The sequence below is a fragment of the Brienomyrus brachyistius genome, chromosome 3 (genome assembly GCF_023856365.1).
Source record: "Brienomyrus brachyistius isolate T26 chromosome 3, BBRACH_0.4, whole genome shotgun sequence".
NCBI lineage: Eukaryota > Metazoa > Chordata > Actinopteri > Osteoglossiformes > Mormyridae > Brienomyrus > Brienomyrus brachyistius.
Window position 1 is genome coordinate 11,792,587 of NC_064535.1, and position 288,358 is coordinate 12,080,944.

Sequence of the window (288,358 nt, forward strand, 5' to 3'; positions counted from 1 at the left end):
AAAAGGTTTGTTTACCTACAGTTAGGGTACGTTTTGCACACTTTACCCTGACAGTGCGGCAGTGCAAAGCTGCAGTTCCTAGCAATTCCTAGGAAGCACAGGACAAGTGTTCACATCTGAAGAAACTGAAGCACTAGCAGAAACCTACACAGAAAGCAAAATAAGTTTCACACAAATAGAACTGAAGCATACATTAAATTACCAACCCATGAGGTGCAAAACCAAAGGATTCAATCCAAAATTCAGTCTCAGATGCAGACTTGCGGCATTGTACATCATCAGATGACAAACAAACAAACGGCATAACCAAGAGAAAAGAAACTGACGCAAACATTGTTTGTCTATCTGCATTATGACAATAAACATTATACTTCCTGATCAAACTTGGAAACTCAAAAACGCCATCAAATTCTGCCAGGTACATTCACTCTTTTAACTGTATAAAAATAGTACATATAGTACATAGGAGCAATATATGCGTGTGCGTGTGTTGATTCTATCAATATAGTTTTCGATTTTGTAGTATTTCTTTTAAATATAGGAAAGATTCTGTTTTATTATTTTTTTATCATTGACGTTCTATGAAACTTGTATGTGAATCAATAATCTGATATCTTTTACAATGATCAATCGCACTATTCCCGAATTAACTTTAATGAACAACTTTACAAGACTTATATTGTGAGTACTATTCGTCGACTGGTTTTGGAGACCGCTAACTAATGCCCTTGTTTTAAATACACCTTCGATTTTTGGTATTTTTATCGTGCAAATCATTTAAATTAACATGATTCATTAATCCACTTTCGACACCACATGTACGAGAAAGCAGTGTATTCATTAATGTATTTGTTTATTTATTTACAATTTCTTTCCAAGTTGTAGTTCCTGTGACGACGTCCATGAATCGTAAAGCCTGATTGGATGTTTGTGAGAACTATTTAATGTAAGGAGAGATTCAATAGGCAATAGAGTCCAGCATGAGTGTCCATTGCGGGTCATTCTATTTACACATCAGGGTAACAATGGATCAAAATAACTTCAAATTTTCTGAGTGAACATATATACATTTAGTTACAGGAACTTGAAAACGTGCACTTGAATGTTCAAAGTATACGGGTAAGTTTACATGACTTATCTCGTCGTTTTCAGATAGAGCTTCATCTGTCTTCGGGGTTTTAAAGTGCACGCGAGCTATTGTAGGGAACAAAAAGGGACTCCAGCGTCAGCAACTCCATTAACATACTCTCTTTCAGGTTAGCTCTTTCTTGTTGAGTTGGCACCTATTTTGTGTTCTTTGTTTTAAATGAATCGCAATTCAGCATCTGTTTGTTTATCATGGTTTTAACCTTATGTAAAATATTAGGTCGCAGCAGCTGCTTTGCACTTTTCTCAATCTTATTTGCTTCGCAGAGGTGGACCTGAAAGATAAAACCAATAAAAAGGCAGCCTATCAGAGGCGCCTAGAACTTGTTTTACGATGAATGTCTTGAGCGACAACAAGTCTAAATTGGACTTAAATTAGTTGCCGGCAATTACTAAAGACGACAGAGTTGTTAACTAAATACGCCTACTTAGAAATGGTAGCATAATATTTAAGTATGCGTTTAGTTTACCAGGTTTTCGGACAATAAGAAACACTACAATTAAGGATACCTGTTTACTATTACAGGCTATCAGATGGAGCTTGAGAGCCAATGGTGGAAAGGACAACTTGCTGAAGACATATACCACGCTCTTCGCTACAAAGTACGTCTCCCGGGTCATATTCCTAATGAATGGTATAAAGAAAGGTGTGTTTAAAAAGATGTATTTAAAAACTAGATGCCTGATTTTATGTCAAACCTTGTAGCTATGTTGTTTTTTTCTTAAGCTTTCTGTCACTCAAATTTTGAGAAATTACAGTTTGGTTCTTCCCACCTTAATAAAGGGGTGGGCTAAAGGGGTGTTAGGCCAATAGAAGAACTCTTCTCTACATGTCATGGAAGTGCCGGCTGTGCTGTAAGAAAATACGAAAAATAGGATATCTTGAATGATTGAATAATAACAATACTGCATGCCTTTGATCTAAAAGAAACAATACTAATTAGAAATGTAAATGCAAATACATTTTGAAAGGTAAACTTGTCAAACTGCATTGCATTTTACATCAGGCTGTGATGTATACCTTGATGTGAAAACATTAACTGTGAAATTTCAGTAGCAGATAGTAACAGTTTCCCAGTGCATTGGTTTATATTTGTAAAATGTGTTTTTTCTTTTCTTCTTTATGCATTTCTCTTAGGAACTGAAGTTGCTTGCTTACAAAGGCCAGTCACCCCAGCTCAGCCTTAGACGCTATTTTGCTGATCTAATAGCTATCGTAAGCAACCGTTTCAGGCTTTGCCCAACCGCGAGGCACCTGGCTGTCTACCTGCTGGACCTGTTTATGGATCGTTATGATGTTTCTGTGCAACAGCTTCATGTGGCCGCACTTTCCTGCTTGCTTTTAGCGAGTATGTACACCACTTTGCTGCCTCATTTTGTTTAATAACATGTTCGGATAATGAATAATCGCTGCAGTTTTCAGACTTTGCAGTGTGTAGATATTCACGTTTTCGTGTAATTCTCTGTACTGATGTGTGAAATTGCAGGTAAGTTTGAAGAGAGGGAGGACCGGGTACCAAAGCTTGAAACTCTCAACTGCTTGGGGTGCATGAGCGCCATGAACCTGGTTCTGACTAAACAGAACCTTCTCAACATGGAGCTTCTTTTACTGGAAACCTTTCAGTGGAACCTTTACCTTCCTACACCAGCTCACTTCATAGAATATTATCTATCGATTGCTGTCCACGAAACGGACCTGCATGACGGGTGGCCCCTGACAAGTTTGGAAAAGACTGGACTGTATATGGCAAAGTATGCGGACTATTTCTTGGAAGTTTCCCTCCAAGGTACGTTTTCCCGCTTGCTGTTAATGTGTTCTGCTTTAATGTGGCCAGAGGTGGATAGTCCAGGTCCAGAAAGTAAAAATCCAGGCCATGTTTTTTGTTCCAACCAACCAGTTCAGCATAAAGTGTCACGAAGAGTACTCAACTCGTTGGTTGAAACAAAAAAAAATCGTGATTAGGTTTTTTTTTCTTTCTGAACCTGAACTGTCCACCTCTGATTGCAGTATTTTGAAGATGGCATTCAGAGTGTGCTGTGGGGTTCTCCAATTCCTGTACACGGCTTGCAGTCTTCCCTCCTCAAATACACCTTATTCAACTCGCTAGCTAATTGGCAGTTTAGTTTTAGTTGTTTAGTGTGTCAGTGTGTTTGAGCAGAAAAATCTGCAAACAGCAAAGCATACTGGCCCTCCAGTTCCGGAATTAGGGGAACCCTGATGTAATGTGTTGACTGAGTTTCGTCTTGCTTTTTACCCATCATCCCACTAGACCACATCTTTCTGAACTTTGCCCCGTCGCTGGTGGCCGCCAGCTGCGTTGCTGCTTCCCGTATTGTCCTGCGACTGTCTCCCACCTGGCCCTCCCGTTTGCAGCGTCTCACAGCCTACCTCTGGGAGCACTTATCAGCCTGTGTGGAGCGGCTTCTCATGTCAGTGTCTCTTGCATGGTCTATTTAATTCTTTTATGAGGCATCCGGCATTCGTTTAACCATACCTTGTGTTGTAGCGTGTGATGTTTATATTTGCATCACTCTTTACTCCCCTTGCGTAGGGCACACGATGGGGATGTGAAAGAGGCCGGCAAGCAGAAGTGCCAACAGCAGAACCCACCGGTCGTGTCAGCAGTGTTCCACGGGCCAGGTCCGGTGTCTGCTGTACCAGCCGTGCCCCAGTACCTGCATGGGGCCACGCTGCAGTACCCCCAGCAAAACTGCCAGCCCCTTTTGGCCTCTGCCCATGGGCCTTCCTCATACATGTCTCAAACCAGCCTCCAGGCTGGCACCCAGCCGCATGGGCATCTACAACATATTCCTGCCAGCCTAGAAACCAAGGTTAGCATGCCTTTCAACAGAGGCTACCAGGTTAATGCACATTATAAGTGCTCTTCCCCTTGCTTTGACAGGTGATTAAATCAATCTGCGCAGGAAATGTGGGGAGGTGGGTGCAGTGTGTATCATTACCCTTTTCAGCTGGACTAGTGGATGGCAAAACTAAATTTTCAGTGAAAATATCCAGTGAGGGAGGGATTCAGCCCTGTATTATGTAAGATTTATATTTACACACTTTGTGCAATATATGTACCTGGATGTATTTTTCTTGCTTTCTTATTGAATTTCTTACAGTCATAGTATGTAATGATAAACAGTATAAATGGACCTAATCTATTGTTTCTGTAACTTAATCTACTTCAAACGACATATCTAAATTGTATCCTCATTGTAACTGTGTTATTACATACTTGGCATTTCATTTAGAATGGTATTTAACCTTTATATATTTAAAAGGAACATTTCAGAATGCATCCTGAGGATTACATTGTCTATTTTAGAATGTGGTTGAATACACAGGTATTTCACATTTCTACCTCGAAGGGAGAAGAAGCCTGTTACCAGCACCTTTTTCATCTTCACAACAATTTTTGCATAATACTTGTGTTTGGAACACTGTAAATCAGGAGTGTGAATTCGCCACATTTACATCTTCTGAGGATTAAGAATCTGCAGTGAGTGCTGTGCACTTTGAACGGAGATTTTTAAATAAAGTGCAACTTCTCAGTTGTATGCTTTTAATTTGTTCACTTTCTGCTTGACTTTATGGTTTCCCTGTCTCTTGTTTTTCAGCCTTATTGGCCAGGTAACGTGGAACAGTGCTTTTCAGCCCAATCCTCAGGAACCCCCAGACAGTCCACATTCTAGCTCCCCCCATCTCCAAAAACGTGGACCGTCTGGGGGTCCCCAAGGACCAAGTTGAGAAACACTGACGAGGAAATTGTATATTTCCAGAAATTTTGTATTTAAGCTTTTGAAAAATGAACCATGCAAATCATAATCAATAATCGTCACCTAGTCCACAGATATAATTATTAAAATCAATGGAAAAGGCTCAAGCACAAATCAATCAAAACAATTTTTGCTGCACTGTAGTGTCACACTAAACACTGTGTAACAAAGCAGAAAACTGAAATAAACGATTATTCAAAATGTGCTGAATTGTTTACTCATTGGTAAACAAAGCATACTATAGAAGGAGTGTACCGATGAGCATTTTTATTAAAATTTACTCTAAAGAAATAAATGCAAAGTCTGAAATAAACTATATAAAATGAAGTTGATCAGTCGCCTTTCCATAAAAACATGAATGAAACGCTGCTCGTCATCAGTGGTTATGAACCATAAACAACATGCCCTGCTGGTTTTTAACCAGCGAAACATAGAATATTCTAGATAGTATAGACAGTATGCTGTTTGGATAGGCATGGATGTAAACTAAGATGGCAAATTCTTGTGTTATGGTTCATGCGAACATATCCTGAGTGGAGTATGTAGCCACTCATCTGCTAACACAAAGCTGCTGTTAGTTTCACCAAAAAAACTCAAAAACATCTAAAATGTGGTAAAAAAAATATGCTTTTAGGTAACATATATTTCGTGCAGTTTCTATATTTGCTCATGATTTGTTCTTGAGTAGTAACTGAGTTGCTAAGTTACTTGTGAGCCTCCTTTTCTTTTAACAGGTTCACTACTCGGTTATATTGTCATTTAGGAATTTGATATTACTCTTAACTTGAAAGACCATCTATTGTATTATTAACAAATCCTATTTGTTAATACAAATACAAATTAGAAATACAATTTGTTAATACAAATACTATTACATAATACTAGGACTGATAAGTGTATTGTTTTTGTCTGGACTGTTGCTTACTGACATAAATTCTTGCAGATCATCATTGTTAAGTGTGACTTTTCTATAGACAGAAAGCCTTTTCTGAAGGGCAGTTAATCTGAAACCTATCCAGCCCAGCTTGTAGCTCCTTGTAGCTCCCAGTCTCCCGCTGAATGGTTGAAGATGACAGTTCCAGCTTCAGCATCTGTAGACAGAGGAACAGTATTGCTGCACAGTATGACTCCCAGCAAGTGGGACAGCTTTCTCCAGTTCATAATGCTGGTCTTCTATGTTTCTTCCATCCTACGAGTGAGTAGTGTCCATACTTTTATTCACAATTACTGTCATTGATGTTTCATAATTCAGGTATTAAACATTACAATATGTAGCCTGTTGTATTGTGGCCTTAACTATAATGCTGCTGTATATGTCTCATACTTATTATCAGGTAATAACTTTTTTGTATATTGCAACATTTCTGACCATTCACACTATAAATTAAAGGTACTTATTTCTATGTACAAAACTGAATTGGTCATAACAATTGTGGCAAAATGTCTATTAGTACCTGAATTAGTGATTGTTCTTCATAATCACTTCATTATCATTATCATTTATCATCATTCCTGACCTACAGATGGCAGTAATGTACAATTGACTGTAACACTGAAAAAGCTGATCATATAAGATTAGTCCTACCTTTGGCAACCACTTAGATCAAAAGATCACATGTTTCCTGTGGAGTGACGTATTTTGGGCGGAGCTCTACTCTACAGGCGTCTGCAGCTGGACCCTTCTCACTTAGATACTGTCAACCCATTGGTAAACAATGGCTTCCATGCACCGTTATCTTCCACATCAAAGTTCAAGGAAATCACCAGGTTTGTGCAGATTTGAATCAGATCTAAAAAGGTTATACATGCATAATATGTATATTTTTCCATTGTGGATTCATATCCATTGTGGAAGCATATAAAAACAGTGACCAACAAAAAGCACTGAGACAAATGCTCATTGTGAGATTCATACTCTTCATGCATTTGAAAAGATTTGCAAATCCAAATGACAAAATCATGTTATCAAATATACTCTTATAATATGCAATAGTGTTTATGACATATTTATCGGGTTTGAATTTTAGGCAGGGTGAATAACAGCCTGAACTCCCCTTGTTGAGGACATAAGTTGACACTCCTTGGAAATAAAGAAATAAAATCAATATTGTGATATTATAAATGAATTTCATTAAACAAGTGAAATGCTGAATGCTGTTCCAGCTGAGCTGCTACCTAATTATGCTGTGGGTGTTTTGATTGAATTCCTGCATTTAGACATCTCTGCTCTCAAAAATCCATTGTCAGAAACTACATAAGAGGTTCTGTTATGCTATGTTGCACATTGTACAGATATTGCCTGTAATTGTAATGCTATTCAGATATATTTTTTCTGTATATTTTCATTACCTTTAGTGTTACCCTTTTTATATTTATCTTAATTTGCAAAACTACACAGCCTTATGACCGAATCAGGGTACATTTCACTACACCTTGTACTTATAACCTTGTATGTGACATTTAAAGAATCTTGAGTCTTGAATCTCTTGAATCAAGACCCAATTTAAGTGTTCACAACATCTGTCCTAGTGACAATCTTTGTGATCTAAGTTCTTGTTACTGAGGCATTTATATTAATTTCCATTCATTTATTTTTCAATACCATTTATTTGGTATAGGGCTGTAGTGATTTCTATATACTTTATTAATATCAATGCAAGCCCAAAATAGCAGGAGCTTTTCTGCTGTTAGTTTAGAAGTTCTGCTGTCGTAACTCAACAGTTGTAGTAAAAATACTGCCCTGGGGGAAAGGGTTTCTGATTATGAGGCTAAATTAGATTTTACCAGCAATGATGTCTGTATTTGACTGTTAAACCATAACGTCCCTGTAGTTTTTAAAGTTTTTAAATGTGCCCTAAATCCTAATCCAAAGCGTATTTCTTCCATCTCATAAATATAGCAAAATTAGCTAATGACTGTTAAAGATACTGAAAAGGAACACATGTAATCATCTAGAGCAGATGAGACAACTACACTAATCTCAAAAAATACAAAACTGTACATTCCCTTCCATTCAGCAATTCAAAATAGCTCCAGCAGGAACTGTAAGAAAATACAAGCAAATCATGTACTCCAAACCTGGTCATTTCAGTGCAGGTTTATTTCTTTATTTTCCACTTATAAAGCATCTAAATGTCAGGTTATATTTCCCCATCTTCCCACTACATATCCTGGAAAGGATTGGGGGGGGGGGGGGGGTAATGTATCTCAGGAAAGAACACAGGGGGACACTCTGGATGGGATGCCAGCCCATCACAGGAAACACACAATGAATGGCTTACAGATATCATTTCACCTAACTGCGTATATTTAGACTGCAGCAGGAAATCCACATCACAGAGGCAGAACATGTACATGCCACACTCAGACATTAGTGAGCATAAAAAGAGCCAACCCAGGAAGTGGGAGGCGACATCATTACCCAGGAAGTGGGAGGCGACATCATTACCCAGGAAGTGGGAGGCGACATCATTACCAAGGAAGTGGGAGGTGACATCATTACCCACAGAAACCCCATTTTTTTTGTCATACAAAAAAGATTATTTTAAAATTTTATATTTCACTTTATTTCATTTCTCATGTCTAGTAACTCTTTGTATCATGTCTCTCTAATTCATATTCATTTGAAAAATTCAAGTGCCACTCGGTAACTACATACAACACCAGAACCTCCCGGATTCCACTGGAAACTAGTCTTATAAGTTAGAGCAGGGGTCTCCAACTCTGGTCCTGAAGAGCTACTATCCAGTAGGTTTTCTGTCCCACTTGGCTTCTGATGAGCCACACCTGTTCCTGGTATTTACCTGTTCCTGGTATTTACCTGTTCCTGGTATTTACCTGTTCCTGGTATTTACCTGAGAACAGGTGTGGCTCATCAGAAGCCAAGTAGGATAGAAAACCTATTGGACAGTAGCTCTCCATTAGTTGGAGACCCCTGAGTTAGAGACCACATACAATATAGTTTGTCTAAACATGCGCTCATAATTCAAAACAATACTTCTGTTAAAGATGTTCTGATAAAAAGTGATGCTTTTACTAGCAGAAAGAGAAGTTGCAGATAAGATCTAAACAGTAGGCTGGTGCACCACTGCATAAAATGCATCAGAAAACAAAAAAATAACAGAAGGCCTTGAAAAGGTTTAGCTTTACTACGCACAGTGAATTGTTTCTTCATTTAATCTTGTTGGAAGCACTTTAGTGTCTAATGTAAAGTGAATTAAATGTCTGGTGATTATCAGTACATCCCAATCATCATGGACATCAAAGCAGAATTACTGCCATTAATATTAAAAACCGACTGAAGTTTTTTTTTTCAATATGACATACAAATGGATGTATTCGATATAAAAAAGGCTGAAGAGAATAATAACACAAAGAAAGGGTTCAATACCTCAGAGATGAGTCACATTTCCTTGCTGACAGAAGACTGTACATTGGAGGCTAAAGACAGAAATTTAGCCACTCTCTCCTGGAAAACCAAATATTCAGAAAAAATAAGTTTAAGACCATAACGGCTATTATTACATACACATAAAGATCACGCATAGATGAATAGACTAGCCACATTGAATGTCTAAACATCCATATAAATACATTCACAGTTAAACCTATTATTATTTTAAATATTAAAAGTTTCAATGATAATACTGCAAAAATCATCTTACTGCAATCTTCCTCATTCCATCAAGCTGACTGGCATTATTAATGCATTTGTGTACAGAGTTTTTGGTGCACGGTGTCCTTACAATGACAATGTCTGTGGTGTCCCAGATGCTCAGTTGAAGTTCTTGAGGTAAAGAAAAAGTGTGTTAAACAATCTAATTGCAAGGACGGCCTTCAGGGGTACCACTAGAGATTTTGGGCCCCCAACTTATATTGATACAATTATTTTACAAATTATTAATGCCCCTTGTAACTCAGCAAAAGTAGTAACTATCCTTTTCCTTGCTCTGCTTCTCAAACTCCAACACCTTCTTATCCTCATTTGTGAAAAGCTAGAGACAGTATGACAACAGAAAACCTGCATGATACTTTCTGAGTCACTTGTGAAGAGAAAAAAAAACAAACCCAACCACAGTGGTTAGTGTTACATCTTTTGTTATTATAGATAATACATTTCTTGTGCCAAGAACACAAAATAATTCTAATAGTTTTAAAAGATAATGTGATATATTTAATACTACCTCATATTGCACTAAATCGATGTTTCCTTATATGTTTTTAAACTCCTGCTATGGTGCCAATCAATTTGGCCCATTTAAAGTTTTATATTGACAGTGTTACTAATCTTTGACTCTCATGACATTCTTTTTAAATAAATATAAACTCATGGATTCTGATATATTTTTAATAGCGGTACCATACAAAGAATATGCTGAGTGACCACAGCCTGATGCGTGCTTACAGTTTTTACATGATCCAAAATAAACATCCATTTGTGGTATTTGATTAGCTGGTGATTATTTTTATGTAGTTTTAGCTGCACTTCCATAAATATCTGCATATCAAAAGTGTCTTGCTGAACTTTTCTTATGTTTTGCAAATGGTTGGCAGAGACATGCAAAAATGAGCCCTAGAAGATTCAATGCATAAGTGTTGCTGATAGAGTTACAGAGAAGGAGATTTTAAAGACATTTCTAAGATCAAAGATGCTTCCAGTCAGTCCATAGGAGGATAAAGAGGATGGATGTTTGTCATTAGGTCCCTGTGAAATGTTGGTCAGCCCATCATTTTCAAATGAAGAGATAAAATCGTAAAGGCCATAATAAAAATGCAGCCATTCGAATTTATGACGCAATAGCAGTGTCTAGCGTCAGTCGAGCAACAAAGAATACTATAATGGACACAACCAGCTTTCCGGGAAGGCATCACTTTCAAAAGAACTGGAAATTATTTGTTCAGACTGATTTACACATAAACATACACATGTAGTCAGGGCGGAGACTGGTCCCAGTGGTGTGAAGCGACACTGCCAACCACTTTATTAATTATAAAGAATATGCATTTATTTAATTACATGTTTAGTTAACAGATACTAAATACGTCTAAAAAATATATTGCATATTAGTGATGTAATACTGACGTAAGTTTGATTATTTTTCTATTTGAAGTAAATTAAAAATTTGCAAGCAAATCTGAGCTGCAGCATAACAGATTCTCATTTTTTCTGCATAATATAGGAGCTATGACGCATGTACTAGCAAGATCAAAGGGGGGGAGGCTGACTATTACAGCACATGTGATTGCTGGAGAAGGGTGCTGCAAAAGTAAGTCTGAGTGCTGCAGTCTCGTAGGGAACAGCTCTACAGGAAGCATAAGGGCAGAGGAGGGGTGTCATAGCAAGCCAACTTACAATGCGAATGCTTCAGGATATGCTCATCAGCACACATTCCTATTAGCAGCCCCATGCATAAAATAAGACCTCCAGTCCGAAAGTTCATTTTTATTATAATGTAATTTACTGGTACATTGTATTAGTATAAAATGAATTATCAATATTACGGTTTAAATTTGAACTGAAGATGTTTTCATCCTGTCTTATATGTATTATAAAGTTGGTGACTTGCAGCATCTTGTACAATGATCTTATCCCTGCTTGGAATCATGCTGCACCCCCACCAGTGCACATTCGGATCAGCTGCAGTGCTATCAGCTGGAAGCCCCCATTCACAGATGTTTCCCACCCTACCTACCCAGTGCATCTCCCAGTGCATAGTTTCTCAGTGGATACATTTCTTCACATGGGACACTGGCCAACTGGGGACGTCTCCCTGACACGCCTTTCACAAAGTATATCTGCAAACTAGATAAAACATACCACATTCAGTAGATATGAGAATTACACATCAACTGAGTTGACACAGGTGAATTGCAGACAAGGCAGCTTGCCTGTTCGGGCAGGCAGTGAATGTCATACCTGATATACGGAATGAAATCCGTTCTCCACCAAGCAGAGGATCCAGAGTTGATGTTACTCTCATGCGCCATTTGCTGAAGCATGTTTGTGGCCCTGAATGCAACATGGAAGCACAATGTTTAGCTTAGCTTTAGTTTAGCATGCTCAGTTTTAACTTCTTGTGTACCTTATTTTTTTTTCTTTTTTTTTATATATAAAATTGAGTTTGCATGATTGTCATGACATTACATGCACCTGGAGCCTATCCCAGGCAGCACAGGGCAGGGGTGCCCCCTGGACAGGACATCAGTCTCTCACGAGGAGCACATGCACACATTACACAGAACCACACAGTACATGCATATGTGTCCCATGTGAAGAAATATATCCACTGAGAAACTATGCAAAAAAAAGTGCAACATTCCTATACAAAAGGAAGCTTTGTGTAGCATGATACATATACATTTAATCTGCTTTACACCTGGGCTTTTCGTTTCATTCACAGTGGAGCAGATTCTTTTACCCAGCAGATCCCTGCCTGTGACATTCCTATCAGTTCACATTTGCTTCTACAAAATCAACAGGACCCTCTAATGTGCACCTATCTGAGGCTAAAGCATTTTGGGAAACAAGAACCAAAGATCCCCCAGTAAAATCATCAGTAACAATCTTATACAAAAGGGAGAAAGATTAAATACTTATATTCCATAAAATAATGACATACAGCACACTATTCTTAGCACATTAATAGCCAAGTTAGAATATTCATTATAATTTCATATAAATTATTGAGTTGTATGCTAATTTGGAACATAAGGTAGTACACATTAATCATTGCTGCAAATCATTAATATAAGTAAGATGGTTTATCAGCATTTCAGTACAACAGAGTATCAAAATAACTGTAAGGAACAGGGATGTAAGATTCACCGATTCGCATCTGTGCACCGGCATACAAGTTCACAATGCAAAAAGTGTGCACCAGGGCCACTGCTACCCAAGAGAATCAGCCCAGTCTCGCACGAGTTGAAGGTCTGTCCAGTGATGCAATATATTGTACCACGTTGGATGGCACTGCATCGCAATAGGTGTGAATCATACTGTAACACATTAGTAGTCGTTTCATATGTATCTTTAATTTATCGGATCACGAGCAATGCATCGAGATGTGAATTGCTTCGGGCCTCAGTGATGGAGATGCACATTCCTCGTAAGGAACTACAAAACATCAGTATGATGAGCATCAAGATAATCCCTCATTATAAAAACCAGTGATTTCTGCAGCATTTGATATTATAAGCAGTATTGAAACATTCTAAATAGATGTTTTCTCCATAATGAATCAATTATTGTTATATGCAGAGACACATAAAATGGTCAGAGACCCAAGGACCATTTCAGTTGTTTAACTGAGTAATACATTTTATTAAACAAGGTTAGTTTAGGTTCCTTTTTAGCAGAAGCCCCTGCGCTTCAGCCAGGGTAAGCCTGTGCGCCCGATAGTACGACAAGGACCAATTATAGGGAGCTAGAGTAGTTTTGTGGGAGACCAGGAATTACAGACACCTGGGAATGGTGGTAAAGTAGAGGTGATGACCTAAGAGAAGGCTATCTACCCACTGAAATATTTCTGGCACTCAAATGGCCACACAGATTTTTAGGTTCCCATTAGTGAATCTGTATTGGGACTTAAAACTGTGGTCTCTTCTAAAGATGCCCCACATTCCTGTAAGACTAATAAGAAGTGTGAAAGAATATCCACAGTCACAAATAAAAAGAACACTTCAAAATTCTTAACATTTTCTCCATCAAACTCACCAAATTTTGTTATTGCTCTCAAATCTTGTAGCAATATAAAATGACTTATATCTTGTCTTGACTTTGATAAGTATGTTCCTAGCCTTAAAAAACCCCATCTGTCACATATTAAATGCATTCAACATCAAGAGTATAATATTCTAGAACTATATGACATGAAAAGTGCTTTGGAACATATGTGTTTTTAATTCTGAACCATTAGGGCCAAATGATTTTGGCAGCTGTTGAATTGCTATTGTCTTGATAATAATAACTGTACTGTGAAGAGGCATGCTAACTTTTGGACAAAGCTGCTGGAACATTCTCTCTGTGTTGTGATAGGATCCTCATCAATAAGCGCCCTTCCTATTACTTTTTAATACAAACATAATATAGTTACTGTTAGTATGCTACAATTTAGAACCTTTATATATTTCATCGTGAATAGTTTTGACATTCTATCAGATTTAATGAGAACTTAAGGATCCTGCCATAAAAAATGTCTAAGACGTATCTGTCATGTGTTTCTGCAGATCTACTGCAGGGGAAATTGTGCTCCTCAGATATCTTCAGTTGATGGGTAAAGCATCCCGACGTGACTGGGTGCATGCCGGCAGTGCATCCAGCCAAAAGTATTCTTCCTCATAGGAAGACTGAATAGATGAATAAAGCTTTAAAGGTCTAGTGTTTGCAGTTTTCCTGACTAGGCTCTTTATCCCATTTAATGCAATAAAATTATATAAAATTATAAAAGTTAAATAAATCGTGCAGGACATGGTCAGAAGAAAAACATCCTCTCTGGTACTGTGCAAGTCTTAGGCAGCTAAAGAAAATGTTGTTTAAATATCCTTCATGTTAGTGTAAAACTATGATATTATGTCTGTCGAAGTGTGTTAGCTTAGCCATTTCAAAACCTCTCCCAATGTCTCTCCAGTATTTACAGCACCCATCCAAAACACTAGAGTATTTTGGACTCAACCCCTTCCCCACCTTGTCTGGCTATTTATTTATTTATTCGAGTTATTTACCTATTTAATTCAATAAAAGAGCTGGTGGTTAAATTTCACAAATTGCTGAGGTGCTCCTGAGGAGAGGTTTGGGAAACAAAGCCGTGTTCGTTCAGCTACCCATCAAGATGTCAGTAACTTTCTGGAGAACAGAAGAAATCCTGGTTTATTTTTTATTCAGATACTGTTGATATGCATGTGATCTAATTAGCTAATTTGCATAATTCGCCAAATATACTTTTTTGAAGTTGTCTTAAACTGTTTATCCAATTCACACAAAATTTGCACTGCAACATCTTGAGACCATTTAGACAAAAAAAGTTGTCCCTAGGCTTTCCGTCAGAGTAATTGTTCCGAAGCTACAGACCAATTAATTTCTTGGGCATGGCCTGTTTGCACTTACTGAGCTATGTGTCATCAGCTGAACATTTTACCATTTTAACCAAACTTCTAAGTATAGTTAGCATAACATTCCAAGGTGACTCTCTAAATTTCATAAAAATCGACCAGTAGGGGCAATACAAATTGGGTCTGCTTATAACTCAGATATCATTGGACAGAAAAAGATTAAACTTTGTAGGCGTGTTCATGAGCAAATGTCCCAACAAATCATATTATAAAAGTTCATCTGCTCATCATACAAGGCTGACAGCAGCCAATAAAATTTCAGAAGGCTATAAATACCGTTGTATATGACTGAGAATCATGAAATTTGGTGTAATGGCACAAACCTTATGCAGAACCCTTGCCAATGTAGTTCTTCATAGAGCGACAACAATGAATATCAAAACGTTAAGGTATTCTTCATATGCTTAAAATTTGTGTAATGTAAAAGTCATTTTTAGCATAGATTAATAACACCCTGTTGCTACAAGGTTTGAAATTCTTATTATCCCTACTAGAACATAAGAACATAAGAAATTTACAAACAAGAGGAGGCTATTCAGCCCATCAAGCCCGTTTGGCAAGAACTTTACTAATAGCTCAGAGTCGTTAAAATCTTACCTAGCTCTGATTTAAAGGAACCCAGGGTTTTACCTTGCGCTACACTAGCAGGAAGACTATTCCATACCCTAACTATACACTGTGGAAATAAGTGCTTTCTCAAATTCATTTTAAAATGTTCTCCCGCTAATTTCCACTTATAGTCACGAGTTCTAGTATTTAAACTAATATTGAAGTAGCCATTTGGCTGAACAACATCCAGACTTGTTAAAATCTTATATACCTGGATCCTGTCCCCCCATAGTCTCCTTTGCTCGAGGCCAAACAGATTAAGCTCAGCTAAGCTCTCCTCATAAGACATTATTCTAAGACCAGGAGCCATTCTACTGATGTCACACTTAAGAACTGATTAATATACAGAGTAGTTGGTTGAATGTGATGTTTTTTTTCCCAAATCCAATACTTTAAAAGGAAATCTTTGGCTTACTTTGGATAAAACACAGATTTCTAACATCTATAGCAAATCTCTCATGAAATGCCTCTGTAAAGCATAATAAAAATGTTTTCAATGCAAATTCGTCCATGACAACTAGGCAGACTTTTATATTTCAGTAATCCAACTAACAGGGAACATTCCCAGAACTTTAGCTAACAGAATGTAAAGATTTTCTCAAACTTGGCAGAGAACATTCTTACTTAATGTAAATAGGAACATTACATGCTGCTCTTCCATCCCATTTGGTTGTTTTATATTATTATACTTAGTGGTAATAGTAGTGTAGAAGTGGAATAGTGTTCTGTGAACATCAGGAAAAATGGACACTTTGAATGTTTCTGTACCTTAAACATAACGCTTGGTAAACATTCGTAGAACAAAAAATTATTAGCTGGGAATGTGCATACAAAGAAAACAGATTAAATCTTTTAAACAAACACACTTTGAAACCCTCACATTTTCAGTTGCAGCTTTACTTTTGTGCCGGTATAGTCAATCCTGAGCCTCAGAGCTATAATGCAATTCCAGGTTGTTATAATGTTTTCAACAGCAGGAACTGTACCTGCCTCACCCCGTTTAATGTTTTCCTAGTCTATCTAAAGAAGAGAACAATTTCAATCAAATCTCAAATTAAGTAGAAATTTCCATATTTTACGTGCAAAGTTTTACCTTATTGTCCACTGTAAATTTTCCAGTTCTGAGGTCATTGATGGATCACTTTGGAAGCAGTTTCAATGGCTATAAATGAATTGATCTGAATTTGTGGAGGAGGTGTTGGTCACTTGGGCAAGGTTGGGACATCCTACAATGGGTTATCAATGGGTACATGCCTGCACTCTCCAAGTCCACCCCTAGCTGGAGCCATTTCTGAGGCATGGTTCTTGTTCCTGTTTGGTTAAATCCATCTCCACCCTCAAAACCAAATAAAGACCTCATATGCATTTGCGTGGCCATTTACTAAGGATTTTCATCCATCCATCCATCAATCCACCTTCTGTGCCCTTATCCTATGCAGTATCCAGAGTCTATCCCAGAAGGTACAGGCACAAGGCAGAGAATAATGAAGGAATGGGTGCCAACCCATTGCAGGGCTTGGCAAGACATATTGCTGCTTAATATACTGTACATGTTTTATTATAGCATGTGTTTAGGAAGCCTACTGCCTTAGCATAACATTTTTATGTTTCAGTGTTGCAATGCTGGGGGTGGCATGGTGGTGCAGTGGTTAGCACTGTTGCCTCACACCTCTGGGACCCCATGTCGTCGTGGGGTTTCCTCCAGTCCAAAGACATGCTGAGGCTGATTGGACTTGCTAAATTGCCCATAGGAGTGCATGTGTGTGTGACTGGTGTGTGAGTGTGCCCTGCGATGGGCTGGCCCCCAATCCTGGGTTCTTCCCTGCCGAGTGCCCATTGCTTCCGGGATAGGCTTATCCCAGTTGGATAAGCGGTTTGGAAAATGGATGAATGGATGTTGCGATGCTGACATACCTTCTCCTGCAGACAGAAGCACATGTTCTTTTGTTGGCCAATCTGATATTGCTGGTGGAGCTGTATGACTCTTTGAGCCGGCACATGCCCTTGGGTGAAGACGGAATGATGACTGAAAACCAATCCTGCCAGATATAAGTCAATCTGCCAGAGCCCTGTGCCACTCCCACTACCATAAATGGCCAAACTTGCTTGTCAATGTGCAATTGCCTGCAGAATTAAAGGTAAAACATAAGAGTAATACTGCTCTTAAATTTCTTCACTGGAACCTGAAGGAATTTAGCTGCTGTGCCAGAAGACTGAGTGGGAAATTTCTATGAAAGTGAAGTTCATTTCAATTTTCTGCAAATGTTTCAGTCTTGCTTATAGAGTGCCAAATTTGCAATTAAAACCCTGTGCAGGATGTATTTATTGGGAATGAATAGCAGCATTTAAAAAATCAACTATATATTATGCTGGTCAATGGAGTAACCAAATGAAAGCTTTATACAATCTATTTATCTATTGACTCCATTACTACTGTTTTTATTGGGATTCGATGTGTTTGCTGATGATGAGAGTTTGGTGTTTTCAGGCCGGATGACAAAGAGCCAGGAGCCAATGTCTCCAAAGTTCAGATCCGTTGACCTTCTATGTTATAAATGATTGATAATAATCCCATAATCTCAAAACAATGGACAATTATGGAGGTGTAAATGCAGACGGGAAGTCAAAGTCAAATTTTGAACAGCAGAATTTACATAATGGATCAGGATGTGCGATCATTTTACCGTCTTCTCTAAACCAGTGGCATCCCTGGAAGAACAGGTTAATTGTTAATTATATGTCTGCCCTCTCCTTGGCTAGATGTTAAAGTCAAATTATGCCTTAATGAAATACATTCAGTACTTCATTAAGTGAAGTACATTCGTAATGAAGTTGCTCAGGTTCATATTGCATAATCATTAGGTGGCATTTCTGTGGCCTTCACACAATCATTACTACAGTAGGTGAAATGTCCGATTAACTGAATTCACACAGATAGTTATTCCCATATTTATTTATAGTGTACCATCTACAATAGCTGTGCTCCTTTCAAAGATTGCATAACACTGTTTCATAATACTTTAAACAAAGCTTAGAAAAGGTAATATCATTACAGTTTAAATGCAAATTTCTTATATAAGTATCCAACAAAAATTCATATTTTTATCATACCCATGGATGTAAAAAGGGCTTTATGGGAATGTGTTTACATGAAATGATGAAATGATTTTCTTTTTGCCTACCCCTTCTTGCGCTCTATGACAGTTGGGAGAAAGCTTGTCAGCAAAGGGCAGTTACCCATAGTGCTCATGGAGCTGGGGGTTAATGGTCTAGGTTAGGGGCCCACAGATGTGGCCATTCTGCTGAGGCCAGGCTTCAACCAGCAACTTTCCGATCACAGGCACAGAGGTTTAGCTCACTGAGCCACGGGCTACCCTTCCTTATGTGGTGGCCTAATTGTCAGAGAAGCGTGCTTGTTATTGAAAGATTGTTGGTTTGAATCCCCAACCAGCAAGACACCATTGAGGTACCCTAAGCAAGGCACTGGATGCTGAATTAGCTGCCTCCTGCTATATCATGATGTCACATATGGGTTAAATGCAGAGGACACAATTTGTTGTTGTGTGTCAACAATGACCACTCATCACCATATTCTGTTCAAACCTAACTTACTGAGATGAGGTGCATTTCTGGTTATATAGTATAGATGTTTTTTTCCGTCCTGTTTTACAATAAACTTCTTTTGATCTATGAGTGTTTAATTTTTTTCCATCTTCCTTGACACTTGAAGTCACAAAAACTAAGAACCCTTCATTTAGCACAAAGCGTGGGTTATTCACAGAGGTGGAAAGTTCAGGTCCAGAAAGTACAAATCCAGACTAAGATTTTGTTTCAACTAACCAATTAAGTACTCGGTGACTGTGTCTCATTACGCTGACCTGGTTGGTTGAAACAAAATCCTGGTCTGCATTTGTACTTTCTGAACCGAAAAAATTCCATCTCCAGTTATTTCCAAATATGGAGGTGGACTCAAGTCATGTTTCACAGTTTAACCAGACAACAGGGGACGAGGAATCTCAGCCAATTTTTTTAGTGAAAACTGACAATTCTGGTCTTTTGTTGTCCTGTGTAGCCTTGAAATCATTAATAAAAGACAAGTAAACAGTAGCCGACCACCAGGCTTTGATACATGCCTGAAAATAAGCTAAAATATATTCTGATGAAACCTCAGATATTAAAAATAAAAACAAACCTGACAATAACGTCTTTGCAAGTGTAGTCTTATATGAAGCAAATTACGAATTAAAATAGATTTATCGCTGAAGAAATGATATGCTGTGTACTATTTACAATCTTAGTCATGTCAAAAAGGCATAAGAAATCGAGAAAAACAAAGTAGTTTGGTTTTAAAAACCACAACGATTATATCTGCCTGTGATGGCAGCATCACGTTGCCCACGGTTGATTTTGTTGCTTTTCTGTTACTATTTACAACTACAGCTCTATGCTTCTGAAGTAGTTTTCACCTTATGTTTGACACACTGCCCAGATCCTGATATGATAACTACATTAAGAAACATGAATCTGGCAAAATTAGCACATGTAGTTTATCACAGGGTGAGCGATGCAGTAAAAAAAAAATACACCACAAGCCTTCTGGCCCTACGCTGTCTGAGTCTGTCACACTCGATCTTTCAGGGAATGACTAATACTACAAGGAGGTTGAGGGACCGCTGTCAGACGGTCAGAAAATAGAAAATATTATTACCGAAGAAAAAATTATATATGTGCATTTTACTTTTTACTCGAATAAAGTAATGAATCATTTTTACGATGCACCGTATGGAAAAAAAATCATCACATTTGCAAATGACAGCTGCTGTACTAGCATTTCGTCGCTGTGTTGTTTTAAGAAAAAAAAACTTTGTTTTATTCTGCTTTTTATCCACCGGTTGCATAATCGATGCAGTGTGATTATTTGCTGCCACATATTTACGAAGAAATGGGCAAAACATGGGATATTATTTACAGTATTTATTACTGTAAATATATCTAGCTACGTATATCTATTTATTACTGTAAATATATTTAGCTACGTATATCTGTGTATTTTTGAGAGAATGACGAGTAAAATGCGCTGCAACAGACAAATGATGCTTAAATACAATCAACTGGAGCAATATCCTGTAAAGTTCAGTTAAAGGACAGCCGGTTTCTTAAAATCATTAGAGTAAAGATAGTTGTTCGAATTAAAAATTAAGTTAAATAAGTCATTAAATAAATAAAAAGACTGCAGAGTAAAAGTGACCGTTCTGGGAAGCGCTTAAAACGGGTGCGGGGGTAAAACGTCAAGGAGTGATAATTTTAAATGAAACATTTCTTCAGCTTCTATAATAAGTATGTTACTTAACATGTACAAGACGTGGGGTGTTAGGAAATACAGTTTATTGCGTACAGGAAAATTGAATATTTAGTAACTCCTAACAATGTGAAATATATTTTTAAAACAATTATATTAGTGATGACTGTAAAAAGTATCAAAATATATTTTCTCAAAGGCTATAATATTATTTCTAGAATAACCACGCATTGTGTGTTAATATCCCCTTGAGCTTTATTATATAATTTCTTAATTATCAAGTACACAAAAAAATGTGTGAATACTGATAATTGATGGGCATTAAATCACTATAACTGCAACTGTATTCCTAGTATAACAGTTTTTGCCATCTTTTAACTCACCCACACATCACGTCAGTTTAACCCGTTAGGTTGCACGTTACTGACATATTCGCAGAGGTATTCAGTGCTCTCGCTACGAGAGGATTTCCATTTCCTGCAGTCTTTTTCGCTGTTTTTAGCTTCCTCTTAAAACGTGTACTTTGATTGGTTAGCCGAAGCGCATGTAACCAATCAGGCCCTGGCTACTATGGAGGAAGGAATAAATGCAAGATGGCTCCTCATATAAAATCAGCCTCCTGGCTTCTCTATTGCGAACAACAAAATAAGTCTTTATATCTCATTAGATTAAAACATTGTTCCGGTAGCAGTTCTGCGGGATAATTTAAGCTTTACGGTGGTATATGTGTAACTTAAGGCATGATTCTGTGACGCCAGTTGTTCGAGAGAAAAGCGGGACCTATTTAGAAACTATGAATTAGGAGCACTCATCTCGACTGTCTGGCTTTGGAAGGCAGCGCGACAGATCAGGGCCTCTATTCAGGAAACCTATTTAAAAAAACAGTGTATCAAAACTGTTAAATTCATGGTGTCTTTCTACGCCTGCCCGGATTACAGAATAGCACAGTGACGCTCTGGATCACAGCATGGCTGTTTCAAGGTGGGGTTTCTTTTCCAATTTCCAAAACTTCCAAGCTAACCAAGTAGCTTGTTAGCCAGACTGACAACAATAGATGGTCCATGTCACACCGGCCAGGCCGTGTACTTGGCTCCAGATAAGATAGCTGTGAAGCTCCCTATTCACAGCGTTTCTTAAAGTTGTTATCTGTATATTTCTCTATTAAATTAAATTAAGTGTCAGATGTATGTTACTGCCAGAGTACGTTGCTTGTTGGTTTTATTCCGGTGTCTTAGCCGCCTTACTGTACAGCAGTATGTGTAGGCGGCTAGCGCAAAGTTAAAATTTGCATCACATTTCGCCACGGTCGTGTAGAGGAATTTATGTATTTTGTGTGGCCATTTACTAAATCATTACTTAACTTGAGTTTCCTTATTCGCAGTTATACTGGGATTAGCACCAACGTATTTGCTTTTCATTGAGGAACTTAACTAATTAGCGAAACATAGTGAAAATGTTAAGGGGGGTAAATGCAAACGATGTGGAAGTACTGGGTCGATAGTTTTGCTTACCCTCCAAGTATTGGGGGAACTTATTTGCCCCCCCCCCCCTTTCCCCGTAGCAATATTCCCCTGTATTGATCTCAGACAATCTGACAGCTACCTTAACGTGGCTGCTAATGTGCTTTAATAACCTCACAAGCTGTCCCTTTGAGAGCCAGCAACGCGACACCCATTTTACCCGAATGTCGAGCAGAGCCGCGTAATCTTACTTCTGTATTACAGCCTAAATGTCTAGATCAGCAAGCCCCTAAGCTGATGCATGCAAAGGAGTTGTACTGTACTTTTTTTTTTACAATGAGTCTGGCATTGTTAATACTGTAATGCGTTTTGCTAACTGTAGGTTTGCTAGTTGTTAATGATAGCATATCGTTGGGTAGCGCTTTCTGAATAGAATTCTCTTTTCCTGAAATGTATGTCGTTATCTAGTCATACTGTAGTAGTGATTAGCTAGAGCTCTCCTGGATGCCATATACACAGAATAATGCAGCTTGCATAAGGCTACTCCAGGCGTGTTTATTGGAATATTTTTGTGTGAAAGTAAAAGTGCTATGTGGGAGACCTGTGGTTATTTTAAACATCAGTTTAATAGTCTAACATAAATCTTAAATCAGCCTTTCAGAAGGCAGGGACAGGCAAATGAAAATGGACCGGAACTTGGTACCCACTATCATTCGTGCATGATCCCCTTAAATACCCTATTTGGATGGGTATCCCCTGCAAAGTTCTTCTTGTTGAGTTTACAGGATAATACTAATTGCAAATCATTGCTTTACAAAACTGCTCTGAAGACCCCATTCAACTACTTAATGGATTCCAGGTTGAAATCTCCTGGTGTAAAGCATAGGTCTATTGAAATACTACAGTCCTAGTGATTAGGGTGCTCTGCTGCACTCTTATTAGTTGCATGATATAGAACCTATATTAAATTGTGGAAGTAAACTCTTACCAGTTTTGAAGTTATTTGTCTTGTACCAGAGTAGTGCAGCCATATGTGAACATTCCCTTGCATGGCATTATGCCTCTGCTGAGAGTACTGCTTGCATCTTGATATCTTACAATTCTTAGGAAACGTGTATTTTCAAATTGATGTTTTTCATTCTGATTTTTATGTACCAAAATTGTAAACATTTAGGTGCCTTGTTAAACCATTTAAGACAAGGTTGACTGTCCACCGGGAACCAAACTAACAACTGCTTTAAATATTTGAGTAAAATTGTTTAAAATGTTATTTGTATACGGACACATTTAAAGTTCTCCAGAACATTCACTGGCATTCAGTAAATGTACCGATTATTATTTAAAATTACTTGCTGAGGGCAGTTTATATGGTGTCCGGTAATTGGCAAAGAAATCAGGTTTTGTAAATATGTGAGGCCAGACTCCACAATCTGTCGCTGCTTTTTATTTATTTATTTTAAAAAACACCCTTAATATACCAGATTGCATGGGGGCATTTATGGAAATGGGACTTAACGGTCCAGATTCTTAGTCTTTTCCATTTCAGGTTCTGTAGCCAGTATCTCTTTACACAGCCCTCAAAAGTTTGTGCCCTATCATTGCTCTCCCTGTCACGCGAGTTCCTCATTTTACTTAATTGTACTTTACTGAAGAGCCAGTGCTTGGGAAATTGCACAGCTGTTACGACTGGCAGCTGATAACTGGACAGCAGTCATGTCTTTTTGAGGTATTTAAGCACCAGCCAGTCTGGATAATTGACCTAAACTCTTTCTTTCCATGCTATAGCCCCTGATGGCAACTATGTAGGTGGCCAATACTGTTGTGAGCTGTAATCCCAGACCAAGCTTGGGAAGAACACCTTTTGTAGTTGCACTCTTCCTTCTAAAGTTTTCAATCTTCTCCCCCACCCAGGCTTGACCGTCTGTTCATTCTGCTGGACACGGGTACAACTCCAGTGACTAGGAAGGCTGCAGCCCAGCAGCTGGGGGACGTTGTCAAACTCCACCCACATGAGCTTAACAACCTGTTATCTAAGGTAAGCCTCCCAGTGTGCACCACCTCTCCAGTGCTCCATCCCTTTGGGGATGGAAATTTGAATACAAATGGAGCGTTTAAAGTAGTTTGTCCTTTGTGCATTCTTAGTGTATTAAGTTAATAATTTAACAGCCGGGAAATGGGTCTTTGATTTCTACGCCAGTAATCTAGTCATGTGTCTGTGGGTCTGTGGGAGTATGTGCAGTGTTTTTTTGTTGAAATGTGTTCTTTTTTTAAATTCTTTTCCTCCCTGCTTTCAAAAGGTTATAACATACTTGAGAAGCCCAAATTGGGACACACGCATTGCAGCTGGCCAGGCAGTCGAAGCCATTGTTAAGAATATTCCCGAATGGAGTCCAGCCCCCAAGCCTAAAGAAGGTGATGCAGGCCACCAGCATTCATCATCATTTTCTAGTTTGGTTTTCCTAAGATGCTTGAGTTAACTTTACTTCCTGCTTCGTCAAGATAGTCAAAACTTTTAACCTATACAACAAGTCTGTAGTGGTCTGTAAATAGATGGTTTTTCTTAAGAAAAAAAAACTTTTACGGTGATGGAAAGAAACTTTATTCCATAAGTTATTAATATCTCAAATTAGTACCACACATGGCACGTCTTTTCACTTTTCACACATTTCCCTGTTGAGTTTCAATACAGTGCTGTAGCATACTGATGAGGAACGACTGTGTGCTTCAGAGTCGTGCTCGGATTCATGTCTGGAAGATACCTCATCGGACCGACTCAGCTTCTACAGGTTTGACATCACTCGTTTGCTGAAACATGGTGCATCTCTTCTTGGGTCTGCTGGAGCCGAGTTTGAAGTCCAGGATGACAAATCAGGTATTTGCTGTTTTGCCTTCTCGTTGTTTATGAAGTTACTGCCATTTCATGGGGTAGTGAGAATTCCGACAGTTACACTGGGTGTTTGTTATTCAGTCCAGTGGGACGATTTTGTGTTGATAGGCTGGTAGACATAAGGGTAAAGGGGGAAAAAAAACAAGCCTAACCGTGTTTTTCATCCTTTCAGCTGAGGTGGATCCCAAGGAGCGGCTGGCCCGGCAGAGGAAGCTGCTGCAGAAGAAACTAGGTCTGGACATGGGGGCTGCCATTGGGATGGACACAGAGGAGCTCTTCAATGATGAGGACCTGGACTATTCTCCAAGCTGCAACCCTGGAGGGCAGAAAGCCTCAGGGGTAAAGGCTTCGGTCTATCCAGCCTCACGCAACCACCATGCGGTGAGTGTCCTCTCGGTGAGCAGTTGGGCACAGTCTGTTAAGAGACTGTAGAACTGAAGAAAAGATGGTTGCTCGATTTAGCAGTAGCTAAAGTAGATGACACTAAATCCTAAACTATGTATACAGTATAACCTATAAAAATTTGTTGGCCACAACGGATAAGTTAACCAGCAGTCTTGGTCTGTCTAGAACAATGCTGCAAACATTCTTCCAAATTATATTTTCAGTTTTACATACATTATGAACTAGGCCACACATATTGCTTGTACAGTATATTATCTCTCTTTCTATTTTCCCCACTGACACAATAATCTACTGGTGAAAACCTTCTGGGCCCTTATCAGGCTTGAAGCACTATTCTAGGAGCAGTTGGAAAGGGTGGAGCCTTTCATTGATAGGCAGGTTCAGCGGGATAAGGTTGTGTACTATTGTGTTTGTGTTGCCCAGTGTAATATGAGGATTATGCTATTAAACACTTAATGTTTGACCCCTTTATTTTACACTTTCAAGCTGAGCTGGTGGAAAAAGTTGATGTGAATTGACTGTAAAGCGTAGCACCCTTCCAAGAATAGTAGAGGTCTATGCTGAGCTGTATTTTACAATATTAATCTCTGGCAGGAAATGGGCATGTCTCATTTTATTGCTTACCTAGGGAAGACTTTGTTTTGTAAATTGGAGCATCAGCATATTTATAAAGTTTGTCTGTTTCAGTGCTTTAATGTGTAAATTTGTCTTTAAGACTATGCAGGCAGCTGAGCTGATAGATTCGGAGTTCCGGCCAGGCATGAGTAATCGACAGAAGAACAAGGCGAAGAGGATGGCCAAGCTGGTGGCCAAGCAGAGATCCAGGGACATGGACACCAATGAGAAAAGGTTGGAATTTTTACAATTTTTATTCCCTCTAACCAGTACGGAGGTATGCATCTCACAAAATGGAAAAGCTCAAACCAAGGTCAAATTAATGGTGGTTGTTTATTAATAAGGATGAAAATATTCAGCATTGCATCTTGTGGATGTTTACATTCTATTAAATACATAGTAACTATACAATTAAAGCACAATTCACTCTTGGTTTACGTTTGATATAACAGCATCTGAAAGTAGATCTTTATATGTTAAGCCCAATTTTGGAACTAGATCCTTCAGTCTTTTGTTTTTTGTGCCCTACAGCAACGACAGCTTTGAAGGGGAACCCGAGGAGAAACGCAGAAAAACCACAAATGTTGTTATTGAGCAACCAGCGGTGGAGCACAAAGTCTTAATAGATAACGTTCCAGATAACTCAAACTTGTTTGAGGAGGTGAGTAAAAAATAAAAACAATGCAAGCAAAGATTTTATGAATGAATATTTTGGTTTTATTTGAGGTTTGCTTTAACTTTCCCAAATAAATCTTGTTCCACCTAGGAGAGATGAAGGGTTAGTAAGTCCTTCATGCTGATTTTACTAATCTTAAACAATGAAGATTATTTGGTGAGGGTAAAGAAATCCTAGCTTTGTGCCCAAAGGCGACTTCTCGACATACTGGCCGTGCTAATTTCCATGGTCTCTTTGCCAGTGTTTGCCCGGCCTTTGCTGGCTGCCTCGCTTGTCACCTGGCATCTGCGACGTAACTGATGAAATAAAAAAAATCCTCTGATATTTTGTTTTTTTTTCCTCCTTTGTTTATTTCCTATTGCTAGAGTTGAAAAAAAAAAAAAAACTCTTTCTTTGTTCACAGACACAAGAATGGCCACTAGAGAGTTTTTGTGATGAGCTCTGTAACGATCTTTTCAATCCTTCTTGGGAGGTAAGTGTTTTGTCAGAATATTTAACAAGCGCTTCTCTAATTACATGTTAAATTGTACATGTGATGAGAGGGTCCAGGCCCACATTTTGCTGGCAGTTTGCGGCAGCCTTTACTTTGTCTTCTTGAATTTAGAAACTGTTTAAAATCAGAACCATTCCAGGGAAGAGGAACAATTCTATTGTCATTGTGGTACAGTGAGAAGAAAGGTGGACTTGAGTCATTTCCATGAGACAGTCGAATAGAACAATGGCTTCTAATCATGAAGGAAGCTGAAGAAAATTGCACTGAATGCCGTAGTAAATTTGAGGCGTTTCTTTGAGCCAACTTCACACATTAAGTGTTGGGGGTGCGAACCTCTGTTCTCCATGTGTGGAGTTTGCATGTTCTCTCATGCCGTGAGTTTAGTTCCAGTACCCTGTTTCCTTCTGCAATCCATAGACATGCGGTTAGATTAATTGATGTCTGTTACTGTACCCTGCAATGCATTGGCATCCTGTTCAGGGCGCCCCCCCCACCTTGTGCCCTATTCTGCCTGGGAAAGGCTCCAAACTTCTCCTGTGACCCTCTCAAGGATAAGCATTTGGAAGATGCATGGATTAAGGAATTAAAACTGAATAATTTCCGCCCTTTTTGTCCATCTTTTGGACATCCTTCCAGCTTACCGCATCCTGATGGTGAATTCAAAACCAGTGATGTCCCAAGCCAATATCAAAGGAGCTTAATTAATTATTCGATATCTGCTATCACAGCCAATCTGTTTAATTTCCTGCATCTGCATTATTTATGTCATTTGCGCAGATTGTAAGGTTCTGTCCCATGCTGTAGTAAACCTTGATGTCGGGCGTGTGGAAATTCTTTAAATTTGAAGAAGCCCAACAGCTTCCTGCAATGTTTGCAATGCCGTCCTTTCGAGAGGAGCTAGTAACAGAGCGTTGTTTAATACAGCTAATCTAATTGGGTACTTGCAGAAACGTCATAAGGAATACTGCTATATTGTGAGGCTTATTCAGAGGAAGAATATATCAACACCTCCTCTATGTCTGTGTATATATAGTAAAATATTTATTAAAAGATTGGAATGAGACTTGGAATTGGCAGATATAAATATTAAATGGATCAGATTGGTATACCTGAAAAGTGGATTTGGACATTCCTACTCAAAACAAACATTCGTGAACATTCCTGCTTTAATTAAGCTGCTAATGTTATAGTTTATCATTTTGCTACCTCTTTGAACCACTGTACTCACACCATTGAAGGAGACTAACTGCCATCCTGGGTACCATTTGTGTATTAAGTACTGTAAGTATTTGCCTATGAGCAACATTTTGAGTGTATGGTGAGCTTGGACACCTGTGTACCGTAGCCCAGCTTTTCCTTTCTAACAGGAATCTCTCTTTTTATTTTTATATTATATAAAGGTTCGGCATGGTGCTGGGACTGGCCTCAGGGAGATTCTCAAATGTCACGGTGCTGGGGGCGGCAAGCTGGTTGGGAGTACCGTTGAGGAGGTTGGTCCCCATTTGATTTTGCTTTGAATATTGATTTTCTTGCTGCTCAGTTGGGCTGCACAATATCACTTAGCAGAGGAGTAGTGCACCTGAAATATTAGAGGTGTATTGTGACGCCCATAAGTTAATAATCAGTATAAATTCGAAGTATCCTTATGTTCAATAAATATGTTGGACATTAATTTGCAAGAAGTGCTGCCGCACGAGTTTACCTTGCTTATCCACAATATCTCTTCTTTCAAACAATGTTGTGGCTGCTGAGCTGTCTCTTTCTGCACCGCCACTTCAGTGCTTATCGCTTCCATGATTTACCGCAACAGTAGTAACCTTGTAATTGTAACCATGATTTACCGCTAACCAAATGTAATAAACAAAAAGATACAATGAGTTTATGCTGGCTACTAACTTTTGGGCACCACAATATACCTCAGTATTATATCAGGCATACTATTAATCTACTTGCCAAATTGTGGGTAAACGTGGGTACAGTACCGAAAAGCTGGATAAACGTTAACGTCTGCAATCTAAAGCCCTGGTGATCATTGTACATGTGCCAAATAATCATGTTTATGATATGCAGCCCCTGCTACCTGGTACAATTTTACTTGTTTCGATGTTTTTTTGCATTTTAAAAATTGCCGTTTAAACATTTTTTTTAAAGTAACACTAAACACCACAAATTTTATTTTATTTTTTTCTTACTTTCAAACTTAATTAAAATATCTTTAATATGCTTTAAATTTGAAGTTAGCCAGCATGGTGTTTACCTCTGTTTTTGTTTTCTGTTTATATACGCAGTGCAGATAATCAGCTTTTGTTTGTAGCTACTTTTAGATGTGTGAATAATAACACCTTTTGTAAGGGCTGTTTACAGCTTTGTCTGTCTTGCATTCACTCCACTGACAGATGACGTTATAGTACCTGGTTACAGTATTGTCATGTGGATCATTTCAGTGAGATTCTTGCATTCCAATCTTAACCTTAATCATCGTGGTGTTTCAAATACATGTTCTAATAATCTGTGTTACGCAACAGTATTTATTTTGCTGCTAATCTCTTGTTTGGTCAAAGTAACGACATTGAAATTTTGTCCCTTTGGGAATCTTCTAATCCACAGTATATAATTACTCAAGTGTAAATTTAGAGGTATATACTGCTAGATATAATAACTGAGTAAAGCATCATTTAGTATCGCATTCAGTGAAAATATGAGTGTTGAAGCACCTTTTGCACTCGCACCTGGTAATCTGAAGAGTTCAGTGATGGCATAGGCCAATTGGTGTATCTGAATTGCACATGGTGTGTGTGCCCTGTAGTGGACTGGCATCTCTTTCTGTTTCGCCAAGCCCTGTGTTTCCAACTCCATGTTCTCTAAGCCTATACTGGAAAAGCAGTTGAAGTAGTCTATGCATTCTGTGGTTCATGTCTCTTCTATATTGATTGTCCAGTTTTAATTATGTGTTAATATAGACTTTGGTGTACGAGTAGTTCCGTCTTGCTAAATTGATGAGCATTGGTCATCTTTGCTTCTGACTGGTGTCCTAATCCTAAGAAAGTTAAACGTAAATCATGATGATCCAACTCATATTTTCAGCCTTGAGTTGATTGTATAACTACTTGTATTTTTGGAATAAGGTGACCTGTTGTAATTAAAGATATAAGTTGCTTTACCTTTATCACAGACTTCTGCTTTCATCACCATGTTCAAGGCTTTATTTGAATTCGAGAGCATTTCAGAGTTCTGGGTTATTTTAAACCCCGAGGTTCTGACTGAGAAGGTAACTTTGTAGCTTTTCACTTCCAGTCAGCTGATTCGTTAATATTCTCTTCCGTTCTCCCTTCCTGTTTCTGCGCAGATGGCTCGGCAGCATCAAGAGTGGCTAGAAGACCTTGTCATACGGCTGCTTTGTGTGTTTGCCCTTGACAGATTTGGAGACTTTGTGTCTGATGAGGTGAAGCATAATCTGTCCATTGTACAGACTTATTGTGAGCTGTGTGGTAATTTTTTAGGTAACAACACATAGAGTGGGAATCTGGACTAGGGTGTTTCACTCAAACCAGTTATTTAAAGGAGTTATATGCTAGCCAGAAAGTCAAAATTGTATATGAAATTCAAGCAAATGTGTTTACTCTGCTATCCCCACGCAGGTGGTAGCGCCGGTTAGGGAGACGTGTGCCCAGACGCTGGGCATGGCCCTGAGACACATGCTGGACGGTGGTGTCACGACGACAGTGGACATATTGCTCAAGCTGTTGACAGAGGACCAGTGGGAAGTCCGGCATGGAGGACTTTTAGGCATTAAGTATGCCCTGGCAGTTCGACAAGTAAGTCCTGTCCTCTTATCCATATGCCGTGTAGACTTGGCTCTGCTCTCCTTGGACCTAATTTAGTTGGGAGGAGTGCTGAGTTCTTCTTGCAAACATAATTCTTTTCTTTTTTTCTGGCTGCCTGTGATGTCAGTGTCCTTAGGAACAGTGGAGTCCTTACCTGAATAAATAGAGGTTTTCCTGTTTTCTGACCCTTCAGGATCTGATTGGAACGCTGCTTCCCAGGGTTTTGCCTGCCATTATCGAGGGTCTCCAGGACTTGGATGATGATGTCAGGGCTGTAGCGGCTGCTGCACTCATCCCTGTTGTGGAGGGACTGGTGCAACTGCAGCCCACTGAGGTCAGCATTCTGCCATGTCTTCTGTTAGCACCCTCTCTTTTTACTGGGCCTCAAACTTTGGTTGACTTTAGTTCATTTTCATATCCACTTCAGAGTCCTCTTTTGTAAGGCCTGTCAGTGCTATTGACAGGTCTTAGACCTGATCCTAGATCTCTGCATGCAACACGTACAGCAGGTAGCTGACAGAACGTAGATCAGAGGTGTGCAATAGTCTTTACATAGTACAAGAGCAATATATCAGTTGGCTGATATTAAGGTTCCATAAATTCATCAGCATTGGCTGAAATCACACTGATAAAGAACCAGTAACGTGTCTTTAAATGTTTATTATGTGGAAAGGGAGCTCTCACTGGAGAAGATGCTGAGAAGCTGCATTCCCTGCATTTTGACCTGCCACTCTTAGCCCTGGATCATTAATGCTGCAGTTCAGTCTAGGGTTCAAATATGACAGTGTGTAGTTCATATTTGGTAAGAACCTGCTGTAAGGTTTGTTTACAGTGATTATACATTATGATCATGCATTATAATTATTGGTGTATTTGTTAACATGCAATCGTCACGCTGTATGTATGGCAACGTTGCCTTTTTTCTGATTTGGATTTTGATAGTGTTGCTCTGCAGTATACAAGTGTGCTTTCTTGCACCTCCTTGTAGTTGCAGTAAGGAATCTTCTTAGTCAGTGTGTTGAGTGTATTTTAAAGCTGTATGTCTCCAAAGGTCCCGTTCATCGTAAACACGTTATGGGATGCTCTTTTGGAGCTGGATGACCTTACTGCTTCCACCAACAGCATCATGACTCTGCTTTCGTCACTGCTTACCTATCCTCAGGTCCGACAGAGCAGGTATGTAAGACTGCTCTATAGTGTGAGCAAGCCCTTAGACCTGCACTCATCCCACTGGCTACCTCAGACCCGCCCTCATCCCATTGGCCAGTCACGATGCACCTGGCAGCCAATGTACTTTGTGTTTTTATCTTCCAGCATCCAGCAGTCTCTCACTGTTCTTGTCCCTCGGGTCTGGCCATTCCTCCGCCACACAATATCCTCTGTACGCAAGGCAGCACTAGAGACTCTCTTCACCCTCTTATCCAAAGCTGACCAGGTGGGCTTGGCTTTTGCTAACATAAAGCCTTCCGTTGCAGAATGCCCAGCCATGAGCTAAGGCATTTTTTTGTATATGCACAAACTCCTTAAGCTATATGGCAGTAACAGTGGGTAAATGTGCAGCCAGCTGACAGGGTCGCACTCTTGTAACATTCCCAGAAGTTCTATTCTGTTAGCCTGAGCTTTTTGCGGAAATGTGTGGGTTTGCTTTTCAGAGCTGTGCCGAATGGCTCACCCCCATCCTTCAGGACGTGCTGAGGCACATTTTCCAGTCATGTATCCTGGAGAGCAACCAAGAGATTTTGGAACTTATCCAGAAGGTTAGCATCTTGTGTACCTGCAGCTCATAGTCACGCTGACTGTGTTCCTAAGAGAAAATGTGGGTGTTCTCTTCCTTTAGCTTAATTTTTGTGTTCTCAGGGAAAACTAGGGTCTTTGTACTCAGGCTTGGTGTCCTTAAAGACCTCGGCATGTTTTTGAAATGGACTTGAGAAAAACAGTCTCATAGTCCGAATTTGTCTCATTTCTCCTTAATTTTCCTTTTACCTGTACTGTGTAAGGTGGTAGGTCTCTCTTTTTCCCCAAAGATTGTCTGTCTAAAATAGACAGTTACTTAATGAGCTGTCAGAACATAGATTTATGTATAACAAATTGATGTTCCTGCAGTAATCTGTCTAATAAATAAATATCCTTGATAAAAATGTCTTTGCCTTTAGGACATAGAATGCAGTTCTGCATGTGCATGCATGTGTGAGTGCAGAGGTTAAGAATGCACAAGATCCTCTAACTATATCAGGATTCATTTGCAAGAGTTGAAAGGTTTGCGTGTTGTTTGATTGTCCTGTGCGTCTGGATTCCCTCCTAGGTTTGGACTGAGTTGATCAGCCAGGCCCTGCAGCAGTATGTGGTGGCGGCCAGCTGCCCGTGGATGGGGGCCTGGCTCTGTCTTATGATGCAGCCCTCTCATATCCCCATAGACCACAACATGCTGCTGGAGGTGAAGGCACGCTCCAAGGTACAGTGCATAGACTGCGAATGCTCCCATTTGTAATATTAAGCAGACTTTTGAAGAGAGCTACACTATCAAACTATAATCGGGCTGAGCACCAGTTAACAGTCCAGTATTTTTCCACACCACACTCACAGCAACACACTGCGCTTGAAGATTTTAGCTTTAATAAAATCTCGCTTTCACACCTGCTTACCAGTGATTCTAGGGAGACGTTTCTATTTGAAGACTTCACTTGTGTGCTCGGTGTGTCGAAACAGGAAAAATCATGTGGGAAGCCTCGGCAGGGCCCCAATCAGGTGAAGGAGACGATCCAGGAGTACATTGCTGGAGCAGAAACTGTGACGGAAGACCCTGCCACGCGGGACTACGTGGTGATGCGAGCCCGGCTCATGGCTGCCAAGTCAGTGCCTTTGCATTTTGCCATATTTAGTGTGGCTGGACGTAAGCAGATTCTGTGGGGCAACAAGGAGCAACGGCGCATGCTGTTGAAGAGAAGCTCAGTTCTGGAAGCTCTAGAAATGTTTAAAGCTTTTATATATATTTTGATTACTGATGTAAATGGTTTAAATATGCAGAGAGTTTGGAAGTGTGACCTGTGCTTCACAGTGTCTTCCATTGTTTATATGCCTTTATAACATTAATGGATTGGTCCAAGCTAATAAACCGAAAACATTAGGTTATGAATGATATCATTTTCTGTGCTTTTAGTTTACAGGAATGTGGTTGATCTAACTTGAGTCGCCTGCGATGGGCTGGCCCCCCATCCTGGGTTGTTCCCTGCCTCGTGCCCATTGATTCCGGGATAGGCTCCGGACCCCCCGCGACCCAATAGGATAAGCGGTTTGGAAAATGGATGGATGGATGGATAACTTGAGTCGCGTGATATCTGTTAGCATCAGTATCGGCCGATATTTGTTAAAAATGGAGACCTCTGCAGGAATTGCGCAGTGGTGCAGTGTTTAGCGCTGTTGCCTCACACCTCTGGGAGCAGGGTTTGAGTCTCCGCCATGGCCCCATGTCAGTGGGTTGCGTTTTCTCCCTCTGTCTCCCCATGTTGTTGTAGGGTATCGCCCCAGTACTCCAGATGAGGTTCATAGAAATTACCAAGTTGTGCATATGTGCGCATGTGTGAGTGACAGGCATGTGATGGTTTGGAACTCCGTCCTGGGTTGCTGCCTACCTTGCGCCTATAGCCTCCAGGTTAAGCTCTGGACCCTCTGTGACCCTGAATAGGACAAATGGTTATAGAAAATGGAGGGATGGAAGACATCTGAATCTGTCAGTCTTGGCCAGTGTTGGCCACAGTGTAAACTATAGCTCTGGTGCTGCTAACTACGAATATTGTTAGACATAACTACTCAAATAATAGAGAAGGTTGCTTTGGACAATCAGCCGTTCGTTCACCACCACCATGTTCTTAATTGATGATTAAATCTGGCTTTCAGATCGATCTTTGGTTTTCCAGAGTAAAAAAAAAAATCATCGATCTACCACCGTTCTGCAAATCTGCACTGCCAAGTTATTGGTATTGTGATATTAAACAAAAATATAACTCATGGGAATTTTACTTGCACAGAACAAAATTGATTCAGAGAGAGAGTGCCAGTCAGATCTTGGTCAGATGTCAGAGCAATCAATCAGATGTCTTGGTCCCACTTTGTCTAATGCTTGGACCAGCCTCCTCTACAATCTGATTGGTTGAGAGAGATAACCAATTATTTTTCATTCTGCACCCAGGACATCTTTATGTAAGTGAAACTCCCATGAGCAAAAATATATTGGGTATTGGTCAAATTTTGACATTGGTGCGCCACTAGAACTAATGTCTGGTTATTAGGGGTGTAACGAGATCTCGTGTCATGAGATCTCACGATATTACAATGTAACGAGATTTCGCGTCGGAGTGAAAAGCGGTCTCGCAAAGGTGCTACAAATCAGCTGCTGGAAGCATGTCAACCTCTCATGAAATTACTATAGCAGACGCCCCATACACTTTTAAATGTTTTATGTGGTAGCTTTTTGAATATAAATATAAAAAAATATAAACGGTGAAAGGGTATCAGACAAAACACGAACCATCCGTAAACATTGTAGGAAAATAATGCCGTACATGGCGGCTAAAGCTACTACTATGCGAAGCCATTTGCAGCACCATCATAGCTCTTTACTTAAATCCACTGCACCGGTGAAGAAAACGTTAAAGTTATTTATATTTTATTTATATTCTATTTTATGTTCAGTTGAGAAGTCGTATGGGAGGGAAGCCTGTCATTTGAGTTTGTGGTGAAATATTTTATGGTGCTAGATATTTGTTCAGTTCTTTACTGCATGTGACAATGGTGATTATTTAAGACATTTCACCATATCTTCATTATTTAGCATTTTTTTTGTCTTTCAAATCAAATAAAAGGCTTCTTTCCAGTTATATATTTTCTGTTTGAAGTTTTCCTTAAAATATTGTTAAAATATCATCTCGTTCTCGTGGGCTGAGTATATTGTTACACCCCTACTGGTTATATATAGGCTTATGTGTAATTCTTGACTGTGTGTTCCTGTCCGCAGGTTGCTGGGGGTGCTGTGTCACTGCATCTGCGACCCCCGGCTCAATGCCACCACCCAGGAAATCCGGCCCGCCGAGTCGCTGGCCCAGTTACTGCTCTTCCACCTGAACTCCAAGTCGGCCCTACAGCGCGTCGCTGTGGCCCTGGTGCTGTGTGAATGGGCAGCTTTGCCCCAGGTGAGGCAGACAGGACTTAGATTCTGTGAAGCACTGACTTATCCAGTGGTGCTTTAAGAGTTACTGCTGATATGCTCTAAGCCTTCAAGCCACAACTTTATATTCACTGTGGGAATTTCTTTCACCCCATTAAAAGTACTTTCATGGTGATGACCATGTAACATTTTGATTACTTAGTGTTTTCTGGCATGTTATTTTGCTGACCATATGAATACCAGCCCTCCCTGGATCATTTTAAAATCCATATTAGTTAATCATTTTGGATGCTGGCATTTTTTTTTTAATGCCATTGTCAGCTGTAAGTGATGCGTGTGTCTTCCCTCTAACCTTGCGTAGGAGTGCAGAGTCGTGTCCAGCGCAGTGCAGCCGCGCTTACTGGCCATCCTGTCGGAGCACCTATACTACGACGAGATCGCCATCCCCTTCACCCGCATGCAGAATGAGTGTAAGCAGCTTATCGCCCTGCTGGCCGACGCCCAGATCGACGTCAGCGAACGAGTTAACTGCTCGGTGTTCACCATCGATCAGGCCAACGAGCTGGTAAGCCATTCCTGCTCATCCCAATTTTAGGGCTGAAGCTGGTTGCTCGTCCAATCTAATGTTTGAATTTCAAGAGACCCTTTGGAATGCTTTATTACATGGTTTTCAGAGGGAGTTGGGGAATAATTCTATCCTCACTGGCTAAATGGGTGTTTTTCCTAACACCTTAAACTCGTCGAGCAACAAGCTTGGTTATATTACTGCTTGATAAGGAGGACCCTACAGTAGGTGTCTTCTCTTATGACAACCATTGTGGCCCATTGTACAGTGCAGACAAACTGGTTATCAGCTGGTGACTAGCCTGAAAGTCAAGCGCTTAGAGAGTAAGTCCAGTTAAGACTCAGATGTCAAAGGATGTGTGGGTGTTTTCCTGGGGCCTGTATTACAAAGCAGTGTTACTGGCTTATCGGGGTAACTTGTCAGATTTAAGGTAGTCTGGGTAAAATGTAAGTGAACAAATATGAAGTCCATTTAAACTGTGGTACCTTAAGTCCGGCAAGGTTCCCCAATAAGCCAGCTTCGCAGTTCGCCGCTGGACTGCAGAGAGAGCTAATTTTGAGAGTGACTGTTTTTTGGATGTTAAAGCAGCTGTAACTAAACTAGTTTGGGTACCCGGTAGGTATTTTCTTAGCAGACCTGATTCAAGAGATTTTGGTGTAAATAATGTGAAGCGTGTTCCCCAGATAGATATTTTGATACTAACACTTGATGAGCAGGATATTCAAAATAGTAAATGCTTTCTCACGTCTTTCTTGGAAATGTACTTATTGTGTCTGTACTTGTATCATTTGGGAGATGTTATCAGCATTAACACTGTTATCAGCATTAACACTTGACCTGACCATTATGGCTTTCTCTTCTCCGATCTGCTTTTTAGCTGACCACCATCTTCTCCGAGTCCACAGCAGGCATGAACGTGAAGTCGAGGTGCTGGCAGCCCCTGGACAGCAAGCGGCAGCAGGCTCTGTCCACGGTGGGCGAGACCAGTCAGGAGTGGCAGCTGCTGCACCTGCGCGTGCACATGTTCGCCGCCTGCGCCACCGTCAACCTGCAGGTGCTGCCCGACAAGCTGAACCCGGTGATCCGGCCGCTGATGGAGGCGGTGAAGCGGGAGGAGAACACGCTGGTGCAGGGCTATGCAGCCGCATTCATCGCCAGGCTGCTGCGGCAGTGTGCCGTCCGCTCGCCCTGCCCCAATGGCAAGATTATAAAGAACCTTTGTAGCTCTGTCTGTGCGGACCCACTGCTCACGCCATCTGCAGCCTGCCCTGTCCCACCTAGCCAGGAGCCCGTGAAAGGTACGTAGTGCCCCCTGCTGGTCCGCTTAAGGCATCTCAGCTATAACTCCCAAGTGCTTTGACGTTTCACAATAAACCGTCCCCATCCTTGTTATGATAAACCGAACTGGTTTCCAATATGGAAATGTGGAAGATGTTATTTAACAGGTAGGGGGCAGTGTAGTAATGTACCAGCCAAGCCGTGCATGTCCTGCTGGTTTTTAGCTTGGACCGATATTCAGCTGAGTCATCGGATGGACAGAAATGTTTGTGGAAATGATTGTCTGGTTTTCGTAGATGCAGGACAAGTTGCTGAGTCTAAAATGGCTCAACAACAAAACATTCATGCTGACTAGAAACCAGCTGATAAATGTCAGTTGCTGTGATCTATTTTGCTTGCAACCCAGTAATGCAGATTTACAGAGCATTTTCTCTTCAGACTCTTATTCATTTTTAGGTTTTCTCTCTCCCCAAATCCTCCCCCCGCAATTTCCTCCCTTGCCAGAGGAAGCTTAGCGTGGTTGATCCAAGCTTGGCCCCAGATGGTTGATTAAGATCGTAGCAGATCACTGGCTATGTGTTGAGCGATTGATTGTGTAAAGATGACTTGTGAATCTAACTCTTAATCCAGGCTGTGTCAAAGCTGCAGTCCTTCATGCTGTTACTCAAGACAGTGCACACACTTATATTACAGGTCTTTTACAAGCAATGCTGTAGTAGGTAGTGTTTTGCTTTCGGTTCTGAGGCCACGAGTTGCTCTCTTACTTAAAAGGGATGTTTGTTCTATTGGAGCACTGAGAGGAAATTGGCAAATGGGGTTTTCCTGATAAGCTACAATGAGTGCTGTGAACAGAGGGAAACCATGTGTCAGCCTTGTGGCCTTCAGGGTATTGAGGATGTTTTTTTTGTTCTTTAATCAAACTGCAGTTCCCCATGCTGCCTTTCCTGATTCCGCTGGCATGTCCACCCAAACATCCAGTACTCCCAGAAACTCCCTGAAAAACAGAAACCAACTTGCGTCTTACAATGGTTGACTAGATTTTGAGTGAGTCTTGAGGTTGAGGTTAGAACCCCAGTTCCTCTATAATGCAGACTTTAAGAAGCGTGACGCTGCTTAATTGTATACTTGCTTTGTGTTCTGGTTTAATGAGTCATTTGTGTTGGAAACCTAATTTGGTGGCCCAGCAGGAAGGATAATTTGCGATGTGTAAATTGCTTTTTGCCTGTTTGAAATGAGACTGGCGAAGCCGTTTTGATTTTTAAATGGACTTAGAGTCTGATTATAGATTAAAATCCCATACAGAATGTATTCATAGATCGAACAATTGCACTTCAACTCAGTGGAGTTGTTAATCACTGTGTTCCCTTTAAGGGCATAATGTTTCCACACGTTTTATGGTGTGGTGTTTCTGTGTGTGTGAGAAGGTTTGGCATGCTGTTAATGTGAATATGTTCATCTTTTTTAGCTGGCGTGTCAGATAAAGATGGCATGAACCACGTGGTCAACAAAACGAAGGGGATCATCACACTGTATCGTCACCAGAGAGCAGCATTTGCCATCACGAGTAAAAGAGGCCCCGCGCCCAAAGTTCAGAAGACCTCACCCACAGATTTGCCTCCTGGCAGCATGGTTGCCATAGACACGGATGAGGTTGGCGAGGGAGGGCGATGTGGGGGCAATGTTTTCCAATGAAACAAACAGTTTGTAAAAGTGTAGAAAGGGTCACATTTCTATATTTATGGTAGCAAACCTTCTGCACCCATCTGCAGGGGTGTCTGAGACACAGCAGTGGTAGTTTAGAGAGTGCTGCCGGCAGCGTAATTTGTTTAATTTATTCAGATAAATAAAATCAGCAGCTTAAATCTTAACAGCAGTAACTTCAAGCAGAATGTTTCCCCAGTCCACGTCTATTCATATATGCACACAATCAGCAGTGAACATGCTCTGTCCAACATGTGAATTCCCCTGCTCCAAGATATATATCAGCTGCCTTTGATCTTTTACTGTTTCGTAAATGCCTTGTTAAAATGGCCATGCAGTAGACTTAAATAGCCATAATAAAGGCAGGTGACATTTAAACAGACCATGTGATTATGCCTGGGAGCCCTTGTTGGCAGGATCTTCACAGAGGGAGGGATCCAGCAGGGATTTACTCGTGAATTTCGGTGTGTAACCTGGAAGTCATGGCAATGGCGATGTCTCTTGCTGCAGAGTAAAAAGCCATGCCTCATTCAGAGAAGAGGAGCCGAGTTCTCCCTGATGACCATTGCCAGGCACTTTGGCACAGAGCTGACAGCAACGCTGCCCTGCCTCTGGGACGCCATGGTGGGGCACCTGAAGGGGGTTTGTGACGGGCAGGAACGTTCTCTGGGTACGTCATTGGATGGGGTCTTCCTTTATTTCGGCGATTATAACTTAAACCTGTCTTAGCCAAAGGTAATGTTTGTAATGTGTAAGTATGACACTGTCCCACTAGAACTTGGGATGGATGGATACACACATGCATACATACATGCACATATTTTTTTTTAATCCCGGGAAGGAAATTGTGGAGACAAGAAGCTGGTTCTTCAATCACTGCTGTTGTATTGAAAATTTGAAAGTGCTCAGGTGGCATTTAATGTTTCGCATCAAACGACGTGTACGTGGTCTTTTGCACGTGTTCATTTAGCCTCCGGTCCCGCCTCCCTCGAGCGACACACGCCATATGTTTGCAGGCTTCGGCGTCTGATTGTTCTAGGGTCTGCTGGTCTCCAGCTCGGAGCTCCTCTGACCTGCTGTCTCTGCCCTGACAGACTGTAACCTGCTGCTGGAGAAAGGAGACGCTGCAGCCCAGGAGCTCATTAACTCTCTGCAGGTGCTGGAGGTCACAGCGGGGGCCATGTCCTCCGAGCTCGTCCCCCTGGTAAGTGGGCACGACGGGCCTGCCCTTCCTCCCAGAGCGATAAGGACCTTCTCACCTGTTCCTTCCTTTGACAGAGAGCTTAAACGACCAGATCGTTCATTTTATAAACACAAGTACAAAACTTAGTCCCCCAAGGATCTTGTTTGTCTGATTGGGTTTTGTTTTTGTTTAGAAAAACTTAGTGGCCTGTTGAGTGTCTAAAAAGTATTAAGATGTTCTTAAAAAATAGTTTTCACTATAAATTGTAAATACTGGGCAAAATTAGATGTCAAACTAATGAAAACCTGATGAAACCATATAAAATGTCAGGGACTGGATGGGTACTGGCCATTATTTCTTAGATTCGACACCTGCAATTGGAAAATGAGTTGTATGCATTTAGGGAAGATTCTCCTTCTGAAACTGAAATGATGCATCTAGATACATTATGGATTAAATGTGTGAATCACCAGTGTATTAAGATGGCTTTTTTTTTTTTTGGATAATGAGATGCAGAACTTCCTACATATTTAGATGAATTACGCGATTATGCAATATACAGTTTTCCCCATATGCAATTATAGGAAGTCCACTGTAATAATTTCTTACATAATAATTAATACAATCTTTCACCAGTTTAAGTCGGTTTTGCCATCCTCAAGGGCATGGGTATTACATTACATCCCAGCTTCTAATTTCCTAACCAGACTAGAGGCTCCCTCTCAGCCTCTGCTTTCCTTATTCAGAATTTCATGGGCGTTGGTTTCACTTGGTTGGTAGTCATGGGATTTCTGAAAAAGTTCTTGAAAGTAAGGACTTGTGAAAGATTTAATATAATTTTTAAATTGAATGCATCACATGTCCTTGAAAGTAATGCAAAAGAAGTCACTTGGCCTATACGCTACACCTACTGTTCTGTATTGGTATGTATAGGTATGTAACAATACCTTCACCTGCCTAGCAAATGACAAGATATCTGTGATTTCCTTCAAAAATAATGTGAAAATCTGTTTGTTTGGGTACCATGCAACTTGCTTATTGTTTTAACTGAACTTTGGTTTGCATTGCATCACACCTTTTATACAGAGGGATTTTAATTATGAAAGTTGTGCCTGCTTTATACAGTGGAGGCTTTCCCCCACTGCATCTGACAAGCCAAAGGGCCATGCTGTAACACTGTCTTCACTGCCTGGCATGACAACCAGCTCAGTAAAACTGCATAAACCCTGGAAAACTATTTAAACTTACTGGAACTGAATCCCATTGGTCTGTGCATTTAGAGTATTGAACGCCATTTCATTTGCCCTTCAGCACTTTTCCCCCCCACAATAAAATGTTTTCAGTTCCAGCCCCGTCGCATGCTGTATCGCATGTTGCCGATGCATTACGTGTCCACACGCCCCTATTCCCTGCAGCTACTGGAGCACCTGCCACACCTCTGCACCTGCCTGCAGCATCCCTACACGGCAGTCCGTCACATGGCTGCACGCTGCTTGGGCGTGCTCAGCAAGATCGCCACCATGGAAACCATGAACGTCTTCCTGGAGAAGGTGCTACCATGGCTGGGGGCGATAGATGACACCACTAAGCAGGAAGGTGCCATCGAGGCCATGGCCTGTATCCTCCCTTGCGCTCCCTGTTCTTAGTCTGGACAAATCGAGTACTTCTGAGGTTTTTGATGTTGTTCATGAGATTGCTGGTTGTTTGGCAATGCCAGACGTATCTCAAAGACACAGATGGTGCATAACAGATGTAGGCGTATCCAGTCTTCCAAGGAGAGTATAATTTGGCATTATCCGTAATCGCACTGTTTGTAATGGCTGCCAGACACATCAAGGGTAACTTTGACTGGGGAGAGCATTACGTAATGCGTCCTGAATGTAAAGATAGCATACGAGGATTTTGAGTATAATAAATGTGACAAAATGTTTCTGTTCATCAGTTCTCCATCTTGCAGTGCTGGTCGGAAATAATAATTTTCTGTAAAGCACTTTGGCTACACGCTCTGCTCGAAGGGAGGTAGACTTTTGTAGGTCAGTGCGTCTGTTGAGGTCGTTCCTTGACCGTGACATCCCAGGCGTGATGGAGCAGCTGGACGTGGACATCGTGCCCTACATCGTGCTGCTGGTGGTGCCGGTGCTCGGCCGCATGAGCGACCCAAGCGACAGCGTCCGTTTCATGGCCACGCAGTGCTTTGCCACGCTTATCCGCCTGCTGCCTTTGGAGGTATGCCTCTGTGTTGCCCCCCAATTGCTCAATTTGGGTCGCTTACTGAGAAACATATTGAAGGTCTAGCAGCAGATATCAAAATAAGGCTGTCGTTCTTCTGATTTTCCAGCAGAGGGCAGTGTGTCTTTTTCTGTAATCAGTGTTAAATTTAATGTGGTAGCACTTACTAGCTTTGTGCTCTTGGTATATTCCTTTTCATATTGGGTGAATTCTGCAGCATGCGCATATCCTGTTGATGTATGTGCATATCTCAGAAGGGATCTTGAATTTATTGGTTTTAAAACCTCGCCTGAATTAGGGAAGGTAAATGTAAAACTGAAATGGCTTTTTGGCTGATTAGTAGTAGCCATGAGAAATTAATAACTGAAGTGATAGCTGTGTTGGTATCTGCATACTTAAAAATCAGGACGTTTTGCCAATTTGGCACCCCTTTGCATCAGAGGTTAATAAAATCCAGACTTCTGTTTTTATGCTGTCTGGTTTTAAAAGGGGGGGACAAAGATCATTTTAATTTAGCCTTTCGCAGGAGTTATAGAAGCCTGTATAAGACTTGGCTGCCAGATGCCGTTAACACCCTGGATTATAGAGAAGGGTTCTGACATTTAAGACATTCCTTAGCTTTTGTAGTATTGAAGTTGTTATTCTGAATCTCTCTGCCCGGCCTGTAAAATTCAAAGACTTTAAGTTCTTAGCCCTGGACTTCTCAGTCCTTCCTTAAACTCCTTAGGCATTGACTTTTGTCAGAATGATGTGGCATAATTTAGGATCAGATCTCTACCGACTCTTATGAAAGACGAATTCGTTGCAAGACGAATTCGTTGCAAAATGAATAACCTTTGGGTTAAAGTTAAATACCAGCGTAATTTCTCTTCTTTCCCATGATGCAATGAGCGCATTCATGTCACATTGGGTCTCATGACTAGATTTGTGTACATGTGTCATCAAGGCCGGCATCCCAGACCCCCCGAACATGTCGGACGACCTCATCAGGCAGAAGGCCAGGGAAAGGCACTTTCTGGAGCAGCTTCTAGATGGGCGCAAGCTGGAGAGCTACAAGATTCCTGTTCCCATCAAAGCGGAGCTGAGGAAATACCAACAGGTGTGTCCCGCTCCTGGTACCACTGTTCCAGTCCGTCTATCGGGCTTTGGTCAGACAGGTACACGGTTATCCCTCTTTATTTGACTGCCAGTTCAGAACACAAAGAACACATCATTCTTCTAGCTGCTTGCCTTCCTATGACTCCCTGTTCCCAGTGTTTCTTATTGCTTTTTATAATTTTTTTTTTGTAACTTAATTTTTAAGTCCGGCATGATTGCTTTATAGTAATAATGCACCGAAATAACCTTTGATCTTTGGCTGTAATGGTCGGAGGGATCCTGGAGTGCCACACCTCAGGCAGATAGTAACTCATCAGAAAACCGGCTGCATGTCAGCACTGCAGGGTCAGGGTTGCCTACCCCTGGTATACATTCGTTTTCAGTGCGTAACTGTTTTCTTTTTTAATATAAATTCAGCATTTGTACCGTACTTCCTTGTTGTACAAATTGACTCCAAATCATATTCTATGTACAGAGAACAAAAGTGGTTGCTTAGGAATGTACAAGTTAAGCTTTTAAGTGGTTTGCAGACGCACGCATACGTAATTTAAATACAGGCAGACTGAAGCTGTGTGTCATTCTTTCTAAATGGCTCTGAAGACGCAGTCAGCCAATATCGTCCAGCTCTGTAGAGCCAAAGTGGACAGCATGTGGATTTTTCTAGGCGTTTTGGGTAGGGCAGGAACGTGGATGCCAACCAGTCTGACCATTTTTATGTTTAAACAAAGTGTTACAGAAGTTTCTGGATATCCAGTATTAAATTTTATTGGACTAGAAATTGTTAGAAAAAGCCCTTTGATCTTGACTGATAGTAACTGCAGCCATCTGCATAAAGTACAGGACAGGACATTTTATTAGGGTCCACGTTAACTAGCCAGATAACAAAGTCCTCAACCACTGAAGCAGTGGGCACTGCCGATGCGTCAGGGTCTTCCCTGCCCTGTGGAGTCCAGTGTTGTATATCGCCTTGCCCTACTGCTGTGTAAATGATACGTCTACAATGTAAATGAGAGAATGCGATAAATTGTCGATATATGGAATATTGCGTCATAGTACACATCAGCCTGTCAAATCATAGAAAAGAAATCGGTTCCAACTGATCATATGGTAGTTTTTAAGAATGGACAGCCTTTGCCCAACAAATGCACAGCAGGGTTGATTGAGTTAACAGAGCAAGGCGCAAACTACTGTTTTGGTAATAAACATGAGTCATGGGAGAAATTAGCACTCCGTCAGAGAACTTCAAGCGTCTGTGAAGAAGGTGACAGCTCAGCAGCCGAAACACATCTTTAAATGGGAGATATTGTGGCTAAACGTGGCAAGAAGATGTGTGTGTGGTGGGGTGGTATGCTGGCAATTTAAAGTCTGACGCGCAACAGACCGGTGCCGTGACTTATCAGCTCTGCACCAGCTCTCCGTAGAGTCGCGCCAGCTAAAACCCCCCCCCCCCCACCACCTGAAGCAATGCGATCCAGTAGAACAAGCATTTACAGTAAGACACCAGCAATCAGGGTTTCCACTTTTCAATCTAAAGAACTACGGGACACTGCCCTCCTCTCGAGTCCCCAGTGATAATCTCAGAAAATGGGACATATGATGCCTTGTATTGGTTCCTGTACAATCCCATAAAATGCAAGATGGGTGGTAACATTGCTAAAAATGTCAAACCCGTTTCCTGAAACAAGCAGAGAGACTGTCAAAGAAACCGAGCAACAAGCTGTCAGTATTTTCTACAGCTGTGCCCATGACGGAACAGTTTTTTTTTTGTGATTTTTATCTGTTAAAATTAGATTTTGCTTTACTTGAATTATTATGATAATTAGGGCCATGCAATGCTGTAGAGATTTTCAAAAATGTAAATTTACAAAGCTGGAAATTTTATATAACACAAGTTTGTCGGTGGAGTTTTGCCAACAGCCCCAAGCAGTACTGACAGATCTTTTGCCCCTCTGCACACCTGAACACATTTTATTGCTAGGATTTCAAAATTCTGGAATGGCTTTTATCCTATAAAATTACCAAATGAATTAGATGCCACCCAAGCCTAATCTCAACACAACTATCGCAGTACTAACAATGTGAGTTGCATGCGCATGTAATATTAACATTACACATTGTGAAATATCGAATAATGGGGGGAAAAGCCCTACACAGTAGTTATCAGCATGCCAAACCATAAATATTTAATTAGGTTCAAGAATCTGAGGTGGGACTAATTTATTTTTGGTAAAATAGGATGTCACTTAAATATTCTGCTAGCGCTGAATTTCACTCAAATGGAGCAGCTTTTGATAATTGCACCTCGTTTCTCTAGGATGGAGTCAACTGGCTTTCGTTCCTGAACAAGTACAAGTTGCACGGCATCCTGTGTGATGACATGGGTTTGGGGAAAACACTGCAGTCCATCTGCATCATAGCAGGGGACCACTACCTCAGGTACTCCTGGCCGCGGTTTCCCGCTTTCCGGCCCCCAGCCCGTTTGGGGGATGAACGACAAACAAGTGCGGTGAATTATTAGTGTTTTGTTTTCTGGTCCTGGTGACAGGGCTCAGGAGTATTCCAAAAGCAAGGCTGCGGACTGCTGCCCCCTACCCTCCCTTGTGGTATGTCCTCCCACGCTGACTGGCCATTGGGTGGACGAGGTGAGCAAGTTCTGCGCCAAAGAGTATTTGAACCCCCTGCATTACACCGGGCCTCCCACAGAGCGCATGCGGTAAGCTCTGCTCCCCTCCTGCTCCCACCCAAATTGCTGACTGTGTGACCAGGACCTGCTCATGCAGTGTTAACTGAATTTGACTCCCTCTTCTCTCCAGGTTACAACATCAGGTGAAAAAGCACAACCTCATCGTGGCTTCGTATGACGTCGTACGCAACGATATTGACTTTTTTAGGTACATTTTAATTTCTGTCCAATTGTTCATTTTGTCTTGGTTCCTGTACGGCAGTCTTCACATCAACTGGCTGTGTATCCAGGCATACCAATGCATTAATCAAGGCACACTGTACAGATCCACAGCAGAGAATAAGACAGGAACAGTGTCCTACCTTTCCTTGGGTTACTGTCACAGTATCGGCTTTGGACCAGGCTGAAATGCCTGCATCCATATAACAGTTGATTTATATCATCTCAGCAGAGTTTATGCCGTAGTCTATGACATCGGGAACATTTGTATCTGTGCCCTGGTGTTTGCGTTGCTCTGCAATAACGTTAAAATGCTAGGTGGCTGAATGCAATGGATTAAAGTTTCACTGAAACGTTTTTGCCATCTGGTAGGAATCCAAACTTGGCATGCTTTTTGCATTTTTAATGGTTGTTTCTTTTCAAGATTATCTAGCATACGTTGGTCAGTTCAAAGTTTACCGCTACTGCTTTTGCTTGAGGTCTGCATGCTCTCGCTGAGCCAATCATAATCATTCTCAGCCTTGCAGTTTGTTACTCATAGATGGCTTTTTTGCTTCATAAGTATCTCAGTATTTATCACAAAGAAATCGCATCACGGTATCTGAAATTCCCCAATACCGTGCAGCCCTGGCCTGAATAGCCGCAACGGTTTTAATTCTTTGAAATAAATGAATGGCTACAACTGTGGCAAAAACTGCAGGCTAAGCAACTAGCCAAACACTACTAGTGCCACACCAGAATCCCCCAGCTGGAAATGAACAACAAAACAACAAGGAGTGACTTTGCTCCGGCTCTTTCTAAGCATGGCTTGATGTAAGAGTGTCCCGGCTCATGACTTCAAGCTATTTTACAGATTTTTCTGTTTTTGCACATGTAGCATTGTGTGCATCATTATAAGCTGTTTGCTAGTGTTGACCTTCGTCATTTTGACATTGCAGGAATATTAAATTCAACTATTGTATACTGGATGAAGGCCATGTGATAAAGAATGGGAAGACGAAGCTATCCAAGGCAATCAAGCAGCTGTCTGCCAACTTCCGGGTCATCCTCTCCGGCACGCCCATTCAGGTTCGGGATCAACAAATTGGGGCCTCAAACATTAAGTTGTATTGTGGGGAAACAAAAATTATACCATGGGGGGGAGGGGAGGTCTACTGATATCGTCTGTATAAATCTGCTCCCCTAATTGGACAATGTACGCTGTAGGATGTAGTGAAGTTTGGTGGTCTTTCCATACATGAGTGTTTTTTGCTACTTAGTCTTTAATAAAACCTTATCGGACAGGTTGGCTGAGATAGATAGATAGTTGTTAGATTTAGACCATTGGTAAGTGAATCATTTGCAGCTAGTTGTATATTGCTAAACTGTATCAATTAATGAATGCTTTGGCTTTGTGGTTTTAGAACAATGTACTGGAGCTCTGGTCTCTCTTCGACTTTCTCATGCCTGGCTTCCTGGGCACTGAGCGCCAGTTTGCTGCCCGCTATGGGAAGCCCATCCTTGCCAGTCGTGATGCCAAGAGTTCGTCCCGGGAGCAAGAGGCGGGTAAGGGGTCTGAGTTAAGTGTTTGGTCAACATGCTTGTTGCCTTTAGATCTTCCTTGTGACTGTAGTCTCTGACTTGGGGAAAGGCAACAGCAGTTTGATCCACAGTGAGTTTTCCTGACCTGAGTGGTTGGTCCTTCCAGGTGTGCTTGCTATGGAAGCACTACATCGGCAAGTTCTTCCCTTTCTTCTGAGGAGGATGAAGGAAGATGTGCTTCAGGATCTGCCACCTAAAATCATCCAGGATTACTACTGCAATCTCAGCCCCCTGCAGGTAAGTGTCAGGACTACTCGGCAGTGGTGGCTATTGAGGAATGGAAATGAATGTGGGATAATTAACCTTAGATGCAACTGGCTTAACTGTCCCAAAAACCAGTGTTTCCCAACCCAGTTCTTGGGGACCCCCAGGCAGTCCACGTTTTGCTCCTGGGAGCCGGAAGGGAGCAAAAATGTGGACTGTCTGGGGGACCCTGAGAACCGGGTTGGGAAACACTGTCCTAAACATCTCCATCTTCAGATGTTTCACTGAATGAAAATTATTGCAGAAATGCTTTTGTAACAACTACCCAAATTCCCAGTTAATTAACAGGGAAAAAAACTATGTCTTTAGAAAACCATCTTGATCTTGTAATTTTGTGTTTTGCCAGTCTTCATGTTTGTTGCATATACATTTTCTGGATTTACGGTTTCCATAAGTGGCATTTAATAAATGTCCAGTATTTCGTTAGCTGGTTTTATTTGTGGTCGTACTTATTTAAGGGCAAGTAGCTTTAACTGCATCTAATTTATCAAAGTCTAATCTAGCTGTGTAGGTTTAATCATCTGTAAAAGTCATATAATGCAAGAAAGTAAATTGAGTTGAATCTCGAAACTGGACTTGCGTCACAACAGACGTCACATTGTATTTCTGTTTTCCTTGTTCTCCTTTCCCCCCTGCTCTTTGCAAGGGAAATTTTAGAGGCAAACAAAGGGGGATAAAATGTGAAACCGCTCCCACTGCCGTCACCTCAGAGTACCACTTGTTCTCCTAAGTAGCAAAGCACTTCAGTTCCTACTGTGAGCAGAGGGCCTCTGCTTGGCCGCATTCAGCTTGGTGAAGACCTGATTGTGGTTCAGGATGCTGGCAGGACTTTCAGTTATTAAACATATTGAGTCTAATCAGCACTACACAGAGGGCTGAAAAACACGAAAGTTACAACACGTGTTGCTCCTACTGCTGCCTTTTTTTTTCTTTCTAATTCAGATACTATCTATATTCGGGCAGCTTGAAATGTCAATACAGTGTTTCATCAGCTGTCAATAGCAGCTTAAATCATCGTATATAAATTAAATTAAACATAACCCGACCCCGGATTCAGCGGTAGATAATGGATGGATGGATGGATGGATGGATAACCTACATTGTGAAAAGTAAAAATGCATCGATCCGATATTCAGATCGGTATCGGCATCGATCCAGACCTATTTGATGAATCGGCTGTGCATGACTGATCCACGTCCGATACTTATTCAGTCTTAAAAAAAACTCTCTAAAAAGATAGCTACTATTTTGTATTAAATCTATGTGTACGATCAGTCGCATGACAGCTCTTTGCCTTTTTTAGAAGTGTTTGTTGCGGCATTCAAGCTGAACACTAACACTGCCACTCAGTTATTTTGTTGCTCCGTGGGTGTGAGCACAGTGTTATCTGCCTGCTGTGACATCATGCGCATACTCTTTGCAGTAGGAGGAGCGTAAGAACGTCCGATAAGAGGATGACAACCTGGGAATATTTTGTACTTGAAACCACAACTAGTAGCACAGCGATTTTGCAATCTTTATAAAAGCGAAGTTTTGAGGGGTGGAAGTAGCATTTAGTGGAAAATCCCACTAAACGAAGAGCACGTAATTGTGCTAGACGATGCAAGTAATATGAAAAAAGCAATGGATGATTTGGGAGTCACTAGCTTGGGCTATTTTGCACACTCATTACAGCTTGTGATACACGAGGGGCTGCTATCGCAGCGTAGTCAATAGCAAACTGGTGGTTGCCAGTGCGAGAAACTGTGGTGCATTTTAAGCACTGGCCACATCCTCGCTTGGAAGATATTCAGATTGAACTGTAAATGCCTAAAACACTTAAAACAAGGTGGAGCAGTATCTTGTGTATGTTTCTAGTAGCCTAACTAAAAATATTTTGGCATACATGTTTTCATCTATTTACTAGTTTAAACTTATTAATAATATGTAAATATATTTTTTATATATTTTATTATATTGAAATATTAAAGTAAAAGGAGCTCTTGTATGAATTGGTATCGTATCGGAATCGGATCAGAACTGAAAAAATGTGGATCGGCCCATCTAAAGGCAAAAGTACCCCCCCCCCCCAACCCACACAACCCCCACTACTACCCACAGCCGACCGTGTTGTTCCCCCCACAAGCCCTGCTGTTTTAGCGATGCTCTGTCCCACTGGTCTGGCTATAACTCTTTTGGCCTTTATCACAGTCACTCTGGTTTTCACTTCTGCTCATTTCTTTCTCATTCAACTCATTGACTATAAGTATCGAATTTTGGCTCATCTAAGACAGGGGTAGGCAGCCCTGATCCTGGAGTGCCGCTATCCCGCTGGTTTTCTATCCTACCTGATGAGTTACTATCTGCCAGGTAGGAAGGAAAACCTGCTGTGTACTGGCAACCCTGCTCCCGGTCTAATATCAGACATTGACATGCACTGTTTTGAACAAGATAGTGACTGTTGTTCACTTCATGGTGGTGGTGGTCATTATGTTTTGGCTTACTGTTTGTTTATGGATGTTTGTACCATGTTTGAAGATAATTGATTTGCTTTGCGGAAATCGCCAGGTTAATCCTCCAGGAAATCCTCCCTTTTTAAACCCATATTTTGATGCATGTCCAGCTTTGGTGGGTAGTTACTCCCCCTCACACTAATACCTTTTAGACTTGGCTGGGTAATTTGTCAAAGCAAGAGAACGTAGGTAGGGCAAGTGAGCAGGGAGCCACTTTGGGCTTGTCAGCTGCCGTAATTGGTGAGGATATTATCTCCAGATGGTTCATCCCACTTCTTCTGATTAAGGATTTATTTTAGTTTTTAATCAAGTGAAGTGCTCATTTTTCCAGTTTGGAATTGTATATCGTACAGTTTCTTCTCATTTTACTCTTAAAACAACACACAGGACTGGAAAAACAGTGGGACTATTCTGTGGCCCCAAGCAAAACATTACCTTTTTCGAGTTACCTTGTAAGAAAATAATAGAGAAATAGCAAAACATTAGCCCTGGCAATAAAGCCGACTTAGTTTTGTAGCTTAAACATTCTGTCTTAAACCACTTAACATAATATGACGGAAAGGTCTATGAGAATCACATAACTCCGAGTAATTAATAATACACAAAGAATTTATGTAAAGCTGATTAAGCTAATACTTATGAACGATGTTGTTATTCTGCTGAAAACTTGGAGGTAAGTCTCTGACCTTATCCTGTCTGGTAATTTAATAATGCATATATTAATACTTGGCAACACATCCGTACTCTGCAGCTGCTGTATGCTGAAATCAGGATATTGTGACATTGCTTTTTGGAGCACTTTTGTTACTGGGGAATAAATGTGCTGAAGGTTGATATCTAGGTGTTAATAAAGCCAAGGGCCCTAGTAAGCGTATTTGCTTCTGGAGTTTCTCTTCTTCTGGCAGGGTTAGGTTGGCTAAAATAACTTTTTTTTACTTTAATTTCTAAGCCCGAAGTTCTTCATTTCAGCATTCATTTCACTTTGATTCATCTTGCTGTAGTTTCATGATGGTACATTGTAAGAAATGAAACTGGCACAGGCTGGTTGTTGAATACCCGCTTTTAAGTGGCGTAATTCATTTTGAGCCTGAGTTTGTCATGTGCCGTCTGCTTTTTCGCGTCTTCGCAGCTTCACTGCAGGCCTAGTTCCAGGCTTAGCTCCTCAGCAGCTTCACTGCAGGCCTAGTTCCAGGCTTAGCTCCTCAGCAGCTTCACTGCAGGCCTAGTTCCAGGCTTAGCTCCTCAGCAGCTTCACTGCAGGCCTAGTTCCAGGCTTAGCTCCTCAGCAGCTTCACTGCAGGCCTAGATCCAGGCTTAGCTCCTCAGCAGCTTCACCGAACCGAAGAGCACAAATGTCAGAATAATGAATGGTGTCGTCCAGCGTTAAGACTTGTGGTCCAGCCACTCTTAGTCCATTGTGAGGCATATTGAAATATTTGGATTTACTACCCGAGAGTAAGCGTTCCCGCCTAGCATCCCTCCACCCTAGGAGGAGGAGTGTCAGAAATAACATTGTGTGTTAATCGGCGAAGTTCAGTTTTCCATTTTCTGCCCTACGGGAGTTCGTGACCATGGATCACACTTTGTGAAGCAGTGCTAAGCCTTTTATTTCCATCCCCCCCCCCCCCCCCCCCCACCGCTCCCCAATCTAACATTCTAGCTTTATTGGTTTTTAAAAAAATTCACGGTTCCCCGTTCCCCAAAGCTCATATCAGTTTCTATGGCTACAGAGGGCTCCCTGCCTGGGTAGTAACAGAGTGTGAGTCCATGCTCAACCGATAGTAACCGGCTGCCCCTTGTGTGTGCAAGCAACCGCTGGAAGCACCCTCACCCCACATCAGTTATTAATGTCGCCATAAGTGTGATACAAATAAGTAAGTATTCTCATTTTCCCTGGAGATGCATGCTGCCTGGCGCTCATCCAGATATTGCCAGCAGGCTGAGGAAATGTCTGGTCCTGGAGATTTGGATCTTGCCCCTTTGTTTTGACAAGCCCAACTGCAGTATTCTCCACTTCTTAATCTGGCAACCCTTAGAGTCGATATTTCTACCTTTTATTTGTCATTCTGGATCAATGCCCCCCTGGGTTAAGCCGTATTTCCATTTTTTTTAAATCTTGACTGGCAGGAGCCTTTAATTTTCAGGTAAGTTCCTTTGCCGAAAAATGCCAAAAACTAATTTGCTTATCATTCATCGTGTTACCTGGCAGGGCGTCCAAGAAAACCGAAGTCAATGTTCGATTGTTCAAAGAATATGATGGGAGTTTGTATGCTGCTGTGATTTTGTTGCAATGCTTTTGTTTTGTACTTGGGTTCACTTAAGAATTCATTGAATCCTCCCGGAGATGCAGCTTTTCAATAACTTTCTGTACTCGTTTTAAGTCATGCATCCGTCACATGTCCTGTTTTGTAATGTAATGTTTGTTCATGTGTCAGTTGTATTTTAGCGGAGAAGCTGTCTTCCTCTGAAATGGAGCCTTGCTGAAATGGGGGAGTTAAATACAGTAGAATGGTTTTGGTCTATATCAGGGAAAGTACTGGTCACTACTGTTTAGATAACTCTCCTCCCTTGCCTCACAGGTGCAACTGTATGAGGATTTTGCCAAATCTCGGGCAAAGGTAAATGTGGAAGACAGTATCTCAACAGCCATCGTGCCAGAGGAAGAAGACACACCCAAGCTAAAGGCGACCGGCCATGTGTTCCAGGTTAGCGATTTCAAATCCTAGACTTCCAAGTTTCTGGTCTAAATGTTTATGTACATGTACAATTTTCATGTTTATTATGATAGACTGAATGCACTTTGAAAAGTTCAGTAACAGTTTTATTACGCATTTGAATAGTATTCCTTGTGGTATGTGTATCAGTCTAACACTCATAGTTTGATTGTGAACTCACTGGCTTGTATTAAAGATGAATTGCTACAAAATGGGAGTAAATTAATAGGCAATATCCAAAGTATTTAAGAAAATTACAAATTAAAATCAGTGAAATCCAATTATCAGTATAATTAATCTCCCCTGGCTTTTATTAATCCGAGAATTCATCAAAACTATGCTAAAATAGGCACCTCCAAAAAATCAAGAGATGTAAGCCTTGTGGCAATAAACACACACTTAAGTTGCTTCATGGTAATTAACTAGTTTATTTTGAATTACTACCTAAAGCAAAATTGTGCAGAACACAAATATCGTGACAGATTAGAGTAAACCCCTTTTAATAATTTTTTTAGTTCCATCATGAAATATGTTGTATATCTTTAAAATTGTCTTGTGGTTATAATATACTCTGGTTTTTCTGCACGGTGGAGGTGTGGAATTACGCAGAGCTGCCAGTCACTGGTAGCGAGGACTGAGAGAACCCAGTTGGTGACTGGCCACCTACTGCGAGGTTCTGAGGGCTCATTTCTCCAATCCCTACCACGTGTCATTTTTAATAAAAGTGTTAATAATAAGCATCAGATATAGAAAAATACTCATTTTTCTAAGGCCATAGGTTCTCACAATGTAATTTGCAGCTTTTGATACCTTTTTAGGAGGAGAAAACCATATTGAAGGATCTTAAAAAAAAAAAAAAAAATCTATTTTGTGTGTTTCCTTTTAAGTTCCAAATTCTTGAACTTCTGAGAGCTTATTTGTTTAAGGCCAAAGTTTGTTTTGGACGGTTATCGCTGCCTGGGAGCCACAGTGCTGTGCAATGACTGACTGCTAGACATTGCCCTTGCAGGCTCTGCAGTACCTGAGGAAGCTCTGCAATCACCCTGCCCTAGTTCTGACTCCCGTGCACCCTGAGTATAAGCGCATCACTGAGCAGCTCACAGCCCAGCACTCCAGCTTGCGGGACATCCAGCACGCCCCCAAACTGTCAGCACTCAAACAGGTTAGCCAGACCCTGCTCCCCGTCTACCCGCTACCTGAGAGTCATCCTGTAACCCTCTCGCCATCATCCTCGGTTTTGCAGCTGCTCCTGGATTGTGGCCTAGGAAGTACGGGCTCCTCCGACGTGGCCACTGAGGCAGTGGTGGCCCAGCACCGCGTGCTGATCTTCTGCCAGCTGAAGAGCATGTTGGATATCGTGGAGCATGACCTGCTAAAGCCCCAGCTTCCTTCTGTCACCTACCTACGCCTGGATGGCAGCGTGCAAGCTGGCTTGCGCCATTCCATAGTCTCCAGGTGGGGAGAGAACTTTATGGGGACTTTGAATTTTGAGGGCCATAAAAGGCCTCTGATATTACGCAATTCATATCCCTGTAGTGGGGTTTCTTCAATCTTTTTTTCCCCCCGCCAAATTATAACAGTGGTCTTCCTCCCCCCTCCGTAGGTTCAACAATGACCCGTCCATAGATGTTCTTCTGCTAACCACCCATGTAGGTGGACTGGGTCTTAACCTCACAGGGGCCGACACAGTGGTCTTCGTGGAACATGACTGGAACCCGATGAGGGATCTTCAGGCCATGGATCGTGCCCACAGGATAGGACAGGTATCACTGCCAGTGGGAGGGTCACACCCAAATCGCAATATTTTGGGAGAAACTAATTTGTACATCTCCATTTATCTGTTGGGGCATGTCACTTGGGAGTTGTATTTTCAGCGTGTTGCCAAAAGTTAAACCCTGATTTCTTAGTCATTTTGCATTGTAGGCATTCAGAGCAGTGACAAGGTTGTGTCTTAAACTTAGAAACGTGTAGTGAACGTGTACCGCCTCATTACCCGGGGCACGTTGGAGGAGAAGATCATGGGTCTGCAGAAGTTCAAGATGAGCATCGCCAACACTGTCATCAGCCAGGAAAACGCCAGTCTTCAGAGCATGGGCACAGAGCAATTGCTGAACCTTTTTACCCTGGACAAGGTCGGCCTGCAGTCTCACTTCCGTTTTCTGTCACTTTCGTTCAGTCAGCATGGTTATGGGCCCTTCTCACCCTGGTCAGGGTCAGCCTGAAAACTGCAGCATCGGTTTCTCTCTTACTGACTCGGAGATGTCGCTGCCTATGATTCCAGAGCCCTGCAGTCGTGCATGCATTCACTAAAGTGCAACTGTGAATCTATTGGAAATTTTTGCTCATTGTGTGTGTGTTTGTGTTTGTGTTTGTGTTTGTGTGTGTGTGTGTGTGTGTGTGTGTGTGTGTGTGTGTGTGTGTGTGTGTGTGTGTGTGTGTGTGTGTTTTCACCTAGGATGAAAAGTTGGAGAAAGGGGAGCCATCTGCCACTTCTTCTTCAGGAAAGGCCTCCATGAAGTCGGTTCTGGACAGCCTGGGAGATCTTTGGGACCAGCAGCAGTATGATGCAGAATACGACCTGGACAATTTCATGCATTCTCTTCAATGACCTGCCAAAGCAGTGACTCCTTTAAGAAAAGCTTAAATCCTCTAAAGTCAAACCCACCCCACCCCACAGTGTGACCCGGACGGCCTCCCGTGCCGTTTCTCTGACAGCGCACCACGACTGCTTGTGAAGTGTAACGCACGTTCGTCACAAACACCAAGTTCTTTTTAAGCTCAGTCTTAAACCATTCATTTTCTTCTCATTCTGATATGCACATGGAAGTGAAGATTTGGATGAACAAGTACACAGGTCTGTTTTGAGCAGATGTCCCCTGTAGAAACCTCCAGCCACGTGAGCCGATTATGCCACAATGAGTGGTACATGTACTAGTGACATTGTCTTATGCAGTACATGCAGTTTTGGACTGAATATCCCCGCCCTCCACTTACTTGTTTTTGCACAGCAAACCTCCAGGGGGTGCTCTTTTGCCTCCAATTTTTTTCCTTAAGCCCAGAATCTTCTCTCAGCTATCACCTTCAAAGTGGTCTGTGAATTGCTTTTTAATACCTAGTGGAAGAGTTCTAGCCAGTATCCTCCCCATCTATCAGCCAATCATGGTATCGTTCCTCTAAATGTCCGCTTTAACACTGCAGTGCATACCGGTACGCAGGTACTTAGGGTTGGGAAATCACTGCTCCACAGCCTATAGAGAGGGTCTTTTAAAAAAAGCAAAACAAAAAAAAATGTGGAATTGTAAATATTTATGTACTCGCTCTTTGTTTAGGCTGATAGAATTAATAAATTCTTAAGAGCTTTTGTGAGTGGCTGTTTTTATGGTTCTCACCAGCAGAGGGCATGTTATTGTGATTCTCCTCCCCCCACCCCACCCCCACGGACTGTGTCGATCAACCTTCTCAAAAACTGTCAGACAAATGTCTGGTTAGCCTGTACGTATATCTGCGTGCAGCTTTGCTGTGCTTAGAGATGTCCTTCGTATGAAAATACGGCACATTCTGATGCAAAAGGGTAAGTAAAATTAATTGATCGTGGGCTTTTGTTACACTGTCCGAAGTCGGATTGCCATCACAGGAGATCAAATGAAACTAAGGTGCTCCAGGATTTTTTGGCAAATAGCACAAAAGAATACTAAGTTATAGTCCATAGTGATGTTCCCTGTAGAGGGTTTTGTTTTCAGTGTGAGGTCATCCTACCAACTCATTGTTTTTTAGGCTTTAAAAGTAATATAAAGCAGTGGCAGTGGGGGGACGTGTGCTTGAATCACGTTTGCTGTGGTCGATGCCCTTCTCGATGACGCAATGAGGAGACTGCAGTAGCTGGCCGACCCAAAGCAGATTTTAAGAGCTGCTGCCTCAGCGTTTGGCTTGCTCTTAGTGCTATAAATGCTAAATGATTTCTGGCAATGTTCTAAACACTGCCCCCCCAAACCACTTCTGAAGAAATGCATTAGCTAACCAAAAACCCACAACAACACTTCTACTGTTCCACTGCAGAGACAAGGGTGTCCTGTGTGTGAGCGGAGGCGGCTCTGGAGGAGAGGAGGGACTTGTTCTTATGATCCATGCCGAAGGGACAGAACAACTGATGAGCAGTTATAGGTTAAAATTATGAGCAACTGCTGGAAGCAGCTGATTAGTAGCGGCATTTTCACAAAGGACAGCAATACAAAGGAATGGACTCACTTCTAGAATCTCCTGTTATTCAAGCTGCTACAGCAAATGTATATTCGATTCGGTCTTGTGTAAATACATACATTATCTAAGACATCAGCACTCTGCCCTCACCTAAGAAATGATACAAAGGGAAACGTATTCGGTGTGTTATCCTTCGTTTTTTTTTTTGTATTCGGATATTTTCAAATTAAATAATAGCTGAGAGAAACTGGAGACCATGCAAAAGACGACAAGTATCACAGCATCATACAACTATGTTTAATAAGATGCTTATTAGTACAGAAAAGGGGAGGGAGAGTCTGAACTACAAACTTGAAGCAGTTTTAAGCAATAGCAGCATTGAGCTCCATGTTTTAATCACAGTTGTACTGCAGCGTCAGACAAGCATAGATCCCATTCAGCAAATTTCAGTCTTCATGATAACCAGCAATCAAACCCAAAATAAATTTAAAAAACCCTTTTTCTTAAAAAGTACATTTAAAAGTAGTGGTTAGTCTAAGAAAACAACTAGTGAGTAGCTTTTTTTTGTTTTTTGTTGGTTTTGTTATTTTTTAATCATATTCCAGAGATTCAACATGATGCAAAGGTGCACCCAGACACAATGTCTACGCAGCATGGGTGAATAAACACTATCCAAATCTATTGTGACATGACATGTTTATTATAAAGAGGACTTGATGAAAATGGTCACCGTCAGCAACACTTGGCTATTCATCTGACCATAACAGTTATCCTTTAGGTTTAAGATAGCGTTTTGACAGGGTAAAAAACTTGCTTTGTAAAAACTCAAACACTTAGTGGTAGGAGTCCAACACTGGCCCAGCAACAGGGGAACTGTCAGGTTAGTAATAAATTAACTGAATGACCAGCTGTACAAATTCGTAGGAAAAGGCAAGCAAGAAAATGACACTCAGATCTGTGGGTTTCCTTTTCATTACGTGCATATTCTGGGGATGTCACAACACTTCATAACAGCATATACCGCCCCACCCACACCAGGACGGGTGTTTAGACGGCAAACCTGTGAGCGACTGAATACTAGCAAAATGTGCAAAAGCTTTCAGGACACTTTGCCCCAAGAACAGCCTATCCTTTGGATCACGGAAGATTTGGTGGGAGTTGGTATCATCAAAATATAGGGATCTCTTCTTCACTAAAATACTAGCAAACAAATGTTTCCCCTCTACCAAATTACTCAAATCTTAAAAATGCATTCATACTTAAATACAATCACACAGATGCAAAACTGACATTTTTGTGTCCAGTGGGTATCAGTCTAGGTCTACAGCCTCAACAAGTAAATGCAAAAAATATTGAAAATTTGCCATTTAGGTCAAATGTTTCCTGAGAATTATTGTGACATCCCCAGTGGCTAGCTAATGTTACTCTCTCCAGCAGGTGCAGTAGTACTCGGTCTTGCTTCCACAATATCACAACATACTGAGTGTTTTCTCCTTTCTATCATTTCCTTTTATTGCCCAATCGTTTGTTACATCGCCAATAGCTTTACATGACCAGCCATTCATAATTTTTTTGTCTTTTTGATCATAGCCACACTAATGTAAACCACATCAGCGAGTTAATACATAAAGCTTTGCATTTCAAAAATCTAGACACTTTAGTAATATTACAAAGGTTTTCCGCTTCATAAAATAAAATGAACACAACGAAAATAAACCTTTAAAGAATTAGCATCATAAAATTAATTTATTCCAAGTAAAAATACAAAATAATATTAATGACATTGACCAGATATGAAAGTCTCCCCCAGAAATAACTACATTAATGGTTGAGAAATAAGTGTGTAAAGAAAATACGAAATAAAAATGAAAAATATGTAAATATGTTTTAATCATTTTCTTTTTTAGCAAAAATCTCTAAAAATAATGAAAAATTTCTCAGTACAAAGGCTACATTACTACTGGAAGGTACTAGCACGTAGAGTAGGTAAATACACAGTAGAAAATGATCTTAGTGAATCACAATGCTTGCAATGAAAATAAATTTGCAATAAAGATTTATGCCTCTTTTTCTTGTTTTTTCTTTTTTACAAACAGTACAAACAGTATTGCACATTACAACAAAGAATCAAGGTTTGTTAGCCTTAAAAACAAGAAAAGAAAAGAAAAAAATGGGACTAATTCAAGTCTTCAGTGAGTAAAGGCCACACATGACCTCATACATCTTGGGGCTTTCGATCAAGTTATAGCTGAAACACTTTGTATATCAGTTTTTAAAATAACATTCTTTTCTTCCCCACCTTCTTTTTAAGGACCCTCAAAACATCAAGTCAACAAATAAGGGTACATTGTTGTACAAAACAGAAAGGGAGGACACACTTTTAGGAAACAAAGTTCTCTTAAAAAAATAATGAACAGAAGATCTTTCACAATTCTAGTCGGCATAATAAATGATCAGTTATAAATATACAAAACAAGGGAAGTATCTTCAATTATCTTTCTCAGCACCAAATGGAGATTTTTACTTTCATGAAAAAGTTTATTTTTTTTCCCTTGGAACTCAGTATTTTCTTCAGAACTCCAAGATGTCGCTAACAATACATTGGGGGGAAATCTCTCTCATTCACTTCTCATTCTGTCCTTTGTAATGGATCTCTGATGTCACAGAAGGGAGACACGAAGGGAATTTCTTTTTGCAAATCGCATTCCTCTGTAATAAGGTAGACTCTGTACTTCGCCTAACTACAATTTTATATTAAAGTTATAAAGCTCTAACTCCTTCAGTTTTTCCAAAAATAATAAAAAGCAAATAAGCATGACAAAAATAAAATTAACCATCTGTTAAATCATTTTCTCACTGAATTAAATTAATATATATATATATATATTTATCTGAATAAACTTACTTAGAAAATATCAATTTCTCTCCTATATTTCAAAATTGAGGTATTGCAAAAGATCATGTCAGTCAGAAAGCACGCTTTTAAAAAAAAATAAATAAAAAAAAAATAAAATAAAATAGCTGACTGCTGAAAACTGTTTGGATACAAAGAGAAGTGCACGACAAGTGTCTTTTACAGAGATTGAACAAACAGAAAATTCCTGGGCTGAGAGAGAAAAAAGGCCCAGAATTCGCTTTCAGAGGGATACTAATCATTATTAGCCTTTACGGTTTCTTTTCTTTAATCCAGAATAGAAACCCCGTCTCATTTTTTGCAAAAACAAAGTAGTTCAACCAAAACACTTGCAACTAAAGGGGAAAAAAAAAAAAAAAGGGACAAGCACTGGACTGGACAATCACGACACACAGAAACAGGATATGACGCGTACATTAACTGCGGAGTTGTAGCAACCTGTCGGATTGTCCACAGAACTGCTAAAAACCAGTGTAACTAACTCTTTCCACCCCCAGAGGGTCCCGAACCCAAGCTTCTCATCTTGTCCTAAACAACCTACGTTCAGCAGCCAATGTGTTTTTGTGTTTTTTTTTTTTTTTAATACCCTGCACTCCCAATAACGCACCCCGTTGTCGTATACCCCAACCTTCTCAAAGAAAAGAGGGGGTGGGGTGGGGGGGGGGGGGGGTCCACCATTTTAGCAGGTCAAAATTGTACTTCAAGCTTTGCAGGAAAATCAGGGTTTAAACCAGCACACACACAAAGTTCTGACAACGATGGATCCCAATGTTCTCAAAGTCAAGTTGTGGGAACGTTATGTGCTGGTTAGCAATGAAACAGAGTAAAGATCACATCTCTGCTCCAGACAGTTCTTAAGCATATATATTACATTTTTTTTCTCATATTCATCATTGCTGTCATCATCATCAATGGTCTTTCTTCCAATGGATATCTTAAAAAAAATAAATGACTAGCTCATCAGATAGCATGGGGTCTAACAGACCAGACAGCTTTCGTCACGATAGTGTGTTGGTGGTTTAAGTATTATCACATGAGCTCTTTGGTCTTCGTAGACAAAATCGTAAGCGATGTCAATGGTACAGACAGCTGATTCGTGTTTATCAGACTCGAGCTCATTTTCTTTTTACCGAGTGTTTGTGTGTGTGTTTATGCATGTGTGCTTGCTTGAGTGTCTGTGTGTGTCCCCGGTGTGAGTACACTGGTTATGAAGTTTCACAGGACTTCTATGTCATACATCAACAACAGTTAAAGCGAATCACAGTTCTAGGCATACTCAGACCTAACTATATACTGTATAAAATTGCACAATTATATATGAACAATCACTGCAAAAAGTACTTCACCTATCAGATTTTTTTTTTAAAGGATATCCTACATCTAATAGATTCATAAATTATTGAGGCTGCTCTCTGGTAACGAAAATCTCTGTACTAGAGGAGTCCAGCAAACACCCCGATGGTAGTCAGCCAAATTTTATAGGTTCACTGGAGTACCTTACTAGTTCTCCATGTTGTGTCAAGTTCTCATCGTAGTCACACGCACACTAGTGTGCGTCAGTGTGTGCGTGTGCACAAGCATCTCCATTTGTGATTCATCTCTGTGGTGTGGGTAGAATAGAATAAATGGTGTGTTTTTGAAATTCTATTGCATGCAGAAAGTTGATTGAAATAAAACATTACAGCCAGGAACCGCTATTCCCATCGCTGGTTCCCTGTCTACATCCCCAAACACCCCCCCCCCCCCCCCCCCGTGGTGTTTTCGGGTGCCCCTTTCATGCTATCCTGTCATCGTCAGCAGCATGTGTTGTCTGTAATTTGCCCCCCCCCCCTCCCCCAGACACCCTAGCCTGAAAAGTACTATGGTATAAGTAAATACCATGGATTTAGCAGCAAAAGCTATTGCAGCATTACATTTACATAACACTAAAATAATAATCATAGTAATAATAAAAAATCGACCTAACCAAACAAATTAAAAGCAAAAAAAATTTGATTGAGCTTATGAGGTATTAATATTTTTTAAATAAAATCGGAGAGGGAATATAGATATGTCTTTCTAATCTGGGCGTTTTTGACCCACACTACTGATTACTGAATAATTGTTTAATTTGCTACATTGTATGCCACCTATCTTGTTATTCTTTTAAATTTATGAATTTAAATTTACCTTTGGTAATTTTTTTTCTTTTTTTTTTTTTACTAGGGGCAATATACTACAACTTCTGAAAATAAGTGCATGCTACAGTCACATAAATTATCTATATATGTATATAGACTCATATAAAAGAAAAAATATATTATTTATATATGTATATATAGTCTCATTTCGGCTGCAGCCTGATGGTGGCCTGTGGGGGAAACACAAATCCACAGAACAAAGGGAGCTGAAAAATAAATTTCTGGTTCCAAGCTGGACAAATGTGTCGGATGTGTCATTTGTGTGTGTTTTTTTTCTTTTATGCCAGAGTGCAAATATGTACAAAAACTTTATATAATTGTAGTTACCCCCTCAGAGTATAGTAGACAATGAGCTCATAATACGTTACAAAAAAAAAAAAACCCATGGTTTGTAATTATTGTTAGCTTGGGGGTTGATGGGAAGGGGTACAGCGCTGTCCTGGGGGGGAGGGGTAGTGGGGTTGTGGGTGGTGCTGGGGTCTCTGGAGGAGTCGGGTTACTTTGACTTCTCAGCTCCAGCGGAAGGACACATGACGCGGACGGTCACCCCCTTCTTTGACCAGCGGCTTGTGGAACTCACGGCCGGCCCGGGAGTGAATGCTGGCCCAGCAGTACTCACAGTAGTACTGCAGGCATGTGACGTTGGCACAGAAGAATGGGGCGAATTTGCCCCCGCAGCGAGCCCCCTGGCACTCGTCACACATCTGGTCGTCCAACACGTACGGCTTCACCTCCACCTTCGACGGAAAAGGCAGAAAATAAAGTCAGTATCTCACCCGGAACGTCTTCCCAATTTCTTGTTAGCAAAAGTCTGACACTAACATTAATTGGTACATGTCATGGACTGCAGAACACATCTGAATGGGGGGGGGGCATCATTTCAAGGCAGGACTGAGGGGCATATTCACAGAAACATGGTGTTTATGTAGTCGCATATCTGTACAATTCTGACTTATTCGGAATGATGCATGGGTATGGTCCTCCTCGGCCCCGGGGTCTATGGTACACGGCAGCAAAAGCGGCTCCATTCACACAAACGGTCTAGAATGTGTTGACTGCTACATCACAATACATGGCAATAATAATAATTTAAAAAAAAACCTTTCGGCTGCCTCTTTCATGCTACCCCTGTCACTGTCGGAAGCATGTGTTGTCTGGGCAGATTAACAGGATAGCAGGAAAGCAGACAAGCAAATGAATGTGTCTGACACTCATGTTATCACCTACTGCTCTAAACGCACATTTTTTCACAAATTACTTTCACCCAAATTGGGCCCATATGCGAGTCATTTGTCTGCCGGTAAACCCTCGCAGAAAACATACTGCCCCTGCTTTTATGATTTTAAAAGTACACAGACTTGACGAGGGGAGATGAAACACTTTACAAACAGGTTTCCCCAGGAAAAGTAAAATGGCAAAAGTAGGGAAACCATATACCCTGTTAATTTTATATTGCAGGGTAAAGGTATTAAAAATTATATTCTGCTTTTCCTTTTATAATGGACACTAAGAATGGACACTTTAGACCACTCATTCTAAAGGGAAAACCAAGTTTTGAAAAGGAATATTTAAATCATTAATATTTAATTCTTTACACTGTATGTGAAAACATACATAATGAAAAACCTTAAATCATAATCAAGCATAAAGTGTAACTGATATTAACAGCCTAAACTACCACATTTATAATACACACAGCAATGCAGCCTCAGGTAACATGTAATTTACAACCCAAATTATTTTTTTACATCAATTTTGTTATAAATGTATGAAAAGGGCATTGGTAGGCCACCAAGATGGAGGCAATGAAGACAACTGAGCATCCCAGGGTGTTGCTTAGCAACATTGTTTTCATCATGCAAATTTGTTTGGAGAGTGGAACCCTGTGTCACAGCTTCCCAAACAAACGTTACCCATTTCAAAACTAAATAACCATGTTTAGCAGGCAACATCATTACGCTGCCTTCCTAACCAGGTCAAATTACTGGCTAAAATAAAGACACAGGCAAGCTGCTCCATTCTGATGACAGCCCTAGGGAAGTGTGCACAATTTAGCCTCTGCAGATTTTGACCTCTCTGGCAGACTACCAGTCTTGGTTGGTCATGATCTGGTACATATAGAGGCTGCAAACCAAAAATAACTGAGCGTCAGCAGCCAACTCTGGAACAGTAGCATGGAAGGACTTCTATAGGAACAAGATGGCCTATAATTATCTTACCAGCATCAGTGACTTCAAATGCTTGTCAGACCTCCAACAGACTACAGCCATGATTATAGAACTAGACCCCCTCCCCCTCTCCAAACAGACTGTCAAAGTACAGGCTAGGATAAAAGGTTTGATCGAACCCCAGTGCTAGACATATAAGGTCATAGAGAGCATCATCACCCCACCCAGCAAGGGAGGGGGGGGGAACCTTTGCCCTTGCATTGTGAAAATATCCGAAATTCTTTCATATATTCCTACACAGGTCAGATTTTCTACTTTTGCCATTGAACTTAATTAATAATCAGCTAACAATTAAGTTAGCTGTTCATCTTTTTCAAATTGTGTGACTCAAAATCTAAAAGTAGTCATCTCTAACATATTAATAATGGAACATTGTTCTTTATCTCTGACCAGTGCTTCCCAAAAGGCAAAAACATCATATGCAATAGAAAATATGCTTTCCTATAGTAAGGCTGACAATACAATGTGTGAACAGACTGTCTTTGGACAGTGAAAAGGACTTATTGAAGTGAGAATCACACAAAATAACCTTGTAATGTCCCCTACCATAGATACACTTCACAGATTTGCAAGACAGACAGTATTGTAGAGCTTACTCAGTTTCAACAGTTTCTAGACTCACTATTGACATTTGAAAAAGTAAGCATGGCTTTGACTTGTGTCCCTGTGCATTTTTCTGTAATACCCAAGCACACTGGCACATCTGGGCATACTGTCAATATGTCACTCACCCGTTTGTCAATGTCATTGTGCTGGAGCTGGACGAATCGGGCGCTGATGGCGGCGATGTAGCTCTGCTGATTGGAGAAGGCCACGCGTCCGGCCCCCTTAGGGTACTTCAGCTCCGGGTCTGTGTCGATGCCAGCATAGCAGACGCCCCCGTACAGGCGATCCATGATCATTGCCAGCTCCACTAGGGTGGTTAAAGTGGGGGGGGGGGGGGGGGAGGGTGAGCATTACCACCCCATTCTCACACACACACCCCAACATTATTCAATTCCGTTCCCCACACTTTGTCACCTGCACGAAGGGGCCGGGGGACTCCACCCACAAAGATGGTCTTCCGAGGGTCTAAGGGCTGGGAGCCGTCCATAACAAAGTCGCTGTCGCTCAAGTTCCAGGGTCGGATTTGTACCTGGGAAAATGGGGAATGATGCCAACGGTGACTTCTACAGTAAGACGGCCGTTAAAATAAATATCACACACACACACACACACACACACACACACACACACAACTAATCACGTAGGCAGACAGATGAAGAGAAACTACAGAAACTTCTAGAAATGTGTATATATGGTACACAAGCATGAAACTTTATTTAAAGCAGGTTGAAAGTGAGTTTTCATGGCCCTTATTTCCTAATCCAAAAATGTATTGCTCTTGTTGTGGTAACACTTAATATACTCTAATATCACACACACAACTCATAATGATGTATCGGTCAACGATGTTCCACATATGGAAGGGTTGTCCCATAAAGATAACAGAGTTTAAAATTCCTATAATCTAGTGATGTCACAGCCATCATAACTTTGGAGCGCAACACATTACTTACATGTATGTGGTGATGTTGGTGTAAGCAAATTTACTGCACTGCTAGTTGTGGAAAAGTGTAACATATACTATTATGTAGAGTACAGAATTCTTGATAACGATAACTTGCTGGTTTATGCATTTACTATACTGTAATTTTTATCATTTAGGCTATACTATGTAGCCTAGGTGTGTAGTAGACTATACCATCAAGGTTTGTGTAAGTACACTCTTTGACATTCATATAACAACGAAATTGTCTAAGGATGCATTTCTCAGAATGTATCCCTGTGGGTAAACGACACATAACCATAAAAAGGGACTAAGAGGTTAAACAATGGACTTGAAAAATGTTTCCTGACTTTCCCTGCAGTGAAGTGAGGGAGTGTCCCTTAATGGTACCATAAACCACATCACTGTTTGCCCAGTAGAACGACTGGTACATACAAGAGGTAGAGCAGAGGTTGCACTTTAATCTAAGTTACTAGGGTGCACCGGGACTTATGATTGGCACTAAGGCCTAATTAAACACTTAGTTTGTTAATAGCTCTTCCCACTGTTTGCTAGGCCTGAGATGCACTACAAAGACCTCAAAGAATAGGGACACAAGTAGCAATGCGGTCTAATAAATTATGCTCAGACAGAGGGGCAGAGGACACAAAGGGAAGATAAACGTAAAGTTTAGACATGTTAATGGGAATAATGTAAGGCAAGACAATCCATAAATAAAAGCACACTGAGAAAACGATATGGTTTAACTCACCGGTTTGTCCTTGATAGTTGGGCTGGACACACACAGGTAGAGCTTGCCATCTTCCTCGATGCAGGCATCAATGAGGGCCTGCACAGAGGTCTCCTCTTGGAACAGCAAGAAAGCATAGCCTACAGGATGAACGAGAAGACTGTCATAGTCTCGAAACCAAGAACACCGAGATAATGAAAATCTACCAGAAGCTCCTGCACTATAATGTACATGCAATTACCCACTGCGGTAGCAAAGACCGTAATTACGCCCACGGTCTTCTAAATAAGCAAATACTTTAACCCTGGAAGGGAGCAAATTACCTCCCCAAAGTAATTAACGGCATGTTAAAAACCACTGCTCCAGTGGGTGAATACAGTGTTTGTAGCAAGTCCTTTTCTGCAACAATGAGTCTTGCCACACAATCAGAAAACCATACAATTTCTTGGTTGGTTAGCTGTGGGAGAGCCTCAGGACCAGCATGCTTGATCAGCACTGTTGTTAGAAACAAGGATGGGATCATGGGTCAAAACCCAACCCATCGAAACAACAACCACCACCTAAGGACCATGCTTCCCTCCCAGCAGCTTATCACCACCTTCTCCAACGCTTCACCCAACACAGCAGACAGGAGGCTTAAGCATTTCATGCTCCATTCTTCCGTGGTTTTTTACCTTTTCAGTCACCTTTGAATTCACATGGTTTTGGCCAGAAGTAGCGTCTTTACAGCTAACGCATTGTCTGCCATGTTATAATGCAATGAAAAACCATGGTTGTTCTTTGAGGGCTTCATGTGAGGCTTCAATCCTACAAAATGCTCCGGTAGGAACTCAAACTTGTAAGGAGGTCATAAAAAGCCTGAGCCACAGCTAATTTCCCCAGTTCTACAAATGAAACCTACCAGCATACACACATGGGCACCATTTTCATTAGATCCCATCTGTTCATGTCCCAGGTAATCAATTTCAAATTGTAGACAAACAATGATGCTTTTTACCAACACCACTTAAGAATTTTCATTCTTCCGGTTAATTATGCCAATACATTGTGGTCTAACACCTACACATTTATGGGGAAAAAAGCTGAACTCCCAACACTCTTGTCAACCCCATTGTAAGTGAGAAAAACTGCCCCGTGCCATAGCAATGGAAAGGTATACAGAACTGTTGCTACAGCAGCTCCTGTTGGCCATATCTGCCGACTACCCATGAGTGTAGCAGAAGTGTAGGGAATAGGGACACAGAAAAGCAACGTGTGTGTCCACTATCAGAGTTTTCAGGCTCTTGTCACACCAGTCTGCAGTAGTTGGGAAACAACCCGTTCAAAGCCCATTATAAAAGTATGTCACTGTATGATACAAACACCCAGGGCAGCATGATAACCTCACACTTCCCATTCAATGCATTAACTATACCAATGAGTTGGCAAGTATTCAGTTCCCTATTATGCCGCGAGAATAAAGCATCATCTTAAATCATGGAACAACAACAATGGGATTGAATGACGATGACGAGATACTGGAATACAAAGGATATTGAGTCAGAGTGTATTGGTGAGAAGCTTGAGCTGTGGCCCAGTGAATGTGCTGTTTGTTTTGTTGCATTCTATTCAAGGTCTCTAAAATCAATATTCACGCCATTGTCCCTGATTATTATACAATAGTGTGTGCTGCTCTTATCACAAATCATCTATGGAGAGCAAAGACCCCCTTATAACAAACCAAAACTGCAGATTTAAATCTTTCCCTAGAACAGATGTGCAAGACCTGCACACCCAACTCAAGGGGTCAACTAAGATAACCAATGGATGCATTGGCAACACAGAATCAGTGGAGTCCAAGAGAGCAAACAGCACAGGTATCAATAGTAAAAGTCATGCATCAGCAGGTCACTTTTGAGGGAAAACTACATAAAATACTACTCTGCCTTTTGGAAAAATCTATCTGACATTTACGGGAGATTTCTTTCCCCAAAAGCTTTGCAACTATCTAGACATACCTAGCACCTAAAATCACTTGGATTACAATAAATGGCCCTCAAGAAATATAAACCATGTATTCAAAATTAACATTCTTAATCCTTTATAAAATGTTACTAGAATTACTAGACCATGTATGTTTATTCAATATCATCAATATCAAAAAAAAATCATGTAGGGTATTATTGGAGACAACCTATTGTTAGAAATTAATCACCCGATGAAACAGTTACAGTTAAGAACCAGAAATTAATGGAAAATCAGAAACAAACCTTTGAAATTTTGGTTTAAAATAAAAATTTGTAGACTAGTCTCACACAATGCTACCATCTCTGTGACAGGTCTGACTGTCTTGATACTACTAGGTTCCGGTTTCTAATGACTTAAAGGAACAATGGGCGCAATGGGATACAATATTATGGACTAGACCAAATTTCTACTACCCAGTGCAATGTTTGCCAACCTTGCCAAGTCACTACGCACAAATATAATTACAACTTTGGACACCTGCTTACAGACTGCTTATTTAACAACAAAGTTGTGGTGCTCATTGTGTATTGGGCCACAAGCTGAAGAATTACTTTTCACAGCCAGTTTGTGTTTAGTACTTCTATACTCCTCTCATGGGCAACCCAACGGTAAATGTCAATGGAAGGGCTACATACACTGCTAAGTTTAACATCCACAATGTCCAGATACACACAAACTGTCAGCACAGCTGCGCCTCAAGGCTTCAAGTGTCCAAGATCCAATAACCATAGTCAATAAAAGATTTAGCACAGGGCCTATGCCTAATGAGGTGCCATTTGTGTGTGGGCACTGGGAATATAACATTCTTTCATGAAGCGGAGCAGCCCACAGGTGCAAAGAGACCAGCAGTGATGCATCAAATCAGGTAACTGAGAAACAAAACACATTTGTTTAAAAAATTACAGGTACCTGTTACTACCTGATCTACACTGCAGGATGTAGTTCTTAATAATGCACAGCCAGCAGCCAAAGACAAAAATTGCACATGCACAGATAAAAATGACTTCCTTTTTCCAATAACTGAATAATATAAGCTTGCCTTTGAATTATTACAAATCTCATTCATACCCATTTCAACCCAGACGGCAGATGACATTAATTTGCAGCTCTTCTCATATCAGAATTTAACTTTTCAATGTCGGTTCATATTCAGATCTTTGGTAACAAATGCAATACCAGCACACTTGACAGAAAAACTAGATCTTGCAACCAAACTGCTACAAGTCAGAACTTCAAGTCTTGGTGCTTGTAACAGTCCAACTTAGCTTTGAGGGTATCTAGTGTTCCTTCAAATTAATGTAGTTTAATGAGGCTGTAATGTTCTGTAACAATATATAGACACAGTAACAATGCTAAAAACAGATGAAATGTGTTCACTGGGGTTGTGAATTTTGGAGGTCAAGAACGAGCTTCCAGCCGAAATAGATCACAAACACAAAGCTCAGAACAGAATTGGCAGCATGCTTTAATGCCAGGCTTTTTGCCCGTTTTCAGGACCTGAACAGGTTACTGGTCATTTTTCCTGAATCAGGTTGTAGCATCACAACTATCCAGATTCAGCATATGGGGAAAAGGGGCCGGGAGAAACACAAACAGCTATATGCTGTTACCCACCGCCAAACCTTACCAGATTACTGACACAGATTTCTGAACAGAGCAAAAATACTTTTTGAAAAAACATTTGCATTCAACTGCTAAAATATACTGTTAAGAATGTAACAGCAACCTTCACAACCTATAGAAAACAAATGGTTAAGGTTTAACCTGTAAGTAATAGATCAACAAAATTAATTTTAACATCCCTTACTATTATATTGAATGACTAGTCTGCAACTTATTGCGCTGCAACCAAAGTCCAAAAAAAGCACTATATTACATTCCATGTATATTTCATCTCATGGATGAGCCTAGGGTTTGGTTGTAATACTGCCGTTTTTAACTACCATAATGTTAAAAACTAATTGTACCAATACACGGAAGACTCATTTATAAACGCAGGAAGATATCACACCTCCCCTTTCCCAAAACAACCACCCAGACTCTAAACAAATCCTGCAATAAACCACCTACTTACGTGTTACTCCCAAATTCAATTACAGAGTGGAAAACTTTTAAATAACTCCTGTTCCATACAGCTGCTTGCTCTTAATGTGTGTCATGGAGCTGAATTGGGGCAGGTAGCCCCATTGTGGACCAAAATGTGTGTGTGTGTCGGGGGGGGGGGGGCTAGCTGATTGCATGAGGCGTTGTGCCCAGAAGATGATCCTAGTCTAAAGAGGGTCTGGCTGGGACTTGGCCCCCATGCCATCTACAGCACCCACACCGAGTCCCGCTGGGCCCTCCTCCGAGGGACAGAAATAACTAGGAACATTCGGTGCCTTAGCTCCAGCAAATTAGCCAGGAACACACAAGCAACTTGGAGTGCATTTCTCCAGCGAGCAGCCAGTCGGTGCAAGTCGTGGCTTGGAGTAAAGGCAGATCACCGGGCTGGGGATGCACAGGCATGCAAGCACATGCACAGGGGACCCAGCCCAGCCTGCCATCGTAGGGATGCTGTATGGGATAGCTGGACCAAAACTCTGCCAGACCCTCACATGGATACCCACAGCTTACCTTCTTCTATGGTTTATTTCTCTGGATTCACTAAATATATCCTCAAAAAGGTTAGCATGCACCTTGATGAATGCACACCCAGTGCCAAAAGACATAAATCAACACAAAAGCATTCATACCAACTGACCTCATACAAAACTAAATGCTGCAAATCTGAGAATTGCATTATTTCTAAAATGAGAGAAAAGGGCCCAATTGAGACACATTAGGCAGCAGTATTGCTACAGTGCAACATGCACTGAATTACAGCATATTGTGCCTTCTCCTATGCCAAGCTAGTAAACCAAATTACATACAGTGCGTTGGGTGTCCTCTCTATAGATTTGCGGGTAACCTCACTAGTCACTTGTAAAAGGGTGCCATAGTTTTCTTGGGAGTGTCAAATAAATAAAAAAAAGGCAAGGAACTGGCCAAGTTTCACTCCTCGCCAGATGCAGCATATTACCATCTGCTAGAAGAATCCCAGCTATTTCCCAGCCCCAGTTTTAATAGTTGCTTTATTATGGCAAACAGTGCTGCCGTTTTGAGGGAAAAACGAAATGACACAAGTACCCGGAAAGGCCAGCAACTGGGTTCACCTGCCTAAGATGAAGAGCCCCTGACAGGCCTGGGGCAGCCTGAGGTGCCAGTGCAGGGGCTGCATGGCAGCAACTCAGCAGGCAGACTGGCTGGTTCGCACCAGGTTTATTATCGTTACCGAAAACAAAAACTAAAAACTTTACAATACTGCTTCCAATAAACCTTAAAAAAAATGCTTCTTTACCATTTTTAAATATGATTTTGGCTAAAGTAAAGATTTATTTAGCTTTACCATTAATGCCTGAAACACGATTTGTTTATTTTGAGGACATTACTATATAATGTGCATGTATATTCATGCAGAATTCTCTGAAGAGCGGACACGTGCAACAGCTCTACAACTGTCAGTCTCTTAAAAATAAAATGACTTTAAATGATGCTAAAATAATATTAAACTAAAACGGAAATAACTTCAAAATAAAAAGGAACAAAACTAAATGAAAACTAAGTAAAACTAAACTAGTTTTCAAATGAAAATATAAGAAATATCAAAACAGTCGTGGTTTGCGTATTAATATGCGTTTATCTCGAGGCTGCTGGGTGCTGGTAAGAAAACGCTATGTGGAGACAATCAAATATCTTTAAAAACACTCCTTGTTAGACATGAGCCATCCTTCTTTCCCCTTTTGTGGTCGACGGTAGCTTATTCACCAGAAAAATTATCAGAAACACTTGAAGCATAAAATGCGATGCATTTTTATACATGCTGCGCAAATAGGTTGCCATGGCAGCAGCCATGACTAAATCCTTCACACAGATGGGTAAATACATGTATGGCATTCTGCATCCATGTATCCACTTAGGATATAAATAAAATGCGCCATTCTGCTGGTGCATGCACACACACACATGCACGCATACAGGTATGCAGAGAGACAGCGCAGTGTGTTGTCAACGCAGCCTGGTCCAGGCCCGTACGTGTTTGTGCAGTGTGCCGCATAAACAGCCTGGATGGCGGACACTGAAAGGCATCATTATTCCAGCAGGTAATTACCTTTGGGTGGGAAGTAGGACTTGCTTTCAGCTTTATGTGGCCAGTCCACCACAAGATGTCCGTAGCGCCGGAAACTGTTGGTGATTTCATCTGCAGACACAGAAAATAGTACAAGGTCCACTTTATCCACTTAAAAACGATGAGGTCATTGTCTGCGCAATCCTGGTAAGGGCAACCGTCATGGTCAAGAACTATTATTACTGGTTTTATTTAGCGAATGAGTGTAGATTCACCAATTAGAAACGCTTCTGCACATCAACAGGACAATGAATGCATGGAGTCAACTACAAAAGCAACAAATTTTTGAGGCCACACACTAATGTGGTATTAACTTTACTTAATTACATAAAACATTTCTTCTGAGTTAGGTTATCATATTCCTCTTTTTTAATTTAGGCTGTCCAAATCACTGTGCTGCTAAGAGTGGCTAAGACAGAGAACCTGTTTTGGCAGTAGTGCATAATAGATTTTCCATCACAGACTAAAACGGCAACTACGAAACTACGAATACCCAAAAATCATAATTATATTTCATTGAGCAAGTAAAAAAAAACTCCAGATCTCATTAACCGACCACTCTAACTGACCGTATTATTTTGTACTTCACATTAGACAACAAAAGCTCTAACAAGTACTCACACCAAGCCATGAGCTTCTTGGCTAAACAGATCGAGCATTATTTTCCCTAGCTACCATTCTAAGACTACAAGACAGTTTGAACTATGAAGGACTTGATATATTTAGCCTGTCATTTATGAGATAGATAAGGTTCTAAGTAACTCAGAAAGTCAGAGACTAAGATTTCAGGGGATGTGATTAAACCTGTAAAGAATTTCTTTTTTTAAGTGTAAGCTTCAAGGAAACTAGCCCCCATTCCTGAAGGTGCAGCCATCTACCCCATAGCACAGTCATTCTGAAATGGTGTGAGGAAACAGCACCGTTTGTCTAGTGCTAACAATCGAAAGGCCCAGGACTGCGACACAGACTAAGCACTCAGGTCACAGAAAAAGCAGTTATCGTCAAAAGAAAAGCAATTCTGCAATAGGGCGGGCAGCAGAAGTTTGAACAATTGATCTGAAATTGGTCTTGAAGAGCCTAAACATAACTAAAGATGGGACATTTTAGGATTATATTTGAATATATGAAATAAACCTGAAGCACTAGATGAGGTCATTTACTATCCTAAATATTAACAAATATATCACATCCAATGACCTTGGCTCACAAACAAGCAAGGAGAAAAAAAAAAAAAAAGAGACCTTCATCGATATCAGGAGGCAGACCACCGACAAAGACCTTCCTGGAGTAACGCTCAATCCTCTCGCCATTCTGGCAACGTGTGGGAGAGCCCATGCCAGGAGTCAGCGACTGGTCACCGTGTCCTTCGTCCAAGAAGCCATCTTCAAAGGGGAAGAGGGAAGAACGGCCTGGATGGAGGGAGGGAAGGAGAGAAGGTGGGGGAGGGAGAGAAGGACGAGGAAGAAAGACGATCAAATAGAGAAGAGGAGAAAAGAAGGGTGGGGGGGAAGTCAGAAAGAAAAAAAAAAGGAGATCGAGGGAAAGGGTTAGTGAAAAAGGCAGAAACATCATGTTAAATGGCTAAACAAACATGCTAACAGACATGGCCGTAAAGTTTTTTTGCACAGGACAATAACCACAATCATTTACGGACAGACGCACAAAAAGCTAATTTTCCAAACAAACATTCTCCGCATTCCTCCCCCTCCAGCCCTAACCTATCTGATCCAGGAGCATCTGTGGATGAGACTGGGCTGGCAAAGAAAACAGATATAACCAAGAACACATGGTTCCTATCGCTTTTTTATTAAAAGTATCTGATCTCTACACTGTACAGAATTTCATGCCCATGGGAAATAATCTTGTGGTGTCAAAGAGCGGTTTTTGAGGACCCTATCCCTAGCATGGCTGAGTAGTAGTCCACAGGGGCGGGGTCAAATAGCACATATTAGCCACGCAAGGAGAGGTAGGAGGTTACACCCGGGGTCGAAGGCAGCCCCACATTAGGGGCTTGCTGAACTGTGACTGGGCCCCATTGTATCCCTGTGAGCACACAGCAGCACCAGTGTGAGGAGCTTAGCCTTTTCATACAGTGATTCCATTACAGAAAAGGGATCTAAAAGAAAAGGTGTCAACAAGGTGCTGTACTCCTGTAGCCAGGAAAACCACCAACGCTATAGAGAAGGGGGTGTACATAATCAAGGATTATGCCTCCCAGTGAGGGGAAAATACAAACGCTTAAATGTTCATTTGAAAAGAGACAATCCAAAAAAGTGGAAGAATCACAGGTGGTTCTCTTATTTTCTTCTCCAGCTTAATGAAACCAACAGAGTTGAACAGAAGCATTTTAAAAACAGTCTCCCCTGAAATATAAATTCCAAAAAAATTTGCACATCAATTTACATGGGCAAATGCAAAATTGATTCTGCCTGTAGACATTTTTCAAACGTGTCAAATTCCAGGAAGTGAATGGTGACCCTGGGATGTTCGATCGGCTGCGCCCAAGACTTCTTAATAAATAATGCTAAGAGCAAGTATGCTACACAAGAGGGGCAGAATGCACAACCGAGGAGAACTTGTGACAAAATTAACGCTGCCAGAAAATTTGAAAACGCTTAAGGTTTCCTTCCTACAAACAGCCAGTGCTACATTTTAAAAAACATCCTTCTCATTTCCTCCCTTAAGGGTTTAAGCACTCATTCCATAATATAGACCTGAACACAAACTAAAAACACACACATTTATATTACAGCTCTTAAGGTGGTATTGTGTGAATGTATGAAAGATGGTCATAAAAGTCTTCACAGTTCCTCCCACAAACTTAAGGAATCTTGCAGATTGATCAGTTTTGTACAACTCTGAAGGTGCCTCAAAAAAAGAGAGGTAAAAGTCTGTTTTACTCCTTGAGCTACAACCCAACACCCAAGGGTTGGAGAAAAATATTTTAAAAGTAATCATTTTGACACTGGAATAAACATCGGGCCCATTACATGATGCTTAAATTAGACAGTAAAATGCCTGCTTTCTTCTGGAGTTGGTGTTTGGATGGTACTTTATTTAGACAGTAGAAATGACTATAGACATCCACTACTTAGGTGTCCTACATGGTTTATTTACATTTATGAAGCAGATGCTTTTGTCCAAAATGACATACAAGTGAGGTAAGCTTGAGGTTAAAGAGCAGAGTCAGCTAGCATTCACCATCTCAAAGACCCAGGGTTGATATGATTATGCTGCTGGCCATGGGATTCGATCCCAAAATCTTCTGGGCATGGGCACAGTGACACACACATACACATGATGAAGACGTCATTTTACATTAAGACAAACAGAAATAATCAAGTGGCTGAATCAGGAAAAAAATGGTTGTGTTAGTATTTAATTAAGATCAAATTCAAACTCAGATGATTCCTGTTTCACTAGATTGAGACTTCCTACTGGCCGGCCCAGAAGACAACACTTGCAGTGTTCACCCAGATAATCATGGAAATTTACTCCACCTCAGTTCACTCCATGCACCCGGCCACCTCAGCACATTCTCGAACCACTGCTGTGCCGTTGCTAAATCGGGGTCTAGCCGTGTTCCCATAATGCCACAAATGCTGCGAGGGTGCCGCTGAGAATGACTGACTGCTTTCACCAGACATCACTGTCCATAGGCCAATTAGCTTAACGCTCCAAATCAGCAAAGTGTCTCGCCATAGGAATCACTGAGTTAATGTGCTTTTAAAAAGTTTTAATTAAACAAAAAAAAAAAAGACGCTGGAATTCTATTCAAAGGAGGAATAATGAAAAATATTTCATAAAAACATGGGCACCTTATTTGTTTGGTTTTCATTTATAGTGTCCTGCTCACTCACATGCCAAATTGACAGCAAACTAGCACAGGAATGAAGCGGTTTCTCCTCCCAGAAAAATTATGGCTCCAGGACGTGTGAGCTGGTCACTACGTCTGCATATGCTCCGTCTGCCCAATGGACAACATGGGGCTTTGAGTGTAATGCCTTACCTTCAGTTCCTATCACTCGGCACTGGGGAAAAAAGGACTCAAAGCAGCGTTCAGTGCTTGTTAGGCAAGCGATACTTAATACTGCTGACCAGATTCCACTTATCTGTTATTGCAAGGTCACCCCTTCATGACTTTGGGGGTTACTGTTTGTGCAAAACTCCTAAAGGCATCCCTCTCGCTGGCAACACACCGATTTAAGAAAAGCTTACTGACGGCAAAAATGCAAGCTGGGTTCCATAAGCAGCACATGCCACCAGTCAGGTGCCACATTTCTTAATGTACTTTCTTCCAAAGCGTGAAAATTAGAAGCGGTAATCCAAATCAGAAACAGGGAAATCCAACCACAATCTAGGATCACAGGAAAAACCCTCCCATCCAAAGATTGGCAGGTCTTACAAAGGGCTACTCATTGTGCTGCCCCCCAAAACACACCCACCCACCACTGCCACAAGCAGAAACACAGAGAATGAAAGTCACACTTTACCTCTTCTGCGCCCATAGCTCCTGGCTGCTTGTGAACAGAGAGAGGGGGAGAGAAAGAGAGAGAGAGAGCGAGAGAAAGAGAGACCCGTGGGTTTCATGGACAGGGAAGCTGACCGGTCGAGCTCACACAGATGCAAAGTAACAGTGAAACATGTGTTCAAACAGCAGGCCAAGGAGAAAATGTTTTGTTTGTTTTTCCCCACCAGATGCTTGATCCTTGGAGTGCAGGCATCTTAAAAGCAGGGAATCAGGTATTCAGGGCAGCACAAAAAGCCTCTCAGCATTATGCTGCTTTCTCAGATAACTCTGTTAAAAACATACATACATAGACGAGCCCAACATTAAAATGCCAACCCATTCAGTAAACATGGGATTAAGCACTGACAGGATGTAAGCATATGCTTGGCTCATTAGGTCATCAGTCTGCAAAAAGAAAGAAAAAACTATTTTGATGTCATCAATATTTATTCCAATAACTACAGGTCAGAACTGGACAAACATCACAGCTAGGTAGAATTGAGAAGCTTTTTTTCTGAAAACTAAGCCCAATTTTGTTACTCCAGACACATTTTAAAATTGGATACAGGTAACCATCTTTGAAGGAACAAACTGAAAATGAGAAGTAGTGAGCAGATGGTAAAATGTTTAGGAGGAATAGTCTGCTCTGGATATTCTTCCTATTCTCTGTCACATTACAAAATGATCAACATGTATTTCAAATTTTATCTGATAACAAGCCCTTTGGTAGGAAAGGGCAAAAGAAACTTGCACAGATTTTTTTTTCTTCCACAATGGATATAATAAAAATTAACATATTTGGGGTCTTCATCAAAGAGGTACTTCTCTATTTGTCAATGGCCATGACAGCATGAAACCACTGTGAAGAAATGGCCAGGTTCATCAAAATGAGCCACCAAGGACACACTACACCTACCACACAGAGTTCATTCATGTCAACATGTGGGTCAACTGAAAGACCCCTGATTTCTTGTGATGGCAAACAAGGCTGGTCAATCCTACAGGCAACACAGGTGGAGATGCTCGCCTAGGGAGTCACAGCTCCCTAGCTCAGCTCGGACCAGTACTGCTGATAAAGGCCAAACTAACAGTTGTGTTTAGCAGGGAAGCTTACAGATTAATTCTTGGAAAAAACCAGGCACACTCTATACCAGAGGTAGGCAACTCAGATCCTGCAGTGCTGCTATGCAGCAGGTTTTCTATCCAACCTGATGAGTTACTCTCAGCCTGAGATCAGGTGTGGTTCATCAGAGACTAAGCAGGATGGAAAAACCTGCTGGATACCAGCACTCCAGGATCAGGGTTGCCTACTCCTGTTCTAAACAAAGTGAGACGTTCAAAATTGTAAAGAACTTAGTAACACTCCCTTAATCCCTTGCCAACTAAGCAACAACAACTCAATGTAACATTTTCAGTATTTAGCAAATCTATTGCAAAGGAACCCATTGTGATAGTCAACTTGAGAGATGGATCGTTTTTGGCCACTTGTCTTCTTTAATTGAAAGAGCTCCTGTGGATCTTGTCCTTCGATGTGGAAGGGCAGACACGTCTGTTAGAGGTCAATGGGAACAGAGCAGAATGCCTAGCAACGAGGCTAAGAATGCCGATTGGCCTTAGTGCTGCTCGTGTGAAAACACACTGGAGACCATCACAATTTAGACATGTTACTCAGGCCTATGATGGTCTTCCGTACAAATGAATGGCTGCCAACTGTATTAGTCAAGGGTTTAGGCAAAAGCATTGGGATTTCATCTAAGTTTCTAAAATATAAAAAATATTCATGTTCTAAGAACACCACTTTGACACTTGCTCACCTCACAGACAAGTGTGTCATAGATGGTACAAGGGGCCAACAGCATTAGACTCACCGTATCCGAGTTCAAGAGCTAAAACCAAAGACATTTCTTTATCTAAATCCCTAAGCTCTTCTTGAAAATATCATCTCACAGCAAAGGAGTTATACCAAACAAGTTTAGCTAAATGAATAAGATTTTATATATTTACTTTGCACTGCATGCAATTAGAGCTACTGGACCCAGTTAAAGAACAAACCATGATTCCTACTTCTGCACCTGCAAAGATAAAATAAGGCAATTTCCCCCTTGGGTGTTTAACAGCACAACTTGAGCATATAAATGGATACCCTCACTCAACAGAACCGAATCACATAAAACCTTTCAAGTATTCAATCTGGTTTTTCCTTTTAGAATTTGTACAAGTGTCACAGCATTTCAAACACATCTGCAGAAGACTGTATGAATGCACAGCTCATTGCAAGTTTTGCAAAATGGGAATGTAAAAAACTACAAACTTCAAATGCTACTGCATAAGAGATGTAAGGCTTCCCACAGTATCGGGGAATGTCTATCCAGCTGATGTGAAAACGAAGCCAATATTTAGTTCTTGCTGTGAGAATGATATTCACTTAGCACCTGTCATGTTTAAGGATTACTCCTTTATTAATCAATGTGGCAAGGAGCGTGACGACAAGCCCTTCAATAACAGGAGCACCTTGGTTATAATTAAAGACCATTCTCTGTTGTTCCTGCATAAAATGCAATGCATCAGGGGGAAAGGAGAGGTACGAGGAATTCAAATTTCTTTAGCTAACCAAAGTGTTGGGTTCTCTGTGAAACTGGGTCTACTGGGAAACATCACTATCCTCTACTACATACTCAGATCGGAGAGAGATGCAGAGCTTTTACAACCCGTGCTACCAAAGGAACCACCAAACCAAAACACAAATCCAAACTTGATGACATAAAATCGTCCTAGATTGCTCGTGTCCACTTTTATTGTGCATCTAATAATTACAAGTATGGCACAGAAGATGCACCAATTAAAGTAAATGACATCCTTGGAGAAACCAATATGACAGGAAGAAGAGCTCTGGAGGGGAGGGGTGGTCAAATAGTCAGAAGAATGTCCCCTCTCTGCCAGCACCACAGACTTTGCCACCAAAGGGGAAATTTTAAGCCCACTCACGTTTCTGACCCAGATACCACTTCCTGAGAGAGAGCAGCCCGGCAGATGAGTGCGATGCAGATTGAGACTCGCTGACCTCGGGTGGCCTTTGCTGGGGTTTTAGTGGTCGCCATGCAGACTGGGATCGTTCCTCCCAGGTCTGGCTGCGATTCAGCACATATAACCTTTTCCTCACCGCAAATTACAGTTCTGAGGAAAATTCCGGCGCAGATGGAGGAAACGTCTCCAAAATGTGGACATTTTAGATGATAGACCTTTTTCATTCTTAACAGAATGAAATAATTGTGTTAAATGTAACAGTACTCCGTCACCTTTATCCAACCAATCCGTCCTCCTCCCAAACAAATATTATCAGCAGGTCATCTTCTAAGTCGGTTCACAAGGCAAACCCAGCCCACAAGAAAGGGCTGAATGTATCCTTTTACTCTTGTAACAGTGTCACAGGGAATTGTTCGCTTTCAGCCCAAGCTGGATAGGACTCCCTGTGTCAAAACTACTTAGTCTAACAACTGGATTAAGTTAATGTTTTGAACTCTCACAGAATTCATGCAACACCATCTTGCTGGCTCCGAGAGGCAGCAAAACTAGAGTAGTTCCAGGGGGCACCAGACCCTCTACTGATCGCCTGATCCGTCTTGAAAGCAGTTAAATATTTAGGGTTTCAGGACCAGAATTAGTAATTACATGTTTCAGTTTCTGGTTTAGCTGAGGAGGGGTCAATGGGTTTCATACCTCAGCATACATGCAGCTTAACTGACTTGGGAATATTCAAATATACACCAATGACCCATAACATTAAAACCACCTTGCTAATATTGTGTAGATCCCCCTCACGTCGCCAAAACAGCTCTGACCCGTCAAGGCACGGGCTGAAGGTGCCCTGTGTTATCTGGCACCAAGACATTAGCAGCAGATCCTTTAAGTCCCGCAAGTTGCGAGGTGGGGCCTCCATGGATCAGACTTGTTTGTCCAGCACATCTCACAGATGCTAGATCAGATGGAGATCTGGGAACTTTGAAGGTCAAGTCAACACCCTGAAATCATCTCCATGTTCCACAAACCATTCCTGAACAATTTTTACGGTGTGGCAGGGCATATTACTCTGCTGAAAGAAATCACCACCGGCATGGAATGCTATTGCCCTGAAGGGGTGTAATTGTTCTGCAACAATGTTCGAGCAGGTGGCCTGTGTCAAAATAACATCTGCATGAATGCCAGAACCTAAGGTTTCCTAGCAGATAATTACACTGCCTCTGCCGGCATGACTTCTTCCCAAATTGCATCCATGTGCCATCTTTTCCCCGAGGTAAACGACACATACACATGCAGCCACCCAAATGATGCAAGACTAAGTGAATCAAACCAGCATCTTCTATTGCTGCATGGCCCAGTTCTGTAACTCATATGCCAATTTTAAGTGCTTTTGGCGGGCATGGGCCAGCATGGGCACTCTTACCAGTTTGAGCTACGCAGTTCCATACTTACCAAGCTGCGATGCACTGTGTGTTGTGACATCTTTCTATCACAGCCAGCATTAACTTGTTCAGATATCTGTGCTATAGCAGCTCTCCTCTGAGATCAGGCCAGACAGGCTAGCCTTTGCTCCCCATGCACATCACTGAGTCTTTGAAACCCATGAACCCATCATCAGTATACTGGTTGTCCTTTCTTGGACCACTTTTGTAAATTCTGACCATTGAACACTGGGAACACATCACAAGATCTGCCATTTTAGAGATGCTAGCCATCTAGCATAGTCATCTAGCCATCACACTTTGACCCTTGTCAGAGTCTCAAATCCTTCCTATTACCCATTTTTCCGGCTTCCAACACATCAACTTCAAGAACTGACTGTTCACTTCCCCAATATATAATGGCATCCTTGACAAGCGTCATAGTAACAAGAATGTTATTCACCTCATCTGTCAGTGGTTTTAATGTAATGGCTGACCTGTGTATGTGTTAATTCAATATCCCAATATATTCTGAACTATGCAAAATTAATACACCACGATTTCACCTTTCCCTTTAGAATAAAACCAATAAACAGCCTACCATTAGGCTAATAATATAAAATGTTTTAAAATGGTGCAAAATGTTGAGATGCAGTATATGTACACAGTCAAAAAGGGAACAGTAAACGCGGTAAGTAATACTCACTATTGAGTGCCATTATATGATCTGCTCCCGGGTGGTGAAAATTAAGACTCATGCGCCCTGTAAACACACATCAAGGATACATTAGCAAGAGATACAGTTTATACTTTTATAAAAGAGGATTTTTTTTCTAAATTACAGAATCTTAACTGGTTAAAAAAAGCTATTACAGAAATGTATCAAAAGCTAACAAAAGCAAGCAACCTCAGCAAGAAGCAGAACGCCTATTGTTTATGAACAGTCTATGTATGCATCTTAGTATGGACACCCAAGGGAGGGTGGGGGGAAGTCACATGACCACAGAAAGAATTTCCTGGTATTGTACCAAAACAGACAAACTTGACTGAACTTGGCTTTTATACACAAACAAGGAAGGAATAAAGCAGTGTTGGAGAGGACAAGAGACAAGTTCATGTCTCACAAATACGAACTCCAGTGTATTCAAGTGATGTTCACTGCTGGTTACTAAGAGGCCAGTTCAGGTGTTTTTTTCTTTCCATTGAGCTGTTTACATCTATGTCACTCCAGGGCCCTCTCTGTTTAAGTGAGCAGTCCCCCCCGCCAAAGGGAGGCCAGCTGAACCATCCAGGATTCTGTCATATTTGCTTGGGGTTGGACAGGACAAGAGTCACATGGCCTAAACCCAAAACACAGATTCTGTCTTTCATTAGCAACACAAACATGTGAGAATGGTGGCCCTTTCTGACATCCCAAATTTGAAGAACTGACTGTTTTGCTTAGCAGCAAAATTCAACAGAGCTTGAGAATGACTTTGACCAGGTCACACTTCACGCAGCTCCAATGAAGGCTGGTAATTTCCCTAGTATTTATGTCTTATTATATATACACACACACATATTGTTTCATATATATCATTGCTAAAATGAAGACAACCATATTAGTCACACCCATTCGATGTTTAAGATTTTCACAAGCCTCCCTTAAGTTTTTAAGGCGTTAAAGGAAATAATTTCCTTTACTTTCACAATTTGGATAAAAACATTTATCAGCCATTACCCAAAGGAAAAAAAAAAAAGAAACTGCACTCTCTTACTGGTGCAAGAGAGCTCCTCTTTACACACAATTCCTGGCACATTAAAAACTAACAGCAGAGTAGTAATCTTGATTTACAACTTGCATACAGAAATCTATATATAGCTTTTAATGCGAGAAACAGAAGTGACAACTCGTAAGAGCGAGTTATCAGGATTTAAACACTTTCACAGGATGATACAGAAATGAACAAGAACTGTTTGGCTACAGTTATTATATTTATTTTATTAAAGTGACCGCTATGTGCTGCTTTTAACAGATAGAGACGACCAGATATGCTCCCTTAGCGGACTGGGTAACAATGCCGAGGACACACGCACTGACAGGCAAGCAGCCTGCATGCACACGCAATTCATAATTCATTTCTTCGCTCTCTCTTCCTCCAGTTTCCCCATCGTGTGCCTGGTTTTGCAATCCTGACAAGTCCCGGGAAATTCCTTTTGAAAGTGAGCATCGCCATACGTCTCGGTGAACATGTTACAATCATTACAATGGATGTCAGCATGACATTCAGATTAAATTCAAGTACATTGACAGGCAGCCAGCAAACTGGAGGGGGGCACTGTACTTCTATGCTTTACTTTCCATCTTCTATAAGGATGGGATTAGTGTGGGAAAACCACAAACCAAGAGCATGTGGAAAGTTAAAAGAAAAAAATTCAATGAGGCACTACCCACAATTCTCAGTGCTGAACAGATACATAGGGCTTTAGATTTTTATGCACATCCTATAACCGAACTCCTCGTCCCTGTCGCCATCCTCTGTACAAAATGAATGAATGACAAAGGTACATTATTGCCTGAGGGTTGACCACAAACGATGCGCTTGTTCTGAGTCCACTTTAGGTTATTTTATGCAAACATTATATTAACAGATGTTTAATCTGGCGGAAAAGCAATGGATAGTTTAAGAAATATCATCAGCAATGTTAAAATTTGCCTAGGTTTTCCAAAAGCTCAAAATCCCATGTTGCATACAAAGTCAAATCTGCAAAACCTGATTCAGGTTTAACTTGGTAGAATATTAAACAGCCAGATAAGAGAAGATGCCTCCCTTCAGCGATTCCACTGCTCTCAAATCTTGCTACAGACAATTTCAGGTTTAAAGGGACCATTCCCTTTAACCTCCCAAAAATAGCAACAGGCAAGTGTGCCTCACCATCTGGCCCATCGAAACAGCGACGCAGTACTGAGTCAGTGATCCACCCTCAGAGTGCCGCTGCTCTTCTGGGCTCAGATTCTATGATCTGGAAATATAAATCAGCTCTGAACTGTGAATCAAAGTAAAGCTCTTATTATGTCAAAATTAGGGGGTGTAGAACAGTGGTCTCCAACTTTTTTTTTTTTTTTTTTTTTAAACAGTGAGAGCTACTTTTACAAAGAAAACACTCTGGCAAAACTATCAGATCGCAACGATATATTGGGACCAGTTGCCGATAATTGGTGCAGAATAATCATACTGGACTCAGATGCTTAGGGAGAGGTCTGGAATTAAGTACAATGGACCCTGGATCTGAAGATCAGAAGCATAAAAATATCTGTTTCAAAGTGTGAAGCTAAGTACACTGCAAACCTGACACCTAGACTGAAATTCCAGGCGACACATAACGCAGAAACAATGGCTCAAATGAGAATGAGGAAGTTTCATACCTGAGATCATTACTGGCACCACCACAGCCATGTCCTGATCTCTGGTGTACTTTGACAAAAGCCAATAAGAACATTCTTAGTACCTAAAGAGCACTGAGAGGTTGGACGACGTGTTGGGGGCACGTGGGGATTCCAATAAAAAAAAAAATCAGGGCCCTGCAAATAGCCTTTACATTTTCCTATGACATTTAGTTCCTTTCAAATGCTTAAAAAACAAAATTAAAACAAGTAGCTAATAAAATTAGAAATACTTCAGCGCTATTTCCATTCACCTCTTTAACCCAAACTTCAGTTCTATTCTTATGAATACTGCCATCTCCCATTATAAACACCATGGTAAAGTCCCTCAACAACATTCCATAGTCTGCCTATGCCAACATTCATTTTAGATTCAGTGTCTATTTGAGCACCCCCCCCCGATTTGTTCACTCAAGTTGCTGGTATTGCCGGAAGAACACCACCAGCTGTCAGATGGGTGGGGGAGGTTTATGGTTTGTGATCAGGTCGAAGTCCACAGTTAATATAGACCTGAATTTGAAAGCTCCTCCAAAAGTTCAAGAGACACAAAGCCAAGCTGTCCTGTTCCTTCAGTTCTGATTTATCCGCAGAGCTAATGAGGCCGTTGAACAAGTCCATCACCTGAGTGATTATTAAATGCTAACTTCAGCAGGTGTTCGGGGAACCATTTTATAATTAAGAGGGATCAGAAAGGTCATTGTTGTGCTACAAATTCCTCATACAGTACAGAAAAATAAAGAACAAAGTAGAACAGGATTGTCTGATTATATGTCCCTTGAGTTTATGAGAATATATGTACTATATTAACCTTGCATGGTTAAAACGGATGACTTGATGCCTTTAACTTCAACATTACGAACACCACAGATGCTCTTACTAAAAACACAACCACATAGCAGTAAACAACAATAATCTGACAGCATGCCCACAATAACAATGGCTACATGAGTAAACAGTGACTGGGCTCATGGATGTCATGGTCAAGGCTGCGTAAGTTCAATCTTGATATTTAGTTCAAATGAGCAGCCTTTTTACTGAAGGAGAGTCAAGCAACCATCTGTTTCTTTCTGCGTTAACGAAACCAAAGACACGTTGCAATATTTACTGGCTCAACATACAAACAGCTGGGTTTCACAAGCACAGACCCAGACGCTTGAACCACTGACCTCCAGATCACAAGTACAAACACCTGACTTCTACTCAACATGACTGCACTGGAGGAGTGGTCTGCTTAGTCTGCAATAAGGTTAAATCAAAGCTGCTCTGGGCTGCTTTCCTGCTCTGCCTCTCTTAAAAATCCCACAGGCTCACTGCTATGACCCAGGTCTGCCAACATGTAGTACAAGAACTTCATATTGGCACCAGGAAGCAACACCTCTGAGACAAGAAGAAAACCAAGTAATCTTTCAGTACTGAGGCTTCTCTTTCTTTTTTCATAATCTGGTTTCTCCTGAAGACATTTAAACACACAGACACACAATATGTCTAGAACCTCAGCAAAACACGTTGCCCCCCGTGTCACTATTTAACACTCATTCACGAAAGCAAAACTTCTCTTGTTCTACGGTTCTGTCCTTGAATTTGGCCCAACTGCCTCATCCCAGAAGAAATGGCACATAGACACACATACATACACAACAGGTTACACTGTACTGGTATCTACTAAGCAGTTCAAGAAAAAAAAAAGTGTGTTGTTCTTTGGCCCAGATCAGAAGAAAGAAGATATGGTATTTAGGACAGACAGTGTTCAGTCAGCCAATCAGAAAACGACTAAACAGACACGGCATATAAGCTGACCTTTTTAAATCATTACAAACTGTCACAGGGCTTTGAAAAAATTTTATAAAATCAACAGAAAATGTTACCACCTGCCATTCCAGACAACAGGAAGGGAAAGAATAAATTAGTAGAATTATTTTTAAAACAAACATCTGTGTCAAGTATTTAAACAAACCAGAAGGTTATGAAAAAGAACAAACGACCCCAGGGGTATTAATCAGACATGTTCAATCCACTGGTTGATCAATTGGTTCCCTACAAATCAAACAAAATTCTGATTAAGACAGAATGGGAAGGTCTCAAAGTTGCTTCTTTCACCATAAACTGTGTGTACTTGCGGAGTAACCACCTCCATGCAAGTTTGTGTGTTTGCAAAGCACTAGGACAGGGTTCGATCGGTGGAGTGTAAACAGTGCTAGGGTTATAGTGGCTGGTGGCGGTGGAGATTTTACAGTTTCGGGGGAGAATATCCAGTACTCCACATGAATTCTCAGCTGACTAAAATTCTAGGGCACACTGCATTCCACAGATTCAAAAGAGGTCATTTGTCCTAGCATTATTCTGTTCCGCCTGGCATTCTAAACAAAACGTAAATTCCACCAGCATTCCATTCCAAATGGATTAATGTGCATTGAACAATCATAGAAGATTACAAGGAAGAACTGAGAACTCCACCCCAGCAGAACACTGTCAGAGGTGTCCACCCTGATCACTAAAGCTTCTCCAAACAAAAGGAAAGTAAATGAGGGAGGGCATTGGAGGGTTGGTTCTGTCTGGTTTCCATGGTCTGTTGGCCGTGTGTTCATTGGCTGTCCGTGTCAATGAGCTCAATCATATCTGGCCCCACCAAAACAGCCTACGTCATATGGTGTCAAAATAAATAAATAAAAATGAACAAGCAGGAACAGACTAACCTGTTCTCAATGACAAAAAGAAAAAATTTCTCAAAACATTCAAAGCTTGACAGGTATTAGCTCTTGAGTGGCAGGGGAGATTTATTTTGGCTCCTTCAGATAAGATTAGTCAAAGGAAATCTAGAGGTAATTTATAGAAGAACATTAATTTTATTGACAAAAACTCAAAAGGCAAACAAATTTCAATACTGATATAACAAGTATGTTGAGGCTATACTTGTCAGCAACATGCATAGCATTAGCTGTGTAGTATGAGTGGTAGACAAGAAGCTCAGAGCTGTGCTTAGACCTGAATCACAGATTTAACATTAATTTCAGCACAGAGTCATTTGTGTCAGCCTATACCATTTACACAGATTACAAATAAAACAATTAAGCATTAATCACCATATGTGCTGGCAAATGTATTTACAGCATAAAGAAAAACATTCAAGAGATTCAGGTTCCTGCCAATCTACGCCCTATGGCTGAGCCTGGCAGTCTTTCAAAGACAAAAGCATACACACACAAGACAAGAACTTACACAAGAAAAGCAACATGCCCAAGTTAAATACCGCGCCTTCTTAAAAAAAATAAAAATTCTCAACTGCCCTCTAAAAGCAATGATGTCCAAGAGACCACAGTTTAAATGTAAAATTGGTTGTAGTTAAAAGGCCATCAGGCACAATGAGAAATGAAGAGTGAGCAGGTATATTCTGAATTTGACCACAACTTCGCAATAATCTTTGAGCAGAGGGTAAAAGCCTCACTGGCATGACTGATGGAGTACTGGTAACTTGCATAATAAACAGTATTATACGAATAATGCAAAACATTAAGAATGTTTGAGAAATGTTAAACCTATAATTAAAAGCTTAACTGAAGGAAAAATGAATTTGACTTTGTACAGGTAATTGGTCGTCTAACTGTCAGGGAGTAATTTTATAAATATAACACGCAGACAGCAGGATCTTGGATGCAAACTAGAACATGTTCGACTTGTCATTAAACTTGATGCAAAGCTAGTCAATGAGGGTCGTTTGAACAGGTAGCAGCTGGTGCCAGCGGCTCCCTCCGACCCAGTCTGCCCACAATCACACAAGTGCATTATAACACCCATGGTGTGTAGATGCATCCAGACACTTTTCCAAGGCAATCACAAATGACAACATAATCACACCTGTCTTTAGCTTACTTCACTTTTAGAAAGATCAAACAAAGATTAAAAAAAAAAATCATCCTTTAGCTACTTGTTCATAAGGTTATCGGGGGTTCTTCCATAACTAGTCAATTTTCAGGTAACATTTCATTTTTTTTAATCTCATCACTATTTCAGTGTTTTTCATTCTTTTATTCAGACCACCTACATAGCTTTTTAACCTTTGTTAGCAGGTATAAATCTGAGTCAAACAATATAATGTATCTTATACACAAATGTTGGCAGCCCCAGCAAATAACTAGAAAAATCTCATCACATTAAATTTCTATAACTACAATTCCTCAGCAAGGTTGTTGTTCCCATGTCTTTGAAAGCCTACTCTACATTTACCAGTATATACATACATAACTGATCAATTGTTTATATTTTATTAATTAAATGTTGATTTACTTTTTTTTTTTTTTTTTTTATCTTAAAATGACTTCAGGACATGGCCAGATGAAGAAGAAAAGAAATGCGTGGTGAATTATACCACATGGGGAAAAAACATAACGTTGAGAAGAATGAAGAGAGCTTCAGGGAGGAGAAAACTGCTTCAGGTTCTCAGCATTGCAGCTCTCTACATTCTTGGATTAAATCAGGATATTCCAGACTGTATGCGCGTTATGCAAGGGACTATGCTAAAAATACATTCATTTATATTACAAAATAAACTGCCTATTTTTATATTGAAATGTTCATATTAAAATATACAATAATGACTTACCACTGCACACATCTAGGCTTTCAGAGTGATCAGTAACATGCCTGCATGCTGCCAAATGATCAAAGTTCGAAGACAAGCTTTACTTATTTGACGTTTTGCAGAGCAGGTATGATAGCTGAAGAAACGGACTTGTGACCAAAAAGGTTTCACATCTTACGATCCCGTGAAATACAGGACAGCTGGCAACTCTAGGTTTGAAATTTCATTAAGCAAGGTTAGCTGTGGCCCCTTTTTAGAAGAGGCCCCTAGTACTTCAGTCCATACATTAAAGGGCCCCTGGTGATTAGGCATAAAAATAAGGAACATTTTAGGTATGGAGTCTATAAAGAACAAATATTTCCTGACCTCATCAATTCTGATATAGGAACAAAACAGCAATATGAATGTCCATCACAGAAACTGACAGATTGCTATAGTACTTCAAAACCCGAAAACAAAGCAGCACCCATGTCCGCCAGTATGATTTTACAAGCACGTGAAACGAGGTCTGCATATGGACGCCCTTATAGTCTCTTTTCAAGTCCAACACTGCAATATTTCAATGTTTGTGACAAAAATAAAAATATGTAATTAACGGATTTGCATTAAGAGAAGCACAAAAACAGACGCCTGCAAAGACACACAACACACAGATAAAAAAAAAATATATATGCAAAATTTTGCAGGTGAGGGAAGTTATTTTAAAACTGCAACATAAGATATTTGGGGGAAATGCAAATGTGTGTCAACAAAAAGAATCAAATCACGGGTGATTTATAATGAAGCCCAGACCCAAATTAAAATATGACTTAATGAATATTCCTAACCTGCAAAATGATTCCTCCACATTATATCAGCGATAGTCATTGGGGGGCCACCAGCTGGGTGCTGTTTACCTTTGTCATGGTCAGTCCTTATCATATCCATTAAGGAATTCTCCAAAGAATGCAAGCTAAACGCATCAAAGGGCCGATTCCGGTCCTGCAAAAAAGAAAATGCATTAGGGGTCAGAAAGACTCTTTATTCATCATCATTCAACACTACGATGTTCAGTGATCCCATTTAATAGCTACTAAGTAAGATAATCATACAATTTAATGCTATACATGTTTCACATCTCATATTCCAGAATGGAAACATCAAGCCACTTCTAAGGCATATCATGATATGCTGTCCCAGTTCACAGTGGCCACAGCTACAGAAGAAGCCAGCAAGGCCTCACTTGTGGTCATGTGATTTCCAAATGAAGCAGCACATGATACTGGGACCTGAAAAATGAAAACACGCTTCCTCATGGCCATTAGGCAGCAGGAAAGTGTCAAAACAACTGAGCTCCTATTCCTTCTCACAGAGGCCCCAGGAGCTCAACTTTGTCAATAGTCAGTGAAAGCTACTCATTCAATCATTCAAGAAACCTGATGACCTTAAATTTTGTTGTAGTCATGGCTATTTAGTCTCAAAAAAGCACACTCTTAAAAAAAAAATAATAAAAATTAGCAAGTTAGCTCTAGCTGGTCCACCATGTACAATTTTAAACTACCCACTAACAAAATAAAATATGCTTTTTTTCAGGCAAGGACCATTAAATTTAAAAAAAAAAAAAAAAAAAAAAAATGGTATTGAGAAACCTCAAAATGGACATCAAAAAAATATTTTGTCATAATACAATATATATATGGCACAATTTCAGAACACCCTGAGGTTTGCGCTTTTATTTTTTGCATTGTATGCTTTTATGATTTTATTCATGCTCGTATTAGTGTAGATAATCAATTCAGGACCATAAGTCAACAACATAAGATCAAGTCGTCACACAAACATACCCAGGAATAACTAGACCATCTAGAAGCTCAAAAGCACCCTCAGAAGACACTTTTAGTAGGAAAGTGCGCAAAGCAAAAAGTTGAATGTGAGGAGGAGCGAGAGAACAAGGCCACAACGAAGAGAGGGTGGCAGCAGGAACACGAGAGGGAGCTAACAGCTGTATCCTGAGGCCCCTACTGGAGCCACATTGTTCACACACCGGTGCTATTGTAGTGCAATCAGCTGAGCATTCAAAAGCGTTATTCCCCTCTCTGTGCCCGGCACTGACGCCCAGATAAAAATCTGCCCACTTTGGACAACTGTTGAACATTTAAAACGCTGAGCTCTTCATTTTGCTGCTTGGGGATGGCCCTCTCCTTGCTACGCAGCATGTATGGGAGGACACTGACAAAAGGCAGAAGGATGAGGAGGCAGGCAAAACTGAAAACCATTACCATGCATGCTTCAGTCAAAAACAGGAATTTTCCACAGGGGTTTGAGTACAACTGTGTCAAATTTTACCCCTACAAAATGAAAGGTCACAGTGTGTGTAATGCAACCTACTAACCGACAGACTGCACACGTACATTCCGGATTAATGCCTCCTGCATTTCAGAGAAATGAACACTGAAAGAAATTTTTTTTTTTAAAAACTGTACACAACGAAAACTGGTTCAAAACCCATCCCTTTAAAATCGGTCTCCAGCAAAGCTACATCACAAAAGTAAATTCAAATGCTGACTTAGGCATCAATAACACTGCTTAAAAAAAGGATACAACACCCATTAACAATATAAACATTTAATCTCACAATTAGTCACAAATCAGCAGCTGCCTTTGATTCTACATAACAGTTCACATCTTACAACTACAGGGAACTCTGACTCTCTGCTTGGCAGTAAGGGGGAAAAAAGATGGCTGAAAGAGGAAAAAAATTGAGAAAAGTTTTCACATAAACAAGCACTAGAAATCTAATATGCACATGGGCCAATTTTGGTATAGTTTTTTTTTTGATGATAAATGTGACCTGGGGTTGCAAATATAGCTTTATAGCGCTGCCTAACTATCGATGAGAAAAGCACTACAGAACCTGTAACAGTAATACATCATCTCAGCTTTCCTTCTCTTTACCTTCACCTCACTCCAGTAAGCACAGATCGTTGTGCACGGGGCTGCCTGACCTTGGTTCCTCCTGATAAGAGGCTCTGGATGTAGTTATCTTAGACATATACAGTTTCACCCAGGCTGGAATTTCACCCTCGCTAAGCCATCGACTCAGTTTCAGGCACACACTGACCCCCCCCCCCCAATACATTTCAGCACCTTATGGTACCATTTCATTTATACAGGCAAAGCCTGATTGTGAATGGAAGGATGTTTATAATAAAATTTCTATTCGAAAATACTACAAATACCATAAAGGCCAACTCGCTAGCTTCTGGTGCTGAGAGGAGAAAAACCAAGATCTATTCATCCGAATAAGAACTTTTCCCCATCAAGTCAAGACATAAAAGAGAGCAAACTTGCAAATTGCTTAAAAATGCAGATATTTTAAGCCTTTAAAACAATAATTTACTGACTGCCCAAAAATGCTTCAATCACAGAACTAAACATTATTAATCCAAAGAACACTGCAAGTGAGGTGGATAATTTGGTACTAACCATAAAGTAATTTGCAGGTACAGAAAAGTCCGCTTGTCCGTAAAAAAACCTTACACAATTAAAAAAAAATTTATAAATTTCAAATATTCTCAAAAACACAATTGTGTGATTTAGTTTACAGATAATACTCGGCTGAAATTTCGTCCAATATGCCAAAATTAAAATAAACGTTACCCATACAAACCTCAAGCACAGAATGTGAAGAGCATATTGGATGGAAAGCTTTTGCACCAGAAATATCCTCTATCAATATCCTAATGGAAGCATGTACAGTAACATAAAGACGGCCAGCTCTCTGGGACATACTGAATCATGAGAGGACAACACAGGAAGCAGAGTTACCTGTAAGGATGATAAAACCAAGGGTGTAACTTTGGGCTGAGCATTGGGGGGGGGGGGGGGGGGGGGGTCATGTATTAAGAAAGTCCGCAGTCTCTCATTAAATTACATCTGTACTGTAGTACTGCATAAGCAAACATTTTCATAAAGTCTGCATGTGGCTGACGGTGATCTTCTAGGGCAATCCAGACAATGCGCATCCCAATTTACATACAAGATCGTGCAAAAATTTGCAATGTTCCAAGCATGTCTGAAAATTCCTTAATGCAAATTTTTCTGTAGGCCAGAAAAGGGTCAGTGTCTATCCATTTCCATCCCAAACCACACGATCCACCTCCTTCACACTGGGTGTGGTATTAGCTGGGTGATAATGGTTGGGTGTGGCTTGCAGCAGGTGTGGTTTGGGTGGGTACTAAGGTGGGGCACAATTTTGCACCCTGCTGTCACAGTCATTCTCCCCCATTAGAAGTACTGTGCTTCCTTCTTACACTACAAATCTACATACGACACATCGATACAGTATGACCTATTGCATTTGTTACGCTACAATGAGACACATCGCCCATAAAACAAATGCACATAAACATTTTAGTGAAAATATTTGGTTAGGCATGCGGAATTGAAATCTGGCCATCAGGCATGTTTAACTAAAGAAAAACAACTACTAAAAACTTAGATAAAATGTATTTAAGCTAAATTGTGAAATAACTTCATGATAAAATTCAGCTTCCATCAGAACAGCCATTGCAATGTCCCACAAAAAAATGTTAAAATGTACTAAATAGGGAGGGGGAGCAGAAATCATACAGAGTTAAGACAAAAGATAATATAGATCAATGTTCAGAACTTAATTGCAAATGTCTGTGGATGGGAGTTCATTTTAAAAGATATGTCAGATGTCAGACTAGGGTGGGGGGAAAAGGTTTTAACATGAAAAAGATTTGACAACGACCATTAGAAGACACCAATTTTAGAACACCGGCGGGATCCAGAGAATGCAGAGAAATTGAGATTGCCGATCGTTACTTCGTTATGATGTTCCTTGTCGTGACAGCAGGCAATACGCCAGTGTCCTGGAAACCTCAAGTGAGCGAAAGGACCGCCCCTTTCCAACAAGGACCAATAAGGTACGAGAACCTTGCCCTTTAAACACCCTAGTGTGAGCTGGCAAATTGAGAAGAAAATTTAACTATTTAGTACCAAGTGGCAAGTCACTATAATGAAATCCGATATTATTCATATACTTACTACCTTTAACAATTCGACACACCATTCCCCAAATTTAAACGCGTTATGGGAATACAAAACATGTATAACGTTTGTATACAACCTCATCATAAAGACGTCAATAACGATAGATTAAGTATTCAAAAGTATAAAAATATAATGTAAATCTAAATATCAACCGAATGAAAACAAAATTTACAAATACCTCGGATGACTGGGGGAACTAAACCTAATTATTAGTACGTGCCAGTAATATCACAAAAACAGGCTACATTTAAAGCAAATTCGCAGAATGCATTTTGACAGAACACATTTACGTGGATGATCTGAGACTCCATTGAAATATGGCTCTGAAGGTCACGTCCTACACCACAGAAATACGTCGCAATAAGTGAAAAATAACAACCCGGAGATCGACTACCCATTAGCAAACATACAATAAAATGACATAATATACCAAACGTATAATAAAGCTAAGAAGAGATTGACGCGTAGACGTGGAAAAAAAGAGAAGGACGAAAATTGCTTTGCTGACGATTCATGGTAATTATTTGTAAAATAAGGCTGCCTAAAATCGAAAAACACAGAAAGGATTTACCGTTTAACTTTCAATAGGCCTAGGTGTAAATCATACACAGATCACAATACAGTAGATGCTTCTTGGACAGTTATACCAATTGCTCCATGAATTCTGTTCAGTAATTTATAACTATACGATCTTCCTTAATCAGACCTGCCGTATTTGACAACTCAAATTCCAGAAAAGTCCTATCTATTTCAAGACGCTGCTTACATTGGCAATATGAATTGCTGGATACGTTACAATTTACATACTAATATATTACCTGAAAGGGTAGCATATTGTTGCTGTTATCCGTCCTAAAGGCGTTGTCCTCCATCCAGGTTTTCGGGGTAAGGGGACCTGCTCTTGGGAATTTCGGAGGAGCAATAACGTTGCTCGCATAGGGCTTTTTCATCGGGGAGATAGGGTTGAGGGGAGATGGGACCCCAACACCGACCCCCACCCCAACTCCGACCCCTACCGCTCTCCGCGGGTCCCTGCCTGCCTGGAGTCCGCTCCAAGGGTTAGAAGCTGTGCTCCAAGCAGCGTTCTGATGGTTATTCCAAGCGGACGACGAAGCAGAAGACGACGATGCTTTGCTGTTCATGATGGTCTGGTGGCTGTACGCGTTTCTCTGAGGGAAAGGGGCTTGACTGGGACTAACAGGCGACCTCCTCTGTTGCGGCTGCTGCTGCTGCGCTTGCTGCTGTTGATGCTGAGACTGTGCCAAGCCTATCTGCGGTGAGAAATTGCCACCGAAGACCGGGTTAACGTGGTGGGGGAAATTTTGGAAAAGCATTGTCCCATTGACCGAGGGTATCCCTTGAAAAAAGCTATCGTCCACGGTGTTCGTGGTCCCAGTAGACCAAGTGCTACCAAAAGAAGGGGATAAGGAGGTGCCGCCGGGTTCCTGCGGCTGAAAGCTCAAACCGGGCAGGATCGGTGACTCCATGGACACTTTCTCTTTGTTGTTCTGCACGGGAGCTGCTTGACTGCTCACACTCGTAGGGCTCTCCTCCGATGCGGGGGGTTCCGATGAAGGGGTCGGAGTGGAAGGGGGATCTACGTTTGCTGGGTCTTGTTGCTGGTGGTGAGGCTGGGTTTTGCTTTTGTCCATCAGTAAATCATCCTGCATGGTTTGCTGAGCTGAAACGGGGAAAAACAGAGACTGGTTATTGTTTGAGGTTCTCATAAAAGACACTGGCCGGACTGTTATGGTATTTGGTCACAGAGAAACGCTGGGAGGGGTTATTATTGCCAACCGCTATTGCTGGTTCTGCCCGAATAGAAGGCTAACCCGTAATAACCCATTTAGCCGAAATTCTCACGACTGCAGTATTAACATTAACGGCATTTCCGATAAAACAAACACGCAACAGCTTCACCCTTTTCAGACGCCTCCGTTCCCTTCAGATGTGAATGGATGATGTGCTTGGAGGACACAGATATTCACCAACATTCGCCACGTCTCTTTTTCCGTTTCACCGGAACTCCAGACTGCTATGTGAAACTGATTCTTGTTCCTGTTTTTTTCTAGGACCACCCCTAAGTCAATTTACATACGTCAATAAATACAGCTGCGCCCTTCAGCAAGGTTAAAGAGACGCACCACCCATCTCACACTCCGAGAATTTAAAGGGACAGGTTATACAAGCTCTACCGACACCTTTAAGCAAATCCTCGTGAAATTCATTCTCGTCTTTTCCCGGAAACATAATGTAAAATGAATTCAACATTCAGTTTTCACGACTGCGGCCAGTTTCCCTAAATGGTCCTACAAGAAAAAAAATATATCGTTGAAAATATGACGATAATCATACCTTAATAAACAAACCATAGCAGAAGCGACATATGCGAAATCGTTTTTATCCCCCGATACGGAGTGACACTCGCTACACTCGGAAGCGAATGCGGATCGACAGTTCCAATATCTGCGAATTCAATTTCTAAGTGTTTGCCATTTTGCGTACTAAGAATTACAAAGTTTTCAGCGTCATCAAATGGATAATGTCTTTACTGGACCCGGTAAATAATGTCACTTGTCGGCCTATACAAAAAAAAAAAGAAAAACGAAATATTCTAACCTGGTTACGCAGATAGCGTACTCAAGCCGGAACGTTTCTGCAATGTTAATGCGCGTTGCAGGAGTGTACAAAATTGCTATTTTAACTGAGCTATTCCTTTGCCCTTCTGGATCATTCACTGGTCCAAACAACACCTTAACTACCACGTATCCATAGATATTACTTTTGACAACATTAACTTACTTTCCAACACACACGGACAGCAGCGTCTTAGCTATGCCTGGTCTATGGCCGACCTAATAAAATTTTCAATATTCTGTCGGGAGAAAAACAGTCAACGTTACATAAATTCAGTTTTATACGCTTTCTGGAACGATCGTTTTAAAAAGTGCTGCGTATTTACCACGAAATTTCAGATTTTCTTCATGGAGGACAAATTGGACAACCAACGATTAGACTTCACTGGTGTGTGTAAGCAAATCGGACGGTTATCCGCACGCAGTAAAGGACTTTTTAAATTACACGCTGCAGTTTAAAATAGAACCAGCCAGACAAGTTTTTAAACGTTTAAACATATTCCAGGTTTTATTTTTTTTAACTGCACATAATTGTACCCTATATTGAGATCACCTATTCAAATAAACGTTGAACACGCAACCGATATGATCGAACACATTCTTTTATTGATTATACTGTGGATTATTATATAATTTACAATATTTTTCAATGTGTTGTCAAAAAACTGAAATACTGCAACGCGTTTTGCCTGCCCCCAGTTAATCTTTCTTTCCATTCGCTGTGTAAGAGCCACATATTCAAGGTCATCAAAGTAATCAATAGAGGGTGGCAATTAACTAAGACATACAAATTAAATGCTTGTTTTGATCGACATATTAACGCGTACGTTTATCTGCGCCCGTACGAAAAACATCTTTATATTAAAACATGTATTGTTAAGTAACCATTTGTACATGTTTAGAGGCATTAAGATTTATTCAGCACGGAACAGACTTCTTAAAATAAGCATAAGTCTTTGCCATGCACAGTGTGTCTTGATCGTTTCACGGTAAACAGGATTTACCTTTATCGTTCACCTTTTGGAATTCTGTAAATAAGGCTATTTCTGTTTGCCTCGGCTGGGTATAGATATGACAAATGAGCTGCCCCTCTGCTGAGGTAGAGTCAGCAGTTGCTTTAACAGCTGATTGACTGCGGCGCATGGATGCTAAAGAAGAGACTTTGGGGAATTGTAGTTTTTAAAGTAACTTTTAAAGGAAATTATGATTCCACCTTGTGCAGAATGCAAAGTTCTGACAGCAGTTAAGTTGATTGCGAAACGCCCCTTTTAGGTCTTTCACACGACATTCCCATTAGGATTTTATGTATTTTATAATGGCAGTACTAATACGATCATAAACATGTACACGGAATATAACATGAACAAATAACTGTTTCATAGCTTAAAGCGCAACACCAAACATGTTTAGAATGAATATCGTAAGGTTTCATAACTGAAATATGCAATAATCATGATATGAAAATTATTAATTTAAAAATATGCTTTGGTTTTTTATGTCTTGTAATGAATTGGTCAAAACAGCAAACTTGAAATCTATATTTATTACACACCACCCGTCTTTGAAAGGACTCACAAAAACGGCAGTCAACTGCTGGATGGTTGAATACATTTTTAAAGCAGTGATGACCCGCTTTGGTAATCACTATCGTTATTGAAATAAATAATAAAAAGCGTATATGTTACTTACCGCAGTAGGACGTATTCTGGAGCCATATGTGTATCTTCATGCTGCTGTTTTCCCCAGGTAGGTCCGCCGTCTCCTGGTAAGTTCCGCCTGCTGGAGATAGAACATTAATTTGATATTTTTGGCGACAAAGATATGTAAAGTGGAACTACATATCCCAGAATTCAACGCGCTGTTGCTGCGTCTTGTTATGGTTGGTGACGCAGTGCGCTTTGCCGTGGTTCCCGGCGTTTCCTTATAGAGAGAGGGAGTCAATGGAGTCAAGCGGACACTATGGCGTGGTTGCACTCATAACTAAGTGTTGCTTATTTGGGACGACGTCTGGCCGTGAAAACGGACACGTATATAGACGGCGTATTTATTAATTAATTATATTTTTATCGCTTCTGCTTTTGGTTTCGGTTCTGTGTTTTTTTAACCCTGGCAGAGACTCCAGTGTTTAAGGCCTTGTTTCGAATATAGCAGGCCCAGCTTTCCAGCCAAATCAGTAGCTAGCTAGCTTAACTTAGCTTAGCTTAGCTTTATACACAACAACGGTTGCTGCTTTAATTGGGAACTTATCCAGCCGTGCATTGGTATTTAAGACTAATATGTCGGATCGGAGTGCTGTGGTGATGCAACAGATTTTGGACCGGTGAGTACGATATTTAAACCTTGTTTAGTCCGAGCCGTTGCAAAGTTGTTGCCCAGATCGCTCGATTTTCGTCGTCGCACGTTTAATATTTGGACGTATGCATTTATTTGTGCACATTTATTTTTGTCTGCGCGTATGTACGTACTGTGTGTGACCTGTGTTTCTTATAAGAAAGTGTTGCCAGTTGGACAGATTTGAGGAGTGAAAATTTACGCCACTAATGAAGTACGAGACATGCGATCCGTGTGAATTTTAATTGTTTATCATTAGTCACCCTTTTCTGCCCATTCATGGGTTTTGACACTAGGGCTGTTGCGAGACCTACATGTCATTGAGTTAAAAAGGTGTGTAAGATTTGTAAAGGAACGCAATTGAAGCGCTAAGCATTTTTTTCACTTTTCATATTGGTCTGTAACATTTATAAAATTTTATGTAAACATTTTTTTCTTATCTGTAATGTAAAAACAAAGATCTATTACACATATTTTGACAATTGCTTGCACATCTTAATCGTCAGAGTTTTGAAATGGGCTCTGTGATGGTGTTTTTAGGTTTTGAATTCAGATTTCATTGCCGCGAATTCCTGCTTTATTCCCTTTTGCTGCCCGTGATTGACTGCCCCCCTCCTCCCCTTCCCGATACGACCTTGTAGATGGAGTGGCACATTGGAAGTCACTTGCATGATGACTTGCATAGCAGAATGGTGTTCACAGGTGCATCCAGGCCTCCAGGGAGTAAAGCTGACCCATCTGAACCATTGGTGAAGTACCAGTTTGGTAATTGTTTGGGTTGTTGATGGTTGGTTGTAACCTTGCAGGTAAGATTAGTTTTTGGAGGGGATGTGGAAGCAATATGCCCCAATTAGGAAGGAAAGTTCTTGTATAAGGTACCAGTATCGTGGAGTGAGCTGATGTAGACTTTGAGGGAAGACAGTCCTCTGCTTCATGGCTTATGTAAGATTGGCTTTTCTTTAAAATAAGGTTCTGCGAAGGATCAAGCAGTTGCCCATTTAGTTGGTTGACCTAGAAAGTTGCAGTATGGGAAGTGTGCCACGCAACTGTCATAAATCAGCTAGCGGATGTGCTCTGCTCTGCTAGAGGAATGGACCAAGTAGATCTATCCATTTTTTTTGGCCAAGGCTATCAAGTGTGCATTCTATTGCAACATAGAATATGGCTGCATTCTCCAGATGGCTTTCGGGTCACAACTTTAATTTTCTCTAGTTTGCGATGGTAAATCGGTCATTTAACCCTTATGTCTGCCTTCTATGCCTCCTGTTAACCTGCATTGCTAGTCACTTAAAATTACTGATATTCAAGCAAAGGACATGCTTTCAGCTAAGGATTCCTTTAAAGACTGTTCAAATTGAAATCAAGTTGTCTGTTACTTTTAAAATATTGAATTACTGAAGAATAATTTTGTTACGTTTAATGAGGTGGAAACTGTCTGTTTTCAATTGTTTTTGAGTTTAGTCTTTTGTCTTGATTGGTGAACCTTTGTACATAAGTGAGCCCTCACTGGTGAAGACAATGATGATTTGATGATGAAACATTTGATTAGTTTTATGTTAATTGTTCTTGATTAATGGGCTTTTGACCACATGCTTGTAATGAATCAATTTTGAATTCTTTCTGATGTGCAGTCATTGGTACTTTTGGCTTCTATGTAATATTTAGAGGTCAATATGCTACAATATGCTAGCCTTTTTTGGGGGTTAATCAATCTCTTGGAAATGAGTAGGTGGGATACATTAAGCATACAAAGAGTAATATGTGCGTTGAAGAAACTGTCAGTTTTGTACCCCTGGTGTTAATCCAATTGTGACCTGTTTTGAAATATTTCTCCTGTTTAAATTGGCATTACAAACCTTTTGTTTGTGTACCATTAAATTTTTCCTGGCTTGACATTGGAACTGGAAAGTAAATGCTGGACTCTTAAGTCCAGCCACATTTGGAATGAATTGATCTGCTTTTGTAATACATTTCTTAGGGGTGCATTTGAGTGCTATGTTCAGTCAGAACTCATCAGAAATATTCATTTGTTCTCCCTCATTTATGTTGCTATGGCTTTGTGTTCTGACCTTGCTGATGCTTTTACCTGAAGTGCTTGCTGGAATACTAACAGGCATCTTCATATTGCAGAAAAAGTGCTTAATTACAGCCGCTGCTACTGGTAAATCTGCATTGATCCCCCCGCCATCCCTCATCTGAATACCTGGAGCCCTTAATGGGGGTTCACCGTTTCAGCTGTGATTCGCAGTTTCCTTTCACTGCTTGCGCTTGCTAGCATCATGCTCGGAATTTTAATTAAAACAAGCAGAGGTTCAAACTCGCACTACCAGTTGGGGGCTTTTTGCGTCCATTTAATGAAAATATGTTCCTTTACAACAATGGGGCTATTTTGATCCAAAACATTAGTGGCTATTCATTATCATTTAGTAGCCACTTATCTCTCTTATTAGTTGAGTTATTTTGCCTGTCTGTCTGAATGTTTTGTTGTAATGAAGGTGTGTAGGCTTATTTTCTGCTTTCAGGAGATTAAACATATTTTTTTTTGCATACTAAATCTCTCCATTTGCATTTATTACTTGTGCACTTGCGTGTGGCACAGACCAAAGGCATTTCCAGACTCCCCACACTCTTGACCCCACATGTTTTGGGCTGCTCCTGCATTGCAGCATTACAAAACTGAAAAATGCAGACTCTGCTTGTTTTTTTTGCCTACCTTAATCCACCAAAGTGAGCCTTTTTTGACATGTTTATTCTCCATGCAGAGTCCTGTAACTGAGGAAGTCAGAAGCCACATTCGCATTCTTGAAAAATGCTACGTTACTGTAGTTGCTCCATCAAAAACAAATAGGATAACTAGGTTACGAACAGCATCTCTTAAATTATCTAGGGCAACTGCCAAGCCAGTGCTTTTTGTGACTTTTCATGAGTCTGAGTTACTTCTTTTAAGAGTTAAGACAATGTGTTACGAGGCTTGGCAGCCATTGTAAGCAGCTCTTCTTAAACTGATGCACCATTATTTCCCCATGGCAGCCTTTGTTTTGGTTTGGTTCTTTAATGTAATTAATACTGCAGGCTGTACAGCTGCCTCTGGTCTATCCAGACTGCCGTGTTAAAGATGAGGTGATGAACCGGGGGGGGTGTGTTCCACGAAGCAGGATTAAGGGAAAGTCTGACTTATTTTGACAAGTCTGGCTCATTTAAGTGGGAGTTCCGTTCCATCAATGTGTCTCAAATTAATCCCCACTGAGCTACCATGGTAACCTAGGCGAGTGAACAAGTCTTAGTTAAGCGTTGAACTTAGTTAAGCGTTGTCTCGAACGTCCGATGTGTGGGAACAGATTCCCAAAAGTTTGTTCCATTGGACGAAATTCTGCGCTCTCACTACTCGTGTAATAAATATAATAAATCCTATAAAAATCACATCTCAGCATTCCAATTAATTCCAAAATAATTAAACCGTGCCCACATTACAAAGGTCAGACATGAAATGCAGTGTCTGAAATTGAAAAAAAAAAAAACAGTTCATATGAAAAGGAAGATATTTTTATATTTTGTTTAGTCACAGTCTTTGAGAGTTTAGTAAAAGGCAAGGACAAGATACGGTTATTTGTGCAGAACATTTCACAGGGATGCGATTGAAAGAATTTTATGGAGATCAAATACTACAGAATACCATTATACAGAGTAAGATTACCTATTGGCTATGGGGGTCGAACCAGGAACTTTCACGTTATAAGGCGACAGCATAAACCACTATACCGCCATGCCACTGTACTGGGCACTTGTAACATTTACATAACTTGCATTTAGTCTGTTTGCAATTCTTTGCCAAGCCAGTTCCTTGGTTTTATTTATGGCCCCAGTATTGCCTTTTTAGCGATTTTACATCCTTTATATTCTTTATACAGCTCCATCAGCGGCGTTTGTTCTGCGGCCGAAAAAAAGCACCGCTCTCGTTTTACACGCTTTCCAACTCGCTTGATCGATCTATCATTCGTCCATTCATTTGAGCTTCTTAAATATCTTGGATGTGCGCATTAAGTGACACTATGCAAGTCTGTCTTGTATGAGCTTTGATTTAGTTAGTTAGTTTAGATATGGCGCTAGATTGAGTCTTGACTTTTTCAGGAAAGTCTCTGTCTTTAGCTACTTTCATGGAATACCCCCTAGGTAAAATAGCGGTTGGGTATTGTTTTATGTTGTGATTTTGTAGGCCATTGTGTGACCATGTGTTGCATACTGACCATATTATGTGTGTCTTTGTCTCAAACTGAATATTGTTTGTTCCCAGCCACTTGGGCAATGATGAAGTTGTATCACCAACGGTAGTCTTGATACAACACACTATTGCAACTCGTTTTATGTGGTCTTCCTTAATCTCCACGAGTCCAGTCTTCACTTGAGAAATGCCATTAGCCGTTCCACAGCTGTGTAAATGGTGCATTATTAGTAATCTCTAGTGGTTCTGCAGCTTTGAAAATAAGTAGATGTTTCGATGTCCGATCAATGGTCATGCTTACTAATGCCAAAATTCAGTGCAGTGTTATAAATGTCTCACGATCTCTGTAATTTTGAAAATTTCCTTTATCATTTTACTGACCCGTTAAGAGGTTTTTAGTGGTTAAGCCAAATACATTTTTCTTTTTAAATTTAATTCAAAAGTTGATCTCATATTTTAAATTGTTTTAACTGATTTTATGAAGTTTACCCTTTCACTATTCACTTTATTTCAGTATCCATATGCTCTCACCACGAATAACATCCTAGTTGCTGGCATGGTGTCACCATAAGTCACAATCTAAAAGTTTCTGCTGATGGCATTCTGTCTTCACTTTCAATGTGCCTGAGACAACCTGGAGAGGCTTTATGGGAAGGCTAGACCTTGTAGAAATTGCACGCTGAAGCTCTCTGTTTGCTGCTTTGTTAGAAATCCTAGGTGCCTGTGTGGCATCCATAGAGGTTAAGGCCAGCTATGGCTAATGAGCTAATGGTGATGTTGAATCGGCGGGGGGGCAAGTTACATTTGCAAGTTCAGGTGAAATGTGACCCCTGTCCCTCAACTCCTATTCCTGAAGGAGAGCTATCAACGCATCCCTAGCTACCTTCAAGCAGTCAGATATAGACCCAGTAACTTGGCCAGACTGGGCCCTGACTGATTTTTGAAACCTGAGACATGGTGCATCCCTCCTACCCCCCCACCCCCCTCGGTACTGGCACAAATGCCCTGATTCAGTTCTGATTCACAAGCTAATGATTTGATTTGGATTCAATATCAGTGTGAAAGAACTGAAATATGAAATACTATATAGCAAATATAGTACATATTTAGGTAGGTTTAAAAAGCTCTAAATGGAATACAGATTTGAAAATGCGGAGTCACTGGAAACAAATAGTGAAGACCACTGAAGGCAGGCCAAAGAATTTATGGATATAGTTACTTAAAAACAAATCCAGCTTGTCTTTCAAAGCACAAAAATTAATTCTGACTGAAAAGAATAACTGATAATAAAAATGGGCAAGTCTGAAAAGTGGCATGTGAGTTTTAGAAGGACATTAACTTAGATATGTGCCAAAACTTAAATTAGAATCTTTTATTTTAGTATTGTTTAGGGCCTGGAATTTAACCTGACCTCACAATTACATTCAATTCAATTCAATTTCGATTTCACAAGTGCCTGACTTGATTCAGTGTCAATTTTGTTCAGTTTTTCATTTGGGGGTCAATTGCTAATGTGTGATCAAACCCGATGTACATTGTAGAACAAAGCAACGTAATTGTTACAGTCGCATGATGAAAGTAAGATAACAAAATAATATATAAGCCAGAAATGTATTACTTGTACTTGCACTTGATAACAGATAATTAACAATATTCTGACAGCAGGTCACTTGAATATCAGTTTTTTGTTAGGGTTTTTGTTTTTATGCAACGTCATTTTGTGTCACCATAAGTGTATTGAATTTGATTGGTGAAAGAATAAGCCATACTTGTTTGCATTCACATGCTGGTGTTCTCAATGCCATAACTGATAATGTGTCAATCAGCATGAAGCAACTGTGCAGAACTATAGCGACTTTCCTTTTAAGTGAGGGAAAGTTGTGCCGCCTATATGATAAGAGGACCGAAACAAGTAAAATTCACTTGATATTTTCAAAGTCATGGGGAAAACGCATAAATTAACTACATCAATCTTCAAATCATCAAAATCAGGATTGCGATTAATCATTTTTCCCACCCCAAGTTATTAATGATGTATTGGCTCATTCAAGCCTGTTTTTGGTTGATTTTGATTAACTTTCCTGAAGAATGGTGACATTCAAGTTGTACCATGTCCAATATGATTTAAATAGCCAAACACTCTGAGGGCAGACTTATGATATGGCAGCTGTTAATGGAAAGAAACTTAAGCTTTTCATGATTTTGTAATAGGCCCTGTTTGAAACTGAGCTCCTATAGGTTATTTTAAAATGGTTTCGGCAGCTGGTGGGAAATACAAAATCTTTTGCCTTTGGCATATGACTGTCATCCCTTTTTTTAAAAACCCTCCTTGATCATTAAAAACCTATGCGTGCATTTTACGTTTTGTCATTCTGGTGACGGTATGGACACCATATAGTCTCGTTTCGATATCTTGTAGCTTTGGCTAGTGTCAGACTCTGCCGAGTGCCCTTTGTGTCGCGGCTCCTCAAGTTTTTCCCACAGTCATGTGACCATATCTGCATGAAAGAGCTCTTTGTTGAGCAGATTAAGACCCTCTCAAAACCAGGGAGGCTGAGTTGTGAAGCCATGAGAAAATAGCTACGCCACGGTGCTTGTCTTTGTGCGCTGCATCAATCAGGCTGCAGAGAGGACATGTTTGCGAATGTCAGATTGGGTCCTCAGACTGCTAAGCAATGATCTGGGATCAGCAAGCAAGTGGTAGTGTAATCGTAACCCCTCACCCCTCTCTTACCAAAAGCTGAAATTGACCCATATTCATTGCTCAAGTGGGGTGATGTTTAAGAGACTATGTGAGCATACTTTTATTTAAGCATACTGGGGGTGTTTCTAAACTGTTTTTAAATCCTGTGTCTGTGGTTATTATAATGATTGATTGGATTATCAAAGCACTGATTGCCTTTTTAAGAAGTCTACACAAGTTGGTGTACCTAAGGTGAAAACTATAAAAGGAGTGATGCTCAGTGGCGATTTTGGAGATTAAGGGTTTTTGTGAGGAACTCATAAAATTGTATACCACAACACTGAATGTTATTTGGTGTTTCTGTCTTATAAAGAATCTTAAGATCCTCCTGGTGGAATAGGCAGGTCTCTCAGCTCTTCGACAGTCAATTTTTGTGGCCGTGATACAGAATTCACGTGGCGATGGTGTTGCTATATCAGGTCAGTATGGACCTCATGAGTTGGTACCCTGGGAAATGCAGAATTGTTCCGGGAGAACAGTATTTGCTTTCCTACGAATGTGTCAAAGCTGGCCTTTACCAAGAACAATTGATTGCAAACGGTCACTTTGGATCTTAGACCGGAGAATGTTATACTGCTGCAAAGGACTGCAGAATCAGGAAAAGTTTTGCAAGCTTAAATTATGGCCAGCATGCCGCTGTGTTTCTGCTTTCCAGTGAAGCATTTTATCAGCTCATCGGGAATGAATTGCGCTGTTTCTGAACCGAATTTACCTGGCATCATGGGGCTGTTATCCTTTGTAATGGCTTGTTTTGTCACCCTGAGTGGCAGACTTTGAGTCTCAGTGCTGAAATGGCATTTGTTTGTATCTAATAGTGGATCCCTTGGATGTTTATCTCTGAAAATACCATTCAGTTACTGACTATTGCCGACTGTCAGTTTAATGTGGCTTGTTGATTCAGTCGCTGTGCCGTGTTCCCCTGTTCGAATCTGGCTTTAGTGGTGGCCTGTAGTAGCTTGGGCTGTGAGACCCAGAGGCCATTTGCACCCCCCTATGCCCCGTGATCCTTTATTTATCTCAAGAAGTTGAGCCTGTTGCTTTTGCTTTTGAGATGCATCTATATATTTTTGTGTGCTTCATGAGATCTAATCCATGTCGCTTGTTCGGTGAAATGAAGTACAGCAGTAGTTTCAGCCTTGCAGTCACAATCTCTCAGCCTGACAAACAGCTCTGCACTGAGTACATGCTCTGCTCTGTTCTAAATATAGACACCTCAGATCTGTCGTAGAGGTCATGACCACCCCCCCACATCATCATATTATTCAGCCCAAAGCCATGTACTTTGTTGAATTTAAAGCTGCTCTGCCTGCCGAAGAGCTAGTGATTTGGGTCTCTGTCCCTGAAAATAGACCTTTTAATTTTGTCTTGAGTGAGAGGCAAGTGGGCACTGCACAATCCGGACGTCTTGGACCAGTTCCGGATGTTAATGTGTGGTGCCTTTTCTTTTTGTCCTGTATGCAAGGTCAGGGGGAGCAGGAACACATCTGCTGTTCCTCGTTCCCTGAAAAAGAAAGTGAATCTGAAGACACAATACCTTTTCTATCTTGGGTCACTAAAGCAAAAGAGAATTCGTTTTCAATCAAATAAGCATTTGAGTTTCATGGAATTATGCTTTCTGGTAGGGGGATGTCCCGTTGAAAAGCAGAGGTTTTCAGAGAGAGCGCTAGCCTCGACCCGAACCTGAGCTGTTGGTGCTCTGTTTGGGGTTGGCATGGAATCTGTGTTACAGAAACAGGAGAGTCGGTCCAAGGCCTGGTGTCTGCCATTGTTCTCCAGTGTTCTGCTCTCCTGGAGTTGTCTGCAGTGCTCCTCAGTCTCCCTCCCGCCTTGAGTTGCAGCATGCCGCTTATGGTGGGGGCACGTTGAGCTGCAGCCGCCCAGCTGTTTAGGACATGTTTATTGCTTATTACTGACCTCTGTTCTGCTTCTGATTTGTGTTCATGGGCAAAAAGCTTTCAAAACAAGAGAAGGGGATTGTCTCCTTCTGCTCATCGTTTCCTTCTGAGCTGTTAATCCCACTGTACCTTTTATATTCAAAGTTAAAACGTACATATGCACACGTACATAAAGTGCACATACAGAATGAATGTCTGCCGGCTGGAATCGCTGTCACTTTTCGGTGAGGAGAGACGGCGTGACTGCAGACCACCTTTAAAATATCGATTGCTCCGAAGCTGTTCTGTTGCAGGGCGGGTGGGGGGGTAGAGTTTCCATCAGGGCTGCGGGCTTTGTTTCACCAAGTGGAGCCTTTTATTGTGCGGGGCCTGTTATCTGAGAGCCCCTGACTTGGGCTCCAGTGTACTCCCCACGAGATCATGTTTTATTCAGGCCAGAAAATGGAAAATCTGGCAGGAAGTGGGCAGAGTGTTCTAGCAGGCTGACGTGCTTTTGCAGGACCCGCTCCCCTAGATCGCCGCTGTCAACAGAGCTGGGGGGATGAAGGCTGATGACTATGGGGGGTCACAGATTTTTTCCATTTATTATTCACCACGCAAAGCTCTGGGGTTTTAATTATACATTGCATATGATGGGATCTTGTTCAATCATGGCCCCCAGCATTCTTTCTAGGATAGTGCATCTACAGTACAAGATGTCTGGAGTTCTTTGAATGAAACTGAAGCCAAAAATGCCACTGGACGCATTGGGGGATGATGCGATTTAACATTTGTTCCTCCTTTGAAGCTGCTGTCCCTGCAGTTATCCTGTGCATCTAAGGATGTATCCATAGGATTTTAATTTTAAATCTTTCTGGTCTATTCTGCTCTTTCTAGCTACCAATATTGTTTGTCTTAAAAAATATGGGAGCATGCAATAAATCAAGATGAACCTTTTATTAGCCAGAAATTGATATCGAGGAAGCCTTTTTATATTGTATTACTAATCGTGGCTCTGTCAGCAATCCTGCTTTCAAAGATGAATTGAGATTGCCAAATGCTAGCTATATAGGGTACTATAAACCTGAACATTTTATGCATTGTCTTTAATAAACCTACTTCTGAACACGTGATAGTTAATGGCTACATTCGCTCCAAAGGTGAGTACTTTTCCTGTTAAATGCAATGTAGTCCAAAGCAAAAAGAATTAGCCTCCTAAAGTTGTTTATGAACCAGATCAGCTGTGACAAATGAGTTGTTCAAATATGTTTAACAGTATGAGGTTTTCATTCTCTTGTGGGTGTAACCGCTAACGTAAAAGTTAAAAGGATAAACCATTGGTTGGTATGGAAACTGAAGTTTACTGTTTATGGCAGAAAACATCCTGGCTTTGTCAGCTGATCCTTAGGTCTGAATAGGACTGTGTGCCAGCCGCTATCGTCTGTTTATCATGTGTTGGCAAAAGTTTGAAGTGACCCTGTCAATTATAGATAAGCTTCTCAAACGGAGCATGTCAGCTGGATCTAGTGAAGTGTTGGCTGCAGACATACCCGTGGGGTAGTGGGGTTTCTCTAAGGTAAAATATATCATTTTTTTTGCCTTAAATCCGACAAGCATGTATAGAGTCTTTCATAAGTCACAATAGATGTTAATCTGAATTTTATGGACATGCATACAACAGAATAAGCAACAGTGAAAATGGATACAAGGTAAGCAGCACTTCCGGGGCGGAGTTCAAACCCTGCCCCAGGCTTGGTGTGTGTTGATGGGGGTGGTTTGGTTTTTCTGCTCTGTTTACTGCTGCAGTTCAATTCAGCCATCTATGCATTTTGAAGTTACTTTGTGTCTGGCCTTGCAGTGGACTCTCACCACATCTCAGATGCATGCATGTGTGTCTGCGAATGTGCCCTGTGCTTCCTGGAATAGGCTGCAGGCTCTCTGTGACCCTGTACTAGATAAGCAGTCTTGGATGGAAATAAGCTGGTCTAATAACACTGGAGGATTTTTTTTTTTTTTTTTTTTTGCCCTGTCCTAATTGAGATGAAGAATATGTTAAATATTTGAAAGCCTATTTCTGTTTCTTTAGGTGGGTTAGGCTTTATATTTAAAATGTTGCATTTTTGAGGTCTGTGCATCACCCGGCCCTTCCTCAGTAGGGCATGTAGCTTATTGTATCTTAATTAAGAAGATTTTTACTAGAGATGCACTAATCTTGTATTGGTATCGGCGTCGATCCAGACTTATTTGACAGATCAGGTATCGGCCATGCATGACCGATCCAAGTCCGATTACTTATTCAGTTTTTAAAAAAAAAATCTCTAAAAAGATAGCTCCTGTTTTGTGTTAAATCTATTTGTACAATGAATCACACGACAGCTTCTTAGATATTTTTTTTTGTAACATTCAAGCTGAACAGTAACGCTGCCACTCAGGTTTTTTTGCCTCGGTGGGTGTGAGCGCAGTGACTTCCACCTGCTTTGACGTTAAGAGCATACCCTTCACAGTAGGGGGAACGCAAGAACAGATAACAGGGTTATGGTCTGGAAGTATTTTATGCTTTTAATAGCAACTAGTAGCACAAAGACTTGAAATCTTTGTAAAAAAAAAAAAAAAAGTTTTAGGAGGTGGGAGAGAATGCAAACAATATGGAAAAAAGCAATTGCTGATTTGGGAGTCGCTAGCTTGGGCTGTGTTGTGCAGCTTGTGACGCTGTTGCCAGTGGAAGAAAAATTGGGGGCATTTTAAGCATTCGCCACTTGTGTATACTCGCTTGGAAGATATTCAGATTGAACTTCAAATGTCTCAAACGCTTAAAACAAGATGTACAAACGAGTTGGAACAGTATCTTATGTATGTTTCTAGTAGCCTAACTAAATATTTTTTAGCATACATTTTTTCATCTGTATTTACTAGCTTAAAATGTTTATATATAAAGTATGAATGTTATATTTTTATTATATTAAAGTATAAAGAGCTCTTGCATCGGCAGTTGTGTATTGGAATCGGATCGGAACCGAGAAAATGTGAATCGACCCATCCCTAGCTGTTACTGCTCTAGCCCCCTTTGTCTAGTTTTTCCTGCAAACAACCACAGAGTTTGGGGCTTGAAGGATTGTCTCAGTCTTTAGTACTTTCCACTCTACTCTCTTTAGCATTGCGTAGTCAAAGTGGAAATGGGAAAATTAATTCCAAGAGTGGCTGAACATTCCATTCCATTCTCTCCCACTTATCTGGGGTGGGGTCACAGGGGCAGCAGTTTAAGCAGGGATGCCCAGACTTCCCTCTTGCCAGCCACCTCCTCCAGTTCCTCCGGGGGAATACCAAGGTGTTCCCAGGCCAGCTGAGAGAGAGAATCTCTCCAGTGTGTCCTGGGTCTGCCCCGAGGCTGCCTCTTGGTTGGACATGCCTGAAACACCTTCCCAGGGTGCCACCCAGGAGGCATGCTAGATAGATGCCTGAACCACCTTAACTGGCTCCTTTTGATGCTAGGGAGGAGGGCCTTACGATGAGCCCCTCCCAAATGCCCAAGCTCCTCATCCTATCCCTAAGGTTGTGCCTAGACACGCTATGGAGGAAACTCATTTCTGCTGCCTGTATCCACAGTTTCATTCTTTCAGTCACTAGCAAGAGCTCATGACCATAGGTGTGGGTAGGAACTTGGATCGACTGGTAAATCGAAAACTACAGCTTTCAGCTCGGCTCTTTACCACAACAGAATGGTACGGCGTCCGCTTTACTCCTGGATCTGAGATTCAATGAACAGCATAGACCATGTCAGGGTAGCTGAGGAGTATGATCTCTCTGCAGTTTGGACACATTCTCTGGTTCCCTTTCTTAAAAACTGGGACCAAAACCCCAGTCTGCCAGTTCATAGGCATTGTCCCAGTATCCACGCAATGTTGAAGAGGCGTGTCAGTCAATACACCCCAACAATATCAGGAGCTTTCAAGAACTCAGTTTTTTTTTCCCTCCCCCCCCCCCCCCCCCCCCCCCCCCCGTGACCTGAACCCTAAGGATGGGCAAATCTCCCTCTGAATCTTACTTCCTCCAAGGAAGGCGCATCAGTGAGATTCAGGAGATCCTTAAAATATTCCTTCCACTGGCTGACTCTATCCCCATCAATAGTCCTCCATCCCCACTATAAACAGCATGGGTAAACCCTTACAACCCCCCCCAGTCGCCTGACTTTGCCAGAACCTTTTGGAGGCTGTCCGAAAGTCCTCCTCCATAGCCTCACCAAACTCCTCCCACACCCGAGTGTTTGCAGCAACTGCCAAAGCCTCTTTCTGCTTGGCCTGCAGATACCTGTCAGCTGCTTCAGGAGTCCCACAAGCTAACCAAGCTCGGAAGCACTCCTTCACCCTGACAGCTCCTTTTACCACTGGTGTCCACCGCTGTGTTAGGGAGATTGCTGCTGCGACAGACGCCAACAACCTTACAGCCACAGCTTCACACTGCCGCCTTGGCAATGGAGTCCCGGAACAGCCCATTCAGGCTCCATGCTGCCCAATGCTTCGCTTAAGGGCTAAAAAGTTCTGCCAGAGGTGCGAGTTAAAGATGGGCCTCTGCCAGATACTCCCAGCATACCCGCACCATACATTTGAGTCTATCCAGCATCTTCCCCTGCGGATCCAGTTCACCACCAGTGATCAGTTCACAGGTCAGTTCCTTTCTTCACCCAAGTGTCCAAAACGTACGGACGTTGATCCAATGATACAATTGCAAAATCGATCATCGAACTGCAGCCTAGGGTGCTCTGGTGCCAAGTGTACTTATGAGAACACCACCCTTATGTTCGAACATGGTGTTCGTTATGGACTAACTGTGGGTAGCACCGAAGTCCAATAACTGATCACCACTCTTCCGATCGGGCAGGCCATTCTCCCCCAGTCACAATTTCCCAGGTTTCGCTGTCATTATCCACGTGAGCGTTACAGTCCCTCAGCAGAACAATAGAGTGCCCAGCACCTTACAGCACCCCTTCAAAGGTCTCCAGGAAGGCCAGGCACACTGAATTGGTGTTCAGCGCGTATGCACAGACGACACAGAGCCCTACCCCGGACTCGAAGTCTAAAGGAGGCGACGCTTTCGTTCACTGGGGTAAACTCCAACGCACTGGCACAAAACCCAGGGGCTATAAGTAAATCCACACCTACCCAGCATCTCTCATCCCATAGGTGGAGGCCCGGCCACCTGACGCTCACATACGAGTTCTTGCTCCGAGGCAGAGTAACATCCTCCTTGATTTTCTTCGTCATAGGAGTCAATGTGAACCACACTTGGTCTGGCAGCCCACCTACAATCAATTTGCCTTTGGAGACCATACCAGGGGCAGTTGCCTCCAACAACATAGCTCCTAGAATCATAGGGGCACACTAACCTCTCCAACCCAATAAGGTAGCGATTCATGGAGGGTGGCTTGACATTCCAAGTTTTTTTTTTCTTTTTATCCTTTGCCGTTATGAAGCCCTGATCATGCATGTTATCACTCTCTAGCCAAGACTGAGGAATACGATCCAGGTTTTACCGCACACTCAGCGCAACAGGATGGATATTGGTGAATGTGATCAAGCCGAATGTGGCATCCATCTGGAAATTTTGACTTGGCCACAGCTGTCTTGTGTAAAGAGGATTTTTGTGGTTGTGTAAGCACTCCATAGTATAAACTCACTTGCACTGACTGAAGGCTCATTTTCTTGTTTGATGCTGGTCCCGTGTATCTGTTCAGTTGCTCGCCAGCAGTAGGATTGATGTAGGTTTGTGTAGCAGTTTATTCCCTGCTGCAACGATGCATGCGTTCATCGCCACAGACCATAAAAATAGGGGTTTTATGAACCTGATTATTGACATGCTGATAAATGGAAAAACTCGCTGGTTCAAATTGGAAACATTATGCTTCCTGCATTTTTTTTTCCCCATGACTTTTTCTGTTTGCCAGTGTAATCTGAGGTGATGCGTATATCAGTGGATGCTGTGTGGATTCACCCATATGGTAGCATCATGAATTGTTGCTGGTGTCACTCTGTTGTGAGTTAGCTGAGCACATGGCTTGAGGTTTAATGGTCGATCCACAATATGCATGTGTCCCTGGAACTTGAGTGAATCTGTAATCAACATGTCGAAAGACTGCCATCAGCCCTCTCAGACTGTTATTATCCAGCGCATGCAAGGCGACGACCGTTCCTGATCCACTGACGTGATTAATGCCTTGTTATACTGCACAACCCAGCAGGGCATTGTGAGGGACGGTGAATTATCGCTTGGCAGAAGCTTAGGCCCCAACATCTGTCCATGTGTCGTACAGAAGCGGTCTGGGGAGCGCCGAGAAATGTGATCTGCGATCTGCTTTGTTTCCTTTTATGGTCTTTGTAGTGGTCTGCAGACTTGATGCTGTGTAGACTCCACCATACTGCTCTTAAACTGGAAGTTTTGGTTTCTTTCAGCATGTTTACAGCTGTAAAAACTTGTCTTAATCTGACACTTCTCTAGCTCTGCAATGTGACACTTCAATCTGTGCAAAAATAAAAGCCCGATCACCTTTAATCCCTTTTTTATTTAGTGACTCATTGTTGACTTCACATCTAATAGTTTTTTTCCTTCTCCTCCCTTTTGTTATGGAGATAACATTACGAGTCTGTCCTGTAGGTACAGATAGTGCAGCCAAAAGCCATTTCATCTCCTCGTCGATATAAAGGATTTATGGTATCAAGCTCAGTGCTCATCTGCTATAAACATGGTGCAGTTCTTGGGTTCCCGTTGGAAGTTAATCAAAAGTAAACTGAGCAGGACTTCTGATAAAAGATTGCTTTTGATATTGTTTCATACAGAACATATCTGGAGCCCCTGGTACACGTTCTGAGCTTGTACTAAAAAGGAATGTGGCGGTCATCGTTTGGGCTCCTCCACCCCCCCCGTACTTGCCCACATTGTGTCTGCTGCCAAAAGGCCCTAAGCTTGTTAAGTCTACCGGGTTCTGGTTCTGTTGGAATACAGCTGTAATGTTCACTTACAGGAGAGAATGAATCGTTTTTTTCCAACTCCTTTCTCCAGTCATCTATTTCTATGTATTCAGATGTTTCTTTCATGCACCCACAATTGCACTTTGGGGTAAATGTTCAATGGCTGATCATCTGATACAATAATCTCCTATATTTCAGTAGTTTTTTTTTTTTTTATTTAGCACTGGTGCTGCTAACTGAATACTGATACAATCTGAATATTTGCCTGAAATATTGCCCCGATTTGACACCTTGGACCCACGTGTTAATTCTTAGACGAATATCATCCGATGCTGGTATGTTGACTGGTACACCATCCATCTCTTAGCCTGTGTGTTTTATGTACCTCTTTCGGAAGTTGAAGTAAGTGTGTTTTGTGTTTGTCTGTGTCTCACGCTGTCCCGTTCCGCCACAGGAGCTGCTGGGTGTGCTTCGCCACAGACGAGGACGATCGCACGGCAGAGTGGGTACGCCCCTGCCGATGCCGTGGATCCACCAAGTGGGTGCACCAGTCGTGCCTGCAGCGCTGGGTGGACGAGAAGCAGCGGGGCAACAGCACCGCCCGCGTGGCGTGTCCGCAGTGCAACGCAGAGTACCTCATCGTTTTCCCAAAGCTGGGTAGGCGGGCCTTCATCCTTGGGCGAGACCAACTTCTTAAGTGGGGCAAGATTTTTACTTATTTTTTTCATCGGCAAAAACGTGATGTATGACGGACACGCATCAAGCAATGTGGAAATTACCGGGATTACAAGAAGCTATGGTAGCTTTGAAAACTGGACTTTACATGTAGTATATGGGTGTCATTTACAATGAATTCTTTTAATAGAAATACTACCTATGCCATTAAAATTTAATACTTTACACAAGAAATTGGATATAGAATAAAACAATGTAAGCAGAATCGGAAATTGCAGTGCAGGGTTTTTTAAGGATACTCATTTGGAAAGTTTTGGTTCTGCCCAGGAATACTTTTGCAAAAGATCACTTATTCCCTAAATGGTTAGTGATTTCTGGTAAAATGTCTTTGTTGTTCTGAGTACTTTTAAGTATCTGCAGTGAATGTAAGTAATAGGAGTCATGGCTCATCTCCAGACCTGTGCAATGCTTGTCCCCCCGCTCACCCCCCCCAAGGTGACACTTGGGGTCATTCAGGGAGCCATTATTTTGCTGGCAAGACCAGTGTCATCTGTCAGATTGTCATGAATTTCTGCTGTACAACTGCTGTTTTGTGGAAGGGCGTTTTGAGACAGTCACTCCCAAAGCGCTGATTAATTTATCATCAGCTCGGTAGACGAACTCGTTCATGACCCACAAATGTGTGTGTGTGTGTGTGTGTGGTGGAAAATTATCCACATTAACCTCAGTCGCCAGCCTGACGTGGTTATTGGGTGCGACGCCTGAACTGGCAGGACACTGCTGGTCGCGGAGGGCCGTCACCCACAAAGAACGTGCCTTGACACGATGCTCCTGCAGTTTCCACCCGCTCCTTACGCCTCCTTTGACAAGAGGCGCGTCACTCACTGTGCTGGCATCTCTACCCCCCATCTGTCTGTCTGTCTGCCACTCAATTCAGTAAGATGATTTGGGGATATGTTTCATCTCCGAGCCAAAAACAAGCACCTCTTGGGCAAACGATGGGCGAGGGTGATTGGCACACCCCACCCTGACCCCGATTGGATTAGCAGATAGGAGTTGGGCGGCTGGAAGAAGTGGTAGGGTGCAAGTAGCGTTGCAAAGGGGCAGAAAATTTCTGGGAACTTTCCAGAAACTTTCAGTTCCATGGGAGGTTAAGATGGGGGAATTTTGGAAATATTGCAAGTTGGAAGCTTTCCTTGGAAATTAGTAAGATTATTTGGGAATTAATGGGAAAATTCCCAGAATTTTGGAACCCGAGATGCAAGACTGTAGCGCCCCAGTGATGAGCCAGCCCCTCGTGGGCTGCTCCTCTGTGCCGTGGGTTTCTATAGCAGTGGCTGTTTTTAGTGCCTCTCCTTCGTCTAAAAATGTCTCATCGAGCGAGTCACTTTACACATTTCACTGCGACCACCCCCCCAGACTGTGCATCTACTCTCCCCTATTATGTAAATGGATCTCTGTATATAAGGTAGCCAGGATGCACAAGTTTAGCTCTCTGCTGCACAAATAACCTTGTCTCTCTCCTGAGGTTTGCGTCCTGTTATTTTGGGAAGCGCCTGGGTGCAGGCTGCTCCGCCTCCTTGACCGTGGCCAGCTGTGAAATCGCACCGTGTGCTTCCTTATTAACCTTCAAATAGGCTGGAAGGAAAAACAAACTCCACAGTTCAGCCTAGGGTGGTGACTTTTGTGGGGGGGAGAGTGCTATTTGTTTCCCTCTGGCTCATTTAAACAGCTGTTGAATGAATTGGATTGTTCTCCCAGTACTGAGGTCCAGGGAAGCAGAGAGCAGGTGCCAGAGGGAGTTTCTCTGCACTCGAGTATGAAGTTAGGCCGTGTTAAAATGCATACATCTCTGTTTAATTCTGCTGTCAGTTTGTGTGCTTGCCTTCCTCATGAATGGTGATGTGGATGCGGTGAATGGTGCCTTTTTCCACCTCCTTTGGGCCCACCCGTGGTTTCAGCGGAATTAATGAAGAGATAAAGGAGCTTCTGTGTGTGTCTGTCTGTGTGTGTGTGCGTGTGCACGCGTTCCTGTCATGCACGGCCATCCAGCAGGGTAACGCTGGTACGGTACGGGCTCGGCCCCCACCTGTGGACACTGCCTGCCCTTCACCGAAATGCCAGTCTGCAACAAACCGAATGCTTCCTGTTTTTCCTGTCTGAAGGGTTTTACACATGCATCTCCCTTAATGCTCATATTTACCATCTTAAATGTCTTCTATGGGCATTTATTTCTTATGCTGTGCTAATGAAGCGGTGTTTTTTTCTTAGCTTCAGCCTCAGTGTTTCACTGCTAAGCCCAAGTGCTATTCTCTTGTACTAAGGGGCCTTTTTTTTAAAAAAAAAAAAAAACACAATGTAGACTTGACGGCTTTCTTTTGTACTTAGTCTACTTTTCCCATTATTATCACATTAAATTAAATGGGAGACACTTCTATTGCATGTAGAATTGATTCCGCGAATTTGTAGTCTTGCCTCGCAATATGCAGAACACCGGTTTTGGTTAATTGGGGCTGGGTGAGATTTCTCTGGTCGTGTGTGTTGGTAAGAATCTTGCAGTACGATGCGTATCGTGATAGAGGCGTTACGATTTAATTGTAAGCAATGCAAGTTTTTTTGTTTTTTTTTTTTGCACATCTAATTTTACGAAAACTCATAGTATAAGAAACATACCACCATATGCATAACATCTGATTAAACAGCAAGGCTCTTGTTGATGTTATTGCTTGTATTGGGGAAGCCAAATGAAACCCCCAGTTCAGCTCTGTCTGCTGCTGTTGCCGGTTTAATTCTTTCGGAGTCTGTCATCGGTCATAACGTTACTAGTCAGCTGAGTTTGCTAATGGTAGTGGTGTGCCCTTGAGCAATTTCCTGTCTGTTTACATTGTTGCGCAAAATCAAACTGTCTGAGGATAGATTACAACACCGCTGTCTAGTGGTCAGGGGTTGAAACGCGACACAAAATGCCCTCAATCTTTACATGTACAGTTAAAAAAAAAAAAAAAAAAAACCTTGAATAGCTATTTTTCTTAAATTAGCTCATAATGCAATTAAAGTATCCCTTGTGTGTGACTGAGGTACACATGCTTATGTTTCCAGCAATGGCATCACCAGACTACCACAGACCTATTTGAATATGCAGTCATGTAATTAACATCAGTGTACCTTTTCGGAAGGCTCTGTGTCAATATGCAGTAATGTCATCGGATATTTGTAGCTAACTCTTTGTCGCTGTGCAATTTTATTCATGGGCATACGAATGTTAAGCTGAGACCTGTTATGTCTGCTTAAACCCACCTCCCTATGGCACGAAGCTCCTGAAAATGGATACATCTGGTGCCTAGCACACATTGGTCTGCTTCTTCAGAGGTCTGCGGATATATAAAACAATTCAACCACCGCTTTATGGAAACTGATGGCATTGCCTGACTAGTATAGCAGTGACATTTCTGTGCTCTTTCCTTAATTTCTTTACCTTTAAGGGCGACTTCCTTTCCAAGGCTGCTCTTGACATGTTTGCACTAGAGTGCAGTGACCGGCTTTGCCTTTTAGCCGTTACATCGGCATGTATCTTTTCAGCCCGAGTTTGTCATCCTATATAAATGTCTAAGCGTTTCTGGAGCTGGTGGCTGGCCAGTCTGCATGGTGGCCTTTTTACACTGTCTGCATACTGAACCTAGTGCTTTCTGGGGTCAATATCTGCATGCCTGCTTGCGAGGGAGGTGAATAATAATCACCTTTCGCGTTCAAAAGAGTGCTTACATCTCTGTGATTTATGTCCGGAATACCTTTTCGTTCTGTAATTTCCACGCTGTTTGCTACGCGCACTATGCTTAATCACTCAGCAGCGTGTTTATAAGGATCCAGAAAATAAGCTGTAGCTCTTCACAGGGGTGCTTTTTTTAAATATTAGGAAAAGACTTTAATCGTCTAATATACTGCTTCTACAGAAGGCAAGTAGTCCAGGCCCCTGCCCTCGCCTAAGAATGTTCCGGAAGCTTAGAAGCACAGCAGGGCATGTACTTTGGATTCTAGGGTTCTGTGGGTTTAAGGGAATCTGATGGCAAGTGCTAAGATTTGTGGATACTTTAATTCCTTTTTCCCTCTCCTCCCTTTCCTTTTAGCAATAAATCTAACCTACTTCACTCTGCCCTGGATGTTATAATGTGTAGCCTGGGTGAAAACGGAAATAATTCCTGTTCTGGCCTTGAATAACTCCCTAGTGGCGCGTGATCAGTCTGGTTTGCATGTGCAGGTGCATTTTTGGAGACACCACAGTCTCTCAGACCCAATTCTATCCTCCTTAAACTGAATTTGTTTTTAAAAGCCCATTGATCTCAACGTGTCTATGCTACATGATTGTTGCATCCTTGAAACGGGCATTGTGCTCCATAGCAATACCCAGCGTCTCGGGTTTCCTTTGCTTTAAAGTTTAATGTGTCCTAGTTTGCACTTTGTGGTAAGTGCCATGCCGTAAGAATATTTATACCTGTGTTCTGGAAGCTGCTGTAGGGCATTAAAATTAAAATACAAGCCTGTCTTACCCTGGTTTACCCATCTCCCTAGTAGCTTAAGGACATTGGAATTTTTAAACTGCGATTATTGATATTCCAGTTTTACTTTACGTCGGACTTCACATACTTTCGTCATGACTATAGGCGTGGTTTGTTGGCATGACATTAAATATCAACACAACTATACATTGGACTTGGTATTTGGTTATAGGCTTTTCGGACTGCAATATAACTTTCCATGAGTTTTCAAAATTTAGACCCTAATTTGGGGTTCCACAGTATCTTACAACCCTAGTTCTAGCTTGATTCACTGTTAGCATTGAAAGAGGACATTAACTGTGCTTGAGAATATTATTGTAGCGTTAATATGACATTGAGTTAACTTTATGAGTCCTAAATAGCACTGCTTGTCTGTGCCCAGCCCACATAGGTGCTTTAAATTACTGCATATGTGTTTTCATAAAGCACTTAATCAAATCTTCTACCCATGTTTTCAAATTTGATTTGTTTTGCTGGTACAGCATCAGCAAAGACAAGCCCTGGCCTGTTCGTTATGAGCAGCGCTGGGGTTACTGCACTGAAACTTGTGCCTCTGAGGATGATTCAGGTTGTTTTTGTGGAGAGATGGGGAGTCACCAGGCTCTGACTTAATGATGATCGTCACTGCAAAACCATGGCGATACACTGCCACATCAGATTTCAGATAGATCACACTGGCTTTCCTCTCTCCACATATAGTAGTCTTAGCACTGAGGTGCAAGGTGAGTTATGAAAATCATTTCTGCTGAACTTTTTATTAGCTGACTTTTTTATTCCAAGCAGTAAATGCTTCCGCCTCTCCCTAACTTTATCATGGATTCTTCTGGTATAAAATACCCAACAGCTCCTGGAACAAAAGCATAAATGTCAACCTCGTGCGCATCGCCATAAACTTCAGCCTTGGCTAAGAATAGCAGTTGGATTAGGTGGAAATCAGGTTGCCGGTCCTGTAAATATTGCACGATTTCCCTGAGCAGCACTGGAATATGAGTGGGAGGCAAAAGGAGACAACAGAGCGGTCAGCACTGTGCTCTGGCTCAAAGACAAAAATCTTCTCTGAGCTTTAAGAAGCTCCTGAATCTATCGAGCTCCAAGAGAGTGCAGGTTGGTCTGTGCTGCAAATCACAGCTCCGACAAGGCAGGCTGGAGACGTCCCTGATGTCTTTGAATGTGTAGATATCTCGCCCTGAGGGAACAAGTATAACATTTTGAAAGTAGATACAATAAAAAAAACAAAGCACCATGTATATATTGGTCCAGTTTATGCAGGCGAGTAGTTCACCCGGGGCTGTACTGGTAGAGCACTTGACATGAGGTTAGAAGGTCAAGGGTTTGATTGATATGTGCTTCAGATTGACGCCAGCAGTGGTATTTTTTTTGTGTCCTGCTCTAAAGAGTTGAGAGCAGTTTCCTATTGAAACCATGTGCCTTGCACTATTTGGCCCTTACTTATGGAAATATAGATGCGAGCTGGTTTTTAAACCTATGCACATCCTTTTTGACAGCTGTGCAGTTACCAGAAAGGATGTGTTGTACTGTGGGATATGTTTGACCAGGTAGAACATACAAACCAGCCTTCTTACCAAACAATATCTGAGAACTGGAAGAGTAGGAGCCATTGTAAGAGGTGCAGATGTCCTGCTTTGCCCGAAGGTTCTCACCGTATCTCTAGAGTATTAGGTTAAATGTTTGTTTAAATAACCTCTGCTTGAATTATGGATCTCTGCAAATATTTGTAGTTTGATGTCATGTCCGGTACTGACCTGGAGGTTTAGATGAGACCCAGGTGTGTTTGCTAAAGGTACTGTGCCGGTCTCACGAATAGCCCCATGGCCAGTGCTGCTGCCCTTTGTGGGGCTGCCAGGGGTGATTCCCAGTTCTGTGCTAAAGAAACATGGCATCTCCGTCTCTGTTACATGTATGCTGCAGGTGATGAGGGCTGCGGGAGAAACTATAGAAAGGTGATCAGGAGGTTAATGTGATTTCAGGTGTAATCAGTCCAAACTCGAATACCATAAGGGCCTGGCCTGACAAGCCTTGGGGGGGGGGGGGGGGGAGAGAGAGTGTGTTTCTGTCCAGTCATTGCTGCAGGGGTGCAATTCCACCTCTATAGCTACAGTATCTCCCCCCCCACCAAATAGAAATATATTAATATAAATGTCTAATTTTATTGCAAAGTTATCGTTTGGCATTTGTATTGCTGTTTCCGGTTATGGCCACGATTGGTCAGTCTCGTGCGGATTGTAAGATCGGCGTGACCATTTCAGCAGTTTCTTTGTTCAGTCATTGCACCATATGCAAATAACAAATGGCCCCACTCAGTCTTAATTGTGATGGCTTTCAAGCTGCCGGTTTCTTGTAGACACTGATTTCTCTGCGGGTTGCCTGCAGAATGCTAAGCAGCATCTCATTTTCGCTGGTATCATGGTCATTTGTTGCAAGATAACCACGCTAAACAAATACAGCAAAAGCAGTTGCTCATCAGACTGCAGCCTGTTATCCACACTGACATGAAACGTGTATAATTCACGTCAGTGTGTAGTCCAGTCATTGCTGCAGGGCTGCCGATGTTGTTTTTGAGAGTGTGGGCACTAGCTTGTGTGCTTCCGTGTTTAAGAATGGCCTCTTGAATACAAATAGCAGCCAAGTGCCGACCTCTGAAAGAAATGCTCAGGTTTATGAGATTTTAACTCTTATTTCAGTTTCCAAAAACCCAAACATCCAGATGTAAGTGGGACTGTAGCAAGAATTATGGTAATCAGAAGAGACTCTTGTCCTTGTATTGTTGGAACTATGGCCTATTAATCTGCCCTTGGTGGACAGGACATGCACTTTTCTGCCTTGATGTTGTTACGCTGCCCATAGAGGGAATTTTCAGTGTATTCTAAGATCGCACAGCTCCAATTTTGTCTCTTCAGAATCACAGACGCATCAGGAAGTAAATAACTTTTCAATGCAAATAAATCTTGAATGTGTTTGTGCCCTTTGCTATTTATAAGTCAAGTATGTAGCCGTTTTAAAAATACCTGTAATATATACTGCTCTTCTGAGGTAATGTTTGTCCCGATCATTTAACATTAAATCTGGGTTTATTTGCCCGTTGTATTTCCGTTACTTCCTAGCGTTTAGTACTAGATAGCAGTGCTCTGTGGAGTGGTACCTGCTGGTGTGTTTGGTTACACCAGGGAATGTGGTTGAGATTGAAGGCAGCTGTCAGACAGCACCAGAAACTGTAAGATAATCCGCAAAAACATTGCGGGCTGGTTGCAGCTGCAGGAGGGCTGCTTGTGACCCCTGCTGGAGACAGTACCTCGGTCCTGGCCCGATCTCAGCTGAATGAAGCCGACAGCCATGATTAAGGGTTGCTGTGTACTTTTCCTCTCACCGTGCAACGGGGGGGGGGGGGCAGTGACGTCTGACTGCAGTGCTGTCCTCAGCCCCTGCCCTTGTCTGCGTAACTGAATGGCGTAGTGAACGTGGAGGTCAGGGGCCCCCAGGCCTGAATCTGTGCTCAGATTCTCCATTAATATCCATATTGGCAGAGCCTAGTTGTGTAAAGGAAGTTACTTTGGTTAAAATATCAGTATACAATGGTCTCAAAGCACCAGCTTGTGGGATCCTGGTATTTTCTTTTCTAGCGGAATGATACTTTATAATGTGCCAATGCCCAAAGGTGCTGTATCCAGCCAGCACACATTGCCGGAAATGGGTGAAATTTCTCATTGCTGCTGTAGCTGGTGTTTTTCAGGCCTGCTGGATGGCTGGTGATGTCGCTCAGCTACTCGACAGTGCCTGGCTGTGTGTGTGCTAAGTGACGCTGCCCGTAGTCCCCCTGCTTTGACTAATGAGCCCTTCTGCTCCCACAGGTCCTGTAGTCTATGTCCTTGATCTGGCCGACCGCCTCATCTCCAAAGCATGCCCCTTTGCCGCAGCTGGGATCATGGTGGGCTCCATTTACTGGACCGCAGTCACTTACGGCGCTGTAACAGTCATGCAGGTCAGAACCAAGTGCTGCTGTTCCATCAAATAGTCGATTGACCTCTGTCACTTAAGCTGAAGCGAGCCCAGTGCGTCCGTGATGACATGCCGTGACCTCATTGCCCAGGTGGTGGGCCACAAAGAGGGCCTGGACGTCATGGAGCGCGCAGACCCTCTCTTTCTTCTCATCGGCCTGCCCACCATCCCGGTCATGCTCATCCTGGGCAAGATGATTCGCTGGGAGGATTACGTGCTGCGGCTGTGGCGCAAGTACTCCACTAAGCTGCAGATCCTCAACAGCATCTTTCCCGGTGGGTCCTCTCCCAGTTCCTGACTTCCACACAACCCAGCAGCACACATCTCAAACTTTGGGGTGACTTCCAAGCTCTGTAGAACCCAGTTATTTAAAACTTTGGCCGGCACTTGATTTGAAACTTGAAGTCCTACTTAAACTAAAGGCCTAACCTTAACTGGACTGGCCCGTGCTTGGCATCTTCTCAGTAACTTGTTTTTAAGAGATTGTATTTGGGATAAAACCGGAAATTTGGCCTAGCTTTACTGGAGACACATGAAGGAAGAGAACATGCTTTATAAATGGCAAGTCTATTTGGGTATGTCACCTAAGCAGTTAATATATGAAATGTTAAGGGGGAGACAAAGGTGAGAATCAGGCAGATATTACTGAATTAGATTTGCCCTGATATAGGTGAAAATAGTCTGATCAAATTACTTAATGTATTTTTGGCTTGAAAATTTTTTTATCTTGAAGTATTTAGAGGGGTTATTTTTCCTTAAATGCACAGAAGTTCTTTGCTGCCTGGTTGGTCCAGGCTAATTGGGGCTCTCTGCTCTGCCAACACTGTGGGCATTTTTTCCACTGACTTCATCAATAAGCAAGGGGATTGATGTTGGAGAAACCGGATCTAGGTCTTGGTTGGAACCTGTTTTAAACTCATGACCTTTCTGAGCACGAGCTCAGCTTGCTGGCCCCGGGAGTTTGAGGCTAGCCGTGTTTTCTGCTGCGATGTGGGGGAAGGCCCATCTGACTTACGGATTAGGTCGGGTTACTGCAGCGCATGCATGCGGAAACAGGCACACATGCATTCATCTTTGTGGGAACTTCCCATTGACCTTTAAGGCAATGAATGGCTTTAAAAGAAGTTTCATGAGTTAAAACAAAGCCCGCAGTTTGAACTCGTACTCTTAAATGCCTTCATTTTTCACAAACGATAACTTTGTGTTGGATTTGTATAGTACAATCATTTGACCATGTTTTCCAACCCATTTTATTGTGGCGACATCCTAAAGTTCCTTCCTGTGTCCCTGTAGGGATTGGCTGCCCCGTCCCGCGCATCCCCGCAGAAGCGAGCCCGCTGGCGGACCACGTGTCGGCCACACGCATCCTGTGCGGCGCACTTGTCTTTCCCACCATCGCTACCATTGTGGGCAAGCTCATGTTCAGCAGTGTCAATTCCAATCTACAGAGGACCATTCTGGTAGGTTGAAATGTTCTCAGTCACAGGAAGTACACTGAGCGCTTCGCTCCAATATGTGCCATTTGTCAGCTAATTCATCTACAGAAATCCATGATGAGTGTCATTTGACAATAGTATAGTTAACTGCATCTAAAGGGGGTTTAGTGCTGATCTTTACCCTGATGCTTTGTTACATTTTCTTTTTCCCTTATTTGCTGGCATGCTAAATACACACACCAAGTTCATAGCTCTTTCAAGGTCAAAATGACAGGTGAAGTGCTCAGTCAGGCACTGTGTCATCGAGTTTTAATTCTCTCCGAGAGCGTGACACGGTGCCTCGGTCTTGCCCATTTTTAAATATTACCCGTGATGTATAACGCATCGTTTTGCGCCCCTGGAGATGAGATCTGATTGATTGACTGCCCATCTGCCGCCTCCCCAGGGTGGCATAGCGTTCGTGGCCATCAAAGGGGCGTTCAAGGTGTACTTCAAGCAGCAGCAGTACCTGCGGCAGGCCCACCGCAAGATTCTCAACTTTCCTGAGCAAGAGGAGCCCTAGTGGGAGCTGGATAAGCTGGGTGCAAACTGACCCAGCTGTACAGACTGCTGATCAGGAACAGCCCATCCATCCACTGGTGCAGTGTCTCATCTATGGAATTGCTGTATGCTGCTGGTACCTTTATCTATAAGATCATTACGAGTGCATTTAAAAAAACTATATCGGGGCTCAAAAGACACAACTTGGGAGACTTTTCTTTTTCCTATTAATGTGACTGCTGGAATTGTTGGTGCTGTATTTGAAAAGCCCGACACCGACTGTTCTGTAAGATTTCCTTTTAAACTACATAACCAGCATATGTACTTTTTTTTTTTTAAAGTTAGCTGGATGTAATGTGTCATAGTGGGGGATAATTTTATTCTAAAATTTTGTTTTTGTGGTGGTCTGAGCTTTGGAGATGGATTATGCCCATCTGTTGGTATGTGTCCAAAACAATTAAGGAACATTTAGTGAAATATTCTGGATTGTTGTATCTCAGTGGTAAAATGTAAAATTCTTTGAGTAGTTCTCATGTTTTAAATTTTTTTGGTCATTTAGTGTGATGCAGAAAATCTGCTTAAATAACCTACAGGACAGAAGTCATTGGTGGATGGTTGGGTGATGCTTGGAGGTGACACTTATTTAAAAAAACGACCCCCATTCTGGACTTTATTCATCATCAGCAGAGCCCCAGACTTCTCGTGTGAATGGATTAACAATAGTGATCAAGCCATGTGAGCATCTTTGTTAGTGTAGACACCAAATATAGCAGTAATTCCATGGCACTGCAAACAGATTTTGCCCTTTTAATGTTGGTTTTGTTAAACCACTCTCCACTGAATGGTTTTGCAATATTTATGCATAACTCACACGTAACACTAGTTTAAATGAAATGTTAGTATTTGTTTCTTTAAGGTGTTTTTATTTTTTTTCCAGATTTTGTATACAGTACATTTTTTTGCACATGCCTTGAAGTGTTAAAACCAATCATTGTTTTGCAGCCACCGATCGTTGTTACAGAGATTGTGGTTGTTCTATGATGGACACTGTGTGATGGTAAAACACTGGAGCCAAGAACTCCACTCCCAGGATTCTTCAACACAGTGCTTAGCCATGTGCTTCAGCCCAGCAGTTTCATGGGAGGAACCACTTGGACTTTATTGCCATGTGAAAGGACATTTTACCACGTAGAAATGGGGGTAACACGCCGTACCCACCTGCCAATAGGTCTTTGCTGTTTTAGGCTGGCTGTTGCCTCCACAGACATTTAGAACACAGTGGAGTGGAATATTCTAGGTCAGTTCTGCATTTTTGTGTAGACGACCCATATGGTGGCAACTGTTCCAGTTCTTGGTGACCATGAAGGTTCTGTGCGTAACGTCCAATCTTCTCGCCTCCATTCCAGCTGGAGGGAACTACTGGTTAGTGTTCTCTCTATAACAGATATTCAAGTTTTGAGATTGAGCCAAATATCGAGGGAGATTTACTCTTAATTTCCTATTAGAAACATCAGTATACATGGTCAAATTTGGGGAAGAAAAGTAGGATTGAATGATCAAATGCTTTTCAGCTCAATATGCAACAGTGGCCATATTTATTAGTACTGTGCCTGGCTGTAATTCAGCTGTAGCTTAACGTTGCAACCCTTTTGACCCCACAAAGGAAGGCGCTTTATCGCAGGGCAGTTTCTATTGTCTATGATGCTGGTTTGTTCATTTCACAAACCGTTGGCCAACCCCCCCCCCCCCCCCCCCCTTTTTTTGGATGAGTGCAGCTGCTCTCACCCTGGGACCCTGTAGGTGGGGTCCTTTCCACTGCGGCTCTGTCCCCCTGACGCAAGTGATTGTGGGTTTAAGTTGGTGCAGTGGTTTGATTTTTAGTTCTGTAAACTGCATCCTTTTGTTTATACCATCTCAGATGCGCTGAAGTTGGTTCATGCTCTTAAAAATCGTGGTACCCTTGCTATGTAATTAAAATGGAAATGGTGTTTCTCGCCGCACAGGGATCTGCAAACATGAACTCGTTTTGTGACTTATGCCAAATGTGATATTGTAAAAAAAAAAAAAAATGTATTGATTGTACAGATTGCTTTTGAATTTATAGTTTTTGTTTAATTGTGAATAAATGTATTTTTCCACTGCTAAATAAATGGTATAGTGTGTAAATCTTATTGGTCATTTCAGTTGTCTTGACAGCCATCGGTGCTTTCAAATAAGTTCACACATTCACTGGTATTTAATGTACAATTTGTAATTTCCTTATGGTGCAATTCAGCTTTTTTGCCTATAACAAGCCATTCCTTTCTAAATCATGCCAGAAACAATACTTTCAAATAGGACACTTTATAGAGCATTTTATGTTATAACCTAACACTTCATATCGACAGACATGTTTACTTTTGTTAAACAGTTTCAGGGGCTGGACAAGCAAAATGTGACCATATTCATTAGGTAGATTCTTAATATGGTCTATACACAGGTGGTATAGTACAAAGCAATATGGGAAGGGATTAAACAGGAAATGCTGAAGCCTCACTTCATCAGCTGTGCAACCATGAACTGTCACAACTAGTAAAATCAAAATCAACAGCAGCTGCCCCCCCCACGTGTGCAGTCATACCTGGGTATGTAAATTTTGGCTAATGTATTAAACTGCAAGATGAGTGAGGATTTTTTTTTCCTTTAATGAACAGTAATTCAGATGGATTTTTATAAATATATATTTTTAAATAGGACTTCAGTTGCATTCCCAACTGTTCCTGGCTAGTTACAGCTGTGTCCGCCTTAGGGACGAATGTGTCACAGTGGTGCAACAAGGCCTTCACATTAAGGCTCCTTCCAATGCGGTCTAGGGATGCGTCCTTTTTCTGGGTTTTGAAGGATCCCCCCCGTTGGATCGTTTGGAGTCCAACATATTCTAAGATTCATTGCATGGACCTTTGAAGCCTACAAAGGCAACACAGAGAGCGTCCTTCGAACGACAGCCCCGAATTCGAATGCAACCTAACAAGCACCACTGCCTGTCTGATGTACTGCTGGTAAGGGGCAAGTCGCCATCCCCAGTCTCTTTACCTGCTGCACATCTGTCATTAGTGCTACATAGTAGGAAACGAGAGACTGCTTTGAATTTGCAACCTTTGTTTAGCCACCTTCCAGTTTATCAGGGGGGATGTTAAATGGCTGAAATTGTACTACATATTGGTTAAGTACTAAGTATCAGAACAAGCATTGTGTTGAACACTAGGATAAGCAATGAATGATCAGAAAAATCTGATCTGAAATATTTGGAAAACAATAGAATATATACGGTGTGTATATATATTTTTTTTAACTCTTTGTAGAAAATGCAGCATTAGTTATGTCTAAGGAGCCTGAGAGCAAAACGATCAAAGAGCTATACAAAAAAAAAAAAGGCAGGTATGGGTTGGCAAAGTTTGTCGAGCCCTGAGAGATGAGGCCAGTACAGTGGTTGACTTGTGCATTTGCACACCCACACCCCAAGTGATTTAATCCTGCAGTCTGGTTCAATACAGGCAGTCCTCATTCGAGTCTACAAGTGAAAGCAAACAATGCAAAGGTGGTGTGAGCTTTACATCCTGCACCTGGACACAGTGCAGCGTTCAATCCTTACAAGTACAGGCAAATATAAAGAATGTTTAAAATGTTTTATTGTAATTTTCAGATAAAACCGAGCCCAGATGTGCGTAGCCCTGAGAACAAGCTATGAAGACGGAAACAGTGGTTAAAGGGAGGATCAAATCCATCTCATCTGGTAGGCAGTTTAAAACCAGCTTCTCAGAAGGGTGCCAACACTCTGTATAAATAAAAATCAGTCTGCCTTCAAAGCTTGTACAAAGATTTTAAAAACGTCCATAAAGGCTGCTACAGAATGATCTTCCATTTTACTCTGCATGAATATATTTGTAATAATGAAAGGGATTTGAAATGAACACATTTACCATGCCTAACAGTCATAAATATACAAAACCCAAAAAAATGGGGAACAAAAGAAAGTTCAAAAGTCCAGCACTCCTGAAATTGTCCCTCTATCCCTCAAACAAGCCTCCTAAAATCACACGACAGCTTTACAGCACTACAAAACAATAGCTAAATCTCACCAAAGCAGCTTCTTCCTGCATGCTGCACGTCAATAACACCCCCCAGCCCTAACCAATCAACTGGACAATGATATTGATTTCAAGCTTAGTATTCATTTGTCCTCCTCTGTATCACCCTATGTGTACTTTAGTTCTAAAGACAACTCTTTAAAATGACACCTGTGCGGCTATATTTTGTCAAATTCATGATCGTGCTCAAACGAGCGCCCCCCCCCCCCCCCCCCCCCCCCCCCGCGGACTCAGACAGGCGGCCTTCTCGCATTCCCGGGGGGGCCTCTGTTCGCAGCGGGGTGAGGCATGAGCAGGGAGCGACTCTTTCACAGTTTGGCGGCCATGAAGTTGACGTGCGGCTTGGCCAGCGGGAAAAGCGGCAGGCTCCGTTTGAACTCCGTCATGTCCTGCACCAGGATGGGCTGCCACAGAACAGACACAGATGGCCTGATTAAAACACTCGTCTCTAATCGCTTTTTTGTTTGTTTTGCATACAGCTACAGGCAGTTTGCTGAATCCCCCATGACAAAATATATACATAAATTACCTGTGGCAGGGAGGGGGCCGGAGCCAGGTTAACGTCGTTCTGGCACGGGAACTCCCCCACCACAGGACCTGGAATGCAGACAAAGAGGGTAGAATGTCCAAAGGTGACTTTACTAAATTTGAAATATCGCTTATAACAAAGGTAACAAACTCATTAATGGATTCTCCCTGCAAAGATGCAGGGGATAAAAAGAGAGACCAGTTGGCTGTTAATCAAATAAAACATACCAATGAAGCAGAAAAAGGCCCCAATTACTTGATACGGCCCTGGCAGACATCCTCCAATTCTCCTATAAACAACCCCCTCACTAACATTTTCATTTAATCACTTATTTGACATTTTAGCCAAAGCCATCTTTTCCTATTTTTGCAGCCGGATTTTTTATTTTTTACTAGAACAACCCATGTGCTGTGATCCAGCCACATTCATTAGGGTAATGCTCTTCTGCAATCCGCTGTTCTACTTCTACGATCCTTGGCTGTACCCCCCCTCTTGACCCCCGGAGAGTACATCTGCCCCAAGCCCACTCACAGGAGTCCATCTCCCGGGAAAGCACGTGCACGGAAACCTTGTGTCTCTTGGGTGCATCTACAGCCAGCAGATCCTGTGGAGGGAAAAGGGTACCAGTGGTGTGGGGTATCAAGTTACGTGATCTACCAAACTGGCTTTTTACAAGCATTATTCCATAGTGAATTCAGCCTAGGGGGAGAGGAGCACGGTCTGCAAATGCACCACACAGCCCGAAAAGGACAGAGTGAATGACCTGCTGACAGCTGAAAACTCATTATTTCCATCTTACATCATTCCAGTTGTACCTCCTAAGGACAGTAAATAGTACCATTTCCATCCAAAAAGTGTTCCATGCTAGTCAGCCACTAAGTGCTCCTCAGACACTAAAAATTACATCGTTGTATTCTTGGTATCATCTGTTGCCAGGTAGAGAGGTAGAGAGAGAGAGAGAGAGAGAGAGAGAGACACACACACACACCCAACCAGGCAACAGGTACAGAAAAGTGTAACAGCGCTGTTAAGGTGAGGAAACATTCATATTAAGAATCACTGCTGTGCCGTCATCAGCAACACCGTAGCAGCTATTAATAGGCGTTGGCACAAAAGACGTGACGAGGGAACGGAACGAGGTGTCAGTTTAATTACTCTAAGAAAGGGCAGGATAAATGAGAGACACAAACATACACAAGGAAAAACAGTGATATCATTCTACATGGAGACACATGATTGAAAATAAAGGGGTCATTTAAGGTATGAAGTGTGACTGACTTCACTGTAACGTCACGCTTCTAAAACACACATTTCTAAGATTACTATTATGTTTCTTTGAAAGCAAATAAAAAAAATATATACAAGTCATGGCAACATTAAACCTACTTACCCTGTAAAACTGCATTATATCTTCTTTACTCAATGTCTTCAAATAAGCAACTTCAATATTATCTGCAATAAACAAGGACATTATTGGGATAAACTCCGCATCTGTTACTTTTGTCTTTCATATTAAGCTACAGTAAAATTTAAATGGCATTTAAGTTGAATGCATTTATTACTTTGTATAAACCTACACTTACTGGGGAATATTGCTCAGAAACTTACGTGATACTGGTCACTGGCAGCACTAAGGTCTGGAATTACCTTTAACATTAAAGGTGAAATAAACTATTTGTTTTATGGCGGTCACCTTATTTTAACTGCATTCGCATAATAAGTGGTGTATTCTTAATGGAATTCCAAGACGTTTTCCCTTAGGTTAAATCCTGTAACAGTGGCATATTTTCCACTGTTAATTGATATTGTCTGGCACCTTGGAAATCAATAACCCCAAGGAATTAAAACTGTACATGTGGTGCAAAAAGTTTTTTTGAGTGAAAATACACAAAACACACACAAGTTTATGAAAAGAAAAATTAAATTATACACGGTATATTTTGCCTTTATAAAAAATATATATATATCATTGATGGAATATAGCAAGTTTCTCATAACTAAGGGAAAATATATTTTCTAATATTACATTTTCTGATATTGCACCTTCAAAATATCTTGCTTGTCCTCCATCAGAATATTTAGTCATGCAACAGAAGACAAGCTATTTATGTCAGCCAACAACCATTATTTCTGAGGGTTGCTATACGTTTCGCCTTCAACTGGTCTGATGGAAACCATGGTATAAAGAAAGGAGCCAGAGGGACCTATTCAAACAAACAAATAAGGAAAAGAAACAGCAGCCAGTCCCAAGCAGCCAGGCACGTATTCCTGTATCCCTGATGCCGTTTAAGCCAGCGTTAGTTAGGCATTTTCACTTAACCGGAAGGGGCAGACACACACTAGCCTACCTTTACGTGGCACGTTTGCCAAGAGATGCTCATCAGGAAATAGGTTCTCAGAGCAGCGTCAACACTCTGATGAAACATTTAACACATGCAACCCCCCCCCTCCCCCCAGCCCATGACTCCACCATCACCCACACCCCTCAATATTACACTGAAGAAAGCTTACAATGACGAGCAGAAACCAATTTCAGACAAAACATTAGAAAAGATCCACAAACCAACACATCATGACAGACTCAGAGAACTTATTTTATAACTTTTCCTTAATAAATCAGTTGTTTCCTATTAAAAATTTATTCTTCTATGGCCTCATAATGTACTTTTGAAAATGTATTTCACTTACCCCACCAAAAAAAGATTTTTTATAAGTGAAGTGAAGTATTGCGGACAATAAACCTAATACCACTGAACAAGATAAGTGAGCTCACTAGCAAATACAGAAAACATTTAAACGGGAATTAAATAAATGATAAACAAATACTGATGTTGATATATGGGATAATTCAGCATGCAGTCTGCTTCAAGAGGCTCTGATGAAAGCCAAGCGCTTCTAGATTGAGTAAACAGAACCATTTTTGGATCAAGCAATTAATTTCTTCTAGGCTGAGGTTAGAAAAACATTTCTCCCGCTCTGCTTCAGTAACACTAGCAGACACTTTTCCCAAAGTCATTTCACGGGGGATTTTAGCAGATAAACCGAACTGGAGAACTTTCAATGCTCCTTAACACCAACACGTTTCTGCGTCACTGCAGCAAAATATCACCCGTTACACCAACGACTCATTCCAAAGCTACCAGTGGCCATACTGTATCAACAAAGGCTGGGCGGTAATAAGGTGTGGAAGCATTTCGCTTCCATCTATATCCACCTCTGTACAGTTCAGAGGAAAAAAAAAAACAAATGTTAAGCATTCAAGTGAAACCATACATTTGGGACATGAGTGGTTTAATTAACACAACTAATTGCAGATACTCTTAGTCGTTATACAAAGTGCTATACAAGAGGGCAGTGTCATCATTCTTGATTACTCGGACAGGTATTTGAGGAAGTGCGAATCACTTTTTTGCCTTTCAAAATATACCAGATTATTTCTTCCCAATCCAATTATAAAGTATACCGCTGTTTGAGGAAAACATTGTAAAAAAAAAATAAAATGTAAAACGCCTACAGCGCATAACCGTACATTTGCTTTAGGATAAAAAAGGCCTACTTCCACTGCTTATTTTAGGAACAGAAACAAGCTGACAATGTGGAGCCAAACACAGGACTATGGGATGCAGTGAAATGCCCTCTGTGCCGTCATGTATACCATGATCTTCGATATATCTTTGTATTCTTCATAAGAATATTTGCAATTTTCAGCACGGATACTCCATTATGATGTGTGTGCGTATGTATAGAAAAACCTGCTTGTCTAGTGCTGAGCACCTTGTACTGATGCCTGCTGGGTCAAAACGACGATGATGGCCTGTTGACCTCACCTCTGTCGAAGTTGTACTGCTGGGAGATGATCTCCCCCCAGTACTTGGAGCACTCTGCGGCCAACTTCTTGGGTTTGTCCAGACGGCGAATAGCCAGGGCCTGGATGTGTTTCTGAAAAGCCTCCTCGCTCATGTCCTCCACACACTTCATCATGGTCTGCAGGAAGGCCTCCACCCTGCTCTCCAGGTAGTGTGGCGCCTTCTCTGACTGGATTATGAAACGCAAGCCTTGGACGCCATTGGCGCGTCGGGGCCCGCTGAACACAATGTATCCTGGGAAATTCAGATGAATCACCAGTTAGCCAAGAAAAGCTCCTTCATACGCCCCGATACGAGGAGTGTGTGATTATATGGATAAGGCACATGCATGTAGTAAATATCTGGGTGGGGTGAGCAGAGATGTGGGCGCAAGAAGGTGTGGCTCAGAGTTGCTTAGACCAGAGTATTCCTCACCCAGCTGCTCCTTGGTACGCAGTGTGTTAAAGCAGGGCTCCGAGATGATCTGACAGAAGAGCTCCAGTAGCATGTTGTCGTGAGTGTTCTGCATGTCCGTCTGGTAGTAGATCTCAATGCCACAGTTGTTGTGGACCTCATTCCTCTGTTGGTAGACGTACCACCCTCCTGCGAGGCAGAGAGTAGGCACTGAAAAACTCCACACCCACACGGTTCTGCATTTCCGCATTTGTGGGAACGGTCCAAAAACACACAGACACGCACCCATTTCACAAAAAGACTAACGATCTCCCACCGTGTAAATACTCATCAGACCACATGCCATACTCCTTTTCACACATAAACATATATTGCCCAATCATCAGAGGAATCATTTAAGTTCGGAGGAGTAGCAGTTGTAATGGGCAAAAGCTGGGAGACATCCAATGAATAGTGAAACATAATGTAAAAAGTCCATATATTGCTGGCTAATCGGTCACCCATTTCAAAATAAAACAAGGCATCAAGTTGTGTTTTTCCCAATAAATGAGTAACGAGGGGATGAATTGAGTCAGCTATAGGTTTTTGAGATGTTTGTTTGAAAGCAAACGTCAACCCCAATCAGCCATGACAAAGAAAAACCAGCAGGTCTTGCATCTTTTACAGGGACTGCAACCAAAGGAAATCAGAGAGGAGAGAGAGGAAGAGAGAGCACACACACACACACACACACACACACACACACACACACACACACACACACACACACACACACACACACACACACACACACACACAGAAAAATATACATGTAGCTGAGTATATGACTGCAGTCTCTGGGAAAACCTGTCCAATTATGGAGCCAAAAATACACAGAATGTCGAGTGTGCCAGTGGACAGGCATCCCAATATCCTTTCCTGGCTAACCCATACTCCACTCCTGTCATACCACCTGCTTTGGTCTTCCATCCCATCCATCCTGACCAAACTCTAACCCTAACCCTTCCTCACCCACTGTGACCTTCTCTCCCATTCAAACCACACACAGCCAAAGCCTGCTATAACACTTGCTTCAGTCGGGACAGCAAGCTGATTCATGTGACGCGAGGACAGGAAGGTGGGACACAGACATTATTGGGACTTTAGGACTTTTACAGCGAGGAGGTGAAACCATAATAAAAGAAGGCTGTTTCGGCTTTAGTAGAGGGGAAGAACACAGGGACACGAAACAGACGTAGCTCTTGGGGAAGTGTGACCGTGTCTAGCTGTTGTCATGGGGGAGAGAGGAAACAGGACACTTATGTCATTAGCGATGGCTGCAGGTGAATGAAGGGCCAGGCGCCAGACTTCATTCACCTGACAAACATGCGAAACAGGCAGGAAAAGTCAGACAGCATCACCAAGTGGCCCTGAGTGACACATCTCCTCCAAACCTCCTCATATCATCAGGAGGAGGACACCATTAGAGGAAAGAAGCTGGTATGGACTGGACTCATCGGGTCGAAATTGTCAGCAACACTCGACCTGGTTTACCATGGGATCATTGCACAAGTGGTGCCTCACAAGCAGCTTATTAGGCAGGTGAGGAACGGTATCAAGTGTCAAGGACGTTTTGTGAAAATTCAGGGCACTAGGATGCATTTTAGCAAGTCAGGGGAACATCGCTTACCATCGGGAACCTGCACCTCTCTGTAGCGAATTAGCTGGCTGGGGAGGAGGGGCTTGGTGTGAGCATGCTCAATGAGAGTGTCTTCAACCATCTGCATCATGCCTAAAGCAGCCTGGCAAAGACAGAGTTAACACAGTGAATCAAAACTATTAACAGAACATGCCCTCAGCATACCCTCTGATCAAGGGAGAAGAAAGAGCAAAAAAAAAAAATAAAAACCCACCACCAAGTAATTCAGAACCACTTCTTGGGAACAAGCCAAATGGTCCTGTTGCTCAATCCCCGGGAAGCTTTATATATCCATATCAACTGTATCGCTAATCCACTCTAGCTACTTCAAAATGGCTGCCGTTCTTAACCAGATGAGTAACATTAGAAAAAGAAGATTTTAAAACTCTTCTACAGTTGTTCTCAGTGACTATATTTAGGTCTCATGCATATCTTAATGAACCCAAGAAGAATGGGCCAGCATCGTTAATCAGCATGCGAATGTGAACCATCTGAAACTCCTTGAGAAGTTACCCTGTACAACTCAACGCTTACATCCTCGGACTGGAATGGAAGCTATCAACCGTTACACAGATTTGATGTCACACTGTGTAAGTTCAGTGAAGAAATCAATATAGTCACACAATAGGAAACATGAGGGCAACCAAGCAGGGTCTACAGTAATGAAATGGTGAGCAGAAAAGATGCTTCCCTCAGATGCTGTATCCAATTCCCTTTTCTCCACACTGCGACATTCGCGTCATTATCGAGGATAAGGAGGAACACTCAGCAGCTGGGATCTTACATAAACCCTCATTTGATCGAATGTTATCTGGATTCACCGGTTTTCACCCCACCTCACATCCCCAGTAGACAGATAAAAGGATTCTGAAGAGCAAGAATGTCCTTGTCAAGCATTACAGCCAAAAAGAGAGAATAAGTCTGACTCTGGCAAATCGCACACATCCACTGTTTTTTGTAATTTAAGATATCTAGCCAACCGACCTGTTTGGTAATGTTGCCGTGGAGAAGAGCTTCAATGTGTAACCGTGACAACAGCTGAGGTATGAAGGCCTTAAGGCGAGGTAGAGTGACATCTGGAACACAAAATGAGACAGTGGAAACAATCACTGAGCGATTCTTGCACTGACATGGCTACAGTCACAATCAGAGCTGAAAATGCAGTGCTTGAGGATGGCCAGAGCTAGGGCCCTGTCCCCCAGATCCCCACGCCATGCTCATCCGCAGTGCCTTCAGAACAGTGTGTGGGTTACGGAATCATTTGCTGGGATCACACTGCATTCACACAGCGCCTGAGCCACATTCGGGGGTAATAGTGAAGCCAGATCACCATTAAGGAGGCATGCGGCGCAAGCCCAGACGTTTTTAACCCCTAATGAGGTATGACTGTTCCAAGAATAGCCGGTATATACAGATTAAAACACAGGCACTTCATGTGGTATCGACTCAGGTACTAATGAAGAATGGCACAGCTGAGGTCATCTGCGGTCCAATAGAAATGCTGGAAACCCTGCAGTATCAGGAACTTCTAAGATGTGATCCGAGTCTCCAAATGAACAATCAGTCTGAGTTTCCATTAATGCATTCAAAATGTCTGTATGACTCAGATTACACGTGCATGCACCAGCCCTCCGGTGCATCATCTCACCATCAAGAGCCTCTTTCAGCTCATCTTTAGTCCAGGCCACCTCCGTCATGAGCAGACGCAGGTAGTACATGGCGTGCTGGTGAGGCTGTTCCGCCCTGAAGTTGTTCAGGGATCGCATGTACTGAGGGGCAAAGCCAACATCAACAGTGGTCAGACTCTGAACGCATGGACGGAATGACAGGGAGTTAAAAATGGAGGCCGTGGGGAAATATTTTCACATTTTGCTACACACACAGAGGGCCTCTAGGTTTATAAAGTGAAAGGAAACTATAGCCAAAGAAGGCTAAACATAGACATGAACAATTATGACAACTCACTGCTTCTTTAATGATGTCAAATCGCTTCTCGTCAATCTCAAAGGTGGCCATTTTCTCAATGATCTTCTTGAGGAGAATGTGTTGCTTATCATTGTATCCTTTCACAGACAACTAGCCCAGGAGGGGGGGGAGGGGGTTAGGAGAGGGGAGGGGGAAATACACAAGGAGACCAGGGGTGAGTAAAGCATGATGCGACACTGTCGCATGTGTATGCATGTGCAGATGTGTATCAGTTAGAGACAGTGAGGCAGTGTACCCCCACCAGATCTGTTCCTGGAACTGACATACGGGAGGGGGGTAACCGAAGAGAAATGCTAGCACTAGTCACAGAAAGCATCCAAAGTGCTCATGATGTTCTGCTCCGCCACTCAAAGTGACACACTGCAGTGCAGACCTGACCCAGATGTGCAGTGAAGCCCGCTGAATATCACACAACCACACAAGCCAGCCAGTTGGGGAGGGAGACGTCTGACATTGGGGGTGGGGAGGGTCAGATTTACTCCGCAAACTCACAAAAATACAAGGGTCAGCTGCAGAGCAAGGCCAAGCCACAACTGCAATGAGAGCTGCTGTCTCCTTTGCGACCTCAGTCATCTTGAGCAGGGAGCTGTTTAGCGTCAACATTCCTTCATCATACCTTGTTGCTAAAATAACACAGGGATACATCTGGAAAACTAAGATAAAGTGGAAATAAAGAGGTCTGACTGTGTCATTTGTATACATTCTGTGACTAGATGTCTTGTATGCGTAATCAAGTCAGAGAAATGGGTAGGAGAGGTGCAAAAGAAAATTCTGGTATATCAAAGGTGATGTGAAGGTTATTTGAAATAGCTTTCACTACAATGCACAAACAAAACCACATCACTCATGTACCCTGCATTCACCAGGCCACGCTAAACTCTCCTAGCATTAAAATGTGGGTGCTGCCCCCTAGCTGCAATAACCAGCATTAAACACAGCGAACATCCCATATGAAATCATTCACCAGGACCAGCCCACAGGCAGCCATTCAGCCAAGGATTAAGTCGGTACAGTGGCAAGAACCTCCACATACCTCATACAGTAGCATAGCGAGAAGTGCAACATCCATGAAAATAACAGCCGGAGCTGACAACTGGAAATTAGCCTTAATTTTAGTTTAGGATGTACCCCCCTAGATGCCTAACTGTAAACAGCTAGCTTGCAGCAGCATGCTGGTTAAAACATAATACTCTGGACATGCCTAGCTATTCAAAACACACAGTGTAGTCATTAGTTACGAGAATCAAATCAGCATTCAGACAGAGGAGTGTAAGACAGAAGACTGAGTAAGGGGGGAGGGAAAAACAACCAAAACAACCAAAGCCGAATTCTTTGATTTCTTTGTGCGACCCAGAGTTATATTATAAACACGTAAAGGTACGAGGTTCGGAGGTCATTTGGTTCATTGTTTTAGAGATCACGCTCCGTCATGCTAGTTTCAACGTTCAAATCAGAATCCTTCAGCAAATTTCCAGGGGTCATCTTTCAGCTTTCAGCAACGACAAACCTTAATCTGTAATCTAACGCACAATAAGACTACAAATCTGTGAAAAAGTTTGAATAAATCATGCATGGTTTAAAGATAAAAAAAAAACCGACCCCCCATTCGTCCAATGGTATGTCGAGCGTTTATGGGAGGAAGAAAAACAAAATGCATGGCACAGGTACTGCCAATGACACTACATTTGTCAAAATGCCTGCCTGTGGATACTACTGGAAACTCTCTTACATAACATGACTGCCAGAAGAGGGATAGATGGCAGGGTAGTTTAAACAGAAACCTGTAACCTGAGGATCAGTAGTTCAAGGGGAACCCTGGAGCAAGACACATGACGTCAGATGACATCCTGCTCAATAAACTGTAAATTAAACGTCAAAGTTCCTTCATATAACACCAGCTAAGACACTGATTGGAAGAATCTATCGGGAGCGTGTCTCTAAAACAACAAGCAGCCAGCCAGAAGCCCGGAGAGATTTTCAAAAGTCCCTTGTGCGCCAATCTCAAGCCTCAAGCTCCGCCTTGACCCCGCCCCCTTTCCCACTCCCTCCTCGAGGCGCCGCAGTACTTACGAGGATGGCATTCATTCCTGAGGCTATGCCATACACCAGCCCTGAGAGGCGGGCTGCATATGTATACTCTTTTAAATCATCCTTCAATAACCTGAGCAACAGGTAGGTCATGTTGCAGTGGAGAGGGTCTGCGTAAAGGTACCGACTAACAAGGAAACAAAATGGGGAAAAAAAAAATGTTTGTTGTGGGGGGGGGGGGGGGGAATGATCAGCAAAACAAACAAAGGGGTGGGGGGGACTGTGAGAGGATTGATAATAAGAGTATGGATATGCAGCCTGATGACCAACTTTGCATCTCAAACTAGAACACGCTACAGACACAGCAGCAGAAATGGCCACTGTTCTTTTCAAGGCAGCAGTGTTCTTCTTTAGAATTTTCTGTCCCCCAGTGCCTGTGACCCTGGTTACCAAAATAAAGGTGAACACGCCGATGCTGAGCAGACCGTTTTCTTTGAAAGGCGTAACAGGATACTGCAATTCTGCGTACTCTCAAACGTAGTTATCACCGACAGACGGCTCATCCCGGCAGCGGCTGGTTTTAAAGGACACAGAGACAAAATGGCTGACTGTAAGCGTCAAAGCGTAGTTAGATGAGCGGATGGGGAAGGGGGGGGCACAGTTTGCTTGATGTGCCGTCCCCAGTCCACATCTCTTTCACCGTGTGCACCCCCACCCCCCCACAACAATGCGCTCTACTTTTCTAAATTTGAGGAGACGTGGAAAAGGAGAGGTGAATAGCGGGAAGAGAGGCCTCTCTCTACTGTAGAACCAAGATCAGTGGGGGGGGGGGGGGGGGGGGGGGGTTGGTGGGGAGGGTCTGGGGTGGAGGGGTATGAGAGGTAGGTGGTAGGCCGGATGGATTGGCTGAAGACGCTCAGGTCATGGCACCGGGGCTGAAATTTGGGTACTTACATACATTCCATAGATGGTATTTTGCAGGTCATAGTTCAAGCCGGCTAGCTCGGCTGCATATGCATACTCGTTGAGAGAGTCCTTGAGCAGCTCAAGGTACAAATAGGCCATGTTACAATGCAATGGGTCCACATAAGCGAACGGGCTGTGAAGAGAATGTACAAGTACAGTCTTATATCAAAACCTATAAATGCCCCTCACAGCTGGGACAATGAGTTACAGCAAATGGCACAAACACAGACTAATGAATAATAAGAAATTAAATTAAATCACATAAAGAAATCATGCATATTTACAGATCTTCGTTTACGAACACATGTGCTGACTTTTGATAACAACCAAAATTTTTCTTCATATCTGATCTCAGACTTATCAATACGGAGGCAGCATGCAGAAGGATGCTGGATGAAGACCTTCTGCTGAACTCAGTAACGAGAAAATGTCAGAGGACCCTAATGGGCACAATATAGCACGTCTCTAAAAAGAAATAACATTTCAAAACAAACATGCACTTATTTTCCACCACTGCATATATAGTGTGTATGTAAATAAAAACTTTTTTCAAGGACACTTGGAAAACAGCTACGTTTCTGTATTTTATTACGATTAATCAAAAGGTAACTGGATCCCTGTGAAATGACAACATGCCTGAGTTTAAAGGCAGTCTCACATTTTAGATTAAGGCCACAACAAATCAGTTCCTCAGAGGTATTTGCAACACATTTACATTTCACTTCACACTACCCTAATCCTCTTATTATCAAACCTCCTGAACATAGTTACAACTGCACAGATACCCTGCTGAGACCCTTTTTTTTTGGGGGGGGGGGGGGGGGGAGAGGCTGGCAAGGACAGAAAGAGCCAGTCAGCACCAGTGTTACTAAAAGGCAGACCATATTTTTTCCCCTATGTTCTGATACACATACCTGAAGAATTCAAAATTCAGACAGGCCTTGGGCAAGAAGAACTTGTCATCTTGCTTGAACCAAACTTTACTCATGGCAGTATCCTAGGAGAAGTGAATAGTAAGTAACAAATTCCCATTTGAAACAGTTACACCAGATTTAATCTGATACACAAATCCAGGTCCCAATGTAGCACTCTATGGCAGTTTGGTACACATGGTTATAATGGCCAGCATTTTCCAGACAAAGAATAAGAATCAAACAACTGTACCTTTATAAGGACAGGAAACGACGGAGAATCTTTTTCTAGTGGGTAGATCTCAAAATTGGTGGGAATAAACTCATTTCTCATGGGTAGTTTAAACTTGCCGTTCAAGTCTGCGTTCTGCCATTTCTGGAAGACAGAACAAGGACAGTCAGTTCGCTGCAAGGCAGGTATTCCTTACTTATAGCAGATCATTACAGCATGTGCTGGAAAGGAAAGGGCAGGGCATATCGGAGTCTGCATTACAAGGCACCATTCCATGGAATAATGATCAGAAATGAGCGATTTTCCCACTAATGGCAAATCTGACATGGACCAATGCACTGTAATTAGCAAACTTTGCAAAGACATGGTTTGTACAACAGGTGGCACACCAAACCATTAACCACCTGAAGTGTTAGGACTCAATAGCAAGCGTGCAGAATGTACTTTTATTTATTTATCTATCCATTATTTGTTTATATTTCTTGTAAAATGAGTTCTGAAGGGTGCAGTTGCTGACCAAAGAGGTAAATGTTCATTTGTACACAAAACTTTTGAAACATCTGCTCAGAGATTATTCGCAGTGTAAGACAAATTTGCAGTGTGCAAGACTGTGTTTGCATATTTTGCTTGCAGAACGCTAAGTTAATTAAAGCAGCCTTAAAAATGTTTAGTCTACTAATGATTATTGAACAAAGAAAATCAGAATCGCCTAGGCTCGGCAGGTCAGACTAAACAAACAACCAAACATTCGGCAATCAGGACCAGCAGTCCCTAATCTCCAACAATGCTTTAAAAACAGGCTGGTGCCAAAACAACATCAGCTTAGCATGGCATATCTGTGCCGGCTAAGAGCCTTTCACAGATCAGTGGGGCATCTGAGGGACTCAGCTTCTCCAGTCAGCACTACCTCTCCTGAACTGTGTGGACTCGGGGGGGGGGGGGGGGGGGGGGGGGGGGCAGTCTAAATTGGCGTTTCAGTGGCCATATCTTCAAGGTGCTGCAATATCTGATTAGCAACTGCTCAATATTCCCACAATGCCAAAAATGAAGCTGCTTATTCCATCATAATGTATACTTTACCTCTTCAGTTTGCTACGTAATTTCTCTATTTATATAGAAGAAATGAAAGAGTTTGTTAAATGCATTGGCTTAGGAGGTCATGTTACAATCCCAGCAGCTCAATGTAACTAATCATTAATAACCTATTTTAGAAACAATAAGTTTATACCATTCTTTCATCGTGAAGAAGCTCAATAAAAAATGAACAATTTCCAATCGAGACGCGTGTCAGATATACAGATTACTGTAACTGAGTAGCAAGTGAAATTCACGAGCTGTCAGTATGCTGCACTTCAACCCCCTTTAAGGAATAAACAGCAATGTTCTCCTGCTCATCCACTTCATGTTATTTCTGATGGGCTCACAACACAATGCCTTCATCTTTAAAACATCACACCAATGCAAAGAACCAAAACACAACAAGCGCTAAAGAACAGTGGCAACAGGCAGCTTCTTGATATTAGTACTTGCACGGGAAGATGAAATCAACGGTAATTTTGCATAGGAGAAATACGAGATGTGTCACACTCAAGCAACACAATTAATGATTCTGTGCTTTTGAAAATATCAGGAAGAAAGAGCTTTGGTCTTGAAAAAATGTAGCATGTTGATATTCTTTCAACTTAAATAGGAATACCTACATTGATTAAGAGAACTAAGAATGGATGTAGGCTGTTGACCTTGAACCTCTCATGTAAAGAATGTTTCAGAAAGGGCTGACAACACTGCGTCAGTTGTAAAAGCCTGACATTATCAAGGAGAGCTTTTTGTGACCAACAGCCACAATCCACTTAATCATAAGGATAGTGCAGCATTGTCAGTACTTGGAATCTGTGGAACGTTATGCTGCTACTTACTTGAAGAAAGAAACTTTTGTCCCCAACAAAGTGTGAATGGTAAACTAAACTACTATTAGCTCATCGGTTTCTTTTCATGCTTTCCGTTATTATCCATGAATTAATTTTAACCAGCAATTAATAACTGATAATTTCCATTAGTTTTTCACGCATAAAACTCATGGCAGGACAAAACTGTGATAAAATGAATGCATGGAATAAAATAAAGAAAATCTGCTAATATGGGATAATCACAAATCCAGTGGTGCGTTGTAACAGATACTCAAAACAAGCAAGATAATGTCCCTGTTATACATGTAATATCCTGAAATGTCATGGCAACCTTCCATCTTCAAAAAGACAATATTCACAATATTATTAAAGTGTTACAGATATTGGTTTACAGCAATAGGCACTTCACTGATCCCATTGACTCCTCCCACTGACAATCAGACATCACTCATGAAGAAATTTAGGCTGAAGCTGAAAGGTGATTTTAAGGTTTTAGAATTTCTTAGTAAACCTGCTACATTGGCATGGAAGGAAAATTATAATGAGATGAAGGGCTTGTGATTCCAGACACACTTTTAGATGCTTTTTTTAATCTTACAGGACAGCCTGGTGCCTTTAGAAACAGCTTACTATTGCAAGGCTTTTAAAATCACGATGTGTAGTGCTGGGGAAAAAGAAACGTGCTTCAAGAGGATGACATTAAATCAATGTCTTACCCTGATGACCTCATCTGAAATGGCCTCCTGTTTGTACTGCGTGCCGTACCATTCTTCTGTCTTATCGGTCTGTCCTTCAAATGACTTGGAAACTACTGCAACTCTGTGGGGAAGAGACAGAGGAAGCAAGTCCATTAGAATGCCTGGTGCCACACGGGTGCGATGGCGACAGACTCCCGGCGCCCTATCAGAAGAGCTGAAAACTCACAGCACCAAACAGAGGCAGAGGGAGCTGAATGTACCAACACTGGAACGACAACAACAAACAAAACAAACAACAAATAAACAACCAAGGCCCTTCAACCAGCTTCCTTCAGGACCCGTCTCACGCTTGGCCTCACTTTACAGAGGCAAGAGGCTTGCTGAGGCAGATGACAACATCTGGTGCCCCAGGGAACAGAAAAGTGATTTTAACGGTGTTTCGGGCAGGTGGTGTGTGGGTGAAAGGCTGTTCGCCTCTGAGGACACGAGGACAGGCTACTATAAAACATTAAACCAAGGATGGAACCGGCACCAACATGGAGACAGGAGCCGAGAGTAATGAAGCCAGAGGATCTAGGACAACAGGGACATGGACAAGTTATGAATCTCACCATTACAGGGCCATGCCTCAGAATACAGTCGGGAAAGACCAAAAGTAATCACACACTGAGCTTTATGTCAGAGAGAGAACAATGTACTAATTCTTTACTAATTAACTCGACCTTGTTCAGCGCAGAATTATAGGATTTTAAAATATTAAAAATTATCTACGGCTAAGCAAGACGAGAACATTCTTATACCAAGTATCTGACCTAATGGTGTTTAATTCTTACCAAAAGCATATAAAACAGACTAACCAAACTTTATTGCTTGTATCTTCTCTTCCAACTAACAGTGTGAGTCCAGATTAATCTCCAATTAAGAATGGACCTCTTAAAAGTAGTGCATGACCAGCATTAGGTTTGAGTTCTCCCTGATTGGAGTAAAACAGTGCAGATTTAAGCAAATAATTTTTACTATTAAAATGAGCAAAAATGAACCTTAAAGACAGCAAAATAATAAATAAATAAATACTACTAAATAAGTCAGTTGGATGCAAAACAAATGAAAGTGCCACACCAAAGAAGATAAATGAAACAAGTAAAGATAAGACGAAAGATTAAAGGCCAAAGATATGAAACTCCTTAGAATCAAATGCCACCGTTTTTCAAAACTGACAATTGAACGGAACAGGCAGAAATATTAGGTGCAGTGTGCTACATGACATTATTAACGTCACAAGCGCTGAAACGCGACCTCGACTCAAAGGCACACGAGCTAAAACATCAAGAATGGGCACAGATGCGTCTCACTGTCGATTTTACAAAGGTCTTGTGGACAGATGAGATTATTGTGACTCTTCTTAAAGCAGATGGACGAGCTGATGGATTGACACCTTTAGTAGCAACAACGTGGTTGAGGACTGATGGTCTGGGCTGCAATTATCAATGATGACCTTGTAGGACCTTTCCCACCTGTACATAGTGTAAAACTGCAAGATCTACTGCGCTAAATGCTAATCAAGAGTGGCAGCGGGCAGCTTCTCATAATTACTACTTGCATTACTTGCTAGGTTTTTTTTTTTCCTATGACAAAGTAAAAATGTTTTAGTGAGACTTAAACTCCCTGCGCCACTGACTAGTATTTTAGCATAGCTGAACTTAGCTATGCATGTAAACGTGCTGACTGAGGAAAAAGGTGGCTATATTAAAACTTATTATTACTATTTCTGTTGATGTTGAGAGAAAAATCCACTTGCTTTCTGACTGCCGAATAATTACTGACACAGATATTCAAGTGTTTTTTTATTTTTGTTTGTGACAGACTTATGTACTATTTTCTCTCTAAATACATTTCTTGGATCAAAAGAAAGCTTCAGATTTCACTTTTATAACTTTGCCCAGCTTTTGCTAAAAAAATATCCAGGAATAGTACTTGCCTAGTAATTCAGCACACGGTGCAGTTTTAAAATTTACTGCAATCTAACGGTTCCCCAGCTTGTTGGGCTTCCTAGGACAGGCTCAAAACATTAAGCAGCTACAGAACACAGACACACATTTGGAATGGACAGCACAGGGCTCGCTAGGTTACAGGTCTGTGTAGGAATCCCATGGCAGACAAAGTCATCATCATATCATAACACCACAGAGTCCTTAACCACAGCTGCTCTAGGGGCCCGGGATGCTGGCCGATGCTGCCCACTGATTCAATGTCTTCCTTACTAGCATGTCACAAAAGCGTCTACTAAAGAAATAAATGAAAGGTACTGCCATAGAAAAAATTAAGAGAATTACATTTTTAAACAAATCTGCATTATTAAATCCTAGTTTAAGTGTGGTGTCGCTGGCGGAAGGATACGCCGAGCAGCAGGTCGCTTCCAGGTTCACAATTTCTAAGACCACAGTACACAACAACGAGGTGAAACAGGAGACACTGGGAACGACCAGAAACCAGCCGAGTAAAAAGGCCGAGAAAATTTAACCGTCATCTTTGGCATTGGAAAGTCGCTTCGACTTTCCAATGCCAAAGATGACGGTTAAATTTTCCGGCAGGTTCTCATGATTCGTGGGATGACATCAAATGACCTTCAAAGGAATGGGCAACATTAGGTACAGGTCTGAAGTATCAGGCTCCTGGAAGTAGGACTGAAGTCCCATAAGGCAAGTAAGAACCAGGCTGCAGTTTGCAAAAAAAAATATATTATTCACAGATGCAGCCCCATTAATTGAGAACTGAGTGAAGCAAAAAAATGCATGTTGTGGGCTCTTAATTTTTTCCACAGCTGTATATTTTTAAGCTTATACACCAGAATAGCAACTTGGGAACAGATTTCTCGCACTTTTCATACCATTTAGTTTGTAAAACACATTTGAAAACAAGTCATTAATTATACAACATACTGCTGCAAACCAGATCTTGAACTACCGCTGAACACATGAAGAATGTGGCAAAATGGTAGCAAAGGGCAACATTCAGCAAATCATAAAACCCTGTAAGCCCTGTATTATAGACGAGAACCCATACATATGAATAGTACAGGTTCAGTGCGATATATTTGAAATGATATGCATTGTAAGCTGTGTGTCTTAACCTTAATCGCTAGGGATGGGAATCACCTGTGATCTCCAGATACGATATTACCACGGAACCTAGGGCCCGATTCGATATGTATTCCGATTTTGTAAGTAAAGTGATTCTATGAATATCCCAATTCGATACGGCGATTTTTCTGCTGATTTTTTTTCTTTAGAATTTAAAAACTTTGAATATGTGGAGGAAAAAAGTTGAGACATACCGCTAAAGCTTTATTCAATAGCTGCACAGCTGAACTGAACATGAGTAAACGTAGCACACTCCGAATAATCTTCCTCCTCAACCAAGGCCAAGCATTTAAACAACGCAAAACAACTTTAAAAGACAGCAGTATAAATTTTAAGCAATACGTGCCTGTATCCGTACAGCATGGGGGGGCAGCACGAAATCTCCGCCATTCATGTGTGACTCGACATCACATACATAAACTAAATATTAGCATAACAGTGCTGCAAAAATGACACTCATACTTAGGAGCAATTATAAAAAACAATAAAAGTAATAATAAAAGTATTATTATTATTACTATTGTCCATCCATCTATTGTCCAATGCAGGGTCGCAGGATTATTATTATTATTATTATTTACTACTGATACTACTCATCATTTGTGGGACACTGTAACCATGTAGGCTGGTTTTCAGTAGTGAATGACCTTTCATTTCGTATCAGGTGTCTCTGATTCAGCCCTGTGCCACGTAGCACATTTTATAGCACAGCCAACAAGCTGTTCAACAGATGCACTGGCGAGATGCACTCATAATTCCAGCAAGGCAAGACCCCGCGGACAAATCGGCCAATCAGAAGCCTGATGGCCCGAATCTCCAGCCAAGTCGAATCGTCTTCATCTAGAGCCCCGTTTGACCTATTTCCTAGTCAAATTTCTCACTATATAATGCCTCACTGGGTTTTCTCGCCACAAATGGAAAAACTTGTTTCAGGATGACAGGCAAGTCCAAGAACAACACGATTCCCGCTACTTTAAAGAAGATCTCCAAAGAGACTGTGAAAGAAGATTCGAACGTAGACTGGCATTCTCATCAAAAGGAAACAAGGACCCTTTCATAAGATATGAAATTCCTTCCAAGCCATCTTTATACCCTGCTATGTTTAAAAAAAAAAAAAAAAAAAAAAAAAAAAAGCACACCAGTCCTTATTATAACAAATAACCGTTTGAAGCTGGATGCAGCTGAAAACAAATTGATACTTGACGCAAATTTCTGTTAGGGGTAAACGCAGGAAATTAAAGAGTAGAGGCTTCACTTTCAAACTTGCTGCAGACCAGCGGCTACCTTGAGTGGGAGTGGATCGGAATACAAAGTAGCTGCCTGCTCACCCTGACGAGAACCCAGAACTGCTCTGAAGGTGATAACAGCACGGCCTTCGTGCCGGTATAAGCTCAAGCGGCTGTGCTGCACAGCTTCTTCTGTGGAATCATGCAGTAATTTTGAGGGGCTCTGATTAAATCACCCCCCTCCCCAAACAATATAGCCATTTTAGTAGAGTGCTGCCCAACAACTGAACTGCGAGTTTCTGTTTGTAAGCCTCACCAAGCTAAGTCCTTATACAACAAAGTGTTTAATTAAATACTTATGTAGTTGTTAATACATCCAGCTCTGGAAAACAATTGCATTATTAAGGAACACACCATTTCCTGGTGCCACAACAATGGTATAAACAAACATTTTGAAATGGAAAACGACATTGCAACAACACCTAACCCTAAGAATAGTCTGAGATTACAACATGCAACATATTACTAAAAACTTTGTCTGACTGGATTCATTTAGTTCCAACCAGACTAAATGCGTTATCACTGACCTGTACGAAATGCCTTAGTCATTCTTTACCAGTGTGAGTGTTTGGCCTTTCCGTACCCAGGACAAGGCAACCCGAAGGCCGTGACCATATTCCAGAGCTATTCCTTACCTGACATATTCTGGCTTCAGCTTGTCCAGCACCATCTCAATCAGGTCCCGCCTGAAGTCCTCCAGCAAGTACTCAGCTGCCAGTACCTCCTCCAGGGGGTAGTACTGAAAATCAGGGAGAGGGCTGGTGGTTAGGGACACTTTAAGGAAGGGGCTGGAGCACACAAACTTTAACTGCAGTGATGGATACAGCAGGTATGACACAACATACTCCTCAATTAATACAAGGGCACTGACAATTTAATTATGCACAGATACTACATATATCATTAATAACATTAAACATAACGCAGTCCTTGGCAAGACAGGTTGTTTACCCTCAAAAAATGAAAAGAATGCAAAACAGCTAACACAAATTTCACAATACATGAATTTAAAATGCAGCCCTGATCACACATGGCAACCCTTATTTGGATAGCTGCACTGTAGCGCGTCACCATGGAGACGTGGCCCAGAATCTCTCATGCAAATGAGGAATCTACTTACATGCAGTAAACCGGCTACTTTGGAGGTGTACCCACGAGGTCTCTCCTTGTCTTTGAACCTGAAGGCCACTGTATTCAAGTCCTTGGAGAAAATGGCGCAGAAAGCTATTAAAAAGGCAGACACTTTCACAAATTAATTGCCTTTTTCTACATATAACGTGAGGCAGAAGAAAACGAAAAAAATTGTCCTTCCACACACTGGTAATCATTGGCTGATTGGTAAAGAATGTTCTTTTTCCACAGAGTGGAGCAACAGAGATCGAAACCTAGATACTGTCTCGTATTTTTTGGGTCAGCTTATCTTTTGTTAGAGCCAAGGAGGTTTTGCTCTGTTCTTCCAAGCCATCGTATCCCACGAGTGCCAATAAACACCTGCTTCATCCTTTAAACCCAGTCACATGAATCCATTCAATTCCCCAAGAAATGCACATCTTTTAAAAATTTCACACTGAACTATAGCTAGGTGAACTTTACAAATCAAACACTAAGGTCTCTTAAGTTCCTAGTAGCTGTGATTAGGGTGTAGATGATTGCTCCTGACATTATGTAAATAATGTAGAAGTGCAGCAAAACATCCTATTCTACGGTTGGCTTCCCAACAAGCAGAACAAGCTTTTCAGCACACTGCAGTGAACAGGTGTTTTGGGATTATTGTTCCATGCATCATCATCTTCATTCAAGCTTGACAAAGTATCAAGTATCCTGTTTACGGAAAACACAAGCATTACACAAACAGAAGAAACTTCCCGTCAAACCAAACATAAATCTGTTCAGTGCAAAATTGTTTCCAAGATTTTCAAGTTTCGTTTAACGTATTTCAAGTTGGACATAGGTCTAATAGTTCCATACTGATTCTGCAAAAATAAAATATTCAGTCCTCACAGGTATAAACCATTAATATCTGATTTCAACGTGACACAAACTAATTTGCTTCAATCATCATTTACTCATCATTCATTTATTCAATGGGTGGCTTTATATACAAACAGTGGATATACAAATTCTACACGCCCTTATTGAAACTTTTTTTTGGTGTTTTTTTGTGATGTAAAGCCATCTTTAATGTGATCTTGCGATCAATAATAAAAAAGAAAAAAAAAAGAAAATGTGTATCGTCTCCCACCAACTAATACTTCGTGGAAACACCCACTGCATTCATTATGGCAGTAAGTCTTAGTAAATGTCATACCAAATTTGCAGACCTCGACTTTGCTATGTTACCTCACTCAACCTTGCAAAACGTTCAAGCTTCTTTAATCTCTTCTTCTGTAGGTCATTCCATAGGTTTTCCATGTGAGGAATGTCTCAGCTTTAACTGGGCCAGTCCAGGACTATCAACTTCCTTTTCAAAAGTTACTCTTTGGTTGACCTGGATGTGTACTTTTTCCTCATTATCCTACTGGAATATTATAATTCTTCATTTTCAGTTTTCTGACAGAGTTCGGCATATTTCCCCCCAAATATCTTGATATTTAGACCTGCTCATCCTGACTAAAGCCCCTATCCCAGCTGAAGTGAGACAGCCCCGAGGCAGGATGCCGCCATTACCAGGCCTCACAGCAGGTATGATGTTCTTCGGATGATAAACTGTGTTGTATTTACAGCACACATCTCTGGCTTGCTGTGACCGAATCTATTACCTTTGGACATTATTTTTTATGTGAGTGGTTCCATCTGAAATCTGCAACAGCTCTTATCATTAAAAGGGTTTAAAATCCTATCATAGAATTTAAATTTTTAATTATTTGCGCTACTGATATCCATCTTGAATTTTCATGGTTGCAAGATCATGTTAAAGATGGAAAAATGTCCATCTTCATTTCTGGCTTCACATCACAAAAATCTTTGTTGGGTTGGAGGTGCTGAACAGAGGTTCTGTTGGAGAGTCCATCGGAAAAAGCCTCCTGCAGTGATCCCTTATATTTGCATTTATTTATTTAGTAGATGCTTTTATCCAAAGCAACATACAATTGAGACAGCCAAGGGCCCAGTGGTACTATCGTTGGATTTGAACCAGCAACCATCTGATCACAAGCACTGTCCTAATCTAGAGCTACATACTACTCCAACATCCAAGCAGATGTCAAAGTAAAAAATTAATTAATTAATTAATTAAAAGATTCAGGAATCTGACGCAGCAAAAGCCATTCAGTAATTATGAACTACAGCAAAATGTTCCTTGCGAGGTTGCAGAGAATTCCCAGCACTGGAAGACGAGGTGATTGTGGCACACGTCGCATTTCAACCTCCGAGATGCAGCGTTCCACACGGCCGCCCCCATTACCCAGATCACACGCCACGTGAGCTTTTGTGATAGTGCCCCCCCCCCCCCCCCAAGACACTCACTTTACACTCCTGGAACACCCACTGCTGAGGCCCTTCAGTGCGGAGCTTCTGGATGTACTGAAACATGTGGAAGACGATGTCTTCGACGTGTACTGAGGGGGGTAGAGATAACAGTGAACGCCGGGGTGCAGCGTGCCACACTCCTGTGTGCTAATGGAGGCTGCAGTCCACACACACACACACACCGAAATTTTTACGTCTCTTTTACGTCCAACTTTTATGCAGCTTTGAACTATTAAAGCCACCCTCAAAAAAAAATCACGAATATGTAGGGTTGGACATTGAAACTGAAACACTGGCCAATACAGAGTTTGAGGTTTCACACCTGGTGGTTAGTCTTCACTGACTGCACATTCAATCAGTAAGTGCAGTGAGAGAAGGTTGAATTAGCAGAGCAATAGCATAACCGTACATAAAATATTGCAATCCACACGACAAAATGGGAGACATGTCATTGTTGGTACATGTCTCACTGGTGCATTTGAGACCAGGACAGCAATTCTTTGTGGTGTATCGAGAACCAAGGTATCCAGAGTAATGTTGGTATACCACCACGAAGGACGGACCACATCCAGTAGGAGTAACTGTGGATATAAGAGGAAGCCGTCTGAAAAGGAGATCCAGATACTAACCCAGATTATATCCAAAAAACATAAAACCACAGCTCCCAACTCACTGCAGAATCAATTGTACACCTTGACTCTCCAGTTTCCACAAAAACTACTCATTGGGAGCTCCACGGGGGTCAATATTCATGGTCAAGTTGCTACAGCCAAACCTTTGGTCACTCGTGCCAGTGCAAGTTTAAATGGTGCCAGCAACGCAAATATTAGATTGTGGACAACAGGAAACATGTATTGTTCTCCTTCACTGTCTTTCCCACATCCAGGAGAGTTACAGTGTGAAGAAGCCCCAAAGGGGCTTACAACCTGGACCATTAAGTACCTAGATAGCAACACACGGGTGGCCAACTGCTAGTTGTAGATGGGTGCGTCACAGCCAAGGACTACTGAACCAGGAAGATAATGCACCAAAACACACAAGACTGGCGAAACGGTGAAGTTGACCATCTCCGACACTCTACACAATCACCAGATCTGAATATTATTGAGCTACTTTGGGGTGTTTAGGAGGAGCAACTCAGGAAACGTTTTCCTCTACCAGCATGATGCAGCAACCTGGCCAATGGCTCAAAATCCCTCTGGCCGCTGTGCAGGACTTCAACCTGTCATTTCCAAGATGAATTAATGCTGTATTGGCTGCAAAAGGAGGCCTTACATCATACTAATAAATGATTGTAGCCTAAAACCAGGTGTTTCAGTTTCATTGTCCAGTCCCTGCATATAAATACTACATATATTAATTAAGAAAGCTTTGGTACAGTTTCTGCACTTCAAAACACACAAAATGTTTGTTAAAGCTTTACATTAACTCTACTTTCATAATAGAACCTTTATCAGCAGCACATAAATATACTAAACATCCTAACATGCCTTAACAGTTTTAATATACATAATTACCATTATACGCTTATAATGATTGTGTCATATAATGTTTATTAATATACATTAAATCTATTTATAAATGCATTATGAAGGTGCATTGAATGTTCTGTGAATACATTAAGGTATTATGAAGGTGCAGTAAATGTATAGCGTTACCCAAAGTTTTGTCTACAAATTTGATTTGTCTGTCTACATTTTGAGAAGTTTGTCTCAAAGACTCTCAGTTACACCTATACAGACAGAAACGGAGAGATTTCCATCTTCATTCTTACATAGACCCTCCTCTGTCAAGTCCACATTGATGATGAAGAACATGAATCCCCGGGCTCCCTCTTTCTGACCTCCTACGAGTGTGTTCACCCAGCCTGTAGGAAGAAGTCCACGTTTAAAATCAAATCCGGATTTGTTCTGGGTACCAGAGATAGAGCCGACTACAAGATTATATGCTAAACACAGCAAACAGCAGAGTGTTGTGACAAATAATGTCACTTCAAGATGTTATGCACCTTTGAATCGCCGGGTTACGATGGTCCGTGTTGCGATATTTCGACTTTACGAAGGGTAAATGTTTCCTACTATCAGTACATTATTCAATAAATTACGCGAGATATTCAACACTATTATAAAACAGGCTGTCTTAATGATTTTGCCCAGCTGTAGGCTAAAGTAAGTGTTCTAAGCATGTTTAAGGTGGACTAGGCTATGTTGTTTGTTAGGTTAGTAGTACCATATTAAAATGCATTTTCGCCTTGCAGTAAGTTTATCGGAACGTAACATCGAAACCCGGGGAAAAGGCTGGATATTAAATATATCTAGATTAGTATGTATATATGCAAAAGACTTTTCCACATATACTATTACCCACAAAACAACAGCTTTGTTCAGTTAGGTGAACTGTATATATCAGACTCCATCAGCAGCATTAATGTTAAATTAACATGCTTTAAAACAGTGTTTCTCGACCCAGTCCCATATACAGTCCACATTTTTGCTCCCTCACAATCAAGGACACATAATACCTGGTACAAGTTTGTTGAGAGCTGAGGAGGAGTAAAACTGTAGACTGTCTGGGGGGCCCAATGGACCGGGTTGGGAAAAACTGCTGTAGAGTACAAGCCACATACTGGTCTTCTGCAGTTAATAATATGAAGGCCGCGCAGCCTACCTTTGGCTTTCAGCTCGGAAAGCAGACTCCCTGGGCCCTCATGGCCAATCAGGTGGCCCAAATAATGACCCGGATTGGACTTATAGTACTTCTGCAAGTCTGGGATGGGGAAGGTAACGTACAGGTTCCTGATATCTTTGATGGGCACCACCTTGTAAAATTGCTGAAAGCACAATACAGTACCCTTGGTCAGAACTATAAGGGCAATGAATGTCCCTTTTAAATTTGCATAGTAAGAGCTAGATCAACTCAACTCAAACCACATGAAGCATTGATCAAAAGTCACATGCATAAACTGGACGTTTATATCCATAAATAGATGAAGCCCTTGTAGGTTCCGTTTTTTTTTTTTGCTGCATTACTCAGATCCAAGATCCAATCTTTCCATTTGGGAAGAGGAACAGAGACTTACCCTAAGGTGGCCCTGCTGGAAGGGGTGTTCTGGGAATTCTGGGAGGGGCACATTCTTGTTCTCTACCTCGGCAAAGAGCTTGACCACCATGGCTGTGAGCTCGTCCAAAGATTCTGAAAGAGAAGCCGCTGATCAAATTTCCATTCCGCCACCATCCTTTCCCATTTGTTGTCCAACATGCGCAGAAGCAAAGGGAGAATTTCATGTGAAAATACTGCTTTTCCCCCCCCAATTATGATGTCAGGATCTCTTAAGTGCTTAGAGTTCATTTACCTTCAGTAAAGTTTTTGGGTGACTTTGGCAAAAACAGTAAAATATAAAGTGAACGGCATAAAAGAACTGCAAAAATTTCCAGGTCTCAAACCGATCAGAAATGAAATCTCTATAAAATATCCCTTTGGTGCTATAACAAAGGTTATACTGTACAACTAATCCGCCGTTCGAGGTTCACATAGAATGGTTATTTCTCTGTCTCATATAAAAACTAATGGACCAAATACGTATCTGCTGCAAACAATGTCATTTCTCAGCTGGAACACAAATCCGAAGAACCACGAAAACCAGTCGCTATGAGGTCACTGTGCAGTAAAGCAAGCTGCCAGGCTGCTTGTTCATCTCAGCATGAAGGACGTTGTGTTACACCATGGCATTACATCTGCCACCCTCTAAGCGTCATTTCCTTTGCAGAAGCAATCATAATGTCCAAAGCAGAAATGGAAAATACAGCAAAATGCATTTCAGAAAACACCAGACGCAAAACGCATGTCCAAAAATGCTCCCTTATTCAAAAAAAAAACAGGAAATGTGGATATAAAATATCATTGGCATGCTTTTGTTTAAATTACTAGAAATGAATTATATTGAGGGGAACATTAAGATACCTGTAGTGGTGAGTAATGTGTTAATAGTGAGTGTTGGATTTTATCATAACTCCGCATATGGCAAACACTTTGCAACAGCAGGTCTGTAGCACTGCTGTGACCTAAATTGCGAGTCCAATGACATCCAATCATGTGGAAGCAAAACTGGTTTCCTTCTTTCTCAAACCAATCATGATCAATCATGCTTGAATCTCGGGCTGCTGCAGCGCTGTCATTAGATCATCCGTTACCATGCCCAGGATCTCACATGCATATCGAACCAGACAGTAACAGGCCAAATCCTACCCATGCTGCCTTATCATTAGAAAGGCCGAAAAGAAATGGGGACAGAGATGGTGGCAGAGTGACAGAGATGCATGCTCACCTCTGCCCAGGACACAGAGCCCCATCAGATTAGAGGAGTAGTACGTGGAGTGGAACTTCAACAGCTCCTGACGAACATCTATCCCTTCCTTAGACGGCCGCGTCTCTAACGTCAGCTTGTTACCTGGAGAAAAATAAAAGATCAACATTTTCCAAGCATGCCAGTAACAGCGAAAACACAAAACTAACTCCTCAGTAATATATCGGGTCCATTATTAGCCTGTTAACCTAGACCGTCATATTAATTTACAATATAAAATATTCTTTCACCATATTAAAATACAGCGCATTCACACCAATCAGGCCCCAAAGTAAACAAACATCTTAAAATGTACCCAGAGTAACGTAAGCGAGTGCTGGGAGGGATTCATGATAAATGTGAGATCTTTTCTTGGCCACTCCTCAATGAAGGACCCAATCAAGGATCCCACTTGGGTAACTTTGTCCGTGTGCAGACTAAGATCTGAACTTTAATCTTGACCGTCATTCAGCGCTTGAACTTGGAACCCCATGTATCACAATAAACTGCATTTGTTACACTGAGAAACATAGAGGCGGCAACTGGAAAAACAACCTGGTTAGTCCAGGAAAATAAATCTTGAATACACTGAAAAATGATCAAGTATCATCACTGGCCAACCCAAATGAGGCCCCAGTGAAAGAGTTTATTAAACAGGCTGCAGCACTATTTTTAAATGTCATATGACACAATACAATGCTGCCCTCTGCTTGTTATATTGAGTTTTGAAAAGCCTTAATACTGATGTTTGATGGGCTAATTTACTTCTTTTTTTAAGTTTTGTGTTTCTTTGTTTTAATCCCCGATTTGGCACAAACTGGCTGACGGTGTAATTTTTAAAAGTGGTACCTAATGAGAAGCCCATTTCCATTCTTTCAATATTAAATAGCAGAGGTGACAATCACTGCACCCCTTACTGTGACAAACGAAAGACCTGACAGGTCTGAAGGGGAGGGTGCAGTGGAAGTTACCTCAATGCAAAGCTCGTTAATGCCAGTGGCAGACAAATTTCTAAAGAATCGCCTGCCCTGGAAACACATCGGCACTGGCTGGACCAAGGATCCCTCCCCTGGGCATGCATTTATTGGGGACAGGATGCATCATTGGTCCCACCTGTTCCAAATTTACTGAAGGGGTGGTTGGGGTCGCCAGTGGCCTTCTCCAGCTGGAACAACCTCCAAGCATCATTCATCAGGTTCTTCTCGTGCTCTGAGTCCACTGCATTCACCTCCCGGTCCTTGCAGCTCTCGTCAAAAAGCGGGCAGAGGAAGAACTGGGCAAACCTGCAGATGTGCATGACAAGGTACCATATGAGTATATAGATCCAGGAAACATGCCACCTCGTATTGCATAAAAAAGTGGAAATGATTATAATACAACAATAATTGTATTGACAGTCACAGCAAAAAAAAATACAATATAGAACAAACGTTAGGGTTAAATGTCAGGGTCAAAATGACTGTTCTGCACCCCTAGTGGTACTCTCTACCTTATTCATACATGCTATATCAAGATGGTGCCCTTAAGAGTGGCCCAGAAGACACTGGATAAGGATGAAAGATCAGAATGTCCATCAACTCCTCAACTCCAAAACTGGTGACCAACATCCAAATGATAAAAACCTGATAGATCTGACAGACAGTTTACTGACAGATTTAATCCCATTAAACCAGTGACCTTTCATGTCTGTTCTTTTTGTGAACTTTTTGGTTCCTTGAAATGCATGTCAATCATAAAATACCCTGAGATTTTGTAACAGAAATGAAACCAACTTGGCAGGTATAATTCCTCCAAGCAAAACAGACTCGGCACTGTTACAAAAGCATCCAGAATTCTCATATCTAGGGATGGGTGATGTGGTATACATCAAAGTACCCAATTTACTTCTCCTGAGCGATTTCAAAAGATATAAACACAATGATTAAAATAATAATAATAATTTGAGGCTGGACAATTGTTGGACAATAGTACGGCCTGAAAATTGAACTTAAGTAAAAGTTGATGATTGTTAGAAAATTGAAGCTGGAGCTTGGATTGAATGCTACAAACACTAACCTACTGCACAGGAGAGCCCAAGCCGATGAAAAGTTGCAAATATACAGAAAGATTTTATCACTGATTGAAAATCTATTCTTTTCAGCTGAAATAGCAAGCAATAACTAATTAGATTTTGTACCCAAATACAGGATGCTACTTCGCAAAGATCCCTAGGTCAGCATTTCTCAAACCGGTTCCCATGTACCCCCAGACTGTCCACATTATTGCTGCTCCCAGCTCCTCGCGAAACTGTCTCAGGGCCTCTGAGGACCGGTCTCAGAAACACCTCCCCACGTTACATTGACTCGCATTTCACTGAATTCATTTTGCTCTAATACAGTACGAATAACACCTTTAAAATTCACCCGAAATTAAGACTGTCAGGTAAATTGATCTAGGCTGCTGCTTATCTTTCAAACAAACTTTAAACCACCAGCTATCTGGCACCACCCACCTGCACAAAGAATTGGTATCTCTGTTGAAGTGTCAAACAGAACTGAGGTATGGAGCTGTACTTAACGCAATACCTTTGACAAAAAAATGTGTATGGCACCGATTGAGGCTTCAAGAATGGCTACAATCATCATGTAAGTATTGAGTTTAATGACTGGGGCAACATAACAGAGAACTTAACGATGCAGATTATGAGAATCATATACTGGGTAAGAATTTGAAGCCTTCAGCGATGAATCCTAGGTGTGTAACTCTAATTGCATCTTGTAAAAAATCACACACCCAAGCTAGTTCCAATGTACAGATGAAGAGAAACAATGAAAATGTTGTCTTAGTAGAAAACCATTTCAAGAAATACGTCTACTAAATAATTATATGTAATGCTGACAAACCAGGACAGCAACACAGAGTGCAGTGAGAATGTGTATTTGCATTAAGGCTGTCACTGTCAATATCAATAATAGTGACCCACCGATTAATCTGACGATCCATCGAGTAATTGTATATAATATAATGTAATATTATATAATATAATGTAATATAATAAGCATGAGGCAGGAATAACAAACCAAAGCAGGGTGCGCACTCAGAGACACATACTGTCAGCTTAAGTACACCAGTTCATTTAAGTTGCATGTATTTGGACAGTGGAAGGAACCCGGAGGATGTACAGAAAAGCCGCCAAACACGCTAAACATGCAAACTCCACACACACAAAGAAGCAGTGTGTGGCAATACGGCGACCCACCGTGCCACTCTACTGCCCTGACAGGCTCGCACGACGTGCCATGTTAATATCAACATGGCATTTCCAGCACAAGCAGCTGTCACATGCCACAGACCGTGAGTCTGCTGGGTTCGAGCTTCAATAAGGTGCCCTAAAACATTTTTTTAACTCAGTCACTGGAAAGAAAAACCTGGAAAGACTTATTTTAGTGATGGTTCCATTTCAAAGCTGTATAGTATATGTGAAAATAAATAAATAAAATCAGTCTAAAGTTTACCACAGGTGCTTCCGCAGGTGTGTTGTGTATTAGAAGGTCTGGCATGACAATCACGCTTTCAGTCTCTAATGCTCATGCAAGAAATCTTACAGCAAATCGATATTCTTCCATTATAAACCTAAAGTTAGCTACACTTAAAGCGTCGGGTTAGATTGTAAACCATGCAGAATATTTACAAGGTAATAATACTTAAATACATGCAAATGCGTGTGCAGGCTTGTCACAAATTGAAAATCTCACGCCAGCCAGTTGACCAAAGTTGGCCACCCTGTATTACGCAAGATGATGCAACTAAGTGACGGGGCTGACCTTCGTTTTAGCAGCGATTATTCTGACAGAGGGGTTGTAGAAAGTAAATTACGCAAAATAATGTAAGTCAACGTGATGACAAAGACTAGGCTACTCCGCGAGGCCAAGCGGCACATATCTATGGTTAACCTTGGATTACTCATTTTCCCCAATGACGACTTTTAAGATTTACTTGCATTACAGTCGTTCTGTGGTGATATTTAAGTTCTGCTTTGCAATACTTACACTGCATTTTCATTCATTTTTAATGTGAATTAAATTATTTGGGACCACATACACGATGTGCGTCTTCCTTCCACCACGTTGCCGAATCATCAAGGAGGAAAATTTTTAAATCAATGCTTTTTAATAATCAAGTAATTAGGTTTAATGGAGTAATCGCGACAGCTCTAAATTTACATATACACTGATCAGCCATAACATTAAAACGACCTGCCTAATATTATGTAGGTTCCCCATATGCCACCAAAACAACTCTGAGCTGTTCCACAAGACCTCAGAGGGTGTCCTGTGGTATCTGCCACCATTCCTGGGCATTATCCTGCTGCAAGAGGCCGCTGCCATTGGGCAATACCATTCCCATGGGGGGTGTACTTGGTCTGCAGCAATGTTTAGGTAGGTGGTACATGCCAAAGTAACATCCACATGAATGCCAGGACTCCAAGCTTAACATTGCCCAGAACATTGCACTGCCTCTGCGGACTTGGATCTTTCCATAGTTCATCCTGGTGCCATATCTTCTCCAAGTAAAGGATGCACACGCACCCAGCCGTCCACATGATGTAACAGAAAACGTGACTCATCAAACCAGACCACCTTCTTCCATTGATCCATGGTCCAGTTCTGATGCTCACTTGCCTATTGTGAGCACTTTTGCCGGTGGACAGGGGTCAGCATGGGCACTCTGACTTGTCTGCGGCTAGACAGCCCCATATGCAGTAAGCTGCGATGCACTGTGTGTTGTAATACCTTTCCATCATAGCCAGCATTAACTTTTTTAACAATCTGTACTACGGAAATTTGTGTTTCTGGGCATACAGCAACTCTGGATATAACGGACTGTGGACATAATTTTGCCAGGTCCTTTGAAGTCCGTTATAAATGGATTTCACTTTACTTCTGAATTGCAGACTCTCCATCTTTTAAAGCTGATGCGTGGCAGCATTTTGGTTTCCCTGTTTTAAGAAATAAGAGTGAAAAAGAAACTGACACACACTATTTGCAACGGTCCGCTACATTATGAAAAACTCATCTGATACAAGAAGCCATTTGGCACATCACCACCCAGAAAAGCTCTGCAAGAAAAAGGCTGCAGCCAAACCAAATGACACTTTAAGAAACTTTTGTTGCCCGACTTGCCCATAATAATCCGAGAGCCGAAGAAATTACTAGATGCATCGGTGAGTATTGCAGCAAAAGACATAAGGCCATTCTGAGCGTTTTAAAATGATGGATTTCGGAGTTTAATAAATGTGCTGCAGCCAAAGTACACCTAACCACCGCGGCCAAACTTTAGTCGCACAGTGATACCATCTTTGTACCAACAGACAAAAGTTAAGGTGAAAGAGAAGCTTAAAGAAGCAGAGTGCATCTCGCTAACTACACATGGGTGGACTTCACGAGCTACTCAAGGCTATATTTCAGTCACGGCTCACGCAATTGACTAGTGATGGCAAATGAAGTTTCGTGGTACAACCACCTCTTTACTCACCACATACTGGACTAAACATAGCAGAGGTGCTGAAATCGTGGGAACTCGCTGTGACAAATAGACGTGATCGTCACAGCATTGCAGTTGCTGCGGATAACGCGCAAAACATGGAAGTGGCAGTGAGAGGCCGGGCAGTCCCTGCACATAAAATGCTTTCCACATGCTTTAAACCTTGCTTCACATGCAGGTCTGAACGTAAGCCGTGTTAGCCGCTAGCTTGGTCGAGTAAGGGGGGGTAGTATCGTTTTTTCACCGCAGTCCTACTGCCTCCGCCGTATTGGCCACCAAACAGAGAATGTTAAAGCTGTCAATGCATGAGCTGATCGTGGATGTGGTCACACAATGGAGCCGCTCGCTTGACATGATAGAGCAGCGGTGGCCAATCTTATCCGCAAAGAGCCGGTGTGTGTGCAGGTTTTAGGGATAATCTATAGGTCAGCTGTTCAAACCCAGGTGTGAGGACTCTTCAGCCAATCAGTCCTCTAATTAGTAATCTAATTAGGAACTTGCAGCGAGAACCAGTATACACACTGGCCCTTTGCGGATAAGACTGGCCACCCCTATGCTGGAGCGCTACCTGCAGCAACAACATATGAAGCACATGAAAGAACAGAACATGTCACTGTGCGATAAGGACTCTATCACAATCGTCCAAATGAAGAGCCACACTGAAGGACTTGACTGATCGATACGAAGGGGAGCAAATCTCTCAATCCCAGCCACCTGTGAGGTGAGACAGTAAGAGTGTGAGAGTTTTCTACAGCAGGGGATATTATAAATGCCCAGAGATCCCAGCTTCTATCTGAAAATGTGGACATGCCCATAGTTTTAAAAAAGAACATGTCTGATAAATGAATTAATGTTTTTGTTTAAGTTTACTTACCTGAAAAGCTACAGTACACTTGACATTTTATTTCAGGGTCAGATCTCCCTGTTTGTTTAATTGTTATATGTGACATTTAGTGGCACTAAGAAAATGCATATTTTTTTGCAATGGATAAAACACTGGATGTTCCTGTTTTGGCCTGTTACAAATACCTGCCCTGCCAGTGTGACTTGTTTTGATTAAAAGATTGAGCTGCTGCGGTAATAATTAATAGTTCTGTTTTATTTTATATTTACATGCATTGTTCAGTCATTCATTGCAAAGGACAATTACTGCTAAGTTCTGGCAAATGCTTACGGTCATAGCAGGATATTTTAGTAATGAAGAAAAACGGAAGCGCTTTATGTTAAAAGGAAGAACTAATTTGATATAAACTTGTTGATTATTAAACAAGTTTCTCCCATTTTAATATTGTGATAAATATCGTATTGTGGACCTTTTATCATGATATTATCATACCACAAGTCTTTGGTATTGTTACATCCTTATTGTCTAGCCATCACAATTTGGCCTTTATCAAAGTCATTCAGATCCTTACGCTTGCCCATCTTTCCTGCTTCCATCACATCATCTTCAAGAACTGACTGTTTACTTGTCTAATATATAATGGCATCATTGTAACAAGATAATCAATGTTATTCGCTTCACCTCTCAGGGGTTTTAATGTTATGGCTGATCAGTGGAGTAGTTTCACAAATAACGAATAATAAAAAATTTAAATGACGACACCAAAAAAAACTAATCAGAGGGCTGTACGGAACAGTACAAGCTGACAGCTGTGCACCCTTTATTTACAGCACAAGGCAATGACTGAAGTTCGGATACTTGACATGTAAGACCTGCAGTGAGCTACTTTTGCTTATGTTAGAATCAGATTTATTGTACTCAAGATGCTGAAAGGAATACCAAGAGACACACTGTCTGTTTTCTGAGTTGACAGTTGAGGTGCTTAATTAACAACGTCTTCAATGTGTCGCTTCACTTGGTGACAGGCATCCAGATGATCTACTGGCAACCCTTGCAGGAATGTATCTCAAACCACAATCATTGTTTAAATTACTGAGTAATTGGAGGATGGTGAAACCTATAAATACAGATAAATATTCAACACAGCAGACACTGGACGCAGCGGATGAAGCCGCACCTCAGAAGGAGAAAAACATCACCAGGTCTTTCCTGTTCATGAGTCAACCAACCTCCCCTGAATGGACCATGTTCAAGGATTCAATTGTTGCAGTGAATGAAAAGAGCTGCAGCCAGAATGCGGTTTATGTTTGTCAGGGAGTTAAGCCTAGGAGCCACTGGTGGAACCTGTCAAGTCAGAGGCCTCCAGAGGCAGCTGAATGTAGCAAGCTCCAGCTAAGGTATTCGGGGAGAGAGTATCAGTTGGCTCGAAAAACTTTTTAGCAAACTGTTCAAAACCTTAAGACATGACCTTACTCAAGCCGAGTCCAGATCGGATGAGGAAGTGTTGAGCAGTGTAAAGCAGTGTTTCCTAACCCAATCCTCGGGGAACCTCGGACAGTCCACGTTATTGCTTCCTCTCAGCTCCCAGCGCACCTGTACTAAGTATTCGGTGTTCCTGATTGGCTGGGAGGGAGCAAAAACATGGACTGTCCGGGGTTCCCCGAGGACTGGGTTGGGAAACACTGGTCTAAAGAACACCTAGAGGCAGGAGGCGGTGTTGGAGACTTCTAGTGCCTTGGAGTCTACAGAATGCATGAATATCGTGAGAGCTGTGTGAACATCCTTGGCACAAAATCCAAGGCTCGCACTGGAATGGTGTCGGATTTGGGGGTCTATAAATGCCATCCCTGCTATTTGCAGATGATGTTATGCTTTTGGCCTCCTCAACCAAATAAAATCTGAATCTCCAGCACGCTAAGTGTGAAAGGGGTAAGGATCAGCACCTCCAAATATATGGTATCGTCTTGGAAAAGAGTGGATTGCTCCACAAGACTTGCACTTTACTGGTCATTCTACGTTCCTGTCCAAACCTATAGTCATGAACTTGAGTAATAACAAAACGAACAACAACAGATGCACAAGTAGGGTTACTGGACTCACTCCCAGTGATTAGGATCAATAGGAGTAACTCTTATAAGGATTCAAACTGGACAATTCCCAAGAGAGCTGTTCCAGGTAAAACTGGACCAGGTGGAGACCCTGAAGCACGCTGTGGACATGCCAGAGGAATTGCATCTCCAAGCTAGTTTAGGAATATCTAGGGATGACCCAGAAGGAGCACGGGTCTGTCACAATGGAAGATGACGTCTGGTCCGACCTGTCCAACATGTTCCTCCCACAAGAAGCCAGAAGAAAATGATGATGGCATTAAAACTGCGTGTGTGACTGAACATAAAACAGCCTGAGACCTGGCACTCCCTGGGTGCCTGAGAGTCACGGCAGTATGAGGTGTGGAATCACTGAAAAGCGACATCGTCTGTAACCTGGTTATCCTGCTATACTACTAGCAGGTCGAGTGGGGTTGGGGCGGGAAGTAATGAATAAGCTGGTCCACAACTTGGTTCTTTCCCTGACCTGCAATATGAAATTAAGAACCGCATTATGAACCACAGTGTTAGTTTGTACCTATGGTCCATAGCTGTGTGTGCGTCATGCTTCATCTGCCAGCTAGCAGATACACCGTCAATTCCAACTTTTACAAGCAGATATACACCAACTTACAATGTTGTGAAGCAAGTACATTTCACTGGCGGAAGACGGAATGGAAAATATAATTAGGGCTTCATGATAGAAAAACTGAAGAAAAACAGAACAGCAGCAGGAAATCATGACCCTGTTACTCAAGATAATCCCCAGACTTTGTAGTAAGCAGTTTAATCTAGGAAGTATTTTCTTCTACTGAGCTCCACCCACCAATCGAATCACTGTGCAAAAGATACAAGAATGAGCACCCAAGCGATTTCATTGTGAACAATAAAGAATGTCTTCTACTCCCATTATATTTGATATAAGACTGACATTTCTATGGCCGATACCTCCAGAACTAGGCAACTCCCAGCAGAACAACTCAGAGGGGTAGATAGCACTAAAGCACCTCTAAAACATATCTTTTTCAGTTTTGGGATGAACTGGCCATTTAATAATTCACTCGCACTCCTTGTCAAAGGGCATCTCATCAGTATATCACTTAAATGTTGAAAGGAAAGTAAAGACCTGGCATATTTTTTTTTCAGGTAATCAGGCACATTGCTCAGGATACAAAAGCAGGGCACCAAAAAAGCAAGGCATCGAAATGGGGTGCAGATCTGACCATTAAATGCTACCTGCTGCCCATGTTACAGTGGTTAGTAATGCCGAAAAACCGAAACTATAACTTACAACTTAGTGGCTAATTCAGAATGCTTCTTAATCAACCGAGGTTAGCACTACTGCCAGGAGCTATGGTGCACTGACCTGTCCAGCGCCCCCTGCAGGTGTTCATGGGACACATCAAAGTAGTAGTTGGTGTGCTCCCCACTGGTGAAGGCATTGGAACTGCCTGCATGCTCGTTGAGAAACTGGCTGTATTCATTCTCCTTTGGGTACTTCTCTGTACCCAGGAACAGCATGTGCTCACAGAAGTGGGCCAGGCCTGATATATTGGGAGGGTCAGAGAGTGATCCTGCGGGAGAGACAAGGAGTCAACAAGTGGCATCACATTTATTCACAAATTATTTAGGTCTTCTTAGCCCAAAGCTTATCTGATTAGTTATTACACAAGGTGGAGCAGTCTAGACGACAAGTTACATTCTACACATCGCGATCCTCAAGGTCCGAGCTCTGCTGATTTTCCAGCCTTCCTTTACCTGTGAGCCAGGTGGGACGCCTCTGTGCCCAATCAGGGTCAGTAATCATTAAACTAACTACCTGGGAGGACGGAAAACAAGGCCTGGATCTGGAATCGAGGTCCAGCTTTGAAGAGCCCTGTTCTACACCCTTGGTATTAAACTGATGTTTTTTTTGTCACCACCCTAAGAAATATCACAATCAATCTCATTTAGTAAGACACATTTTACCTAATTCGGCTATTATTTCAGGTGCCGTTTAACCCAAAAGGATCATCATAGCATTCCACAAACAAAATGCATCACTAGAGGAAAAAATCAAACAGATTTTTAAGCAAGAGAAAACACCAGCAGTTTACCGCCTTTAGAATGATAAATTAATATTTCTAGTTTTTGAAAAGTATGCTTAACATAAAGGTTCTCCCCATTTAGATAGAAGCAAACTGTTAATTTAATTAATAAATATCAGATGAAAAATACAGGCAAAGCCTGCAGCTAAACTACTGTAAGAATAAAATCTGTTTACAACATATTTAGCGTTCTCTCTAACACAACACAAGGTTGCAAAGTACAAAACTGCATTCTGAGTGTGAACTAAAATCAAACAATAATTGGTTATTTTATACAATGGAAAATCAAATCAATCCCATTTGTTAGAAATGGCAAACCCATGCTTCTTGCTCTAACCAAACTAAACCTAAGCTAAATGTTCTATTAAGTCAGTTTCACCATTAACAAAAACCAGACGAAATAAGGTTGGAACCTGCGAAAATATTGTAGAATATACTTCATAATGTATAAAAAGGGATCTTTGACGGGTGAGATCTGGTCCTAAAGCATTATATTTTGTGAGGCTGCCAGCAAAAGTCTTTACACGTCAATACTAGTGCACTGCATTTCACACTGTAACCCTTACTGGGTGGAAGAATAAACAATGATAGTTTAACCCAGTGCACCATTTAACTTTTAATTTTTTTTGTATACCGTTATTGCACTGACTGACATCCTGGGTTCAATTTTGCAAAAATATGACTTAAATAAATAAAAGATAAACAGGAAAAATAAATGCTAGAAGATCTCGAAAAGGACTGAAAATAGAAACAAGACACCGAATATTCACCAATATGCCTACATGTCTGAAAGGACAGCAGAGTTTACACCCTACAGCTGTGCCAAGTGATGATGTCAGCAGAGAGCACAGCCTCCCTGCTGGGGCCAGGTCCTTTAAATTTAAAAAGTAGAATGTATTCAACATGCAGCCATTACACCTGTGAGAGACGTCTATCTTTTGCCCTAAAGGAAAAGAAAATAAATCAAAAGTACTTCATAAGTAGTATTTCCATCCCTGGGGCACTACACTAAAAATATACCAGGAGCGTTCCTGACTATTTTTGTGCTGGGGGTGGTCTTGAGAGAGTACTGTCAGGAATTATGGGTAAATATAAAAAGCATCGGGGGGGGGGGGGTAAGGATGCAGGAAGTAAGGTAAAGTAGGTCAGACAGCAGTAAGAATGATGACTGGCATACCGATATGGACATCCAATGCAGCAGAGGATTTGTCTGTGGTGGGGTCGCTGACGAGCATCGCTTTCAGGCCGTTGGTGAACTCCAGACCCCTGTAGACCCGTTTGTCCTCTGGGGATCGGATGATGTCGCTCACCACCCTGCGTAATGCTGGGTCTGTCATCCTGAGCTGCTGGGGTGCTTTCTGTCTACAGCCAGTGAGGAAAATACAGTAAACAATACCTGTGACAAGAACATCTTTAATACAGCTTTTATAGAGATCCAAACACACACTAGGATGAATATCGAAATGTGGGTTATTTGTTGTGTTCCAGCACGCATGTAACTAAATTCATTCATTGAATAGAGTACCACCACCTGATTTCTACAGATAAACAGTGATTAACTTGAAAATCCCCTGAACTTACAACTGAGCTTACCTATAGCTAACTGTCATAGCGGTTAATCATTTTGCTGTGACTATTCCGCGCTGAAGCATGCCTATAATCCCATTTGGGGCTGCCCTTTGCCCACAATACACGTCATATTCATTCTGCCACCATAGAATTCTCCATGACAGGCTACACTCCAATAACAGCCCCATACATTTACACAGAGGCCTACCATCGGAGATCTCACATCATCACAACCACAATATTACACACGTCACTGTGGATCTAGTGCAGACACAGTACCGAGCAAAGCAGCCCAGACGCTGGTCAGCCTGATAAAATTGATTGAACCTAAACAGAATCAAAATGAGGTCCTAGCAAAGCACATTATTAGAAGCAAGAATGCATGCAAAATGCATTTAAAACCAAGCTGTTTTAGATCAAAAAGACAACTGGCTTTACATCAGTCATCGGTCTATGGAAGTCCAGACAACAAACCATAAAGGTGATGAAGAAGAGGAGGAGGAAAAAACACCATAACCCACAGACTTTTTCACAAAGATAATTACTTGTAAACTATATTTTAAGACAAGGAATTTTGGAATTTTTTTATTTATAATATTTAAAACGATCACACCTATAATGCTGCGTGGCATCAAGATTACTTCCGCAGCCTCAAGATCAGACAGCTGATCTCAGTTAAGAGTCCTTCACTTGACCTTCAATAATTAATTCAGACTAGACAATCGAGCAGACCAGCTAAAAGGATCGAATCCGCATGGAAGGGAGAAGGAGATGAGGCATTACAGGAACTGTAATACAACACTCAGACACCAATGTATACACATCGACAGAAAACATTCTGAATAAAACCTCAGCTTTATTTTATTCTGTTGTAATTTATTACTTGCTGCACGCAAATGGGGGGAAGTCGCACATATTACACATATGTACAAATAAGTTGTATTTTGCACAGCAAAAACGCCCTTGTCATAACTCCCACAACACAAATTCCTTAGACCTGTTTTATAAGAATATGTTCGTGTCAACCAAAAATTTAATACTACAATACTGAAACAATGCTTAGACTTATTCTAGCGGCCTATTATGTACTTAATCTTTTGTAAAATCATCCCATAGGTGCATTTGAGAGTTTGAGAATGTATTTTGACAACTGATCGCTGAACTATTAAAAGTGACCCCGAAACGACGCCGAAAGTGTACAATATTACCACAAAACGCGCAAGACACTCGATGGTTTAATATAGCACTTTCACTACATGATGACAGAGATAGAAACAAACAAGTTTAACCTATTCACCATTAAAACCTAAACCTTCCAATCGTAACCTTTATACTCATGTAGTCAAACCATACTGATTCCATTATGCTCCTCATATAATAACAGAATCACCAATAAAAATAGGCTCATTGCGGACTAATATTATACACTGGCAACACACATTTCTAAATGTTTCCCAAACATGTATAAATTACATACAAAACCTATTCTATGATTGCACCGGATACAATTAAGAAAACAGCTTAATATTTCAGCCGGCTACATAATTAGGCAGTTATAAAAGTAAGCAGCCAAAGAAGATTGTATTACCTTTGTCGTCTGTGTTGACAAGTAATTGGCTAACAAAGTAGTATTTGTCTTTAAGGGATTATAAACATCTGTAAATCCTCATTAGCAAACAAGCATCCATGGGACTGTTCCCAGTAGGCTGGGGTTAGGAAGGCTACAAAAAAAAAAGCTAACATGAGCACAAAGGGCATGAAAATTGTATGCGTTTTAACTACTCCGTGGCTATCGTTAAATATTAAAAAGCAAATCGCCGCCGTCAAGATCTGCACTATGGGTTGGAAACTGAACAGCGTGCGAGGCCGGCCTTGCCACCCAGAACGAGGGATCACACCGGTCAGCAAAAACAGTGCGGCTTGAAATCACCAATCAACTACATTTTCAACCCCTGGAAACGCTATGGCCAGCCTTTAGTTCCCCGCGTGTTCATGCGATACAGCGGAATACTAAACGTCGTTCGGAGAGCGGAAAAAGACACATGTTACGACAATTTTATCTGCTCGATTATGTGCGATCTTCGCGAAATGCGGCCAGCTGTAAGTGCACCAAAGTGCAGCTAACGGCTAAATTAGTTAGCATCATTCAACTTCAGCAGAAAACGTATACCCAAGAGCAGATAGCCATAAAGACGTACTTAAACATACCGGGAAGCTGATGATGCTCCGACCTTTGGCTGTCTATCACTTACCCCAAATCAGGCAGAATATATGAGTACTTTCTAGTTAACGGAAGGTATTTCGTAAACCGGGCCCGTCGGCTAACACATTGCTGCATACTTCAGTCACCGACAAAAAAAAAACATTGTCTAAAACGTACAGCACCATGACCTCAAGACAAACTCAATCGATTTCAGAATCTTTCCTTTTGATTAAAATCTGACTTCTTTCATTAAACCCATTTATGTCGTTGGTTTCTATTTAAATATTTAACACAATTGGGTTTGCCTTTCGAAACGATGCTTACACATCTTCTATAAGATTAATACGTTGACTCAAATTGATTAATACGCCTGTTCCATTACAATGTAGTTGACGTAAATGGTGTGACCCAATGCAAATATTGTTTACTTAACCCGGTAAAGAGTTGGCAAACTGGAATTTACATTTTTTATACAGAGAGTTATGTTATTCTTGTGGACTGATTTCTCTTGGAAATTACTCAGTAAAAAGATTAGCTTAGTAAATTTAACAGCCCGCTGTCATCTATGATTCGTGGCTAGTCATTTGTAGAAAGTTCGTTTGGTATTACACGTCAACTAAGGAAAAGTAAATGTTTTTATTATCTTATTAAATAAACCGTATTTATAACTTTAGTTGTGTAGCTTATTACTACTGAGGCAGGAGAACAGACTAATCAATGAAGATAGCGACATTTAGCAAATACCTCTGCCCACACAGACCCGCTTTTTGGGGAAATACCAGCCTGCGGCAAAACTCAAATCTACAACCTCAAAAAAGAAAAAATGCAGAACTCCAAAATATATTAGCTATTTGTTGTCATATTTTTTTCATTACTGTCATTGGTAACGGCCATTTGTTGTTTTATGTGCTATACATTTTTCTCCCTTTGGTCAATAAATTTCGAATGGACCTTAATTATGAGTCTGAATACTAGCGCTTTGTGACTTTTTGACTTACACAATTTCCTGTCATAGACTGCATTTCCCATTCTTAAATAAGGTTAAGGCATGCATTGTATATTTTATCATGCGTAGGGTACTTGTTATAAGAATTACTCCAATATCGATTCAAACCTCAAAACACAAAGCCAGAGGAATACTGCTAACAATTCTAATGTAGATGAATACTCAGTACAGTGTTAGGAATATGCTTACTCATTCTTAACTGGAACATTGTCATGCCAAGGCTAGCGAAATAGTTGATCGAATCTATTATAAATACACAATCAGCGACATCTAGCGACCACTAACAGTAAAGCTTAAAAGTACTGTCAGATTCCATTTACCCCAGAAATTTTACGTTGTGCTATTTCATGGCTGTTAGGATTAAATTTTTCTGATTCCATAAAATCATAATCCTCAGTTAATTAATTGTTTTCCACAGCCAAAATATAATGGTAGCCCTATTACAAATATTTCTATTGGCGACTGAATCAAAAACATAATTTCATGGCAACTAGCATCATTTCTTAAAATGAAAAATATTGGGCCTGAATGAAACACCTGAATTCAATGATTAGGACGTGTGTCCCGATACTTTTGCCATATAGTGTAAGATAATTCCACTGTCCCACTGAAAGTGTTTAATCACTAGTATATATATATATATACTAGTGATTAAACACTTTCAGTGGGACAGTGGAATTATCTTACACTATATGGCAAAAGTATCGGGACACACGTCCTAATCATTGAATTCAGGTGTTTCATTCAGGCCCAATGCCACAGATGTATAAAATCAAGCACCTAACCATGCAGTCAAGTTTAAGAATATTCATGAAAAAATGGGTCATGCTGAAGAGTTCAGTGAATTCAGGTGTAGTATTGTCATAGAATGGCATCCTTTCAATAAGCGAATTTGTGAAATTTCTTCCTTGCTAGATATTCTACGGTCACCCATAAATGGTATTATTGCAATGTGGAATTGTTGTATTACAGGAGATAATAGTATGATTTCATTTAACTTTTTTTTTGACATTTTTTACGGGGTTGTGCTAGGCCCCTTAGTTCCAGTGAAGGGAACTCTTAATGCTTCAGCATACCAAGACATTTTCAACAATTCTAAGCTTCCAAATTTGTCGGAACAATTTGGGGAAGGCCCTTTTCTGTTCCAGCATGACTGTGGCTCAGTGCACAAAGCAAGGTCTATTCAAAGGTGACTTTGGTGTAGAAGAAATTGACTGGCCTGCACAGAGCCCTGTCCTCAACCCCATTGAATACCTTTGGGATGAACTAGAGTGGAGTTTGCAAGCCAGGCCTTCACATCCACCACCAATGCCTGACCTCACAAATGTTCTTCTGGAAGAATGGGTAAAAAATTCCTACAGACACATTCCAAAATCTTGTGGAAAGCCTTCCCAGAAGAGTGGCAGCTGTTATAGCTGCAAAGGGGGGACCAACTCCATATTGATGCCTATGGATTTAGAATGTGATGTCATAAAAGTTCCTGTAGGTGTAATGGCCAGGTGTCCCAATACTGCTGTCCATATAGTGTAAGTTGAGAATTTGAACACTAGATGGTAGTAAAAACTTACATGAATTTTGCCAGCTACCAATAAACAGAAATATAATGAGAAACTTCCAGTGTACCAACGTATAGTTATTTTTGCTATACGTTACATGCAGTTTCATTTGTTATGAACAAGTTGAGGAAGAAAAACAGCAGCAACCACAATAATAATGATAATAATAGCAATAATACTGTTATTTTTTCCGTGGTGATTATTTTTTTCCTTCTGTAAGTCTAATAATAATACCCAATGGTTATGTTCATAATTTGTAACATAAATTAAAAGAGCGGCAATTACTGCACAATCCGACAGTATTATTACCCCCAATCAGGGGAACGGTTTGAAATTCTGGGACCCCTAGGGTTGGCGCTCTCAATCTGACGAAGTACGAGTCGCTACCCCCCCCCCTCCCCGGAATCTGCCAGGGTATCCATACCCCTCCGAGGCGCCTGCCCCAGATTAGTAGGCATTTCTTCTAGTTCCTACAAAGAGAGGATACAAGCTATATAACAACTTTGTATTATGAATTTTGATCCTCTCATTTACTATTTTAGATATTCTAAATTGGTCTAATACAGATCTGGGCTATTGTATACTGCTTAGTTACTAATTGAGTGATGTTTGTGGACTGTGGACCTCACCTCAGCTTCACCTTTACGTGTTGAGCAACGAACAAAATTAAGAAAAAAAACAAAGAAACAAACAGAAAAAAACGAACTGAACATTTCAGTTACGTCTATATTGCGAAGATGATGGGGAACTAAAAATCACTTTATTGAAACAAGTGACGTAGTTGTTTGGTAACACCCACACACTGGAAACGCGAGGAATTTTACTGACTACATAGGTTCAGTTTGTGTTTAGTCTGTGTTTACAATGTCCAGCACACCAGCTAAGGCGATGGATCCTCAACCTGCAAAGACTAATGACGGCAAGAAAAAAGTCGTTGCCGTAGTTGGAGGTGGTTTGGTAAGAAACAAAACTGAAAGAACAAACAAATCACTGTAATCAAACTGAATAAAATCATTTTTTATAAATTAAACTTAAGTCATTTGCAATATCGCATTATCTGTCAACGAGGTCTGCTTTTGCTAATATAACTACTATATTGTTGTCTCTTCTGTTTTTGTATTTTTAGTTTACCCAGTTTTATCTCTAGAAAATTATAAATGAACTATTTGACAACAGTGTAGACAGCTCAACTGTATGATTCATTTCTATGGTGGTTCTGCCGTTCCCATTTCGCAATTAGATCGTGTTGGTAAACAACTTTTATGCATTTTTTTCTAAATATATATTTATATATACAAATTGCACACATTACTTAAAGGAAAGTTTTTAATGTGTTGGTTAATTTTGTACAAGTTGGTTATAATAATGCGCATAAGTAGCTATTGGTGGTTCTACATCCTATTTTTCATCTCAGCCCCGCGAAAAACAACTTTTACAAAATCATTAAATGATTTGTCTTTTCTTGTACATTTCGTGCTACACCTGGGCAAACTCTGCTCCTGTCCTCTCGGCAAATTTCTTGATGGGATGGGGGTGACGTGCCGTATTTCTTCAGGGGGATGAGTCCCCCTAGGGGTCAAATCGTAGAATTGCCCCTGTGAATTGTAATAATCTATCACCCCATGAAAAACTTTGCAAAACTATCTATGGTGTATTAACTATTGTTATATGTTGCTCTTTAAAGTAATTCATTTATAAGCAATTATGGGCAATGGGTGCCCACGATCAGTAACTTGTGGCACGAGTCTCGGTGTGATATTCTGACTGAAACTCTCATACAGGTCGGTGCTTTGAATGCGTCCTTCTTGGCAAAGAGGGGTTTTCAGGTACAGGTCTTCGAATTCCGTGAAGGTAACCAAAGTTTTCTAAACCACAAGTTTTATTTCCACCATCGCCTTTCCTGATTGAGAGAGTCAGTGATGAACGAATTCCTCAAATCTTTAAGTCGGCTTTGGTCGGCGCCTGTCGGAGCACAACGACACCCAGATGCTGAAATGGGCCGTTAGACCAGTTGTCCTCTAAAGCAGCCCCTGTGAATGAAATAATGGCTTGTTGGCCACCTCTCAGTGATATTTTAAGACTAGAAGATACATATTTTATCTAAGATGCATATGTAAGGGAAATCCAGTTTACTGTTCAAAAGAACCAAGAGGAATTTTACAGTAAAACCCAATGAAATTGGTTGGTGAGCAGACACCAAACCCATGGACTGAATGCAGCTGATTATGGGTACTTTCCATGTGTTTTATTATTTGAATAACACAGACTGTGTCTTTTAGAATCGAGTGCGTAAGTATCTTCTGTATGGTGCCCATAACATCTGCCGACTTCCGGACCGTCCACAGATATCCGCCAGGCTGAAGTTGTGCGGGGCAGAAGCATAAACCTGGCGTTATCCCTTCGAGGTCGTGAGGCTCTAAAGCACATTGGGATGGAGGAAAAGGTGACCATCACACAAATACATCCATCCATCTATCCATTAATCCTCCATCTACTAGTCCTAGTAAGGATTGCAGGACGGCCTAGTGTCTGTCCCTGATGTACACCCAGGAAGGGATGCCAGTATGCCAGAATGCACGTACATATGATTTCAGTATCTCTTTATAGCGCATCATTGTCACTCTGCTAGACCACACGTTGATCCAGTCCAGGTTTCACACTTCCGTGACTTTTCAGCCTGACTCATTCAGACAAGATCTGATCCAATAGCTTATCTTAGACAGAGTCACAGGGCATTCACACACTCACATGTTGTAGCCAATTTAGAAACGCCAGTTAGCCTAAATGCATATCTGTGGGTGGATAAAGGGAAACCGGAGCAATGCAAACCCCTTGTCCACAGAGCTGATGCAATACTGAAACCCACGACCTTAGAGGTATGAAGCAACACAGCTATTCACAGTCATTATGCCTTCTGACTTAAGTCAGTATCCATAATCAGATTATAATCAATTTCAGCCTTTATGTGGCAAAATACATTGACAACAGACATGGTTTGCAATGAATGGAAGGTTACGATTCTTAACATGAGGTTTTCATTGTAGATCATTTCGAAAGGGATTCCAATGCATGCTCGCATGATCCACTCCATTAGTGGGAAACAGTCCCCAATTCCTTATGGAAAAAAGGGTCAGGTAAGCCTCAGTTTTAACATCACACCAGCAAATGTGCTATTGTGTCTCAGAAAGTGAGACCAATAAGCCTGGACTTAGAAATCTTAACAAGTCCAGTTTATAACCTTTCCTCTACATTGTCAGTCAACGTAATTTCAACACCTACAAGTGATCTGTAAAAGAAATATAGTTCAACACTTTTGTACCTGGTCCACTGTTTTGAAGATATGACCATTTCAATAGGTTTATGATATTCATTTTCTTGTAATACTAATAAGTCTGCATTTTGAAGCCTAAGTTCTGGTTTTGTTGAAAGAACTAATAGACCATGAACGTGCATGAAATCCTAAACTCTCTTGGTTACAAATCCAGAGGTTGAATTGCTGTACTGTAGACCAAGCAGTTATTGATTCCTGACACTACCGTTAAATCATTGTGCAAGTAGGTAAGCTCAGTCCCAGTGAATATGTGAAGTGTGAAACCTCACAATTTTTGCCAGAGAAATATAACATAGTTTAATAATTAGGTTAACCAGGTGAAATACTCAATTAGTAATTTTAGGAGAGGTTCTGACATCAGTGTTATGCAGATTTGTGGGTTATACAGCGACAGCTCAGGTGTACAGAAATATGATGGCTAGACTTGGCAGAGTACAGAGCATGTAGGGGTGTCTAGTTGCTATGGTAGCAACTAGAGACAATTTAGGTTTTTATTGCATGAAGTAGCGCTGCATTTAGGTCAGATTCATCAGGGGCAGTTAGCTGAGAATGACGAACCCTTCATCATAGGGAGAGAGTAAGATAAGACAGACTAATCACTAAGCACAAATGTAGGTTGTCTTTGTGTGGAAACTGGTCATAGAAGCGTCAGATTGTAAGAGCCCTGTCTGATGGATGTGCCTGGTTTCCCTCATGCGTATCCTCAGCCTTTCAAAGGGCAATTTGGCTGATGAGCACTTATCATGTCTGACCCAGTCCATCCACTGTAACGAGTTGCTTTCCTCAGTGACATTTTCCAGAAGTCCTATGGAATCGTGGCTTTTGACACTGATCAGGCGAAAAATGTGATGCCGTTTTAAAAACCCATTATGTTAAGAAGGTGGTTTGCTCATTTGCTCTTTTCTTTCCAGTACATCCTGTCCGTGGACAGAGCCAACCTCAATAAGGAACTCTTAACAGGTAGAGAGAGGTGCTAAATATGCTTTTACAGTTTTAACCTGTAACATCCTGGGAGCAGTTGTAAATGATTCTCATTTGCATATTGTTTCGTATTCAGAATGAGTATCATATGTGAGTAGCTTTTATACAGGCAATATGAAAGTACTGGAAGATAGTGATGTAGTATTTAGTCTGCACCTTACGCAGTTCTATTGCATAATAATGTTAGTAATTTTACAGAAACGTTTTGAGGAAGTTTTACATTAGTACACTCTCTTATCCAGGGCAATGTACCTGGGCAAAGTAACAAACATTGATTTTTAATAATAGCCTATTTTTTTTTAGAAATTTATTCCAGAGATTCCTGTAACTTAACGTGATTTTGAATTCATTGTCACGGTAACAGTGGATTTATGTTCAGTTTTTACTTTTAGCTGCGGAAGCCTACCCAAACACGAAGCTGAACTTTGGATACAAGCTCTTGGACTGGAGCTGTGATTCGGGGATGATGACCTTCCAGGGGTAATGTCCGCTCTCAGGCTATGCGTGACCAAATTCATGTGATGAAGCGCAGTACATTTCTATGGGTCCAGCTTATTCCACTTCTCAACTTTTAGATGATAAATGACATTAAGTTGAAGGCCTAAATGCTTTCAAATTGCGTGGCTCTCATTGTTCATGTTGACATACACCTGATTTATGTAAGAGTACTTACTTCATATCAGAATCAACATTTAAGTTAAGTTACAACCACTCCTTGTTTAGCAATTACTTCGGCTAGGGACTGTTTGCAAATACGACGGTAATAAATAAATAATTTTCCAACCAATGCATGGATTTATGACCAAATTTTGTACACCTGACAATAATGCAAGCCAGAGTGAGAGTAATGCTGCTGTAGCTGACTAAGAACTTTATCTGTATGAGACAGCAGCAACCAGTGATCACTGCAGCATGAAGCCCAGTTCTACCATGGTTACCGTGATTTTCATTTAGTGACCATTTTGCTTAATGATCTGGTCACTGGAACAGAACTCGGTCACTAAACAAGGGGTGGTTATAAATGTATTGGTGTGTTTAAGGATAAACATGAATATTGCATTTTTTTAGCTCTATAAACAACATACAATAATTTATCATTATTAATGGCGATATTGTGCCATAGCTTCTGCAATAGTGAGCTGTAAATGAATATATATAGGTAATCAACAGAAAACCTTATAAAAAATACTTTAACATTAAAGTAACCAGAATTATAAATGCAGGAACCAAGCTGGTTTATATTACACTGAATGGCAGGTAGCACTATGGATTAGCTATTAAAGAAGTCTGACAATCAGAAATGAATGTTGTGAGCTTCAAAAAGCTGGATTTTCTGTCAGAGTTGCCTTCAGAAAATCTGCCTGTACTTATGGGCAATGCTCTGAAACACAAAAACTGGTTTAAGGAGCAGTGGAAAAATTAAAATGGTCTGATGAGTCATTTCCCACACTTTCTCAACATCCAGATGGGTTTACGTATGCATGGTGAGGAATTCATAATGGTATTTGCAGCCATCTTGTGAGAGTCATTAAATCCAAAGACTAGTCTGCACTTGCTAAATTGCCCGTAGGAGTGCGTGTGTGTGAATGGTGTGTGAGTGTGCCCTGCAATGGGCCGGCCCCCCATCCTGGGTTGTTCCCTTCCTCGTGCACATTGCTTCCAGGATAGGCTCCGGACCCCCCACGACCCAGTAGGATAAGAGCGGTTTGGAAAATGGATGGGATGGATGGATCAGTCTGCATGACTATATACTGTAATATAAGGAACAGGAGGCAATTTTACTAGACCAGGTACCTCATCCATCCATCCATTTTCCAAACCACTTATCCTATTGGGTTGCGGGGGGTCCGGAGCCTATCCCGGAATCAATGGGCACGAGGCAGGGAACAACCCAGGATGGGGGGCCAGCCCATCGCAGGGCACACTCACACACCATGCACTCACACATGCACACCTACAGGCAATTCAGCAACTCCAATTAGCCTCAGCATGTTTTTGGACTGTGGGGGGAAACCGGAGTACCCGGAGAAAACCCCACGACGTCACGGGGAGAACATGCAAACTCCGCACACATGTGACCCAGGCGGAGACTCGAACCCGGGTCCCAGAGGTGTGAGGCGACAGTGCTAACCACTGCACCACCATGCCGCCCCCTCAGGTACCTCATGATATTCCCATATTTCAAGGTGATACTGCCCTCATACACAAATTCAGGGCTTAACCTTCCATAGTCAGCAGATATAAAGTTTATTAAACTTTCATGGGAAATTCAAAAGCATCTCAAAAAGGTTTGAAGGTATTCTGAAGGCAACAGATGGCCCTACTACCTACAGCATACTGTTATGGATGGGCATGGTGAAAGATGCATGATCCACATTGTGACTCACAAAACAGGACTTTATTAAACTAAAAAAAAAAAAACACACAAGAAAACAAAAGGACCATGAAGGGTAAAAAAAACAAAGCAGGCAAATGACAAAACTAAGGCAGGGAGCAACACAGAAACAACCACAGCAGAACAGCAGCCAACACACAATGTCCAACTGAGGAAAGAGGGCAGGCACATATATGCATTTAATGAGGTCTTCAATAAAGGACAGCTGTGTACTATTACAGAACACTGAGGACTATGACTAACAAGAAACAAATGAGCATAATTAAGAATTACTACAGACATAAACACTAGGAATGACTGGAAATATGGGTACAGAACATATCTACAAGCCGAACACAAGGATAACTAGAAACATGGACTTAGGCCAACAATACATGAGCATATTAGGAAGGGGAAAACAAAAGTAATAAATGAATAGTCCCACATAGCATTGAACCCCCAATGTGAGAGCATCCTAGATGCTCAGCTGTACTTTTAGCACATTCAGCCACACAGCAGCCCAGGGAAATGGGAAAGAGACTAAGAACTGAAACAAGACTGGGAAATAACAGAAGACAGGATGAGCAGCATCACCCCCTGGCCAAACAGGGAAATGAAACATGGCTCAGGGTAGGACAGGGACCAATCATGACATTTACTTGTTTAGTAGAGACTTTTATCCAAAGTGATTTACAATTGAGATAGCAGGGTCAGCCGGTCCCTGGAGCCAAGGGCAATTCTAGGATTTTTTTAAGGTGGGGGCATAAGCAGGGCAACAATTCATACAGAGGGGCCAACCTTATAGTTAGCCAATGATATGCTTTGAATCGGTGAGTGATGGCGAGGGAGCACTCTGGGGGCCTGACATATCGATTGGCATTATATTTTGCACCTCTTGCATATTTTGAAGAAACTTTCCCAAAGCACTGTTTCCTCCAATATTAATGTGTTGCTGTTTTTTCGCTCATCCTCATATACTCATTACTAATTTATTATGGACATGACTGCTAGTAATTGTGACTGTGTGTAGTCTGGTATGTCTCTGCAATCTGCATCTATCTGACTCTAAAACCACCCGCAACTCTATGTTTCAGACCAAATGGGACTGAGGAAGAAATCCATGCTGACTTGATCGTGGGCTGCGATGGGGCGTTTTCAGCCGTCAGGAAGCAGTTTCTTCGTCAGCGTCGCTTTAACTACAGTCAGACGTACATCCCCCATGGATACATAGAGCTGACCATGCCCCCCATTAATGGACAGGTTGGGGTTGCCCATCACGCAATTATATAATAGGGATCAATTTCACATTCTTTGCCTGTACCTGTATGAAATGTTTAAGATGCATTTTATAACAGAATCAATCTACAAATTTAATGCATTACAGTATTATTTACTGTATTTATTGCTGTGTTCTTCTTTTCAGTTTGCCATTGCACCGAATTTTCTCCACATTTGGCCACGGACCACATTCATGATGATCGCCCTTCCGAACCTGGTGGGTTGGTTTCGTTTCATTGTGAATTGTAACAGAAGCAAGCAGCACTGTAAATAGCCAAGGCTTTCGCTGTGTGTGACGACGACAAAACTTCATTTGTTGCAGTGGCTGCTTTTGTTGCGACGCTAAATTCGATTTCTCAAAATTATGGACTTGGGTTTCCTCTGGGTATTTCTGTATCCTTATGTTTCCTAATCCTTATGTCCAATGACATGCAGTTTATACAAACTGGAGTCACTAAAAAACATAGTGTTTGCAAGTATGTGCCCTGTGATGAACTGTGATCTTACTCAAAGTGTATCCCCTCCGAAGCTATACCCGAGGTCTGCCACATGACACCAATAAGGTGAGGCTGGAAGAGGGATAGAATATTATAGAACCAACTTTGCACCCTAATAGTTAATAGTTTAACGGCTTTTGTGAACTTTGAGAGCCAAGCTTGAGTAAACTTACAGATACCCTTTGATGCTCAAAGACTGGGTAAGTGTAACTTGTAACTTGTAACTGCAAACTTCAGTATTTATTGCATGTAGCTTTTCTGATATTGTAGCTATTGTTGAGTATAGTCAACCAGATGGCATGGTGGTCCTTGAAGACAGTAAAATCGTGACTAGTACATAAATGATGGAAAGTGAGTCACTTACAGTATGTGGCAATTTTTCAACCATTACCAATGCTGTTGGTGCAATGATATTCCCATTTGGTTTTCTTGTCCTTTCTGGGCTGTTTAAAAAAAACCTCATTGAGATATAAGCATGTGTGCTTCTTCTCTTTATCTGTCTAGTAAAATGATGCTCTTCACAACTGCACCCTTGAGAAACACATAGGTGACATTGATGCATGACTAAACTGGTTGCCACGGGAACAGATGACATTCTGACCTGTTATTCCACATCCATCAATTCAAGTTAACCTCTTGTGTTCAAGATTGCATTCAACAATTTTTAAGTCTGTTGCTCCATTATAAAACATTAGTAGTGAACTGCCCATGCAAATTGTCAATGGCATGTGTAAATTATAAGCAATACCCTCATATTTGTCTTCCTTGGAAAGCACCCTTATTTAAATTCATTTTTAGAGTAGTCTGGATATCTGTGTTCTTGAAACAGGACAAGACATTCACCTGTACCCTGTTCATGCCATTTGAGGAGTTTGACAAAATTACAACAGGAGATCAAGCTCTGGAATTTTTCCAGAAATATTTCCCGGATGCTGTCCCATTAATGGGAGTGTAAGTAATGTTCTCTTCTGTTTTATACTAACCTTCCCATCCACCAGTCTATGTTTTTAACTTTCTGCTTATCTCGCTCTCTCTAAATCGTCCCCCACCTAACCCAGATGTTCTATCCAGGAAGCGTGAAATTGCAGGTTCAAAGATCCAGGGCAAGATGCATTGCGTTTTGAATCAGTGATCAAACATGCATGGAGCATACAGATAGCATGTATTATGAAGCCAGTAAAGTAATTATTGTATCTCAAGCGTAGTGTTTACTCAGCTGACAGAAAGACATCCCAAAAGGGAATTCTAAATTGTTGTTTTTGTTTACAACTGGTTAAATTGATTTCAAGCACATAAGGGTGAAAAATACACTTAATGTTATTTTTTTCTTTGTATGGTTCAAACTTACACTCAGCTGGTGCATAGCATCCACAAATTTATTGTACAAAGAGTTAAAGCCAAATACAGACCCTCATGTCAGAAAATAATTAATATAATATTTATGAATGTTATTATTGGGAAGATGGATATCATGTTATGTGATATTGTAAAGAATTCTAAATAATATTAACTTCTAGAAGCAGATAAAATTCAAACTGGGAAGCAATTTTGTCATATGTCACTGAGTGTGTGCTCACTGTTTCTTAAAGAGCTGCTTTGAAGCAAGATTTCTTTCAATTTCCGGCCCAAGCCTTGGTGTCTGTGAAAAGCTCCCCACACCACATGGGCGACAGGTGTGTTCTCATGGGGGATGCTGCTCATGCTGTAGTGCCCTTCTACGGGCAGGGCATGAATGCGGTGAGTCGACATGCTAAAGTCATCTACATAGATGTGTCTCTCAGGTCTTAAAAGACAGATATGAAAGACAGAGACCCACTGAAATCATCACTTAGCATTCTCAGGGTATAACTGCATTCGGTTTCTTGAAATTTATTGAAATGTCATGATTTTTTAAGTAGATGAGCTACAAAAAAGTATTATATCATTGCAGTAACTTTCAGCCTATGTTAGCTTTCTGTTCCTGTGCTAGACGGGTTGGTGCCGACCCGTGTGTTAAATCAGCCATAAAATACTCTCAAAACAATTATTTATCATCCAATTTGTTTCTTATCTCTTGGTTACCTTGTTAAGCTTCATTATCCGTGGAAAAAAAATGGTTTTAATTTTTTTGGTGTGGCTTTCTGGGCCTTCCGTTTGACAGCATACCTCTCGTTTTCAATTAAAAAACACTGGTAAAATAAACCTAAAGACAATTATATTATATATATATATTATAAATAAACTGATTTGGTCTCATCTTGCCTTAAATGTATGGGCATGCCTTGCCTTGATTTTGTTTTACTTTATTTTGTTTAAATAGAGGTTCCTGACAAAGTCAAAAAGCCTCAGTGCAGTACACAAATTTATGTGGTGCTTTTATGCATTTTAAACTTAAAAACAGGTTGATACCAACCCCAACACCACAGGAAGGTTAGGCACAGCCGATGATGCATTTTGGCTATCTATTGTTTTGAGGAAAATTAGGTAGAGGATGGTAATTCATAAAAACAGATCAACTTTAGAATTAGAATGGAAAATCTAATTAGTTGAATCAGTGTTATAGTTTGTTGAGTAACTAACAATACAGATAACATGGACATATAGTTTCTAACACCTTTCTTCTTTGGACACTGACCCTGTCTAACCTTGTATGGAGTTATATAAGATGGAACAACAAAATCTGCTAATACAGTATTTATGAGCGGATCTTATGTTATATCAAATGCATTACTTATGTTCAATTTCTAGGGTTTCGAGGACTGCATTGTTTTCGATGATATAATGGACCAGTTTAATGAAGACCTGAGTGAGTATAACACAAGAGCTCTTCAAATCTGGACCATGATTCCAAATCTAAGTCTTGGTTTCAGTTCACCCAGCTAGTTAGTTTAATAATTACTGATTCTGATTGGGCACAGAGGCCTCACACCTGGCTCACAGGTAAAGGAAGGCTAGAAAATCAACAGTGCTTGGATCTTGAGGATTTGAATAGTCTTAATCTACACTGTGAACTTAACAAATATAAATGCTTCTCTAGTATAAAAGTTACATGGTGCAGCTGTTTTTAGGTGCTGTTCTTCTGGAATATTCCAAAATGAGAGTGCCAGATGACCACGCCATTGCTGATCTTGCCATGTACAATTATATTGAGGTATGTTAACATCTGACGGATAGAAAGGGCCACAAAAGCTGGCATTGTTATTATGATGCATCGATTTTTTTTTTTCGATAGTCGCTTATTGGGTAACTTACTGGGGGACAGTAAGTCTGGAGCCTATTCTAAGATGTACAGTACATAAGACAGGGAAACTACTTAGGTGGAATGCAAGTTGCCTTTGAGCATCACTGCTCATTTCTTTATTATGGCAGGAAACAGGAGTATCTGGAAAACCCAGAGATGGATCTAGTGTTTTTCTCCACTGTCCTAGAAGTGTGTGGCTGCAGTGCTACACACTGAGCCCCAGTGTTACCCCTATCACTACTGCTTGTATTACTATTATAACACATTCTGCCAAAATCATAGTTACATTGCTTACTTGTTTATTGACTTACATACTTACAGGTTTGCATATTTCCACTACATGAAGTTTGATGAATTAATTTCTTATCGTAAAGTCTGCAACCACAATTCCATTACAAGGATGTGAAGTTTACTAACAAGTCCATCCATCATCGATCGATTTTCCAACCAATTATGCTGCTCATAACGGTGAGGGGGCAGGGGGGGTTACATAGACTATAGCCTATCTTAGGCAGCATTGCATAGGGCTGGGGTTTAAATAACAAGAGCACATTTTACTATTACAATACAAAAAGAGAAATACAGATTTATTGAGAACACAAAAATGAAAGAGTAATAGTACTGAAGTATGTTAAACTATATGTGGGTGTTAAAGACGGCCATGGTGAAGGACAGACTATCCACAGTAAGGTTCCATCAGAAATTAAGAAATCTGAACACGAACGGGAAAAAAAAAGAAAGAAATGGGACCATGAGATGTCAAACAAAAGCAGGAAAAACTAATAATGGCTTTACTAAAACACTAGAGAAAGACAATCAGGAAATCACACTTGAACAACCACAAACGCACACAGCAAAACCAGGAGCAAACATAAAGACCAACTGTGGGACAAGGGCAAGGGCAGGAACTAAAATACACAGCCAACAAGGGTATGATGTGGGACAGGTGTCTAATTATTAATTTCACAAACATTACACATTAGGACAACAAGGAACAGGTGAGGAAAATCAACAGGAACTAAGTAGTTTAACACAATACAAGTGACACAAAACATTACAAAAAAAACAGGCAGACACAGGCAGAAATGACCAGAACAAATACAAAACAAAGACCTAAACTACAAAATAACCAAGATATCCAGCAAAGTTGATGCTTAAATTCACAGCTGCAGGAGAGGCTCAGTCCTCAGGCCTGAGGAGCAGTAGAACACACTAGGAGCTAAGAGGTTACCACACTGAGGAACAAGATGGCCAGCGACACCTGCTGGCCAAATGAGGAAAAACAAGACAGGGCAAGGAAAGATCCTGACAGTGCATTTATTTATTGTTAATATTCGAGTGCAAAATTGTCTTTCTTGGACAGATATAAAGTAGCAATTCTCAACAACCAATTGTGATTTCTTATCGTTACTATGCTTCAGATGAGGTCCCATGTCAACTCCAGATGGTTCCTGTTTCGGAAATATCTGGATAATTTTCTTCACCGCATCATGCCGAGGACAATCATCCCATTGTATACTATGGTGAGTACGGTTGTGCTTTTACCTTCGCATTTTATGCAGCTTTATTTAACCTACTTATTTCACAAAGGAGCAAATGAACAGACCCATGAAGTTTTAAATTTAGCTTGTGGGGGGAAAAAGCTGCAAACCCTCAAACAGTTCTTCAGTTTGTTCCTTATGATGCAGCCTGTTTTTATTAACATTCAAAGAATAATATAATTTCCATACAGCAAGTCCATATTCCAGTTTTTAAAAAGCCCTTTTTCAGTCCAAGGTGTTCTTTCTTCACTTGAATTTTATATATAAAGGTCAAGCAAAAAAAGAGAAGTACATCTCTGTTTTCTTTTAGCATTGCAAAATTTTCTTTTTTTTAGTGCTTTTTTGAGAAGAACTAAAATTAAGTTGCCTTATCCTGCACACCCAGGAGAGAGGACAGCACTGACAGAACAGCTTTAGCTGTGAAGTCCAACCTAATTGGCTTCTCCATATCTCCATCATTCATCTGCTGTATCTGGTGCTCTCCACTCCCATTTTATGCCCTTAGGTGACATTCAGCAGGATGAGATACCATGAAGCTGTAAGACAGTGGCAATGGCAGCAAAAGGTAAACAGGATCTTTGTTCATTCGTTTATTAGATATCTGATGATCTGACATTGCATCATTGGACAGACGCCAACCAAAGCAAAAAATCTGAAGTCTGAGTGACCACAGGGACAGTGAATGACTTTTGCTAAGATACAGCAAAGCTTCTGATTTGTTATATTTGAAGGGGAGAAAAGGTGTTTACTCCTAGTCGTGTCTTAGGTTAGGAGACCGTGTCTTTCCTGATGAACTCAATTAAATTTCAATCTAGGATGCTGACAGTGTTAAGCCTGGTGAAATGCAGCTTGGAAAATACTTATTGGCATATCCATGCATGAGTAAATGACTTTGACAAATTAATTCCTGAAAACAGAATTAATTTGGAAAAGGCCCCAAGCCAGTTAAGAGATAAATATAAGCACAGATACAACTGGCTTTAATATTCTGAATATGCTGTTATATCCTTTTCTTATACAGACTATTTGTTTCTGTGTAAATTTGAGTAAACATTAACAGATGCGAACTGAAAAAAATAAAAATAAATAAATAATATATATATATATATATATATATATATATATATATATTATAGATATATATATATGTGTCTGTGTGTGTGTGTGTGTGTGTTTGTGTGTGAAATACCAGTAATCAATAGAGGGTTTAACTTTCAAAAGAGGTTTCGCTCTGAATGAGAACATTATCAGCCGTTTGCAGCCAATTTAAAAACATGATTACAGTATTGCATTACCAGGTCACAAAGTTGAAAAATAAGCGACAGAGGGCTGATTCTGCCACATTAGTGATTACTTGTAGTATTATAAAGTCACCTAATGTAACTTAATATGCTGAATGAGGGTAAACGAAGAAGGTAAAGGAGAAAATTTCAAATAAGGGTGAATTGGGACAGATCGGGGAAATATCTAATGAAACTTCTTCTTATTTTCAGGTGATTTCTAGAGGCCTGTTTCTTTGTGGCACGACATCTGCAATTGGAGGAACCTACTTGCTGATTAAACTTTTTGGAATGAGACCAAGCATCTCTCTGGAGCAGCTCTGGAATCGGGTTCTGGCTCTCAAGTGGTTCTGAGGCTGCAATACTTGAATGGGACCATAGAATCCACAAATCAATCCAATTAACATAATCTGATAAATTAAGACATAACACAACATTTCTGCATCATATTTGAAATCATTACAAATAGAAATGACATCATTAGAAATATGCCATAAATATTTCTCCACCCATGGCTAAGAAAGCTATTTTATAAAAGATATGTCAACTGGTAATGTAATAAATGTGAGTAGTCTGTTGCCTTGGTGACACTGGGGGAAAAAAACAGCAGTTGTTAACAGCATTCGTTTTAAAAGTATTTCTGTTTCCTCACAGTAAACAAATGTAGTGTTATCACAACAATGTTATGTAATTAGGTCATTTAAGCTGTGTTTATATCTTCAGTGCCAGACACAAAGTGTCATCAGTGCAAAACTGGTGCAACAAATAAGGTGTCAACAATTTCTGCACAATTAATGACAATCAAAAGTACAGGAATAGTGGGTTACATTTTATCTTCAGGGAGCATTATTTCCTTCACCTATGTCACCTTCTTGTTCTGTGTTCTCCTATACTTCAGATACTCCTACAGACATATTCCACATACTGGATGTACTTCAGACGTAATGTATGCTAAGTTCTAGTTCATTCGTGTAAAAGATCAAATCTGAAAATGAATTGCCCCAAAATTAAAATCTGAAAGAAATGAAATTTCCACCAAATACCGCAACAGCTCAACTTTGGAACCATTAAGAAATTATTAACGTCTAAGTTCATAGTAGGTGGCAAAAGGCGGTTGGTGGTTGACTGGGTGGTACTGTTGCCTCACACTTCCCAGGTTAAGGGTCGGCGTACCTTCCCTACTTTGTGTTTGTGGACCTTGCATGTTTTTCCACGAATTACAGTTAAAATAGTTTGCTTTTAGTGTATGTTCCCCTGCCAGCCTGAGAGAGGCTCCCTCTGACCTTTTACCAGTGGTATTTAGTTCAGGTCCAGAAAGTAAAAATCCAGACCAGGATTTCGTTTCACCCAACCAGTTGAGTACTCTGCGGTCGTGACTCTTTATACTTTATACTACTTGGTTGAAACAAAATCATGGTGTGGATCTTTCCTTTTTTGGACCTGAACTATCCACCTCTGTTCTATACTGGTTAAAGGGGTAAAAGATGGATTAAGTGGCAGATATTTTTCTTTATTGTGTTCATTTTGGAGGATAAACCAGTCCCTTTGGAAAGCTTCTCTGAAATATACAAAGGCTGCTTAAAACACTATATCAATAGCAAAGACCTAGTAAGGAGTAGGACCACATGCTTCCTGCATAACAACCTTAAACCTTTCTTTAAACTGTGCATAGTGGGACACTGGACCATTCGACTTATAGTTCCCTGAGGAACCGAGGATGCAGAAATTGACTTTGCACTCTGCAGGTCAGGTACTCGATGTTCAGCCATTTTGGAGCTCTGTCAATTGCATTGCGTTGCCTTGAAAACCTCAAACACCACAGTTCTGATTGTGAAGCCTCTTCAATAGCAGACACTAACTGGCATTCAGTCTAACATGACCCAGCTTTGTACAGTAGCTGTTTATAATTGCTATTTAGTTACTTCAAAGGTAGCATCCTTTTTCATTTGGTGTTTTCCATTGTGTCTACTCCCTGTATGTCAACCCCTATTTAGATCATTTTAAATCTTTAATTTAATAATATTTAAAATGCCTTTTGGTTTGACAAGGAAACCTGTAAGGGAACACAGTAAGGACTTAGATTGAAACCTTTAACTGTGCAGCTGTGAGATGGCAATGTGAGCCATATTTGATTGTACAGGCTTCTAAATACACAGTATTTGCTGTGTGATACCTGAATGGATATAATAAACAGATTCAATACCTTGAACCTTGGTTCTATAGATAACGTTTTTCTTCGTTTGCCATTGTGTTGGTAAGTCATATCAGAATATGACAAAATATAAAAGGATTTCACAACATGCTAATTTTAGGGGAGCTTGTTACCTAGATGTACATCGAAGGTGGCTGGTCCATTAAGAGAGAAGCGATAGAACTTTGAAATAATTAATTTCTGAAGTTTTGTCATCATTTACAAGCATGTTGTCTATTTCCTTCTGATAAAATTACTATTGTAGAAATGTAATATTTTCTTACCTACTCAATATTTTTTGCCACCAGCCACCACTGATTTAAATGATGAGAAATTCAACATAGATCCAAGGCTTATGATTATTAATCAGCTCATGGATGTGTATGATTAACAAATATGGTTGTATATAACGATACATAAGTTTGGGATGACTAAATGTAACTTTTACATCAGAATGCATTCCTTTATACTATATATTGTATACTACATGTATATATAATTTACATTAAAACTTTAGTGTATATAGTTTCACATCTTCAGATCTGCTAGGAAATTAATAATGTTATTTTTGCTTCTGCTATCATTAGAGATGTGCAAACCCAAAATTTTGTGTTGTGTCAGAATTTTCAGTTATTTTCCTTTATACAATGTTCATTCAGGTCATTACACTATCAAGCCAATGTCGTTTCAGGAAATATACTTACCAGTACAGATGTAGGGCTTTCATTGGAAAAGGACGTTAACACTATTGAACATGATTTCTACGTTGTGAGAGCATATGTCCATTAGAATCCATGAATATCCTTGAGCAGAGGACTTCAATAAATTGAATCAGCTAAATCTATCGTACATTGGAAGTACTTTCTGCATCCTTTACATGTTATTAGTTATGAATAAAAACCATGTCAATGATTCACTATATTTTACTACAAGCAGCAATATCAGATAAACTCTGAATTTCTTTATTACTATAGGTTTTAAAAAGAAACCAAAAAAATATATAACAGGAGAAAAATAAATATGGTTATTTATTATTTTGTACATGGTTTTGAGAATATGAATGAAGATTTTCAGGAGTTTAAGGCTCATGAACCAGGCCACCTGAAGTAAACCCTCTTCTTCATTCTCCATTGCACTTTCTGGATAAAGATAGACCTTGCAATGTGTGATAACAGACTTCACAGGTTCCTTCGACTCGACACCAAACACCCTCGGAAATGTGCATAATAGATTCAAATTAACACTCAGACCCTGAAAAAATAATCTTGAAAAATAAAGATCTCAACACAATAACAGTGTACATAGTAAAACAGATCACTATTCCATAATATGCCATTTAATACTGATATGCGGCTGACATTGTATTAAAAATAGTGCATATATTGAAGACCTGTAGATAATGGTGTACACCGCGCCTTCTGTTACCATACTGGAGAGAGACTGAGCACTTCACCAGCAGAGGAAATTGATCTGCATAAGACCATAAGAGATTAATAATGGCTGTAGAGCAGTGTTTCCCAACCCGGCCTTTGGGAACCAACAGACGGTCCATGTTTCTGCTCCATCCCAATTCCCTGCCGGACACTACATTTTTGCTCCCTTCCAGCTCCCGAAATGTGGACGGCCGGCTGCTCCCCAAGGACTGGATTCAGAAACACTGCCGTAGAGAATTGCCATCAGTACTGTACTATTTCGGGTCTGAAGCATCTTGGATGAAGAGGCTCAGCACGCTGTTCATAAGCAAAGGTGGTGCCACAACAGGTCTGCTGGGTCAGAGAGGTCGCACTTGGATGACATTGACCTCCGACATGTCTCCCCTGGGGGACACATCCAGCTGCTGGGTGTCGTTGCTGGTGATGATGAAGACGATGGAAGATGAGCTGAATGTCACCCTCTTCTTAGGGCGGTCGCTTACTCTATGGGAGACGACAATGGGACGGATGGGCTGGTCCACCTGGGGTAGTGGTCGCTCTTTAATGCTTTGCTGCAGTCTCAACAGGCGAGAGCAGAGCAGCTGCAGCAGGCAGCGGCGGAACTGCCAGGGCAATAGGAGGAGCATGAGAACATTTAAGGAACATTACACAAACTTTACAGCAATGTAGCTGCAGTATGGCTAATGAGAAATACTTGTGTTTCTAAATAGTTCACAAAAATTCAGTGGTAGACTGGTTAGTACTAATTTTAAAATAATGGTTAACATTTTTGGTAACACTTTACTGGAGGGGGCACAAGTATAGTATTATGCTCTTAATTATGCATTAATCAACAACAAACTAGATCTCTCATTTTGATCTCATGTTCATTCATCATTAATGAATCATGACACATGTTTTTATCTCAAGCAGTTACTATATATGTTACTCTATCCATTAATATCGCAAAACCTCTGTGAACTACAAAGGAACTACTGAAGGAGCAAGCAATGAATAACAAGTGAAATTCTGATCACTTGATTGTGCATCATTAACGAATCGTGACGCATCATTTATCTCAAATAGCTACTATTTTGTTCATGATTTGCACTTCAGTAGTAACTGAGTTACTGCTAAATACTTGTGCTGCCGCAAGTAAAGTACTACCAATATATTTTATATAAAACATGCAATAAATAGAAATGCTAAGACCTCACCTTTCGGCTCATGGTGATGTAGATCAGAAAGTTGTACATCGTGCTGGACTTGGCCAGAAAGGAGGGAATGACGGAGAGAGATGGCGTGATGACCTTCTTTTTGCCGAAGGCCTCCAGCATGGACACGACTGCATAGGGTGTCCAGCAGACAAGGAAGCAGGATATCATCAGCAGAAACATGGCCGTCACCTTTTTCTCATAACAAAGGACTTTAATTACCTGAGCCGTCTGAAGGTCCTGGATAGACTGAAGCTGCAATAAAAAAATAAAGTAAAAAAACGTATGTTATTTGACACGCCAGGACATCTAATTTTTATGTATGAATATTCTCAGATCATTTGTACAAAAAACAGGGGCATCACTAGGGCTATAGTCTTTTTGGGGTCTTTTTGTCCCCCTAAAATGATCTATAGCTTCCCCAAATAAATGTACACTGATTAATTTAAATTGTCTTTTCTAATTCATTGTCATTAAATTGCTTTGCAGTCTTCAAGATTGTCGGTTGGCCCCTTTAAGAGTGACCGACCACCCTTGCAGCTTTTTTTACTTAGGGAAAGGCAACAGTTATTGATTGCTATGACTTTGCACATCTCACTGAGGCCTGAGCCCCTTATGGGTCAAGTCCTAGAACTGACCTTGAGAAAAAAAGTGCATTACAATGATTTCAGCACAAAAAATGCATTACTTCTGTTTATGAATTGTTACAATGTGTCACTTTTTCTCTACCACACTATGCATAAATACTGAATTCTTTTAGGTTACTTTAAAGTCAGAAGATATAAAACATTCATTGCTGGTACCACATATGCATGGAGTTCAAAATGCAAAACAAATCAAATAATATTTCATGAGAAAAAAAATTATGTTTCCTTTTTAACAAGTTGGAATTTGTCTTCAAATGTATGCATACTTTCAGCATTTTAGCCACAATTCTTTATGTGAAAACAAATGATGACAATATTTCAAATCAGACCATCTAGAAGTCATGCTGTACTTTTATTCTTTTTTGAAGGCATATTTCAGCCCACATTCTACATGCTCATTTATGATAGATGAATATGATGGGTTTTATACAATTTATCAAAATGCATCTTTTATTTGCAGCAGAGTGGATATTTAACAGTGTATGAATACTTTAAACATCCTGCAATGCTCTTTCACTGCTGGGAGTTTATTTTCTGTAGACACTGAAGGGCTGCCTCTTATATTACAGTGCTGGTAGGGTTTCCCAGAAGCGGATCTTCAAGGTCGTGAATATTTTAAAATCACATGGCAGTTCGAACTCTGTCACTGCCCGAAGAATACGGGTGCAGTGACATCGTTGGTTATAGACATTGTCTATTAAGTCACTTAATCCCCCTTGAATCACGGGCCATCCTCAACATTGGAGACGAGGGTACTGCCACTTAAATTCAACCCTGTTTTTCCCCTCACAGATGATAAGGTTGGGAATGTGGCACTCTTAAGGCAACCTAGAGTTAGTTATATGCAATGCTGGTATATGCCGAGGTTTACGGTAAGGCAGTGTTTTCAGCTGGACTTGATTTCTTTGTGGGGACCTGAAAAATGGTCCTCACAACAAAAGCTGAAGTCACTCCACCAACACCATCAGAGTCACATTAAAATAGTTAGAGCCCTCAAGGGCTATCTGAGTCATCAGAGGCCCCTTACTAGTTTCTTTGTAGGCATGGAAGCTATACAAGTTAGGGGCCCCTTTATGAAGCCTCTACGCTACAACCCAGGTAAGCCTGTGCATTAAAGTGTCCCAGCACATCATATGAGGCATGGATGGATCTTCACAGAGAAAGAAACCTGTGGGGTCCTTACCATTCGCACAGTGTACAGGATATTCCCATAGCAGTAAGCCATTATCCCGATGGGCACAAAGAAACAGGCTAGGAGGAAGAAGATTATGTAGGAAGAGTCATTGGGGTCTTTGGAAGACCAGTCCAGGGAGCATCCCAGCTGGTGGGTCTCAAGCACATACTGATTCCAGCCAAACAGTGGCACCCCAGTCCAGGCCAGCGAGTAGAGCCATATCTGTGTGATTGCCCTCCAGGCCCAGGGGAAGTCAACCACTTTGGCATGAACGACTCGTATGTAGCGTTCGTATGCCAGGGTGGACAGAGACATGATGGATACGACACCTGCAAGCAGAGAAATGAGACAACAATCACACTGCAAGTGAAAATAAGCACCATCAAATCCTTTATCTATCAATAGACCACAAGAGTGGCTACGTGAGATTTTTTCACCAGTTGGGTGTTCCTGAAAGATGATTGTATTATGTCATAGTGCCACTCCATGCAGAACCATCAAATAAAATCTGAGGCTATTCATAAAATTTTAGTGGCAGGAATATCTTGTTCTATGAGCTGAGTCAGCTGAGGACATGATGTCATAATAGCTTCCCTCCCTTTATCATCTATCCCAGCATATCATTACTAAGCAAAAACACTGTGGTTTTATTACATGGACAGAGGCTGAAAGAATCCTCACAAACTTGGCCAGAGATAGTAAAGAAAAACCCATTGTTACTCATGGTTGACTGGCACAGGATTAATATGTTGGCATATCCTCTGCGAAACACTATAGCTTTCAAGTTCATTTTTGGGTTTAATTCACCATCAATTTTTGTGTGTGTGTGGGGGGCAGGGTGGGATACGGACTGGAGTGTATATTTCCCATAGCTCATCTGCAGTTGAAATGCAGAGAAGAATAAGCACAAGGGCATGTTTTGTGTGACTATGTCAGTCCTTGTGGTTTTGCGATCACGTATGTTTGATTGGATAGGAAAGTTATGTGGGAGTAGGTGTGAATTTTTGGACAGGAATGTTATGTGGGAATTATGTGTGAAGTACCCCATGTATTAGAGTATAAAAGACTTCTTGTGTTTCACAACATGAAAATGAGTATCAGTGTTCAACCACAGGCGAAGTTGCTGTCCTTTTTGCATTTTCTGGGTTGGGTGCTCTAGCTGGCTAATTAAGGGCATGGCATCTTAGCTCAAGGGTGGCTCTGCCAATCCCCACAGCAACCCCTGGGTGGGTAATGACTGAGGAATGACACCTAACCTGAATATTTCCAATAAAATATCCTGCTGCAAAACATACAATGGATTTCCATGTATGACATCATGCATAAACTACTGTACTAACTGCAGCTGCTTCCAGTACATGAATATAAAAAACTTCAACTGGTGTTGCAGGTGTTAACAATGCCTACAATCCCATTATGCATATCACATATGTTTTATCTCAATGTATGTCAGGTGGCTTCTGTATCAGAAAACATTAAAAAGCCTGAAGGTGATAAAAGTTGATCCAATAAATGTTTACTCTTGTTTACACTGTACCCCACCTATACAGCACATGCTGAGGTCCTGACCTTCTGCACAATACATGGGGAAATCTTGACAATGCGCTTCTTTTGGAAGCTCTTTGGAAGCCTTTTTTCCTGCTGCCATAGGTGACATGCTATTAGAAATTACATTCATCTACTTAAAACTGAACACTCTTTAGAATGCAAATAATCAGTGATTTTGTGTGTTTGTGTAAAAATTATTATTATTTTTTTTACTGGTGTCTTGCTCTAGGCTCCAGTATTACGGTAACAGTGGATGGATGGATGCATGGATGGAATTTACGTTTTGTTCCAGCTAACCTCCTGATTCTGGGATCTTTTTCTTTTTTGCATTGTATAGCTGTTAAGTTTCAGCATGATCAATGTAGCCAGTGCTCTGCGCAACCAGTTGTTGTAAAACTATCATGATGATTATAATAATTGTTATTAGATATTTGGCAAAACGATGCATACCTGTACCTAAACTTACCATCTCATCTGAATGAGAAAATATCTGTTTAACCAATTAACACTATGAATGTTAATTTTTCTGATTTTACAATAAAGTTTTCTTTTATAACCAGAGCAAAGCCATGCAAAAGACTACAGTTTACAAGTAGCGTTCAATTGTTGCTGACCATGTACACTGTCTGCTGCATGAAGGGCAGACCCTCTCTTGGTGACAAACCTGTCAGAGTGCTTATTGCATTACACAAATCATTTTCAGGAGGAGCTCTGTGATAAGGGCATCTTATCCAGGTTGAGATGGGCGTAACGAACCAAATCACAAATCTGTTTGCCAGCTAAAATGCAAAACTCCTCTACTCATTCATTCCATTTTCGAAGCTGCGTAACTGACAAAACTGTGTAACTGCTGTCTACACCTAACTCTTGATCCGTTTAAGCGGTCAGCATTAATTTTGCACCATAAAATAACCTCCATTCTCACGTATTGCCCTTCTTCCTCTGCAACATTATTCTTCATTTTAATGTTTTTTATACAATCTTCCAGAATTAACATGGTCAATCCCCCCCCCCCCCCCGCCCCCTACAGTGAAATCATAACTGTTACAAAAATTCATATTGCACATTGAACACTCTAACCATAATCTATTACTGCACATTCCAGCCCATACAACTCACGCCTATTTGCACAACTGTATTTATATATTTCTTTAACTATTTTTGATTGCATTTTTCTATCTGTCTTGTCCATGTCTCAGTATGTCCCTTTTTAATTTAAATTGTATGATTTTCTGGGCTTGAAATATCCTATTCATATTCTGTTTATCAATGTTTTTCTTGCATTGTGACCAATGAGATCGTAATTTCATGTCAGCATATATCCCATTGATAATAAAGCTGAAAATGACAATAAAGATATTTTTACTTTGTATTCCGCCTTACAGGACTGGATTCATGGCATCATTGGCTTTTTCGTATTCTGTATTCCCTCGGTATTACAGTAACATCTGTACTTCAGTCAATTTAAAAAACAATTATAAAAAAATGTAACAACGCGTATGCATTTGAAGTTTACTCAACTGCACAATGAACAAATAAGCTGCCAATAGGCTATTTAATTACAATTTATGACGTTGTCATAAAACGACGAACAAAATGAATATCAAATAAAACTATGAGACAACTATAAACATTTAAATAATTATAATTAGTAACAATTCCTGCAATACGTATATGACGTATCTTCAACAGACTATTCCGAATACTCGAAAACCCAGTTATTAAACATAAAAAATATTTATACCGATTGAGCGCAGATAAAGAGTACCAAATACCAACCAAATAAACTGTTGCTGAAACCATCCCAGATGCATGTTGGCGAATTCCAGACCCACCCTCCTTTGATGCAAGAAGCAAATGTGAAGTTAATTCCAAAAAGAGATACCAGCAAGTCGCTTATACTTATATTTACCAATAATAAATTTGTGGGTGTCCGCAGTCTCTTAAATTTGTAATAAAGCACCAAAACGATTACGTTGTTGCAAAAACCAAAGACGCCAATTATTCCGATAGTGAAAGCAAGAAGTTTGAGAGTGCCAGAGGCGAAAATGTACTCTTCTGCACTAGACTCAGTCTCTGTTCCATTCGCAGAATTCATTGCGTGTGGGACTCCACGTCCAGCATCGTGCTGTGTGTGTTGATCATTGCCACTATTTCGTAGCACTACAGAGAGGGTGCTCTTTTTGCTCCGTTCTTGAATTTCCAGTGTTGCAATCCGATTAAACCCATCTTCTGTGGACTGGAGAATTAAGAAGCAATTTAAAGAGAGAAGAGGGTTATAGTTTAGCGTGTCAGAGCTGGTACTGTTTTTTTCTCGCGTACCTGTCACGTGTGTAGTGAAGTAAATGACAACATACACGGGTATAAAAAATTGTTTATTTTATATTTTTAAATTCCCCAAGCAAATTGGCATGACGTATACATTTATAAGCGTAAAAACAATGTGAAAACGCGGTATGGAATTTACATTAAAACTAGGCCTATGCAAATAAGAACTAATTAAGGAACAATGTGAGTCTTGCAGCAGTCTTTTCTTTAAAAACAACTGCACATGGTTATTCATCTAAACGGGGAACGATATATCAAGAGCTAATACTGTAGGTGATCTTCAACATTAGTTTGAAACTAAGAGATAAAACGAACGTGCTGTAAAATAATAGCTAATTGTTTTATGGGTTGATACAGTGTTGATTGCTGTGTACATTGCGTTAGACTTCTTGCTATAGGCCATAGAATCGGAGGGACAGTTTTAATGAGTTTACCAGTGATTTAAAGTTAAAGTCGAGGCCTAATGATTGTAACATACACTATTACAACTTCCTGCCACCAAAGCAGACCGAGGCCACACTTAAAAATCATGGCGTGTTTAATCTAGGCCTATTACTTTTTAAACGTGGCAAATCACATGGTTTCTGGATTTATGAAAGCAGTGAAGTCTTAAGTTGTCTTTGGTGATATCAAATATCGAATTAGGTCAAACACCATAGCGATAAATAAAACCGTTGAATGCGTTGTTTGTGCGCACGGAAAGTTCGCAGAATGTTAGAAGCTACGCAAAGTCTACGAAGAGTCATTAGGAAGCGCACGCCGTTAAACTTAACCATCTGTTATATGACGATAGAAAAACAAGGTTCAGAGTCATCTGAAGCATCGACTACGAAGCACATACAGTAAAGAGACAGTTGGAAAATATTATTTTGAAACGCTTTTGCATTCCCTCACAGATGTTTAAATGCAACTTAAATACCAAAGAATGTGACATTTATTATACCTATTATATTATACCTCCTCTATTATACCTAATATAAACAAAGGAGCCAATCAAGCTCAGTAGTAAATTAAAAGTGACCTTTCTGAATGGTGCAGCATCTGTTTATAATTATAATTGTGACGATTTCAGTATACATCTATAATGATAGCATACTCCTAAGTAAGCATTTATTCTCCAAGAGGGCTACTTCACCGAATATCAACAAAAATATGTAAAAGAAAAAGCAAACAAAATCTTTCCGCCATAATGTACATACCCCAAAATTCACAACAGTGTCACAGAACAGGAAAACTACTTTCCTCTTTCCTTGGAAAAAGGCGTTTGAATAGCATGAGGAAAATCCATTACCTGATTGCATGTTCCAACAACATAATACCTAACCCGGATTATTCCCTCTGCTACATATTGAAGAATAACAATAAAACTGAAATGTGTTAAAAAATAAATTCTACTTATACAGCGTGTAAGTTACGAGACATGCCATAAATTAATTGCCTTGCAAAAAGTATTCAGACCAATGACATTTTGCTCGATAATAATTAGACAATTCTTTAATATTTTCATATCACGTTTTAATTCAAAATAATAATACTCACAGTTAATTAAATTAGTGGCGCTTGCCATCTAAATTTTTTCTTAGTTAATTGCCATCCCATAATGCTTTTGTATGCATTCTGGTGCTTGAACTGTAACAAAACCTAAACTCCAAGCGTCCAAAAGCCATTGACTGAGAGTGTGGGTCACATTTTCATACCGGCTCTTTTGTTCAGCAGAGCGAGCTTCTTTAAAATCTAACTACGCTGCATTTCTGCATGAATGAGCATGAATGTGGTTGGATTCTTACACTGATTCTGAGGGCCCAGCAGTGTAGCCTATGTGGAAATTGAATCTTCCACCTACTTAACTAAAATTGCAGCAGTGGTGAAAGGCCAAAAGCATAAATTTTACCTCTTCAAATTGGAAATAAATTGAAGGAAAATGTGATAAAGCAAGGAATGATAATATTTAAAAAGCTTAATTGTAAAGCAGATTGTTTTGTGCCCTACCATTGGAGGTTTAATTTTTATCTACAGACCTAACAGGCCTGCTTATGTAATTTACTGAAATTTCTAGAAAGACAGACAAACATGAGCTTCTTGAATATTATGGTGCTTGGTATGTTATCCTGAGCTGAATGGGAAGTATGAGTGTAATGATCAGACAGAGTGGATCCAAATGTGGGAGGCGTGGATGTTTAATTCAGAAGCTCAGATCAGAGTCAGAGACAGGCAGGGTCAAAGCTGGTAAGGCGGAGAAGCAAAACAATCCAGGAATGCAATCCAAAGGGCAGCTTGTAAGTACATTCGGCAAGCTAGTAATAACCAGCAAAATATACAGACAAGAGTCACAAGGCCTGGAAGTCTGAAACACAGATGGGAACTAATAGACATAAAAACCACTCAGTAAAGCACAGGCACTCAATACTTCACAAATTCTTAAGCAAAGTACTATGTTTATAATCAGGATCTAATTACTGGCAATGTATTGCAGCTGACAGCGATCGTTCCAGGTATGGTGGGTTAGGTGAAGGTGGGCGTGGTCAGGGCTGATCAGATGCGGGTATGAAATGAGCTGTAAGCTTGCTGCTTCCCATGTGTTTAAGCGTCATCAGATAGAAACACAGAAAAATACTGGTTTATTCAACCCTTTCTGTTATCCGGAATGAGAATAAGTAAAGGCATGTGATAAAATAACTGCTGTTGGTCATTCTTTAAAAAGTGTTCCTCCTTGTATTTCTTTGTCTCTCCGTTGTTGCTCCCCTTCTGTCACATTGGCTTCATCTACTCTCTCTGCCTGGATCCCGGCATCATTCTGCACCCCGTCTCAGGGTGGATGAAACCAGCACAGGTTTCCAGCCAATGATGCAACACAAACTGACAGGTCTAAAACTTTGAAAGCACCTTGGTTTTTACTCACAAAGTTGTCTCCAGAACTTTGAATTATGTCCTTTGAGGGACTAGACTTTCTCGGGGCTAGCATTTGTTTTTCAAATGAGGTCCACTTGGAAGGTGTTCCGTCTTCTTCGGTGCGAGATGCCATACTGTCACATCTCAAACATACTAAAAAGAAACAATTCTTCTTAATCGATTACATGGTACAGTTATAGAATATGATCACAGAAGCTTCCTTCTAAGAAGGAACCAATGGAACATATTGTAAATGGAATAAAAAGAAACAAAGCAATTGCACAATTTACAATATTTAAACAAAGGGTGGGGCGGCATGGTGGTGCAGTGGTTAGCACTGTATGGGGCGGTATGGTGGTGCAGTGGTTAGCACTGTATGGGGCGGTATGGTGGTGCAGTGGTTAGCACTGTCGCCTCACACCTCTGGGACCTGGGTTCGAGTCTCCGCCTGGGTCACATGTGTGTGGAGTTTGCATGTTCTCCCCATGTCATCGTGGGGTTTCCTCCGGGTACTCCGGTTTCCCCCCACAGTCTAAAAACATGCTGAGGCTAATTGGAGTTGCTAAATTGTCCGTAGGTGTGCATGTGTGAGTGAATGGTGTGTGAGTGTGCCCTGCGATGGGCTGGCCCCCCATCCTGGGTTGTTCTCTGCCTTGTGCCCATTGCTTCCGGGATAGGCTCCGAACCCCCCCGCGACCCAGTAGGATAAGTGGTTTGGAAAATGGATGGATGGATAAACAAAGGGTGAGTTTCCTGAAGCCTTCTTAATGCTGTGTCGTTGTGACGTTCTATGTTAAAAAACGGCTTCGGGAAACTCACCCATAGTCTCTTTTATTTATGCTCATAGATCTATCAATAATTTGCACAACTCAGTGTTTCTCAAACCAGTCCTCTGGAACCCCCCAGACAGTCCACATTTTATATATATATATATATATATATACCTATATAATTTGTCATAGCTTTGTAGAAATATATTACTGATTTATTAATTTGCTGTTTTCAGGTTATTAATCAGTAGGTAAAAATAATTGTCATTATTTTGGAATTTGACTGATCTGCAGAATTTCTCATTGTTCATAATGTCGAAAATGCCAAGTCTCCCACACCAAGACAAGCCCAGTCAACTCCAGCTGACCAACCACACCCAGTTAGTTCTCATGAAACCACCCCAGAATACTAGGCTCACCCATAACTCATCGAGCCGATTAATTGACATACGTTACAAGTGCCTGATCCACATTAACTCTTTCTTCAGATCACTTCTTGTCTGCTATCAAATTGAATGTTTGCATCTGCCCAGGGCCTGTATCACAAAGCTGGATTTCTTGCTTAGCCAGATAGCTTGTCAGGTTTAAGGTGCCCCAGTCATTGTTCATTTGCATTTAATCAGGCTACCGTTAATCCATCAAGTTATCTGGCTAAGCAAGAAATCATGCTTTGTCATACAAGTCCCTGGTTTTTCACTCATTGCCTGTCTGTAGACCACAATTCTAGAAATGAACCTGTTACTCCTGGGCTTGGATCTTCTCCCTGTCCAATCATTAACAAGGAAGACAAATTGCATTTTAACTATTTAGTAAGTCAGGTGTTTATAGCACCAGCATGGTTTGGATGAGAACATGAATCATCGTTTCCTCTATCAATTTGTTTTCATTTATTATATTGTCAGTGCTTTGAGATAATATTTACAAAGAAGCAAAAGGCATTCAATCATAACTCTTATTGTACTGTGAAGGTGGGCCATGTTCTCTGCATTTTGTATGTGCAAAAATAAGGTAAGACTTAATTAAGGAAGATGAATGTGTCATTGTGTATTAAAAAGTAATCTTCCAAGAAGCTGTCTAAATTAAAAATCACAGCTTTTATAAAGGGGAGATAAGTTTGAAGGTAATTAAGCCTATCTTGCTTTTACAATACTTGTGAATGTCCTTACAGTATATAACTTCTGCATAGGTAACTATGCTCGCATTTGTATCTTGTCAGAAACAGTCATTTTGTGTTTTATAGTAAAAGCAGCATTCTACAATTCCCTTTCAATATGTTTCTTTTCCATGTACTTCAAGATCTAGCTGTATAATTAGCAGTGCATTTCAAAATGTTGGTAGGTCACAAGGCTAAATCTATTTTTCTGAAAATAATTGGGTTAAGGGATTGAATTCTGACTGTGCTATGTGTGTTTGCAGTTTGAGAAAATTACCCATAATACAGTTTGGTTGCATATGTATGTGTCCTGAGATAGAGTGGTATTCTGCCTAAGGTTTACTCTAGCCTTGTGCATTATGCTGCCTGAAATAGGCTCCAGGCAACCCTGACCAGGATAATAGATGAGAGGATGGATGAGTGGATGGACATATAATGCTTCATAATAAATTTATGGGCAAAGGGACACACAGAATTTGAAAACCTTTGTGTGAATTTGCTGTATCTATATGATGTGGCCCTTCTCCTGGAACCAGATGTCATATCTGGATATAACACGCAGTTGATGCTCTCTAATACTAATCATCTCCACACTGGCTCTCATTTTAATTATTCTGCACAAGATTTAAGAATTAGATTTCATCTTGGTAAATAACATAATGTCATCACTTTGTGATCAACTTAAATGACAGTGGAGGGGGAAATTAGTAGTTTAAGTCTATCCCTGCAGATGTGACTTTGACCAGGAAGATAATGAATGGAGATGAATGGATTGATAATGTAAATGTGATTGCAAGCCTGTTTTTTCTCTACTGCATAGCTCCCTCCACAGTTTTGATCTTCGGACCCATGTGCTGTTAACAATACTCTACCAGCTGTTTCCTCCAGATGCTGATTTAAGGCCAATTTGTGGAGTGGCATCAGAGAACATTGTCGCTATCGTGTCATTATGGCTACACGCCTCACACTGAGATCAGTGACGCTTTAATCTTTTGCTGAAGTTTGTCTAAAATTGGCAACATTTGATTATTCTAAGTTAGTTGTATACGCTTCCCAAGTGATTTAATACTGTAAAGCAAGGATGGGGAACCTATTCCATGGAGGACCGATGTGGGTTTTTGCGATGGCCACTCAGTCAGCCAATAATAAAACAGTGGTTATCAAATCCAGTCCTGGGGACCCACTGTTATTGGCTGACTGAGAGGTCATCCCAAAAACCAACACCTACACCAGCCCTCCATGGAGCAGGTTCCCCAATCCTGCTGTAAAGCAAGATAAGAATGATTTTTGTGGATGTTTTAATGACCCTGAGGATTCTATTTGGAGCCAGTTTAATTAAAATGACTTCTTTTTGGAAAGTTTATTTGAGAAACAAGGATTTTAAATTGGAAATAGATTTAACTGAAATGGAACACTTTCAATCTAGATACATGGAGTTTAATATAGAAATTATGACTCTGATTTGGAAATCGGGGTTTCACTTCTGGGCCACCGTATTGCAGTCTGACAGATGGCAAGGTTGTTATGAAGAAGTGGTAGGTCCTCGTGGCTGTATTCCAGCCCTCTGCTGCGGTGCAGGCTAATGGGCTTTCTGCTTGTCAGTTCTCAGTGCCTACAAGATGACAGCAGTCTGATGTGCATTCTGCACCACATTCTCCTGACCAGTCGTTTTACTCACATTTCCGGGTCTGTGGTGCCGCATTCCTTTTAAAATTTCAGGATGTGCTTCAAAGCTTCACTTATCCAGGTTGCTTTCAGCGTGTCAGTACTTTTTCATGACCTCTGTGTTATAGCTCTTACAACAAGAAAATACTCAGTCAGCATATATAGATTCTTTTTGTAGTTTGATACCAATTCAGATTATTATAAATGCTACCTATTAAAACTTAGCACAGAAATTACCTTCTGCATTTATTGTCTTACTGGTATTTTCCCATGAGTTATAGGTTAGTTACCTTCCACCATTCCCATATGTTTGCTTTTCCAGCATTATACAAATATTTTATTAAATTACCCAAAAGCTAAATGCAGGGTTAAACATAATCCTATACTGTAAATATTGTGGATTATTATTAATGCTAAACATAGTACTTTTGGCACAGCATAAATAAAAAGTACTGCCTTAATCATACCTGTTATCTGACCTGTCACATGAACTTACTCAGAAAATTTAGTGACCACACTTTTGTTTGCAAGGTCAGTAGAGTGCAAAATTCCTTACATCAGAGAAGTGGAATGAAATACAATTTAATGTTGTAAGTGTAGTTATTTCAATGCATGCAAAGCCTGGTGAAACATGAGCTATTTACAATAAAACTTGTGCAGTCCTGCACATTACGTCAAGGAAGTCATTCGTTTTTAAGTATTACTGTGTAGTATTATCTTGATGGTTCTCTTAAGTGCTCAGGAGAAACACATGCATTGGGCATGTACAGGCTTGCAACCCCCATTGGCGGACATGTGACAAGCCTGATTGATACACAGGCAAAGAATGTATTCATAATCCTGCATTGACAATCAATGCACACTGATCTTTCCATATAATTTCAATGGAAACCACCGCAGGAGAACTTCCAACAATATATATTGGAAACCGCTTCGCCAGACGTATTACAGAAAATATAAAGTGTACTGGTGCTTTTATTAAGATAAATTGTTTTGTCTGGACAGCGGCACAAACAATAAGTTTAGAAGTAAAAATTTTAAAGAGCTTTAGTGGACATATATGGAATTATATTTGGACATTCATTTTAAAACCAAAAAACATGACCAAAAACATTTTCTTCAAACTTTGATTTTCTCCAGTAACCACTGTTTCCTTGGCATTATGTAAACTTAGCTACTCATTGCACAAGCTGGATTTCTGCCAGAATGCCAAGGGCAGCTGATGAACATACCTCCATGATTCACCTCCCTGTCTGCTCTTCACACTGCAGATCCGTAAGCGTCATGTGGGAAAGCAGGACCAAATAAAAGGGGTGGACGCAAATCACACGTATCTGACCGACCACTGATACTGTCCTACATCCACCCGAACAAATGATTTTTAATTTTTATGATTGACACAATCAGGTCTAAGCTCACACTTTCTTAAATGATGCTAATTTAAGGCAATAACCCAAATTTTGTTTCCCTGAGCCAGTTCCAGTTGCATTGTTTGCTAGAGGCCCACATGAAGGAGTCATTTTACCTAACATTTAGTTATCATGCTGATTATGGGCACAGCATCCTAACTAGCTAAGCTACACCTTATTCGACAGGAAACCAAGAGTTCAAACAGTCCACTGAGAATCACTGGCGTAATAGAGACACTTGTGTCTGGACCCTTCAGCAATGTTCACATACCTGTCATTCACTTAGCATTCAAAACAAACATGAACTTATTGCATCTCAATAAATCTGAACATTTAATGGGGTTTTCAAGCATAAACTATGAATTAATTTCTATGTTGCCTGCTGACCTCTGTTTCTTTGATTACATGCACTTCTACCTGGATGCCCCTGAATCACATACTGAACAAAGGTAAAACAAAGTCTTATCTGTGTGACTCAACCAAGCCAACAGATGTGTTATATTTCAGTGACTTGATTTGAACCTGTACTATGGGGAAAAAAATGTGTGTTGATCTCTCACAAAGGACTGCGAGCTTCAGAAGGATTTTCGAGAGCTGCAGTAAATGCAACCCACTGCAATGGGCTAAGCTTAGAATATGCTGAGTAATTACTTCCAAAGAACTATATCGAAAGCAGCAGACCTCAACGATAGTATTTTTCAAATAAGGCTTCTGCCTTTGAGGGATACAGATCACATAAATAACTAATGTATCCATATAAATGCAGAAGCTGAGCTGAGCATGTTTGAGAAATTATAACAGTACATTAAGTCTTATAGCCATCAAGCAAGAAGGTAATAATGATAAAAATAAATAAATAAATAAATAAAACGATTTCAAAATGGCCATTTCCTTGCGTCTTTCTGCGGAGGCTTCTGAAGCAGGTCTAATTTTCTATCCATAACTGCTTTCTATGACGATGCTTAGTTATGTTTACTTAACATTTTGCATGTGAGCATCTCTCGTTCTCTGTGGGATCTACTGTAGCAGAATCGTACGAAAACCAACCGTTTTTACACTTTTCTCCGTTGGCCCCGTCCGCTGCTTTAAAACTACACTAGGGAGTGTTATAGGGTGACAGCAAATGGAAAATCTTAGTCTTTAGAATACAAACACGAAAGTTAGAAGTGTGCAGTCCATTTATAAAAGATGAGAATGTGGAGGCCACTGAGAGGTGAGTGGAACGGAAAAGGATCTCCTGGCGAAGAAACACTCCCCTCCGAGGGTGACAATTAAACAAGCACTTTGGAGATTTCTACCACGGTGTTGAAATGAACTATGGCCGCCCCCCCCCCCCCCCCTGAAACTTAAACTCATGTGTACCTGACTACTGAGGTAATAGTTGTCTGTTTCATGACTTAAATGGATATGTATATGATAATGCACTTTTTAATTAGTAACTCTACGTCAAAGTAAGTCAATCAAACACATAAGCAAAACTCTATCCTCTGAATTGAAAATAAATATATGTACTGTACTGTGCAAAAGTCAAAGAAAATTCTGAAGCTATTTATCTGGGTACTAAGTGTATATATACATATGCAAGTTGAGAGGAACACAATAAAAACTAACTAAGTATTTCCTCTGTTTTCCAAAAAGTTACTGATATCTTGCTGGATGGCTAGATGAACACCACTTCAGTCCCAAACCTGTCCCCAGGAGCACCCCAGCCATGCCATGTGTTTGCTAAATTTGTTAAATTTCAACACCGGCTCACTCAATTAATTAATCTATTTGTTTTAAAAAGTTAATGAGGTATTGATTAGCCATGAGAGGTGCATCGGTGATCAAGTTAAGTCAAAAGTCAAGTGAGCAAGTCAAGTCAAAAAAGACATGGGTGAATTTTAATAATAGATACTTTTATTGTCCCCATAGGGAAATTGTCTTTACACCTCCCACAACTTGCTCTTTTTTCATAGAGGCGCACAGGGAGCTGGGGGTTAAGGGCCCTGCTCAAGGAGCCACAGTCTGAGGCAGGGTTTGAACCTGCGACCTTCTGATTACAGGCACACAGGCTTAGCCCACAGAGCCACACGTTGCTCCCAATTTGATGGGCGCTGCAAGTACTGGGATGACTTAAGGAGAGATTTTGAAGTTTATACAGTACTTACACACTTTGGCAGCCAGAATATCATAGTTTTACACCAACATGAAGAGCATTTGATCACCCTTTACTCGAGGGGACACAAATAATGTAGTTGTACACATTTACTTAATGCATTATTTAACCTGTAACTTCGAATGCAATCTTAAAAGGTTGCAACTCCAGAATTCAGATGCAGCCCATTTCTGCCAAGTTAGCAATCATTCAGTTTGTGTATGTAAATCCTAAGAAGGCCCTGTGCAAGCCATCAGGTAAAAAGAAACACACTATAGAATGCAAATATTACACAGCATCGATAACTGATTTCGCTGGCACAACTTACAATGTCTATTGACATTTGGAAAAGAAGAAAGGCACACAGATTAATGCTAGTGAACTCAGTTGTCGACAAGGGATGATATTGGCTAAGTATCCAACCAAAATCTGATTTACATAGTAACCTAGCGATTGCTATCGAGCTAGTCAATGTCTTAGAATAACAATTATGGATGTACTGTATTAATCTGCATGTCTGAAATTCTCCTTTTCACACCACAAAACTCAGTCAGTGTTCAGTATCCCTGGAGCAGATATGTTTAAAATAGACTGAAAAATCCCACACAGCAAGAACTTAGTGCTTAAGTGGGAATGCAGGTCTTTTTAATTAAGGCACTGTGGTGTCTGACGGCAGCAGGCAGGACGGATCCACCTCGGTGGAATAAGGCAGTGGCTAGATGTGCTCCAGGATAGCGCCCCCTGAAGTGGATGCGCAGAACTGGTCATAATATTGCTTGATTTTCCTAACCTCTTCTCTGCAGTGATGGAGCTGGCCTTCCCTGATGAATTACACTGTCCACACATTTTACCACAGTGTACTGTATTCGATGGCATTTTCAAAATTCTGAGCACTATTCCAATACTTTGAAATATTGGCAATAAAATCTGCTGACTGAAAGGGTCCCCCCCATGATAAGTTTTGATAATATATTCCCAAAAATAAAAATACCCAAAATATCACATCTTTGATCTGACTTTTTTAAAATGGTATTTAAAGTCCATTCCGCAGTTATCCCCAGTCTCCCGTCCAGACACTAATGATGGTGTGATTGATTTCCTTGGAGCGGAACCAATCAGGACTCTGTGACTGTGACTCTTTAGACTCAACTGGTTGGTTGAAACAAAATCCTGGTTTGGATTTTTATTTTCGGGACCTGAAATGTCTGCCTCTGGTCTTAACCCACACACCACCTTCTGACTATATACATTACACCATAAGTATTTACATATTGTAATCTGCATGCTGGTACACTTTAAAATCAGTGATGCGATGCTTGCTGATGGTAGCTACTAGCTACGTAGCGCGCTGCACATTTAGTTCTGAAAATCAATATAATTTTTTTTGTGTAGAGAATGCAGCCCCAGTCATAACAGTAAAATACAGTATTTAAATGAAAAAAGGGGTATTTGTTTAGTTTTCAGTTTATGGTTTTGATTTCAGATTCATGGTCTACAATTGAGCTTGAGTTTTTTCAGACTTGTCAAGCTCCAGTAATGGACTCACCCACCTTGACTCGGACTTGATTTGTTAAAGATATGGTCTTGACTCGGACTCAGCTAACATGGACTCGAACACAATACTGGTCTTCACTGTCAATAATCATTCATTCTTTTGTTTCTTCGTTCATTCCGATGAAGTAACAGCCATTCTGTTTATGGCACAGCGCAATGCCCCAGTCATCTGAGGCGGGGCTTGCCAACTTAGGAGATGCTGAGAAATACAAAGCAAGCTAGTTTGTGAAACACACCTTGGCATGGCTCAATGTATCCTTAAACCTGCAGGACACGTTTTTAAAAATGCAGGTCTAGTGCATCGCGGCGAGCGCAGTTGCTGACTGCCACCCTCTGCTGTAAAAGCATAATGCCATTTACAGTAAGACGTTCAGTGTGCTGATGCTGAACAAACCAAGCAATGCCCCGCGCGACATTTATAGGCAATTTGCATGCTGAGACAAACTTAGAGGGTTTTATAGGAACATTCTGTAGTAAGAATTGAAGTTTTGTGTTAATTTTGTGCAAATGCATTTATTACATTTACCACATCCTTAGATGGAATACTCATTCAGTGGGTGGCACTACAGCTTCCCAGTCCCGTGGTTTGATCCCCCCCCGGCTATGTGTGGGGGGTTTGTATGTTCTGCTCATCTCCACACAGGTATCCTTCCGGTTCCTTCCACAGGCAAAAAATATGCAGTTAGGTGAATCGCTATCTGTACATTGTCCTTCTGCTATGAGTGCATGCCCTGTAATAACCTGGCGTTCCAACCTGGACTCTCTCTGCCTCCTGTCCTGGGTTTTCTAGGGTTCCAAGTTGACTGTGGCTCTGCACCAGTACGTACAGTACATTGTAATGGTTGGACGAAGTAACTTATCACATGTGTACCCTAAATCATTTTGTGCTTTATTTAAACCTTGACCAATAATTTTTATTTTTATTCTGACATATCTAGTGACACTTAGGAACTTGGCATGGATAACATTTTTATCCTTTCATTTGTTTTGAATTAATTAAAGAACATTATTAATGAATATCAAAGAGATAAAATACTCTCTAAAATAATTTATTAAAGGAACCTGTTAATTGATAATCTCAAACTGAAAGCAAAATAAGCCAATGTCCTGGTTAAAATTCTTAAATCCATTATTATAGCATTACATTTGACAACAAAAATGAGACATTAAATCATTGAAACAAGACATTGAGTCATTAAAAGCTTCCCAAATGTGCCAAGTCTTATCAATGACAAAAACACATTCGGTTCCTTCTCACAAGGTGCTTGTATATAGGAACAAAATGCAGTTCTGCATAGTAATTGTCGGCTTTTACTACTAGTCACTTAATTTACCATATTGTCTCATAATGCAATGCATTAATACATCCATCCATCCATTTTCCAAACCGCTTATCCTATTGGGTCGCGGGGGGTCCGGAGCCTATCCCGGAATCAATGGGCACGAGGCAGGGAACAACCCAGGATGGGGGGCCAGCCCATCGCAGGGCACACTCACACACCATTCACTCACACATGCACACCTACGGGCAATTCAGCAACTCTGCATTAATACAGATGACACATAAAATACTACATTATTAACATATCTAGATGACTCCTTGATAGCTGTATATTTGTGATCTACTATTTGCATCACTTGTATGTTGCGTTGGACAAAGGTATCTGCAAATGAAATAAATGTAACTGCCTTTGTTTGAGTAGCTTTCATGATAGACGCAAAACAGGAAATATTGATGCCTGCAAATGAGCATACTCATGTCAGTTTGTGAGTCTGTACAAAGGATCATGAAAATCTCCATAAAAAATGCCTTTGGATTAGAACTAGCTTTACTCAGGGTGGAAGGAGAGTGGCACCAGGAGTGCATGAGGATAGCAGGTGGTGGAGAAGGACCTTATCTCCTTTCAGGGGGGGTAAACGGGACCTATTTTAGGCAGATGATCTGTCTGGCTGCGGATATGCTTGCGGTCCAGTCCTAAGTGGGGGTATCAAATTGACTGCCAAAGCTGCATTAGAAAATTATGAAGCAATGAGGGGGGGGCTAACCTGCGTTTCCTTACTAGTCACTGGTTTCTGTGCAGCATGGCTGCCTGCACGCAACCAGGTCGTGGCTGAATTACTAGTTGGTCAAGGAAGGATTCATGAGCACTTCCATAGTTCATGTCCCTCTCAGCATCATTTCACATTAGTTCCATTGAAAGCATCACAAACAAATGTAATCGATACTCCAACTGCAGGTATTCTCCAATATCTCCAGTCACGACACACAATCTCTCAACAGAAAATCTGGCCTCCATCAAGAGGGGACCTCCACCGCCCCTCTGCCAATACTAGTCACCTGCTGCTTCGGATCTTATGCCCTGGAGGTGCATAACGTGCCAAAGTGAAGAACAGACCATAATAAATCATTCCATACTGTTAGAATTATCTTCCTAAATTACTCATATTGCTAAAGAGAGATCAAGACTGATATCCTCACATTGACATGTGTTAGCAACTTCTGAGGGGAAGGAGATACTTCCATTCTTCTTCCAGAAGAAGATCTCGCATTTACAGGAGAGAGAGTCACATGACCATGGCTTTGCAAGTTAGCCCCGTTTGCGATTGATATAACAAATTATGCATAGAACGTTTTCCATTTCTCCAGCAGGTCTGGCTTTCTTCTCCATGCCAAGTACAACGAGAGTGTCCAAATGAGTCTTTCCTGCTCCCTCTTCCAAAACTTCCTGTCTCACAGATCTCTCCACTGTAATGAAGAGCCAAGTTTTTCATACTATCTGTCTGTAGTATATGAAGGGCAGCATGCGTGTAACCAGGACTGAAACGGTGTCACTGTGCCTGAAACAAATTGCCAGGTAAACTCACTGCTTGCCAGATCCCAGGTTCATAAACATTTTTGAGCAGTAGTTGGACTGATCTCTTCTAAACTAAAAACTAAAAAATACACCTGGAAAATAACATATTTTTCTACTATTCTTAATATAAACACACCGGAAATAACTGCTCTTTGATTGTGTGGGTGTACAATAGACTGGCCTCTCATCTGTTTCCTACAGCCTTGTGCCCTATATTGCCTGGAATTGCCTCCAAACATCCTGTATCCCAGATATTCAATGATGATAAATGAACCATGTTAAAAGCAAATATGAGTAAACAGATTGTGCGAAGGTTTGCAAATGTTTCTGATATCAACTTCCATGACAGATTAAAGCTACATAGCCTGAATGTGTATGTCTGGCGGGTCTGAAGTTCTGGCTGAACATTATCATTTTCCTACATCTTTTGCTGTTGAGGATAGCAGTAGCAGCATGTCAAGCAAGTCAGCCCAGAGCTCTGGTTGCCATAGCCACAGACTGCAGCTCATTCTGGTAGATCCCTAGATAAAGTGGATCCCTTCCTGCATATCCTGGGACATCACCCAGGTGACATCTTTACAAGACCGCTGAAGTACCTCAGCTGACCCTTGATATTAAGGAGCAGCGGCTCTATTTTAAGGTCTCCCGGATCTCAGAAGTCCTCTTCCTGTCACAGACAATTTGGGTGCAAGGGAGAAGAGTTGGTGCACTGTTCTGCAGCTAGGCTGAAATATGCAATGTTCTTCCTGAATTCTTGGTTCAACCATCAGGCAGAGTCTGCTCTGCAGTACCTTGGCACAGGCTTCCCCCAAGGAAACTGAAAAGTACTTTAACTACCTTCAGTGCAACACTTGGTACGTGAACCATGTCACACCAACAGCAGCCAGTGCTTTCACCATCTCTTGACAGATTCCTTCTAACCTTGTAGCCTTTCCAACATGGAGGCATCTGACCACCGTGTCGATTTCAGCTGCTGTAATCCACCAGAAGTTCCAACTCTATCTTATGATGAGAAGGCATATGCACTGGGTGAAGAAGTTCCTCAAAGTGTTCTTTTCAAAAATACCCCAGAGATACAGTACTACCCCCAACCAAACTGAACACTGTCACTGCAAGGTCCTTGAAGACAAGCTATTCAGACTTTCATTTAATTTCCCCAACTTCAGTTGGCATGGAGGGATTTTTTCCCCCCATCCATGTGAATTGAACTCATATAATTCATGAAATTCATCTGAGACTGCAGAGTCCACAGGGGGTCCCCTGGTGCAAAAACACAAACAGCTGTCACAGGTTTCCCCTCAGCAAGTCACACAGAGGCAACACTCTTGTCCACTGGGAACAACTCTAGCTGAACATCCCTCAGCCTGGGACTTGAGAGCATCCCCATATCTGCCAAAGGTCATTCACCTTGGGAAACGTAGGAGAAAATCTACACCCAGCCGACAGGTCTGGGCCCACAACTCACACTGTAATTGGAGGTAAGACTGACTATATCCAGCTGATAACTTAATACCTCCCATACTAGCATGGGCACCTTCCCTACCAGAGAGATGACATCCTATGTTCCGAAGCCAGTGTCAATTGCCATGGTCAAATCCATCGGAGTCCATCTTGCTCGTATCTACCACTCTAATGGCAAATAGCCACGGACCCTCAACTGTCAGTGGAATGATATAACATCAATGTCAGGGAAGGTAAAGGAAGATGTAGAAAAATCTATCTATGAACAGTAGAGGTGTATGAGGACCCAGTGTGAGTCATTTTGCGATTTTGAGGAGTGAGAAAGCCTGAGACATCCTTAGGCAACACTTAAACTGACACGTCCTTTCTAGTTCCTGTCCTGGGGGCAGGGGGGGGGGGGGGGATTAATAAAATCAACACCACAACAAGTTAACAAGTGAACACCACAGTATTAAACCAGATCTGTGCTAAACCCCACAGGCTATTGACAGAAGTTCAGCTGTTGCTCATGTGAAAGTTGTTCAGCCTATATGGGCATTGAACAGACAGCATTATGTTGTGTTACCTAGGGTGGTGTGTAGGTTCTTATGAGCATTGGAGACTAATTTAGTTACACCTTTGATATAAAAGGAGAGAAGAAGATCCCTGGCAGACACTCTCAGATCCTGTAGGACATTACAAAATTAGATGACATTAGCATAAAGGAAGAATAGATACATTTCCTGTTGCCATAATAATGTGTATAAGCTGGAAAAAATACAGTATGTCAAGTCTAAAAAAATCTGAACACAGCTGAAACCAATTGATTAATTTCTATATAAATCTGCAGTAGAAAAAACAGTCAGAGCGTCAAAGACAGAGAACATAAAATTTTGCAGCACTGCTGGGTAGAGATACACGAGCGTATTCTTTTAATATTTTCCTGCTGAGCCCTGGTCATTTTACGTAGGCATGTATTACTGTATTTTACTTTGTATTTCATCAGTCAATTGAGAGTCATTTTGTAGAATAAGCATCTTATCTTTTAAACATGATTGTCTCATTAAATACAAAGCTTAAAAGTGCCACATCATCCCCATGAGATGGACTGTTTCGTTAACGATGGGTAAGTCTTTTGATTTTACCAGCACTCTTTTGGATAGCAGTTACAGGCCTGCTAGTGCACGGCCGATGGCCCCATGGGGATCTGTGATGCTGGTGGACTCCTTCAGGCCTATGCTGTTTTTCACCAATGGCCTCACACATACCTACTGGACCCACCTTGGCCCCCACTGAACGACACCTTCTGCTCATGAACCCATCCTTACATCTCTCTCATTGCTAATTTCTCTCATGTCCCAAGTCCACGCCGAATGTATCTATGTGAAAAACATTGTTTAATATAAATGTAAGTGGCGTACATAGTCACGTTTAGTCTCGTTTGAATGGTCTCCATGTGATTTATTCGATGGTCTCTGTTGAGTAGTATATTGTATTACTATATAACAGTTAGTTCCAACCAAAAAATCTGATTGGACAAGAGGCGTTCTATGAGTGCGGTTGTCAGAGTATAACCGCACTCAGGCATTTCATATCACTCCACTTTACAGGTGCATCTAAAAACCATTACATAAGACTCATTTCCGCTAACAATGAGTCTTCTCCTTTGTTGCCTTCTGAGAACCTGTCTGCGTTTCCACCAGTTTCAAAAATGAACACAGGCGGAAGTGAGAGTCGAGGTTCATATGTATTCTGTTGTGTTGGATTTATTTTGATCTGATTTTACGTTTTTATAAGCTGCCAAACCGACAAAAATGTTTTCAAAGTATGACTTGTTATGCTCTGTCTCTACTGTATCCATTGTACTCCAATATATGATGGCTGCCATTATCTTTAGCACTCGGCCTTCAGCCTCTTGCCTATAAATGAATCACAGCCACAATACATTGGAGTACAACACACTCCTTCTCATTTGTTATTGCTTAATTGTAAAGATACAGAAGTTTCTCCCTGTACGGTGGTTTGACTATTTCGACTTCACTTCGAAGAAATAGCACATTCAGAAGTCAACTTAGTGATATGAAATACATGCCTTACAACTTGTGATACTTGGACTCTATGACGGTAAGATAGCGATGCACGTTCAGTAGTCGACTGTGATTTGCCACACAATACTTTCTACTGATGCCGGATGACGGCCGCGCACTTCCAGTCTCTGCAACGATTGTGAGCAGAAACATGTCATACAGTGTTTAACAATGTGTCATATTTTGTTTTTCTGTGTTAAAGCAAATATGTTTCTCTTCTTTTATTTACTTTTAAATTACTGGTATTTAGTTTATTTTAGTTACAGTAATTATTTACTCATTCAGTGACAGTAGTCATTTATTTACCATATCATATTCTTTTTTGACTTGCAATATTTTTTGCTTGTGATGGGTTTATCAGAACATAATGCCATCGTAAGTCCGGAAGCACCTGTATAGGGAGTGAGGAATCTGCCCCCTGGTGTACAAAGAAACTTAACAACCCCTCGGATAAAATCCATCCATCCATTTTCTGAAACCACTTAATCCCAACTGTGGTCACCAGAGCCAATCCCAAGAACAATGAGCACAGTCGGGAACCAACCCTGGGCACACACCAACACACCACAGGGTACACACACTTACAGTATATGCACACAATTACAAGGCCAATTTAAACTCACCAATCAACCTATCTTGCATGCTTTTGGATCGTGGGAGGAAACCAGAGCCCCCAGCAAAAACCAGGATGGTGTGCGAACTCCACATAGAAAGGAACCAGGACCGAAACCAATACCCTCCTGCTGTGAGGCAGCAGCACTAACCACTGCGCCACCGTAGCGCCCTGATAAAATCCAATAGATGGTTAATTCAAAAGAGTGACTGATGTGTGAGTGTGCCCTGCGATGGGCTGGCCCCCCGTCCTGGGTTGTTCCCTGCCTCGTGCCCATTGCTTCCAGGATAGGCTCCGGACCCCCCGCGACCCAGTAGGATAAGCGGTTTGGAAAATGGAGGGAGGAGGTTAATTCAAAAGAAACAACTACCACTTGGCTTGAGAATTAAAGTATTTTCCAGAAGGTAGCCAGGAAGATGCCCCGTGATCAGAGCACCCTTCTCATATTACATGGTTAGCAACTTACTGTTATGCGTAGCTTTTATTGAGCAATCACTCTGCAGCCAGACCCACCGCATGGTACTGTGTATATATGAGCTCAAAAACATGGGCAGACCCTCGATGTTTCTCGGGAGGGGTGAGGTTGGGCAACAAGCCCTTCTACTAACTTGTAATCAATTGGAAATTGTATGCGGCTAACTGTGTGTGTTAGAGAGAGACTCTAGGAACACTCATGTGGGTTTCATGGGTTTACATTTAGTTAATTTTATTTTGTGTAGAGTGCCAAAATCCCCCCATTCCAGTCTGCAGTCCCACTGCCCCATATATTTGTTTGCCATCCAGGTAAATCAAATGCAAAAAAATGTTTGCTATAGTATATAGTATTTTTTTTTTACTCAAAGTTAATTTCAGACCCTGGTCATATTGCAAGTCAGTATGCCCAAATAACCAGTTCTGCAATCGATAACTAGTTTCCTCCAGCGTCGGTGTGATGTATTGGCTACATTATAATTGTATGCTTATAGGCCACTTACAGGCCTGTGTGAATATTGTCAGTGGGGGGTCTCAGATGATGTAGTACCAAGCAAATATTCCATCAAAGGGTTTGCACGAGGCAGTGTCCTATTCCTGTTGTACTGAGTGTCAGGCGTATTGCCACTACAAATCAAATGTTCAGTTTTTGATTCTAAAATCAATCTTAAATTGAGCAGAAAATGTAATTTAAAACAGAGTCAACTCTAACTAATATCAAGGCCATACAGTATTTAGTACTTGTTCATTCACACAGAGACTCATCATGTCTGGTCATGATTGTTTTCAAATGTTTTGACATCATCTCCAAAATATCACTTGTGTTGTGTAAGATTAGGTGGTGAACTGCTGTCCTGCTTGACATGTTTCAGAGCATCTCTTGAGCGTGCTGTGGAGACACAGGGCCTTTAAGAGGATGTCATGTCTCTTACAGTACTCTCTGCCTTTGCACCCTGCCACCCTGCATGATAACAAAATCTAAGAAAGACTGTTTAATATACCAGTAAATACCATGGTGAAATAAATGTTAGTTGAAACTAAGGCATTAATCCAATTACACTTTTCAATATTTACAATGGGGAATAGCAGCTATGACATATTTTTACAGAAGGAATCACATAGTATAAGGTAAAGCTGTTATAGAATAGAAATAATAGGATATGGGAAATAATGCAAAGATTACTGATTTCAGGGTGTGACACTTTGATTGTATTGAAAATGCCCAGGTAAACCATTCTGTCACCTTCTGTTTCTTACTGTACATATTTCAAGAATCTCGTAGGAAGTGCGGATGACCACAGAGATTAACACAAGGTGAAACTAGGCTGTCAGTTTTCTTAATTAAAAATATATTACAAATACGGCTTCTCCTATAATGGCAACCACCAAATGTTAAATTAAACGGTAATCATCAAGGTTATAAGCCCATTAGAGAATCGCTCTATGTTACAATGACCATTGCAATGATGAAACTGCAAAATATAGAATGGAATACTGTGCTTGATTACACAGGAACCAAACAGTACAATTAATTTAGCGCAGAGGGTGACATATTGTTGCGTTATCATCTGTAACAGATGTGAAAGGCTGCCCTCTGCTAGCAATAATTTTGATATACTGTAAGGTGGAGAAATCTGAAAGAACTGTTATGAGAGGGAAAAAACAAGTAAATCAGCGTGGGAACACTGGGCTCAGCAAGGTATTCATGTGATGTTATTGCGGGGATTTTTTAGCCTGTCCTGTACATTACATTACAATCACAGTACAGACTGTGAGCTTAAATTATTAGCAACCTGTAAGTCACTAAGGAGAATCCTGTAAGATCCACATGCATCGATCAGCCATAACATAAAAAACCTGCCTAATACTGTATAGGTCCCCTTCTTGCCACCAAAACAGCTCATACCTGTCAACAAACGGACTACACAAGACCTGTGAAAGTGTCCTGTGGTATCTGGCACCAAGACATTAGCAGCAAATCCTATAAGTCCTATAAATTGTGAAGTGGGGCCCTCATGGCTTTGACTTGTTTGTCCAGCACACACCATGGGTGCTGGACCGGATTGAGATCTGGGGAATTTGGAGGCCAAATCAACACCTTGAACTCTTTTTGATGCTCTGCAATCCATTTCCAAAGAATTTTTGCAGTGTGGCAAGATGCATTATCCTGTTGAATTCGGGGAATGCCGTTGCCATGAAGGTGTGTATTTGGTCTGCAAGAATGTTTAGGTAGGTGGCATGCATTGAAGAAACATTCACATGTACATCAGAACCCAAGGTTTCCCAGCAGAACGTTGCCCAGAGCATCACACTGCTCCGGCTGGCTTGCCTTCTTCCCATAGTGCATCTTTGTACCATCTTTTCCCCAGATAATGGATGCACACACAGCCAACTGTCCATATGATGTAACAGACTAAGTGACTAATCAGACCAGGCCACCTTCTTCCATTGCTCGATAATCCGAGTTCTGACACATGCCCATAGTAGGTGCTTTCAGCAGTAGACAGGGGTCAGCATGGGCACTCTGACTTGTTTGTGGGTATGCAACCCCATGCACAGCAAGATGCGATGTACTGTGAGTTTGACAGCTTTCTATCATAGCCAGCATTAACTTTTCAACAATCCGTGCTGCAGTACCTCTCCTGTGGGAACGGACCACACGGGTTTGCCATCGCTCCCCACATGCAACAGTGAGCCTTGGACATCCATGATATCTGTTACCAGTTCACCTTCCATGAACAAATTTTGGTACCGACCACTACATACCTAGAACACCCCACCAGACCTGTTGTTTTGCAGATGCTCTGGGCCAGTCTTCTAGCCATCACAATTTGGCCCTTGACAAAGTCTCTCATATCCTTATGTTTTCCCATTTTTCCTGCTTCCAACACATCAACTTCAACAACTGACTATTCACTTGCCTAATATATAATGGCACCCTTGACAGGTGCCATGGTAACGAGATGATCAATGTTATTCGCTTCACCTGTCAGTGGTTTTAATGTATAGGTTTATCAGTATGTACACATGTGCCGTAATGGCAATAGACTTAATTTCCATGGTGAAATAAAGCCAACAATGCCATTTGCAAATGATGTTTATTAAAGTTCTGGAACCTAGTCCCGTGTATGAGGCTATTTTCTATTTGACAAAAGAAGCAGAAAAGTTACAGCCGTGCTGATTTCCAGGCTGACATGGTTATGCAGCCTGGTTACCAAGGTCATTTGTTGTACTCGTCCAGAGGAATTGCTTTGGGCCACTCATCCAGCTGTCTTTCATAATAACTTGTCCGGCACAGAGTCGCAGAGAGCCTGGAGCTCACAGAAGCCATAGGGCACAATAGCAGGGAACACCCTGGATGGGATACCAGTCCATTGCAACGTGCCCACATAAAATTAGAAATCTCAGCATTCAGTTTTAGCTTTTGAAAGAAGCTCTGTTCTGTTTCACTTATTCCTCTTTCCAGAATAGCATGCAAAACATGTGCCAACCTTTACAGTGAAAGTGCCTGAAGTCACTGCAAAACTTTTAATTAACTTCTGGTTTCCTGTGACACTCAAAATAAATGTGGTTTATGGGAGATGTTCTCTCTAAATTGCTCTTATTTTGTGTGACCACTCATGGCTCATTACCTCAGGCTCTGTTTCCTGAGATAGGTTCCAGGTCCATCAGAACCCCACAATGGATTAAGTCATTTACATTTTATTTATTGGGCAGGTGCTTTTATCCAAAGTAACATATATATGATAAGGACTTGCATTGTTAATATTGTAAAGCTTTGTATGGTAAACAGATATGCTAATTAGACATGTTTGCTTTGCTCAGGACTTGGTCTTGTTGCTCCTCAGCTTTGCTCTCCTTTCTAATCTGCCTCACGCCAACATGTTCATGTTTGTGTTTTTGCATTTTATTACTACGCTTCATGCATCCCTCCCCAGTCGACCCCAATTTGCTCTTGAGTCCTTTTCCAGCACACTTTACCCTTAAACCTTTTTAGGAAAACCACATTGCATTACCGTATTTAGCCTTCGCTTTCATCGTAACAATGAGATTGACCCTGATACTCCATTTTAGAAATGTAAAAACAACAATTAGCATTGAGTAATCGTGATTATTTCAGCAAGTTTACAGTTTCTGAAGAAAACGTGTAACAGGTGCTTGGAGTTTATTAATAGACATAGTGCAGATGTGTTGAGTGAGCTTTGAAAAATGCTTTTAATATGAAAAATAGAAAATAATAATAAAAAAAACTGTTGCCCTTTGAATGAACCAAACCAAAAGTGAAGTGAAACAGCAAACGTTACCCAGTAGTGAAACCTCTCTATGATACAACCAAAGAACACACATCACATTCACAGCACCTATTCACAAATACTTTCTAAGCTGGGGGGGGTTGTGTCTGCCTCCTGCCTTTGTGAAACCTTGTGCATTGTGGCAGGCTGAGCAGGAGCCATTGTGACCGAAGCTGGCTGTCACAAGTTTGTTTGCAAGTACCAGCAAAGATCAGAATGACAAGAAAGGTCATAAGAAAATAAAGATGAAAGACATGTAACGTTTCCGAGCAAGGTCAAAAATAGAACAGCGTGGGGAAGGGGAGAAGCACGAGGACAGTCCTTTTCAGCGCAATTTGTCTGGGAGGATGTGACTGTGAATGAGTCACCGAACTGGCACAGGTTCCTGAGGGCTGTTTTCCTGATTCCCCATTTTATTTGGTCACACAGATTCAGTGTGACAGAGCTACAGTATGTAGGCCACTCAAGGAAGAAAGTTACTTTTCCCAAATTATTTAAGAAGCTTGATATAAAAAGCAGCACCACCTAAGCAATTTGTATGGATGACTAAAGCCTTTGAAGTATAATACTATAGAATATGTGAAGGAGAATTTAATAATTCATTAGTATTTAATGATTAATGTGGTTTTTAAAGATTAAATTTGCATTTAAATTTTAAATTGTTATATAGTACTTTTACATCCTGACTGCCTGTGTATTCTGACTATTAAGAATAAAATGTCTAAACCAAGGATTTGAAATGGTTTTGGTAAAATACAGATAAAATGCTTTACTATACAACATAAGAACATAAGAAATTTACAAACGAGAGGAGGCCATTCGGCCCAACTTAATTAATAGCTCAGAGTTGTTAAAATCCCTGATTTAAAGGAACCCAGGGTTTTAACTTGCGCTACACTAGCAGGAAGACTATTCCATACTCTAACTACACGCAGTGTAAAGAAGTGCTTCCTGAAATTCGTTTTAAAATGTTCTCCTGCTAATTTCCACGTATGGCCACAGTGTTCTAGCATTTAAACTAATATTGAAATAGCCATTTAGCTGAACAGCATGCAGACCTGTCAGAATCTTATATACCTGGATCATGCCCCCCCCTTACTCTCCTTTGCTCAAGGCTACATAAAAAAAACAGCACATTTATTTTTTTTCCAGTGATCAATGCTGTACATAATTTGCTTGTTTTTTATAGATGGGAAGGAGGTATCCACCATCAGTGGCGCCCCCACCTGTCCAGCAAATGCACTCTTTAGCACTAGTACAACATGGGTGTCTCTTGTCCCCTTTTGACTTTTCTCTCGAATTATTTTGAGTATAAATCTTGAAATATTTCTACATTAGGCTGTAACTGAACTATTACAGCTTTATTCTTGAAATCCATTAACCTATTATGTTATTTTTATCAATGCCCTAAAACGCCATCGTACATCTAAATAGACAGAAACAGACAAATTCAATGTGACTCAAATGCTAATATTAATAAAAATAAAATGCAAGACCATATTTTTATGCTTATGTTTTATTTTAACTGACCGCAAATTACCCGAATATCATTAAAATATTTCTGGTAACTGTGGAACTCCGGTTTCCCCCCACAGTCCAAAAACATGCTGAGGCTAATTGGAGTTGCTAAATTGCCCGTAGGTGTGCATGTGTGAGTGAATGGTGTGTGAGTGAATGGTGTGTGAGTGAATGGTGTGTGAGTGTGCCCTGCGATGGGCTGGCCCCCCATCCTGGGTTGTTCCCTGCCTTGTGCCCATTGCTTCCGGGATAGGCTCTGTGCCCCCCGCGACCCAGAAGGATAAGCAATTTGGAAAATGGATGGATGGATGGATGGTAACTGTGGACCAATCAGCCTGTGAGTCACTGGTGTGCGTACCATCCATCCATTTTCTGTAACTGCTTGCCCTATACAGGATCACGGGGGGTCCATAGCATATGGACACAAGGCAGGGATCAACCAAGGAGAGGGCTACAATCCATCACAGGGCATACTCACAACTATGAGCAATTCAGCAACTTCGATTAACCTCAGCATGTTTTTGGACAGTGGCGGGGAACCAGAGTACCTAGCAGAAAACCCCGCGATGACATGGGGAGGACATCCAAAGTGCATACACATGGAGCTATGGCAGAGGCTCAAACGCAGGTCCCAGAGGTGTGAGGCGACAATGCTAACCTCTGTGCCCGATGTGCAGACCATGAAGGAGAATTCCCCTGTCCACCATCATTATGAAAGATAGAAAGTTAAATCTATAACAGCAGAAAAACAAGCCCTGGATCCAGTCTGAGAAGAATGTTTTTTTCCTGAAATGCCCACATGCAAACTCCATCAGCATGGAACGGAACAATAATTTTATGCAGAACTGTTATTTCATGGTGATATGACAAAGGCCCTCTAAGGATTATCACTTAGCACTTGGGAGAGTTTCTGTCGAGAATGGCAAGGAAAAACATGAAAAAATAACTCCTACCTAGAAAATAAGAGCTAGAATAAAAAAAAAAAAAACTGTTAAAACTGCTGTTGGTAGAAATTAGACATTTGAGAACAGTACTTGCTTAGAGATTGTGAAAATCAAGGTACTATTTTGCAATAATGTACCTTGGCAGTACACTACTCTAACATTCAGATTCAGTTTAGATACAGAATATCCGCAATGTCTTTCACCTGTGGATTATTGCCAAAGTGTCAGCACCGTGCATTTATAACTTCCTGATCAAAGTGTTCCTCTGTCTGCTTGTAAAAACATTTCACTACTGTCTACTGTTGAATCTAAAATGCTGTGGCAAAGGCTGTTACTAGTATGAAAATATGCTAATATTAATCCTGTACTGTAGAGTGGCCAGTTGTTTTTGATGGGTCGCTGTCTGCACCATTAGGTTTTTGTATAGGTTTCTGCCACCAATCTCACTGCCTTCACTGCAGCTAGGTTGACATGCCGGTATTTGGAGACCTGAACCTCAACCTCCTTTGTCAATGCTGGTCTTCTCTGCAGCATCAGAGCCTCTCAGGAAACCATTTGGAACAGAACTGCATTTGGATCTTTGGACTGATTCATTATACTGCATACAGTAGCTCTATATTCCGGTATAGTACATGTGTGGGCATCAATGAATAATAGAAGTATATTGTGGGAAAACAGTAATGGATGAAAATTACTGTTATTCATTGACTGCAGTGTAATTGTTTTTTTTGATTTCACTGGAAACATTTTCTTCACTCTTTGTACTTTTACATTTTTTGGTCATGCAATCTAATGTAATAAGTTATTAAAGATGGCATAACTGTGTGGTCAGAAAGAGGGGGAATTTACATTGCATTCTGCTAAAATTCCACAGAGACCACAAGCTTACAACAATAGCTTACATCAGCTTGCAAAACTATAACAGCAGAAGACAGCCCATAGATACATTTACACAGATTAAAAGCAAAGAAAACTCTCCCAGCTGCTCCCCCAGTCCCTCAGATTCCTGAATGCAGATTAACCGTAATGAGCTGCTTTTCCATTAGTCCCATGACTGGTTACCGGCAGATAAATGCCCTTTGGAACAGATGCTGAGATTTATATTCGCCTTCATTCAAATAAGAGCTTGTGGTGCCCCAGTGGAATACACAGGGGGCTCATGCAAGCTGCTGCAAGCTTCAGCTGCTGTTATTATTAGGAACAGGTGACCAGTGCAATGAGGAACCGTTTAACTGAATGGGTAAGTGGCCAGATGCAGATTAATACAAGGGGAAGCTACTGCTCTGTCAAGCATTCCTGACTGAAATCATCCTACGGTGTCTTTTAAACAAACAACACCATTGATATAGACAAAAGGGAACTGCGGCTTCTGATTACTCATGTTCCTCATTATGTTCTGTACATTTGTACATCTGTTTGGTTTAAATTTGATTGTGGGACTATAAGTCTGCAGTATTTATCGTTCATATTTCTAAGGATCTTCTGACAAAAAAAAAGCATAATGATATGGTTTGTCATATATGGCATATGGCAACCACATGAATTTGATTTTCTCCCTCTATGAAAATTGATCACCATTCAGACAAGCAGTTACTACAGACAATAGTCCCACTACAACAATGTGTTTTGTTTGGCAGAAATGGATGCAGAAATTATTCCAAGCCTTACACAGGGTGAACTTAAGGTTAAAATGACATATTTATTCAAAAAATTATTATAATTGACATGCTGGGAAGCCATAATCCAGGATGTGGTATGAGGTAATCAAAGATAATGTCTTGAATCATATTATACAAATGGTTACTAGGTAATAAAATGTGTGATGTGTTTCACACAGCACATCAACTAAAAAACCGGTTAATGTTAATTTGTTCCAGGGGAGTGATATTAGTCTGTCTTATGCATTTGGTTTATCTATAGTATAATCTGTGGAGGGTTTGGATCTTTTTGTAATTATATTTAATTGATTTTGGTGTGTTTTGTGTGTTTGTGCACATGTGTCTATGCAAGTGTAACTTTATAACCCATGCAGTTCAGACTGTTAGTTTCTGAAAGATATTACCTTGAACTGGGAAAAAAAATTAAACTGTGCATAAATTTAGGGGAAGAGATGATGTGTCTCATCTCTATGAGTATTAAAATCTGTTCAGTTTTTTCCTCACCTCTCATTTGCTTCCAAGCAGCTGTCAAACCACATGTTACCTGGCCATTTTTAATTCTGCCTGTGATCTGCTTCTTTTGTCGTCGAATCCGACTTGCATGTAAAGCAGGTTTCTGCCTGCCAGTGAAGCTCTGAATGACTAGCAGAGAAGCCAGGGATCAAGCAGCTGAATTTCCCTCCCGAAGATGGCATGGGTTCCCCCTGGGCGCTTCCAGATCTCTGGTCACCTCACTAGTTCTCTTTTGCAAATGTATGTTGTTGTTTTTTTTATTTATTTATTGCCCATATTATGTGATTGTGTATATGCTGCGATGCATTGCCCTCCTGTCCGGAATGTTGCCCTGCCTTTGTGCTTTGTAACACTGATCATCTGCTGTTCTTTTAATAATTCTGCACAAGCTTCTAGGAATCATTTTGGCAACAGCAAAATGCCAGCAGTTTGTGATGGAGTACAGAGATGGAGGGGAGGGGGCTGTGAGCCTGTCCCCATAGCGATAGGTTTGCCCAGGAGAATCCTGTCCAGTCATTCAGAAACAAGCTGCAATTCCAGGAGAAATGAGAAAAACTATAATAACAATGATAATATATCTCACTTCATTCAGGAACCATTTTCAGGATCCAGGAACTCACTCAGATACAAAAAGGAAATGTAACCATTAAATGCTTATTTGTTGCCATGTGTATTGCACACTGCACAAACTCCTCACATACCAGTGGTAACATTTTATTTTAGTTACCACTCATACAAAATGCATAAGGTAATGGAGTCTCCAAAACATTTGTCCATACAGCCATCCATCCTCTAAGAGCATATCCAACAAACTATCACATGAGTGGAGGGTGGCCTGGAGCATCTCCCAGGCAACGGGGGACACCAGAAAGCACAGTCCATCACAGAGACTGGAGGCCTCCCATTCCAGGCCAAACACTAATACTATGGTAATACTGAGGCACCAACTCACTCACCTAATTGCAAGCCTCTGGACTGTGGGAGGAGACCCACACAGTGTAGGAAATCAATGCAAACTCCAGACACAACCAGGACAGGAGTGTGACTGAAACCACACTCCATGCCTTCCCAACCAAATCACATGCTTTAATAATTTAATTAATTGATACTGTTGGGGTGCCCAGGGATCTGGGGATTAAGAGCCTTGCTCAAGGAGCCTGTTTAATTAACTGGCTGTCATTTGTATTGACTGTCATTTGCTTCAGCAACACCAATATGGATGCAGTTATTAACAGCGGTGGATAGTTTATGTCCAAAAAGTAAGAATCCAGACCAAAATTTTGTTTCAACCAACCAGTTGAGTATTCTGTGACTTTATATACTGAACTGGTTGGTTGAAACAAAATACTGGTCTGGGTTTTTACTTTCTGGACCTGTAGCCTGTACTACGAAGAAGGGTTAGTAGCTTATCAGGGTAAATTGTGGATTTAAGATAGTCTGGGAAAAACGTAAGTAAACGAATATGAAGTCCATTTAAATACGTACCTTAAATCCGACAAGTTACCCAAATAAGTCAATAACCCCGCTTCGTAGTACAGGCTACTGAACTACCCACTTTTGGTTATTAACAGTAATCCAGCTCCTCTCCTTATCTAGTGCCAGTTCTTGGTAAATCTGAAAGCTACCCCAGAAAGCACAGGGCAGAGAGCAGAGCACATTCACACACTCAGTCACACACTATGGGCACTGAAGTAGCACTTCACATAATCCCACACGTTTGTATTGTGGTAGAAACTGGAGTTTCCAGAAAAAACGCATCATGCACATGAAGAGATGTACAGTAGTGGACAGACCACAATCCCTGGTCTTGTCATGGGATCAGCATTATGTTTGGCACTAGGACTAACCTTTGTTAGTAGTTCAAAGACAAATACAAGTTAGTCAGCTGACTTAGGAATGTCAGGGAATCCCTCTGAACCAGCTGTAGTCTGTAGCTTGGTAATGGAGGTCTGCTCTGGCCTGATTGGCCTGTTGCCACCGTTACCCACAACAGGAAAAGTAGTATCACAAGATAGAGATGAAATTCCCCTTATTAGGAATGACTTACCTTTCCTTTCCCAACGCCTCCCCCCCCCCCCCCCCCAACAAAAAAAAATGCTAATAATAGAATATTAATAACACTAGACCATTAAAAAAATGAAAGGAAAAGTATTCTACATTTTCACATTTGCATGTTATAAAGGCTGATTGCCCAGCTTGGTCTGTAAGTTTTGGCAATGAAGAGAGTAAAAACTGTGACTTTATGAGCTCCTGGATGGCCTTCGTAATGGAGCCTTCAGAACGTTTGAAGTTTGTTAGTTAAACAGTGTTTCCTTTTCTGTTAACAATAATTCATTTAAAATTAGCTCTGCTTCTACTGGGAGAAAAATAATGAGGATATATTCAGCAATCATTTCCCTGATAAACTTAGCTCGAATTAACCAGTTTTGCAAGTTTCGAGATTAGAGAAAAATGTTTAAATGTCATTTATGAGAGACATCTCCCCACTGATTAGGCTAGATAATGTAATAAGATGTTTGACATCGGAATCATCTTCAATGTTCACATGTCGTTTAAAAGTAAAATTCCACACGTCATCCCTAAAACAATACATTGTCACAATACTCATATGTCTATGACACATAAACTAAACATTATATTTGTTTTGTTCCGTCCACTTTTGTTTATTAAAGCAAATTACAGAATAGTGATTGCTTCAGCTTTAAGACTCATAATGGAAGAAATTGCAAAACTGATAGTAGATAGTAGGTAAACCTTTGCAAATAGCTGAAGGAGCTACTGAGAAGGAGCTAAGTAATGAATAACACAAGTGAAACACTGATCTCATGTTTGTTTATCATTAATGAATTATGACGCATCTTTTATCACAAGTAGCTACTATATTTCTTCAAGATTTGTACTTCAGTATTAAACGAGTACTATTTGTGCCCCCTCAAGTAAAGTGTTACTGTATCATGTCTAGGGTGGCAGTCCACTGCTAGCAATTTGCGTCAGCAATATATAAAATGCACATAAACACAAACTCTTCACTGATGAAACTACCGACAGAATCTAACCCACAACCCTTTGGCTATAGCATAATTACACAATGCACCACACCACCATCACATGGGCATGAATGTTCCCATCACCAGATTCAATGCTGCTCACATCAATGTAATGAGAAAAAAACTAGGTGGATCATCGAATGTTATATTTGTAAATATCCTGTCATAAACCACAAGTATTTTGTTAATTACCCAGAACTGGAAAAAGTGCAGGTGTGACAGCGAATATATCAAATATCTGCTAAAGATGAATTACTGTAGTTTGTCTCTTAGGCTGAAACGTTATGGATGTGCATGTATTTATTTTATATAAGTAATCCATTTTGTTTATGTGATTCTTGGCAAATCTCCTGTAACACTAGATAAATGGCAACACATATATTTCCCAAGACCAGAGGCATAAAAAGGTGAGCACTTGTCTTGATTACATCATTTCCATTTCTTGAGGGATGCAGAGGCAAAGCAGAGTTTTAAATATTGGCATTTCCATTGTGGAGACTTAAAATTGATTATGATTGGCTCATTTTTATGATCAGAGAATGCTGATACTAACATGTTAGCGCCATCCTCTAGCTTTGGCAATGGTCCAATGCCTTGATAGTGGAGCTTAAAAGGAGTTAAAATACAGATGAATAATACAACTGTGTTATTTTATTTCACAGTTCCTCACACCTCACACCCATCTAAATTCTTTATAAAGTTCTACCTCCAAGGATTGAAATGCTGGTTGCATGCAGTTACATACATTACAGAGGAACAATCAAGAACTGTATCTTCTTCATTACTAGCTGCTTAAACAGTCCTCCACATACACAAAATAAATGTCTGTGTGACTTCATTCTGCAGTGTTACAACCTGAACATTCATGTTAAATTATTTTTCTTTAAACCTGTTCTTTAAACACCTAGAACTTGTGGTATTCCTTTCCAAGTAGGGAATATAAAAATCCTAGTGTAAAAATTCTGCTTACTTGGTCTCTGCAGTGATTGGACAAAAGGTAGCAGGCTTTTAAATCAAGAAGAGACTAGAGCTGAGGACGATCATTTTAGATCAATACCAAAAAAAACAATATTTCAACAGAGTTAAAAAAATTATGGGGGAAGTTCCTTCCCAGTTGATTGTGACTGACCTGCAAGGCATTCCATTGTGAAACACCAGTGGTAATAAGGCACACAGCCTCTTTCCATTTTTGAGAAACAACTCTTTTCGGTTAGATTGTTCTCTGTTATACCACCTAATCATGAAAAAAATGTGAGAAAACACCCTCTCTTGAGGCAGCGACACACATGGTGATGTATAATTCGTTTAACTGTAAGAATACTATACTCCTTCACACAATTGTTATTCTTTATGGATGATACTTTGCCCCACTACTTTAGTATAATCCATCCACCATGGGTGAATCGTACACTGTGCATCAAAAGCACAGTTTTTAATTAATGATTATAATTTGCATTGATCAAACACTACAGCCTTGGCACGATTATTTCCACAATAACAGTTTGCTAGCTGTGAATGTTTTGTCTCTTCCAACGGACACTCGCCATCCTCCAGTACTGTGTAAACAACACTGATCTACTGCTTATGTACACCGATGGTGTACATAAAATTAGTCAAGCACTGTGATCATAAGTGAATGTATTACATCTCTACTTCTCGTTTTTAAATATTTTAATTATTAAGGCCACAGGTGACATACTGAAACCTGGCGGGGCCTCCTGTCCTGTTATTCTTATTGAAAGATCTGTTTGACATAACTGACAATTATTGCACAACTAATGGTACAAAGCATATAAAGTCCAGTAGAGATTTGCAATTATGACATCAGTTGCTTTCGCTTGTGAACAAATACCGTTATCACCAAGGCATTTATTTGGGAGTTTCAAAAACGTCCCTTTTGTTTGCAGAAATGTGCTCAACTAGTTTAAGAAAAATAAACATGGACTTCGGAGTGTCGAATACGCATAATAAATTGCATAGGAATACGGATTCCCAGACATTTCGAATTTCTCTCTTCCTGGTCCCAATTTCTGATACATCTGGGCAGTAACTTTCTCAAACAATTTTATTTACAGTATAATGCTTTTCAGTAATTCTATTGAAAAAAACATGCAAATGCATCACATGATATCAAAAAATTTAACACATCACATGAAAGTGATTGATAATTACTGTATGGAGCCGTCAACCGGTTGCACAAATTTCAGACAATAAATAAGAAAAATTAAATTATGAAGATGATTGTAAAAGTAGTTTAGTGAATTGGCTACTATGCATGTGGCTTGAAATCATGTAACTTTTCCCAGTTTTTGTTTCTTCTAAAGCAGTTTCTGATGCACATGGATATTGTCATTAACCCCGATTGCTGCTTCGTTCACATTGTCGCAGTCAGACCTCCACGGCTTTAAACTCCTTCACAGCATATGGGCTTTTTGTACTTTGACCGATTCTAGTGCAGTACGAAAGATATAATTGGCACCCAGCTGGGGAGACCTATAACCCATGGCCAAGTCATTTATCTATTTTTCAGTAACATTTGTCCAGTTAAGGCCACTGCGATCTGAATTCTTCACGGGAAGCATGCTATTGAGGTAAGGTGTACTCTGGACAGGAATCCAGTCTGTCATGGGACGGTCATTCATACACACCTTCACATTGTAAGGGTACTTTGAAACATCTGAACTGCTTGCCTTTGGACTATGTGAGGTAAAACTCACATACACTGATCGCCAACTCAAAAAGTTTAATCTAACATGATTACCTGCACTGCTCAAAATGCCTAATCTCACGGCCTACTGCTCTGCTAATCTGACCTGGTTCAGGAGGAGATAACAAACGTGGTATAAATATGGTTGACATCACCTCCTACTGACTCACCAAATACATAAGAATTTTTCACACTCTATGGAGCTACAGTACTTCAAGCAGGGTAACATAATAAGTACAAAGTTATTATATAAAAGAGAATTTCCCCAAAGGGATGAATAAAATTTCACTATACTATACTAAAAGGTCTTCTTAACGGACACTGATCTAACACACATCCGGATATTACATAAAATTACTTAATCATGATTTTCTGACTCATAACACCAACACCATGTACCATCAATAAAAGGTTGTGAACCCAAATAATACTGCTAAACATTAAGAAATAATGTGAATGTGATAAACCTCTTATAGTCCCCATTTTGCTGTAAAATAGAGACTTTTAGGGATGTCATTAATAGAGAAAACTGAAGTTAGCATTTAAATATAAAAACAAAGAAGCATTTATAAAGATTGAAGTGAATCACAGATCTCTGACAATTTACAGTCGTGCTTGCCAACAGCATTGAGTGTAACATGAAACAGCTGCTGATGGCAAGAGCAGGCATCTGCTTCACAATGTAAAATCATAACCTTTTGAGGAAATGGTATGGAATGGTCTTACAGTGGTGCAGAACAGGGCCAATATGCATGAGTCATATACATCACTGAACTGAAGTGAAGGCCATGATCTTTGTGGTACCTCCAGTTTAGAATCTTGGACATCCGCACATGGGTAAGAAGACTAAGGGATCGGGGTTTTCATTTTGGGAGCAAGGGTGTAGATTTGGTGTCCAGAACGGTAGAGAACAAATCAGCCCCGAACCTGCAGCCCCCCCAAACACATACAATACTCCTATATACCCGAATGTACATCCTTGCAGGGAAGAATTGGCCAAAATCCAGCCTGTTGATGGTATAAAAATAGTATAAAAATAGCTTAACCGAAAAGTGCTTTTATTCAGGTGCTTCACTTTGGGGCATGATGAGAGAGTACAGTTTTCACTGCAGAACTAAATTGCATGTAAAATGCCATACAGAGAAAAATATATGTAAAATTGTGTCAAATATATTCAATGTGCAGATTACATACTTAAAAATACAAATGACTGCAGTAAAATAACATATTAAACTGATATCTACAGTATACGATTCCACAAGAAAAACAGTTATAAAATTTCAAGTGTAAGCAGAAAAGTAGAACAGGTGAGTCCTACCTGTTGTTTTGACAAAGGTAGTGCGTCGCTGAGGCAAAGTAAAAAAAAAAAAAAAGGTTAGTTTATAATTGAGCATAAATCCAGCACAGGGCACTGCCACAGAAATTAGGCTGAATGCTGGATTTTACTGTTGGCTTCAAATAATGGCATGATTACAGAGAAAAATTCATGGCTTAATTTGTGTGCTTTTATATAGAACCCTGGGGTTGTCAATGATCTAGTTACAAAAATAAGCGATAGTCTCATTATTTTACTCTTCTTTTGTCGCTACTGTTTTGTGAGATTTGTTTTTTTGACAAGTACTGTACAGCTTAGCATATTTATGAGTAAAAAGGATATTTCAACGTATGGTTCACTGGTGACATATTTCTGCTTTTATTTTTTTTAAGTATTTTGTTCATATCACTGACTTCCAGTAGCCTAGCTTGCATGCACATTCCCATTCAAGCCTGTTACGCTTTCAGATATTTGCAGAGGGATTACAAAATCATCAAATATGTCTGCTGAAATTAAGTTATACAAATTACATAAACAAACACCATGTGATACTGATTCAGGAGTTAGTGCCGCGCATCATTACAACCCATTATTTCTAACATAGTAATTTATTTTATATAATATGATCTTATGTGATATATAAGTAGGACTAAGGGTTGCTAACATAAAATACATACTTTTTGAAATATTAAAATAACTTTTCAACATATCTGATAGCTATAGAAATTGATACAATGCAAAAAAAAAAGTTTTCAATAATTATAACTGAAAAAACATCAGAAAACGTATTTTATGCATTCAAACATTGAAGTACTGAGGTATTCCTGTCACTGAAAAGTACATTAAAATTCTTTGCAGCAGCAAGGACAATGAATTGCCCTGACCTTTCTTTCTCGTACCCAGACGGAACATGTACTAGAATAGAATCACAATTTGATTATTCAAAGGGAAGACAGCTTTGATTGTGCCTACTGTGTACCATGGCCCACTTTCAGTTCATCCACATTTTCTTAGACATTTTCTTATAAAAGGAGTGCTATTGTACAGTCCTATCCATGTTTATTAGATGACTTTATGATATTTAAAGTGTAAGAAAAACCACCCACAGGGCTAACGATGGAATCTAATTAAGCAACCAAAGATATAAAATGTATGTAGGTCTCTCCTTGCAACCCTGAAAAGTTATTTAAACTTCCAATTAAAATGAAATCTTACTCCAGCTTATTTTAATTTAGGTATTTGTTTTTAGGATACTTAGAAATGATCGCTATGTAATTTAGAGAAGAAGGGATGGAATTAACGATCATAAAGTGTGTGAGAACGGCCCAGTGAGCCACTTCTCACATCTTGGGAGATGCGGTGGGTCTGATCGACGCAGCAGAGCAACTCAGCCAGTCAGAGCCAGCTTGGCAGTTCACCCATGAAGTGAGATACGATGCTGGCCCAAGGGGATCCAGGGTCACGGGTTCCTGTCGGAGCTATCAGCCTTACGAATGACATTTAATAGCATGAGAACTTCATGTTCGCCTTACATACAACTGCAGCTCTAGGCTAACAGAAAGATTTAATCCTGTCATTCAAAAAAAAATAAAAACACACCTTAATTATGAAGGACAGACACACTCATTTCATACAAAAAAAATACATTTGACATATTTGTAGACGAGCAGGCAGGAAGTGGGTTAGGACGAGGCAGGTAGGCAAGATCTCAGGAATCGGGGTTTATTCGGGGGATGGGGAAGACAAGGCAGACAGTGACAAACTAGCTTTGGGAATATGGACTCAGACGCGGACTACAGTAAATACACAAGACAAGCCAAAAATAACAGGAAACATGTGGGCACGATGGGGGAAGCACACACAGATGATCGGGGGCGTGGCACACACGAGGATCGGACGAGCTGGACGTGACAGTATTTAGCATCTAAAGCAATATACACTTTTGAGAAAAAGCAGGCTCAGGCAGTCCCTGGAACAAAGGGGCAGTTACAGGCCTTTGCCCAGGGGCCTACCGGTGATATCACTCTGCCAACTACTGCACAGAGGGACGCAACAACAGAAATGTACTTACAGGACTGGCTCTAGCTACAGGCAGAAAAGGCAGTTACCCTGGTTTACCTGCATTGTGGAGGAATTGTAACGGTCATCAATTTTCTTGGTAGGGGGGCCTTCCTAGAAAAGCTTTGCCTATATGGCCTCTGAAACGTATAGCTGGCCTTGCGTACTTAAGGTCTTTTATCATAACCCAGTTTCTTTGTGCTGTCATGTATAATAATAAGAAATTGAATTGTGAATCTTTTTCTACTATTAAAATGTATTATATATATATATATATATATATATATATATATATATAGACGTTACAGGTTTTGACAGACAGTTACAACGATATTGGCATTTCCCAGACTAAAGTTGGGTTAGCAGTAGCCTGTGGATCCCTAGACACTAGCACAGTTGGGGCTTGTGTCTCCACCTAGTGGCCAAAAAGTGCATACAACGTCTGCTTCTAAATGCCCTTAATTCATTCATGCCCAAGCAGTTGCATTAACTGGGAGCAACTGGAGAGCGTCAGCTCAACGTCTGAAGTTCCTCTGCAGCTGCCAGTATCTTTCTATGCATTGCTCTGCATACCAAAGTGACCAAAATTACCTTTTCATTTACTGATGACTCTAAATCTATTGCTCTACAGCAGACTTGCCTACTATTCCCAAACCCTGCAGTGTCTGAGATGGATTTCACATTATTGCCACCAGGGGATATTACTGACAATACCTGATCTGCAGGTCTTGCTATGATTTGTACCGGGCATGTGTTCCCCTTTGACACATGCGTACATCAAATGATACTTTACAACAATGCCCCATTTATAATGTACATGTGCATTATTGTAAGTTATGTCATATTTCATTTTATGTTGGTATCAAGTGCGGCTGCAAATTCTCTTGATCAATAAATGTTTAGTGTTTTGCTTCAGGGTTGGCACCGAAACATTAAATTTTTTTATTTGAAATTGAAACAAAGCTTAAATTCTTTTTTAACAGTCAGTAAAAAAAATTGTTCAGGAGGTAAAAGAAGTTGGGAGATGGTAGGTCTGAACCTCATTGTGTCACTACACAGAACGACTGTGTACAGAACAACTGCGTTGGCCATGATGTTATCTGTATGTTGGGTGGGTCGCTGATGATCCTCGACAGTCTAAAAGACCACAAGTGAAGGTCGTGTCACCAGGACTGGAAGCTGCATTTATTTGGCATAATCAGGGAAATCATTACAGACCAAGGCAAAGAATTCACCAATGGGGTAGAGTTGAAAGGAGTCATTTCCGTTAAAAATACTAAATAAAACTCTGTGCGTCTGTGTCAGTGTCCCAGCTTTTTACAGGACAGCAGACCAGAGAAAGCTGGTGCATTTTATTGCAGACATACAGGGGACCAGCATTATTTTTATATCGCTTAAGTATTGGTAAGGTTGCAAAATTATGGGAATTTTCTTGTTAATTTCTAAATATTCCCAGTAATTCCCAAGGGAAGTTTCCAGCTTGGAATATTTCCAAAATTCCCCATCTTAACTTCCCATGGAAGTTTGCAATCCTATGTATTAGCAATGTCCACATTATTTTGTCATTAGACAGTTAATTCATGCAAAAACCTTAGCAAAACAGAGTATACCTGGGGACGTTGCCCCAAACCATCAATAAAAGTGTGTGGTTCATGTGGCACAATGACAGTTCCATACCTCGCTATTTATTTCATATATATATGTGTGTGTGTATATATATATATATATATACACACACAAACTGCATATATATATAAATATATATATAAACTGCACACACACACACACACACACACACACATATATATATGTGTGTGTGTGTGTGTGTGTGCAATTTATATACATGCAGGGTTTTCAAATATAAGTTTCTAATGTTAAAATTGTGGAATATACCTATTTCATGAAAACGATATTAAGGCATTATATTTAATAGCAACGTAATACAATTTGAAATAAGTAAAATGTCGATGGCTAAAAATTATTATAACAACGGAAATAAAAAACACAGACGAAGCATGTGCAAAAAAAACTGCATTATCATTGATAATTAAGCTTGTAGCAAGGAGCATTAAATGTTTAATTCAGAATTGAGGTATATACATACGCTGCATCTTTGAAAAAGCAGTGTTCCGATACCACTGTCAGACATAGTGCTGTACAGCACACTCAGATGACAACAGACTTCCGCATTTCGTTTGCCGTAAAATGTCCGCACATGCGCGATACACACTGACCCGGAACGTTAAAACTGCTGCGCTCGACGTGACGTGGAGCGAAATCTGCCGGCGGCTGCAGGGATGGAGTATAAACTGACAGCAGCCAAGACGGACAACTTCTACTTCTTGTAGTGTGTGAGACCTGACTGCAATGGCAGCACTGCCAGAAGGGTGTAGATAATCTGTACAAATATCATCTGCATTCACATTACTTCTTTTGCAATAACCAACTCCTGATCCAAACTGTTAGCAGGGAAAAAAACTATTGTGTATAGTGGCCCTGTGTAAAAAGATATCTGCTAGGAAAAAGGTCAAATACATTTACTTAAAAGATTCAAAGTTCTTATTGCCATGTACAAAATACAATGCAATTCTTACTTGAATGCCTTCTTCACAGACTAGCAGCACAACGTACAATAAATAAACAACTAACAACAAATAAACAACTAACTCACTAAGATCACTTGTGCTCTGTGTGCGAGGTTTGCACGTTCTCTTAGTGTTATATGACCTTTCTCTGGATCCTCTGTTTTACTCCTGTTTTACTACTAAGATTGAAAGAGGTGTACTTAGGCAAATTTGTGTCTCTAATTTGCCTTGTGTGTGTATGGGCATGTGTTTGCCCGGTAATAATCATCCAAGATGTTATCCTGGTTCGTGCCTTAGGCCGCAGCCGGACCATGTTTCGGCTGATCCGAGCTCCCTCGCAGACAGTCCACATTTTTTCTGACGTTGAACATCATCTTACCGTAGGAACAGCAGTATCTCAAGTTGTTGACAGAGCACGTGGAAATCTGCGGCTGCTGTATCTGTGTCTTCTTCAGATTGACTCCGTGATTCTGTGCGATACTTTAAATTAGGACCGTGGAAAACATTAATTGAATAAATAGTTACATTCATTTAAACAGCATACTGTAAGTTGAAATTAGGGTACTGCTTACTACAAAGCGTGATTTCTGGTAAGAGACATTGCTGCAGAATTTTTCAAATATTTTTCTTCTGGGGTACATTTGCAGCTAATAATTAAATTTGGTATCCAGTCTGTGTGCTTTTTGCGTGTTTTGGTAGGTTTTGAAGTAAATGTTACATTATTCATTTTTGAAAGGCGTTTCTGGCAATGATTTGACTCGTATTTCGCCATTGACATGTGGAATCAAATTCACTATCATCGACATCATTTGTCACACAGAGGCTGGAGAGGAGCCAGCAAAGTACTACTTAGATTGTTCATTAATGGAATAATGTTCATTAATAATTCTGGAAGGGTTTTGACAAACACTCCTGGACGTTACTTGTGTCTTTACTTCCTTTATTCATTATCTTGTTAGTTATTTGCTAAGATCAGTTGCTTTTGGGAAATCCACCCTTGCTCATTTTGTGACGATCTGATTGGTTGAAGTGCATGGAGACTAGAAAACAGTTATCTGTGTTGATATGCATAGATTAGTAGTATTGCATATTGCAATGTACTGATGCATTCCCAGTAACTCAGAACTTGAAAATTTCCAACCTCCTACTTGGAAAAAGTATTATAGAATGACTGAATGTAATAGATGCGTAATGCAAATTTACGCAAGTTAATGTTAATTCCACTAGTGTTTGATGCTCATGGACATGCTAGCAGAAATTAGCACTTAGTAAATCATGATGTACACTGTGTGAACAACCTTCCGCAGTGGAAAACTGAAGCGAGCTGGAATCGTTCTGCAACTGTAGTCTCTTTGTGGAGTCGGTCGGGTACAGTCTGGTTCTTGTACGTCAGTGGAAAAGCGCTGTAAATCAATGGATCTCCAGTGAGGAGAGGGAGCAAAGCACTGCATCATGAGTCAAGGATCTGTTCACATCTCTGCCTTGTTCTGTTCACATGCAGCCTTTGTTGTAGCCGCCAAATATCTGCACTAGCCCACATTGAAGGATTTCATTAGAATGATGCTCACCCATTTATACTGGCAAAATGTGCCCATTCTACAGAATTGGAAATGAATGTCAACAGCAATGCCTGCAGTACCGCAGGTCAGGCACTAGAGGAGATAGCACTCCACTGATTTGGTGACAGGTGTGGCTTCTCCAGTTACTCTTACCTTGCACTCAATCCCTCACTGTACTGTGTACACTAAGTAGTTATAGAAAAATAAACAAACATGTATTTGAAACTCTTGCAGAAAACAGCTGTAAAAGCATTTATTGGGGTGTGTTTGGGGGTGGCATGGTGGTGCAGTGGTTAGCACTGTTGCCTCACACCTCTGGGACCCGGGTTCGAGTCTCTGCCTGGGTTACATGTGTGTGGAGTTTGCATGTTCTCCCCATGTCATCGTGAGGTTTCCTCCGGGTACTCCGGTTTCCCCCCACAGTCCAAAAACATGCTGAGGCTAATTGGAGTTACTAAATTGCCTGTAGGTGTGCATGTGTGAGTTACTGATGTGTGAGTGTGCCCTGCGATGGGCTGGCCCCCCGTCCTGGGTTGTTCCCTGCCTCATGCCCATTGCTTCTGGGATAGGCTCTGGACCCCCCCGTGACCCAGTAGGATAAGTGGTTTGGAAAATGGATGGATGGATGGTGTGTGTTTGTATAGTCATGTAAAACCTGTTATTTTGACATTGTGCGGAACACTTTATCATTCAGTTTTGACTGAAATCAAAAAACTTTTCCTGTAGAAATGAATGGAAAGTCCCCAGAAAGATATGAATACAAATGTGTGTGTGCGTGAGATTTTTTTTATTTCAAATTTCACTGGTTGATCTTCACGTTTTGTTTGTCATAAACATTCTATTCCCTGAGAACCTGGGGTTGATTATAGTGAGTGTAATTCAGACTTTTAGACATTATGATTATGTTCAAGCTATTTGCTGAAGGTAGTTGTAGATTTTGGGAAGAATGGAACTTCTTCAGGAATCCTGTCTCCTTTTCTGCTTATGCTCTACAATTTGAACAGCCAGCGCAACACCAGCTCTTGCTATCTACAGAAGTTCTTCGACTTCCTCCTTTGTAGGACGCATCAGTAATGGATATAAGTCTATAGGCCACTTGTGGAGAACTTTGTGTTGTGGTGCAAGGAGAACAAGCAGGACATCAGCACGACAAAGGAGGAGCCCAAAAAAAGCTAAAAATGTGTGTAGTGAACTGCCAAGGATGTCTTACCAGTCCATTGAGGTCGGTGTTATCATCTTTTAATCAGCGGGAGTTTTCACCACAAGGGGGAGCTAAAAGAACATAGAATGGTTGTGTAGTGCATTTCCCGGTGATTAACATTGTGAGCCCTTCTCTATTAGCAGAAGTAATAAAATTACGATTTTGCCATCATTTCTGTAATGCAATTCCCAGTAGGTCATAATGAAACAAGCACATTCACTGTGGAATGTCCATGTCCTGGGTGGAAACATCTCCTAACATCAGAGAATAAAGAGTACCTTTCGTCATTTTCTATGGATACAGACGACTTATCAATGAATGAATTTTGTTTTGACCAATTTTTGGGTGAGATCTACCTGGTTATAAATTTGCTTTATTACTCACATCGGCCAAAGAGGGTCAGCGACCTGACAGGATTGTTTTTGTTAAGTGGCTGGGGCAAGGTGAGGCAGTGTGTACACCATCCCTCAGAAAGACAGCGTGTATGTTCAATAAACTGAATTTACCCGAAACACACTACATGAGGCCAAGCATCACCTTAGCAGGTCATGCTGTAGAGCCATGAATCATCACTCTGTTCCAAATGTGGAAAATCTGAACTGGACAGATGGCGTCGGTCCAGAGAGAACAGGACTGCTCACATTTTCCAGATTCCAGCAAATTAAGAATTTTTTAATGCAGGACCTGAGAGGTGTCATTCCTGCCAGACTTGGATGAACTTTGGGCCTGGACTGGAGGGAAGATGTCTGAACATGTCAGCAGAAGTAGAAGGAGCATCACCATTTTAATCCCCCCCATCTTCCATCCCTCAAAAAAGTGTTGTGTTTGGGTTCCGAATGAACAGCGGCCCTGCAGCACAATTCATGTCAGTCAGCCAGATGAAATAAAGTATCTTAGTCAAAGTTAACAGGAGAGACCCTGAAAGGGAAAAGAGTTAGAAATGGTTTCAAGACCATTCCAGGAACATACATGCATCTACCCTACACAGTGTTACTCTTATTTTAAATGATATAAAAATTATTTATAGCTGTAAAATTATTTAAAAATCTTCCTTATATTGCATGCTTTTACAATGCATGTATCTGTGTCTCATGAAGTGTTTGTGTCATGCAATGTGACTCAGGCAGCGTCCTTCCCTCAGCAGTGTGTGAACGTGTTAGTTCTGCTTCTTCTACATAATACGTCACATGGCAGAATATACACCACTAGGTTGTGAGATTACGGCATGAACTGGCACAATACATACCACAGGTCCTGGGATTAAAGATTATCTTTTCACTCACCCCTCACCATTGACTGTACCTCTGCGGACAAGTCCATCAAAATCTTAAAGTTTGCAGATGACAGAACCATAGTGGGACTCATTTCCAGTAATGATGAGACCTCCTATCGCAGAGAAGTGGGTCATGCAAGTCACCTCTATCACCAAAAAAGCCCAGAAATGGCTGTTCTTCCTACATCAACTCAAGAAGCTCAACATCTCCTGATGCATCTTCCTGAACTTCTACTCTGCCATCACTGAGAGTGTCATGATGTCCTCCATCACCATCTGGTTCCCTGCCGTCTCCACCCTCTCCAAGACCAGGTTGCAATGTGTGGTCCAAAAAATCACAGGCTGTCGACTGCCAAAGCTAAAAGACCTGTTCACTGCCAGGGCAAAGAGGGAGGCTGGAACATTTGCTGCTGGTTCCACCCACCCAGGGAGTCACCTCTTCACCAAACTGCCATCATAAAGGAGGTTCAAGTGCATCATGAAGCAGACCTCACGCCATCTTCACAGCTTCTTATCTGTAGCCATCCAGCTCCTAAATAAACTCACCTAGTACTTCAGTAATCCCACCACTCACGTGAAATCCATTCAGTCAGGGGTAATTCTCCTCTTCTCCTTGTCTAGTATATGTGCAATATCATTTCAACTTGCACTACAGGGAACAACCATTTTTTGGTTTTTGCATTTGTTGTCATAAGATCTCTTGTATTCTATATTCTGTAAGATAGTACAGGTCTTCTGTACATGTTTGTGTCCTTCGTTGAATTCCTATTTTTATACACAGTATTCTGTGAAGTGTTTCTCCTTTAATATTATGTACTTCGTGTTTAGCATTGGACCACAAACAATTCTGGTATGTTGGTACATAATGGCAGTAAAGTAAGTTCTAATTCTGGTTATCCTATGAACAGATGGAATATACACCGCTGGTTGTGGGATTACCCCAGGAACAGGCAGAATACACATCACGGATCCTGTGATTAGAGATTATCCCATGTAGAGGTAGAATACACATAATGCTCCTGGGATTAGAAATTACCCCATGGACAGGCAGAATATACATCACAGTACCTAGGATTACAGATCATGAAAAGGCAGGTATGGGAATCACCACCAGTGGTGGGTAAAATTAGGACACGCAACAAGTGTACAGTAACAGGTCCTGAGTTTCAGGAACAAAGCAGAGCTCGTGAAGATGCATGACAGTCTGTCACCTCCCTGAATTTAATTACCTGAACACCCCTCCCCCCACCAACCTGTTTGATGTACGGCTCATTTGAGCATATGACCAGGAGCAGATGGCCAAAAAGTGTCAAAATGGGGGAAACGTGACCAACCAAACTGTTCCATATGGATGGTCTGACACTGAGCCAACACTAACATTTCAGCAAAGGCACCTTCTGACCTGTAACTGTTGGCCTGTGAGGTTAGTTGACAATTTGCGCAATCAAAGTGGAAGTACATCTCTGCCAGGGTAATCAGGGGTTTGGGCAGCCAGGGGACAGAAAGCAGAAAGAGTGGGATGCAGGTAGCATGGGCACACACACAGAAATCTCACAGCTGCTAACATACCTTTACAGCTTTCCTGCCTCATTGAAGCATGATGGATTTATTCATTAAAGTAATGCTGTCAGGGTCAGTGACAGAACATGAACAGAGGGCAGCCCAGTGACACAGGCTTCTGAACACATAAAATTAATAAACAGTAGTAGAGTGAACCAAGACAGCACAGTGACTCAAGTTGGGGAAGACACACATGCACACACACACATGTTTGTATGCATGTCTTTGTGGGGACTCTCCATTCAACAGCAGAATTATAAACCAAGGCAGTGTCTTGGACTATGACAGCACAGTAACAACTCAATGACACAGAATTCTGAACACACAAACTTCTTAAAAAGTAGGATATTCAACTAAGAGAATGAATCACTGTCTGAGACACTAACATCACAATGACATCACAGGCTTCAGAACACGCACTAAATAAACATGGATATTCAAAAGAACGAATCACTGTCTGAGACACTGACATCACAATGACATCACAGGCTTCAGAACACGCACTAAATAAACATGGATATTCAAAAGAACGAATCACTGTCTGAGACACTGACATCACAATGACATCACAGGCTTCAGAACACACACTAAATAAACATGGACATTCAAAAGAACGAATCACTGTCTGTGACAGCGACAGCACAGTAACATTAGAGGCTTCTGAACACAAGAACCAAATATAGCCTGGAACCAGCACAGTGGGGTGATTTGGGTTTCACTCCAGAAGGCAGATGCGTGCAGGGATGCTAATTCAAATGTTAGCCTGCTTGTCCTCAGCTCACAGTGTCATGCAGCAGGGTTCTGTGAAGGGACCTTGTTCTCCAGAGTGGTTTTAAAGGTACCGTGCTTCAGAAACTGTTCCCACCTGTCATTAAGGGACTGCAATCATTACAGTCTCAAGCCAGATGCCTAGCAGCTTGTTGGAATTTTTATATTATTTTAATATCAGTTTTTACCTGGAAAGTAATTGGTAAGGAATTCAAAACCAAATAATCAGAATTTCAAACAGAAAAGTAACTAACAAGCTGTTGCTGCTGCTAAAAATTCAACCTAGAGACAGACTGATAGATACAGGGTGAGAGATACACTTAGACCAACAGAAAAGAGAGATGCACTTGATGGATGGATTCTGGCTGGGAGATACACTTGGATTGATAGACACAGGTTGAGAGATGCACTTAAATTAACAGTGACACCGAGATTTGAAGGGTTCCACTCTTCAAACAGGATCTCTTTGCTCCAGGTGGCATCTACGGCCTCCAAGTACTCCGCTCTTACTGCAGCTTGGCCAGGCCAGCTTGGACCTGACGAGGGTGGCGGAGGCTACTCTCATTCAGCCTTCTGTGTGAGGGATATCTGAGCGATGTGAGGCCTCTGACAGCCGCTCTCTGTGTCCTGCTGTCCTGCACGCTGGTAGGGTGTGCGATGTAAGAGTCCTGTTACAGGTAGTATGCATGGAGTGGGTCCTTGCTGAACCACAGGCGGACCAGGCCTCGTTCCACATCAGTGTTGTGTGCAGACCTCCCCGCGAGCGAAAACAAATGGCTAATTTAACATGCGCTCTGACAGGCTCCTGAGGGCCAGTGGGCCCAGGGTTTGCTTGTCCTCCTAACGAGCTGGAACAGCCGGGAGCCCGATCTGGATGGGCCCGCTGCCAGGCCTACAAGAGCCGGCACGCTCAGCCACAGGTGTGCGCCGTGGCACATGCTACCTAACGGACCCAAACCTTCGTCTATCAGCAGCAAACTGAGGGCATCGGTGACCCAAAGCACGCCTGAACCATACATTCTGGGGAAGCCAGTATGCGAGGAAAGGTATTGGACCAGTGAACACTCATCATCTCATCAGAGATTTACAAGCCATGCTCATAATGTGACACTATTCTCAGTACATATGGCAAAAAAATCCCAGGTTCCAGTGTTGGTGTGGACACCGCCCCCTGGTGTTCAGTAAGTGTGGGCTCGACATACCGACAGGCAAGTTTGAGAGTCTGCCAGATTGGCTTCCTCCTTTTTCAACAAAATCAACTCAAATTAAAGGCGTTTAAGGAGCAAAACAGTTTGGAAAGGGTGCGATAATTTTACCTGGAGAATGAAAGCCAGAGAACAGCCAGGCAGGAACTCTGGTTGTCTACGATACATCTGTCCACATGGACGTAGAGGCTAGCCAGATCACAGACTTAGCCAGGGGATCACTCTTCCAGGGAATGCTGAGAACGCGAGACCCAAGAGGCGTGTTTTGGACAGAACAGGTCGCTGGGCATAATCAGTGAGATTGATGTACACACCCACCAGGGATATGCGCACAGCGGTGTGTGTTCCTGTGGAGGGCTGTCATTTCGGGCTCTGCTGTTGTGAGTTCCTGTGTGGAAGAAGAAAAGCCTTCCAAAGCAACAGAGTGTGGCATGTGACTTCAGCCCAGAGCATGCTGGGACAGCATGCAGACGGCTCATGCACAGAATCAGCCCTCAATTTGTGGCACAGGGGATCCATTACCTTAGGGAGAGTGAAACACAGGGTCGACGGGGTCAAACAATGCATCGCCAGTGCTGGACTCAGCACCGTATTCAGTGTTGCTGGCGTGCCACATGAACAGCTCTCCATCCCAGCAGCATTGTGGGAAAACCAGCTGTGAGTGCCACCTTCACTCTGTACACAAAAAAAGTCACAGACCTCGGCTGGACCCTCACAGTCTGTGGCTCACAGCAGATTTTTGGAGCCCTCTGGCATCCATTCCTGGGAAACACAACATTCCATTTGCTCTTAGTCCATCATCCAACGAGGTCATCGGCAAGTGCTGTGCTTCTGTGAGAGGGGACCGGGTCACAGGCTGATATACAGCTTCCCAAGAAATGCTGGGTCCATTTTCCCCACTGTAACATGCCTCAGCATGAGTCCTTGGGGGCTCATGCCTCACAGTGGTGGACAGATACGTGTAATCAGTGTATTTTTGACAGACCAGATGCTAATCTCTCACCCGCGAGTGTCTGAACCTTTCCCTGTTCCGCTTATCTGCCTGATGGGAACACACACACCTTCATGGGTGGCTCACACCAGTTCTGACACTTTAAAGCTACACCGATAGTTTGGTTTGCGATACTGAGAGTCCTGATGCATTCTGATTCATGGAGCGATAAGACCATAATCACACGCTGGATGAACGAGATGAAAGGAAGGGCTTCCTGGCAACCCCCACCCCGATTCAGCGGAAAACTGAGGGCAGATCAGCTATTTCGCCTGAACAGAATGGTAATCACATAGTATCCTATTGTTGGCACACCAACCTATGCATACAAAAAAAAAAATAATAATGTCATTCGAACATCTATCTACCTGTCCAGTGTAGAGTCAGTGGGGCAGCAGCCTAGACCAGTTACATCCAAAACCCTGCACAACGCATGTATGGTGAAATGGGAGACAATGTGACCATAACCCCAGCTGCTGGAAGACACACACTCTCTTTCTGGCGCTACTGCATCCAGGAAGCTGTGTGTGCGAAGGATTTGCGTGCAAGTCCAGTGAGCCATCAAAGGGCAGCGAATGCGGCTTTCATCGCTCTCAGCCGACTACGGAAGGGCTGATCTTTTCACAGTCAGCAAAGCGTGAGCGCAGCACATCTGTTCGCATATGAATGAAAGAGGGGCACATTTCCTGTGATGGTTCTGATCCATTCTCAGCAACACACAAGAAAATAAACCAACTTCTGGACTAAGGAGCCACAGATTAATGTGTCACTTGCCAATCACAAGGCCGCTACTGTGTAAGTGCTTCAATATGACTAGAACATGGATGTTCCCATAAATATCCTTCAGAGTTCATGATGGGTAGTGAGTCCCAGCTGTTTATGGACATTAACAGCAGCTGTTCACAGAGTGATGGAGAGTGTGTCATTATGGCATGAAAAGCAATGAATTTCCAACAGATCGCCCCCATTAATGGAAGCAAGTATAGCAGACCAACCCAAACTAAACAAATGCTCATGTAAAACCTTCCTGCAGGTCTTTGTGGGGCTGTGGAGAGGTGGGAGGGGGGGTCCACAAGTGCATCAGGTTGAAGGTTCCCTTTGCAGCTGTTGAGAGTCGGCAGCCCACCTGCTTGATGCCGTGTGTGAACCTGCAGGCCGCGTGGGCCGGCTGTGCTGTCCACGGTGCTGATGGCAGCACTGATCACTGCGTCCACGGTGCCGCATGTGGACCAGAGTCCACAAAACATTCACACCACAGACAAAACGGTACAGCCTGTAGGTTTATGTCTTTGATTTCAAAGTGATGAATTACTGGAGATATTGTCAGAGTCGCTGGTAAAAGCAGGTAAGGCAAGCGGGCAGGAAGCAGGCAGGGAGGCGAAAGTCGGGAGAAACTGGGGATTTATCGGGGAAACGGAGAGCAGGAAACATCAGACATTGACTAACATCTACGACGGACCAAAACTAAGGCAAGACATGGACTGAAATAGACAAGACTGGGCGAAAATAATCGGACACAGCTGGGCAAGATCAGGGGATAGCACACGTGGATAATCAGGGGGCGTGGCACACACGAGGATCTGACGAGCCGGGCATGACAGATATCATAATATGAATTGTTTTGTCTGTTATGCAGATTTGAACTCATCTGGCAATAAAATAAGTAAACTATTTAAAAAAGTTTGCAATGGAATTTGAAATGAGAAATTAGATTAGATTAGTCTGCATTCGGGGTCAGAGGCTCTTCCTTCTGAAGCATTTCCAGACTTAAGCCCGAATAATCCTGAGAGGACAAAAACTACTGGGAACCTAAACCGCCAAATACTGTCACAAAAATTGCTACGCAAACTCGCACATCAGCACCTCCATGATCATTAGACGTTTTCCAGAATGTCCTGACAGATCGCTTTAGCAGACTCAGTGATTTACCTGCCCAAACACATAGCTAGTACACAGAAAATTCCACGTTTGAGATTATCCTTTTTAATTCTAAGGATACAGATAAAAAATGAAAAACATCAGATTTTTGTAATACTGGTATCTGATTGTGACAGACTTGGCCTGACATTTGCTTGCGGCCTAATCCTGTTAATGCAGTAAGATTTACATTTATTTATTTCACAGATGCTTTTATCAAAAATAATGTACATTGGAGTAAGTAGAGTTATACAGCCCGAGAGCAACCAACAGAGGCCCAACAGTGACATCACTCTGCAGACCATGAGACCTGATCTGGCAACCTTTCAATCAAAGGTACTACATCTTAAGCCACTGAATCATACAACCGCTAAGATCCTTCTATTAATTGGCTGTGTGCTGTTACTGAAACCTTCATTCAGTTGGCCAGTCAAACCAGTCAAATCTTACAATCTGCAGATGCACCTCTCGTGCCTAAAAGCCAAAACGGCCCAGTAATGAGGTCTGCAAGAAGTAGATTCCGAGTACAGCCCTCTGGACCTGCTCTGAAGAGTCAGTTTCACCAAAGCTTAACAGTTTGTCAAGACAACATATTGTAACATTTAACGGGTCACAGAAATATTGCCTTTGGTTCCTGAAGCACATTCCACAAGCTTCTTTCATTCGCTTGGCAAAGGTGTTTTACTGTCTGGCACTTTCTATAAATGTTAAGCTGACAGCCTGAAAGATTGAAACTAGACCCGATCAGCGCCATCCTCCCATTTTTATTTATTATTTTTGAGATTAAAAACGTATTTATTTGCTCTGACAGAAGTTTTATAAAGTTTCAGCTGGCTATTATGTATATGAATTCCCTGATCTAAATAACCGGTTTGAAAGACTTTCAGAGTAGATCTTAAATGTCTGATGAGAGAAACAGAGTTTCTTTAAAACTTACCTTACAGCGGTAAATTCCATATTATCAGCAGGATTTAAATGTACACGGAGCCTTTACATCCAAATTGCACCTTAGTGGAACGCGGCTCTCCCCCCTTCAATATGAACTGTTTTTCTTAATGTCCCATAATTTGAACATGCTCCATCTTTAAGATTGTGATCATAAATACATATGGTATTTAATAAACTACACATGGTACCTAATAAACCAATGTACAGAGTCACTTATTCAGGATCGCCCCACCCCAACCCAAGCTCTGTACCTGATAGGGCTCCCCCTCCTCTCCTATTCCTATTTTAATCCCTGCTAATCAGTATTGTTTGTATGCAAGCCATCCAACAACAGATAGCAGAACTAAGATCTTTCCTCTTCTATTGCAACACAGAAGCTGATGTATGTCCCTCCTCAGTGTTCATCCTACCATCATGGCTGGTATTCCGCTAATCAGGCCACAAGTTGAGTGAGACATCATGGACATCAGTTCTCAACTGGTGAAAAGGTAGGAACACATAGTGCTCCCTGGAGGGCATCTGGGGTCAAATGGTCAGGAGAAACACGCACAGCGGATCCTGAGGGAGTCAACTTGAGCCTGAGGAGAGCAGTGCCTGTGGGTGTCAACTGGAGAAGAGATGGATTAGGTCTGCCCAGAGATTGCGGGGCTCAGTAGCTCAGGCAAAATTGATTTAGATTTGTCATCGACCAGCTGACAGAGGTGCATACTGGGAAGGCCACATAAGAATCCACTCAGAGGGTGTGGTTGTCTCTTTTACTTCCTGTTAGTGGTCATACAGCAGATGAAAGTGTAGAATGTGGCCTGCAGTCTGTTGAACAGTTGAGGTTAACGGAATATTGATCCAGCGCATGGATCCCAATGGAATCTGACTCCAAGCACAGCAGAGGCATTAAATATAAGGAAAGAAATAAATATTGCTGAATGACAGCTATGAAAAAAAGTGGGCCTAATGGAGTATAAGATATAATTAGCCAGCTCTCACCAACGCATAATGACTCGGTTCATTCACATTGAAAGGTATGACATGAAATACTTCAGCGATTTCTACAGACACTGGGAAAACATTAAAAGAATTCACAGACATCTAAAAGCACCTTAGATACCTATAGTCACTAGTATCAATGTCAGTTTTTCTGTGATATATGGGTTAAATGGAGGGTTTTAAAAAGTGGCTTACTGCAGAGTAGACTTTGGTACAATGCAGAGGGATGGTGTCCTCTGTACTGAAACCAAAATAGCCATTTAAAACATTGTCTACTTAGGTACTGTACAGTAGGTCCCAGTGCCAGACAGGGGCTGCCTACAGGAGGGACCTGAAGGTGTGATGCCATGACCATAACCTCTTCCTGAACATCAACAAAATAAAGAAAATGACCAGAGGCCTTAAGTCTCCTTTACTGCTTGGGAACACCTAAGTTCCACACGAAACCAGATCATCGACTCCTGGTCTCCTAACAGTAGCTGCATCCACAGAAAAGTACAGCAGAGACTGTGCGTCCCCTGGAAGCTAAAGAGCTTTGGGTTGGGAACCAAAACCTTGCTGGGCTTCTACCACAGTACCACGGAGAGCATCAGGACTACAGTGTAGCTGGGAACCCTAACTGCTCAGAACCTCAAACTACAAAGTCCGAATAGCCTCGAAGATCATTGCCATTGATCTTCCTCACTTACAACCACCTGCCTCTCTCAGTGCCAGAAGAGGGCCAAACCCATCCTTAGGGACACCAGCCATCCTGCTCAGAACCTCTTCACACTCCTGCCCACTGGAAAGCGATACATCCCCACCCATTCAGAGACAGTGTCCTCCCCCAGGTCATCACGTCACTAAACACCCGAAGACCTGCATCTGTCCCCGTTGCACTTTACAGCACACTGTCTCCAGTTCTGAACCTTATCAGTATTACTCACTATACTGTGATCTGTTACACATCTTTAACCCAAGTACATCATATTTATTATTTATTTATTGTTAAATTGTTCTTATGTTCCACTATTATCTTTTATTGCACCAGTTTGTCTTGCTTGTCCTCTTGTCCTCCTCATGCATATGTCTCCTACCCTGAACTGTAGATTTCATTGTGCGCTGGTAAACATGTGTGACAATAAAACTTGAGAATGATGGAACTGTGGTTGGTCTGTCTCCATCACCCAGGACAGTGTCTGCCAATCAGCTTGTTCATACATATAATTTATTTAGCAGATATTACTGAGATACTATACAAAGTGACAGTCAATTTTAAGGAAGCAGAGCCAGAATGTCCCTGGAGCGATTGGGTTAAGGGCCTTGATCAGGGGCCGAATGGTGAAATTACCTTGCTGACATTGGGATTTGAACCAACGACCTACCGATCACAGCATCTTAACTGACTAGCTCTGTGGGTTAGGACTTAAAATCCATGAATGGCAGAGTGACTGTTGGGCCCTTAATCAAGGTCTGTATCTTGCAGTTGCTCCAAGGACTGGCTGACCCAGCTTTGGGTAAAAACATCCGCTAAATAAAAATAAATGTAAATGTCTAAGAGCTCAATTTATCATTGTCCTTTTGGTGAGTATGTTGCCAAGAAAGTTCTGAGAGTGTGTGACTCTGAAAATAAGAATGACAGTGTGGAGGACAATGAGGGTGCGGACATGAATCAGGGAGAGCGGAACGAGCCCAAGTGTGTGAGGTAGGGCTGTATGTGGGGGGTGTGGCATGTCCTGAGAACGGCCTTGCGACATTACAAACACGCACCCCAGACTGTTAATGTAACCACAGGGGGGGACCTCTAGGGCCGACTCGAATCACACCCCGCTCAGCGTGAACAGGAAACGAGAATTCCAATAACGGGAAAATAAGTTGTCATTATCTGGAATCTTAAAAGAACAAAAAAAAAACTCAAATAAACATTGATTATATCTTCCAAGTTAATGGATGTGAATGTCAAGTCAGCTTATTCTTCAGAACAACTGTCCTTGGCCTAGTCTAATGTGGCGATGGCCAGAAAGCGATCTGAAACGTGGAAGCCAGAAATCTATGAAAGGAGACAAGTAGGAGGAATAGGGAACCAATCTCCCCTCCACAGCTCAATCTGAGACAGGGGAAGAGGAGCAAAGGAGGCAGTAAAAGGAGCTGTCATGTTTTAGTGATTAAAGGAATGCGTGATAAAGAGCCAGCTTTGCAAAGACAAAAGTAAGATTCCACAGCTGGAAAAGCCTGAGAGGCAATATTAGAAAATGAGCCCTGAATGTCTCCTGGAGATGGAAATTTTAGATGAAGGAGAAACGTTCTGCGAGTCGGAGCTGTGCCGCTGACAGCGGTGCGAAAAGCGCGGACGTGCACGCTCCAGCGACGCGAGCCTCTTTGGTCTCAATGATACTTTCCCCTCCATTGAAGAGACAAGGTTCACAGACCTTCTTCATGCACACTGAAAGGCTTTTGCTGTAAACAGGATGTTTGCTCCAGTTGCCAAGCTGGGCCTAGACAACGCCCACGTGGTCAGTTCTTTTCACTATTTCTCATCCATCTGTCACACCTGTCATCATTTGCCCCACTACAACTATGTCATTTATATAACCAGATTTATCTTGAGTCATAATCATTCCAATAAAAAGCTACCACTTCAGTCAGTTACCAGTCACATTCACATTCAGTGAAGTTTGAAGTCTGGTTCAAGTTCAGCTTTCTAGGAGACCAAACAAAGGTTTTTAAATGACTTGCTGTAGTCCATGGTGACTTAAGCTCAAAATTATGCTCTTATAATGCTTTAAAAATATTCATCCTTAATAATGAGAAGAAAAAACACCACGCACATTGGTCTTCATTAGGTAAAGAATCCAGTTTGGCTTCAGTTAAGCAATGCACTGGGTCACTGTGAGTGAGTTCAGAGATTCTGACAAGAGCTATAAACCAGGGATGGGAACAAGTCATTCCTTGGCAAGTCTGAGTAACGTCTCGAGTCAAAACATCACAATATGAGTCAAGTCTTGAGTAATTTGCCCTCAAGTCCAAGTTGAGCTCAAGTCTTTTCATAAATTTTACACAAGTCATCAAATTCGTGACTCGAGTCCAAGTCATGTTGTGAGTCATGTAAATTGAGTCCCTACCTTTGTCAGTTTTTTAGTGATTAAAATTTGCTGGAGCAAAATCCCACCACAGTATATCTAGGATACATTCTTTATAGGCAGACCGGTTGAAAAAGACAGTCTCCACACACAGTGAGTTATCCTCACACAGTTTAAGGAGTGATACATATTCCCAATAAACGATCTCAGGAGACTTCGCATTCAGCCAATTAAACAGCAGAGAATTAATATACACTGAAATTACAAAATTAACATTATGGCATCTAGAGGGGGACTATAACCTCAAGTCCTCGAGTGATAGGGTCCAGGTTGGGTCCAAGTCCTGAGTCATTTCCCTCAAGACCAAGTCTGCCATCAGTTTTGTTGAGTTGAGTCACAAGTCATCGAATTTGTGACTTAAGTCTGAGCTGAGTTGCAAGTCCATGACTCGAGTTCCCACCTCATTTGATCTGAGATCAGGGGTTACTTAATGACTCAGTGTGACACATAAGTGCAAGTGGGGACAATATCAGGTAATCAATCAGCATATTGTGGAGTTCAGTGAGCAGCCCCAGGAAAGCAACCCCAGGAAAGTATAATGTGGCATCTATTATGAATTACCTAATCTTTACTTTAATTATACTGCAATCAATGATCTTGAACATCATTCTGGCTTGAAGTGGGAATTTTTGGGTGGTTTTTCCTGTCTTTCTGGGGACACTTAGCATTTCTCAGAAAAGACAGCTCTGACTCCAGCCTGTGATCCAATGATGTTCAGCAGATATCAGGTATTCAGAGCGCAGAAAACCTCATGATATGCAGCTTATCATTCTTGGCTCCATAAAATGAAGGAAGCATCACTCATGGCAACTAATGGGAATTAGATTTGGAATCACAAATTGGGATGTTACACATCCGTGTCTACCTTTCCCGGAATGACCAAAACAGGTAAACTGCTTCACAGGAATGCTGAAGACAGACCACCATGGTAGAAAACAAGGGATTCATATAAAACTGCAAAAAAGTAACTCTATGGGCATAAAACTAAGGGAGAAATGACGCTGTCCTTTTCATGATGTGGTCTGTTTGTGCAGCTTACAGAAACATTAGATCCACTATTTAATATGTCAGAATCAATGCTTTAAATGATTCTTCGGAGCCCATTTCTTGCATTTTACATAAAGTAGCAACAGCTTTAATCAATAATTAAAAAAAAACAATTGTACAGTTTGGTTGTGGATGTTTCAGATACAAACTACAGCACCAGTCAAAACCTATATATACTGTAGAACGGTTTATTTGTTTTTTTACATTTTAGCGCTATAAAGATGTGAAAACTATAACACACATGGAATTATGCACTGTCCAAAAAAGTATTGAAAAAAAAAATTGTTGGGGTTCAAATTGTCATGCCCGGCTCGTCCGCTCCTCCTGTGTGCCACGCCCCCTGCTTACCCACGTGTGTTTCCCGGATCGTACCCAGCTGTGTCCGTTTGCTTTCAATCAGTCTTGTGTATTTAAGTCCTGGTCTCCCCAGTTTTCCTTGTCTGTCATTGATGTTCGTTGGCGTGAGTAGATGTTCCCCGTATCTGTTTCCTGTCCACGAATAAATCCCCAGTATTTCCCGACTTTGCCTACTTGCCTGTTCCTGCTCGCCTGCCGACCCGCACGATCGCCGCTTCGCCCGACCGCGGTCGTGACACAAATAATAACAATAATTGATACTTTATTAATCCCCACGGGAAAATTGTCTTTTTTACGCTTCTCTCAACTGGCTCAACTCAGCCACCCATAGCGGCACCTAGGGGTTAAGGGCCTTGTCCAAGGACCCTCAGACATGCTGAGGCTTGGTTTGAATTGGCAACCTTGTGATCACAGACATACAGGCTTAGACCACTGCACCACATGATGCTCCTGGGCAGAGTGATCCTACCATTGGGTCCATTTTCACTGGAACTGTACCTGGACATGATACCAGTAGGGATGGGTACTAAAGGACCACCAAACCGTAACCAGAACCAGCCAGATGTTCCTTCAGAGTGTTCCACTGCCTCACATGCATCACAGCCATCATCAGCCAACATCAGCACACCCATAATGACACTCAGAATGACAACCAGCATAACTGACACCCTCCTCTAAATTTATATGCAGTTTTTTTTTTAACAACTAACTTTCCAGTGTGCAGTGTGTATCTTGGAGGGGGATTCTGCATTTCTCTGTTTACTTTAACCAATGAGGCTCAAGGACAAGCTGCCAAAGTAAATTGAGGATCATTTGCAGTGTGCTAATGAGGATGTCAGGCACTGATGAGTGCTGTCTGACTGCCGACGCATCCACTAAAGGTGTCGACTCCATTGAGATAGACAAGGTAATATCTATCTGACTTTAATTCCTCTGCTTTTTTTATCCAAAGCAACTAACACTTGAGGGAAGGGCTAAAATAATTTTTTTGTAACATGTGTTCTCTGTAATTGCAACCCGCAACCTTTACTTGTTGGACCACAGGGTAAGTTAACCAACAAGCTACTCTGAAATAACTATTGACATTGCTAAAATGTATATGTCAAAATACATTTTCCCTCTTCATCAGAAAAATTCACAGTTGTAATATAGTGAAATATATTAGCAGGCACTGGCATAACCGCTGACTGTTCATAAAGGGCTGGAACTAGCATGACAAGCTAAAGAAGCTGACCATGTTTGATTGCCAGTGTCCTTATATAGCATGGGAGCATGTGACAAGGGCTTAGCACAGCTTCAGGCATCAGCCAATGCATTTCGCTCTGGGCTCGCAAACAAGGTTTGAGTGGAGGGAGTCCATAGAAGCCAACAATCAGACAAATGTGGATTTCAAGCTGAGCCGAGTGGGGAAACTCAAAACTGCCTGGTTCAAAGGAAGGCCAGGCCATTCACATGGTTCCCCCTACAGGCCACCTTTAAAATAAATTGATGAAAGTGTGATAGAGGATAATACAAGCAATAATAATAAAAAATAACGCTGAAACCTCTGTCATGTGTCATTTTCTGCTTGTTCACCGCTGGCTCGAGGCTGCCGCTTCCCTTAGCCTGTGGCACACAGCTGTCACCAGTCAGGCCGCAGGTCCACGGCTGATTATCGATTGGCCGGTTCCACAGGTTGGGGCAGATCTGGGGGGAAACCAGCTGCGCGGGTGGCAGCATGACGGCAGGTGTGCGAGAACTCAGCAAAGCCCCACTAACATGAAATGACCGTGCTTCATTTATCTCCATTATATTTCTCATAAATATTACGACAAAGTTACGTTCCGATTAATCCATCTCCACCTAAGTGGAAAGTACAGTATGTTAAAAAGGAATATGGCATGATAAATATAAAAACACAGAAAACAAAGCTACCCTATGATACGTTGTTAAACACTGTATGAGATGTTCACGCTTAAAATCGCTACAGAGACTGGAAGCGCGCGGCCAGCATCGGTTTGCTAACTACTGAATGCTTCACTACCACGCCATCATAAAGCAATAGTCGACCTTCTAAAGTGAGGAGCACCTGTATTAGAAAAAAAGAAAAATATGGTTTGCAAATTAGATGAATGCTTTGTTTTTCACAGTTAGCAATCTAATATAATGAAGTATATTCCTTTATCATACAATTACGACCCTGAAAATAAATGTTTGATTCTAAAAATGAATATAGATGAAAGTGAAGCAGCAACTTGTTGAAACTGCATCGCTGTGTGTGAAAAACCCACCACCCAGGCAGCAGAAAGGCCCGACATCGTCAGAGGAAGGCCAACCGCTCACAGCAGGGAGTCTTACAGGGCTGGACGCCACCCTGCCACAGGGCCGCCATTCACAGGCCCGCACGCATCCTCACGATCAGCACCGTCATCCCAGGCCCTTTGGAGACTGAGCCGCTTTTTCCGTGTCACATGCTGCGTTGGCAGGGCACCCACTGAGCTGACTTCACCTGAACCTCCGTGAAGGAGATGGGAGTCTCCACCGCAGAGTACTTCATCATCCATCCTGCCTGGCCTCGACCAAGGATCCAGACCAGGAGCAGAACAAACGCAGCGTTGGAGCGTGAGCCTTGGGGGGGAATACCAGCGAGCACCATGTCTTAGGAGAGAGAGCAGAGATACAGTGTGCAGTGACCATGCCTTTTTGTAATGGCCGCCCATGGTATGGTGCTGTACAATATTCCCACTGTCCACTGCCAGAAGGCCACTGCTTAAGGATTACCAAAACATCACCAAGCAATATTTAATAAGATCAGTCTTAGATATCTCAATTTTACCCAGAGTTAATATTTTTGGGCATGTTGACAGATGTGAGATTTATAGTAATGGAACCAGAATTCCAGGCCATGACCCTGGACTTTCTGAAAGGGTGCTATTTGCACAGAAATGTAATGTCTTTCACAGGAAAGGCCTTACTGGAGATCCTGCCCAATTGATGTCCTGGACCACCCGGGCAAACCAACCATAAAGCCAATAAAAATCAGAACATTTCAGATTTAGAACTTTCCGGCCTTTAAAAGTGGGTGAATGCTGATGGGTGAACGCAAGACACCTCATAGTATCTTCATCCGAATGATCATTGTAGAATCCAGTACTGAACCAATCAGCATCCACAGCCCTTGATTGTTTGAATGTTACGCAAGTGTCAATTCTGACCTATTCAAACTATGTTTACTCAGTCACAGCTTTTGGAAAACTTGACAACAACAAGAGAACAGATCGCGGCCATATTGGGGAAACTTCATCTTCAGGCTTTATGTGTGAGCACACATACGCACACACACACACCCGGAACATAAACACTGTGGCCGTGGCGCCCCAAACCTTGACATTTCAGCAAGGCTAGGAGGAAAATCTTGCAGCACTTATATTTTTCTTCAAGAGCGGCACTGTACAGTATTTCAGAGCTGGCTGGTGAATACAGTGATTAAAATCATTATCACCGGGAGGTTTGAGTCTCATCCAAAACACTTGTGTGAACAAACTCTGCTGTGACATTCTCCTACTTAATTTTTTTCCCTTCATTGTGTCCTGATCTCAAACTTGGCCTCGGTCTGAAACCAGCTGCAAGGACCCTAAAGTGGAATAGTAATTTAACCGAATAGTCGTATTAGCTTCCTTCTTTGTGGTGCAGCTCCTCCATCAGTACTGCTGACGCTTGTACCTGGGTATTCTTTGGAGACTCAGCCTAGCTGCACTTATGCCTAGTTGACTCCTAGACAGCCTGTATGTTTTTAATGTGCTATCTGCTTTACTTGTGCATCACATAAATGTAAATGTAACCATTACGGTGTGGATTTTAACAGTGATGTCATGGTCTTTGATTCAACTGCTTATCTGTTCCTGTCCTATCAAGAATGAGAATGTGATCCTGCTGCTGCAGAGGCATGCCACAGCCCCCGTCACCGTAACATAGTGGATCCCTGGAAGGAGTAAGAGAGACACTAAAATCTGTGAGGAAGCCAAAGGCACGAGTGTTTGGTTTAGTGTGCTATCCCAGTTTCACCTGCAACAGCAGAGCCCAGAAGGGGACCAAAACAGACAGGACAAGCACAGCGTGCAATTGACAGAGACTGACGAGTTTCAGCTTTAGCAACAGGGGTAAAGCTATAGGAGGGCGACGCTTTTAAACACTCGAGAATTATTTACACAGTCTCAGCTTCCAGAAAAGCGATTCAGGAATGTTTGGATGTGCCATTAGTCCCATCTCAGACAAAAAAGCAAGGAAGTCAGTGAAGCAAGAAAGGATTTAACAGCCTCATGTGCTTCGCTTGTGTGCTGTTAGCTGAACATACGATTGCAGTCAGCTAAGGGCAAATCTCTCAGACCTGCTCAGGTCTGGAAAACATGTTGAGGACAACAGAGTATTCACTGCCGCAAGCTGGACCACGTACCTAAATGAAACATACAACAGAGTACTCACTGAAGCACATTGGACCAAGTACCTAAATAAAACACACAACAGAGTACTCAACGAAGCAAGTTGGACCAAGTACCTCAATAAAACATAGCTATACAGAGTACTCAGTATAGCAAGTTGTACTTTAAAAAAAATACTCACTGAAAAATGCTGGACCAAGTACCTCAGTAAAACATACTCACTGAAACAAGCTGTGCAAAGTAAATAAAAACTTTAAATAAAACTGGGTACTTGTGGAAATGAGCTTGGCCAAGTACCTAAATAAAATATACAACAGAGTACTCACTGAAGCACATTGGACCAAGTACCTTAATAAAACACACAACAGAGTACTCACTGAAGCACATTGGACCAAGTACCTTAATAAAACACACAACAGAGTACTCACTGAAGCACATTGGACCAAGTACTCAAATAAAACACACAACAGAGTACTCACTGAATCACACTGGACCAAGTACCTAAATAAAACACACAACAGAGTACTCACTGAAGCACATTGGACCAAGTACTCAAATAAAACACACAACAGAGTACTCACTGAATCACACTGGACCAAGTACCTAAATAAAACACACAACAGAGTACTCACTGAAGCACATTGGACCAAGTACTCAAATAAAACACACAACAGAGTACTCACTGAATCACACTGGACCAAGTACCTAAATAAAACACACAACAGAGTACTCAACGAAGCAAGTTGGACCAAGTACCTCAATAAAACATTCAACAGAGTCCTCAGTATAGCAAGTTGTACTTTAAAAAAAACATATGGCTGGATACTCACTGAAAAATGCTGGACCAAGTACCTCAGTAAAACATACTCCCTGAAACAAGCTGTGCAAAATACTTAAATAAAACTGGGTACTTGTGGAAATGAGCTTGGCCAAGTACCTAAATAAAATATACAACAGGGTTCTCACTTAATAAATCTGGGTGCTGTCCCCTTCCCAGAGCTGGTTGGTTTCATAATTTCAGATCTATCTGTACAGCTTCAGACTTGTGCACATATTTTGCACAAACAGTTATTCTGCTCAACCAGATAATTAAGGATTTATTTATTATTCTAATTCCCTTGCAGATGCCAAACACACCATCTGGATGCTTGCGGTTGAGGCAGAAAGTGTGTTTCGCTGTTTGTGGGACTCACAGAAGCGTGTCCATGGTGCTCAGTCTGGAAATGGCTGCATGCTAGAATGTACCTGACAAGGCCGCAGAAATCGATCCGGCCGCCGGCCTGCTCCTCAGCAGCCAGCGCTGAGGAAAACCAAACATAATGCAGAATAAATACATGTGAAACCTCAGGGAAAAAAGCCTACTGAAATAACTCACTACAGCCATTTGTATCTGCCAATATTTCTCCCTGTGCTTCTTGGCTGGGCCAGGGGGAGTTTTGACGCCTCTAGAAGTACGGCCGCCCTAGTCGTTAAAGCCCCCCCCCAACCTCATAGTACTTTGGCACCAATGTGATGGAGGATGAGACACCTGTAGTGGCATTTGTGTGCGTGAGTGTGTGAGGCGTGTGGTCTGTGAGTGCATGTGTGCACACGTGGTTGCTCCTCTCCTAGGCTAACACAGTAGAGGGTGTGCAATTTATTAAGTGCAAATACCTCCTCGGTTTTAGCGCCCGGCCCGGCTGGCATCGCCGCGTTCCCTCTCCCTACCTTTGGCAGTCTCTTCCTGGACCCCTGGCCAGCCGGTGGACATGTTCCCTGCCCAGGCCACTCGTTGCTGGGCCGCCTCGAGCAAGCTCTCAGACGCCAGAGGAGGGAGGCGTTCTAAATTCAGTTAAAATGCACACCGCGCGGTGTCCTCCTTGATGTGGTGCTTAGAAGGTAATCCTGTGTTTACGTTACACATGCCAGCGGCCCTGCCACTCTAGCAGCTTTCGAGCAACGTGTTTGACAAAAAAAACACCACAGAAAACGTCGATCAGACTGCCTGATAAGTGCCGCCCTAATTTAACAAAACCAAACACTGCAGTCGTAGCTATCTAGATGTTCTAATGGAGCTGACACAAAGCAAACAGAAAGCTGTCAATGTTGGACAAGCTGACATCACCCATGATCTGACACCCAGGGAAAGCGGCCCAAGCAGTGAGATAGTGATCAGTTTCACAGCCACGCCGCAGAGATTAGCACCTCGGTTCAATTCGTACAGAAAATGCTGACGCCGTAACTTACATCTCATGGCTGCTGTGTCAAACACCCCTTCAACGTCTAATTCTTGGCACCACGAGAACCTTCCGCTCCAGCAAGTTATGCTCGGCTAGCTGCCCTGAACAGGTTTACAGCCCTACAGTGACAAAATCGATCCGGAAATGGAATTGTGGTTCAATTCCATGCTATGAAATTCCGTAATAATTTCTGAATAGCTCTGAATATCAATAAGACGGTATGTAATACACTGAGCTCCAAAAATTCCGGAAAATACAGTTCCAGCTTTAGGTATTAAAAGATTTGTTTCTTTTTCCTAAAACTGGTAATGTTCTGTTGGAAGGCAGCTGCGAGAATTGAATGTCGGCACAACCTGATGTGAAATCTCATCACTTTTTCTGTCAGTTGAAGGCCGGTTGGCTCCTAGAGTCTACTGAGGCTGCTTGAATTATACTGGAACATAGCGGGGGGGGTCGGGCACCGTACACTTCTCCGGAACGTCTTGAAGAAGTGCAGTGTCAGCAGCTCACCGGACACTTTCGCGTCCCTGCAGGGGTCACCTGAACTTGCTCGGCGGGTCCAGGTCGAAACAGGAGCCACTTACAAGGGAAAGCAGTACTGCCTGAGCGCACGGAGAACACCCCCACGCCCCCCCGCCCAAACACGAGCCCCTGTGAACCTCCAAACTCCTTCAACCCGTGGCTTTGTGTGCAGCCCTGCATCTCTCCCCATGAGATTCAGGATTAGGCACGTTTCTGCAAAAGAGCTAAGAGTCTGTCCCGTTAATATGCACAACATAAATCTGTCCTCCTAATTTCACAAAAGTGGCAACTGATGCTGGACAAAAACCAGCATGCAGACGGGCCAGAGGCAGGTATCCAGAGAGAAAAGAGCGTCTTCTCAGTGGCTCAGTCAGTGTCTGTACTGTACAGTCTCTCTTTACCGATGATGCTAGATTTGCGCTGCCCTGCCAGTGACCAGGCGCTGTTCCTAACTGAATGAAGGATATCTTGAAGGGTGACCCCCTATCCGTGGACCCTTTCCTTAACATACCAGAAAAACGTTTAACACGAGATACACAAATCTGAAGAAATCTACTGCGCACGTCTTTAAATATGCTACCGTGGAAACAACAAGCTATTGCTGTTGCAGATGGGAACTCCAGTGTACCGTAAGTGTGTGTGTGTGTGTGTGTGTGTGTGTGTGTGTGTGTGTGGATTAGGGTTATATTACATTGTGATAGAAGCCTATTTTTTTGGGGAGTATTTTTCAAGTCCCCGCAAAGGTCTGTGAATGCAATCAAAAAAGTAAAAATGCAAAAGTCTTGTATTTTGTTTAGTTACTTATTGGTAAAGTTAGGGCTGGGTAGGGGTTAGGGTCATGAAATTGGGATTAGAGTTTTCCCCAAAGAAATGAATCACAAACCTGTTTGTGTGTGTGTGTGTGTGTGTGTGTGTGTGTGTGTGTGTGTGTGTGTGTGTATTAAACCATGCCTCCATCCTCCATGGACTGTGGAGTCGGGGGGACCACCCATGTAACTGTGCCTGGGTAAATTTTGGGGCAGTGATGCACAATCATGAAAGAAATTATCTACAAATAATTCAATGCAAACTGACAAACTTTCTTAATAAATGCCTGAATTGTTCTGTAGTCATACTGTACATTAGTAACACATGTCTGTTGCAGTGAATATGCCCCCCGCCTTTTTCAGATGTGTTCCACGGTCCAGGCCATTTAGGCATGGGGGTCTCGTGGGGGACCACCGTGCTGCTCATCCTTTCAGTGGGGAAAACTGCTAAGAAAACTCATGATTGGAGGGAAGAAAATAAAATGTATATTTAATTCCTAACAAAATCCTCAAATGAACTCTTTAACTTTAAATACACCATAGAGCCCCTATAGCGTGTTCCATTGTTACAACTTGATGTATAAATACAATATGAATCTTTGGCATCAGATCAGAAACAAAGTGGTCCAAATTCTTCTCTAAAGCAGGATAAGGGATTAGCATTTAGCCTCTGTGTCTCATTTGTTTTGACAGCTCTGTAAGATAATCCCCTTAGCACACAGGGAGCCAGAGGCCCAGATCCCATAGGAGCCCAGGCTTGAGACCAGCCTGGTGCTTGGGAAGATGCCCCCACTCACATCCATAGCTGGGGGTGACGGTAAAACACGCTAACAACACAAGACAAATGCGTCTAATCCTGTCTGAGGCACGGCTGCTCGGCATTTTTACGCATGGCACTGAGCAGAGGTCTCAGCTGTGACCTGCGCTTCACCGTCTAACCTGAGACAAGCTGTGCTAAGTAACTGCCTGACATACTGATAAAGCCCTTGAGTGACAATCCAACAGGTGGAAACCTCAACATGACACAGCAAGAGACAATATCTTCTTAATAAGCCTCATATGAATCATCAACCATCATCAGGATGACAATATGTTCTTTTTGCTAATATATATTTAGCTGGAAATGAATGAAGTTTTAGTTGATATATACATGCATTGGGATCTCTTCCTATTAGAATAGAGATGATCTATTAATCCCTAAGGGGAAATTCTTGCCCCTAATGCAGGTGAAATCAAGCTTGGGGGTCACAGTGAAGGGGCGGCCACCATGCAGCGGATGGGGGTACAAGACTTGTTCAAGGGCACATGGACATGTGACTATTCTGCCGTCGACCTTTCAGTGAGATGCACAGCACCACCTCCTAATACTGCTAAAATCCTGGCACACTGTCGCTCATCGATATCATCAGATATTCCACAACGAATATCCTTTACTGTTAACTGCGCTCCCTGTCACGAGCAACACCAGTGCGATTTAATCAAGCAGTTAAGAGGCTTCCAACGCCCCCACCTTGACTGCGCTCGATGTGCTCCGGGGCTTTGGCTCTCGCTTCTCTGTACGCAACCATCTGAATCATTCAGCTTAATAAGATTCCGCACCCTGCTAAGTGAGATTAAAGCCTATTGATAATTTGCACTTAAGCCATTGAGCTGCATTGGAGCAAAGGTTGAAGAGCTGGCTTGTAGGGCAGTGTGGATAGGAGGAGGGAGTCACGGTTGTATCTTTTACCTTACAGGAGAGCTAATGATTAGATGGTGCCTGTTAAACAGTCCATTGGACCCCAAGCAGGAGCTCTCTGTCGATGATCCTTTGGGTAATTTCCCACGGAGTTTATTAGCATTCTGTACTCTGAACTGAAACCAAGACTGCTCGTAAACAGCTCTTAGTTGGGAAGCAAGCACGATATTGTGGTTGCTCAATAAAACCCACTGTTGCTTTATGAGGTCCCTGGTATACTGGTACTGACTGTGATGTTGAACATTCATTTTGCATAAGACCATATTTAATTACTCGCCACATGCAAGGTCATCGTCTGAAGCCTGGCCAGACCACAGACTATTTTTGACTTATATCTACAGAAAGCACCGACAGCCACAAGTTCACGTTTAATAAAGCATCACTGTTCATTTCATGTCGAAGTACTGTTATGAGACAAATTTCAGAGCATTTGATTAGATTTTGTTGGAATACATCATTTTGCTCTAACAGAAAAATTAAACATTTAGCCAGAAACTGTGCTGAAACCAAGAGTTTGTCAGACTGAATCCTACCAGGCTCACATCATATATACGGTACATTCCTACAGATTCGGCCCACAAAATATTGCCACAAAGTTACTGCTAAATAGGAACAGAGACGCTGGCAACACAAGCAAATGCAGCTCATCATGATCTGTTAACAGCAGAGAAACTTTATGTGCAAGAGCTGAATGTACTTGTTTTTTTTTTTTTAAAGCTTATATCCAAGGCAGAATACATCGTTTGAGAAAGCAGGGTCGCAAACCTATAGAGCGATTAGAAGTTAAGGTCCAATGGCGAAATCACTGTGCCTCTCCCGGGATTTGAACTGGTGACCTTTCGCTCTCAAGCACAGTGTCCTAAGCTGCTGAGCCCCACACTGCCCCCTGCAGGAAGATTGCTGTGAGAAGCACCGCAACGTGCTCCCACTGTAACAGCACTTTCCTGGAAATACCTCCCATCCTGTTCCAATGTGGCATTATACCGCAAGGGATAATGCTGCATTGTAGCTCGTGATGACCTTTTAAATTTTAGAATGAATTAGGAAGCATGCGTGAATGAATATCACTTTTGTGATTATGTGTATAAAGGTAATTACTGTTTCCACACTCGTGCGGTGACGCCAATAAAAGCAGGGCCCGAGACGTGTGACATGTTAGCTGTGCCAGCATGTTGTGTTCATGACCACCCTGCTATGCATGATTTAAATCGGGGCTGGCAGCTGATCTCTCGCTTTCCAGTGCGATGCCCTGATCAATGCTGTGTGTGGCCACAACCATTCAAAGACTTTTCCATACAAAAACACAACGGACCAACGCAGCCAGGACAGGAAAGGATGTCCGGGACCACACCAAGACCGGCCTGCATGTCCAATTCGGGTTACTTTGGCTGTTATGGAATTTTAATAGAAAAAAATGAATGAGATGATTCTTTACTTGCCATTTGTACAAGTGCATTGGAATGCTGCTTTTCACATAACCTTTCCAGCGCTGCTTTGAGACACAAGCACATATATATAGTTGAGAGTGAGTAGTCAGAGCATAGAGGCAGAACATTTATCTTGCACCCAGGAAATTTTTTTTTTGGGGGGATAAGGGCCTTGTTCAAAGGCCCACTGGAGAAGTGACGATTCTACCAAGGCTGGGGCTCCAACCCATGACCCTTTGACCATAGGCACAGACACTTAATCCACTGAATCACAGCCCCAGCCCCAGTCATAATCAAGTTCAGCTAGTTAATGCTCTGTAGCCCTTGGTTAATAAGTGCTATAGGAATGTTACACATCCCATTCGGTTTATCGCTATTTTATTGCACTGTATTAGCTGTCAACAAGCAACAAAAACATTACAGCACAATCATGGGGGCTACGCCGCTCCCATGGTGACGCGCCACTAATATGGTCTGGCAAATAACCAAACAACCTCATCATCTCTTGGGCACCCGTGTAACGCATATACATACAAAGCCTTGTATAAAAAATGTAAATGTGTGCTTATATTCCCGAACTTCCAGGTTCGAGTTTTCCCTTCAAAGTATCCTGTTGATGCATGCTGCAGACTGACAACACCGTCAGTGGGGGGCGTCATAGACTTAAGGAGACTTACCATTCCAGACTGTTACATAAATGCGAATATGTGCAGGATTAAGCAGACAACCTTTGCAGAGAAAAGCAACTTCATTCCTAAATTTTTACTTGAAAATTATTTTTCCTCTCTGCATCCTTTTTTAAAAGCCTGAATGATACTCTTTGCCGATACCCTGGTTGTCTCATTTTCCCCTCTCCTTTCCCTTTACCTTTCTGACGGTCCTCAACCCTAGACTGAGGATCGTAACAGTATAAGCTGCTGAAATTAGTTTTACTGTCAATGTCACAGATTAAAAAGATTCCCGTCGTACTGACCACAGTGGACTTCCTTAAAAACTCAAGGTCATGGGGAATGGCAGCATGTTTAATCTACCTGCCGACGAAGGCAAGTTCCCCGCAGCATTTGTGCCATGAAAAGGCCCGTTTTGCTGGCCCCCTGCGGTCGGGCCCCCGCACTCCTGGGTCTGGGCCCCTCAGTGTGACTGGGACTGATGGAAAGAGACAGAGCTGGGGTCAGAGCCATTCAGAGGCCAGAACCACCATTAGCATATTTCATACAGGCTAGCTTGTGGCTGCCGGGGACCTCATCGCCGTGAAACCCTTTCATTTTAAAACCGTTTACTTCCTAATCGGGAGGGGGGCTGTAGGCAAAAGGGGGATTATGTGAGAGGAGAATGTCTGTGAGAACGAGAAGAGAGAAAAGAATAAGCAGAGTGATGGCCTGCGCAAGCATTGTGCTCCAGGAAAGCCTGTGACGGACTCAAGTAGTGCAGGTTGGGGTCCAACTAGGCAGAGGCCACGCCTCCCTGTGCTGTGACTGGTCGGAGGAGGAATAAGGAAGGTGGGGCATGGGGAGTGGGAGGAGGAGACTAGCACCAGGCTGTAGAGGGGGCTGGCATTGGGAGTCGGAACTCTCCGCTGCCTCTTATACGCTAGGTGAACCTTAGAGGACCTGGCAGAACAGAGCAGAGAGTCTGTAAAGCACCTGAACGCAGCAGGGCTGCAGTCAGAGATCTGTCCCTGACGGGATTACCACCTCCTGCCGCAAACGCATATAGTTTCTTTTTTTATAATTCTATTTTTCTATCATTTTCCTGCTCTTCAGCCAGAAGATGGCGCACATGCGAAGCGGTGCTCTGCTGACACAGGTGCTAAGCCTGACCCTCCTCACCTGGGCTGCTGAGGATTACGACTATTACACCTGGCAGGCAGACAACGTCCAGAGCGGGCACGTCCACGCCAAGCAGCCGCAGTGTGTGGATATCCCGGCCGACCTGCGGCTGTGTCACAACGTGGGCTACAAGCGCATGCGGCTGCCCAACCTGCTGGAGCACGAGAGCATGCAGGAGGTGCGGCAGCAGGCCGGCAGCTGGGTGCCCCTGCTGGCCAAGCGCTGCCACAGCAACACGCAGGTCTTCCTGTGCTCGCTGTTCGCGCCCATCTGCCTGGACCGGCCCATCTACCCATGCCGCTCGCTGTGCGAGGCTGTGCGCGACAGCTGCGCCCCCGTCATGGAGACATACGGCTTCCCCTGGCCCGAGATGCTGCAGTGCCGCAAGTTCCCCACTGACAACGACCTCTGCATCCCTATGCAGTTCGCCGGCCAGCAGGTGGTGCCAACTCCAGGTACGGACGTCCCTGCCGGGGCGGGTGGGGGGCGTCTTCTGGGCATGAATGAATCCCTGTCTAAATGTCAGGTACTCGCTCCGTCACACGGGAATATAAGAAGATATGCGAGGAATCTAGGAGCTCATAAAGTTGCTCAGATAAGTCACCTGTAGGAAGGAGTTCCGTGGTACCTAAGGCATCAGTGTGAGCACGGGAAGAGCAAAGCCTTCACCACGCGTTTCAGGGCCGTAGATCATTTTAAACAAGACTTTCATTGCAGAGCAGAACTGAAGTCCTCACTAATCCATAGAGAATCAGTCAGCCTTGGTGGGTTTAAAGTTAGTTCATATTCAGTAAATTTTACCTTCCATCTTTATGGAGTGACCAGTAATCAAAAATACTTATTAAGTTTACACATATTCTGAGTTTGAAAACTGAGCTCATACTTGTTAGCTATTCTGACCATTGTATGAATATGAAATAGGTTAATTATAGGCACTATAGGTGTAGTTTTGTAGTAACAGAGAGAATGGTTCTGTTTCTTTCTCTGTTAAGTTATGGTTTGGCTCTATAGAAATGGCTTGTTCAAAAGCGGCAGCAGACGTGAGGGGATTTGCCATTTTCGGCAAGAATCAAAAGCTTGTTCTGTATTTTCATTATGAAAATCTCTTCAGGAATTTGGAGGGGGCCGCATCCAGCTGTGAGCGCGGTTGCTCTGTCCTTCCACCCGCTTGGCGGTCGGTGGCTGATTAGCCGAGAAGCCAATTAGTAAGGAAGGTGAATGAGCGTCAGAGCATGGCAGGATGATGCAAGAGGGCACCAGGGAGATGGGAGGGGAAGTGGGTCTAGGAAGCCAGCAAAGTACAGTGGGGGGAGTGCCTACAAATGGCTGGGCACTTGGGGTGGGGGATGAATGGCATAGTGTGATGACGACTGGGGTCTCCCTTTTGGCTTGGCACTCATGGTATTATGGAAAAACGACACACGCAGAAACCCAGACAGGCGTCCGCAATGAAATAAAAGGTTAGACTCATGATACATAACTGGTATCACATATGCTTGGGTCTGTAAGTCACCCTGATTAAAAGAAGCATGAAGATAAATAAATCACACATAACGCTGGACGTACGTCAGATGAAGCAAACCAGCATAAAACACACACATGTCAGGGTTTAGGATGCCATACAGAAAGGAACAGCCTCTTCTGCTGCCATTTGTCAAAACGTATGTAGGAGCCCTTCTACATGTGTATATATTAAAGATGGGGTTATGTGTGCATGTAGGACATGGGATCATATGTGTCAGAAGACAGGATGAATCCACAGACTCTTGGAGTAAGAGAGCATGGATTATAGAGGGAATTGACTAACAGCCCCACGTAAGGCTGCTAAGCAGAGTCATCAGCCTCTAATTCCAAAAAAGATCAAGCCTTAGTAGACAGAGACAAAGGCTTTAATTTTGGATGAATTTATTCATGGCAGGCAGACAGATGAAATTCAAAGTCAGAGTCACACCGTGAGGAGCAAACACTGGCAACAGGCTCTCTGATTGGGGCAGTGAGAACGTCACAGAAAAAGAACCTGTAGGGGATGTTCAGGGAACTCTGTGCTCAACTGTATGTGCTGCTCCAGCCCGGCTGCGGGGGGGTCCGATTAACCAAACATCATGCTTAAAAAACCGGTCACATACAGTACTGTGCTAAAGGTTTTAGGCAGTCAAGGGAAATGCAAAGGCTATTAATCTGGGTAGTAAATATATATTTGCCCAAAACATCCATCCATCCATCCATTTTCCAAACCGCTTATCTTACTGGGTCGCGGGGGTCCGGAGCCTATCCCGGAAGCAATGGGCACGAGGCAGGGAACAACCCAGGATGGGGGGCCAGCCCATCGCAGGGCACACTCACACACCATTCACTCACACATGCACACCTACGGGCAATTTAGTAACTCCAATTAGTTTTGCCCAAAACAAAAAAAAACCACAATTTAACATAAGAATAAATGTATATTAAGAGTAACACAATAAAAACTAACAGTAATTTCTTCTTTTCTCAAAAAAGTTACTCTACTTAAATTCTCAAACCTGTCCTCAGGGGAACCCAAGCCATCAGAACCTCACTTAATTAATTAATTAATTAAAAAACTTTAAAACGTCAGTAAGGTATAGATTGGCCATACAAGATGCGCTAGTGGGTGAGTATGGGTGTATTGGACGGTTGGTGCAAATACTGGGGTGACTTAGGAGAGGTTTTGAATGGCTAAGCTGACAAACCTTGATAGACATAAAGGTAAAGTTATTCACCAACATGAAGAGCATTTAAACATCATCTTCCATGACTGCCTGAGACTTCTGCAGAGTTCTGGATGTGGTTCGGTTTAGAGAGACTCCCCTGTTTGCATTTGACCTGGGAGATTGGACCAGCCTTTGATTAGGGGCTTCATTTGCTGAATAGATGTACCTCACAGAATTCCCCTTTTCACTCATTGTGTCCTAAATGACCTTCCTTAAACCATCTCCTTAAAGCCCATTCCATCACTACTGCTAGTGGCTCCCTTACACAGTTCTGTAAAGCGATCCCCCAAGCTTAATACCTGCTTCAGAGCTACTGCTGGACAGCCTAAGCGAAAACCACAAGGCAGGCTGGCCGCGGAAGGCAGCAAAGAGGCCAGCTGCTTCGTTTACCTTTAACTTACACTCACTTTGCCGCATAAAACTGCAAGCTTTATTTATAAGGCTTCCTACAACAGTAATAGGCGTCATATTTTCAGCGGTCACCGTGGAAGGCCAGGGGACCATTTTGACCTTATCTTTCTGCACAAACAGCACATTTACTCAGATTCATGACATAAATTACACACTGTGTTTTATTCAGGAGCAGTGAGGCTTTATGTTAAGCATCGTCGCCCATCATTCTGAGCTGGAAAACAGTGTCCCCCAATGTGCCTTAAAGATTTTGGTAGACAGTCTTAGGTTCTAGAGGTGCAATTAAACAGGAAGAGAAAAGGGACGTGCAGTGTGAGCATGCAGCATGAATCAGAGTTCAGTGACAGGGGCATTGCACGCTGCTCCATCAGCCATGCAAAGCCCCGCCCCCACCTCGCTGCCCTCCCCTACTCTGCACAAGGCTGGGTGTACCTCTGGTCCTTGAAAGTGCCATACTGTAACATAGCACCTGGAGGATGTGCTCCGATAGAGAGCAGGAAGAGCGTCAGTATCTGAGTGGTGCCACCATATGGCCCCCGGATAACTGACAGGTCCACTGGCCCGCCTCCAAGCAGCCCGCCACCTCAGCAGTCAAATGATGGCCGACTCAGACATAATATGCATGTCCACAGCCACCACCACCCGCAAAACAACTGGGAGAGATCCAACCTCTCAAGACCTAAACATGGCATGCGGCTACCTTGCTTAGTGTAGATGTGCGAGCCGGGTTTCACAGCATGCCAGACTCAGGGGGCTGTGGTCATCCCATGCCAGCGGCTCAGGCACCGCTATCCCCATGGGGCCTTCACAGTCCAAAACTGAAGTCTCACAACTCCTCGACACTCCCTGGCAGCGCCATCATCCACACCACCGTGCCAGACGCCATATTAGTTACAGCAAGCCTGTCTGACGGGTATGACTGGACCTTAGGCATGATCTCTGTGTGCCTTTTGTATTACGGCCAGAGGAGAAGACGTGGCATCATGTTGCACTTTATTCAGGGCCGGACAGGACACAGAACACATATTATTGGGGTTTTAGGGCAACATGCGACTGTAAATAACTCCTAGAGGAGGACAGGATGTCACCAGTGAAATTAGCCATGATAGGGAAGGTCTTCCTGCTAGGCAAGATATGGAGAGGATGGCTGTGAGTTACGTTCATCAGAGCAACATAGTGACGTGTCTCTGTCCCTTGGCATCCAGCTCTGCTTCTCCTCACGTCTGTTGGTACCTCCAGGAGACCTAGCGCCTTTCAGGCCATAAATTCAGAAGATGACCCCTGTAGATCACAGACTTAAAGTCCCATTCCCAAGCCATTCCTAAGATAAAGGCAAGAGGACACAGGAGGAGTGTAAGGAAGAGCTTCAGGCAGGCTGGGTGTCAATGCTGGCCAAGTTGAAGACGGCCTGCAGCTCACACCAAAGCCCAGCTCCAGCTCCTGGGGTTCAGACACCTCTCAGGGAGGAATCTCAGCATGATTTTCCAGGACAGCCTCCTCTCTGCATCCTCTACTCCTCTCCAGACCTGAGAATGACCTCCATCAGCAGCCTATCGACTCATATTGTCACCTGCATGAGAGGAACAGAGACAAGGCTAAATTCACCTTGTTTCTTTGAGTAAGGCTTCGTATCAAAGCGAAGGAACAGATAGGATCTGCTGCTACTTTAAAGCATGAACTAGCTACATCCCATACATTTCTATAGCACAACTTGCCTAGTCTCCCCCATGGCAGTCACATTTATCATTATTATAAACTGTTTGTCCTCTACTACTGTACCAGTCCAAACCTAAGGATATGCAAGGCCTGCATGTTAGCAAAGCAACACGAGGAGGGGAGGTCATCACAACATTTCGGCAACCCTAAACTCAACAGAAGGCCTGCTGGTTCCATCATAAGCCAGATCCCGCTGCGATCTCCCAGAAATACACACACAAATCTTTCCGTCACAACACAGACTTTTTTCATCTTCAGACACTTAAAAACAGGACATATACAAATTACTTCCTTCTGCATCTACAGCTATGGCCAAAAGAATTGGTTCCACTCCATTTTTTCAAAAAGAATCACAATCTTCCGTGAAATACATTGAAACTGACAAAAAGTGGCATCTACCATTCTTTATTACATACTCCATTGAGTAAACACGTTGTTTCTGATGTATCACATACTTAACAAAACTTATATCAGTTTATTAATGTGAACCAGAGCATGTTCCTTGATAGCATGTAACAGAAGCACCTCAAAATGGTGACCTTGACTTCACTCCCTCTTCTCCCCATAGCTTCCAAAGTCTGCCCACCTTGTGACAGTGAGCTGAAGACAGACACCATCCTGGACCACTTTTGTGCCTCTGATTTTGGTAAGAGCCTCACAGTCACACAAACAACACAGTTTATGTACCTCGTTACATACTAGGAAAGTTCCAAGCCATATTTTACACTGAAAAATGTCATCTAGCCATAGTGTACACCAGGGGTAGTCAATTATTTTTCCCTGAGGTCCAGATTCCATCAGCAAAACTAAGCCAAGGTCCACTGCCCCCAATAAAACTTTCCAGTGGGGAAGGGAGGGAGGGGTAGATATCACCCAGCATGGGGAGGGTCCACACCAGTACATTTCACTGCTGACCAGTGAGTGTTTGGTTGAGCATGGTGGGGGTCCATTGTATGGTCCAGATTAAATTGTATTTCAGTCCACCAACCGAGCAACCCTGGTTTATACAGAGAAAGGCATTATCCACCTATTATCACTCAGACACTGAAAGATGTTACCCGGCCATTGTTTGAACACTGAAAGATGTTACCTGGCCATTGTTTACACACTGACAGATGTTACCCAGCGTTCATTTCTGGCTTATAAATGAATACACTGGGGGGGGGGGGGGCTATGCTGTGACCCCCAGTGGAGAAATAGTTCTGAGACACTGCTGTCAGTTGCGTCCAAAATGGCTGAGATAAGTCAACCAGATACGACATGCCCCCAGCATTTTTCTCTAAGTTTTCAGAGCAATGGAGCCTTCAGTATGATTGCAAGGAGAAATCAAAACTAGGCAAAAGTTATGCATTTTCTGACTCAGTGAGTCTGTTTAACTGCTAGTGTTATTTTGTGGTAATACTAATAATAGCAGCAAAAGATATATGCATAAGGAGATTTCTTTGATGACTTACAGTTTTCACCAAAATGTACCAGCTTTCCATCACCCAACTCCTTGCTTTCACTGCAGTTAGGTTGACATAGACGGGAAGCTACGACAGTCACTGTCCCACTAATCATCCTATTCCAGCAGCCAAACACTAAGAACGAATAGTGTGAAAGGAACACTGAAACATCCCACTAGGTTTATCTTACCACACTGTTTATCTCTCTTCCTCAGTGTTCAAAGGCTGATTTTTGGGACATGCTTTTACCATTCCTGTGCTAGTTCAAGGAGCCTTACAAACCGTTTCATTATCAGATGTTTATATGTAAACTTTAATCATTCTGAGAGAAGCTCTTTGAAACCCCCAGGGATAAAGACAATCGGTTCTTTGTGTGGACTTCCCCAAATGAAGAAAGCAGAGGGCTGTAGAAATGTCTGCAAATTGCTCCGCCATAAAGATAAAAACATGAAGCTGAGTGTTGCTGTTATAAATCATCTTTAGCACTGTGGGAAAAGATGAACCGTCTACTGGACAGGCAGTAAACTACAACATGCAGAAAATAAATGAATTACGAGTGTCCTTATGACATAAGTCTGACTTCCTTGCGTCATAGTCAGCAGTGAAATACCTCATCACGAGATGAGAACAGGGCTTCCACAAGTTTACTTGCCTGGCAGCTAGAGGGCGCTCCATTCCTCGGCACCATGGCCTGACACTCCACAGCCGCCTACTGACAGCAACACTGACACTGCTACTTCGTTTAGGTGGTGCGTTTTGGTTTTTCAAGTACCAGTAAGTTACGCTGCCTCAACTGCCCCCCCCCACCCCCACCCCCAAAGGTTAAGTGTTGAAACTGCCCCTGATGTGGTTCCCGTGTGAGATGACAGCAGCGGAGTTACTGCTGATTTTCTAATATAGCCCTCGTGCAGACGACCGGTGCGATCATTTATATGATGAAAGACTCTGCTACTTACTCCCACGGGGTATATTAGAAAACACTTCTGGTAGGTTATAAAAGTGATAAATAACATTAAAACATATGGTGAAAGGTTATTTGTAGTACATACCAGGACGTGAAGAGGTTTGCCGTTAACTCAGGAGCCATGATAGATGAAGCCTTGACATGAAGTGAATGGAGCGTAGGTGTAATTTCTCAGGGAGCCTGACAGGGGGCAGTGTGACTTATGTTGTGGGTAGAGTGTGCAGGGATGGAGAAGGAGTACAAGCAGTGCCTAATCTCCTTTCGGAACGAGCCTGCTTTGCGTCATCGCTGTTTGGTTTTCGTGGTCTGCCCCGCTTTCGCTTGAACGCGACATTAATCACTAAGCCCCCTGTGCATTGACTGTGATGTTTGTCCACATTGAAGTAAATTGGCGAAAATGTTATTCTAAGAAGGAACAAAATCCAAAGAATCTTGTTTTTTTTTCTCTTACACAATAGCAGACAAACTGCAGCTGTCAATAGGTGTGATGGTCAAACTGGTGATACCTGGTCTATCTGATGGGCTAGTAAGAGCTGACAGGCAGGAAAAATAAAATACTACCATCTGATTGGTGGCCTAGAATGATATTGGCTGTTAATGATTCGAAGGAGGAGGTTGATTGGGAGCAGAACTGGAACAGGGTGTATAGGCTATCAGAACCAGATCCCCCCTGGGGTCAATTCTTATAAGGAGTCTGGACCCAGACATTGCAGCATTGTCTGGCCAGAGCAGGACCACCCTCCTCCAGTGAAGGCTTTTCCTGGCTGCCATGTGGGGGCACCAACACTCACCACCCGCTGGCTCCGGGCCTCTGAATACACTCCCACACATGGTACCACTCCTGTCCTTTTCTGGACAGGTGTGCTGGTAGCTCTCCCTCACAAGCTCCAGGCCCACCTCAGATCAAGGCATCGTTAGCAGTACATCAACCAAGACTGGAAACCATCCCTGAGCACGACCTGGAGATAAAGTCTGACTGCGTTACGTCCCGGTTAATCCAGCCTGTCGCTCCTTTCTCATTCCCATGATAGCAGTCGCCAGAAAAAGTCTCACATATCAGTAGGTCAGAGCTAAGCATCTCCAAATAATCAGTATATACACACGTCACTATTAGCACTGGAGCTAAATGGGTCCCAGGTCTGCGCTCTGAAGGCCTGCGGTGTAAAATGACTGAACGCCATAAATCACTAATTAGTGAGCAACGTTAGTGAGGCAGGACAATCAGCCCCTCTCTGAAGCGCACTCCGGTTGGACGAAGTGCAGACCCCAGGGCTATGCTCTGAGTGATGATTTATACAATCAAAAAGCCAACTTCTGGAATCACTCAGCCTGCATACCTGCTCTACCCCTACCATTGGTCACATGTCCACACCTTCCAGAATGATCATGAATATTTACTACTCAAACTGATCCATCAATACGATAGGCCTTTGCCATCCCACTACTGGGCAGAAGAGCGCATTCCGTCCAGTCTTTTCATTCCTCTACCTCTTAGAATAGATACTATAGTCTATTATGCTATACACTATTATCCCAGATCTCAGCACCCCCGCCTACCCTGTTGCACCTGTCCAAATTATATTGCACAGCTTCGACCTCTACCAATACATGGTGCTGGGGGAGAGCGTGGGCCGCTAAACGGAACCCCCTTTTTCAGTATCTCTGTTCACAGCTGTGGTTATCTAGGGCCAAAGCTGACTCAGCACATATCTCAACTGTATATGAGGACAGGCGCCTGTCGGAGGGCACAGGTGACCCCTGTGCAGCCCTCCACGGTCTTCAAGGGACCTTCTGCTGAGAGCTGCAAAAGAGGTTTCTGTTGGAGCCAGCAGACTGAGTTTCAGCGAGCGTCTTTGTGGGTCCTGCTCACCGCTGGTGTGCCCCTGTTTCCCATTCAGAGGTGCTCAGGCCCTCACAGTTGATATAATATTTACACGGTCGCCTGACCTTCAGCAGGGAGCCTGGAATCCAATAGCAAAGACGGGAAATCTGAAAAAAAAGGCAGAGCCGCAGCACATAGCGAGAATGAAAGACTTTCACACATCCACACGGAGAGCTAGTGGTCTGCCTGAAAGACAGGTTCAGTGAAAGGCTCACTAATTCGCAGGGAACGTGGGGAACGTTTTGTAAGTAATACTCATTTCGAGCTCCAAAAGAACTGGCTGTAACATCTGGATTAGTCGCGTGTTTTAAATAGAGCAGTAGGAGCCAATTCAGTGAGGTACATCCACAGGACCTCTGGAAAATGGACACTGCGGCTGAAGTCCAGTCTGCGAGGACAGCATCCATACATACGTACAGGCAAGCGCCACCACAGTATTCCCACAGCATGGGCTGCAGGTCACTAATGTACCTTATCTCCAACTCCAGTGCTAAGGGTGAAGATCAAGGAGGTTAAGAAGGAAAAGAATGACCGCAAGGTGATCGCCATGCAGAAGAAGTGGAAGGTGCAGAAGATGGGGGAGCTTCGCAGGAAAGACCTGAAGAAGCTGGTGCTGCGCATCAGGAATGGTGCCGACTGCACCTGCGCGCAGCTGGACAGCCTGCAGGGCATGTTCCTCATCATGGGCCGTCGCGCGGACCAGCAGCTGCTCCTCACCACCATCCACAGGTGGGACAAGAAGAACAAGGAGCTCAAGGTCGCCATCAGGCGCATGAAGTCCCACCGCTGCCCCTCCTTCCACACCATGTTCCAGTGACATCCTGAAGACCCCCCCCCCTGCGGCTTCATCACACACAACTTTCTGCCATTTTAGACTATGCTTCCTATCAAGCGCTGTCCTTGCAGTACCGTGAGACGTACATTCCTCTTAGCCCATATACGCAACATGAACGGATCCTTGTGCGGCAGTGACATCAGACAGCAGTATATCTGCAACGGTCACCTGTAATCTGCATTGCCTGGCCAAAAATAGCCACACACTTTAAAATTTCGTTGAACCACCTTTAGCTTTGATTATGGCGCACATTTGTCAATGCATTGTTTCCACGTGCTTATGCGACATCGCAGCAATTTTTTCACCTAGATTTGCATTCATTTCTCGTCGGGATCATGTATTGATGACAGGTGAGTTGAACCACTCTGTAAAATCTGTTTCAGCGCATCTCAAAGACTTTCAGTGAGGTTAATGTGAAGACCCTCTGGTGGCCAATTCATGTGTGAAAATGATTCGTCGTGCTCCGCAACCTTTGACAATTCAAGCCCAATGAATCTTGGACTTATCGTCCTGAAATATGTTCATGCCATTAGGAAAGAAATAAATCCATCGATGGGACAACCTGGCCATTCAGTAGATTCACATACTCAGCTGATATTACTGTATTGCTGCATAACATTGCTGAGTTGTAATAATGAGACAATCATTGGTTCTTAAGTACTGATTAAATAGTGACTTTTTTTGGCCAGGCAGTGTAATTTCAGTTATAAAGGATTTAAAAGACAAATGTGGGGAGCGCATGCAAGGCATGATGTGAGGGAGAGGGAGGGATTCAAGCGAAAGTGGAGGAGAAGCAGCATCTCACCAAAGAGATGGGTGAGTGGTGGTTTACATGCAAGTAAAAGCAAATGTGATTGGCCACTGAGCTCACCAGTGACACATCTCATCTGTCCTTGAGAATGCGTGTTTTCAGGTATGGGACCCAGAAACTGAGAAACACCTATGCATGGTCTATTCAGAACTGGCACCAACAAGGATTCACTGGTATTAGTATCTCTGTAATTGTAGATATTGAAAAAAATATATAAAACATTTACATATATATGATGTATATATATGTAATGCAAAACAGATTGCTTTAATGACAGCTAGGTGAGATAGGAATATGGTCATGGCAGCATCCTTTCTTCCCAGAGGAAGGGTGGCTTACCAGAAGTGATGGAGTCTTTGACAGTACAGCGCCCCCCGCAGGTCAAATGAGGGTCTGCACCACACTACTCTGAATAGGAGGATTAAGATTCCAGCCTGGGACGTGACAAGCTCTGCTCCTGCCCACTCGCTGGTGTGGTCCACCTCTGCTCACTGTCATTATAAATCATCATCTCTCTTTTTAGAATAGATATTATTTACTTAAAATATACATCTATGGTACGCCCAATCTGCAGGCTTGGCATCTGCGTTCACTGTTTCTGTAATATAAAATGAACTTAAAACTGAAAAATAAAAATAAGATTTTTTATTTAGCTTTTGTAAGTAGTTACAGTATTGAAAAACATGTTTTTAAATAAAATACTGATATGACACAAATCTGTAAGCTTACTCAAAGGCCATGTTGGGATAATTTTCCGCTAATTTTGTCATGGAATGGCAGCAAAGTCATGGAGATGTGATGAACAATGAGAGGCCACGTGTGTACAGAGAGATGTGTAGCTTTAGGAGTTAGGCCTCAGTATCCATAATCGGAAGGTTGTCAGTTCAAATCCCTTGGCTGGCACGGTGATGTCACTGTTGAGCCCTTCAGCAAGGTCCTTAACCTCAAAAAATGCTCTAGGGGAGAAATGGCCCTTTACCATCTACTGTGTGTTTTTCTAATAGGAGATAAAGATTTCGTTTCATTACACATTGTCATCCTCCAAAGCGACCTCAGCTAAAGTCACTTTGTTAAGAGCAGCATTCATCGTTACACAGACACAGTGAATCCCATCCAACCATACGCCTGTACTGGATGCACAAAGTCCCAAGCAACTAAGCAACATTTCTATTGTTGCAAATATGCTAAAGGAATATTGTCAGACTGGACCACACCAATCATCGCCCAGCACTATTAAACCAGGTCAGCAACCAAAGGATGGCAAACATCTCGGGGGAGGCACCTCTAGGCTTTTCTCCCGGGGGGTTGGGGGTGGTGGTCAAGAAGTTCAAACAGTCATTCATTACAAGCTATGCCAAAGTAAATGCAATGTAATGCGCAGCACACAGACCAAACACAAATTGTAAAACTCTGGCAAATGGGTCTATGGGTGGAGCTTTTCCTGTGACATTGGTCAAAGCTCAGAGCCTGGGCATGGGAGGACCAGGGAGGAAAAATCAGGCCATTGAATTTTAGTGGAGACACAAGGATGGAGGGGTTGGGAGGCCTCATGTGAGCCGATCTGAGCAAAACCTCACAGCGTCCTGCCCATCTGCTCCACCCTCCCTCATAGAACACCAACCTGGAAATGCAGCTTTACAAATGGTAACAAACCCCAGCCACGGGTATCTGTGGTGTAACCTCTCCACCCCCCCCGGTTCCGTAAAAAGGTGACGGGAAACTGGCACCCCGGTTATAAAGAAGCTGGATCGATCACAGCGCAGCGAGGCAGGCAGAGTTTGGGACGGAACAGGGAGATGGGGGTGAATGAGGCCCGGTCAATGGCGGTCTAATTAAAAACGGAATTAGTGTCACTGATCCGCGGTACTTTGCCTGGGTTGTTCATCAGTGCTCCATAACGAATCATCACTCAATTATGCCACTGATACCCTGCGGGGATGATTAGCTGGTCTCCTCGTTTAATCTTAGGCCGTGTGGGCCGATACAGCTTTAATTATTGTTTCTGGCAGGTAATTAGCACATGGAAACTCTCCTTTAATGTATCACTCCATTAGGATCTACTGGGCTTGAGTCTGCAGGGTTTGTCATTACCGAACCGCTCACTCAACACACAGATAAAGCTAAACAAACCCTGCAGGAAATCGAAATCCACATCTGGCAACCTCGCTGGCAATTACTCCCATAACTCAGTCTCATAATTGGAATGGAAAATTCTAAAGACCATCTGTCTCTACTGTACATTAACCCATTTCGCTAGCATCTATTTAAAATGTTTAACGTGGCGTGCTCAATGGCAAAATCATTTATATATGCCCTTCACATCCTGCTGAGAATTGCCCAATCACACTAGACAATTCAAACTGGCTGACGGGCAGATTGGCCAATTGACAGCTGCAGAGCGAAGTTCCGCCCTCCATGGGAGGCGGAGCTTTGTTAGGTCAGGGCAGGCTGGCAGGAAGGTGGAGGGCAGCCATGGCTTCAAACTGCTCTGTGAAAATGAAGATCTCTGCAACTCCCAGCATGTCAGCAGGATTTTAGTCACTCATGATAAGCATATCTGATTCAGCGTGGAGCTGAAGTGAAGGGTTTATACTGCCATTTAGCAGAGTTTTATCAGTCATGCTCAATCATTCTGTCAAGTGATACCACGAGCAGCACGAATGCACTCAGAGCGTGATTCAGTAAGGGATGGATCTAACTGTCCAGGGGCCGTAGACAAAGCCGAACTTGGGAGGCCCCATTCTAAGAAAATGATGATTCGTGTAATTCGGGGTCCTAGGCAACGACTTTCAATTGTATGCAGAGGTGGAAAGTTCAGATCCAGAAAATACAAATCCAGACCAAGATTTTATGTCAACCTATCGGCTGAGTACTATGTGAGTGTGACTCTTTATGCTCAACTGGTTGGCTGGAACAAAATCTTGGTCTAGATTTGTACTTTCTGCCCCCTAAGGCAGCACCCTAACCTCTAAACCATCTACGGTATGAGGAGTCTGAACCCTGGCCATTTATGGTATGGAGTCTGACCTTCCTACTGAGAAATGAAAGAGCATAAGAGTCACACACCACTTTGAATTCACTGGCTGATGTTTTGCTTGCTGATAATCTCCTGGAGGAGGAGAGAAATGTGTATCCACACTATCTGCGGTGTGATGGTTTATATCGCGGCATGCACATGTGGGGGGGTGAGATGGATAATGGGTTGTCATCCAGGAATCAGAGCATCTGTGGGAATTCAGACAGCTGCTACATTTGCATCTCTGCTCGGCAGTGACTCAATGGACTGACACTGACTCAATGAGATGGTGAGTCAAGGAAACTTTGCTCAGTAGGAGGGCTGCACTGCCCAGACCTCCCAAGGGCCGTCATACTGGCCAATCATCACTGACGCACTCCAATGATGCACCAGGGCTCCTCTCAGTCCTCCAAACACTCACAGGAGACAGACGTCCAAGAAATGGATACAAACTGCAAAATGAATGCAAAAAAAAAACAACAAATATGAGAAATACTTCTTTCAGATAAATACATCATTATGTTGTTTCCCTTTCTGCTGAAACTAAAACATGAACAAAGTCACTCCGCTTTGCATTGGATAAGTCTGAGGATGTACAGTACACGCCTGGTGCAGAGCTCCCCCTAGAGGCACAGCTGGGAGGTGCAGTCCCCCACTTCACTTTCATGTGTTGATAGCTTGGCTGTGGGGGATCGGTCCCCATGAATAATTGGACGCAGTGGCCGGTTCCCTGCGTCCACTCGTGTTCTAACAGACGCAAAGAAATGGGCACAAAAACGGCACATCAATGAATCACTGAGCACCACGGGAGATGGAGCCGGTATGCCAGGCTGTACCCGGCCATGCGTACCAGCCCTCAGGCCCGCAGAGACAGCCTGCTCTGCCAGGCTCTCGTCCAGCCCATTTCCCTGAATAAACGCTGCCGGCCAAGAATGCACCCAATAGACCCCACAGACCAAGCCAGACTCCAGATCACAAACAAAGCTACCTTAACCATTGCAGAGCAAAGCTGCCAGCTCACACGCATCTGGCGTGACTCTCACGCTTTCAAGCTCTCAAGCAAGAAATCTTACAGCAAATCTATATTATTCCATTGCAAACCTAAGGTTAGCTATATCAAACGTGCTGGGGTAGTTTGCAAACCCTACAGACTATTTGAAAGGTAATAAAACTGTTACATACATGTAAATGCATGTGCATGTATGTGCAGACTTGTCTCGAATTGAATATCTTACTCCAGCCAGCTGACCAAATTTGGCAACCCTGTAGAGGGTCAAGAAAGGATTCACTAAAAATCTTTTCTTACTGTAAATGAAATTCAAACTTTGAAAACTCACTCAACCATTTTTTATTGTTTTTCAGATGAAATCACCAGTGATCTAAAGTCAGGCTTCCACATCATATGTTAGGTGGCGCCTTCAGAACATTTTGATCAGTCTTAGTCTTTTGGCAAAAATGCTATTTAGTTTTAGTCATATTTTAGTCATCGGATTTCTCTTTAGAATAGTGTTATTAGAAGATAATTTAGTCGACTAAAACTACAATACATGCAGTCAATGAAAGAAAGAGTCATTGTCTGATACAGTTCCCCAATTCTGGTTCTGGACTGCCAGAATCAAACACAGTTTGCAGATTTCCCTGCTCATCATCAGCTGATTATCAAGTTTAATGGTTGTGTTTCTGCAGGGAAATCTACAAACTGTGGGACTTTGGCCCAACAGAAATGAAATTGGGGAACCCTGGTCTAATGCATCATCCTCAAATTTCAAAGAAAATTAATATACTGTGTACACACACACACACACAGAGATTGGTCTACCTCTATCTGCTTTAGATTCCTGAAGGAAACATCTACAAAGCTGTTATTATGGCATAACATTAGGTTTGAGCATAAGGTTCGTAAGGACACAGAATTAGCTGTTGTAAAAGTGGTAATATGAAACACTTCTTTATATGGACTGTATTTATCATTAAATAAAATAAAAACAAACCAAACAAAATACTTGCATTTGATGAATCTTTATCATTCATCATTCATATTATAAGAAGAAAAACAGCAGTGCATCAAATATTAAGGGGTGATTTAGAAGGGCAAGGAAATAATGTGATGTTTTGTCTCTTCCAGCTGCAAACCACATTTCCCCCACATCAAAGATTTCATGCATCGCTATTCAGATCATATCAAATCATGTTTCTGTGTCTATTTAAACCTGCACTGTATGTAACCCAAACAGTCTAATGACCCACAGTCTACTGATCTGTAGTCTGATCTGCATTAACCCACAGTGAATCAAATCCCCTCCTGCAGCATTTCTAGGGCCTTGCAAATACAAACCTACCTTTGATTTCTAACAGTCTCTGGGCGATATGGACGCTAACATCACAAACCCAAAGGCCGTCACATGGACAAGCTCATAGTCTAAGTGGGGTCAGAGATCAGACTGGGGTCAAGTTACACTTCTGTGCTGTGATGCATATGCTCCTACCCAATTGTGTTCATGCACATGTGACTCACCTTCCTGCCCTCCTACCTCTAACCATCTGGCCCAGGAACACGGAGTTTGGGCTGGCTCTCGTACTGAGGAGTCTTCATCAACGGCAACGCAATGATGACGGCTCTGCACTGCTATGCAGTTCTTACGCCTGGTTCTTACGCTCTTACTGCAAGATTTCAACTCTCAATCTTGACCTTGAGAATTATTTTCCTACAAAATAATAAGGTAAAATACAGTCATTTATAATTTTATAAAGCTGCTGACAAAAGCCTGGATGACCTTAATGTATTATATATACACTTCAAGGGCAAATGTAGAGCCAAATATGTCAAGCATCTTTCCCTTGAAGAGTGCAAACATGAACTGAATTCATAGTTTTCTCCAACAAGGAAGTTGTATGAAAATGGTGGGAAAGTGTGATGATTGCGGGGGTGACTAGGAGGGACCGCTTTAACGTACGGGCCGCGCAGGGAGTCTGTCAGACGTCACATGACTTCACAGCTGGTAGGGAGCTGATTTATGGGGGCCTGCTGAGAAATGGCTGTGCTTCTCCAAAACCCGCATTCACTA

General features: G+C 41.6%; 8 protein-coding genes and 2 long non-coding RNA genes across 36 annotated transcripts; 6 read left to right on the top strand and 4 right to left on the bottom strand.

The window, feature by feature from the left end:
* Window positions 1–982: 982 nt before the first annotated feature.
* On the top strand, window positions 983–4,716 carry ccnj (cyclin J). Of its 2 annotated transcripts, XM_049008357.1 has the most exons (6): window positions 983–1,119; window positions 1,673–1,793; window positions 2,285–2,495; window positions 2,634–2,933; window positions 3,417–3,576; window positions 3,699–4,716. In XM_049008357.1, the coding sequence occupies exons 3-6, from the start codon at window positions 2,429–2,431 to the stop codon at window positions 4,051–4,053; spliced, it is 882 nt and encodes a 293-aa protein (XP_048864314.1). In that variant the 5' UTR covers window positions 983–1,119; window positions 1,673–1,793; window positions 2,285–2,428; the 3' UTR covers window positions 4,054–4,716. The 2 variants fall into 2 exon arrangements, with proteins under 2 accessions (XP_048864314.1, XP_048864312.1); XM_049008355.1 differs by lacking the exon at window positions 983–1,119 and having other exon boundaries at window positions 1,456–1,749.
* Window positions 4,717–9,612: 4,896 nt separating this feature from the next.
* LOC125738123 (uncharacterized) lies at window positions 9,613–11,917 on the bottom strand. Its single transcript, XR_007396736.1, has 3 exons — window positions 11,843–11,917; window positions 11,619–11,728; window positions 9,613–9,712 (listed from the first exon to the last, which is right to left on the bottom strand). It is a non-coding gene; the product is annotated as an uncharacterized LOC125738123 (long non-coding RNA).
* A 9,614-nt stretch (window positions 11,918–21,531) lies between these two features.
* Window positions 21,532–57,830, top strand: btaf1 (BTAF1 RNA polymerase II, B-TFIID transcription factor-associated). Of its 2 annotated transcripts, none has more exons than XM_049006596.1 (38): window positions 21,532–21,922; window positions 24,313–24,436; window positions 24,699–24,813; window positions 25,130–25,273; window positions 25,461–25,669; window positions 26,409–26,542; window positions 26,840–26,969; window positions 27,388–27,456; window positions 28,878–28,967; window positions 30,824–30,919; window positions 31,116–31,292; window positions 31,495–31,635; window positions 32,353–32,477; window positions 32,616–32,736; window positions 32,954–33,058; window positions 33,604–33,753; window positions 34,008–34,150; window positions 36,313–36,487; window positions 36,824–37,027; window positions 37,905–38,325; window positions 39,771–39,955; window positions 40,517–40,676; window positions 41,101–41,210; window positions 42,605–42,806; window positions 43,267–43,415; window positions 44,365–44,517; window positions 46,831–46,952; window positions 47,062–47,229; window positions 47,330–47,407; window positions 48,357–48,486; window positions 48,822–48,963; window positions 49,106–49,236; window positions 54,335–54,460; window positions 55,479–55,631; window positions 55,713–55,924; window positions 56,073–56,232; window positions 56,431–56,601; window positions 56,925–57,830. In XM_049006596.1, the coding sequence occupies exons 1-38, from the start codon at window positions 21,909–21,911 to the stop codon at window positions 57,075–57,077; spliced, it is 5,592 nt and encodes a 1,863-aa protein (XP_048862553.1). In that variant the 5' UTR covers window positions 21,532–21,908; the 3' UTR covers window positions 57,078–57,830. The 2 variants fall into 2 exon arrangements, with proteins under 2 accessions (XP_048862553.1, XP_048862554.1); XM_049006597.1 differs by having other exon boundaries at window positions 56,934–57,830.
* A 1,119-nt stretch (window positions 57,831–58,949) lies between these two features.
* On the bottom strand, window positions 58,950–100,914 carry cpeb3 (cytoplasmic polyadenylation element binding protein 3). 15 transcript variants are annotated; one of them, XM_049006607.1, is made up of 12 exons: window positions 99,448–100,104; window positions 99,288–99,360; window positions 97,304–98,166; window positions 92,255–92,408; window positions 84,134–84,190; window positions 78,972–78,998; window positions 75,720–75,887; window positions 74,461–74,550; window positions 68,289–68,407; window positions 67,009–67,123; window positions 66,720–66,901; window positions 58,950–64,497 (listed from the first exon to the last, which is right to left on the bottom strand). In XM_049006607.1, the coding sequence occupies exons 3-12, from the start codon at window positions 98,153–98,155 to the stop codon at window positions 64,270–64,272; spliced, it is 1,992 nt and encodes a 663-aa protein (XP_048862564.1). In that variant the 5' UTR covers window positions 98,156–98,166; window positions 99,288–99,360; window positions 99,448–100,104; the 3' UTR covers window positions 58,950–64,269. The 15 variants fall into 15 exon arrangements, with proteins under 15 accessions (XP_048862564.1, XP_048862568.1, XP_048862562.1 ...); XM_049006611.1 differs by lacking the exons at window positions 99,288–99,360; window positions 99,448–100,104 and adding an exon at window positions 100,811–100,914 and having other exon boundaries at window positions 92,324–92,408; XM_049006605.1 differs by lacking the exons at window positions 99,288–99,360; window positions 99,448–100,104 and adding an exon at window positions 100,811–100,914 and having other exon boundaries at window positions 78,972–78,995.
* A 115-nt stretch (window positions 100,915–101,029) lies between these two features.
* marchf5 (membrane-associated ring finger (C3HC4) 5) lies at window positions 101,030–130,631 on the top strand. Its single transcript, XM_049009717.1, has 6 exons — window positions 101,030–101,441; window positions 117,702–117,904; window positions 126,342–126,472; window positions 126,581–126,764; window positions 127,783–127,949; window positions 128,371–130,631. Exons 1-6 carry the CDS (start codon window positions 101,398–101,400, stop codon window positions 128,485–128,487), a joined length of 846 nt encoding a protein of 281 aa, XP_048865674.1. The 5' UTR covers window positions 101,030–101,397; the 3' UTR covers window positions 128,488–130,631.
* Window positions 130,632–132,113: 1,482 nt separating this feature from the next.
* Window positions 132,114–174,539, bottom strand: ide (insulin-degrading enzyme). 7 transcript variants are annotated; one of them, XM_049009714.1, is made up of 26 exons: window positions 174,385–174,527; window positions 173,721–173,853; window positions 171,741–171,925; window positions 169,843–170,050; window positions 161,136–161,305; window positions 160,005–160,127; window positions 158,760–158,872; window positions 158,348–158,510; window positions 157,455–157,547; window positions 155,678–155,769; window positions 153,333–153,413; window positions 152,848–152,951; window positions 147,805–147,907; window positions 145,203–145,325; window positions 144,953–145,035; window positions 144,027–144,171; window positions 141,024–141,134; window positions 140,707–140,827; window positions 140,043–140,134; window positions 139,050–139,161; window positions 137,402–137,569; window positions 136,949–137,221; window positions 134,512–134,573; window positions 133,653–133,725; window positions 133,122–133,189; window positions 132,114–132,996 (listed from the first exon to the last, which is right to left on the bottom strand). In XM_049009714.1, exons 3-26 carry the CDS (start codon window positions 171,898–171,900, stop codon window positions 132,901–132,903), a joined length of 2,937 nt encoding a protein of 978 aa, XP_048865671.1. In that variant the 5' UTR covers window positions 171,901–171,925; window positions 173,721–173,853; window positions 174,385–174,527; the 3' UTR covers window positions 132,114–132,900. The 7 variants fall into 7 exon arrangements, with proteins under 7 accessions (XP_048865671.1, XP_048865672.1, XP_048865669.1 ...); XM_049009715.1 differs by having other exon boundaries at window positions 171,741–171,921; window positions 174,341–174,501; XM_049009712.1 differs by having other exon boundaries at window positions 174,341–174,501.
* Window positions 174,540–177,375: 2,836 nt separating this feature from the next.
* Window positions 177,376–193,608, top strand: LOC125738889 (kynurenine 3-monooxygenase). Of its 3 annotated transcripts, XM_049008386.1 has the most exons (15): window positions 177,379–177,854; window positions 178,679–178,748; window positions 179,243–179,340; window positions 179,942–180,031; window positions 181,140–181,188; window positions 181,602–181,689; window positions 184,678–184,843; window positions 185,007–185,078; window positions 186,188–186,309; window positions 186,948–187,095; window positions 188,086–188,143; window positions 188,406–188,488; window positions 190,000–190,101; window positions 190,625–190,684; window positions 191,613–193,608. In XM_049008386.1, the coding sequence occupies exons 1-15, from the start codon at window positions 177,762–177,764 to the stop codon at window positions 191,751–191,753; spliced, it is 1,440 nt and encodes a 479-aa protein (XP_048864343.1). In that variant the 5' UTR covers window positions 177,379–177,761; the 3' UTR covers window positions 191,754–193,608. The 3 variants fall into 3 exon arrangements, with proteins under 3 accessions (XP_048864345.1, XP_048864343.1, XP_048864344.1); XM_049008387.1 differs by lacking the exon at window positions 178,679–178,748 and having other exon boundaries at window positions 177,383–177,854; XM_049008388.1 differs by lacking the exons at window positions 190,000–190,101; window positions 190,625–190,684; window positions 191,613–193,608 and adding an exon at window positions 189,751–189,985 and having other exon boundaries at window positions 177,376–177,854.
* Window positions 193,609–194,600: 992 nt separating this feature from the next.
* opn3 (opsin 3) lies at window positions 194,601–205,119 on the bottom strand. 2 transcript variants are annotated; one of them, XM_049009250.1, is made up of 4 exons: window positions 204,813–205,119; window positions 198,047–198,366; window positions 196,220–196,471; window positions 194,601–195,625 (listed from the first exon to the last, which is right to left on the bottom strand). In XM_049009250.1, the coding sequence occupies exons 2-4, from the start codon at window positions 198,350–198,352 to the stop codon at window positions 195,362–195,364; spliced, it is 822 nt and encodes a 273-aa protein (XP_048865207.1). In that variant the 5' UTR covers window positions 198,353–198,366; window positions 204,813–205,119; the 3' UTR covers window positions 194,601–195,361. The 2 variants fall into 2 exon arrangements, with proteins under 2 accessions (XP_048865207.1, XP_048865208.1); XM_049009251.1 differs by lacking the exon at window positions 204,813–205,119 and adding an exon at window positions 201,365–201,914.
* A 22,875-nt stretch (window positions 205,120–227,994) lies between these two features.
* Window positions 227,995–233,312, top strand: LOC125739300 (uncharacterized). 2 transcript variants are annotated; one of them, XR_007397115.1, is made up of 2 exons: window positions 227,995–228,950; window positions 229,978–233,312. It is a non-coding gene; the product is annotated as an uncharacterized LOC125739300 (long non-coding RNA). The 2 variants fall into 2 exon arrangements; XR_007397114.1 differs by having other exon boundaries at window positions 229,981–233,312.
* Window positions 233,313–271,222: 37,910 nt separating this feature from the next.
* Window positions 271,223–282,993, top strand: LOC125739544 (secreted frizzled-related protein 5-like). The gene is made up of 3 exons (XM_049009765.1): window positions 271,223–271,936; window positions 276,909–276,986; window positions 281,120–282,993. The coding sequence occupies exons 1-3, from the start codon at window positions 271,423–271,425 to the stop codon at window positions 281,446–281,448; spliced, it is 921 nt and encodes a 306-aa protein (XP_048865722.1). The 5' UTR covers window positions 271,223–271,422; the 3' UTR covers window positions 281,449–282,993.
* Window positions 282,994–288,358: the final 5,365 nt, after the last annotated feature.

Bases quoted from the DNA above. Each gene is read 5' to 3' on its own strand.
- btaf1 (XM_049006596.1), top strand. The intron at 24,437-24,698 runs GTAAGCCTCCCA...TGCTTTCAAAAG, and splicing joins TTAACAACCTGTTATCTAAG to GTTATAACATACTTGAGAAG. The intron at 48,487-48,821 runs GTTCGGGATCAA...TTGTGGTTTTAG, and splicing joins TCTCCGGCACGCCCATTCAG to AACAATGTACTGGAGCTCTG.
- marchf5 (XM_049009717.1), top strand. From the start codon at position 101,398: ATGTCGGATCGGAGTGCTGTGGTGATGCAACAGATTTTGGACCG. The intron at 101,442-117,701 runs GTGAGTACGATA...GTTCCGCCACAG, and splicing joins ATGCAACAGATTTTGGACCG to GAGCTGCTGGGTGTGCTTCG. The intron at 117,905-126,341 runs GTAGGCGGGCCT...CTGCTCCCACAG, and splicing joins CATCGTTTTCCCAAAGCTGG to GTCCTGTAGTCTATGTCCTT.
- cpeb3 (XM_049006598.1), bottom strand. From the start codon at position 100,264: ATGCGCCGCAGTCAATCAGCTGTTAAAGCAACTGCTGACTCTACCTCA. The intron at 75,888-78,971 runs GTAAAGTGTGAC...CCCTCCATCCAG, and splicing joins GAGCTATGGGCGCAGAAGAG to GCCGTTCTTCCCTCTTCCCC. The intron at 67,124-68,288 runs GTGAGTTAAACC...CCATTTTCCCAG, and splicing joins CAACTATCAAGGACAAACCG to GTACAAATCCGACCCTGGAA.
- ccnj (XM_049008355.1), top strand. From the start codon at position 1,681: ATGGAGCTTGAGAGCCAATGGTGGAAAGGACAACTTGCTGAAGACATA. The intron at 1,750-2,284 runs GTACGTCTCCCG...CATTTCTCTTAG, and splicing joins ACCACGCTCTTCGCTACAAA to GAACTGAAGTTGCTTGCTTA. The intron at 3,577-3,698 runs GTCAGTGTCTCT...CCCCTTGCGTAG, and splicing joins TGTGTGGAGCGGCTTCTCAT to GGCACACGATGGGGATGTGA.
- LOC125739544 (XM_049009765.1), top strand. From the start codon at position 271,423: ATGGCGCACATGCGAAGCGGTGCTCTGCTGACACAGGTGCTAAGCCTG. The intron at 271,937-276,908 runs GTACGGACGTCC...TTCTCCCCATAG, and splicing joins GCAGGTGGTGCCAACTCCAG to CTTCCAAAGTCTGCCCACCT. The intron at 276,987-281,119 runs GTAAGAGCCTCA...CTCCAACTCCAG, and splicing joins CTTTTGTGCCTCTGATTTTG to TGCTAAGGGTGAAGATCAAG.
- ide (XM_049009711.1), bottom strand. From the start codon at position 174,470: ATGCAGCAATGTGTTAGCCGACGGGCCCGGTTTACGAAATACCTTCCG. The intron at 158,873-160,004 runs GTGAGCATGCAT...CTTCTCTTTCAG, and splicing joins GCTCTGTGTCCTGGGCAGAG to AATCTTTGGACGAGCTCACA. The intron at 137,570-139,049 runs GTAAGCGATGTT...TCTGCCTCGCAG, and splicing joins AGAGGTGCAGGTTCCCGATG to GAGGGTGGTACGTCTACCAA.
- LOC125738889 (XM_049008386.1), top strand. From the start codon at position 177,762: ATGTCCAGCACACCAGCTAAGGCGATGGATCCTCAACCTGCAAAGACT. The intron at 180,032-181,139 runs GTAAGCCTCAGT...TTTTCTTTCCAG, and splicing joins CTTATGGAAAAAAGGGTCAG to TACATCCTGTCCGTGGACAG. The intron at 188,144-188,405 runs GTGAGTATAACA...AGCTGTTTTTAG, and splicing joins CCAGTTTAATGAAGACCTGA to GTGCTGTTCTTCTGGAATAT.
- opn3 (XM_049009251.1), bottom strand. From the start codon at position 201,683: ATGAATTCTGCGAATGGAACAGAGACTGAGTCTAGTGCAGAAGAGTAC. The intron at 198,367-201,364 runs GTTGGTATTTGG...CTCTGCTTGCAG, and splicing joins TTTCAGCAACAGTTTATTTG to GTGTCGTATCCATCATGTCT. The intron at 196,472-198,046 runs GTAAGGACCCCA...TTTTTATTGCAG, and splicing joins TCCTGTACACTGTGCGAATG to CTTCAGTCTATCCAGGACCT.